This window comes from Cygnus olor, chromosome 6 (assembly GCF_009769625.2).
Source record: "Cygnus olor isolate bCygOlo1 chromosome 6, bCygOlo1.pri.v2, whole genome shotgun sequence".
In the NCBI taxonomy this organism is placed as follows: Eukaryota; Metazoa; Chordata; class Aves; order Anseriformes; family Anatidae; genus Cygnus; species Cygnus olor.
In genome coordinates, this window is record NC_049174.1 from 36,984,526 (window position 1) to 37,272,883 (window position 288,358).

General features: G+C 38.4%; 2 long non-coding RNA genes across 7 annotated transcripts in view; both read right to left on the bottom strand.

The window, feature by feature from the left end:
* Positions 1-16,344: 16,344 nt before the first annotated feature.
* LOC121072367 lies at positions 16,345-239,765 on the bottom strand. Its single transcript, XR_005821159.1, has 3 exons — positions 239,686-239,765; positions 19,040-19,305; positions 16,345-16,510 (listed from the first exon to the last, which is right to left on the bottom strand). It is a non-coding gene; the product is annotated as an uncharacterized LOC121072367 (long non-coding RNA).
* Positions 239,766-241,788: 2,023 nt separating this feature from the next.
* LOC121072363 overlaps positions 241,789-288,358 on the bottom strand; it is an 85,917-nt gene continuing 39,347 nt past the window's right edge. Inside the window, exons 2-5 of one of the 6 annotated variants that reach the window (XR_005821154.1) lie at positions 287,513-287,590; positions 285,771-285,855; positions 259,032-259,194; positions 257,398-258,472 (exon numbers count right to left, since the gene is read on the bottom strand). This is a non-coding gene — a long non-coding RNA (uncharacterized LOC121072363). Of the gene's footprint in view, positions 242,899-257,397; positions 259,195-282,802; positions 283,389-285,770; positions 285,856-287,512; positions 287,591-288,358 lie in introns of those variants that run through there. The other 5 variants (XR_005821156.1, XR_005821153.1, XR_005821152.1 and 2 more) reach the window with 5 other exon arrangements.

Sequence of the window (288,358 nt, forward strand, 5' to 3'; positions counted from 1 at the left end):
CACACCTGGTGAACTTGTTTGGTGCCTGGATGGATGTTGACTTACTGTGAGTTCTCCTGATAGCTATTGCAGCAGCAAGTATGTGGTAAATATTCAGATGGTTTACAGGTACAGTTGTTACTTATGGTGCAGGTGCATTAAAAATAGCATCTGCTGCAGATGTGTGAATACTCACAGCAAAATCCAAAACGTTGGTTGAAGTTTTTTTTTCTCTGAACAGACTCAGTTCAAGAGGAGAAGAAAGTAAGCTTTTCAGTACTTAAAGGGGGCTTATAAGAAAGATGGAGAGAGACTTTTTATGACGGCATGCAGTGATAGAACAAGATGTAATGGTTTTCAACTGCAAGAGGGTAGATTTGGGTTAGTTAAGAGGAAGAAAATCTTCATTATGAGGGGGTGAGGCCCTGGAACAGGATGCCCAAAGAAACTGTGGATGCTCCATCCCTGGAAGTGTTTAAGGCCAGGCTGGATGGGACTTTGAGCAACCTGAACTAATGGGATGTGTCCCTGCCCACGGCAGAGGTGTGGAACTAGATGAACTTTAAGGTTCCTTCCAACCCAAACCATTCTGCGATTCTGTGATTCCATAGGTTCCTCTTGATTCAGCGTGTATTGACCAAAGTCCCTTCTGCAGGGAGATGGTGGAGATGCTTCCTGAACATGAATGACTCACTTTTCCACTCACTACTGTTTCATTCTTATTTTTTTTTATTTTTTTTTTTGTTTTCAACCTGAGATGGGGAAGCCCGATAGCAACTGCTTCTCTCCTTCAAGAAGAGGTATGGGTTTAACAGACCTTTCTACTTCAGTGTGACTTTTGAGGTTCTGAGTCCACCTTGGGAATAGTAGTGAGCCATGTTTGCATTTCGTTCGTTTTTGGATTTACACATTCTTGCACAAGAGACCTTTTCTTACCATGCAGACTAGGTAGCAGTTTAAAATAAAATAAAATAAAATAAAATAATAAAATAAAATAAAATAAAATAAAATAAAATAAAATAAAATAAAAATAAGCAACTGTTGGTTGTATCAGACTGAGTTTCAAGATCTGTCTGTCTGTGCACAGCCCAAATCCCAGACAGCTCAGCTCAGTGTTTGTACTATCTAATGGGCATTACATTACCCCAAATACCTATCTCTCCCATTCAGCAACTGTTCTCATAGTGGACCCCAAAACCTTTTTAAGGGTTCTCCTCTCCATGACCTATCTCAATAGGAAGAACTGGAAAGAATTGAAAGATAACCCCCTCTCACCACCTTTTAAAGGTGATTCTTAGTATGCGGTTTTGAATTTCTCTGGTTTCACACATTGCTGGTTATGTTGCCTATTATAAAGGATTCAGTAAGACACACTTTCTCCCAGTGGTATTTTATTTTGACACATCTCAAATGAAAAAGCTCATTATTTTATACAGAATTCAAATATGTTGTCACCTGGTTTTCCTGCATTGAAATATGATTCATTTTTGCTGTAGGTACATGAAAAAGCAGAATGAGTTTGTAATAAGCCTATTTAGTAATTTATTTATGTTTTTTTGTTCATCTGAAAATGGGGCAAATGTCAGGCTTTGTCTTCTTTTAAAATGTCTTTGTGTTCAGAATACAAGCACTCTCTTGTCTGCTCCTGTTGTTTTCTTTATCTTTATAGTTTGGGTTCTCAAGAGGCGTATGTAAATTTTCATAAATGTGGTAAACTTTTCAGAAAAAAATGCTCAGAGACTTTATTTATTTGAGTTTAAAAATATTATTTATCAAACCCTGTAATACATCTTATATCAACACTGCAAGGACAGGGTAGCCCTTTCAGATCAGTCAAAAGCTGAAACCTTTTAAAGGATGCAGATTAGGGCTTGATTAAAAGAAAACTAGTATTAGATCATTTCTGGTGAAGTTTCTGTGGGCAATACAGCAGTTAATGTGGGGCCTGCTAAGTAAATCTGTTTTGAACATTTTTGTTCTTTCTCTTTATGAAATATATAATATGTAAATCATGAAGACTTGGCCCAAGTGGGTGTGCCAGTCTGTTAAGATCACCTGATCCAGAAGGTGTTTTAAATTATGGGAAACACAAGAGATCAATACTTCTCATGACATCTCTGGCACACTGAAGAAAAAAATAGCAAAATAATATATTTTTATATTTTAAATTTCAACAGTATCCAGTCCACATCTGAAAAAGCAAGCCCATTTAAGCTTTTGATTAACCAAAACCAACATTGAAGAGGTGGCCTCTGATCTGCATGTTTGAATTTCAGTCTTGGAACAGGCTGCAGAGGCTGGATTTAAAGTTTGAATTTTGTTTCATTTGCAGGAGAACGGAAGAGCTGGCAAGCAGAGACACTACCAGTGCTTTGTGGAAGCCGACATATGAATTTGTTCTACAAATGTGCCAGGGACACACTGATCCAACAGTTAGATCACTTCCAGAAGACATGGAGTTAGATCTCTGAGCTCACTTCCAATTCCTTCCAATTACTATCCAATAAAAGAAAATTTCTGAATAAAGTAAACCAGGTAATTAATTATAGCACTGAGTGGTATCCCAACAAGAGCTCCCAACTTCAAACATAAAAAAATAAAAAAATAAGCTAAAATACCCTAATCCTTAAAACAGAGAAATTTCTTCTCATCAGTTTTGAGAACTTGAGGTTTCAAATGGGTTTTATATTTGTGTGATCAACTAAAGTGAGACAGAAATAACTGAAATGAGCTTTGGTGGTAGAAAGGTGGAGGAGAAGGGTCTGTGGGAAGGACAGAAAGAAGAGTTGAATGGGTACAGTAACTTCAGCTAAGTATGTGTAAGGCAGAAAACTTTTGAACATTATGCAGGATGACTCAGGCTGAATTACTGCACAAGAAGAACTTTTTAGTCCTTTTCGTTTATTTTGTATATATAAAAATGCCTTACACCTAATATATCATGAACCAGAGTTCCTTTTCTGCATTACTGTTGAAGACTGCTAACTTTAAGGCCTGGAGTCTCATCTATGTTTCTATTCTTGAATCTAACCTGTCGATAGCAGACCATGTTAGAAAAAGAGGTCCCAAGGAAAAAAAAAAAAAAGTACATTAAAAAATTCCTCCTTTGCTGGGATGAATACAAGGGAGGAAAAGTGTTCTTACAAAAAAAAAAAAAAAAAAAAAAAAAGAAGAATTGTGTGGTGATTTTAAGTATGGTGTGAGAAGGAAGGACATATGAGCTGCAAAGAGCGAAACAAAGATGAATTATGTGATGTGTTCAGGCTGGGAGTGTGCTTCACATGACAGCAGTAAGAGAGGAGAGGTGGAGATTAAAAAAAAAAAAAAACACACAACAACATAGGATCTGCTTTATTCCAAGCCATTAATGTCACCTAGGTAGTAAGCCTTCCTATGGTGCAATTCATTCATTATCATACGAGGAACTTCATGAAAAAAAATCTTTTAGGCATAAAGGGATAACACTCCTGTCCTCATCCTTGTTCATCAGCTTCTTCCTTTTCCTGCTAATGCTCCTCTAGCTCACTCCCTTTTGTACTTTCTCCTCAAATAATCATATTTTTGTCATAGTGATTGCTCTATTGCACAGCATAAACCTTTCATCAAATCCTGTAGTGTTCCTCAAACCTAAAATCACGCTTGGCTTTCAGTCTTTTTTTTCCTTGCACCATGCCAGATATGGCTTGCACTCAGTATTATCAAACTGTATAGTCCTTGCTGCTGGAGAGAAACACCTCTGATCTCACTGACTTCCATTCCCTTGTTGTTTTGTAGCTAATTATATTTTCTGATGGTTCCCAGTTGCTCATGATGCTGCGGACATTCTTTTTTTTGCATTGTCGCCTAAAAGTTAGAAAGCTGTCTTATTGTGAATGTTTTAATACCACCATAACTAAACAATTAATTTCCCTTTCCTTAAGTGATTTAAGTGATTGTGATTACTTAAGTAATCCTTAAGTGTGATCCTTAAGTGATGGTGATTACTCTTGAAGAGCAGAATGCTCTGAGCTTTTAATTCCAGTGTGAGGACAATTCTATGATAGGTGGAATAAAGCAAGTATCTACTTTCAGTTAGGTTGTATGATATGACATTATCTTACACGCACTGTATGGTTTGGGTGAAGAAGCTACATCAAAACTTATGGGGTTTTCATCATTGTACAAAAGGACCTGAGTTCTTTGGCTACAGAAGGCAGTGGAGCCCAGCAGGCCAGCGTGGGCTGATGCCATCATAGCACCTACTGTACCCTTAACCCAAACCTACAACGACCCAGGGCCATTGAAACACTGGGATCCTATAGGGACCTGCTTGGCCACCCCATTTGGGATCATTTTTGCAGGATGGGATCTTGGTCTTGTGTGAAAATTGTTGACTGAAAGAATAAAGCTCTGCTGAGCATCGGCTGAGTAGGTTTTCTCCTTTCTCTCCCTTTTCCTCTTTTTTTTTTTTTTTCCTTTACTTTACTTAAGGAGGGTGGAAGAGGATTGACCAGAAGCTGCCCCAATGCTGGGAGTGTAGGAGCTAGGAAGCAAGATAACCATCTCCTTAGTGACCTGACCAGCCTGTCTCTATAAGGACAACAAAAAGCAACAGAAATGTCAGAGAGGATGAACAAATTTTCCTTCCCTTCATGTAATTTTTTCTTCCCTTTTTTCCCCCCTTTCTTTTGTAGCTGGAAAACGTTTGAGATTTCATCATCTTCCTAGGTTGATAGCAAGGCCCTTGTGATCCAGCTGTGAGTCACAATTCCCAGCTGGGTGTCTCTGAAGAGAGAAAAGGATCTCGGATGTGCCCCTGACACCTGAGCAGTGCAGGCCAGGAACATCTGTCTGCTCCTTCCCTTTATTCAGACTGTCCTGAAGAGGAGGGAGGCAGGCAAGTAAGAATATGAAAGGCAAAGGATCAACTGGCCGTGTTACATTAGCCAACCTAAATAATTCCTCTTGGCTGTGGAAACAGCCTTCCTATCCAAAGCTGCCTTTTTTTTTTTTTTTTTTTTCCCCTCAAACAGGAACAATTTATCTCCACTTTTGGGCAGGTTTCTTGGCCGTGGGCCAGCTCTCCCCATCGCCTCTCCCATGCTGTTTCCCGGCGCCCCTCAGTTGACCTTACCAAGTGCCTCAGGGACCAAACTTTACTGAATAGCAAAATCAAAATATGCAAATGAAGCTCAGATTATTACATATATAATCATGAAAACATTTTTTCCTACACTATTGCCCGTGCCCAGCTTCCTGCCCTACGATGCTGAGTGCTTCGATGCTGTATATAGCTGTTGAGCTGAAGCACCCGAGGATGGCTCTGAAGCAGGAAGAGTTCAATCTGCAGGCTGGTTTTCCAGACACTTTCTTTCTCATTCTCCGCAAGATAGTTGATATTCCTCCGGATTTTGCTGTTATTATTTGGGTGTCTCTACTTCACAGCGAAGGGTAGATGAATGCCTCATGCAGCCTCTTCAGTCCACTCTAGTTCTATTTTAATCTGAGAAGCCTGTGCTACTTCGATAAATGGGTGCGATTCATGCCAAAAGCTCAGTCTTTCTGTAAAGTTAGACATCTCAGACTGAAAAATAAGTAAAAGGTAAAGCTGCTTGAAGCAGTGCAGGGAGCTGAGTCCTGCCATCAGATGTAGAGGGTATAAAGTACACATCCTGATGGGCACTCTCCTTCAAAGGAAAAATAGTGACATTTACTTGGGCATTTTTATGAATGAGAGGATGCATATTGTGAAATCCTACCACCTCAGCAGTTCCACAGGCATTTAAAGTTTGAAGCCCAAACTCTCTGCATAGCCAATGACGAAAAGTATGGGATCTTGATGAAGGATATGGAGGAACGCTAGTCTGAACACACCTACTTTTTATTATGATTCCAAACTCTTTTTTAATTTATATTTTTAATTAAATATACTGCATTTTGATGCATATATAATTAGAAAAATATGTCACTATTATTAGAAATAAAACAATATTTTCCACTAAAATATCCATTTTAAATCTGCGAGGAAAAAAACTTGAACTTCAATGAATTTTGTAATTAATACAGCCCTGCACAATTTATGATATAGCCAGCAAATAATTGATTTACACAGCAAGTCCAAGCACATAAGGAAACCCATTGAACAAGAGCAGTCTCTGCACAGTCCCCATGAAGTGCTCAGCCTCAGAATGTCATGAGTTGGAGAGCAAGTGGAGGGGAAGCGTCATCTGCAATATCTGAACAATGAGCAGAGCACCTCACCACAAAGTCAATTACCATTTCAAAGCAGCCATCCTCCATGTTCAGGAGCCAGATGTTGGCATTATGATATTGTGATATTAATTTAAAGGGAAGGTAATTTTCTTCTTTTTTTTTTAATGTTGACTTTCTGGGAATTAAGTAGGATATTTTCAATGTAGTTGAAAAAAGAAGCTACATCCCCCAAAGTCAAATGTTCTTGCTTCCTGTTTGGCTCAAACTCTATCATTTCTCTCTGGAAGAAGCACAAAATGGAAAGCCCAAACGAATCTCAGAGCATGTGGTTTCAGGTAAAGTTCCAGTTCAGCTATCTTTCTAAAAATATACATATACCTTTTCAGCTGTTTCACTTACAAAGCCTATATATAATTTACCTCTATAAAGGAAGACTAATAGTGAAATAATCAAGTTTAACAAGGAAAATTTGGGTGACTGAGGTTTAGGACATGTAGCATTGACTCTTTTGTTATCTCCTAAATCACATATTTAAATCTAGTTTTCGTCTCTTATGACTAAAATCCCTGCTGACTCCTCGCTGGTCTAAGCAGATTGACCTGAGAGTCTCAATGCCTCTCCTAGCTGGTTTGTGTCCTCATCCCCAGTGCCAGGAAAAATCCTTTCCCTCTGTGTTTCCTTGTTAGCAATACTGGTACAGAGGCCAAGGACTGACAAGTTTTCTCTTAACCATAAAACCTTCTCCTCCAGCAGGGAAAAAGTGAAATGATTGACAAAACTTTTGATATTGTTTAGTTATTTGGTACGGGAAACTGGAAGCCAGCATCCCAGAAGCCTTAAATACTCTATAAACTATGAGAAGAAAAAGAAAAAAGAAATAACTTTTATTATCATTATTACTGTTATAGAGTACATTTATAATATATGTTTCACTTAAACTAATACTTTATAAATGTATCAGCCACTGCATTCACCCAGCAACATTTGTTATTTATCCAGTTGGACATACTAATTTACTTTTATCAAAATACTTGAGAAATAATTGTCTTACCTCTCTTAGGACATGCTACAGGGTTTATTCTCTCCTTACTATCTAAGCAGCTATAGTCATAAATCCTCATGCATTGAGAGCAGAATAGGCTTTATACTCTTAGCAATTTCTTATGACTTCTAGGCTTTTATCCGCAAATCCTAATTAACCATTATTAAAAATAATGTGGTCTTTCTACTAAGTGAGATATACCAGCAGGATAAGATGTGATGTGAAAGTTCCAAGTATCATATAACATATTTTTGCTACTTTACTTTTCCTCCTTTATTAGATATTTCTAACATAGTATTGCATTTTCACCCAAAGTGACAGGATTCAGTAGCATATATTTTGCAAACTGACAAAACAGAGCCATTGGATTTAGATTTCTAATAATCAAACAGCCGTACTACATGACTGTACATGTCAGAAACTGAAGAAAGCAAATTTATACACAACAACATGTATTTTGTGGATAGAGATAACCCACCCAAATCTAATTTAATCAAATATTTAAAGAGGTAATAATTAATTTTTAAAGAATTGAAGTGAACCGTAACTAGGAAGAAATGTTATTGTTTATTTTTAATGCCAGAACTGTATTCCTGATGCATTTTTAATATTTTATTAAGGCAGTAACTTTCATACTATATTTTTTCAAGTTTTTATATTTCACTGATTTTTTTTTATTTTTTATTTTTTGTTGTTTTTTTCAGAACAAAGGTAAAATATTCTAGGAAAACTTAAAACTTGAAATGATACATTCACTGAGGGGGTTTTGTTAAAACTAATTAAATACAACTAGAAATATTTTTAACAAGCTAAGACAGCACCTGGCTGTGAGCTGGGTAAGGTTCTTTCAGCCAGTGACTGTCCCCGTTCCATCAGAAACTACTTTCTATTCTGTTTTTGCACAGAACAGAATAGATCATTCTTACTTTATAGAAGAGGTATTTGCAAGAAAGGTTTTAAACCCCTTTGCCTTTTGAACCTGTATTCTGCTCTGCCTTGGTCTTTTTTTTTTTTTTTTTTTTGATGAAGTGTCTCTCACATTTTGAGCCTTTCATACTCAAAACTGTGGAAGCCTGTTTATTGCACTCTGGCTCCAGCCCTAGTTAAAGGTGTGAACTACCAAAGTGGAAGGGGGCACATGCACATTAACACTGCTGTGGAAAACATCGCTTGACAGATGGATGCATGTTAAATGGATGTTTGAAGAAAGGTGTTTGCAATAAAAATCTTGAGTATGGCATCAGAGGAAGACCACACACTATTTTCCAGTTTTATTTCTGTAATATATAACAGTCAAGCTTGTTGTAGTCCCTATGCTTTTTACTGTCACTTACTTTTCTGTGTTATTCTCAGGCAGCTTTGTACAAGGGTTCAGACGCCATCTATAAAGATATATATGAATGTATACACTTGCTTATATTTGATATTTTTTACCAATATTTTACATATTAATATCTGTGCATTTAGTTTATAGACGGGCTGTTGTCAAGGATCTTCTCTGGAGTACGAAGATCTGAGACAACATGGTATAAATTGTCAGTTTATTCAATGAACAAAAGGGTGCGAGGATAAATTGAATTTCTTCAGTTTCAGTTACCAATTCTTGATATTCGGGGGATAAAGCAGGTGCTCTTAACACCACCCAGCTATGGAATTTGTAATATGATGTACAGATATACCCTCATTTGGGATTATCTGTCATTGAGAGCTGAAGTGTTTAAATACTGATTGAGAATATACAGACAGGATTAGGTACAGCCAAGGTCATGAAAAATTCTTTCCTTTTTTTTAATTTTTAATTTTTAATTTTTGGGGGGGGTTGGTTGTTTTTTTTGCAAGCAGCAAAGAAGCAGACTGCATATGTGTCAGGGAAGTGGAGTTGCAGACAAGAAGATCTCTGCATATCTGCTACTAAGGAGATTGGAGCCCTTAGCTGTTCCCTGGACAGATAATAGGACTTTTTAGGCAGAGCACTGCATATTCTACCTTTGTTCTTTCTTTGTTCTTTTCCCAAAATATTTCTGATTCAACCATTTCCTGCCGACACAGGGAACTTTTGTGCCTTCTGACTTAGGCTGAATTAGTTTCTCTTTATGAACAAGCAAGAGTGACTTTTTTTTTTTTTTTAAACAATTTCATAATTGCTATTTTTATTTGTTTGCTTCTTTTAGTTTTCAAATATCCAGTCTAGGAAACCTTCCACTTGTGATTATCAAGAAAAAGGTGTGAATCATAACTACATAAAGTTTGCAACCTTTAGATTCAAGCTTGTTTATATAAATTTACAAGTATGAAAGGACACGTCATCAGACCTTGGGGGAAGAGAACCCACCCAAATTGTCAGTGATTTCACAGTCTGTAACTGGTTTGTTCAGCCTTATTGAGACCTCCTTATAAGCTGTTCTTGTGCTATGACAATAGATTGTTTGCAGATTCTTAAAATGTCCTGACTTGATGGAGAAAAGGGCATTTTTTTTCCTTCGCAAATAACACTTGACTTCAAGAGGAACATTTGAGGCTACACAACCACAATAGGAACATTCGCACCCACAGTATGAGTGGTTCAAAAATCCTGTCGTCTCTCTCAGGCCCAGCTCCAACAAGCACTTACACACATGCTTAACTTTATGCACACGAGTAATCCCATTGATTTAATGGGATTATTCCCATATGTGTAGTTACACACACGTAAGTGTTTGCAGGATTGGGGTCTATTTCTCTTGCAATGGTTTGAAACCTATGGAAGAAAATACTGGATGCAAGTTAGATATTATTTAATGGCCACACATTACACATGAATATTTCTGCTGAAATCAGTGAGGCTGTGCCAGTTTGTGCTGGCTGAGAAACTGGCCTCTTCTGTTTGAAGTGCACACTCTCTAGATAGCCACAACACATTTGTGACTATCACAGCATAGAAAGGGGAATGAAGAAATAATTACTAGTAAAAATACCAGGAGAGAAAATTCTCCATGTCTAGAGGCTACTGTATTCTAAAACTCAATTTATAACTTGACAACTGCATTTAGAAAATGTTCCACTATGTGTAGGATATTCTGCTCTATAATGTAATAATTTCCATCTATTTCAGATATGTAGAAAGGTTTACCTTATATATATATATAAATCTGTATACACACAGATGTATCGCAGAAAAGTACTTCCAAGCATAAGAAAACTATGTATAAATATAGATGCTTGCATGCATGCAAACTTGCATGCACAGGATGAGCACTTTGACAAAAATAAGTTTGGTAAAAATAACTGAACTTAGAGTTGCCTCTGACTTGGATAGTTTACTTTTAATTTGGAATTCTGCAGCCAAGATATTTTTTAAAAATTTAAGGCAAGTAACCATCTGCCATAAATGATAGAAATTGAATATAAATAAAATAGTACTTGTAGTACTCCAATGGAAATCACATGCCAAACTTATCCACAGTCTAGGCAGCAGAAACACTTTTAGATGTCAGGAACAAAAGCAGGGAAAGGAGTTGGTTTGGCCAGGACATGTTTTGCTGTGTGTGGTGTATCTTCTTGGCTGGCCTGAACAACATTATTAAGCAATCTGGGCTGGAGCATCATTATGCTCTATGAAGAATTTAAAGAAGATCTTGACTTGAGTGTGTTGCAAGAGGAGTCATGCTGTGCCATTGGGTATAAAAATAAAATCAGTCTTATGCCACTGGCACATTCGAACACCTAGTGGGATATGCCGGGCATCAATGTTCAAGGTTTTATATAAGGTAACAGCTGCTTTGGTCAGGCAGTTAATTAAATGTGTTAATTTTCCATACAACCAACAGTAGTGACAACAGATCAAAGTGGGATTTTATGACATTTCAGGGTCCCCTTATGTGATCACAACGATGGATTGCACCCACATCATCTTTCACATCCCTTCACTGAATGACACTGCCTTTCCCCTTTGGAAGCGGCTTCAGTCAGTCTTTAACTCAGTAAATAGTGCAATGGTAATGCTTTGGTACTGCTTACTGAATATTGCCAGTTGTCCCAACTCCAAACTTGAAAGGCTGTTTGGGCTTATTCCCATACTGATGTTGGTTTAGTCAGAAGATGCATCAATTCATTCGCAAGGCTCAAGTATTTTTATTTTTTTTACTCCTGTCTTTCCTTATTAGAAATGTTCAATGAGCAAATATGTAGAGTGAAAATAAACTAATTCAATATTTTTGCATAGATATTGTATTCATCATATATAAAATTACAGAACATTATTTCCTTGTTCTTGATAGTTCAGCTTGTTGCACAACATTGCAAGATGACAAATTCAACCTTGTCTGCTTTTATAACACAATAACTCAAATGCATCCAGAAAGAGAAGGTAAATGGGGACGATTCATGGAAAGGACTAGAAAATATTTTTAGAAATATTGGACTGACAAATATGCAGCCTGAATAATATAAATGAACTGAACAAGTTTCCTCACCACCAAATGGATAATACGCCATGAAGAAATGTGGAAGAAATGTAAAGTGCCAAGTTAAGCATAAAAGGACTGACCAAAAATGAGTCATACTCCCACACATTTGGCTCAGAATTTGAAATATTTGTTTTTAGTTGATTGGGTAGCCACTAAAAGTACATAGTAAGTTTTGTTTGAATTTGATCTGTCACTTTTTTTTGATGGGTGACAATGATTTTATGACATATGTCACATACTGTAACATCATTCAAAACACATTAAGTCATGCTCTATACAATCATTTCTGAAGGCAATAATGCTATTCAACATGACGTGACATGACGAGATATAACGCAATTCAACAGCTGAAAAAATAAATGGAAAATTTTGTAGGTGTGACATGGATTCCAGAAATTACATTGTAATGAATCTTAGGAAGATCCCAGGAGCTAAGTTTTCAAAATAGGTCCATTGCCTGACTCTTGTCTTTGGGAGGATGAGATCTGAATTACTCCATGCACGAAGGCAGTTGGTAGACACTACAGACATGATAGCAGTCTGTCATTGGGCTTTGTGGCACAAATTAGTTCTTCAGGAAAAAAGTGTTGGAAAGAAGAATCTTATGACAAGACTTGAACTGCCTATGGCTTGAAAGGCTGTATATCTGTGGGTGGCTTAAAGCATTTAAAATGTCTGAAGTCTGGAGAGATGTCCTAAGTAGAACCCATTCAAAAAAGCCAAGTTTTTGCTGGTTGTGGTCTTCCAATGTAATTAAAATAAAGATGTCAGCAGTCTGTATGAACTCTGCTCGTTTCCTAAAGATGATTTTCTTTCCTGCCTTAGGACTATCACGATTACAGTGTTTGTGTTGTATACGGTGTCATGATGTTTGCTATTCGTCCCTTCATCTGCAATTCATCCCCGATTGCAATGAAGCTATCCTACTTATATACTCAAACAACCTTTGGCTAGATTAACAGGAGGATACCTCTTTTTACATGCCAAAAGTATCACCTAGGCACAAAATATAAAGTCTGACAGAAGGATGAGAACTGCACTGGAAGATCCCAAATTCCTCAGCTAGCCAGGTTGCACCATAAATATTTTCCAAGTCAGTAAAACTTCCTTAGCCATGCAGACAACCAAATATCATGTGCTTGCTGTGCACAGCTGAGTGTTACACAGCTCCCTACCTACACCTGTGTGATCAGAGTCTGGATACTGCAGAATCAGAGTTGGAAGCTGAAGACTACCCACACTGAAATTCTTCTTTACCTGCATACCTGCAATCACTGACCTGAATTTAGATTTCTTGTTTCCTAAGATAATTCCTGGGAAGGGACTCTGTGGCTGGTTTCTCCTCTTTTGAAGCTGATATTTTCTTAATCCTTCAAAACTTCCATTGGAATTTTTCTGGCTTCCATATCTTAACAATAAGCAATATAGTCCTCATACACCAGTGCATAAGATACAACTTCAGTGGGAGAATCAGAATAGCTGATCACTAGGGAATTAGAGCTCTCATGCATGTTTGGAAGGGGGTCAGAAGGCCCTTTGACTTCAGCCACTAATTCTTAGATTTGTTGCTAACCACTGGACATTGCAAATGAGGCACATAAGGCCATACTCATAAGACCTGACATGATGTCCAAAAGGGTTCTTGTGGCTCTGAATCCAAACAGAAATATGGACCCAGCTTTCTGAACTTATTGCCACCCTCTTTTCAGAATTTTCTATTGACTTTCTTCTTGCATCTCTACTATTATTCTTTTGGCCTAATTTCCCCTGTTAATTGTCTTGAAAGACATCCTTGATGTTTGGAGTTTCACTATGTGCTAGAGCTGCTGTGAACTGATCTGAGTAATATCCATCGCCCCCTTTCTTTTGTGACTTTTTCCCAAAAAGAAACCAAACCCCTGCAGTTCTCTACCTATCTCTTCAAAATGCTAAGTAATTTACAGGCTGACTATCTTGAGATTCTTCCACCATTGCTGCATAAACCAAAGAGAAACTTGTTTAAATTCTCACTTTATTACCACACCTGTTGGAAATCACTGCTAGAACCTAGGTGTGAAAAATGTGTCTGTACTATACCTAGTAAGAAAAGCATACACTCCAGCCTCGATGTAAGTGCATCACCACTGCTATAAAACAGACAAAACTACTTTGGTGACATTCACTGTTATGGTACGTTGACAAGTTCCCATTTAATTTACTACATATGGTTCTACATCTCCATAGCTACTCTCGTGAATTCATTATTCATTAAATAAGTGATGAATTTACTCAAATATTGCAGCCACATGGTCGACACAAATGCATTCTAATATTATTAACACGTTGCCAACTTGCAACTCTTCGAAGTCTGAGTAAATGTTTTGACAAGAAGAGGCAGCAAGAACAAATAAGTAGTAGCAGTCTAGATGAAGTTCAGCCATAGTTCTAACAGCTTTAAAGTCTTAACAGTGTTTTCACTGGGGCAGTACCAGATAAATTGCTCTTATGTGTGCATACAAGAGACTAAAATTCCTTTGAAAGTTTATAATTTCTCATGGGAAAACACAACATAAAAGTTACTTTTACTCATAGAAAAACAACACCATATTTTCCTGTCAACCTTTGCTGTTGGGAATTTCAAACTTTTTGCATTTTTTCCCTGTGATTCTTTGTCGACCCGAGGGACAGGCGTTTACAACATAATTTACTTTCAGCGCGTCTCTGTAAATCATTGTAATACTTTCTATGGCTAGTAAGAAAAAAAAAAAAGCACTCTCAAGTTGGACTGACAAACTACTTTTCCAAGCCTTCAACAGGAAAGTAAAAACCCCTCTGTTTCAGGGACATGGAGAGATATACAAAAGGAATGCATTTTACAAGACTTTTACATGAATGTTTGTATTTAGAGGTTGTAATATTTATTGGGAAATATTTATTGAACTGTATTTACTTGCAGTAAAATATACAGAATGCATGGAAAATAAAAAGTGTGTTTGTAACACAAAGGAAAAAGCACCAACATCTTATTGTTGTAGAAGGCAGTATTTTTTTCTTACTGTTATTGAGATCTGTTGTTGTCACTGTTGTTGTACAAGCTTAACAGCGTTGTCTTGGATTAGGTGATTTAAGCATGGTCTCTTATAAAAAAATAAAGCTGGAAACCTGTAGAGCCTTTCAGCCTCACTTTTGAGGCTGCTGCTAATATCAAGGCTCATTCAGTTTTACATTAGAACTTGATGACTTGCACATTGGTTGAACCTTCACCTTTTACAACCTTAATGGGGATTTATTAGCTATTTCACAGTGTGTAAATTTGAATCTAGGTCAGATGAGGAAGAAAAATAGGGCAAATCTGGGCCTTAAGTATAACCTGCATATAATATATCAGGATAAAAAAAAAAAGGTGCAAAATTAAACAGATGATTAAAAGTGTCTAGAGCAGTCATAGTTTGAAAAAAGAGCTTGATAAATTAGGGGTGTTAGTAGGTGGCTTTTTTTTTTTTTTTTTTTTGAGTTCAAACCCAGGTGAATGGTGAAAGTCTGGTTTCCACACAAATTCAGCAGATTAAGGAGTTAAAATAGCTTGTTAACCTGTTTCTGCTAACTGCTCGCAAGAGGAAATGTAACACAGGTGTGTTTGATATTCACAAGATTAAAGCTTTTGTCTACCATCAAATGTTCACCACATTAAAGCTGTTTTAATGAGGTATTGGAAGATAATGAATGTAAGCCTCTAATTCACTGCAGAAGAGACAGCTTGTCCCTGCTCTGACCCTGCTGCAGCCAGGTATCTACAACTATATATTAGTCACACATAGACCAAGAGATGTGTGTGAAATGAAATAGCCATTACCTGCTGCAGTTCACATCTGCCAAAAATGGATCTGGTTCAGGTGCCAGAACTTTTCTGCTCAATGTCCTGGAAATCTGTCCTCAGATATCCCCAGTATGATGGTAGCTGTCCCTTACCAGCTCTTACAGGAAGGCTGCCTGGAGGAGGAAGAAAAAGAGGAAAAAAAAAAAAACATAAAAGGCAGACACGAGGAGGAAGGACTTTTACAGTGATTAAGGGAAAAAATGGATGCAAATTAATGTTATTGCTCAGTTATCACTCATCCTGATACTTAGAGGTGCTTAGAATGTCAATAGCTGGAGTGAGTAAATGTTGGAAAGGGCTTTCTGGTTCAGCTAGTTTTGTACCTAATGTTTGATGGATCTACCCTCCCTACTAAGAGAAGGTATGTTGCCTGTTTAGTTATTCTTAATAGAATAAGCTCCAAATAAAAATAAAATAAAGATCCTGAAAGGTTCTCCAAACCAGATTTATTTTGGCATGCATATGCAGGAAACTATGTACTGTAGCAAGTTTTAAATACTGTATTTGGACACTAATTCTCAACTGCCGTCATCAGTTTGCTGACAGCCATCTGCTTGGACCCTGCTCCTTCCTCCCGTTCAGCACCGCTAAAGTAAAATATTGACAGAAACAACTTCTGCAGCAAAAGTGGAAAAGTTAATAACATAACTGAAGTCACACAGGATTTTTCTTTAATGTTCTGGAGCTCTCCTACAGTTTTGTTTTGCTCATGTCTTAATTTAGAAGTGTCCCACCCATCCTAAAAATAGGAGGTTGTATAGCCCACTATCTTTAGATGAACAGGTTACCAAGGAGAAATCTATCACCATAAGTGCCTACCAGATAGTTCATGTGACTTAACCCTAATGAGCAGTACACGTGCTCCCAGAGAAGCTGGCATGCTGGGAGGTGCGTTGTCAGTCAGTGCAGGGAAAGAAGTTGTCACGGCACGGCTGTTGCTGAGGCTGCCGAAAACTGCAGTAACACGTGCAGCAGATTGTTAAAATTCAAATTTACCTGCAAAAAGATTTTGGACAGTGATGTAGAGAGCCTGTGCTATCCCTTACATTGTGCTTGCAGCAGACTGCCAGCTTGATGCTCTCAGAGCTGCCTCGGCACTTCCAAACAAACCCTGAGCCTCGCTGGACTTGGATATTTTTGTTCAGATCATGGTTTGTGATGTTCCCCACCTGAATGAGTCTGAGCTGCTCCATCTCAGTATGAAGCAGGCTCTACCTTCAGCTATTTGCAGGGTATGTCATTAAAGCTCTTGCACACAGGGCAATGCACAATAGATGACTTTGCCACTAATTAGTTCAAAAAGGAAAGTGAACGTGTGCTCACATACACACACAAATATACGTTCATATAAATAATTTATTTATCATATCTATTTATAATACATGAATCTTTTATATTTTATGGCAATACCATTGCTGTTTGTAGATTTACATCTCTTATTAAACTTCACACACAACAAAACACAATGCTATAGAAATATATAGCCCTACAAACTGATTCAAGACTTCTAATGCAAGTGGTCTTACTGTCTGCAATATTCCTTTCTAAATTGTGCCATTATATCCCACAAATTGACTTGCAGTGAAAGACAATTTCTTTTTATTCTCTTACAACTTTGCAGTAGAAAGGGAGAAAGAATCTATCCCATAAGGAACACAATAGTTTCCATGCTGAACTCTACCATATACATCTGTGGCCACAGATCTGCAGATACATATATGTCCAATCTGAAATCAGCCTTGAGAGTAGATGGGTATGTTTGTTTTGTTGACAGGATCAGTGGTAAATTTATTGGAAAAAATAATGCCTTTGGGAAGATCAAAAAAAAAATATTAGAAAAGTTCCACTGTCAAGTGGAAAATTTGAGTAGTGATGCAGGGAGGGTAACAGAAGCTAGGAATTGTTTGTGAGTGAAGACAAAGTCTCATTGTCAAAACTAACATCTGAAAATGGGAACATTACATTTTTTTTTGAGAAACATTTTCAAAATTTGACCTGTTTTTTCTTCCCATAGTACAACAGTAAGTCTGTTCTATCATTCCCAGGCAGTGCATTGCTTTCCAGTTCCTGCATGTTGTGCAGCCCTGCAGGTGAGTGTTTGGGTGAAGGGGGCAAGCACCACATCTCTGCATTGGCAGGGCAGTGAGATGTTTCCTTGGTATTCCTGCTCATTTCTGCCTTCCCCATTTGCACCACTTCCCCACTCACTTTGGGCTAACCTTCCCAAACCTTGCTTAAAGTCCTTTATGATAGTCTTCCAGGCACCTCCACCTCTCTTCAGTGACCCTGCAGCTCTCTTCATCCCCAAGTACAGCAAAGTCAGCTCCCTGTGTCTCAAATGCTGAACCATGTAGCTAGAAATTCCATTTCTGCACCACTACCTAAACCACAAAAACAACGCGTCATTCTTAAGAAGCTCTTAGCCTGATAGGTAAGGGTTCTCTAAGAAAATGCAGGTTATTTTAAACAGCCTGCCACAAGTGTGGTGAGGATGGCTTACCAGCCTTATCAGTCTACCTTGTAGGTTCTTTTTTATGGTCTGTAGCTGGAGGTGCTGAGGCATCTTAAGAAAGCCACAGGCATAAACCACATGAAGAGATTAAAGATGTGATTAGGAGAGGCAGGAGGAAGTGCTCCTGTCTTCTTGTGTACGTTCTTCTGAAGGTACTTGCATCTTCTACACAGGCCTATACATTTCCAGAAGTGCCTTTAGAAATACCTGTGTGTTTTCCCAAAACCATGAAAAACCAGCAAAATCCAAGCGGGGAACAGTACTTACAGAACCAAAATCAAGCACGACAGAAAAACTATCCAAAGACATCGTTGCTCTTTCATAATCATCCATTTTTCCTACTATTTCTCTATAGGGAAGAAGCACAACAGATTGCTGCCTCTTTGTACATTGGTGGAAGGCTTTAATCCTTTGTCAAGGCTTTCTCAATTAAAATCACAGTTAAATGCTGTAGGATTTAGCTACACATGTTCAAGAAGGTACATTTTCTCTAGCAGCCATTCTCGCTAGTTTTTCTGTTGCAGTGCTATGCAGCTCCATGTGCATATTTATTTTCAAGGTCCAATTTCTATTTTAGAAGTCACAGCAAGTTCTGAGACAATTTGGAATGAAACTGTCTTTTGTTGTTGTTGTTGTTGTGGGAGATTTCTTTTGTACCTGAAGTAACATTTTATTAGGAAGGAGGATGTGGAGGAAGATGAATTAATTTATTTTGATAATATTGTTAGAACTGGTTTGAGCTAAAAAACGTATTTTAATTTGCAAAAATATATATATAAACAGGGCATTAATGATAAAGAAGTCATAGAAGTTATGAAATCCACACTGCAAAGTATTTTGTTTCTGCAACATCTCTAATGCAAATGGTGAACATTCACTTAGGTTTTAATTCCTGACATAGAAGAATGTATTTATTATAAAATATGTATGGGAAATAAACTTTCAGAATGGGGTTATAAACCTGGTCTAAGTCCCATAGATAAATTACATAATAAAGGAATACAATATCATACATTTGGGATACTAAAAGAAGCAAGTATGTCTTATACAGAAATCCATCTAAGGAAGACTTTGTTGCCTGTTGTGACGTGGTGACATCCGAGAGATCAGGACACTTCTCTCCCATTAAGAGCAGTCGCCCGAAGTACAGAGCACAAATCTCAGCATGCTCCTGCTGGCACGGGATGTGGCCTGTGGCATTCATCAGCGTCCAGTTGTGACCAGTGCCTGGCAGGGGAATTCCTTGCCATAAAGCTGTGGTCATGAGTCCAATCAAAAGCTACAAAAAAAAAAAAAAAAAAGAGGTAAAAAAAAGGTAAAAAAAAATTGGTAAAGATCTTTTCTATATATACTTCTCACTGAAATGTAATATCTTCAAACTGCTTCTTGGTGTAGCGTCTTTGATGCCAGCATTTATGTCAGATGAGTCTTCAAATCTGACAATTGACGTCACTGGAGAATCTACAAGATTTCTGCTAGCAAAGTCTCATAAAATAGACCGTCTATTTTCCCAGCAAACCAAACTCTTCTTCCTGACTAGCATAAGACATAAGCGTGCACCCAGTTCTGCATATCCATATCTAATTGCGAGGTCACACCTTTCTTTAATGAGTTTGCTAAAAGTTTATAGCAAGTTTCCTCAGTGACACAGGTAGGGTTTCATTGATCTCCAGCTGGGCTGTCATTAAAGAGGATGGGGTTCCAATTTCTGATTAATGAAAATTATAATTATGTACAGATAATGGAGAGAGAGACATGTTTCCACGTTACTTTAAACAAAGAAGAGTTAAGGCCTTATCTTAACTATGCATTGGCACTGCAATGCGAAATGGTCATGCAAAATTAATTTTTAATGTGTTCAATTTATATTAAAAATTTCTGCAAGTGTGTGAATTTTTTTTTTCTAAGGCTGGAGTGCTACTTCATTTACAATATTCCCTGAAGGTGTTTTTTTTCTTTCCTTTTTTTTTTTTTTTTTTTTTTAAGAGACTCTTAAACTGAAGCCATTTTAAGGGTTTTATGAGACATTATGTGAGCTTTCATATGCAAGTTAGTCGTTAAGTACCAGATATTATATTCTGTAATATGCTTAAGTGATATTAGAGGCTGTATATAGCCTGCAGTAATGGCTATTGCTGCTTTTTTAATTTATCAAGAAAATGTTGCTTAAATAAGGAGCAAATCAGTGACTGGGTGTAGAAAATATAAATGTAAAGGAAGTAACAGTATTGTGGCAACACACTTTGCATGTCCAGCTTCACTGGGGAGCAAGCACAGAGTCTGCTTTCCCCTACTCCTGTTGCCACACATGGCAAGTCCCATACATGCAGTGCTTAGAGATATGCAAAAAGAGAAATTTTACTGAGTCTCACTGAATAGTATTTAAACATTGTTCCTCAAGACTTCATGAGAATTTATATTATGCCCCTGGAAACTGTGTTTGTTTATTTATTTATTTATTTATTTTTGTACAATTCTTGGCATTCAAACAAAATAACATCTCACATTTGGACTTAAACCAGTGAAGTTTTTGAATGTTCAGCCTACAAAGAGAAATATTTTTGTTAAGCTGGATTCATTGGTCAAGCTATGAAAGCTAGGTTAAAAAAAAAAAAAAAAAGAAAAAAGAAAAAAAAAGAAACAACCCTCACATGGCTAAGAAACTTAAAAAAAAAAGGAAGAAAATAAACCTTTAAGCTAACACACTTGTAGAAATAGAAAAGTCACTTTACTTTAACATTTGCATCTTGCTTGTTCTGACACAGAAATAAACACTTGCAGTTGTTGTGCTGCACAGAAGTGGGATGCAGGAATGTTTTGCATAGATCACCCTGAGCAATGCTACCTGATTTTGGCCACAGAGGCCTCCACCACCCACCTCCCCTTCCCTTTGACTGGAGACCAGGGGCAGGCTGCAGAGCTCATTCCTTCTCCTCTGATCAGGGACCACTCTTCTGTGCCCAGCTGCAAATTCCCACTTTCGTTCAGAGTTATGATTGAAGAAATGTATTTTAAATGAGAAATCATCTTTTCCATTTTCTTTCCCTCTCCCAGCTGCTGATTCCCACCCTGATTCCTGTTTTGGAGCTGTGATTAATGTGCTTCTTTTAAAAAAAAAAAAAAAAAAAAAAAAGGCAAAACATCATCCTTCTCTCTCCTTCCCTGCCTCCTCCCCCTCCTCCTCCTGGTCCTCCTCACAGCTGTGGATCCTCACTCTTACTTCCTTCACCATCTCTGTCATTCCTGCTCTCCTCCCTCCCCTGGCTCGCTTAAATATTTCAGAGAAAAGCAATCCAGCTTCATCCAGGCTTCACGGCACTGCCTCTCCTCTTGTCTGTGCTCATTCTCACTTGCTGTCTCTGGGAGGAATGGGGCCCTTGGCATGTTCGTAGCCGCCTCTCTAATGAACTTGGTTGCAAATGAGCATAAAGCTAAGCACCAAATTGGCAATATGGACCTCAGCAAGAGCTAGCAAAGGGATTTGAGGACCCTCTCTTGAAGAACAATTTTGCAGGCAATGCATGGGCCCAGGCTCTCCAAAGTGATGTAGCAAAAGCCCAGGACAAACATCTCCTCATTCCCTCTGTCAGGTCTCTGCATCTCGATGACCTCATGCCTGAAATCTCTTTCATGCCAGAAGTCAGCAGCCCGGAGGGACTTTCTTGGCTGGGAGAAGTTGGCCAGTGGGACACAGGTCCGTGCTGCAGGGCAGGGGAGGTCAGGATAAGGTTAGCTGTTTTCCCCTGAATGGTAAAGCCTCCCTTGGCCATTTTTTTCACAGTTTATGATTGCTGTGAATTCCCTTAATGGGCTGGGATACTTGGCCCAGCCTCCCAAGTCTACAGTAGCTATCAAGCAAACTGTATTCACCACTTGACAAACTGCTCCTCCTTTCACCACGAAATCCTCATTGATGGCTCCCAAATCTAAGCAAGAGGAAAATACAGTAGCCTCCAAGGGAAATGTGGTAGTGTTTAGTGTCTACGGCTCATGCATGGGGATTTCTTATGGTTAGAGGACAAGCTGCTGCTTCCCATCACTGCGCCTTTTAGGTGGCTTTTGCTTTTCTTTGGGGAGCTTCCTGCAATTCATTCACCTGGTTTGGATGAGAAAGTCACAGTGCTGCCAAGTGTATTTTGGTTTGTCTCTTTCTATGGCAAATTCACAGAAAGCTGGACTGAAGGTTAACAGAAAACAAAGCAAACGTACAAATAAACAAACAAACAAACAAAATCCAATAGACAGAAAGCAGTAATAAATTTAACAAGTTTATCAGCACCTGAGCCACCTCCTCTCTCCACTGACCCCAAGCCTCAGCTTGCTCGGCTGCAGAACCCTTTCCCCAGCCATTTCTGGACTCTGATTTTAGGAGCCAACTTTTATCCAGTTTCAAGCTCTTTCGTATGGTTTTCCAAACCATTTTATGCATTCCCCTAGGGCTATGTGAGGAAGCTTCTCTATGGAGGTTTCCTGTTAGTGTCCATGTGGTCAAAGGCCAATTAGGCTTTTCAACAGTCACAAACTTCAGTCCTGTAATTTTGAGCTTGAACTGGCTTAATCCATGGTAAGCGACACCAGCATCTGCTTCTCTTCTCCCTCCGATCCTTTTGCATGCACACAAAAAGCCTCACAAAATTTATGAAGATATCTTCCCATTCTTCACCTGTATGCATGTGCCTTTATGTCTATGTACTAGCTATGTGTGTGCAAGTATGTGCATATGTGCTCTTCATGTGTGCTGATGTACCTTCCCCTAATTATATACAAACAGATGTTTATATATAGAATGCATATTATAAATTTAAATCGATACAAGAACATAAATCTGAATAAATCACAGCTAAGCTGCAGCTTAAAATAAACATTCTGGAAAAAATAAGCAAATAAACTTTTTTTTTTCTTTTTTCTTTTTTTTTTTTTTGGCAGAATGTTTATTTATTTAACAACAGCGATGCAGTTGCTTACACTTTCTACAAATGTTTTATCTCTTCTTCCTCCGCACCTGTCCCTGAGTGAATAGAGCCACATCTGTCTCATCTTGGCATAACAAGTACACATCTACATCTGTGAAAGATGATTCCATTTTTGAAGGAAACACTGTCTACTTTTACACTCCTGCAGTCTGCTAGAAATTATTACACAATGGATTTTGTGTCTTGCAGGAAGGCTGCTAAATAGTGAATAGCGAGATTGGAAATGATACAACAAAAATAATGCTCTACTTTAACAAACAGCCAGATATAAATATAAATATATGTTTATTCTAAACTTTACAGATATGATAGATGCACTGATTAGTGTTACCTTCAATTTACTGTTTCTAGCATAGCGGACTCTCACTTAAAAAGCTCAGGAAATGGAAACTGTAGAGTACAGGGACAGTAATTGGATATAGACACTGTCACCCATCAGCTGCCGAGTCAAAGACTGGATGAATTTGGTAACAACTTAAAAAAAAAAAAAAGCTGATGGTTGTTTAGTAGCAAATATGAAATGAAATAATGGGCTCCACAGAAAACAGTAGGTGGGGCTTGGATCTTTCCCCAGAATTCTCAGTACCCTTTATTTGTCCCTTCCCAACAAAGAGGTCACTTTTGGGCGGGGGGAAACAACCCCAGCCTGAGCCAGGGCATGGGAAGATGTGCGGGGAGGAACCGTGCCCAGATCCGGCAACCTGCTGTGGTGGTACACGGCATGAGATGACTTTTGGTCCTCTGGGAAAGCCAAGGGTGCCCAGCTGTGTGGTCAGCAGGGCCAGTGAGCTCTTGATTTAGAACAGCCATTTGCTATCCAGGGTTAAGTTAATAATGACATTCAGCAGCTCATTAAATAAATGAAGAGGTGAGCTTTAGCTGATATAGTTAAGAGTTTAATGAGGTAAAATAGCAAAATAGCCAAAAACCTCTTGCTGACTGCATCACCAGTGATACTGAACTGATGAGTAGCAGTTGTGTTATGGACTTCTTTTATGGGCTTGGCTATGAAAGCTGAAGCAAAAAATAAAGGTAAAGTGCCCTGGAGCTCCTCGTTCACTGTCGCACTTTTTTCACCATCGCTACCTCCACTGTGTACCACGGCTCTTGTAGTAGCATAGCGGGAGCTGCAAAAACCAAGCAGGAGGGTGGCAGCCAGGAAGGTCTGCTCAGCTTCTCACCTGGAGGCCTGGGAGAGCATTAACCCTACATTTGTGGGACTCAGCGGCTGGTGCAAGCCATTTTATACATTTCCCCAGAGGTACGTGAGGAAGCCTTGTGCTGACATGTCTGCATCTGCTGCCCAACCAGATAACACGCTATTTTCAATTTGCATGGATGGCAGAGAAGTTTCACTGAAAAATGAGGCCTGGCCAGGAACTTTGTCTATGGAAAAAATATGTCTGTAGTAAAATTTGGCTTCACTGCTTTCCATCACTTCCTGGCCATTTTTCATCTTTTGCCAACCTGGAGATCTGTGCAAAGTATAAGAAACCTTCCTTACTGTGTTACCCACTGAGAACTTTGAACTTAAAAAGAAAAAAGAAAAACTAAATACTGAAGTGACAGAGTTGTTTTCAAAGAATTATTATTATATTAGAGAAATGTTATTTCTCTCTCACACTTTCTGTTGCTTTTCCTTCACTGTGTTGTAGGACAGAGTGAGAGCAAGACTGATTCATTCCTCTGTGATTTCAAAACAATCCAAAACATGGTCAGATCAAAAAGAAATCAGTAAGTGTTCACGAGTTTAGTTTCAAAAGTGAATTATTTCACTGGGGAAAAAATTCCAATCAGAGTATGCTATTAATTGTAATTATATTTTAAAACACATATGGAGATTTAATGAAAAATCATCCTGGAACCTTTATCAGTCTAAGATCCTTCACATCATTGCAGAAAGGGTCCTTAATGCTTCAACAAATGGAGCTGATGATTTTCGTTTAATGCAAATATGAAGAAGACAGAACAACTTGTACTGAGTTAGACTGTCCTTCTGTATACTGCATTGAGGTACATAGGTCTCATATGCCATGATGCCATCCCTCTTTCCTCTTTTTTTTTTTTTTTCAGTGTTTCATGTACTATCTTTAGGCTTTCTCAAAATTAACTGCTTGATTTACCCATCCTTCCTGGGAATTTATGATTCATATCTTCTTTTTTTTTTTTTTTTTTTTTCCCTCTCTCTTCTGCCAGACCTTTCCAACTCCCAACTGCTGTTCCTTCTTCTATATTAAGCACCCCAGGCACTGATGTACTTGACAATGCCCTGTACTTTAAACACACACACAATAGCACACTAGCAATCTGAGAAATTTTCTAGCATGACATACATACACGAACTTCAGATTCCCATCCTTTCACCATCTTAGCAAATACCTTTTATTTAATTTCTTATCTTCTTTGCATTTGTTTAAAATATTATTGTTATAAAGCAATATATTTATATATATATATATATAATCATTGGCAGAGTTATATAATGTGTATTATTTACTTAATAGCTGTTCTGGTCTATTGGGTAAATATATAGTCAGGCAGTTTTTAAAAACACGTATTACATACCCAAGAGACCAGAGAGACTCTGAAGGAGCTGTTCCAGTCTATTGGGTAAATATGTATTTAGGCAATTTTTCAAAATATGTTAAAAACTCCTTTACTGCCATTCTGGTCAATTGGTTAAATATGTATTTAGGCTTTTTTTTTTTTTTTTTTTATGCCTTTTATGTATCTGATAACTGAAGAAACTGTAACCACTAAGTATGTTTTCATAATTGTACCTATGAGTATCACTTGTATTTGCTCTCTATATTTCAGCTCTGTTCCCTGCTGTTGTATCTATCACAAGGCCAAGAGCTACACATCATGGTCATCATCACAGAGAACAGTGGCATGAGCAAAGGATAAAATGAACATTTGCATATGCAAGCAACATTATGAATGACATTAACCCTTCTGATTGTAATCCTTGCTCACTAAAAGTGATTCTCTGCATACAGTTTTCCTGCATTTGGCTCTCTGTCGGTGGACTGACATACTTTGCATTGTGCTGTGCTGGTTAAACTGATGGATATTTTTAAACCATCTGCATTTTCGATATTCAGAGGCACAAAATGGCATTCAGAAGCCCTGCTGTCAATTCTGGGTTTGTTTGTATGAGTGAAGTTTAGCACATGCTTAAGTATGAGCTAGATCATGGCTCAACTAACAGCACTTACATCACTCTAAATTTAAATACCTGATTTTATATATATAAAATGATATATATATATACATATATATTCCTCCCAAATCATTTTAGGTGTTCAAGGTGATAGGATAATCAGATGTGACGGCTGAGCTATAACACAAGTTTCTGAAAATCTTAATGTAAAGTAGCTATGACAGATGTTAACATGCTGGGGTTTGTATAGCTTCTGCTATATTTCAGCTGAAGATATATATTTACATGTAGTTCTTTCTGAGTGATCTCTGGTGACAATTTTATACATTGATAGAAGCAGGGGCTGGGCTTTACACAGTGACTCAAGGGAGGTAAATAAAGAGACCTTTTCAGGCTTGTTCTTATTAATCCATAGTTTTCAAGACAATTATATTTGTTCCATGTTCCCTCTTTTCTCTGTCTCTCTTTAGGGGTCCAGCATCTCCACAGAACTGCTGTTGTAAATTAATCCAAATCTTATTGTTATAAAAATAGGAATGAACAAGTATGTCCTTCCTCTCTTCCCACTGCTTGAGCAGACAGCCTAAATTCCATTTTGGTTTATTCCTTAATGACACATTATTAACTGTCCACACAGAATCGATCATATTCAGCCTGCAAAGGTCTGTCCATAGTTAGAGTATCTTTGTTTGCCTTTGCTGGTAATTGTTTTAGGTTGGAAAGGTCTTGGCCAGCTTTCTCCAGGTGGGTTCTCAGCTTTTCTTGTATACATACACTCATGGTACAGAAGCCCAAATCCTCCTGTATTTTGTTCCTCTATTGTCATCAACATTTTAAAATTAATAATAGTCCTTGCAAAATATAATTCTGTGCCACTTGCAAGTGAAAACACCATCTAAGGTGAGGAGAGGGGGTTGTGACTTTAGAAGAAAGTAACGTAGAAGAAAAGAGGCAAAAGCAAGCATGGAAACAAGAGGAACACATGAGCCCAGGAACAAGTATATCTGCAGGTGGAAAAGAAAGGTTGGTTAGCTATCTGTATATATCCTAAATAGGCCTATGCTAACTTAGAAATACTCATGTCGAAGTCAGTGGGGCCACTCCTTTTCTTAAATTTAAGCCAAGTGTAATCCTTTACAGATTGTAGTAAAATGATGTCACCATTTCAAATCAATCAACTAGTTTGTTTTATATTAATACAAGTTTAATGCAAGTTTAATTCTGAGGAATTTTTTTTAAGAAAAACAAATATGGAAAAATATTGATAAGAATTCTCATATGGAATATTGATACATGAAAATATTGATAAGAACTCTGAATAAATTTGATGAGTTATCACCAAAATAAATTTATTATCCAAATTATTAGACCAGCTGTAATGCTAGTATAAAAATAACAGTGCATTTGAAGTGATGCTATGTCAGTCACATAATTTCATAAACAATGATCAAATCCCATCAGTATAAAAAAACATCTTGTCTGTCAAATATTATGAGATGCTTTCCAGATCCACCAGTGTATCCAGGCCTTTCCATTAATCAGTACTATATAGGCTTTTTTCTTTTTAAATCATTGAGCTGGATGCCGAGAGATGCTCTCAACAGGAACTGTTGCTGTGTAACATACTCAAGCCTGAAATGTGATTCTATTTTTATAATACAAGGATCCCTGCTGGCTGAGGGGAGTGCTGGTAGGTCCTGTGTCCAGATCTGGATGTCAAGTTCATTCTGCAGAAAGGGTAAAATTCCATACTTATTAATATTCTAGTTTGTTGGGGTTGGCAGGGGCCAGGGATTTTTTTTTTTTTTTTTCACCAACTTACTTCATAAGTTATTGGTGAGGTTTTTCTTTTCAAAGGATACACATGTCTTGCCAGGCAAAATGTGGGTAAACTGTAACTGAAGCTTCTGAAATAGCTCTGCCAAACTGCTTCACTCCTGCCTATTAAACCATCCTCACGGCCCTCTCTTAAATTAAAAAAAAAAAAAAAAAAAAGAAAAAAAAAAAGCTTATGCATTTTTACACCAAAATAATTACTGAGCCAACTGAGGCAAAGTGCTTCGGTAGATTAAAAGACAAAAGAAAAAAAAAAAGTTCTAAAAGTATATTAACTATCTTTACAACACACAATGTATATAAAGAAACAGCCGCTATTGTTACATAGCCAGGAGATTTCTCTGCTTGCATTTGGCAGTAACTATAACAGGGTAGGATACCGGGTTAACCTGCTACTGGCATAATTTGATTTGGCAACTTCTGTGATCCTAAGAATATTCTTATTCTATCAAAACATGTGACAGCCTTGTGATGGGCACGAATGGGGGATGAGATCAGATCACCAAACCCAATTACATTAGATTAAACAGAAATGTGATGTTTTCAATAGTCAAAAAACACTGGAGACATCATCAAAGCTATCAGTGCCCATCTCTTCGCAATCTCTACTAGGATCATTTTGTTCCCTCAGCATTGATCTACTACAAAACTGAAAACTAATTTAAAGGAGGAAAGATCTTCAAATATTTATGTCTGAATATATGTGTGGACAAAATGTAGACTGAAAGCCAACAGCTTGTTATGATAGCCTGGGTGAACACTAAACCTGAGGCCTGGTCCAAATCCCATAAAGAAAGACCACCTTCCACTGCCTACAGTGGACATTAGACTAGGCCCACACTTAAAGCCCTCCTTACAGATCTGTGCCCACACACATTTTCTTTCTGAACTTTTTCTGTTGCAAAAGTTGTGGGAAGTCTGTGCATACAACCATGGGATTTGTCTGGGTGTCCTTTGGTCGGAGCAGCTGAAGCAGATAAGGAAAGAGAAAAATTCCCGCTGAGGAGGAGGTGCACAGAAGTACCCATGGGTGCAGAAGGGATAAAAAACATCAGGCAGCATGTTTGTTAGCTTAGTGGTAACCCAGCCCTGTCTAACAGGCATTTATATTGTCTCATAATATTAAGTAAACTCAAAATCATAAAACCAATGAAAGAAGTTTATCTATTGAAACTAGCTGGACTCAAGATACCTCTGTACTCTGTCACCATCTGCAAGAGAAAATGAAGGTGCTACAAAATATCTGCATGACATGTCTTCTGGCACTGACTTTCCCCTCAAAAACACACACCAGCATATCCAGGGGCTCCTTTCCCTTTGAAATATGAGTCTTATTTCTGTAGTCTGCTCTCAACACCACTCAGACTGAAATGGATATTATACATTACCATTAAATGTGATCATTTTACTATTTTTCTCTGACCTCTGCAATGCAGCAGTGGAAGTAGAGACTCCTCCTCAGGATTTCTTAGGATTTCTTTGACCCGGAAAAAAATAAACAAAAAAAACCACAACTCTTTCTCAGCCATGAAGAAGCATGAAAGTTTACATCGCCAGCCTGCTGTGTTTGGTCCATTGCTTCTGGGAAGAGTGAGGGAAGGAGACCAGTACTGAGATGTCCCCTGGATGTGCAGACATGCTGTACACTGTGAGGTGACTCTGATGAGAATGATGCAGATCCAACAAAGCCAGTGGGACCAATTCAAATGCGGATTGAAATAGAAAACCCCTCCTCATGCCAAAATCTACTCCTGTGCTTATATCTGTGGCACACATGGATGGACTGAGCTCCAGCACATCTGAGCACAAGGCTTCTGTCTCCAGGAGATGCTGAGCCCCAGGCTGGGGTAAAAACTCCACACCTTCCTGTCAGGGAGTAGAAGAAACCTCCAGCTTTGTAGGATGCACATCTGACAGGGGGTCAGCATAGATATTGTGCTATTTTTTTTAATTTTATTTTATTTATTTTATAGTTTTACTAAAACACACAGAAGAGAGAGGGGTCTCCTTACAGGATGTCATGCATTATCCACTGAGAAGAGATAAACATGAATCCTGTTTTTTTTTTTAATCTTACACCATATTATCCTGAAACCAACTTAGTATGTATTGACAATGATATCTTATGATATTGAACTTAAAAACAAACAAAAGTACAAAAACTTCAAATGCTTTCAGACTTCTTCATTTCATTTTAGCTACAATCTAAGTGCTTGGAAAGCCTATGGTGGGCTTCTTTATCTGATGTATAAAAAAAAATAACTATTTATTTCTCTAAAATGTTAGTTAACTAGCTTGTGAGAAATTTTCTTACAGGGAAAGTTTCCAAAATCACTCTCATGCAGCTTCATGGCATTTTCTCAGCTCTTGTATTTGCTCCTTCTCCACACCTCTTCCCCAGTGCATAGAGGCACATCTGTCTGTTTTCTGCCTTATCAAGCAGACATCTACATCTGTGAGGAAAACTCCACTTCCTTAGCTAAAAACCTGTATCTGATTGTGGTAATAAAGCACTACTTCCTCAGTTCAAAACATACATCAGACAGGACCAATTACTTCAAATGACTCATAGCAACAGGCAAAGCAATAGTCGTCTTTTCAAAGCCTTTGAACTTCTACCGCTTCAAAGGTGTACTAAAACGTGGTTATGAGGCGATTGTCTAAAATTGCCAAATTACCAGTTTCCAAGCTTTGACGTTTGTTATTTTGAGCAACTAGACAAAGCAAAGCAGTTCGCTCACCCACTGAGAAAAAAAAAGAGCAAAACATAAAGATATTTCCTAGGTGAGGAGAGCTCTTAATATGGTGCATTCTTGAACACAAAACAGAAGAATAGTTATGCTTTAAAGTAATCAAATAATTAGATTATCAAACAATACACAACAATAATGCAAAATGCAAACAATATGATCCAAAGCTACCGAGTGAATTTAACAGGCTCTTAATCACATCCTGGAGGTCAGAGAGGCTCAAGGCGTTATTAATGGGAATCAAAGCTTTTCACCTTTAGGTCACCAATCTGAATGTAGCACAGGTTGGTTGTGACTGAACATCATTACCATCTGGTAATTACTGGAGAGGCTATCTGACATGGGCTTGTGGTCTCAGCAACCTCAAAAGAGAAGTATTTGCAGAAACCAGCAGGAGAACATGCCTAAACTTCAGTGGGCAGTTTAGGACAAAATGGTGTCATAGATTGAGGTCTGACCCAACAGAAGACAAAAGTATCTGCAGCTCAGAGCTCCTACTTCAGTGAGACTTCATATATGTAGAAGGTTACAAATGAGAGTTTCAGTGCTTTCTACTACTTCGAGTTATACTAAATGCAGTTATGAAATTATTCTTTAAAATTGCCAAATTATTTGTTTCCAAGACATCAGTGGACTGGTGTTGCATTGGACAGAATGTTAATAATGCACTGTCCTTGATGGTGGTGGGTCCTCCTGACAAGAACTATGTATGTTGATAAAGACATGCAATAAAACATTTTTACTCTCGTTGGTTAATAGCTCTTCTGTGGACAGACTGATCTACTCTCTATAACTCATAATCATGAAATTAATTTTTAAAAATGAAAGAAGAATCTTATACTGAAAATCATAAAGTATGTTCTTATTACCTACTGTTCCAAACATCATTGGGCCTTCATTGTACAACTATTTTTGTAGCTTTACAAGGAATCTTCCAGTATTAAGACCGCATTTAAATAAAGACATCTTCGATAATATATTTCTGCTTGCTTCACTTTCATATTATAGCATTGTTTTAGTTATATCATGATTCATTTAATTGAAGCTTTATCTACTTAAAAATAAAGGTGACTGAGCATGTATTCAGAGGGCATTTGACAGAACCTACCACATTCCATGTCAAATAAAAAGGAGGTTTTGGCTCACCAACATTGTGGCATTGTTTGAAAAGGTAATGAAAGCTGAATTTATCCATATAGGTGGATACTTTCCACAAGTCTCTAAAGAAACAAGGGAGAGGTTTTACCATCACATACTTTTGCACTGTATTTATATGGAAAAAAAAAAAAAAGCTCCGAATTTCTTCTTTTGGAATGCTTTATATCTATTCACATTTGTGTACAACTTCTATCAGCAGGTTCCAGCTCCACTAGATCATACTTACTTAGACTTGAACATTGGTCTTCAATATCAGAAGAACCTTAGCGGTTCATTCAGGAGGTTTTGGGCCTCCTCTGGGCCCATTAGGAATACGCATTAGAGAATGAGCTCTGATGTTACTAATTTTTCTAGGGGACTGGGTAAACAGAGCCTGGGTAAATCCAGGTGAATAACTGTTGAATATTTATTTTTTCATTCATTGTTATATTTATTCATTAGTTTACTTTCAATAAATTATTGGGGCTTATTCCCAAGAAGGGTCATTGTGAAAATTCAGCACTGAGAATTCAAAGTACCTCACTCAAATGGTACTGGACAGAGCAAACTTAACAGGATCCCATTCCCTAGCTGGTGTAACCAGCCTTTTCATTCAGTATTTATTCATGTTTATGAAATCAACATCCAGGTTCCATTTACATTTGACAATATCTACGTTAAAACTGTTGTTTTAAGGCTATTCAAATACAGAAATGCAATAAAAGAGAGGCAGAAAAAAGTTCATTTAAAAATTCCAATGAATATTCACAGAGGAGAACTGCTCAGGGCTAGAAGTCACTTCTGGCTTTGGTAAGAGAAAGCCTACAGGCACTTTTTTTTATGAGTAAGGTACATCTGTTCAGGCAGTGTACTTCGCTATCACCATAGTTTTGTTTTCTAGACTGAAGATCCTTCAAGTCTAGCAGCTCAGATGCTTGCATCCGTCTGTACCCTTTTGGGTAAATACCTGTCACTTTAGGCAGCCTTCTCTGATTATCTCCTCCACAGTGAGATTCAGATTGCCCCACTTGTACACTGTTTTCTCTCCTCTGGCACATGGTCGATTGCCACCAACCCATGTCTTCAAGCTTCACTCCAGTTATGGAGTTTGCCTCCAACAGCTGCTGCCTTCTCTCACTCATAAAATGGAAAGGACCTCTGAGATCATTTGATGGAACGAAGGCACATGGGCTACCCATTCACTCTCTCTTCAGTTAGTTTCTACACCCATCTCTTTGCTAGGCATGTTTGGATGTGTACAACTGGCAGATAGAGCAACTCTGTTGTTGAGACCTGGCTTTGTTACCCTCTATGACGAACAATGTTATGCAAAAGAGGAATGAATTTTTAGTGTTATATAGCAAATCAGTTTGTTACAATTCTTTCTGCTGAACAGAAATCTCTTTGCTATGCTTTAAGGAGTCAAACAGCAGGTACTTTTGTATAAAGCTAGAGCTTCAGCTTTGTCTCGAGTCAACAAAAATGCTCTGATCGCTCCAGAGAAAGAAATTTTAAAAAGAATATATTCTTATCCTTATATACTTGCCACTAACCTGGAAGGACCAAGGAAATGCACTTAGGGTCTGTGCAAGAGGCTGAAAATGTCACTGCAATCTAAGCCAATAACATTTCTTCCACTCACCATTCTCCATGTCAAAGTCCAGTCTGTACTTTCCTATTCTCCCAGAGCATACCCACTCACATCTACAGAGACTTTATTGGCAAAAATCATGTTATGTTATACCCCATGTATGTTCTATTTTCAATTTCCTAGAAAAATGAGGTATTATTATTGCCATTATTCTTAAATATCAGTAGTATCTCTGAAAGAGGATCACCAGCCTGGAAAAGATGAGAAGCACTGGCAGAGAGCATAAATTGCCCATGTATTTCCTTTCATCACAGGACAATGAACGCACAGAACCAGGGAACAAACAACCATTTGGAGGAACTTTTTATGTTCTCTATACTTTGATACAACTCTGAATGATGTTTTCTGTCATCCACTGAGGATCTGAATTTATGAGCACGTCAGCGCATACATTTAAACTGAGGATGCCCAGATGGGGAAACCCTCTCACTAGCAGTATGGAATACCCATCTGCTGCATATTAATACTGTTCAAGGGATTATTGCCTCATGCTGCCTGGCTGTTACAGTTGGTGTTTAGAGGCTGGGATGTAGGCGTATGTACCAGCATGGCTCTGGAATGAGGATTAGGTTGAACCACTGTGGGACAGTGGCAAAATTAATTGAAAACTCTGAGATGGCCCATTCTGAACAGAAAAAGTTTTGAAAAGGAGAAAGTCCTCTTACAGTACCAATTCAGTCAAATAATATGTTTATGGCACTGGTATTAGATCAAGAGAAACAGTTAACTGAAACAATGAAATGTAACTGTTAAAAATTATAAGCTATCAAATGTCAGCTAGGGACTTTTAAGGGAAGAATTGAAGCTTATAAATAAGAAATGATGTAGAAATTAAACAAACAACCCATGGAGACTCAGGTTTCTCCCTTTATCTCTGTCCCCCCTCCTGCACCCTCCCCCGTCCCCCCATTTCTTATGTTAAACCACACAATAAACACTCCTTGAATGGGAGAGGTTTAATCTATGTGCAAAAAGGGAGCTAGAGGCCAATTCAGATTTATTTTTTTTTCTTTCCTTTCCTGGAGGCCTCTTTTTTATTTTCTTTCTAGGTATTGATTGTGAAAGTGATATCACACCAGAAGGTGCATTGATATGGTGTTGAGTAACAGAAAACTGCAAAGACTCCTTACAGTATAATCAAAGCCTCTGTCCAAGCCCCACACTCTGATGAAATCCAATCGATAGGGACGATTAAATGACACATACAGAGCCATCAATATTAAATACAGTCCATTTCCTGTACAAGAGCAGTGCAATGTAAAGTGGACAAGATAAAACTTGAATAGGCAGGTTATTTACGATGCCTGTACAGCATTTAAGCAGTGATGAAAGTTAGAAGCACACATCATTTGCATATTAATCAGAAAAGCAAGTAAGCTTTGCAGTGAGTTTAAAATATAGTTTTGTGGGTTTGCAATGTTTCCAAACGGCAACTTTTTCAAGTTATATTTTTTGAAAGGCAAAGTCACAGGGGATTTGAAACCAAACTGAAATATTGTAGATGCTGCAATCTGTGATTTTGACAAGTCATTTGGTTCTTACAGAGCCTGTTCAGAAGACCAAATCACTTGATGTGAAGGATGGGGTTTGTGATAATTCATGACAAAATCACTCTGCATTCTGCATCCAGAGGTGGGCAGAAGCCCTCTAGGAAGCACTGTATGTTTTTTTACTGGGAGCAAACCCACAATATCCAGAGAACTTTCTTCAGTCACACAAACACTGAGGGCATGTCTATGCTGAAAGGCAGCACAAGGCAGCCAAAACCCAAAGCAGCAAGTCCTCCTGGTATGGTGCAGTGCTGTGCCACACAGTGTTGGCAGCGTGGGTCCACTCTCATGGGTTCAGCACTGAACTTGGCAGAACTTCTCAGCTCCCGACTCCAGGCTGGCATCACCTTGGCTGGATCTGAGAAGGCATTTCCAAACCTGAGGCAGCAGTAGCAGAGCAAACCCCAGCTTGAGTGCAGAAGCTTCACAGCCACTGACAACCACCTTTGTTTTTATGCAGAGTGAAGAAAATGTTCACCTCCTATGCTCCTCCTGATGCTATTCTTTCTACTGTAACAATATCAGGAGAAGTAAAGGTAATTTTAGATTTGAATCACAGAGAATGTGATTCTCAGAGAATGAAAGACCTTATTCCCAGCAAGTCACCATCACCGAGAACAGTGGCTATACCAAGCAGATGTGATGTTTGTGGATTTGGGATCTTCCTGTAGCTATTAGGGTTATAGGAGGGACCTGGGCATCTGTGTGGCATGGGCAGAATGCATGCATTGAGCTTCTCTTGAGTGAAGAGATATTGACAGAAGGGAGGAGAGGCAGTCACCCATGCGATCTCTTCTAGTTTGGGATGCCCAGGCAAAGGGACTGCTTTTCTGATGGTTGGACCTCAGTGTAAAGAGGCAGTATATATCTTTTTCATAAACAGCTGTTTAGACACCCCAGAAGAAATGATTCTTCTAGGACAGAAAGGAAAAATGAGGCAAGGAAAGGTGTTTGCTATAGCCCTTGTGCTTTGCTTGCCCAGGAAAACAAATAGCTCAGTCACTTTGATTAGTCACTAGAACAGACTTTGTTTTAAATTCAAAACCAAAAGAAACAAGCTGGTACAACCAGGAAAAGAAAAAAAAAAATTAACCTGGCATGTCTTCTATAACATGTCACTCCTGCAGAAAGATTTTTCCAAAGGAAGGTTTTTCTTTGTCGCATTCGCTGGTGAGCTTGCTTCAGAGATGCACTGTCGTGCTCTCCCTGGGCTGCACACCATCTGAGGCAACCAGCTGAGAGCAATGCCTTTTGGTAAACTCCCACCACCTCTCTGCTGTGCTACACGAAATGTTTTCACCAGTTCTTACAGATTCCATGTGTTGCAGCCACTAAAAACCACTTCTAATGAGGCTGGTTTCCTTCTGACATTTTTTTTCATACCATGACTTCACGATGTGCAGGTGGGAAAAACAAGAGCAAATTAGATATCTCCTAGGAAAAGCAACAACTTCATAAAAACATAAAAATAGGTTAAAAATATGGATTGCCAGCAAAACAGTCAATGTTGCCACACTGCCTTTTGTTCTTAAAAAGTAAGAAAAAGGGTGAATGACTTCACTGAAGAGGGAAGGCAGACAAAAGCATCAGCAGATTGGTAGAGGTGCTGCTGTGCTACCCCTTATCTCCACATTGTTCATTGCTTTTCACACATGAATTCTTGTCATATTGATTGCTAAATATGTCTTTTTATTTTCTCTTCTTTTTATATTAATTCATTCTTTTTCAGCAATAAACTTTCACAGTCCCTTTGAAGCCAGTAGATAAAATTCCTTATCACCAAAACTTGCAATAGTTTGAGTGGAAACCCTGTAGAACTGCTTACAAGTTTAAAGTTAATCATATATTTATGCCTTTTGTTGTAGTGGGCCATAAATACTTGGCATCTTCAGTATGAAATCCCTTCATTTTAACACAATTTTCTAGGATTTTTAAAAGACTTCTTGATAAAAGTTTTACAGAGAAAGTGAGCCTGAAAAATGTTCTTGGAGATGACACTACTCTCTGCCAGGACACTTTCACAAATAGTGTGGGGACAGCAGGTTGTTTGCCAATGAAAAGCTACTTTCTCTTGACAAAATTGAAAATTGATGACAAAGTGATTGGGTATTTCTCAAAATGCTGTCAAAAGTAATGACATTGGGTGTGTTCCAATTAGTTTTGTAGGCTTTCAAGACACAGCTCTCTCTCCTTGCCTTATGTGTAAAAACTTTGTGTTGAGAGTCTATTCCCCTGAAGGACAGCTATAAGTGCTACAGCTCCCAACATTTTCTTGGGAATAAGATTGAACTGACATATTTAGTCTTAACTAAATTAGCAAATTTCATTTTGCAAAATCTGATCTTTCTTCTCCAGTTTGACCCAGCATTATTTACACATGGTGCAGGCTTGTAGGTCAATTTGAAGTCAAGAGAATACGGTACAGGATGCTGATAGGATAATGAAGTTCATTTTGATTGACTGGTAATTAACTACACCTTTGTGAGATAGAGGCATCATGAGCCCTCAGATACACTGAGCATCCCACTGCCAGGAGAAGAAGGGAGACGAAAGCTGCAGCAACTTCAACATCTGGCCTCTTTATGCTGATGGAGCTGGTAACCAAGATCTCCCTCTCTGCCTCGCTATCTAAAGTACAAACAACATAAAGCCGGGATTGGATTGATATGGAATGCTACATAAAATGTTTGCTTATAATTATTTCTAGCACCCTTTTGAAGCTTAGGGATAAAACATTTCTAATTATTCATCAGGCGGTTGGAACTCCTAGGCCTCTGTAATAGGGATTTAGCAGAACAACAAATAACATACAGGGATCCAGATGAAAGGAGTGAATTTGAAGGGATTATTACCATAAAAAAAAGCAAATGACTATTTGATGGAGTTACAACAATGCAGAGAGTCAGACAGGGATAGCGAAATAATGCTAATTGATAAATACATAGCTGCTTAAGCTTTAATTTGAGCTGTAGAATAGTTGTAAAATGAGTGATACATGTAATTTTCTTTAAAATACAAACAAACAAACAAACAAAAAGTTTGAAATGAATATATAAGGAAACCCCCTCAAAAAAACACCACCTCAAATGCACCTTTTCTGCACCCCTCCATTTTCACCACTTGCTATTGTTCTACTGGTTATTACTGTTACAACAAATAATTATTTAAAAGGCAGAACCAGAAAGTTCTAATACTTTATATACTTTGTATAGAGATTTGCTCCCCAGTTTAGGATGGGAGCCAGGATGTATTTGTAAGATCTTGTGGTCTGTGCAGATATGAACCCCCCGAGTCACAGGAATCAAGTGGTAGCAGAACGAAGAACTGATTTTCTGTTCACTACAATCAAAGTACTATAAAAGTTCTATGTGATCTTAATCAAAATTTCTCAAAGAAAAAAAGCAAACAAACAAACAAATAAGCAAGAAAACAAACACTCCAAAACCAACAAACAAACCCCAAACCCAAAGACAAAGTAAACCAAAGCAGAATTCATGAACAGTTTGAGGTGCTTGTCCAGTCCTATTCCCTCATTTCTCATTAAGACAGCCAATCTTTAGCCTTTAACTAAGGACCCCTAAAAGATAAAAGTCAAATGTAAAACACTAAATAGGATAAATCTCCCATATTCGGCCCTGTTATGAGCAGGATCACTACCAATACACTAACAATTCCCCATAAAAATAGTTTTTGAGAGAACAGAGGCTGTCATGCCTAAAGGAGGGAAAGAAAGAAATCTGAATTTGTACGTACATGCGGCTCCATGGATAGGAGACTTACCAGCCATTCTGCAAGCTGTGTGCTTCATTATATCACAAACACAGTCTTAAAGGGCAAAGATATGCAAAGCAGATGTATTGTAACTATCTCTAAATCAGAATTTCAATGTAAGATGTTCTTCAACAGCTCAATACAGTCACTTAGAAGCTTTCTTCCCCTCCTTAATGAAGGTAAAACGTTAGCATTATAAATTGCAGCTTACAGAAATCATATTCAGACTTTAAAAGAGAGAGAGAGAGAGAGAGAGAGAGAGAAACTGTACGCACTAGATTAGCAGGGGTGGATCGTCTTGTTGAGAGTTGTGCTGCCAAAGCCTATTAAAGTAATTCACGTTTTATACATAGACATTACCATTTTCTCTGAACTATAACGTCCTTGGAGTATTACTCCACAGAGACGTCCAAAATCCACTTTAGATGGGGCTCAAAGGCGCAGTTTGAGATTTACCTGTGTGACTTGTCTTGCAGGTGACAAGCATTAAGGAGGAAAATCTACACTTTGTCAGATAAGTAGGAATTCTCCCTTTCTTAATTCACTTGGAAAGAAAGGATAATTACCTGAACTAAATTTCTGTGCCCATCTGAAATGGACTCTAGGGACAATCCTGCAGATTAATGTTCTAAGAACATAAGATTCAGAAAGAGAACATAGGAAAGTATGAAATAGGATCTGTTTTAACAACCTGGATCAAAAACTGTATCCTGAACTAAGGGGAGGGAGAATCAGAGGACAGGGTAAATCCAAAGCAGCATTAATGCATTTTGCTGCCTCAGCAGATCCTGATGTTGACTATAATAATGATGATTTTTAAAGGCTGACTTGTTTTTTCCCCCACATTCTGATGGATTTAGGAGATTTCCATGACCTGAATGCTTCAGGCAAGATCCTAAGGTGATGTAAATCAGTATTGTTCCTCTGAAATATGGACAGATTCATCCTTTCATACCAGCTATCGCTTTTCTGTTCATTTGCAGTACGGTAATAATCTAGGGATGTTAATTATTTTTTTTCTGTGTTTCATGCAATGCTGCCTCTGCCTCCTCCCTGCCTCAAATTGTTTTGGTTTTGTTCTTTTTGTTGTTGTTGTTATTGCTCCATGTCTGCTAAGTAAATCTGTGGTGTGTTACTTTAAAAATGAAATAAAGCTTGTGTTCATAGTGACAGTCAATAACACTACAGCATTATAATCAATTGCTATTTGGAGCAGCAGGACTAGCAGTGGGGGCAGATCAGTGCAAATTACTGTCACTGTGTGCTGTCGTGTTGTGCAGCCAGCCTGCATCACGTAAGACAAATGATACCACATTCAATGGGAGCAGACAGTACTTAGTCATACCTGTACAATGGCAGCGCAGCACACGCTGGCTCCAAATACGACGGGAAAGTGGTTGTAAACCTACAGAATTGATAGGGAAGAGAAATAAATTAATCCAGCAATGAGTTGTGCTGCTAAGATCCGAGGCTAAATGCTCCTGCTTTTGCAATGGGCTCAAGAATGGAGGATTACAAGTATCTGGGGATCTACAAAAGGGTTAGATAGCTTTTTAGTGAACACCAGTGACGTCTCTGTTGTAGTTTAAACTGATGGTTTGTACAGACGCCTGCAAGCCATGGGGGTCTTCAGTTCAAAACACCTGTTATGATCAATAATAATGCCAAAATGAAATATAATAGCTTTTTTTTTTCTTTTTTTTTTTTTTTCCTCCTATAGACACAGGAGTGTTTGTTACTGCTATAGATCACAGCAATGTAATTTTTTTGTCTGTGTTTCATCTGAGAAAGAGATCCAGGCTCTGATCTCAGTGGGGGAGAAAGCTGTTACATGAGAACTGTGCTCTATGGCTGCAGGTCAAACAGGTAATTTTAAAGATGGAGCTACTCAATCCTTTATCTTTCAACACCTTTGCCTCTATGAATTTATACACAACCCCTGAAACTACAGAGAAATGCAAATGGTGTTTACTGAGGCGAGAAAGAACTTGCTGTGGACCAAGACTGCATCCTTTGGAAAGAAAACCTTGGCTAGGAGGGCAATGTATACTTATGAAATCACGTCTGATTACCTGGTTGAAGGATTTCTTATTGATTTGGGGAGGTGCTTGAGAGACTGCACTGCAACGCATACTCCTGCATATAGCCAGAGCTATATGCATATATATAAGCAGAGAGCATGGGGAGTGGTAAGGAAAAACTATCTCCAGTCCCCTCACCTCCTAATGCTCTCCAGCCCAGGAGAAACGCATCTCCTGGTGAACGAGTGATTCAGCAGCATCGCCAATTCAAACACTGAGCTCACTGCTGGGACTGCTGCAAAGGATGACAATTTATTGCCCATTTTAATGATACAGTTTGCGATATGCATACTTGCCAACTGGGAACTGGAGTGAGATCAATGAGTTATTTTACATAGGTCCCTGAATTCTGGGCCAGAATGAAACTGTTGACCTAGAGGTGAAAGTCTCTAATTTTATTTCTAGTCCCTCTGAGTCATGTAGTCACCAGAAATAACACTGACAGCAATAAAACCGAGCAAACAAACAAAACTAAGCAAACATCAAATATTAAGGAAAAAAAAGATTTTGCCAAAGAGGCTCAGCACACATTTTGTGAGACTGCATAATCTTTGACAGTGAAATCTGGAACATAAATCCCCTCTCTCCTGGAGCCTAGTATTCTTCTCCGAACACAAATGTTTTATGATAAATATTTTTGTGCCTGTGGAGCTTTGTGCAAAGTTGGACATGATATTTTTGGCAATATCTGAATGTCAGTAGGAATCTGAGAAAGTGTCACATACTGTACTTGAGCTAGTCGTTTGCTGAAAGTCGTGCCTTCGAATTTACATGTCACATACGTGATTGGCTGAGCAGAGCAGATCACATCTAGAGAAACAAGAAATTTTCTTGCATTCAGCCTTTTGCATGGGAAATCTGCCTTTAATATCTGCTTTGATCCGTGAGCTGAATTACAGAAGTCATCTGAAGTTGCAGCATCCACCTTCCTATTGCCAATTCTCTGTGCCTTTTAAAAACAGGCAATGTTCTCGTGTATTTTTAGATACAATATTTCTCCTGTTTAGCAAGATCAGCATTGCTGCTTCTTAGTATTACTACTATTAATATAATGAATAATAATTATCATCATAATGGATTTTTTGCTACCCCTTTAGAGGGTAGTTTCCAAAGGAAATTTCTGCATCTATTCCTGGCTAGCAGGCATACTAGTTTGGGGAAAATAATCTTCCACTCAAGGTAGTTTAACTTAAAATAAGGACTTTTTGGCTCAGAGATTACTGAGGAAAATTGCTTCGTTTTGCAACTGTAATCCCTATATTTAAATAAATGGGATTTTCCTTCAGAGAGGTTTGAACTATGGAATTTTCCTTTGTTGGACGAGAATCAACTGAGTGTTTGCTGCTAATCAAACCAAATAAGTTAGCTGAACAGGAAAATGAGTTAATTTTGAAGGACCTTCATACTAAAATTACAGTTTTGAATATAAGCAGAGTATTTAATCTAATTTGTTTTTTTTCTAAATTTCAGGTTTTATGCAACATAATTCTTTTGAAGACAAGTAGGGAATCAGTCCCTGGCTGTAGAAATCAACTTTATGTGATCTGCATTTAGGATCTGATTCGATTACCATTGAAGACAACAGGATTTGGATTAAATCTTTACAGTAAGTGTTTTTTTCAGGTCTCAGACAATGAAGATTCAGCTCTATAGCACCCTGAGATCAGCCACTAATTTCAGAAAACTAGCACACATGCAATGGAATCACCACATTCTGTAGTGACAACATATTTTGCAGAAACAGGGCTGTGATGCTGTTAGTGGCTTGGTTTGACCTGATTTTACTTTACACAAATATAAAATGTCAATGGGAGACACCGACAGTGGATTTCTTAGCACTACATTGTGATATTAGTGGTTTTTTTTTTGTGTTTCTTTTTTTTTTTTTTTTTTTGAACACAAAAATGCTTACCATTAAATTAATGCACTACCTTTTTTCTTTACCTTTACAGAAACTGTATCTTGTTATGATTGCAATACTGAAATATTGCAGGTCACTGCAGAGCACAAACACTGAACTTGTAATGTTTCTATACTATGTATACCCCCCAAAATACATAAATTGGTAATTATCTGAAAAAAATACATATATACTGGTTTGCTCAATAAAGATTTAGGGTTTACTTTTTTGGTTTTCTGGTGCTTGGGGAGGTGGGGGATAGATGAGAGACTGAAGCTGCAAAGTTAGCAGAAATCCATATATGCTTTCCTTCAGTGACTGGTACCTTTTTGTCTCTTGTGAGGAGCCTAACCAGCTGGATATATGATACAATATTATTCCAAACATTATTAAAATATACAGTATGTACTGTAATTAGCTTAAAAGCGTCAAATGGTAGGAAAAAAAATCACCTGCAATACAAAAACTCTTGCTATTATAATGATACAGTGTGTAATTCAATATATCTGTTTAGATATTGAACCTCTGCATTATTAATGGCTTTAAAAAGGGTACTGCTGTCTTGTAACTCCTTAACAGGTGGAAGCCACTGGAAACCTAACATTTATTGGTTTCTATATGCCAGATTACTTTCAGACTAAGAGTCAACGCAAATATATTTGCAGCCTGAATTTAATAGGCAAAGTAAATTCTGGTTTTTATTTTTATTTTTTAAATTATTTTTTCTTAAAGCTTCTTAAGATATTATTGGGAATAAAAGAGGTTCGTTTCCATTAAATGTGTATAATTTTTTGCTGCTCCAAAAATCTACTTGGATATGAAACATTTGGAAAGCCACTGTCCATCTTTCTGAATAAGCTTTCAGCTTTAGGAAAATCCTAGTCTGCTTGGCTGAGACCTCTGGTGAACTGAAGTACCCATTAGATATCTCATATTTTCTGACAGTCATCTGAATCCCTTATTTCAGAGTAGTAACCAAAACAAAAATACTATATTTTTTTGTACATTTACCTTTCAGACAATACTTCTTGCGTTAGATGCTATGCTTAAATACCATCCCAAAGCAGAGCACAATCCTCATACACCAGAAATTCAATGCAAGGAAATTTCAGCGTTGATTTTCTTTAGTTTGTTTTGTCTACCTCCCAGAACTAAGTGGTGTTCTGTCAATTAAAGAAAAAATATTCAGAGAACACCAGGTATATCCAGTTAGAAATTACCTTTTTATATGTGTGTGTGTATATATATATATTTCTGAATCCTGTTTTGATTAATTTATATATATATAAATACACATCTTCAAGTATTTTTAAAACATTTATCAGATGAGTTATATTTGAAGATCTCATAATTTTTTTCCACATATATCATATATGTAATAGAGAGAACTAAAATGACCTTAACAATAAAATACTTTTTCTGCTGTGGAAAAATCAGATAAATATAAACCAATATTTTACCAAATACATTATGATCATTTCCCCTAAGGGCCATATCCCGTGTGACTTTCAACACACCAGAAAGAATTTATGTGTAAATCAGCCATCAAGCATAAAACAGCAGTAGAAATGAGAGAAAAAAAAATAAACAGAAAGAACAAATTTTAAATGGTTAGATTTCAAAATTCCAAGGAATACTATAAGAAAGACTGCAATATAGAGCTATGTGTATATCTTCCCCTATGGTTCTTTTACTCAAATTATTACAAGGTTCTTTTACTGAAATTATTAAAATGTACCACACTTGTATCAGGAGAAAGCATAAAGAATAGCCATGCCCTCATTTGTAAGATCACCAAATATTAGCATTTCCCTTTATTCTAACTGTCAATTTATTTACATATTTTATGCTATAGTCGATGTACACTGATGTTTAACTGATTTGGAAGTGCTGACCTATAATCAAGAAACAGATAAAAGGAAAGTTTAGCTTCTTTTTAAATATTTGCTCTAATTGTAAAAGTCTGTTTGTAATTAATTTGGTTTCTTCAGGGAGCAAATGCATATGTTATATGAATTTTATTGTGGTATTCTCTTAGCCCATGAACAGTGAAAACACACTGTGGAAATTTCAAATTTAATCTACTTCCAAAAACACCACCCTATCAAAATAGCATTATTGTTTCATTACCTATCATTTACTTACTACAAGTGATGCTTGAAGATGCATCAGTGAAACAAGTCAAATTTGTAACTTGTCAGCCATGAAGCTTTTCTCCACCATAGATTTCATCTTTTGATTGATCCAGGTCCCAGCATGAAGTACCATATGCAGTACAGAGGAAACCTTTGCTGGTGACACACACTTTTCATAGATCTGACCTGGTTTTATCCATTGGGATAAGTGGAAATGGGGGTTAGGTTGTCTGATATAACCTAGGAAAGAACATCTTTTTTCCTTCTTGGTTTGGAGGAAGAGAAGCAAATGAGAGCTTGGATCTGCACAGGGCTTTCCTTCCCCTAGGTTTTCTCATGGGAAGCTGCTCCAGCCTCTCAGCCAAGGAATTCCTGATTTCATTGCAACCATGAATTCATTTGCAAATATTCTCAGCCTTCCCAATTGAGCTAGTATTGTTAACTGAGCTGTAAAATACAGGAAACCTCTTGAACTTCAGCCATTTTTAGAGTCCAGCTAGACTGAAGTTCTGATATTTTCATGCCTTTTTTTTTTTTTTTTTTTGGTAATTTTGTGTTTCAGTATGACAAAATGCATTCATCCATTCTATCCAAAAAAGAAAAAAAAAAAAGAAAAAGATTATTCTCTGAACTGTAGTGAAATGCTGACAATGCCAGAAGAAAGCCTACTCCAATGGGCTTTCAGAATCAAAAGATAAGCACACAGACTTCTGTCTGTTTCTCCAAAATAAATCTGAACTCTCGTCTTAGGTCTTCACAGAGACTTTCTTTTCCAGAGGAGCTCAGAGAAAGGCAAACTGTAGCATCACAGCTCTGTGTTGATTGAGACATGGGCTATGATTTGCAGGTTGCACGGAATTGCCACCAACACAACATTTGCACACATTTCTGAGAGGCGTAAATGAAAACACATAAAAGAATTTGACAGCATAAAAGGACATTAACTTTTGTTAAAGCTCGTGGTTCACATTTTGCTGTAGTGCCATGTTTTCAACAGAAAGATTAAGGGTGAGTTATTGCTGCTGAGAGAAGCACTATCGTTCTGGTGACTCACTGAATGAAGTCTCTGGCCTGGACTTCAACAGAGAAGTTCTGTCATCGGATTAGGAACGACTTTTTGTTTCACTTGAAACATGCTGACTGGACTGAAACTCTTTGAACAATGCATGTAAATATATCCACATATAGATGCTACATTATATACAAAATGAACAGTTCATTTGTGAAACCGAGCTTTAGCAAGAATCCTGAAGTCATGGGTGAAGGCAGTGGGCTGGGAGTCAGGAGGCCTGGGTTGATCTCCCAGCTTCGCCAGATTTTGTGTCGTGGTGAGCTATCAGAGCTCCCTATAACACTCTCCTTCCCAGATAAGAAGGAAATTTGCCTCTAAATTTTACTTTATTTTTTTTTAAATGCCATCTATGCCATCTATATTACACTGTTTTACAAGTGGGTTGAAGCTATCAAGGCTTCCTTTCTGTCATTGCTTAGATGCATATAGTGCTTAAAGTAACTGAATTTTCACCTTTGGCTGCAATCTCACTAGTGAAGTATAGTCATCGGCATCAAAAGGTGGGAAAGGAAAGCAGAACCACCTACAAAGCTGCAGCCCTAATTCTGTGAACCTACGTGAAGTTACCAGTTGAGGTTTTGACACTACGGGCCAAATATGGTGGCTGTTATTGAAAACAATAGATGCTGAAAGCAGAATGTTCTGCCTCCTGCTTTTATAAGTTCACACAGTCAGGATGTTTCCCCTGCGCTCACCCACGACAGGAGGTGGTGATGGGGAACAAAGCCTTTTCATGGCCTGTGGGACTGGTAGGAGCAGGGGCAGGAGCTTGTTTCTGCCTCTCCTAATGTCCAGAGACAGAAACAGGAGGGGATAGCAGAAGGGTATTCTGTACACTTATAAAAAGAAGTAATGACTGACATTTAAATCACTCCCCCCAGCCATAAGGGAGTGGTGAAATATTCAAGGGTCGAATTCTGCCAGTGGTACCCAGCACCAGCAAGGAGGTGCTCAGCATGAGCATCCTTTGCAACATCTCTGTGTTAGAGAGATGCAGCTCCTAAGTGCATCTGCCGGTGCCCCCGGAGGATATCTGACTACCTCGGCACTTTGCAGTGCCTTCCAGCCCCAGCCGCTCGAGCTTTGCACCTCTCCTTGCTGTCTCCCTCCATGCCCTGGGAGGCTGTTGCTGCAAAAGCCATAATTTAGCCTTTAATATTTTGATACTTAATGTGACGGATTTCCCTTTTAGTGCACATTGATTTGCTCTGATTGAGGCATGAAGCTGTGCAGGTTTCCTGCATTTCAGATGATTTTAGTATAAAACATGCAAATCCCACAGCGCATCCCCCTGTTTCTTTGGCATTATGTCTGCAGAACAGTGTCACGAACGATGACACCTCTTCACAGAAAAAACAGAGAAATATCTTTTGCAGGATGTGAGATTTCTAACGAAAGCTTCCCTGTGACACGAGCTGTTGAACTGTCTCCATAGAGTTCTGATTTAATTTGAACTATTCCTGCCACTCCATCATAAACAACACCATCCAAAATACTAGGCAATAATTAAATTTCACTGGCAAATAATAATTAATAAGGGCACAAGTGAGCTGCCTCTTCATTTAAAAAAAATATTTCTTTGCCATTTATATTTGGTTCATCTGAATAGTTCATGGGCTGTGAAGATTAACAAATTATATTGAAGTCTCCCACTTTAGAAGCATTATCAGTGAAAGGACTCTCCCAGTTTTACAGCTGTGTATTTTTATAATGCATTATGAAAATGTTATCTTCCTATCTAAAATATTCTCTTTGAACTAGATAGCTTTCAAATTTGCTAGTAAGAGGCTATTTTGAAGTATAACTCAAGCCAGTATGTCTCTCAAACCTATAGATTGAATACATTAAAAAAATATATATTTTTTAAAAATAACTGAAGACAAAAAAGGGGTGAAGAGGAGGATTCACATTCAACACGAAGAAACAATAACGCACTTTCAAAATCTGTGTGGTCTGGATTTATACCTCACCCTCGCAGGGTAGGATAAATATATGATACTATTTTTCAAAATGTATTCTCGTAGCTAAAATAGATTTAAGTTGCCCTCTGTCCTTCTCTCTTGCAGGAGCTGTGTTTTTGCCCACATAATATGGGATATACACATGCGTATTTATTCAAATTTCTTTTTCTTTTAGACATTCCTGCAGCTCTTTTGTTGGCCAACTGTAAACTGATCACTTACAATTGTACTTGAGTGTTTAGTGACCAGAAAATGTACAAATGCTGCTGCTGCCAGAGTAACTGAAAGTGCACAAGCAGATTGAGGGAAATACTACAGGCAAAAATTAGCCATCATTAGTTACCCCTGCTAATATTGCAGAAAATTGAAATGCTTGCCTCACTGAGAATTGAAGAGCATTTCTGAAGTTTATCCAGAACAAAATATCTGACTTTTAAATACAAATAAGATATAAAGAGTTCTGATGCACTATTGTGCATTAGCAGTTTGTAGGAAAATCTGCTAAAGCCCTTTCATGGGAATCAATCCCAGATAAATGCAGTCCCATTAATTACAATTTTAACAGCTTCAGATGCCTTTTTTTTTTTTTTTTTTGGAGGGGGAGGGGGGAGCAAACTGTGTCTCTACTTACAATGATAAACACAGGACTATAAATGTCAGACAAAGGCCAAAACCATCGTGGTGAACAGATTGCTGGAGACTCAGCCTAAACGGGAGGAAGGCTTTATTTTCTGGAATCACTGCAGTAAGTGTAAGAGAGCAATGATATGGACGTGTGCAATACCTTTACCCTCATAAAAGAGCTTAAGCTCCACCACTCTATCGTTTTTCTAACCCTGTTATCTTGGACGAAACAAATGTCCATGCAAGAAGCAGCTAATTCTGTGCAAGTGTTGTGCAATTTAAAGAGATGCCCTTCTGAAGGTGTCCTAACCTCTTTTATCACTTCTCACCTTTCAAGCTCCCCTTTGCACTCCTTCACCAGCTCCATCTTTAGCTTTATTTATTCCTGAAGCATTTTATCTTTGAGGTCTTCCAGGAAAAAGTAACACAGTACCCTTTTGGTGTGTATTGCCTACTGTTCCCTCCCAAAACATGCTAAGGTTACCTTCCACTGATATTTTGTGCATTCCTTTTCACAGATGACCTTACTGTCGCTATCTCTGTCAAGCGCGTTTCGGCAGCACCTGTTCCAAGCGCTACAGGCTTCCATGCACATGTGGCACCATATTGGAATGATGCAGTTCATTTGACATAATGCAAGTAGGTAGGGTACATGTTGCCCAACATATTTAAACAGCATTATATTTTGATCAAGTAAAGCTTTCGAAATATTGAGCACAATGTTGAGGTTCAGGCTTGATAATATATAAATTGCAAAGGTTCATTTTGGATCCTCATTACCAAAGCCAGCCAACCAAGGAGATAACATAGAAAAACATGCCATTCCCTTTTCTTTTATTTTTTTCTCTTTTTTTTTTCCTTACTTTTTTTTTTTTTTTTTTTGATAATGTGATTATACACAAGGAAAGATTAATAATTAACCACACTGAAGACACCTCTTTTACAGTCATATGAAATATAAAATACATAGCAATTCTAATATTTCTGAAGCTGTTATGCTTCTTGTGAAAAATTAAAATGCATGGAACTAAGTACCTCCCTAAATGACAAGCTTTCAAAACAGGTATAAAATATTGTTAAAATAATTTCCTGAACAAACAAAAACCTTGACCTGTATATCAAAGCTCCTACATCTTACATGCTCTCTTGTCTCTTCTTATTTATATTAGGATTTCAGCACCTGACTGTACAACCAGTACATGTTTTGTGTATCTCTCACACTACAAGGACTTTTTTTATAACACTAGCAGAGTTGTATGATTATTATTTCTATTAAATTCTTATTTTGAATTGCAGAAAAACAAAAACAAAAAAAGAAATATTGAATTAGACAAGCTACTTTAATCTTGCCTCCAAAGGTAATTAGAGTGTGCAATTTGGTAACCTTTTGCAAATACACAACATCCACTGCCACTGAACCAAATGAACAGATGATGTTGCACAAATAGTGTGGAGTTATTTGTATATAATCCTAATTCATCAGGTAAATTGGATTCAAAGACAAACTAGGGAACCATAAAAATAAATAAATAAATAAATCTCATGCTAAAATAAAAAAGCAGAGTTTATAGGCAAATATAGTGCTGAGTTATTGTTTACCCCTATAAACTATATCTCCCTTACACTCTTAGACCACAACAATACAACTACTAAAAGGAAGGGAACAATGTGGAATTTTGTATTTAATATTGATACTTGGAAATCACTGAGTAACACACTTGACATTTTCAGAAAATACTGTCTGGCAAAAAAAAAAAAAAAAAAAAAAAAAAAAAAAAAAAAAAAAACACAGTAATTTCAACCCAGGGTTTCCTTACAAAACAAGCAACACAATGAGCAGAACTAATCCTGTATTGCTATTGCTTCAGATTCACCTCTGTGGCCACTCAGACTCTTCCTTACATCTTTATATTTAGTTTGTCTCTGACCTGAAATAACAAAGCTATGAACTGTTAACCAGAGGGGGAGACCTCAGGCTCCTTGCTTTTAATCTTCCAGCATGGCAGTTCTTATTTTGTCAATAATAAACACATTTGTTAGCTATTGTACAGTCTTGAGTATGCATCTATCCATTCCTAAAAGATATATTGGCACTGGGCTATCAAATATCAATAATTCTACACATGCCTAGTACCACTGTTAGAGGGGGGAAAAAAAAAAAAAAGAACCAGACCTCACATATTGAGAGTTGAGAGTCAGAGATGTATTCACCAGTTGAAGTAGGAGAGAATGAAGAAGTACAAGGTGGGTGGCTCTCTCCCTGGCATGGTTATATTATTGTGGCATTAAACTGAGTTATGTCACCACGTTCTCACTACCCAGGAGTGGGACAGATGGGAATGCATGGTGGGAGTGTACCAAGAATAATGCTGGTGTGTGTCCTGGTGCGAGGTGCAGAGAAAGGGCTGAGCTCCTGGCAGGTGAGCAGAACACAGAAAATCACCGAAGGGACTGGAAGCGCTGCCGCCACCCACCGCTTCCCCAGGACGTCTCCAGTGCCCACGTGGTTTCCTCTGACACCACGCAGCCGCTAAGCCTGTCCATGGCCCCTCTTGCCTCCCACTGAGGACTTCCTCTGTAAGGTTAAATTTTTTCATGCTTCATCTGTGTATTTTTTAATCTGTAGCACGAGAACTGGTATATTTTTCTTCATGACTTTCTGTAGCACTGGGTTCAGCTCCCACACTGCATTGCTCCAGAAGCAGATGAAATGAAGGGGCTCATCTTAAAATCCAGTTTTTCAGACCATTCCTTTGGAAGCAGTCTTTGCCTTAATGGCTTGGGAAACTAAGTCCATACAGGGAAAAAAAAAAAAAAAAAAAAAGGCCAAAAGCTCTCGAATCCACATTAACAGTCTTTTTGAAGTCAACTGGCTGAAGCATGCCAAGTCATATTGTGTTATTGTCCCCAGACCCCACTACGATGAGCCTTTTTTGAAGATACACTTTCCATTTTTCAAAACAAGCAACAATTAGACTAAATCAGCTTAACCTTGGATATTCATGCAGTTTTGGTCTAAACTACAGATAAAACAGCTGAACTGATAGGTGTTAAGGACGTATGGTAATATTAATGCATGGCACTAGACTATATAGCTTCACAGGAAAGTTCCTGTAATTGGGATTTTTATCCGCTGGAAGTCAGAAAAAATTATTGACAGTTTCTGGGTCCTAAATGCATCACCGTTTCAAGTAAAATAACAAGCTTTGCCTCGGGCTGCAGTTCATGCTATGTGATCACTTGATACTTTGTCTATGTGGCTTCACATGGTAGGAGAGAGAGGGAGAGACAGAGAGGAGCCTCCGTTGAGAGAGGAAGGAGTCAACAGATCACTTCACAAGCAATTATTATTTTTATTATATTATTTCAACATCATGATAATTAATGACTGAACTTCCAAACATGTTTGTGTGAATTCAGTGTACTGATAAGAATGGCTGCATAGTGGGTGATTTATATTTGTTTCTGAATTTTTGCCTGGGTGCTTAGCAGCAGATTGCCATTCTGTAACTGCATTACTGTGGGGTAACTGGAAATGTTTTACAGGCAAGTTCTGCCATTTAGCATGCAACCGTAATATGGTTCTATTATCCATTTTCAATCAATATTTAACCTTTTCAATAAACAACTTAAGTGTACTAAGCCAGAAGGAGGAAAGATAATTGCCACATGATATATTTTGTTGCCAGGTATACTCAGCTGGCTAAAGTAAAGTTAATTAGGTTATAGGTAGCACAGGAGCATTTAGAAAAATATATCTTCTGCCTCATAAACCTTTTGTTCAGTCAATATCATCAACAAATACTTGTGGATGATGCCTGTAATATGATGACCACTACCTCAAACCCCAGACTGTGCATTTTGCCCTTGCAAATGGCATACGTTGCCAAATGGTATTATGGTAAATGATGGAAGTGAGCGGTTGGGCACCACCAATCTCCCCTTCCAGCTTTGTGTTTATGCTCAGGATTATAGTTGTTTGCCTGGCTGCAGAAAAGCCTCCTTGGTGGAGGGTGACTCTATAATATGTAACAGAAACATTTTTTGAACAAGATAGAAAACAAGAAATTAAGAGGCTTTATTGTTATGCTGTAAAAAGCTCCTTGTTTATAGTAACTTCACTGAAGCAGTATAAGCTTGAAAATACTGTTGTTCATAATTAAAAGATGCTATTGTCCACTGTTCGTATATGATTTCAGTTCCATTGAACCCTTCAGAGACCTTTTCATTTTGCTATTGCAATGCAGAAACCAAAAAATAACTTCTGTGTAGTCTCTTTCAAAAAGTCTGTGTTTCACTGGTAGTCATAACAGTCTTAGATAGGTGTGAGTAGCTATTTTTAAAGGAGAAAAATAACATTAAGAATTCACAATGTCATCTTTAGTGAAAAGAAACTGAAGAAATACTTTAAAACAAAGCAAAGTCTGCTCAGAAATTGTTTTCTGTGGGCTCTTTCCGTAGAACTATTTTTATTAGTATTTCATCCATTTCAGATACATATTTTATATTTGTTCATCTGATGTGGAACTCAGGCAAGCAGTCCTGTTCAGCAAAAAATGAGTGATTACTGCCCATTTAACTGAAGGGAGTCTTTCCCTGGATCAGACGTTAGATCTCTTGCTTATTTCCCATAGATAATACAGTATAATAGGGATTCCAGGGAAGTCAAATGGCAAGCCATGCAGTGATTTCAATGAGACCAAAACTCAGCCCTGAATGATCAACACTGATCTTTATTATCTGAGGGTAATAATGTACCACTCTAGTTTACCAAAAGTAGCTGCTCTGAATATGCTATAGTTTCAAGCAGACTGAACGAATGCATCTGTCTTCATGAATGGTGATTAAAAAAAAATGCAAATCTTCTTACATCTTTTCTTCCTGACATTAGGTCATTGCTTTATGGCCTCCTTTTCATTTGCACATCCATAGTAATTTCTATTTTTGAACACTATTGAAAATATGAGATTCACTGGATCCAAATAGACATTCTTATAATAAGCAGATTGTACTGAGCTACAAAAGCTGCAGTATAATAAAACAAATTGTATGAATGTGAGAAGAATGTGTAAGAAGTTTCATCATAAAAAAATGACCAATAACATTAAGATGTTTTGTATGAGGAAAACACTCCAAGCACTGTTCTTTGTTACTGTATAAAAAGCCTTTTTGCAAAGGCTGTTCCTTGACACAGAGTCTTTATATGTGAAATAATTTATTGCCATACCTGGAACTGAAATAATGACTAAATCATTTTTTAAAAAGTCTCATAGCTCCAACAGAGTAAATCTTCTACAACTTGCTGCAGTGCTAATCGTAAGCATGTTATACAGTAAGTTTGCCTGAAGCTAAGTTAAGCAGGCAGATTAGGACTGTAATATAGTATCAGGGCTCATAAATCAAGTGTGCTTGCAGATTTTCTTTCACTTACTGCTCCTTCTTACAGTTCAGACAAGTCATAATTACACATCAGTAGGCATTGTGAACAGAGGAATGAGCTACAACATAACGCACAATAAACCCTGTCATATAAAAGCAAACTGGATAAAATAACAGAAGCAATACTCCATTTTACAACATCACACTAAAGAATTACACCATGCCATTGTGTAATATTCTGATCAATCAAGAGCCCATCCACAATTGACAGTCCCAGTAGGCTAAAATTTACTATTCAAACATATTTGCCATTTGTATTTATTATTATTGTGATTATTATTATTATTATAATATATCATGAATAAGAACCAAAAAAAAAAAAAAAAGCCACAGGTTCAAAATAAAAAGTGCACAATGCAAAATACAATTAAAGATATTTTGCTAAAGCTTTATTATGGATGCAAGCTTTAGACAAATAATAATAAGGAAGATGTAAACGATTTTTCATTCATATTATGTTAGCATTATGACACCGAGCACAGGTTCTATATGCCTTCTGTTTTAAACCAAATCCATGCTGACTGATGTCACCAATTTATTTCAAGGCTTAGAATGAGATCAAAGGTGCTATGGCTTTAGCATATGACATTAGCAGAACACTTAAAATGAGATTTAATGAAATAAGAAAATATTGGTTATTTTCATTCTAATAAAATAAATCCAAAAGAATCAGGAGATAGTACATAAATAGCAAACACTGCATAGAGGCATGAGGGTTCATGGGGTTCCCATGTTCTACCCTAGAAAATTATCCTACATTTCCGCTTTTTGTATGAGGAGAGCAGACAGGAGTGGAGCTGCTTCGAATGTCACTCATGCAATGGTAACGCTCTTTTGTTGCCCAATGACTTGTAGTGCAGCCCTGTGGTTTGCCCTTTGCTGTACTCGTCTTCGAATGAGTTTTCCACATGTGATTATAATCAGGCCCCCTTGTTTGTGCCTCAATGGAAGAGTGTCAAAGGTTTGTGCCCGTGGAGGTACATGGAGAGGGAGAGGACAGTGTTGCTTCCAGAAGGGCAAAGTCTTGGATAACTGGCCTTTTTGACAAAGATTCAGCTTGGGTGGTCCAGATAAGAAAAAATAATCCCTGGTATTTAAATATGATTAGGCTTGAAAACATAATATCTCCAGAATTCAATCTTTTATTTTTCCAAATTCGATTGATTGTACATGTTGGTACTCACAAAGATTTATTTCTATGTTATTTTCTGGTTTTGCTGGACTTTAGGATCCTAAATCATTTAAGTGTTTTTAAAAACTTCCATCCACGTACATGTTTTTAGCCTTCTCCTCTGCACCATGCTGTAGGCATGGACAATATGACATCTGGAAAAAGGGAGTACTGTGGTCTTTCTCTGCCTTGTGGAAGACTATGTCCCACCTACTTCAGAAACAGAAATCAATCAGTCAAACAGCCCCCCTCCCCCAAACAACAAGAACAACAACAAACAAACAAACAAACAAACAAACCAAAACCCAGTAAGCTGAAACTGCAAGATTGGTGTCTCAGGCTGAACTTCCCACCATAATTTGTCCTGTTCTTTGCTGGGATGAGATCCACTGCAGAAAGCTGAATATTTTAAAGATTTCTCTTACAGATATCAACATCTTAAATTTTGAGTCAAGCATGGCCAAATGGGATCAGAAATTGCACCACCATAGAGGATTGTTCATACTTGCCAGCACTTTCAATGTAACATAAACTACTAGTGTTTTTCCTTTTTTCCACACACTATCTTGGCTTTTCCTTGGCTTCTGCCATTTTTCACAGATCCAGGTGTCATTTTTCTAATGCTGGACTCGAGGTCCACCTCCCTTAACCTGTCCAGAGTCCTATATTATTTTGGGTTCTGCTCTACGTCTTCTGCATCAGAGAATTCACCTAACTTAAGCTTTAGCTTATCTTACTGCTTTCTTGGTTACTGCCAATGGCGTGTACTGATGAGTTTTTTCATGACCTCATTGCTGGGACCCCATCAGCTCCTGAGCAAAGGTCACTGACTCCCCAAAAGCTGGCAGCCCTATGTCAGTTACAAGCTCTTACACAATTTCACCTTTTTCATCTATCCACTTAAAATATATATTCATTGTGGTTTTTTTATTTGTTTATTTGTTTGTTTGTTTGTTATGTCTGTTCCTTGTTTGCCCTCTTCACCTGGTAAACCCACCTTGCCTACAGTTAATGGGAACTACTTGAGACAGCCAGTGTATCGGAATCAGTAGCGAGTAGAGTACAGTGTTTAACTGTTTGACTCCGCCACTGAGTCTTTAATTATTATTATCATTTTGTTTCCATCTTACTTTACTTTTTCACCACCATTTGCTCAGAAGTCCCAGTCAAGGGCTCAGACAAAGTCCCTAACTTCAGATCCATGAAACATGAGCTCTTCTGTGCAACCCAATGACTGTTTTTTCTTGTTGACTCTGGTGAGGTACGGTTCTCTTTCCAAGGAGAAGCTTGGCAATTGACAGCCTCCTTGGAGCTGCACAAACCATCAAAAAGACAGGAAAACATATTTATTCCTTCTCTGGTTCCCACTTGCATGGGTGTGGTCTTCACCCAGGCACACTTCACAGGGTGATTCCTGGTTTTCTTCAGCAGAAAAAGTGCTAAAGTTTTCAACTATATTTTAAGAATGAAGTGAGGAAATGCAGGCTTATTTGATGCTTATTCAAGAAATGTTTTATGCATATTCATTTTCCTTTAAAAGAATGCAAAAGGGTATCTAGTCAATTTATAGATTTATTTTTTTAAAATGTAGTGCCCTTCTGTGTCTTTAACATCCCTCCAAGGGCTAGCCTTGCTCTATATTTGTCTGAGCAGTGATTTTATCTTGTAACCTTCTCATTGTCTTGTCTCTCTGGAAGTATAACAGCCATTCTTTCATTAAAGGTTATTTTTCCACAAATGATCTCTACCACTGCTCTTTTCCCACACACCTGTCTGAAGATTTTGGGCAGGACAGTGACTACGCTGGTGGCAAGTCCACATTTTGCATTAGAAGCATTTGTTTTTTATGGACTTTGACTGCTCTGTCAAAGTTTACCATGCAATTCCCTCCATCAGATATCAAATTCACTATAGATTGTGAATTAATAGTCTTGAGAAGGTTGAAGAGCATTGTGCTATTCATAAGCCAAAGGAGAAGTCATATATTCAGATGCAAATTGCCTCAAACTATCAGGCTGTTTTCCCTCTAATATCTCCGTAATTTGTAAGACATGGGTAGAACATTTTATTCAATTAACATTATTAATCACTATTCATTATTTTTGTAATTATTTGGGAAACAAAATTCAGGTTTAAAGCTGTATATGCAGCAAATCATTCCTGCAGGCAGGTCAGGAGAAGATTTCCCACTATGTTGAAGTAGTGTGTGCACTTCAGTCCATCCTAGAGTATTAGGACCTTGTCCTTAGAGCCATGCCCTATATTCTCACACATGTATGATCATTCCATAAAAGAAACAGCTATAGGGCCCTGAGATGATTATGAACTCTGTATAGAGGTAGAGTCCAGTTGTTAGGGAAAAAGTGGCAGTCTATCTGTAGTTACCCTTCTTTTGTGTTGACATTCACATTTTCTGAGGACATTTTCAGTCCATCGCTCTGCCATTAATTCCAGCACAGCTTGAGACAACACCAAGGGGCAGAGGGGTTGCTTGAGTTTAAGGACTCTGATATGCTTTGTTTCTGAATCAATATGAGGATCTGAAAGGTGGTGGGCTGGAAACAAATCAAAACAAAACAAACAAACAAACCAAAAACCATAGGCATTGAAGACCTGCATAAAGTTCAGCAAAAACAAATGTAGAAATAAAATTGCAATACATCTAGCCATTAACGCAGATGACAATTTGAGTCAGCATTTCATTCCTAGAGTAAGTTAGTGAGTTCTCATTGTTGGCTGAATTGGTATTTCTTAATGAAAGGAGAAGCATTGGTAAAGTCCATAAAAATGTAAAACGTCTGAAAAGCAGAGACCAAATACTTTAGTGTTTAATGTTCCTGTTACGTAGTAAGACAACAGAGCAACTTTTCCATCCACAGTATGGCAAAGCATTTGCTATAAATTGTATGTGAGGTGCTAACTTGGTCAAACATTATCATCCTTATAAACTTTATTATAATTTTTAAAGGCAGATGTTACAGTAAGATGAAGTACAATGTGTTTTATCCATGGGTAGTGGGTCACATAAACAGCTATTTGCATGCATTTGCCAACTGATAGGATTTGGTAGAGATTTGTGATAAAGGCAAATATATTAGCATGCCCATGAATCAATATTGTTTAAATAGTGTACCAGAAGGTTCACTGTCAATCACTAGTTTCTGAAAGTTGTTCATCCCAACTGTTAGGTGAATACTGAATATATTCACAGAAGTTTGGGATCTGTTCATGAATAATTCATTAAAAAAAAAAAAAAAGCAACTGATCAATTTGCAATTAATAATGATTCAGCTTCTCCCACACAAAACAACACTAATATGGGGCTTACCCCTCTGCTGAATAAACTCCTTAAAGACAACAGAAGCAGACTCTGGTCCTATCTCTGCAGTGAATATTTAATTTTTCTTCTTTTCTAAGCAGTGGTCTTAGATTTTTTCTTTTTTTCCTCTGGCTGTCTGCAGCACAATGAACTTCTACCCTACCAACTTTCTGACTAACATTTCTTCTTGAAATAAAAGGAAACTAAACCAGTTAATTTTATTATTTTCTTTGGCTCAGGTGCTAACTTCACTCTTTCACACCCAGTTTTTCTAAAGTAAATTTCATAAAGCCACTTTAAATCAGTAATACCACATAGTAATCCTATTGTGAAAGAGAAAACAGTGAGTTGCAAGAACTTGTCTATTCTGCTTGTTTAATCACCTTTGAAGGTAAAGGACTAGAGAAATAAAATCAAACTAAGTGGGAAATTCAGGATGTAGAGAACAACCTGCTAGACTGGAGATCTGATTTTAGCCAGGGTAACAGGAGAGAAAAGAGATGCCAACCTTGTTAGCAACATTATCACTTTCTGTCACATTTCTGGATTCCCAAACACAAATATACATCCTTTTTCCTCTTCAAAAGATGAATTCAGAAATTGGCTGGGTTGAGCTGAACACCTAGCTGCCCCCAAGATCAGTAGCATGGATCATAGTATCATAGAACATCCTAAGTTAGAAGGCACCCACAAGGATCATTGAGTCCAATGCCTGGTTCCACACAGGACTACACAAAATCAGACCACATGTCTGAGAGTATTGTCCAAATGCTTTTTGCACTCTGGCAGGCTGGGTGCCCTGACCACTACTTTGTGGAGCTTGAAATATTTCCCTGAAATATCATCACCTGGGTAGAATAATACACTTTGTACTGAGATATGTTCTGGACTGATTCCATTCATCATACTGAGTATAATTTGGCATTTTCAGTGCTTTTCACCCTCTGCAAATGAGGGTTTCCAAATCACTAAATAGAGCTGAATTTTACTATATAAGGAAGATATCTCAATTGCCTTTTTGTATTGCAATATCCCGATTATCCCACCCATTATCATAGCAGCTGGCCACGTACTGCCACAACAGGTCGTTCTCCAGGGTGATGTTTACACAAACTACAGTAGAAATCATTAAGAAACTGAAACTAAACCTTTACAAGTGAGGAACAATGCAAAGTTGCAGTAATGAAGTACACTAGCACAGGATCTCTTAATTCATCTGGAGCCAGAAGTCTGTATCGTGTTTTTCTGCATGCCTATTTTTCATCAAACAACATACAATCTTTACTTGACTATACTGTATATCTTCTCTGCCTAGTGGGAACCCTAATTTGCTTTAAATTGCCAAAGTGCTCATTACGGAATGTTTAGTAGCTAGAGTTTGTACATAATATTTGGAAATCAGCCTTAATTTTTCTGCCTGAGATGAACACTTGGATTTCAGAGTAAACATAATCAGAGATTTACACAAACTCAGTGAACCCTGTTTATTATATTTGCCTGGAATAGCTACAAAAGAGGTCAGAGGTCCAATGTCTTCCTGCAGAGACAGATCATGTTCTAGCTGGTACTGAGGAGGAAAAAAACAGTAGGTGATGCTTTAATGAATGGCTTATCATGTGGAACACACCATGTGATAATAGCAGTGCTGGTAAGGAAAGAAGGAAGCAAAAAAAAAAAAAAAAAAAAAAAAAAACATAAAGGCTTTTGCTAGGTTTACATTGCTTAAAAGCTTACATTTCAACAGTAGCAGATGAAGAGGGTTTATTAAGAATATGTAGTAAAATCTGCAGCAAGTTGAAAGGAGCGTTGAACTTTTTGTTTAAACGTTATTTTGGAATTGCCTGTGTGATGGCATTGCCCTAACTAAATAAAAACACATACCAGAATATTTTGATTTTGTGTGTCATTTTTAGTTATAATTTTTACTGAAGTGACCTTGATCTAAGAACTCTTTTCACAAATAAATAGATAAATAAATAGGCTCACAGACAGATTATTCCATACCCTAAGGGGATAATCCATAAAATAATTTACAATTTGTTTTTTTGTTTACAAAAAGCTGTCAATTAGGAGCTGTGAAAATGCTTGTGTTTTTTTGTTTTTTTTGGTTTTTTTTTTTAGACTAAAAATTATGGGGATAGATTTCTCCAACTCTTCCACATAAAACATTTCTCTTATATGGCACAGGCCAGATCCACATCTTTCAACTAGACTGTATAGAGTACTTATTTCTGAATTACTCTTTTCTCTTGTTTTTTTTAAGAAAGAAGAAACAGGTTCAACACTGAACAAGAATATGTTTATCTCCAGTTGTGTCTCTCTATCAATTATTACTATTTTTTGCTGTTTTGTTTTGCTTTGCTTTTTAAGCAGAAGTCACAAAATCTTCTTTCCACCTTTTACACAGAAAACAATGCCTTAATAAATAGCTTGCTGGCATGAAAAATGCCAAGATACGATGACTCTCATTATTGATACTTTTTAAAGTATGGCCCTGGGATCTCACAGTAAAGACATTGGACATCCAATCCCCTTGAAAGCCCAAGCCTCTAGTAAGATATTCCAAAGTATTAAAATGGGGTAAAATTCTACCCAGCTTTGAAAGAGGGGAAATTACGTGTCCAAGTGGATATTGGTTTGTAGCTATTTCAGGAAAAAAACGAAGTGTGCCAAATTTAGCATTCAGTCTGTGAGGTTAACCAGAACACTGAAATCTAAATTTCCCATGGCCACCTGAACCCTGCCCGCTTGAGCTCAGAGTGAAGTGTCAGTCCTTGTGATCTCACTTTGCAGGATCAGGAGTAATAAGAACTAAACATCTGAGCTAATAGAGTAATTAATTCTCATTTACATGGGATAATTCTTGTGCAGTTAAGACCTCTGGCTGAAGTCTGAACAGTGTGGAAAGAGATCTCCGTAGTGAGCAGGAAGAGATCAGGATTGGTAGCATCAGATGCATTGCCATATATTCCCAGTTCTATAGGCATTGTATATTGGTCACATCTTCCTGGGCTCATGTTAACAGGCAACAGCAAATCCTCTCCCTGAGGGTGTAAAGGCTGATGAGGACATCCTCTCTTTCCCTGCTCTTTGCAAACTGCTGGGAAGAGCCATAATCTGCCCCCAAACACTTCTTGTTAAAATGGCCCTTGAGTGTGATAAGCACAACACCCATGTTGCTCATCACTTGCCCTGTCCCTGCTGTGGCTAGGAGCCTACAGAAACGACTCATTATGACTTAACCCCTGGTTGCTCACAAAAAGGTGCATTTCTGGTCTTGATCTAGCCCCAGGAAAGCAAACCAAACCCTCATGGCATGCCGAGGAGCAGACAAAACCTGAGCCAGAGGCACTGTGTGGTACTGGGTTCGTACATGCTTGTCATGCTTGTAAAGTCAGATAAAGCACATAACGGAAAGGTAAATCCACAGCGCCATTTAAGCTAGGGTTTGATCTGAAATACTCTTTGCAGCTTTGATTTCTGAGACTTTCATCTCATGCTCAGCACTAAGTTCTACATGAAAGTCTCATGTTCTGTATTGTTTTAGAAAGTTGCCAGGATAAATTATGGTAGCAGCAGGCACCAGTTCCTCCAGAAGCCATTCCCCTCCAGTGGCCACTCACAATGTGCAACACATTATCACAGGGTGATAATGACAACCTTCTCTGAGAAGCCTTTCCTACCCTGAAGCCTAGACATCTTTGGGGGTCATGACTAGAAAGCAAAGGTTTTTAGGCTCCATGTTTATACGTGGTATAACTTCACCGAAAAACACAAAAACGAGGAATGCATCTGGCCTTTTCTCTCAGCAGAAGACACTAATACAAGTTACACAGCCATCAAACTTCTATTATAGTCACATGTATGAGAAGTTAACCTTATTAATGTCTATAATTAAGACAAGTATTTAGAATTCTAGTCTCCTCTCGATATCTATAGGGCAACAAAAAATCACATTTGGATATTACAGATCAATTAAGAACTCCTGCAAAGTAGTGTTCAGGCTGCACAGGCTGTGTGAGGCATGCACACTCCAGCTGCAGGAAGCAGGCATCCCAGGTCATCATTTGCCTCTGGCATATCCTAGAACTGCATACAATCCATGCAGCAGGAGCTGCAGAGTAGCAATATTCATCCCACACTGGACTCCAGGTCTCAGGAAGACCATCCAGGAGTTTGAGCTATCAAGAGTATAAATAATATTTTCAAGTTATATAGATTACATATATTTGTATATGCATATATATATGTTACATAGGTGTGTATATATGTGTGTATATATATGTATATATAAAAGGATGGAAAAAAGGAACTATGTCTTTTTCTATCCAAATCCTCGTACTATATATATGTCCATATGCATGCCTATAATATAACAAACCTACATCTTGCAAAGAGTCTAAGTATTCCTGAATGCCAACGCAGACTATATGAAATTTCTTCATGGCCTAAATCAGTGACACTATGCAGGTTCTCTGCTGTCTTCTGAACCTCAGCACCCACACCACACTGCCCCCACCTAGCTTCAAGGAGTAGGCTTAGCCTGCAGCGATTTGTGCATCTCGGGTGTAAAACCAACCACAACCAAACTGGAGTCACCGAGTCCCAGCCAGCCATCTCAAGGTCCCATTTGCTCTTTCACAGCATTTCTTAAGAGGGGGTCCTATGCTCTGGCATTAGAGGTGGAATACTATCTTGCTTGTATCTGTCCCCAGTCCTGCTATGGTCAACATGCTCCAAGCCTGCCTTCCTAAGCAACGCACTTTTCTCTCTGGCCCATTGGCACCCAATTTATCTTTTGTTGTCTTATATTTCATGCTGTGAGCTTTGGGACAGGGACTGACTGTGTGCCTAGGGCAGAGAGGTCCTGGTTCCCATGTAGGTTTCTGACAGCATGTTTGTATAAACAATAATTGCAACTGCAACCATATATCATAAAACTGCTCAGTGATGGGCTTCTGCTGTGTCTCAGCGAAGTTTTATTTTTATTTTTATTTTTCCCAGAAACTTGAAGCAATATAGAGGAATGACAGTGCTGAAAAACAAAAACTTTAGTGTTGGTAACACCACCCATAACCCTGTACAACATTTCAGTGAGTTTCCTATGTTATATCATGGGCTTTTTTTTTTTTTTTTTTTTTTTTCAGCAAATGATCAAGGGCCTGGCCGCAATAAATAAATAAAATTCCTCCTGTTATTTACAATGGATGCTTCTAATTTGCTTATTACTTTGCTTATCTATTCATTGAGATAATTATCTGACACCTGCCAACAGCAGATTGTTCTGACAGATTTTTATTGGCTGAGATCAATTTGTTACTTACCATCTGTCCAGCTAAAGGTGGTTTACAGGTCAACAAGCTGGTGAGCTTCGGAAAATCTTAAAATGATCTTGAGCAGTATCCTTCCTGAACTAATTTCATTTTAATCTCCCGTAAAGCACATGAAAGGATGGACTTGAAAATTAGTTTTCAAGCAGAGTGTACCAGAAAGAAAAGAAAATATTTTTTCTTTGGTGTCATCTTGTGTAGTCTATTTCATATGAGGTTTCAAAAAAATAAAATAAAATAAAATCAACAGTTGAATTGACTAACTGAAAAGTTGCCGTATAACACTACAGAACTCTGAAGAATGCGAAGAAAAAGGATATCGTCCATAGTCTAACCACCCCACTTTATGAATGTGGAATATGTTTCTCCTGGCATGGAAAAATTTTAAACCATAAATTCCCCAGCCCTTATTTCTCATTGTGGTCCTGCTTCCTTGCTGATGGGTAAGGATGGTTCTCCTCCCACCTCTCACGAGATGTTTCACACTGTGACTCCTGATGCTATGCCACAGATTCGATGTTATGTTGGGGAGCTGGGCTGCCATCCCCAGAGTCCCGTATCACCTTTCTTTTCCCCATGAAGAATTTTGAGCACAGTTCTGCAAATCCACATTTGGCTGCAATATGGGTCTCTGCCAGCCACTTCTCTGATCGATATATCTGTGGTATTTGTGCTTAATTTGCTGAATATCTGGGAGTGCTGGAAGGCCTTTAGTATCTGCTGGAAAATTATAGGCCAATAAATTGCTATTCTGTATGAACTGCCAATGTTCCAACAACTGTGCTCAGTGTTCTTATGAGTCTTCCTCTGGATATTCAGCTTCAAATTTTCTTTTTATTTCTGTACTGAAACAGTTTTTGATGGAGACTGAAGGGAATGGTTTAAATTGTTCATAAAAGAAAAGAGTATTTAGATTTGACTTCTGAGATAAAATGGTAAATTAATAACCACCTATCATTCATTTAACAATTTTTAGAATTACGAGAACCATTTTGATGGTTTCAAACCATTTCAAACCAGTTTCCAAAAATGGAGGGAGAGCTGACAGCTACTTCTTCAGGTTGCACAAAAGAAACCATGCTAACTTGACTTCTCAGGGCTCCAGAAGTGAAAGAAAGCATTTAAAGATAGTGCTGAATTACACAGAAGACTTCTTTTTCTTGAAAAAACTCATCATAGTTGTGCCAGGAGACCTTTCTAATGACTATGGATCATTTAGAGATAGTGGCACTGAAGGTCCCCAGGACAGTGTTTTGTGCCAGTACATCCTTCTCTTGGAACCGTTCTGATTGTTGTGCAAATGCTCCAGAGGTCCTGTTACGCAGCGATCACTGCTCAGAGGGTAACAGGTCTATTGTGATAATGTGGTTGAAGGAAAATATCCAGCCAAGGATTCGAGCATAGACAGAAATCCTGAAAACTAAATTCCTGATGATATCTTTTGTTGAGAAGAGAGTGACTGTAGATGCTGTAAACAACAGTCAGTTTTTTATGTTGAATACTGCAGCCATTTTAAATTAAACATAAAATTGTCTCCAGAGTACAGTTCTGTAAGTCAGAGAAAAATGGTTCTGCATTTTGGTGCATGATTTAACCTGAAGAATATGTATGTTTATAAATATATATTATGCATGTGATTTTTTTTTCTTCCTAAAATTTTCAAATCATATGGGGTGTCAGGCTGACATATTATGTGTTACAGTTGTAAGCTAGAAATAAACTGAAAACAGGTTTTAATGAAAAGATATGAAATGGAGGACTAAACTACTGCCTACATAGGTGGTTTTAGAAGGTGTAAATTTAAAACACCTTTCCAAAACTTGTTAAATTATTTCTAAATTAATATACCTTTGTCCTTCTCCAAATAATCGTAAAGTCATCAGGGTGAATCTTCTTGAGTGGGTCCTCCGAAAGTCAAGAACTTTTCCAGAATTTATAAAAGCATGGTGAGTGTTACTCATTATCAGTCTGAAGAATTGATTCCAGTGGAAATCCAATATGTTCTCTCAAAAATGTCTAGTGTATCTGCTTCTCAGCTGAGGTCTTAGAAAAAGTCTTGATGACACCTTGTACTGAGATGGATTACTACAGGAAATGAAATGGTCTAAAACCAATATTTTAAAATTGGTGCCTATAATTTGACATCTGAATGTGTATTTGGAGTCGGTGACAGCTGTGTGTTCCTAGCACCTGTGAAAACCAGGCTACCTTACTTATTAAGGATTTAGAGTCAAGACCTGCTATTGATTTTTGCGAGGCTAGGATTTCAGTCTACATGACAAGGGCTGGCCATTCAGGCTTGATCATTTTTGGCCCAAAGAACTAAGTTCAAAAGTCTTCCCAGAATCTTTTCTGCTCATTTATCATAACCTATTCCAGCTCCAGCATACCAACTTAATTTCATTTCAGTTTCCAGTTTGATATGCACTGCGGGGATCTCTTTCCCAGGCAAAAGGCAATATGAGGTGAGAAGAAGAGCATGCTGCCAGCACAGGTATAGGCCTGCATAATGGAGCTGTGACACTCTGAAAGAGGTTTTTCATTTTAACAACTTTTCGAGTGGGGAGTGAAAGACATAATGCAGATGGCATAATTGAAGTGGGAGAATGAAACATTAAGCATGCACAGAAGGGATTAGAGAGGAACTTTTGGGGTTATTTAATTTTGGCTCAGTTGTTATCTAACAGTTTTGTCAGGAAAAAAAAAATAAAAAAAATTAAAGCTCTTTGTAAGTCCAGAAAACCTAAGGAAGATTATTACCTGCCTAGGAGTATGTAAAACCTTGTAAAACTATCAGACTTGAGAGAATTTATTCTTTATTATGTGATATCATGTTCTACAAAATATCTTTCCTTGCACAGCTTTCACAGGTCCCCTTTCTTCATTTTTATAGACTTGTCAATTCTGGGAATGATCTAATCATGATGAGGATTTAAGGTATGTATATGTTTTGTACTGAATGCTAATAATTCATGAGCTCTTGGTTTCAAAGATCTTCTCTGTGAAGTTCTGCAGTTCAAAAAGGAATGCCTTAACATAAAAAGGATGCTAAGCCTCATATTTAACACCTAATGAAATCATTAAAGAGAGATCAGGCATGATTGCAAATGTTAATTTATCAGATTTCACACATGCCACAAGTATGGTGAACAAAGAAAAGGAACTTTAAACACCTTTGAGGTCTCATTAATTGAGGTAGAAAATAAAATGGTGAGGAGATTTCAAAGGCTGGCCATGCTCCTTCAAGACAAACTGTGCAGAGGGACCAATTCTGTATGCACCTTGCGCAAGGAAAGTCCCTCTGAAATCATGGGGAGTGTTGCCAGCAAACAGACTGCAGGATCGAGTCAAAAATTGAGGTACTCTGAGCACTTCCGGGTAAGAAGCCCTGTTGTGTGTTAATGACACAACCACGAGCACACCTGCTCCCAGGGAGAGCACCATGCCTGTGGTGTCGGTTACCTACAGAAACTCCAGGAAGAATACATATGAGGATAAGAAATAGTCACTCTTTATTCTTGTCAGTAGGTTTTGCCACTCTTTGACTCCACTGATCAATATCAGCCGTGCATTGGTTACTATGGGAATGAGGCTTTCCTGCACTCAATAAACCCCAAGTTCCTTTTTTTACAAAGGTGAGCAAAATACTTTTAAAAGAAGGTTTTATCTGCTTTATGCCTTGAGGGACTCTGCAGCCATCACTTTAAAGGTACTTGGACACTTTGAAATGCAGAATATTATGATGTAGCTTTGGGCAAGTAAAGACTTAAAACCATTTGTTTACCCCAGAAATCAATGTCACATTCGTGTAGAAATCTATACTCTCTGTGTGCCTAGCATATGTGTGTGTCAATGTACTCATGTGTGTGCACACATATGTGACTATTTGTGCATGTGTGTTTGTATTTACATGCGTTCTAAATTAGCAGATACATGGAGATATAAACCTTAATATGGATTACCTTTAAAGCTTGAACACAAGATATACTGAGATAAAAAATACCTAATACCTTCGACTGGGCACCTCAGCTGAACTAATTAATCCACCCTTGCAATGACCTGAGTGTTTCTGATTATAATACTGGGATAAGAAATAACCTAGTTTCCATTTTTATTTATGATAATACATTGTCTGATTATAAAATATTTAGCAATGCATTAATACACATTTCTTGTGGCATATAGTGCCAAGCATATGTGAAATAATATGTATGGTGTTTCTTGAGTAGAATTAATTTAAAAAACAGCTATGATGGACAAGATCTTGGACTGCTGCTATGTCAGATCAGTAATGTAACCTCTTCACAGACTTTCCAGGTGAAGCAGGAGAGTGGCAGCAAACTGCCACATAAAATGCTGCCAACTACAGCCAATCTGTCAGATGTCTATTCTTGGGATCTATTGCTAATTGGCTTGAAGGATGTTAAGAGTGAGTGAATTATTCTTTTTTTTTTTTTTTTTTTTTACCCTTTTTGTTCATTTATGTTTCTCACATTTTTACTCCTTTGCTAGAAATAAAAACAACAAAGAGTAATTGTGATGTTTCTCTCTACCTGGAAGTAACTATAAATGACTGGAAATTACAATAGAAACTATTTGGGTATCTTCCAGAACACTTTATGGACCAAAGAAGTTTACAACAGAGACTCAAGGCTTGTCGGTATATCTTTCCTTCCCCATACACAGCTGAATAACAGTCTAAAGGGACAAGAACCTGCTGTCTTTCTTAAGTTCTTGTTAAGAGAAGAGAAGGTTAAATACACATTTAAAGGCCTTATCATCAAAAATCTGTACAGGCTCTGTCAAGTTTTATATGGCATCTCACGGCAGCCAGGGCTAAAACTCTCAGTGAAGGTGTACATGGGAAGAACCTTCTGACAACTGGTAAACAACAGAGAGGAAATTTTTGAGGTGTTATAACAACTACAATATTTGGCAACCCAGAAAATTGTGTCTAAACTTAATCTGTTGATTTAAAATCTGGCAATTAAATGAAAAACACACAAACTCATGCTGTCTGGAAGAAGAGAAGAAAACACATCTTCACTTTTGTCTGAAGTTTTGAGACATATAATAATATAAGAATTTTGTGTCACATCTCGATACTGTTAAAAATTTCTGTTAGTTCAAGATTATGAATTCTTTAAGACTTAAAAGAATATTTTCATGAGGTAAAAACAACAACAACAACAGAAACTAGAGATGTTTTAAAGAAGTTCAGAACTGAAGTTGTAAAAGAGTTTATATGAAACCAACTTGGAGAGGAAGCTCACTTTTGTTTCACAGTTTGCCAAACTAACGGGACCGGAGAGAGTGCTTAATCAAAGTCAATATTGTCCTGCTGACTCTCAAGAAACGATCTAAAAGTGCTTTGGGGGCTCTTTCTATGTTCATTATCCTTTCCCGTGTCACTTGGTGTCTCTAATGATAGACAAAGAAGCACTTAAAATGTCTCTATTCAATTCTCTTCACTACTGAAATCTCAAATTAAATACTTATCAAGAAAAAAAAATCATATTTAGAATGAGATCGTGACACAAGGATCTTCTGAAAAACAGCCTAGGATAATTCAGCAACCCCACTGGATCTTGTATTTAGAGCAGTCTGAAGTGTTCAAGTGACTCAGCAACTCAGTGGTGGGTAATTTACAGCTCACTCCTCATTGTAAACTGAACTATTGGCTTACAAACTAAAGTGCTTCTGCATCAACCTTTGCTGAATGCAAATGCAGTGTGTCAAGCTCAAGCAGCAGATGTCAAAGCTAGGAAGTTTAAAACTAAGGACATAATGTTGAAATACTTCTCTTTTGGACAATTAAAGGTAACTATGTTTAACTGTTTGGAATTATCCAAATTTAAGACCTTACTCCAAGAAGGAATAGTCAACAGGCAACTTAGTTTGGAGGGTAGAAAATGAACAACATACAGTGAAAAGCAGTATGATTTTCTAAGCATTAAAATGTCAGATTAAAACAAATCTCACTTCTTTACAGATCAGAAATACATATTCCAGAGAGAAAAAGAGAAGAGAAGAGAAGAGAAGAGAAGAGAAGAGAAAAAAGAAAGAAAAGAGCCAATGAAGAATCAATGAAGAACCAATGAGCGCAAAGCCCAAATCGCTTATGTCAACAACAACAAAAAAGCAGCGCTTTTTTTTTCCTTTGCTAATCCTATCAGACCTGATTTTAAGGAACTCACTCAAGAAGTGAAATACTTCTTGAGAGTGACACTAGGTAATAGAATCTTGTTTCACATCTAAAACACTAAACAGTTACTCTGAAAGAATGTACAGATTTTTCCTCTTTACTGGTCTTAAACTAACAAAAAATCTCTCATTAAAAAGAGGTGGATGAAACAGTGTTTGTAATAAGTGCCAAAGATTAAGCTTTATTTCTGCAAGGAAAAATAAAATGTATATTTTATCCAAAGAATTTAAAGCTGGTTGATATCGTACAGAGGTCAACAGGAATTTTACCAATCTAAGAACTTACGGATTTGAACCTAATGCATTATCTCATGCTAATACAATATAGTTTGGTTTTAAAGCAAAATGTGTATGTAATTACTTTTAATTTGATTATAAATTTTCCATCTTGAAGTAAAACACTAAACCTTAGTTGCAGTAGAAAGGCATGCAGCATAAAAAACTGGCCGCATACGTACTTAATATAGTGGGCATAAAAATACTAATTAAGATAAAACATTATACCACAGTACCTACAATAAACACAAATTAATAAACCAATCAGAAATGTGAGCACCTTCAGGAAAATTGTAGCATGCATCATATAATCTCATGGAGATAAGTAAGGAATGTCTAATGTGAATTTTTTTTTTAATGGACCAGATAATTTGGGGCATAACTGGGAAAAGTCTCCATAAAGACGGTAGCCTGTAAAGATGCGTATGTAATTTGGAAGAAATGGTATTCTCCTGTACAGAGAGTGCATGGGCTCAGCAACTTTGGGGCCCAAGCCCTTACAGAAATGGATGCAAAAGGATCTGTTTTGTTGGCAACAGCTGTCAATACTCCAAATGATAATATGAAAGAAAATTTCATATCCTTCTCTAGAGAGACAGTAGGAAGCAATAAATATTTTTTTAAAATTAGCTAAAGTAGTTTTTCTCCATCTAAAAATGTCATAGCATTGAAATACACCACCTCAATGATTGCTCTGTGCTTAGTAAGCACTGTTCAGACAGAATAAGCTGCCTCACACAAATAGTTTTTGTTGGGCACAAAAAGCACTTTCACAGGAAAGTTAGGTGTCTTTCACACAACAGTGACCAACCGAGGCTTTGCAAGTTATCATCCATTAGAAACTACTGGAACAAATGCTCACTTGGATATTCTGGCTTAAACCATCAAGAGAGTCCGAAGTAGCTGATGCGGTAAAGCAAATGTCCAAAATTGATTTATGTTTGTTTTACCATGTTTATATGTTATAAATGAATACTGACTTTATCTATAATGCTGGAATTCAGCTGTTTCCAGTTTTAATTCCTATCAGAATATGCTTAAAATAACTTCAAAGTAAATTACTTACATGTAGAGGAGCTGGCAGAAATTCAGAACTTATACTACCTGAAAAAAAAAAAAAACAACCCTCAGGGTTTTTTCATCTCCTAGTTTGATAGCAGAGTTTATTGTTGTTCCCTCCCTAAGATGTCTTTAAAACGAATTATTTAACTGAAAACCCTTGCAAGATGGAAAGAAGTCATGGTGTAGAAGCTGACAAATGGAGGCTGCCCCTCTTCCAAGCAGTTAAAATCTTGAAGATGTGAAAAAGATAAACACAAAACCAAATGGAAGGCCAAAGGACATTCTCTAAGACTACAGTCATTTGTTCATGAGACTTTCAGTCACTCATCCATCCCAACAGTTTAAAAGGTCAAACAGGTATAGTGACAATTAGACTGTTTGTGAGATCTCTCATGGAAGTGAACATATGGGACATATGGGTCTTTGTTAGTTCAGCTCCCTGCCTTCAGGTGTTATTCTGACAGGTACAATGTAATTAGAGAATACAAAGGTCCTTATTTTCATGCTGTTTCTGTTTGCATTCTCACTGAATATGGTACCAAGAAAAAGGAAAACAATGTTTTTAAATGGTACTTAATTAAACTGTGGAGTCACTAGGATATAGTAGAAGCCAAAAGTTTTATAGTTTCACAGAACAACTTGGAAGACTCATAGAACTGTCCACAAGAAGCTACAAAAAGTAAGTATACAGATAGACCCTCTAGCTCAGAGTTGAGTGGGAACAACCCAGGATACCTTGACCTAAGTCAGACCTTTCCTGTAAGCACCTACCAGTTGCCACAGGTAGAGAGAGGACACAGGGCTATATGGCATGTCCTGGTCTTACTTCTGTAAGGAATGATTAATGATTGATTTTCATCCAGTTTTGACAGTATGAATCGCTTCTGAAAGATCCTAACCTCTTTTATTCCCTTTTTTGTTTAAATTGTTTTGTCAATTTTCCTAAGCAGAGGGAAACTAGTTGTTAGCATTTTCCTCTCCACTTAACTTCACTCTTTGGTTAAAACACATTTATAATAATATGTTTCACAAAAATAGGTCAACAGGGGAGAACACACTAAATCCCAGCTGAGGGAAAAGTAGAGGGTAAATGCAACCCTGGTAGACATCAAAGAAAACAACCAGGAATTCAAACTCAGATCACAAATCCATAGAAAAAAAATCATTGATTTCACTACACAGAGAATTAATTGTTCTCCATTTCTGCTGTGGTCCAAGCTTCCTTTTAATCAAATAAAATCTCCCTTTGCATTCAATGAGAGATATCCCGACATAAAAGGGATGGTACATCTGGTTTTCTGGATGTAAGCAACACTTACATGAAGGGAACTGTTTGCCATGTTTTTTTTGAAATTACTGTCTCATAATTTCTTAACTTTTACTTTAATTTTCATCTTTCAAAAGAAAAATTTTGTTCAATAATTAAAATATAAAACAAAGAATGTGTCATCTAGGTGTGGATGTCTAGACCTTAAATCAGAATAATGGTAAATATGCACAAGGTCCAAAAATAAAAGTGAGGTCCAAAAGTGAGTAAATTAAATTAAATTAATAAGAGTATAACTCTGTGGACAATAAAGGTTGTCTGTGGACAATATAAAAATATACAAGGTATTTAACCTTCTGCTTCAAAATTTCGGGGGTTTGGGCACAGTCACAGGTCATCTACAACCACAGAGTGAGAAAGAACAGTAATGTAGTCTAAGTGTTGGAATGTAGGACCTCTTGTCTTTGACTGATGCCTGGACATTGGGAAAACCTTTATCTCTGTGTAACCCCTTATAACATTTGCCAGCTGAGCAAATGATAGAAAACCTGCAAATAAGTTTGTAGAGTTGGATGTCTGAAAGAATAAACTGGTAGTTGTACTCTAAAGCCATGCAGGGATTGTTTTTTTCTGAGTGTCTAATACCTACAGATCTACAGATCCCTGTGCACATGTTGTTCTGTATATTGCTGGAAATAACTGAGGTGATAAATATCAAAGTATATTGAGCCACTTTAAAAATCAGTCTCCAGTCTCGAATCACACCAAGGCTGGAGAATCTGTATCCACAAGAAGTCATGTGAGTGATAGAAGATACAATATTTTGGATTCTTATCTGAATCCATGGGTCTTTGATCTTTTCAGGTGGCTTTCAAGATAGAATTTTCAAGCTGAATGGTTCTTGGATACTAAGACATTTAAATGAATATATGAAGAAGAAAAGAATAAATGTGGTCGAATGAAGAATGTAGCAAGAATGTGGAGAGCATTTTTTTTTCCTAGTATAACAAAAAATTAGAAAATAAATTGTCTTGTTTTCTAAAGAAAATGCAAACATTTTCTAAAGAAACTCTTGCAAGCAGTCAGATTTCCTCAGAACCCTTCTGGCCAAGATACTGGTAATAAAGACAAATCCAGAAAAAGAAGAGGAAGAAAAGGTGGACACTAAAATGCCTGATAGAAGTTATTAGTGTTTTTTTTTTCTTTTTTTTTTTTTCTTTTTGCTTCTCAAAGGAATTAACTTAAACACAGCCCCATTGCAGCTGTATAAGTAGCCAGTGGCTGGAAGTTCACTCAGTCCATTAAAAAACATGATATTATGAGAAAAAATAATCACTGTTGGCAGCCCTGGAGCGGTGGGCAGGCATATTTTGGCTCTTAACACTCTACTGCACATCTTCCAGATGCCATGTACATGGCAATGAGACATCGGCCATGGCAAGCCCATGGCATGTTCCCTGTCGAGTGTCCTGCAAAAATGGTGAGCAGCTCTTATTTAGCTCAGGCTGGCAAACAGGACCCTTCGCACCACTCTGTGCCCACTCAGTTTAAAAATGATTCATCTTTATGTTTTTTCCAAGGTTTCCATGGTGAACATGTGCACATGTAACAGCGTTTTGTTGTTGTTGTTGTTTTTTCAAATAATGACTTGGATCTTCCATCTAAGAACCCTTCTTGATCTGCAAATTTCCATTAAGGAGTATTTTTTTTTAGATTTTTATTAAAAAAAAAAAAAAAAAAGGAGAGAGATTGACATAAAATTGAGTGCTGGTCATCTGTTCTTGGTGGGGTTATTTTTACAGTGACTCAGTAGAGTACTGGGTGAAATGGCTCATCAGCGTTCCAGCGGTTCTGTGACCATGTGGACATGGGTGTATTTGGTGTTTGTAGGTGCTAGCGTTTGTTTGCGAAAGAAATAATAATAATAAAATAATAGTTTTCCCCAATATGACGTCCAAAGAACACTAATGAGTGTCATGAAGAAACTTCAGGCTTTCTTTCCATGTGTATTTGCTTGAAAAGATAGAGTTTATCCAGAATTAGAAGTAATCCAAAAGACAGTTTCACTGGGAAAGTTTCTGTAATGTTGTTTACTTAGGAGACGTGAGGACGTATTAAAAGATCTCATTTAGGCTTGCATGGTTATCACACACACAAAGCTCAGCACTGACGAGTTTGCTTTTCATCCATGGCCCTGAAGAGCTCTCAGCTGCTGCGTCCAGATATTTTCAGGGATCTGGGCTCTTTTCGTTTTTTCCACAACACACCGAGCTATCAGACATCAGACATTAGATTTTAATCTTGCTAAAACTGAACTGATAGTTTCTAGAGAAGTTATTGTATGAATAGTACTCAGCTCAATCCCCACTGCTAGAAAAGGAAACCTTCCCATTGAACCAAGGGGGCTTAGGGCAGATCATAGAATTTTTTAAGTAATTGTAGTTAATAAACACTACCTTGTTGTCTGCTCCACAGCAATACGAAGCTTCAGCTGTCAAAGGTAGCTCCCACCACCCACTCATGGGGTGCTCCATGGGCTACCCTGAAATGTACATATTTTCAGCACAAGCCACAAGCTGGAGGCAGCTTCATTTTTGTGATGTTGAAGCAAATTGGGATGTGGGGATTGCTCGCATACCAATGTTTTGTCGCTTTCCTGGGCTCAAGCAGCTAGAGTAGTTGAACATATCATTCTTTCCCTTGTCTGAGAAACATTTACTGCTTGTCACAAAAGGTTTAGGGAAGGCATACTGTGTAATAGCTCAGATGACTGAAAACAAATTTAAATATAAGAAATGCACTGGCTTATTTTTTGCATGTTGTAAATACTCTTAGAAACGGCATGGGGCCTTATTAAGTTTGAACCTCAGGTCTTTCAACTTCCTCAAGAAAAGAGAACAAATGGTAAAAGCATGAGGAAATAAGTAACCTCTGTGATTTCCCACTTCAGTTCAAGCCCAGATATTTTTGTCAGTTGTTAATTACAGTCATATTTCTTTAACACCTTTAAAAAAGAAACAGCAAGCAAAAGATTTCAAAGAGAGAGGTTGCACCAGCTCAGAAAAGTTCTGATTTCTCCAAACACGCGGTAACCCACTGGGCAAGGAAGATCTGTGCTTCCTGCAGACCCTATTGCCAGTTCTTCACAACTGAAACTTTTGATTATTTTCCAAACTCTTATTGAAATCAACTGGGCTAGTCACTTTAAAAAGAGACCCCTGTGTTGCTCTGTAACCCTTTAGTCTTTTGTTAGGTTTTGTTTTTTACATGCTCTTGTTGCTAGATACCAAAGTGTATAAATCTCTACCAAAATGCTAGCAGAAAAACTAGAATACGACATTAAAGGGGCAACTATTATTAATATTATTATTTTTATCAACCATTCTAGCACAATTAGTTGACATTGCAACAGTTTCTTTCCATATTTGGAAGAGGAAATAAATACAAATTCTACAATACTAAAATCTAAAATGTGTCTCATTAACATGTGCCTGAAAATAAATAAATAAATAAATAAATAAATAAATAAATAAATAAAAGCTTAGCCCCACTGTCAACACTTCATAGCCTATAGGTTTCAACACAATCACACGATTACAGCTGAAAAAAACAATGAGAGGATGGATTATGATGATCCTATACCCAGAAAAATCTCAGTCCCACAATTGAATCTCTAAGATACCAAATTATTTTCCATCCGTTTTGCCAAACACATTTAAAACCTTCACTGGTTCAGTGTGCTTGGGAGACTTAGGGTGGACAGGTTTGTTGCTGTACACCCTGAGGTTCTGCTAGAGGATAGGGTTTGCAGAATCCTTGCAGAATTGATGGGGAACAAATGCTATCATTTAAATATTGAGTAGAGAAATATGTTCTCCTCGATCCAGTTGCATAATACTGATGACTTTAAACTCTCAAAGTTTTCTTTTTTTCCTGATGAAGGACAGTGAGCAAAGGAGCATGTGAGACGGACAAATACAGAGAGTTAGGTCTGGGAGCACTTTCAGTTGTGAATAACCAACTGATAAGATGAATCACTGCTATGCACAGGTGCCTAACATTTGCTGTGTGGGAGCACAGGGTGATGACTAGGTTGTTCATCATGCCACTGTATCTTAATGCAGAAAACTTTCCTGGCTTTACATTGAGACTGTGGTATCCCCTATTTTTCCCAGTGTGCCATCTCATATTGGAAACTATCAGTTACCCAATAAATGAGTAAGCAAAACCAACGGCCTATGAGCAATAATGTGTCCCTAAGGACGATCAGCAAATCCCAACAGCCCTAATCAGAAAAATAATTATTGTGTTTCTGGGGAGCACTTAAGGGGTCACGTGCAGATAGCTCTTGGTCTGGTTTGTAAGAAGCCAGTGCCCAGGGAGCCTGGGGATTCTCAAACACAACTCTGGCTGGTGGGGAGGCCCATAGCAGCGGGCTGTGCTGTTGCATACTGGCATACCACCACAGCAAACGTTACACTGGAGGAGCGTTAAGGCATGGCCATGAGTGCCTAAAACAGTTCCTGAGAACTAGAAAGGTCGCACCTCCCACTGTTGCCATCAGAGTGTGGCAGCCACTGCTGCCTCCACATCACCTGAACCCTCTCCAAGTTCCTGGCCATGGATTGTGGATGTAAAATGCTCCAAAAACCTATTGCAAGGGGCACATTTCCCCTTGGAGAAGCAGAGCTGGCCAGCCGAGCTTGCAAGTATGCAGCCGGCTGCTTGGTACGGAGCTGCCACCGTGCCGCTGGCTCCAGGGCTGCACCTCCAGCTCTGCCTCTCCACTCATCTGCCCAGCCTTGGAGACAGAGCTCTCTTAGTTCAAAGACAGGTAGAGGTCTCAGTCCTTTAAAAATAAATAAAAGTCATGTATGTCACTTGTGGTAATAGGTGGAATCTATTGATGGGATAATTATTTATAGTTTGGTGATTTGGGGGCCAAACTCTGCTCTCAGTTACACTGTTTGGGCTTGGGAATAAATAAACTGAAGTCAGTGTGAGTCAGAGCTGAATTTGTCTCTAAATATTTTAACTGTAGCATGAGTTTGCTGTCTACATGACTGAATCGCCTTAAGAAATTCAGTGCCTCCTCTTTGCCTTTGCCAGTGGGGCCGCAGTGATGCTTGGGTTTATTTAAGGCAAGCAGCATTCATGCCTCACCTCCTGCATCTGCGCATTATGCCCCTCACCTTTCCTGTCATGATGGGTGCTTTGTATGTAGGAGCATTTAACTCCTTAGCAATTAGTGCCTCGATTCAAGTCCCATGTTTTATTTGTTTGGATTTCCCAATCTCTTGAGGACTGATTATAAATGTTCTCCAACAGCACCACGTCATTTACTGGGGAGTCTACGAGCAAGGCAGGGCAACTTCATCAAACGCTATAACTGTGATTAGAGACAGCCTAATAGCAACAAATATATTTGGTTGCCCTTCACAAAGACCTTTCCCCCAGCTGCTTATATATACGCGTTTATCTCTGGTTTTGCACTGTCAGGAAACAGGTGCTTTTCTATTAATAGATATGATGCAGCAAGGCAAGAAGAAGGTGCAGCAGTATATGAAAACAGGTGGCCTACAGTTGAACAGTTTATAAACAATAACTAATCACTCAAGACCTGTAGCAGTTTCTAATGAGGACTATAATTACAAGCCAGGTGGCTGTAGTTAGAGGAATACATTGTTTTTAAACAGGTTACTTCACTCAACAGCAGCTTTACGGGAGGCAGGATTGTCTACAACATATGTTCTCTCTGCTTCTCGTTTTCTTTTTTTTTTTCTCCCTCTCCCTGCATGTGTGTGTAAGGATGCTTAACGCCTTCCAGTATAAAGCCCTGTTTTCTGTCACTTACGATTTTGCAAACTTGTAATTGCTCTGGCTGAATCCTGAGCACTTATGTCAGGGCTAATTTTTGGAAGAATTCAGTATAAACAATTTAACCATTTTTTTCAGATTGGTAGTAGGGAAAATAAGCTATTTTTAGCACGTTAGGACATTATAGCACAGTGCTGTTAGTGTGTCAGGTACACAACATGGTCAGAAAGAAGCTCAAAAGTAATGAAGGTCTACATGCCCAAAGTCTGTTGTCTTTATTCAGACATTTTAATTGGTCTAATAAAAGATAGCTCCTTTTCCTAAAACATTTCCCTATTCTAAAAAATTGCCTTACTTTTTGAAAAGCCCTGGTGCCCCACTGCATTGACTCTAGATGTTGGGTCCTACAAGGACAATGTTTGCAATGTCAAAGACTTGCACTCTTTTACCGTTCCCTTGAAAATTCACCCCAACATGGCCAAGCCATAGGCCTCTGAACATGCTCGGAATTTGCAATTAGATTCACAAAAGATTTCACAAGCAGGGGGCATGGTTCACTCCTCTTAGTGCTGGGGTAACTGTGCTATCAGAACCACTGCACTGCCCAGGAAGGGACGGGAAGCTGGGAAATATTCAGGAGATATTAGTGATATGGTGAAGGGACTGGGGAGCTGGAAACAAAATGAGAAAGGCCAAGAAGCCACAGGTGGGCAGGAGCAATGCTCTGCTGTGGCTCTAAATTTTCCAGTTCTGCTCAAGACCCATGGTTGGTTCAGTATGGTACCATGTGATGCAGCATCTGAAATATTCTTATCCCTGTTTGTTGTGTAAAAAATACAGGAAAACATGAAAATAAGACTACCTCAAGGTTACATCAAGGCTGAAAATTAATTCACTTACATCATTCCAAAGTCAAGGTTGCTCAAGAAGTTTGATTTGAAATGACTGGCTGAACTTAAGCACCTTTTTAAGAGATTTGCTGGATCAGTGGATATGTGTTATGATAGGCAAATAATTACAAGATCACATACTAATTGCCACAGATCTTTTTGGACAGTGCAGGTAAAACAGATTCTATGTTTAGAGGGTCTGCTTCATTAGTTGCAGAATTCGGAAGGTCTGCAATCAATGTGATGGGGAACCACAAGAGGAACAAACGTTTGTTACCATTTAGGAGGTTGAATGGCACTCCAGAAAACTGGGTCCTGCCTGTGCAGAGGTTGTAAGTGAAGGCCAGCAAGTCACTTAAGTCCGTTTCTACAAGAAAGAAGTGTGTATCCTTGTCCCTATATAGAGGTGATGAGTTCCCCTCATTTTGACCATTTTGAGATCTGTAAATCTCCCAGCTACACTGAAAATGTCTTGATTTGGGCACTCAGTTTAATCTTAATCTTTCTATACTTCAGCATTTCTGGTCAGTAAAACAAGAGAAGTAATGTTTTGTCACAAGGATATTGCACAGTAGATTTGTAACTTTGTGGAAAAAACAGTGACAAACTTAATTTTATATCCAATAAAGAGTTTGGATAGTGCCATATATTGAAGAATTATTGTGAAAGGAAGCACATGAGAGGACCACTTTATTCTCAGTATACTCAGCTGACAGTCTATTCAAGCATATTTTCATCTAATATCAATATCCAGTTGCTACAATTAGTGGTAGTCTCTACAGATATACAGAGGGACAGGTAATGATTATATGATGGCAACTCCATATAAACATTTTTAGACTGAAGCTATGCTTATAATGGTGGGTATTTTACATATATATATATATATATATATAACAGACTATTTCTAATTCTTACCCTTTTCCTCATCCTTTCATAGAGTCATAACTCCTTTATTTTGTGTTTTGAGAAATTCAGTTTTCGTTTAGGCTAGCTATGAGAAGGAGGACACAAATATGGCATTTAATAATTTAGGTTGATGCTGGAAGACATGGCTTCAATTTATAGGGCTGCTTTCAGGACTGCAGTGAACCTGCCTATAGCTGCTTGAGTTCAGGTTTTCTGAGAGCTTTTCAACTTTTTTTTCTGATTGTACATAAAGGTCAACTACCAGTTTAAATACTGTATCTTGCTTATAACTTTATTTTAGCTCTTATTTTAACGTCTCCTTTGTATTCAGAGCTACTACTTTACAATTTCCTTAGGATGATGGCATCATTTATTGGAAAATGCCATAGTCTTAAAAAGGACTTATTGTAGTTTTGTTTTGTTTTGTTTTGTTTTTCCGAAATCTTAGTTCCAGGAGTCTTATGTGTGGATGTCTCTAAAACATAAGTTGATATCTTTGTATCTCAAGCCTTTAATCACCCCAAAGTGCTTTTTTTCCACTTTGCTTACCCCAAGGCTGTAACGAGAGGCATATATTAATCTTATTTACATGTCCTTGCAAAGCATAGCTGTCAGCATACATATTTATTTGTCATCTGGGGTCTGATGTCTGAAAAAAATATATTACTTTTCCCATGGGGTTAAGGTCTCCCAGCATGTTGGTAAGGGCAGCAGGTAAGGGTGCAGCCTGCACGTGACAGCAGAGAAGGCCCCAGGGGCATCCACAAGCCCCTCATGAGAGATGGCCCACAACAAGAGAGAAAAGAAGATCCAGATCTGCTCCTAGCAGTGTTATCTGAATGAGAGGAAAGAAAGACCTCTCTGAGTCTACATAACCCTCAAAGGGCAACCAGACTGCCTTTAGTGATGGGAATTTCAGATCACAAGAAGTATGAAAGAATTATAATTCTCTGGCTAATTATTAGCTACAATGAAGCTTAATAGTTGCTTTAAAAGTTCTGGGTTTATATGGATTTATTTTCATTTCTTTACCTTTCTGTCTTTGTAAAGCTGTATGAAACTTTATCTGAATATTGATTTGAATGTGATAAAATGTTTTTTTATTTACCTTTGTTTTGGTCTTTCTTGACTAAAGAATTCTTTACTGGTAACCAGCCAACTTCCTTGTGGGTCCCTTCCAAATAAGAATATTCTATGATTCTAAGTTCAGGTGGAATAATAGGGATGGAAAATACATACATACATACACACACACATACATATATATATATATAATATAACTCTAGTATGGGATCTGTCCTTGAAAGTTATCCAGTCTCAGCTAGGGAAAGCTCTGGCTGGCCTGCTCTGATGTTGGTGATAGTCTTGCTTGAACCAGAAGGCTGGGGTAGACATCTCCATAAATCCTTCCATCCCACTTCTCCTTGATGGTATGTGAAGTCTAGACAACTGGGAGTTCTCATAAAGATGCAAAGGAAGGAGACCATCCAATTGTCACTAAGACTCTGTCCCAGTCTCTAATTTCCTTCTTTTCTTACATGAAATCTTACAACATCTTACATGATGCTGTACAGTGAGGGATGAGGTACAGGGCCAAGTAAAGGAAAATAAAGCAGAGGACTTCATCACACCCAGCCCATTGTGGGGCTCTCCCAGGTTTACAGCTGTGCTGCTCTTTCTGCAATGCAGATTTCTGGGGTTCCACCCAGTTGGGGAGTGCTGGATGATGCTCTCTTTCTACACATTGCGCATGCAGGAAGGGCAAATTTGCTGCCTCTGGGTTTTCAGCTGGGGGGGTTGAGATGGATTAATCATATGTCAAGAGGGACTTGAGCAGTAATGAGTGACTTTATTACTGTCTTTACCACTTGGAAGAAAGGTTACATTTAAAAATTGGCTTTACTGAACTGGATTTTAGGTTAAGTTCAAAATGTAGCTTCCGCTGTTAGAACTGAAGGGTCATATAAAATTCATTGCAATAGAATATTTATAAGTATCTGGGATATTTGTAGGAAACAATAATGGGAGAATCAGAGCTCACAGACAGAAGGGGGAATTGTTAAATGGCAAATAAGAATTCAATTTTTTTCCAGCACTTAGCCCTCCATATAACAATAATTATTGCAAATCTCGGCAATGATCAAATTTAACTCTGAACCCTGGTTAAACGTATGTGCACGGAGAATGACTTTTGCGTTGATAACTTGTGTGTTGTTACCATTCTGAAATCGGGGGAGAGAAGCATTGATGTGCATGCACATCGCACCTCCCAGGCTGCCTTCCCCCTGCCGAGGTGCAGGTACCGGAGGAGGGAGGCTGGGGGATTTACATGCCTCGCTTCCCATGGCTGGGGAGGAGTAAAAGTCCTGTTTGTTTACAGCCTCTTCTTTCTAATCACATAATTACATCTTTGAAGGCAGACATCCGACAAAAGCACCGAAAGTGAATAAGGTAAACTTGTAGAGGCAATTGTTCCGGCTATTATCTCATCACCTCCCTGCTCCTGCGAGGTAGAGGCAGTGGCACACAGGGTGGGTGTTTGCACAAGGCTATCATTTTACCTCGCTGGAGTGTGCCACCACAATTATCTCCCTGAAATAGGAAAGTAAACTGGCTGTTGCGGAAACAGAGAGCATTCAAATGGAGGGCAACAGAGCAGACCTAATTAGCTTTAAGTACCTGTAATCCTGGGAGATTTTACCGTGTGATAAAAGCCAGCGAAATTCCCTCAGGTAGGAGCAATAAGAGCCCAGCCAGGTTGGCTATGTATCAGGTGTTGTGTGTCAGCTCTGCTCAACGCAGCCTATTGATCTAGAAGTTGCCTGTATTTTCTGCCACAAATTGAATTTAAACTGCTCACATGAAGAAGACATCTGGCAGGTTAAGGTTTACCTGCTTCATTTTAAAGATATGTTTTTCCCACCACCAAATAGGTTGTAAAGGGCTCTTTTGGAAATAAACCAACCAGAGCTTTTTAAAAGATGTAGATGTGCTTATTCACAATGTCCCAGTTTGAAGTAAGGAGTTGGCATCTGAAGAATGCATTTCAAATTATTGAAATAATAAAGTGTGCACAGATTAAGCCCCTATATCATGCCTTAACTCCTGCTGAATGAAATATCTAGCTCTTAAGACAAAACAATATAGTAGCACTAGTGAAAGGTATCGTGCTTGTTTGCACTTCCTTGTTTTTTTTTTTTATTTCTGAGTTTTTATTCATTTATTTGTTTGTTTGCTTGATTACTTTTCTATTATTATTCAAGGATTATGGGCAGTTAAGTTACCAGTTTATTAGTACATGGATATTTTTTAAAATATGTATATATATATATATATATAAATGCTCCTAAGTGGGAATCTAACAAATGTGGACCTCTTATTAGAAGTGATTGTGCAAAACAACAATTTTTCTGAGTATTTTTTGAGGGATTTGTTGACACAGGAGTTTCATGTGACCTATCTCTCCAGCCATCCAGGCCCTGAATTAGCTTAATCTGCTTTATAACCAAAGAGAATGAAAACACTGTTGTCATTTTGAAAATGCTTGTTTTGATCCCATAAGTTTACACCTATGGTCTCATATGTGCTTGAAGTCTTGAGAACTTTGAGTATAAAAACACTAAGACAGCCAGGGTTCCTTTCCTTTTAGGTCTCTGAATTAGGGACCTAAATTGAGTGAGTGTATTCTACACTCATGGATAAATGCAATTATTATTAATGTTATCAAAACCTCTGCACATGTGTGCAAACAATAAAAGCCAGTTTAGCTACTACAGGAATAGGAGAAGGAGAAAAAAAAAAAGCCCCACACCTTCAGGTTAACAACAGGCATAGAAAATACCTTTTGAAAATGTTATTACATGCCTACTAGCTCTTTATTTTATTATTGTTACTTAATGTACCTGATAACTACCATTCTGCTTAGACACCAGCCTGTTTGCCTTTCTCATAAGGCACCTTAACCACTGTTTGGACAACATCCCTTTCATAATAATGCAAGATGCAGGCTAGACAGCTGTTTTTTTCTCACTCATTTCACTCTGTTATTGGTTAACTTAGTGGAAAATGTAAATTTTCCAGGGACTTTAGGTTGGAGGTATCTCAGCCAAGGTAGAGATGTGCTTGACTTGAGGTCTAATTTAACTCCTGTGTAGTATTGATCGGCTTGGACCACCAGGGACACTTAGAGTCTTCCTTTGCCAAAGGTAGACAATGGTATGAAAGTAAAGTGTAATAAATGCCCCTGTCCGGTCCCATGTCGATATACAGCTGCTTCTTTTTTCTCCTTTTTTGCTGTTTTGAGTGCATCAGTATTTCACGTTTATTGTAGTGTGATGAAACACCTTTCAAAATGGCCAGAGGGACACTCAGCAGTAAGCATCTAGGCAGTACAAATTGGAGTGAACAGGAGGACAGTTAGCAGGGAATATTTCTGAGGTCAAAGTAAGCTGAATAGGAGCTGAATCAGCTAAAAGCAGAGTTGAGAGCTACAGTACCTACTGCAAAGTAAATATAGATTACATTCCTTTAGACAAATTGATCCACCAGAGGATGATAGCTCTTCCAGAAAAAGAGGTTGCTACAAAAGAATTAAGTATTTTACACTGACATACATACAAAGAACCTTTAAACACAGCAGCCAGAGACATATTGCCAGGGTAGTCCAAGCTTGGTTCTCACATGAATAATTTGCAGCTCGCTTCAAGATTTAGGGATCCACGAGTCAGTATGCTCCTGTGGATGCTGGCTACTATTCTGCCCGGTAAGCAGAGCATTAACATTTAGCTGCTCAACTGAGCAATACTTCTCACATATGCAAGCAGAGAAATCATAGGATCACAGAGTAACTCAAGGGGGAATGGGCCCCAGGAGGCCTCTGGTCGCACCTCTTGCCACCACAAGGTCACCTCTGGGCACCAACCCTGCTGCTCAGGGCTTGACCCACTTGGGTTCTGCAAACCTGCTAGAAAAGTGAAAGGACATCAAGGTTTACCTCAATAGTGGTAATTCCAGAAACAGCAAGCAGAACCTTGGCTGTGGAACCATAGCAGTTTCTGGGAAATGGACCATGCAAGCAGTTTGTCCAGAACAGCTCTCAGGTTTCCCAAGGAAACTACTAAATTCCTGAAGAAGGTAATAGACTTTCTGAAGACACTTATCCCTCTCCATTGACCCAACAAATGACCTAGGTAATAATTTTTGGCACCTAAAAATCTGACCATTGTGTACACACTATTTAAAATCAGTGAAATACTCAGGGAAGAACATAGAATTGTAATTGCCAATAAAGGTGCCATTGTCTAACAGTTGCAATGAATCATTTAAATCCACTTTATCTCAGTAGATCAGCATCAATAAATATATGTGGTTCCACAAATGCCCCAAAGAAGTCCCTTCAACATCACACCACAGAGATGCAGAGATCTGAACACACGGAGAACTGTGCAGAACCATGACCTCAGTAAGTGATTGCCTTCTAGGGTAAATAAGAAGAAATATTATTGAAAATACAAATCAACTCATTTTTCCAAATTAGGAGTGTGAAGAAAATATTTGCATTAATGTTTCAAAACTATTGGCAAATATTAGCCCTCTCTTTCCAGAGGTTATTCTAGTCTGAGCAAACAATGACGGCACTATGAAGAAAACCTGAAGACTCTTCTCCAAGCTAAAGAGCCTGATGCACTTCTGCTGGATCTTTGCAAGTTCAAAAATATTGTCCTTTTTGCTACACAGTGACACACCTTCCTCAAGGCAGTACCCAGGTGCACACCTGGAATAACAGTGTGTTGTTTGATTAAATTAAAACACAGCTGCATCTATGGGTAAATTCTGCCCACGTTATCTTCTCAGTGCTTACAGAAAGCATCTAATAAATGATGTTAAATGTTTACAACAAAAACGTACAAGGCTATGAGACTGATGGCACCACTGCCATGACATTTTTATTTTTCAAAAAAAGAGAGTGCCCAAGATAGCATATAATTTGGAGCCAGGATCTCATCAGCACATAGGCAAGCCTAATGGATTTCCACGCTCAGCCCTCCTCTGCCAAGAAACTGATTTTTAATATGGAGAGTACACTGCTGGTCAGGATGGAGCAGCCCTGGTCAATACCCAGGATCCAGGCATCGGTGCAACTTTTGTCAAAGCTAGAGGTTTTTCATAAGCGTGTCATTACCAGAAGATGAAATACTAGCTTTATATACAGTTCCTATACTTACCTAGGCTATCTTGCATTTTCTGATTCTACCCTGAGTAACTGAGTATCCTGAGTTTTCAAGGGTAAGTAACTTTGTGATTACATTTTTTTCAGCCTAAAAGCCATCAGTAAAGTGAACGGGGCTACTCTTGTAAGTGCTTAATGCCTGATGTAAGAGTTGCATGATCTAGTCCAGAAGTAACACAGTTACCTCAATTAGGGCAGTCCCACAAGGCTATTCACAGCAGTACTTAGGAAATGTTGTAGGCTCAGGCTCTGGTATTATAAACTCCTCAGGGCAGCATGACTGTACACAGGATCTCATCAGTACTTAACAAACAAGTCCTCCATGAGACACTAGACATTTTTTGTACTAGACTCCTATTTTTATTTTTATTTTTTTTTTATCTAGAAATGAACGTATCATTATTAAAGCGATAGCAAAGCCATATCGCTTTCCTAAAGCAAGGCGACGCAGAGAGCTGCCATGTGTACTTTTGTGCATTTTTACATTGTTATCAGGGAAAAATATGTCTTGCTATTTCCCAGGGGGTTCCCTAGGACACTGTCTCAGTGTGAAAGGGCACCACGGGGCTGCCTTGGACAGTTTTCTTTCAATAAGATTTTTTTTTTTTTTTCCTATTGTAACCACTCTGCTCTGCTGCTTCACTGATTTCCCAGCTGTTCTGCAGTGTCTGAAGTCAAATGCAGCAAATCTGTGGCTGAACTGCTCAGAAATAAGCAGCAGATCACAGCAAGCATGAGAAAACCATGGATATATCTTCTTCAGACAAAATGGTTTGATTCTCTATTGTGTGCTGGGGACATGATGTGTGGTGTTTGTACCCAGACTTCAAAGGCAAAAATAACTCTGCCAGGTACTAATTGGGGCATAATAAGACCCTGAGTATCCTATATCATAGGGATTTCAAAATGTGCAAGGGTTCCAACACAGAAACTTAATTTATTATTACTTATATCCACGTGCAAAGCTTTGAGTGTGTTCCAAGTATCACTTAGGCTAGACCTAAGTTGAAGGAGTAAATAGTCCAAGGGAGCACTGAGCTTTCCCTGCTATCTTGCTACACAAGGGAATGACAACATTGAAGGCCCTTCCATTTGTTCATCTTTTTCCATATAATGCCCCAGAAGGCATTACTTCTTGTGTGACTTCACATAGGGAAGAAACAAGCCAATGAACAGGCAACGTCTTCTTAATGAAAGCTAATGTTATATCTGTGATGCATTTTTATTGTTAAAAATCCTTTTTATAATATCATAATATTTATTATAATATAGCACAAAATGTATGCATGTGATAAAAGAAGTCTTGCAGGAATGTGCAATATGATTTGAAATTTGAAGTAGAATAACAGACAAAATGGAATGGAAGGGGCATTTGCTGCAAAAAGCAGGAATGTCTGCTCTTGCTGAGAAGTTTCTCTAGCCCATTGAAGGCAGTTTTCTTTCAAAATTGAAATAAAAAGATTCTATCAAATTCTCAGAAAAAAAAAAAAAAAAAAAAAAAAAAAAACAACCTGACTCAAAATTCTAATTAATTTTTCATACAAGGCAAACTAAACTATCTAGATGCTTTTACTCTGACCTCATTTCAATCAGTTTTATATTAATCTTAATTTTAATTAAGTGAATGTAATGGACTATGTCTACTTCACCCTCTCTAGAGGAGTATACTGCTTAAAAAGGTGCATAAAAATATTTTTTCACTTCTACATAAACATGTTTTGGTGTCCGCAATCCATGAAACCTCTGACTAAATTAAACTAAATTAATGTTAACAAATTTAGCAGTATTTTTAATTTAAATATATATTTCAAATTATTTATTTATTTTGAATGTTTTAATTTTCAGGTGCACATCATATTCTACAAACATGTTTTCTCCACATGAGAAAATCTATACCTTGTGTTTGCATCCCATAGTAAGACAGGTATTACCTCCACATCTAGTGATACAAACTTCATATATTGTCTGGGTAAAACTGAAGTGCTTTAATTCAGATGCATTGGAACATTTCACAGACAGGTGATGCTACAGTTCAGCTTTTCAGGTGTGACTGCTAAGGTCCGCCCTACAAACCAATAAGTGCTGGTACCCAAAGAAATTAAACAACATCCCTGAAGACTTCAGTATGCAGGATCCCAGCAGGACAGCCCTTACCTTACAGCATCCTGCTCGAGTAAGCAAGTTACTCTTACTGCTCTGCAAGAACCAAAATCCAATTTCTCCACACGCACACAAAACAAAACCAACAAACAAACAAACAAACAAACAAACAAAAGGAATCACCACTTTCTGAGAGGTTCAGAAACACAGTTTCAGTATTTCCCAGCATGTACCTAAGCACAACCGTTGTTGCTGTCTCCATGTTTATTGCTCTAGGCGATGGAAACTGTAGTTTCTATATTTAATGTATTAAAACTGCCTGGTCTCCAAGGTAGCAGGGGTATCTATATACACTAGTAGAATACATTTCAGGCTCAATCACTTTGAAAGCCTGGATAATAGAGGAGCACTTGTACTTCGGATAACAAAGTTATTTCCTTTAACATCAACAAGCTGCTCAGTTAGTAACTGCATCAGGCATTGATTTTGTTAGCCTGTTTGTAGGCACTGTAGGGGCCTTTTTAACTGATAAAACTAGAAAAAAAAAAATGCAGATCATTCTTCATGTGCATTATTTCACAGAGCAGAGCTGACAGGAGGAGCTATATTAATTTCACCACTGCTGATTTGAATGTCAGTTGAACATCTGTAGGACCAGTCCTGGATCTGTCAACTGCAACCTCCTCATTTTGAGACAGATTGAAGCCTGAACTTACATCTCAAGCCAAATTTTATACCTGGTTCCTATTGGGACTGTAAATGTGCATTCATTTCCCAGGCTTGCAGCTTAGATCCCAGACTAACAGCTTCAACACGCAACTGGATTCAGATGTGGGCTTCTTCCTGATGTCCTCCAGCCTATTTATTTCAGTGGGCTGAATATCTGCCTATTTACTCATTTGTCGTTACCAGGTGCTAAATCAAAAGTATCATAAGCTACTCATTATACATCCTCATAGTATAACCTGGCCACCTTTTTCTTTTTCTTGTAAAAAATTGCTCGATCTACATTTTTCCTTACATTGCATGCTTTCTATGAGTAGCAGCAGTGCTGCAGAACCCGGCACATCCCTCCTCCCACTCCTCACCATATAACTCCTATTATCGGTAATGGGAACTAGGCATGTACATGAAAATGAAAGCAGATCCCTTAGCGTAAACTTTTTGACAGAAGTGTTCGTAACAACTTTTCAAAAAAACATGTCTCGTTTATTTTCCCCTTTCTTCCTCCTAGCTTTATGTCAGTCATCAATCGAACAGGAGACAACTCATTTCATTTCTCTGACACACCATGATGGACTTGTGTTACAACCCTGACTTATTTTGAGAACTTCAATTTCTCAAGCTGAAAGCCTGAATGTCCCATGCTTGGAAGGGCTATTGATCTGATGTAGATGGACAGCTCAAGAGGAACTGATACATTCCTTACAGCAATTTTTTTCTGACCACTACATAATGTAGACTTTCTGGTTGTTTGTTGACATCTAAAAACTTTGATTCTGTGATTTAACTGATACTCTTTTGCTGTTTTTTACTCAATATTTGCCTGTACTATTTGATGTAGGAGTTACTTATTATCTACTACCTAGAATGGAAAAGCTGGTTCACTGTGATAAAATATAAGAATTCACAAGGCGGCAGGAACCTATAAATGCACATCACAATAGGACAGCTGCAAATGTGGGCCACTTCCAGATCCTAATCCTTCACAGTTCCTTTCAGAAAATGTAATGTAGCCACGGAACAGCTCTGGATACACACTCCCTGCCTCAGACAGGAAGGACCAGCCACTGCAGCTAGCACAGAGCAGGTTGTGTTAGGGCACTGATGGAATAAAAGCTCCCACACCAATTTAATCAAGCAGGCTAATTTTGCTTCAAAGCAGGATAAATTCCAGATATCTGTGTGTCCTCCTTTATGGGTTTTCCCAGTCTCTGCCTCGGCTCTCCCGTGCTTCTGCGTGGACAGCAGGTACCTGTCAAGCAGGGGGACATCATAGAGATAGCAGAGCCCCAGCACCACGCCAGCAGGAACAGCCTCTTGGCTGTCTGCAGATCACAGGAAACAATTCATTCCACTCTTAATGATTTATATAATTTCTTTGGACTCACTCCTGGCTTATGAGGTTTTCTGCTTTTTGTATTCTAGCTCAGAGAACTAAATGAGAGTCTTTCAAAATGTGGGGGGGCTGCTCCTCCACTGGGGTAGCCCTATGTGAAAGAATTAGCACATGTTAATACCAACCCAGAAACAGGCCCTGAGTTTCATTATCAGCCTTGCCTTTAAAGAAGGACCTCCTCCTATAGGACTAATTTAGAGCAATGAAAATTAAACCGCATCTCATCTAATAGTCAAAAAGATCTGCAGAAATTGTCCTCGTTTAAATACCAATTCAACTCTTTCTGTCACAGCAGGCTAGTGTATCCATTTTTTCTTCTAAAAGCCAAATACTATTCAAACAAAACAGTCACTTCCATGTTAATTATATGAAACCAGAAAAAAAAAAAAAAAACAACTAGGAAAAAGGGAAAGAAAAAAGCGACATGAAAAAAAAAGAAAATAAAATCAAAAACAAAAGGATATTAAAGCATTTTATGAGAACCTAGATTGTGCAACTGAAGCACGATGTGGTCTTAGACCTTTACTTTGTGTACAGAGCCAGACTTTATTCTTTGATTTGGTGCATAGGATCACAGTTTATTATGATTATAATGGTTATAATTTTGTTGACATTTGGAAGAAATAAGGAAGGAATAAGCAATAGAGGTAAATGAGGTTGTTGCAGAAAAAGGCATCTGTGAATCTGTGCTTCAGCTGATGGGAAGAGAGTATTAGCACTGCAGAGTGCTTGCAGTTTTGGTCTCCTGCTAAAGAAAAAGCAAACGACTTTCCCCCACCCCAAAATCCGTGTTATCATTGGGCTGTTTACTTGAGTTAAATTCCCGGTGAATTAAGAACAAAGACTTTCAGGCTCTTGGGGTATTAAAAGCAAGTATATTTTTTATCAGAATTGCCTGCTCGGAAGTGATAGGGTCAGGTTCTCTGTCAGTTTAACCCCTGGCATCAGCAGACCACAGCTGCCACTGTCTGCTTAACACTGAGGAGGGATCTCTGCTGCAGGATGGAAGATCCCAAAGAGTATGCAGCAGCCACCCACTGAGCGCTCCTTCCATCCTGAGCTGGGAACATTTCTCAGCAGAAACAAGCTAAGGGGACAACAAAGCTTTGGAAGACTGATTCAGTGCAGGCTTCCCAAACTTTTTTTTTTCTTTTTTTTTTTTTTCACAGCATGACCTATATTTAAATAACTCTCCAGTTGCTGTTCCATCACAAAACTACCATCTCACGCACAAAATCCCACATAGTATCTGTCACTGGCACCTCAGAGGAGCAAAGTATTTGCAGAGAGCTCAGTATTTCCCATTAATAACCTCTTTCCTCTTGCTCTGGAAGATACCACAGGGCTTGGGTCAAGGCAGATTTCTGATTCCCATGTGCAAAGGCCAGAAACATCCCTCCCAGCTGTTCAGGCCATAAGTATGGTCACCTCTCCTCCAGGAAGCTTGGAAAAAATCCTTTTTCCCCATGGAGAAGCAGTAATGCTCCAGCTTTCCCTTCTAGAGGCCCATTTCCCAGCTCCTTCCCACTCAGCACTTGGTATCCCAGGTCTCTGAGGTGATGGCAGGGTGAAGGGGACCACAGCAGGAGCCATCCCTCCACACTATAGAAAATGCAAAAAAATAAAAAAATCAAATAAATGTTTGTGGAAATTCCCATTTGAAACCTTTACTTGAACAAAAAGCATAACAGCTTGCATGAAGTACAGCGCTGTGACTCTTGCTGTTAATGCTCCCAATGACATCATTGTTTTCCAAATTACAAAGTGCAGAAGACTGGTTAGGGAAGCTGAAGAGCAGGAGCTGAAGGCAGTGAGAGTCTGGAAGGATGTTAGAAACAAAAGATGTTTCTTTGGATTGTCTTTCTTATTTTTCTAATTCCTTTATGTACGTGGGTTTGGTTTTTTGGCACATGTCACTGCAGTAATGTCCAGATAATTAAAACCTTAAATAACATCAGACCTACCTCAGATCACTGTGTAACTTTGCTATTACCATTCCTGTTCACACACTCCTTAGTACTGTTATTTTTGTGTGCACAGTCAGTCTCAGAGCTTTCAACCAAAATGGTTTTTCAAGTAAATACTGAGCAGTGAGGCACAAAAAGCATTACCAAAATACAAATGTATAACAGCCATTGCATTTTCAGTCTGCACTTCACATAAATACAAGGTGCTTTTGTCAAGATTTCTGTTTTAGAAATCCACGCTGTTTACTGCCCATGCACTCCAAGGGCTCTTTCTTCCCTTTAGGCATGAGGACGCTCGAGGAAGACTGGCGAGTTGCTTTTCCAGGTGCTGGAATAGTGCAAAGCAATTGAACCATGTTCATGGATGGGGGCCATCTAACTAACTCACATGGCCAATGGTGTGTTTTCCTTCTTGGCAGTGGTTTTGTTCCAGGTGGAATAGTCTTTCATCCCCATAAAGGAAACTCTTGCTTGTCTCACTCTCAGGTAATGGCCTACAACCACCCAGCTGCAATAAAACATGGAACTTATATGCATACATTGTATGCATACAGACATACATGCATACATCGCTCTCTAGCACCACACACACAAATGCTGCACACTAAGTTAATTGAAGAAAAAATAAGGACATTTTTTCCTGTTCTGTTAAAGCCAGAAAACCCCAACATAGCTGCAGGAGAGAGCACAGCGTTTTTACAACACAGACGCTCCAGACCAGGTTCCAGCTGTCGGAATTTTATGTCCTTGAGATACTTCTGGAATAACAAAGTGTCATGCACGTCCCTGCCAGTACACGAGATCAGCACATGAGATCAGACGTACAGATGTTGCCTCCACATCCACCCACTGGCATCTTATTATCAGTTTCGTTAGTATCCTCCACCCATTTTCAGCCAACTAGGAAGTCAGGAGTTGTAATTTGCGAGAATGAGCTGTATAGCAACCATTTATCTGAAAAACAAACCTCTGCTGGCAAAAACTTAGGAAGCAAATAAGAATCTTATGGAGGTTTTCTGTCTTGGCACACGTAGGTAACTAATGGGGAACTGTGAATGCACAGCCCCGTGAGCAGTGCTACCTCTTAAAGGTGAACAGAGGGATGTGGATCAGAACTGGACACACAAAATTTGCCTTTAATTGGCTGACAATTTATTTTTTTTTTTTAAGGAATGTCATAGCACCTGATTTTTTTCACCTTTATTCCCTTCCTTTGCTAAGAAATGAGACGTTGAGTGTGAATGCAGGCTTGTGGAGGCTCCTGGGGGAAATAGCCTTGCTGTGGTGACATGGTGAATCCCTGCCTGCTCCCTGAAGGTGAAGGACATGGTGAACCCCTGCCTGCTCCCTGAAGAACCAGCGCTGCCCACTGTCGGGACAGCCAGAGCCTTCGTTAGGAACTGATGGGCATTAATTACAAGGGTCAGGAAGGAGCTCCCGCGATATCTCAGGCCCTTGCTGAATTTCCAGCATCGCTACTATTTGTACTTGTTTAACATGGCAATCTTATCAGCGCCGTGCACAGCTCAGAAAGTTCTGCAGAGGGAAACGAGCTCAGGAGGAACGGCTGAGTCAAGATAAGTGTTGTATTGTTAATTACTCCACTAATAAATCCAGGAAGAAGGTGGGTTTGGATTCACTGCTGTACAGGCTGGTATTCTGGCAGCTGGGGAAAGACATCTGCTGAGCCCAGGCCTGCGCTGTCTGTGTGTATGATCACACCTTTCTAATGAGCATCTTAAAGCACTTCCCGAGCAGAGAGGACTCGGCCTCGTGCTCTTCCCCTCTCACAGCGCCAGGTACCCAGAGGTTAAGCAGCTCGGAGGAGCCCTGAGCTGGGTCTGGCCAGGCTGAGCCCTGGGGGGGGTCCAGTCCCCGTGGGGTCCCCGTGCTGTGGTGGCAGCACACAGACCGACCCCTGCGCTCCCCAAAGGAGGTAGGACAGGAATTTGCCTGTTATGTTTTTTCCTTCTTTGCTGCAATTATGATTCCTTGCTTAAGTTTCCAGCCTTTAATTGGGCTGGAAAATTACAGTCATGGCACAGGGGGAGAAAGAAAAAAAAAATAAAATCCCAGCTACTCTGCCTGACCGAGACGTCTGTTTTCATTTACTGCACCGTGCTCCTGAGATTTTTTTTTGTTAAGTAGACTAGAATAGGGATATCTTGAATTAAAAAGATGTTCTGACCTTCTTGGCTGCTATGCCTCTCCCTGTGCATAGCAAGGTGCCCAAGACGGCCTCTGCAGGGGAGTTTGGCCCGGGTAGCGTTGTGTGGGAGGTGATATAAATAGGTAAAAGCCTCACTCATGGAATACAAGCTTATTTCTACATACACCTTCCTCAGCGGCACACAGTGGCACATAATTTCTTTGGCTCCTTCTTGCCAGAGAGGCCCACTCACAAGTTTTCTGTTCAACACGGCTATTAGCACTGCATTGCGTTCCCAGGAAAAAAGTGCCACTGACAAGAAAACCACTTGGGTTTCTATTGCACAACATGGGAATCCAAGCAAACACCGTACTTTCTTAATCAAGTCCTCTAGCACAATTAAGCAAAGTTTGGAGGGTTAAAAGTGGTTTTTCTCACAACTGCCTCCCTTCTAACCAGAGCAGAGTTGGAACACTTGTAAAGATCAAGCTCATTCTTGCCTGGAATTCAAAGACCATTCACCTGATGGCAAAGAAGGAGGCTAATTTAGCTAAAATCCCCCCAAAAGTTGTGGGTGAGTGAGGCCAGGGGAGGTCGGGAATCAGTTCACACAAAGCATTATAGAGCAACTCAGTGCAGTTCTACTTCAGAAGGATTGAAGTGCATCACCAAGGCAGAGCTGAATTCAGCAAAACACAGCCTGGGACAGCTGTACAGTGGGCAGCTCTTTCCAAAAGCAGCTCAGAAAATCAGACTTTCAATTCCAGTTCGGTTATAGATAATTTAAGGTTAAAATCAATCATAATAGAATCTCCCATTTTCTTCTCAGAATCTTTCTCTTTTTCATTTCTCATTAAGTTCTAAGAACATAACACTTTAGAAAGTAAATCCTGTAGCGTGCGACGTGCAAAGGTTTTGAATATTTACAAGCTCTTAAACATAACAGTGAGGTTTTAGCACCTAAGCAGGTGCTCAGCTCTTTGCAGGACAGTGCCCACCAGTTAAATGTCTGTCTGTTGTTTGATAGTGTTAGCTGGACATGCTTAATGCCAAATCAGTCTCTCACTTACAGCCATGGACTCTTTTTGACTTCAGATGACTGTGTACAACCTATGAACATTGACTGGTTTCTATAGTTAATTTTGTCCTATAAAATTACAGCTATCTATTAATATTCATGGGCAGTATTCTGTCAGCTGAAGCCAAAAGGATTCCATGGTTACAACCTAAGTCTACAAATACATTACTTTATATATCCCATTATACCTTAAAATACATAGGCCACATATAAGCTGATTTTCTATTCCAAAAGGCAGCCATTCACTGCCCCTTTTCTCATTTTAGAAAATCACTAGGCAAGCTTGATGACTGATAGATTTTGCTCATTAACACACATGTTTTGTGCAGCAGCAAGTGTGAAGTATACGTTCCAATCCAGCAGAAAGACTGAACCATATTCTTAAAAAAATCCAAGATATTTACAGTCTTGGGTTGAGGTCTACAGTGGCAGAGCTTTATGCATTGCACTCCAGCAGCACCACAGTGGTAACTCTGTGAGACATCAGAACTTTTGTGAACATCTTTCCAAGGGGCAAATTGTGCCAATGCCAGAAAGAATTTATCTCCTTGGTCCTTTGGCAAATAAGTCAGCCCAGGGAACACCCCCATTCAAAACTTTCACCTAAACAATCAAACCAGTGCTGCTATTCTTCCCTTTCATCATCATTATATTCACCCTTAGTTAGGAGAAAATGCAGTTAAGTACTGTGAGATCCCATGAAATTATGAACCCCTGCCTTTGAGCTGAAAAACCAAGGAGGCATTCATTTATTTTCAATCAGAGGCCATTGATAATCACCTGTGTTTTAGTATTTGTTTAGTGTGCTGAAGATAGACAAAGTTCATACTAAAGTGCCAGCACAGTCTTCCATTAATCTCCAGCTCAGTCCCTTAAAGGAGGAAGTAACAACTCTGTAATGATAAGGCTGGTGGCAGCAGCCAGAGCGCTTGAAGGTCTGTTCTTGTAAAGAAAATTTTTCAATTAGTTAAAGAAGCCAGGAGCATCGGCTTTCAAAAAAAGAGCTTCCTTATGAATCTTTGATCTCTCTTACTGTACCATGTTTCTCATGAAAGACAGTTATAGTGGCACTGTTTAAATAACATCTACAAAACAGTTCAATTTGCAAATCAGTAGGATTATAGTTTCCTTTATAATCTTTATTTAAATGAGGTAGTGTGAATGAGCTGTTAAATTAAGGGCTTGTCTATGAGAGTGTCCAACTAGAAGAGGCCAATACTTGAGAATAACAGGGAAAAAAAAATACACCACAGTTCATGCAAACCAAAAGCTGGAAAAGGCTAATTTGAAACGCTTGGTCTCACTTTTGGTTCAAGAGTCTGAAAACCAAATTCAGGTTGGTTACCCACACTCTTAACTACCTGTAATCCATGCTGTTATTTTAGGATGCTGTAGTTTATCACTATTGAATAGAAATACCAATTTCTGAGCATGCCAGAAGCTGGGCATGACCAGTCCCAGATGTGCTGGAGACCTACGTGCTACCCGAGAGCACAATTAAACAGCCAGTCCTTGCTGCATGTACGTGGTGTTGCAGGTCTCCTGCTCAGGCTGTTCATCCCCGTGCATGTTCCCCACAACCTGCTCCATCCAGCTACAAAGGCAACAAAATCCACCAGGGAGGCATGGATGTGAGATGGCCCTTTGAGAGTCCAGAGGCTGCCATAAAATATGGTGAAGGAAAGTCATGTTTTGAGCCTGGAGCTGAGGACAGGAGGAACAAGGACCAGAAAGGCAGACCTTGGAGAGAGGAGGAGAAAAGATGACCCTTGTCTCACCCTCAGTCCCCTCCTCAGCTGGAATTAGTTTCCTATTGCCCTGATCTCCTTTCCAAGAGATGTCCCTTAAGCCCTGCTGTTTCCTCACCAGGGCCAAAGACTTTGTGTTTAAATGTTGCTGAATTACATAATCATTGGTTCATTTTCGGGGTGGATAAATAGGAGTTTTAACTTCCTTGACATGCTCCTTGGTGTCATCAATGTTTTCCAGTACTCTTGTGGTTGCTAAAGTGAGCACAAAGAGGTCCCGAGCACCCGGTCAGTGGCACAAATGCCTGGTGATGTTCCTTGGCAGAGGCAGCACAAAGCTCTCATTCAGCATCTATGAGATCAGGCTTATATTTTTTTATGGCAAGTGCCAGTTAAGCGTAGATGTAGGATGTTTCAGCATTTATGATAAAAATATACCAGAACATAACCGCATATTTCATAATGAAAAAATTGCATCTTGAAAGCATTTTTGACAGGGTTCCACTTTAGAAGTTAATGGCAGCATCAGAGGTACAGAAGTCCTAGAATAAATGGAAAATTGGCTCCAAATATTAAAGACAGAGAGCAAGAAACCAAGAAAAGCATAGTCATAGATGGATGATACTGCTTTGGCAGGAAAGGTAAACAGTGAGGAAACATACCGCCAGATGCAAAAAGACTTAGATCATTAAAAGGGAAAGAGATGAAAAAACCATTCAACACAAATAAATTAGAACAGTATCACCAATATTGTCTGTCAGCATTTCTGTTATAAATCCTGGTTCACAGGAGTGTATTCCACATCTGAAAAAAATATCTCCCGAATGGAACTTGGCATGCCAGATATCTGGCCAGGATTAGCATGTCTTTGGTCTTTACTAAGTTTTGAGAGACATGAATGGAAATTTAATTTGGATTCACAATGATTCAGCTCAGATGCACCAGTTTGTGCTACCTGAAGTTAGAAGAAGCTTTCAGTATTTTTTTTTCTCTTCTATTAAGAGCGAATAGATGAACTATTAGAGTTTACTATTGGATACCTTAAATTTTATAACACTATTTTTTCAAAGTTGTTCAACAGCCTTTGATACAAAAAATGGAACAAGAGAGATCTGATAATGCCTTATCTGCATGTAACTCATCTTTGGAAGGAAAGGCTGGCTGTATAATTCTTAAACTACCAACAGTATAACATATCCTAATCAGAACTTAACTAAATACAGAATTATCTATGAGCCCAGAACAATCTCGAATAAACGTGAAGTAGTAATTTTCAGTAAACATGTTTACTGCTTTATAAGAAAAACTAATGGTTTAAGGAAAATAATGATAATAATAAAATGAATAAATAAAAGGATGATTTAATCCTTTAACCACTGAACTCACCCTGGCAACAATCTGGTCCATATCTCAGGTCCATATCTCATTCATCCCATTATTAATCCATAATTTTTATTTTATTACTTTTTTTTTTTTTTTAATCTGATCATCAATAGAACAGTATTTGAATCTTTGTACAACAATCTTTCAAATCACTGTAGGAATTCTTCCATAGGATATAGAATTATCTTCTACTGGAAGCTATAACATAGGCTGATATTATAGATTTTCCTTTGGCAGGCTGTTTTGATATATGGATACGAAGGATTTCAAGAGATTTGTCAGTGTTAAATTGTATTAAACATAAACAGTTTAAATAATTGTATGTATATAGTAAAGCGCCTTTGAAAAATAAGGCTACAGCTATGTATGTGCTGGTAAAAAATGAGAAATTCAGAGCTAGGAATAGGTCATGCCCTATGATACATGGTGCGCATCGCTGCTGCCTTTGGAAATTCAGCTCCTTCACCTGTCCCCGTGATGTGATGAAGACAGAGGGAGTAAGATAAATTGCTCTTCATAAACGAGATAGGCCAGGGTAGCAAAACTTTATTATTGCCAGCAGAAGAAAAACAAAGAACAAACAAACTATCCAGAAAGAGAGAGGATATATTTACTGCTGACCATTGATACTTTACTGGCTCTGCAAAGCATGCTCAGCAGCCTGTCCTTTGTTTGTTTTGTCTTCTGGGTGACTTTGGTGTCGCCAAACTATCACCTCTTGTATAAACAAGGTCTTATAGGAAAGAGGCTCTTGTGTTCCTGTGCTGGTGACTCAGCCCACGAGTGGTTTTGAATTCGGGATTTTCCTCATCCTGTTATCATAACCCACGTCCCTTAGCGAGGCTTTGTCAGAGCTCTTGACTCACGGGCTAAACCTACACACGTCTGCCTCCTGTGCGGGTATGGCTGTAAAAGGTTTCAGCTCATTACATTTTTTTTTTTTTTTTAACCTGTGAGAACATGCATAGCAAGCTTTTATGCACTAAAAACAACCCAACAGAAAGAAAACCCTGGATCTTTCAAGTGAACCATGAGTGACAAGAAACATGGGAACCACCTAATGGCACTGGGCACCGGGCAGAGTCCTCAGTCCTGGCATGCAGACGGGAACAGCAGGTCCCAGTGGTACGCACAGCAGACACGTGAAGAAGTGGAAGTAATCAATATGTTATGCATTTTCCCAAAGAGTATTTTCTTCCTGCACATAATATGTGTCCTGAAGAGTGATTTAGACAGTGCCTAAACTCCAAAGGAGGCTTCCTCCCCACCCGGTGTGTGCATAACACACCTCTGAAAAACATCAACACACACTTAATGACATAGACACTAGGAGAACCTTAGCAGAGGTGAATGCAAAAAAGTACTAGGAAAATAAAACACTGTTTTGAAAGTGAAGACGCAATGCATCAGAGGAAAGAGGAAAGACAAAAGCTACAGCTCATGCCTCTGCAAACAGGCAAACAAGACAAAAAGGGTTTCTTGTTTTGCCTTCCAGCTTTGCACTTCCCCATAGCCATTGGTTTCCAAGTTCCATCGTGTCCCATTCAAATGCTCAGCTCTGCGCATCTTTTAATAAACTCCACACACATCTATGCAGCTCTGTGTAAATAAGAAAAGCCTGCTGCACATTCACACCCTTGGTTTTTGCTGGGAAATGTGACATCTGTCTGGGAGCAAACCTGATGGTGAAACATTGCCCTACAAGGTAAGCAAAACCCCAGCTGACTTCATCAGTGCAGCATTTCACCATGTGGCCTCGCTGCTCAGGGCTTGGCATTGTAGCCTGGTGCGTATGCAGATCAGGTGGTTGGTCCATGCCATGTGCTATGGCACAGATAGCAAAAAATGCAGGGCTTTCTAATGCATCCACATCTCAGCACCTTGTTTGTGCTTTTCCCTGGTGCTGTGTACTTGCAATATTTCGCTATCTTGAATTTTTTAAGGCACAGGCCATCTCTCTGCCATATCTTCTGACATCTTCTTAATCCAGCTTAGATGGACACTGAAAGGGAATTCAACAGACTTGTGCCTTGGAAGAAATATTGAGAAAATCATACATTGTAAAGGTATTGAGAGCGATACCTTAAGGTTACACTATTTGTGCTGAACTGGCATGGTAATGCTGCAATTTCTGCTCACTGCTGGACACAGATTTTTCTACTTTTACTACACATACAACTCAGAGCCTAAATATGTTTTCTGTGTAGTTTTTGTTCTTTATTGGTAGACATTTATCTTGGGGAAAATGTTTTTTATTTTATTTTTTATTTTTTTCTCCTAAAGTCTCTCATCCACAAACTGTTTTCTGTTGCAGTTACATTACTTTGTGTCCCTCTAACATAAATTACTATTAAAAAAATCCATCTTTGAATTTCTCTTTAACTCATATTTGCTATATCTCCAAAATGAGTTAAATGATTTTTAAAAATAAATATTTTACTTTAATCTATGATAGCTGAACAGACGTTTGCTAAATGAAGCCAACAGACATGAGAGGATTTGTTAAGTATTTGAGTTTTCTGACACTGCAGATTGGAAGGGAGCAGCTAGGGGCTTTGCCAAAGACAGGACTTTGATTTTTTTTCCCCTCACACCAGCAATATATGGAATTGAGGAATTACACCAACCACGTATGTAACACTGGTGTGTTGCAGTACTAAAGAAGCTGTGCCCTTTCCCACCATACATGGCACCCTCCGAAGTAGATAATATAGGCCATAGCTTAAAAATGTGAGCAACGTCTTTAAATATTAAAAAATTACACACAGCAATAATAATGAATCAATAACATTTTTTTCCCAACAATTTCTGAACAATAATGACTGGAAAATGACGGCACAGATTCATTTCAGCTTCTTAAAACCTTAAGCTTCTGAAATCAGAGTCTTCATATTAGCATTGAATACAGCAACATTCTGATTTAAATTATTGACAGCCTGAACTAAATTAGTTAGCGTCTCATCTAGTTTCAACAGTCTGCTATTCATTGAGTCGTTCAGATGTTGGATGGATTCCATCAACATCTCCTGAACACACTTTTTTTTTTTTTTTAAGCCAATCTGCTGCTCTCTGGTTCCTTTCTGACACTTCCACCCCTTTCTAATATAATGTTCCCTGAGCGCTATCACCCCTCATTTCCACACGCTTGTTCTCTGTCATTCTCACTTTCCGTTCTGACTTTGCATTTTCCTCCCATCTCCTTGTCTTATATTGTTTTCTTTAACAATTCCCGTGATATATCAGACCTGCTGAAATGGTAGTGATTCTTTTGTTTTTACAGGTCTTAAACATTTCTTATGGATCACTGTTGGAAATAACGCACTGTGACTGTCCCAAAACCGAGTTTCAATATGCATGTGGCTTTGCACTGAATACATGAAAGTATCACAGAAGGAAAAAAAAAAAAAAGTCATCAGCCTTAGGGAAGACCTTGAAGCCATATAGATTTGAATGGGAGAGAGAGGAATTTCCCCTCAGTCCATACAGAAATCCAGTACTTTCATTGACAGTTGCCCTTCTCCTCCTTGTACTTTGTGTTTCTTGATGCCTCCTCACAGCCTTCTCCATCTGCTGTGGTTTCCCACAATTTCCCTGCTGTACTGGCTGGATGTTATGGGGTGGAAAGAGTGGTTGAGTGGGGATGACGAGGAATGTGGAAGCCGGGAGAGTGGGAAACACAGTAGAAATATAGCTTTGTGAAGGAAGCATTGAGGAATGTGGAAGACTTCTTCTGGGGACCAGGAAAGAAAATCCCCTTCTGGGAAAAGCCTTTCTGACAAATATTAAAATGTATTTGTGTTTAGTTTGATGTATAAGAATAGGAGAATTCTGTGTTGCCTTTTTTTTTTTTTTTTTCATACCCTAAACTCATTTTTATCTTTGTGAATCGGTGTTAAAAATTATAATCCTTTTCCTGCTCTTACTTCAAAATTACTGGTCTCCAGTTCCCCATGTATCCTCCTAAGTGACATAATTTAAGCTCCCACTTGCACCATAACAGCTTTTTCCTTTGCATGAACTTGCAGCTGCAAACCTCAGTGTAGGTGCAGTGGGTCAGATAACAAACACAAAACCAAGGTAGCCTCAAGTGCAAGCCCATCAGTAAGGGCGCTGAATATTTATTATAACTGTATGTATAAATCATCTACCAGCTTTAGGTCAACAGTGAAGAGAAGAAAGCCAGACTGTAAACCAGATTTCAGGGAAAGGGGAAAGTAGAAGCATGGGAAAGACCAGTAGTTTAATCCTTGAATTCTCTCAACAAGGGGAAAAAATGTGTGATCCTAAAGCGATGTTCCCTGGCTCTAACCTAGGACAGTTTCTTGACTGTTGTCCTAAAGCAAGGCTTGCTCCAAGGATGCCTGAATGAGGCTATGCATACAGTCCAGAACTGGACAAATATCAAGAATCACCAAAATAGACATATACATATTTTTAGTGCATTTGTGGATGGCAACATGGAGGTGTTAATCCCTCATGTACAGCCATTAGCAAAGAATTCATTATTCTGCCCAGTGAGTTATCCCTCTATTAAACGTTAGGAAGAATTAGCCTAATATTTACAGTCAGCTATTTGTTAAAGAAGTATTTGCCAAATCTTCAGCACCTCCACCACATGCACAAAATCATACTTTAAATGAAGTAATTCTGAATTAAACAAGTGTGCTAGTACTACTAGTGGGATTTATAGTAACTGATAACAGTCTAAGAATGTATTTCACAGATTGCTTCTTTATATTGCAAAATGAATAGAGTTTTATATCTGAAGAAACAAATCTGCACATTAAAAATCAATGTTTCTCATGATACACACTTGGTATTATTTCTGGGAATGCTACAGCTGGCATGCACAGCCTAGTTAAAATATTATAATTTACTTGACTGCATGCATAGTTGATTTGCAGTCAAAACTGCCACTTACTACATGGGAGGAAAAACAATGACTTCCATGCTACTGGAAACATCAAAGGTACTTTTTGCACTACTCCCCCTCAAAGCCTCCTGGGAAAAGCCCTGACTCATAAGCTTTCCACTGGTTACTAGAGTGCTTCTTAGGTTTGAAAAATAAATAAATAAATAAAAATCATATTTTGCTACAGTACCTCCACAGAAAAATCCTCAACAAGCAGAATGGATTGAAAAATTCAAGCATGACTAAAAAGTACATTCCCCACTAGTCAGTGAATTTTGCTCCCTATTTGTCACTGCCACCTTGGAGAGCGGTGAGCATTAATAATGCATGGGTGCTAGGAATGTATTAGCAACTAACCTTGCGAAGAAAATCAACTGGGGACCCAGAAGAGCTGTTAAAAAAAAATAAAAAGGGAAAAAAAAAAAAAAAAAAAAGAAACAAAAACACAGCTCTCCAGTATCCTTTTATTTATTGAAGAGATTTTGGGAGAAGTGTCAGGGATGGCGGCATCTATGTATCATTGTAAACTAAGGCTGAAAGTCCCCGGAATGGGGTTGTAATTGAGTTCATTGATCACATTCAGGAGGAGAGCCACCCCCACCCACGCAGCTCCCTCGCACTGGCCACTCTCCAGCAGCAGAAACACCCCAGAGGATAAGGGGTATTTATGCAAATTGGCAGGTGGAGTAGAAATGTCTTTATTAAACATGTGCTTTTAAGGAAAAGCTTCAGTTCTGCTATTATTCATGGTCGCTGATATTTTGCACATGTTAATTGTGATCAACTTCTTCTGGAAGCTGGTCAGCACACTACACTTGCGCTCTTTTTTCCTAGGCTAGTGCCAGCGCTATGCATGGCAAAAAAACTTCACCTTTGCTATCTCCTATAACCGAAGCATAATGATCACAGGTTTACTACCACAGATATTCAAACATGGTTATTTACATCTTTTATCTTATAGTGAGATAATAACATATGGATTTTATTCTCATTTTGAAACTCTTCAGTCCTTTAAAATCCAAGTACCCAAAGATATCTAGTACCCAATGAAAATATTCTGCTTCCTAAAATAAAACAGGCTTACCATTGCACTTCTATAGTTTGAAACAATTTGTACACTAAGCTGCTATATCCCACTGTTAGACTTGGCAGTAATGGCTTCAGTTATATATTTATGTCCTGCCATCTCCTTTTAATATATATTGTTTATATTCCAAGACCTGTTTTCTGGTAAAACAATCTTTATAAGTTTTGCATGGAATATAGTTGTTTTTTTGTGTTATTAGCCAAAACAAATATTGTGTTTAAATCCACCTTATTGAATCACTTTCTCAATTAATATACCCAACTTGTCAGTGTAGTGGGAAGATAGAGAGGAATAAAGGAATATACATAAGGTTAGAAGAAAAAGGAAAATAATTTGGTTTTCCTTTTTCCTTCTGCTGGGTATACAGACAATAAATAAATTAATTAATTAATAAAAAATTGTTTGCCTCTTCAAGGAAAAATGCCCCAGAATGATCTGTGCATAGCCATACTCCCCTTGAAATAATCAGAGTGGCCTGATGCTCCTAGCAAAACTATTTGCTTTGTAACTCATCAGTTATATTTTTAGTTAGCCACTGCAGACCTTCATGCAATTAATTCATTAAGCTCATTATGACTTAATGTTGCATCCCAAATTCAAAGTTCTATATATACAATTTAATCTTTGGTAATTTTTTATTAAGATGAGCTTTGAACGAGCGATATTCCCCAACAGAAAGATAGGGCCAACTCCCTAATTAAATGCTGCAGCCTGTGGATAAGCTGGAAACCTTACTGTGACACAATCCTCCTGCTTTTCACCTGCTTTCCTAATACTTATCAACTAATTCATGCCATTCTTCTAATCTTTATTTGATGTTGAAGACAAAATAAAGTTAAAAGACACCTGCTGGTAGATAGATTTTCCACTGAACATGCTTATACAGGCCTTTAGGAAAACTAGATTCTGGCATCCTAAGAGGATCACATGATTAAGATCTGAAGATTGTGAAGAGAATTGGTTCAGTACCAGTTTCCCATTCTCATTACGATTGTTCTCCTGAGAAATGAGTAATTTTTCACCATTGTTTTCTTGACACGACAGCCTTTGTTGAATTTTAGTGTAGTTTTTTTAGTCATCCTTCTTTCTTTATCCCTTCTCCTTTTCTTCTCCCTTCTAAACCTCCCTGTGTATGCCACAGTTGTTTAATTTTTGTTATGGAAATGATTAAAGTTTTATTTTGTTTTGTTTTGCTTCATTTATCTCCCAAGGGTTCTTTAGGGTGATAGTCACTCTGTAAATGAATGTAAAAATGCTTTTGTCACATTAGCTTGCATGTTAACTGGTAAAATGCTTGTTATTTTACTCTGATGTTACATTCACAACAGGATAACAGTTTTGATTCCGTTATGCAAAAATCTGCATTATAAATTAGAAGGCATATTTCACACTTTTTTATCTTGGGCAGATTCCTACAGTAGTCATTAGGCGTTAGGATGAAAAATCTCCATTTTTCATAAATCAACTTGTGCTAGCTCAGCTCGTATTAGCTTCAATAGGCGCTAGCTAAGGCCATACATGCTGGTACCTTGCTTGTAAGATGTGAATCTTGGTAGTGTTTAACCCACCTCAAGAAATTTTAAGCCTGAAAAACCTCATACATGAGACTTAGCGGAAAGCAAAATATCTTGGGATGAAAGCATTTTTACAATCCATTCTTATTCTTATTCTTATTCTTATTCTTATTCTTATTATTATTATTCTTACTCTTATTCTTATTCTCTTATTCTTATTCTTTTATTCTATTCTTATTCATTTATATAAAGAAAAAAAAATACTTACCTAAACAGAGCAATAATTACTAGTTATAGTAGGATACCAATAGTTAGGTCCCAGATATTTCAAAAATATCTTTCAACTGCATTGTAAAGTTTCTTTGTTCAAAGACTTTTTTTTTCAAAATGTTAACATCTTTTTTCTTCTTTTGCCTTCTTGTATAGTTTCAAAGCAAGCCCGAAATTAGTCAGGGAAAACAAAACAAAACAAAACAAAACAAAAAAACTGTAATTCCATGTGTATTATTACTAACAATATTAGCATTTTGAGGGTCCTTTAATTTTCCAGGTTTGTAGACCATTATTATAAACTCTGCAATACAATGGTGTTAAGTCCATAAAGGAGCATCTGATAAATATATTTAAAATCCCTGTGTGTTGCAGATGGCTTAACTGTGCGACTTTTGAAGAAGTTCTGAATGCATAACACCTTAAGAAGAGATCTAATTTGCTTTCAGAATAATATTTTATATCAACAGACCAAGTGCAATCTGATAGGTTACAACAGCAACCATCAATCAACATGACAAGCTCAAAGGGATGTTCTCACAAGCTAAATACACAAAAGAATAGAGATGCCGTGAGGGAACCACAAGCAAATTTGGGAAGGCTATTCTCAAAAAGGTGATCCTCCATGCTCCTGCCTCATTAAACTTGCACCTAGTTCTGGCACTCACAATCTGTACATGCCAACGTTTTTAGCAGGATTATCCCCTGGAAATCTACATTTTTGTCTGTGTTCTTGTGGAGCCTGACCTCTCTCTGACCAGCACTTCGGTGCTGTCAGGGATGGGCTGCTTGCTCCCCCAAGCTCATATGTCTTTGTGGAGCAGAGCTGCAGAGCCAGCACACCACATATTGCATATCGCAATAGTGCATATTGCTCAGCCCCCTGAATGGTACAATTAAATCCCTTCTCCTGTTCTTTGTCCAATACACAATATCTTTGGTTCTATATTTGCACAGTGTCTGAAAGAGTTAGATCGTGGTGTCGGAGCTAGACTCCTATGCTCTGTGTTGACACACACACATATTAAACATTGGAGCTTGAATCATTCTGGTCGAAAGCAATGCAAAGGTATCTCTCCTCCATGCTCATGAAGAAGGCCGAAAGAGTCATTCAGGCCTCAGAAAAGATTTTGTTCAATAAAGAACTTTCCTTTGGGTTGTAAGACATTTTGAGAATTCCCTCTGAGATAAGTCTTCTCTCTACAGCATCCTGATTTTATCTCCCTATCTGATAGACTCCCTATTCCAGGTCTGAGACCAGGCACAGAAGAAGAAAGAACAATTGATCATCTTGTTTAGACAAGTAGAAATAAGACTTATTTTCCCACTTTTCTATTGCAGGAAAAAAAAAAAAAAAGTACATATTGGGGTGTGGGTTTGGAGGGATAAACTTGAAGACAGGAAGACAGGATCTGTAAGACGGGTGGAATAGGTACCCGAATAACCGGTTGATAGCCATGAAAGCAGCATTTACTGATGCACTTGCATGCAGGTATTTATACAGTCTAGGCACTTTCTACAGACACAGCTCAGAAATGCCTTTCAGGCAAGAAGTCACATCATCTTGGTTCCTTCTACTGGAGTGGCCCAAACACCAACCAAGACCCCAGGTAGTGCGGTAGATTTCTCTCAGTAGGAAATAACTCATTGCCTTGGTCCTACCCTTGGTGAATTGCCAGGAATGGTTCCTGAATATGCATATTCTCACATAACAACCAAACCTTAGGGTCTCCACACAGCTCCTTCACCTCTCTGTGTATGAGTGTCCCTGTATGAACCCAATGGAAAGATTCCACATCACTGTGCTGGGATTTAGATCAGAGCTCATATACCCTCACGGCAGTGGTACAGATACATGTGAAACACATATTTGAACATTAAGCAATTAAAAGGTAAAAACAAAACAAAACAAAGCAAAAACAACAACAAGAACAAAACCAACCCTAAACCCTTTGAAACTGTAAAATGAACTCATTTACAAATATGCACTCTCTGTCTTGAGACAGAGACAAAATGCTGTCTTTTCTCTTGTCCTTGCAAAATCTTGCCTTACCCCTTACAAACTCTAGCCAATTTATTTTTGTAGAAATGGAATTTAGAGATTACAAAAATGGCTTGCTCGAGTCATCCCTATTCCTTTGAACTCTGAGGCCATTTGAATTTGATCCTGACCAGGCTGACCATAAACCATTCTCTTTGGATAATAGAGGAAATGGAACAGTTTGTCTTCAGTAACCTTATAATAAACTGCAGCTTACTAGATATGAATTACAACTAAAATAGCAAAAAGAAATATGTATATGTATCTATTTACATGTACACTTCATATATACATGTATATACTCACATAAATACACATGCAACTTCAGGCCAACAGAAGTAAATGAGTGAACAGCATTGACAATACTAACATTGTTTTTATTGTCAGTTAAAATGAACAAACTTCATCTACTTGTTCATTATATTTTTATTGTATTAATAAAATATTGTTCATTTAGATGAGCATGATAAGAAAACTATAAACTGTCTACTCATAATTCACTATAATCTACATTCAAAGCTATGTGGATTAGTCACAACTAATAAAGTTCCAAAGTATATTCTATTTGGATTTTAAAGCTTTGCCATATATTTTTCATAAAATCATTGAAGAGTGGAGAACTATATACAATTTTACTCCAAAGTCTTAAAACTCAACTGAGCAAAAGGCACAAGTTTTGGCTTTTGTTCTGTCACATTCAAGGGTGTAAAAATATGGAAATCTTAAAGAAACAGGAGAGAAAAAGGTGTATCTATTGGTGTTATACAGATTTTACAGTGGGTTCCCACTTTTTTTAAGGTTTGGAGAGATCCATATAAAGACAAGAAGAAAGACAACCCATGAAACATATTCCGTCTGGGAGCCAGCAAGAATGGCTTTAATTTATACCTTAGTGGCTTATTTTATCCCAAACAGGGTATGCAGGGCCAAATTCATTAAAGTACTCAGAAGTCAGAGCTTTGCCAACATGGACTTAGGCTCCAAGCCGTAACTTCAGTCCTCAAATGCTTAACTGGCATCTCAGCCTGGATCTGCTCCAGGCTTGAGCCTGGGCAGGGTTTCCCCAGGTATGGATGCCCTGTGGGTGCTGTGCTGCACCCAGCTTGCAGGGGCTTAGTACCCCTGGGCTGGCTGGAAGGCTGGGAAGTTCTCCTAAATCCCTAAATTCAGAAGTGGTTCTGTAAACTACAGGCCACATTTCAACCTCTAGAGATTAGGTAGGAGAGAGATGGTGAAGTCAAGTGAGCAATGCTAAACCCTTCCTACACTGCAAGATTAAATATGAAAAATTTACTGCAGCATCATTTTCTAAAATACATTTTAAGCCTTTCCAGTTCTCTACCTTGCTGCACATAAGAGGAAATTAAAAACAACAACAAAACACACACCAAAACTTTAAAGCTTCCCTGAATCACAAAGCAGGGAATCCACAGTGCAATGAAAACAGCCATTATTAAAGGCAAGAACTGCAAACCAAAGACGCTCTTAGACACTCCTAGGCAGCTCCTGGCCCAGTGCTGTTTCCCAGGTTTACCAGCAACCACAAGATTCCTGGAACTCCAGCACAGCACATGCAGATAGCCAGTGGCTGCACAACACGTTGTAAAACATGTTGCCTTAGTGCATGCTTCTGGAGGTGATGATGAGAACAGAAAAACTGAGTCACAAAAGCCTAGCAAGAAAAGCTGGAACAATGAAATGGCTAATTTGTGTGTGTTTGAGAGAAGAAATCTGCTGATTTTGCTTTTCTGTCATTCATTGGCTAGCAACATTCAAGCCCTGCATACACATGTGACCATGAGTTTATGAATGAAAATGTATGTGAATTCAAAAGATTGCACAAAATTAACAGATGATCAATGTCTGGAAATTCGTGCGGGGTGTGCATTATTCATTAATTGCCTTTTCATTTGATTATTCACTAAGCACTATTAATTATTCCCCTCTTTAAAAAAAGCTTCAATGATCTAATCAAGAAGAGAGGGGGAAATATCATGTGTCTTAGGAGACCAATAGCATGCATGAAGAATCAAAGATGAATAGGAAACAGTCAAAACGAAAAATATGTGAACACCTACAGCTAATGTTTGTGAAGGATCTAAAAATATCTAGGCCATTCACAGAAATCAGGATTGGTTCCTAAATATAAAAAACATTTACCAGAAAATTGTTCATAATGAGCAATTTAACCAGCTATTCAACAGTGATCCAAGCAATTCTCTGATTCAGAAAATGACAATTTGAGCAAAGAGGCATTTGAAGACTGACAAAGAATATTTTGACAGGGAATATCTGGAAAGGAGCAGAATTTGGTGTAAACTTATCTAATTCTAAGAATGTTAGACAGCTCAGCTATCCAGAGTTTTAGGTGTCTATGATGAGGGGGAGACATCTGTTTCTGATAAAGAGAAAAGGTAGTTTGTGAAGCATCCAGAAGCTGATTGTAATCCTCACTTTAATTAAAGAGGAGCAAGTTCTTCACATGACATCTGCTAGAGTTCCCTGGCAGGATCAGCTACTCATTGCTCCGACTTCCATCATTGCAAACATTTTCTAAGTGCCAAGTGGAGACCAAGGGGAAGAAAGGGGGCCGCAAGGACAAGATTATTTTAATTCTAAACTGGTGCTTTTTTATAAACTTCAGATATTGTAACTTTTTTTTTTTTTTCAGTTCCTCAGAAAGTTTTATTCCAAGTGTCTGCACAATAACCATAATTCATATCATTCTGTAAAACCTCATTTCCAGAACTATACACAGTGTTTTGTTTTTTTCTTTATTTTTTATTTTTAGGTTAACACAAATAAGCCTAACATGCCTAATGATATGTGATCTAATGAAAAGCAATATTGTTATGGTACATCACTCACATTTTCATGCAGACAATACTTATCAGGTAGATAATAACATTTTATGTTGGGAAACAACAAGACTTTTCTTAAGTAAAGGAGCCTATAATCTTCTATAATTCTGTACAAAAAAGACATTATACCAAGGAAATTCTTCTTGGCAAACTAGGCTATGATTAAAGGTAGTCGCTGGTACTTGTGATCATTTCCTAACCTTAATCTTTAACTCTCCTCCAAGTTTAGTTTTTGGTAAACTAGTAGTTTATGGTTAAGACAAATCTTGATAGCAATCCAAAATCTTCCTGAAACACACAAGTGGCTTGCATTCTCTAGCAGATAATTGAATTCAGATACTAGCCTTCCTGTCAAATCTCTACAAAAGTAAAATACATCATGAAAATCCAGCAACAGGGCTCAGATGACCATCACGCATAGACAAAAATAATAGCACAGAGGTTGCACCATATAAAATCATATCTCCCACAATACTTCTGTTTAATATTAAAAGGTTGGCAAAGGATCCATAATATTCCGTGTACTTTGAAAGCATTTATGACTTCTTTTTAATTGGCCAGAAATGCATTTCCTTCCATTGACACACACCGTAACTCTTCCCTGCAAAATTATCATGACAATATCCCAGCACAGGCACAGAAATCTTTCCTGTTCATAACCACAATCATAATGTTTCATGAAAGAATGAAACTATTTTACTTGCCTGTCCTTCTTGCACACACACACACATTAAAAAAAAAAAAAAGTAAAAAAGTGAAAAAATGGCACTGGCTCACAGCAGCTAGATCAATAGGATTTTGTCCCGCTGACAAAATCATCTTTCTACAGGACGTCTCTGATATTAAGACATTAGAGTTCCCCGACAGATTTCACATTGAATTCTGCTACTCCTTAGTTAACAAACAGCTATTGCATATGTTCGGTTTGTCTCCTCGTGCCAGGGAGCTGGTGTGCTATAGAAGCTGTGTTTCTGTTCATTTTTGCTGTCAGATTCATCGCTACAGGAAAAATGACTATAAGTAATAAAAGTGTCCTGTCCAAAGCATTGAGAAGCTGGTGGAAGGAGGATCTAGTGCAGCTAAGCTGTCCTGATCTATTCACAGACAAGCTAAAAAAAATAAAATAAAAAATTAAAGGAAATAAAAAACTTGGAGAAAAAAAAATAAGTGTGCCTATTTAGGATTGTGCTATAACCACTTAATCTAATGCAGATTTTGCCATTGTTTTCTATTTATATACCAATTCTCTTTTCTTCTCTTTTTTTTTTTTTTTTGTCTTTTTGTCTCCCAAGTAGGAGTAATGGTGTGGCATTGAGCTGCAAAAGTCGGGCCAGGTGAAATGGAGAGCCAGACCTTGCACTGTATCCAGATAAGTTGCATTGAATTTCCCAGAGCACATCACAGAAGTCAGAACAGGGCTCTTGGCACCTCCCTGCAGAGGTTCTTCCCCACAGAGGGGTAATTGCTATCAGTCTTTCTCTGGTTACTCTGATGTTAGAACCGGACTTGTCAGAGTCACTTAATTCCCTGTCCAAGCCAAGGACAACAGAGAGTATAAGAAAATGTGAAGATTTTATTTAGTATTGGAGCATCACCGTGTTCAACAATTATGATAATAGTAATAAAACACACACAAAGAAACATTTCTACTAAAAGGATCTTTGCTGCCTTGCTCAGGAAAGTTGTCCAAGAACTTGAGCCTGGTTGGAAAGAGTTGCCTTTGGGAAGTGTTGGAGACAATAGGAAGTTAACGTTTCCCCCAGCTGACTTTTCCCAGGTGCCCAGCCTGCACCCTGAGGCCCAGGGCAGCGATGCTGAGCACTCAGTCTTGGTGTGGTTCAAGACCTAAGTCAGAGGCACCAGAAGAGGCTCTGATCTCACTTCTTGGAGAACCACACACAACAACACCACTGGCTGTCCCTGTGATGGTGTTGACATTGCCAAAATAACAGGCTTCTGAAGGACTACTCCTCTCCACAGTCCCTATGGGAAGGTGTAACAGACAGCTTAAATAATATGTAGCCTACAAAAACAGCTGCACTCATGGCTTTGCACGTTATATGCTGATATTACCACAACTCATAACAAATGTAACTGGCTTACAATTAATTTAACTGTACCGGGATAAGGCATGTTCCCTCCCTGCACCAGCTCTCCATCCTTCTACAAGCCATTACTTAGTGAGACACTGAAATGTTCTTCCTTTTCAGTTTGCAGATCGACTCGCATAGTACAGATATGAGTAGAAATAAATATATACAGGAAGGCATACTTTCAGTACACTTCATCTGCTGCTATAAAATATAACGGAGATGAGCAAATTGTGTTTCACTTGTTTGATGATCAATACACAAGGGCACAACATGCTTTGTGTGAGTAAAGGAACAGGAAGTTATTACATGAAATGCAAATATGTGTTGGAGAACCACCTGCTTGACCACCACTTGGTGCACTGTCTTTTCATTCCAGCCTCAACGGAGCTGAGCTCCTAAAACTATGTTTCTTGTTTGCACTTACCTGAAAAATCCATAGGCAGCTTCAGCAGTGGAAATGTTGAAATGCTCTGAAGACGAAAGGCAACATAACTAAGCAAGCCACAAGCATCTGATGGGTCTGAGGTGCTATCTAAGAGCACAGGACAGGATGTACCATTAAATCTCCTGGTTTCATTTTGCTTTGTCTGAATCCTTACTTCTGGGGTACTGTAATTTTGCCTTTGCCAGCAGAGAAGCACATAAGACTTTGATGCATCACAGCCTTTGGCTCATCCCTGTAATTATTCAACAGTCCACAACTGGCAAATGTAAAGCATTTTGCATCCACTCTGCTTCCACTGCCTCCCAATAAATGCAATTTCTGTTCCTTAAGGAAGCAATAGTGACCGTCTGAGCAGAGTTTGCATCCTAACGCTTTGTTACCAATCAAGAAATTTCCAGCACTGGGTAACAACAAAAAATCAATTCTCTTGGAGCACTTTTAGACCTGATACAAGGTACCAATATAAAGCATCAATACAAAATATCTCCTCAACAAAAGAAATTCCCACGCAACACCTGTTTTTGCAGGCAAAACTCCCCATTGACTTCCTTGCCCTAGAGAGGACCACATCGTAGGCACCAGCCCCTAATTTCTTGCTGCCTGTAATTGCTTCTCAGATGTCCATATCAAACCTCTCCAGAACACAGCCTTTGTCACTGTATGGCTGTGTATCTAAACCATCTCCAACTCCTCCGACTCTTTCATTCCTGTAGAATAATGAGTCTATGGTAAATGCTGAATTTTCCCTTTAGTTTGAAAACCTACCACTGCCTGTTGCTGCCACGCTGCAAGAGATAATATGTTCCATGCCTACAGTACGTTACTGTTAGCCATATAAATAATAATAATAATTTACACACAACTCACACACTTTTTTTTTTTTTTTTCAGTATTTCTGCAAGCAATCCAGAGGCGACAGGAACAAATTGATGGAGACAGAAATGGGAGAATCCCACCCTGTCAGAAGATGAATGAGCTGAGCTTGCATGATGTGAACCATGGCTGACAGAAGCAAGGGGGAATCAAAGAGTGAGCAACTTTTGACAACACACGCTTCACAGCTCTGACCACTGAGGATCTACATGATTATCTCCAGACAAAATAACTGTGAGTAAAAGGCTTACATACACTTAAATTAAACACAGCAGGGTTTTAGTAATCTCTGTTTGCATTTTACTTTCTGTTAAGAAGGAAATTGCTTGGACTTGGAACATTTCATTTAATGGCATTTTTAGTTACCTTTTGTACTTCTAATGCCATAGTCTAAATTCACCCCAAATTACCCAGGAAGGCAAAGAAACTTTTGTCCTTTATTTTTAATTGCAGTAGCTTCCTTACCAATTTTACTAAATTAAATGTGTTTTAAAACATCACCGTATTTGAAACCTAATTATCCCAATCTCTGGATGAAGAATAGCTAACAATACAAACCCCATTTATATAATTTATTTTGCAAAGGAAAATAAATGGAATGCAGTTGCAGTAATGATATACATGTTTGTAATCCTACCCTGCTTTTTCTCTTCCCCACAACAACAACTTAGGGAAGCTGCATCTTTTTTAAACAAATGCTTTAAAAGCATCTCTGCTGTGGCATTTGTTATATCTCTGTATTGGTCTTAAGATGAGGAAAACTCTGCATAATGTCATGTTCTCTCTAAGTAGCATGAAGGGCTTTTGTTTTGTGCCTTTTTTTTTTTTTTTCTTTTTGCTATAGCTGGTCATGAATGAGGATTATGGCCTGTCACCCACAATAAGTCATGAATGAAGATCATGGCTGGTAATTGTAATGTGTAAAATAAAAGGAGTGGGAGATGCAGGGTTGAGATGCACTGGTTATTCAGAATACCCTAGCTGAGTAGAGTTTAATCTTTTTAGACCACCTAGTCCTGAGAACTTACATTTTTTTTTTTTTTTTTTGTGGGTTAAGCTGCCATTTACTTATTGCATTTATCAATTACTTGTTGAGTTCCTAGTAGTCCCATCACTATTGCGTTCTATCCCAAAAAAAGTCTTTTTTTTTTTTCCCAACTGAAAAAAACTCTTTCCCAACTCTTGTTAAAATCAAGCAAAAAAGCAATTCTCCCCAAACCAAAAAAAATAGGGATAAAAAAGTTATCACAGAAGTGCACTAGAGCAAATAAATAAAATTACTGGCATTTTCCACAGAAGAGTTTTTCATCAGTCAACCAACTTTTGCAGAAATCTTCTATTAGGCTTACAAAAGATGTCTCAGAAATTAACCTGAATATAAAAAGATGTGTAAAAAAAATAAAATTAAAACAAACAAACAAACAAAAACTAAAACAATACATGAATTTTGTTTACATTCAAACTTATTTGAATGTGTTTTGAAGGTGCTTTCAAGCTCAGAACCTGCTCAGTGTGAGTAAATACTAGGACATATGTGGTCAAACAATCTAAAATACTTGTTGAAAATGACTTCTACAAATATGTCTTGGAAATTTGCTCTGCTGTTTTCTGTGGGGTGATGTTATTTGCTCTCTGCAAGTGTTCAGATGAGCCCTGACTCGTTTATTCATACAAATATTTGCAAGACCTTTGAAGTTTGGATCAAATGCTTATTTGCTCAAAAAATCATATGAGTAAAGACTTTATTTATTATTCTTCACTCACTTTCCATCCTTGTTGTTTTCCATTTTAAAAACAATCAAATATTCAGTAAAGGAATGGATACAATACCCATGTGATTTTGATGACAAATTGTGTATAAACAATGACTAGGAGAAATGATCAGTGCATGAATAAGCCCATCATTTATTTGTATAAACTATCTAGTAAATATTTTAAAATAATAAAAATTATTCATAGAAAACAGCTATGTGAGCAAATCACAAGCAAAAAAAAAAAAAGACAAAATTTGTGGAATATTTTATTTGCCGTAAATAATTTGACTACACGTATCTTAGATCTTCAAATGTAAAAATGAAGCTCAACCATTTCTTTCTACACTTTCCAACACAGTTGGACATAAGATAAGGTTAGTTCAACGGAATTCCTTTCAATACTATTAAGATATTTCTTCAATTAGGCATTTCACACAAATATTCATACCTGAATCTCTTTTTTTTTCCCAAAAAATATTTTTCCTTCCTTTTGTACATGTGCTACTTGTTAATATTGGTTCTTTTACTTGATAGAATTTCTGCATTGATTTTATCGTAAAAGAGTATGTCAGTCTTTTTTTTTTTTTTTTGGCAGAGGAAAGAAATAGCATTAAAAATATTTAACACATATGGCCAGTGGATAGAAGGAAAATAAATACATCAATTGTGAGGTCTTCCAGCTTTCTTGGTGTCCCTTTATGTTCTTAAAAATAGGTTAACTATCAAAATCTACTTTATGTGACATTAGTAATAACGGTAACAGAAGTGCGACTTTAAAAATAGTTTGCCTATTATCTAGCAAGCATTTATTTATGCAGTGCTGAGAAGAGCTGAAGTTGAAAACATCCTTTCAGGTTTACAGACATTTAAGCACATTATTAGGAGCTGTGGCACACCAACATGCAGGTATCACCCAATTTCATTACTACCTGATTAATTAACCTGATTAAAGTGTGAAAGTTGGCACCCTGTCATTACAATCCATGGGGATAACTAATGAGGATCTATGAAATAATTTGTTCTTCAATTAAAAAAAAAAACTGAAAGAAGAGGTTTTATCTCATTATTCTTCTTTCTTGTTATCACCTATGCAAAGCCAAGAAGATTTTGTAAAGCGCCCTGTCTAAAAAAAAAAAAAAAGATAAAAAATAAAAAATACACTATGTAACATCTTAGGAAACATTTCACAGATCTTTAACAAAATGTGGTGTTATCCAACACCAATAGGCAAACCAAGAAGGTTTCAGGGAAAACTCAGTAGACAGCAGGAATGTGAATAGAAGTCCTTTCTGTTAATAGGATGTATTTGTTGTTCTTTTTTAGCGTGTTTAGAGGTTCAAAGAGAAAAAAAGACATACTTGTGTTATTGAGAATAAATTATATGACAAATGTACAGACCTTGTTTTCTATTAACACATTACCTACAGATAGGTAATATCTTCTATTAGTGTGTTTATTTGAGACTATCAGCTTATGGAAAAAATAAACCTTGACTTCAGAAAACAGTTGTTATGAACAGAGGTTATAAATTTTCATTAGTTTGGCTGGATTTGTCAGTATGGCAAATTTTCAATATAACATAGATAAAGGAACAGGTTCATGAAGCAGTTCACGGAAGCTTTAAACATCTAGATATCACTTCAGGTGTATAGACCTAAAGTTTCTCAAAATGACTTACCAGAAAACCAAGCATTAAACAGTGAAATAGTCAATGGGCCAGTCTGCATTCAGCAGGCTTAGCTGTAATATGTATAGGCATGGAAAATTTTGGTGTTGTAAATCATGGATTCTAAGCAGAAACCCAAATGCTTGGGGGATTTGGACGCTAAATTATTTATAGATGTCCAGGACACTAGCAGCAAGATGAGCAAGGTTGTTCCTCTGAAGAGCAGATGGGTATTAGTTAAGATAAACTGTGAGAAAATGAAATAAAGAGAAGCAGAGGCAGCAACAGTTCTAAAGATTAAACTAGTTGCAATGGGAAAAAAAGGTAGAAAATGTCAAGTGGTTTCCTTTTTTCCCTTCCAGGAGATGTGGAAGGAATGAGGATGAAGAAGAAGAGGGGAAAGTGATGGTTAGCATCATCAAAGGGGAAAATTTAAAGCTTTAATTAAAAGCAGAGGCTGTAGGTTTAAAAAACAAACAAACAAACAAACAAACATCAATTCATTGAGAAAGAATGGTAAGAAGTCTTCTTGGACATTGCCAGGCTTTGTGGGGAAGAAAAAAAAAAAGGAAAAATAAAAGATAATCCTTGCGTTATGGGCTTATATTGATGAGAGCTTCAGGCTGGTGTGAGGACAAACTGTGGGCTACCCTACCATCTCTTGCACCCTCTGGAAAGGTTCTAGTCACTCTCCATCACTGTACTTTCAGAGGAGAAACTGAAAGCAAAGAGAACAAAGAAGATTTCTGACATTTGTTCCTTAAATCAGAAGACACTCTCCCACACTCAGAAACAAAAAAAGGAAGAGGAAATGAGGTAGCTAAAAATTTGCTTACATCTCCAGATTTTTGTTACTGTTTTAGTGGTAGTCAGTGGTTACAGGTGACACGTGACTTCCCCAGACCTGGTGTTGTCTTTTTTTTTTTCTGTTGATTTTTTTGTTGTTTGTTTGTTTTTAATTAATCCTTATTTGTGTGCATTTTGATTGGTGTCATGGCTTATGATGGGGCGCTGCAAAGCCCTTCTCTCTCATAGACCTTTAGTCAGAATTTAGTCCTGTTTCTCACTGGGCCACTTAAATATCTTCAAATAGTCTGACTTTTGTCTCTTTTTGAATAAAAGGAGACAAAAATAAATGCCAAAACTGATTGAAACCGCCTTGTCCGGATTGCTTTTTTTTTTGTTAATGTACGTAGCAGGCCTTCACTATGGCAATAGGCCTGTTTTCCTTTGCAAGTCTCCTCTTTCATTTAAAAGCAGAACATTTGAAAAACAAAGTATTTCTGTTTTGCTGGTCTTTCCTGATGGTCAAAAACTTCCCCAAAGTGGTGAAACCTGGCAGCCGCCAGCCACCCTACCATCTCTTCATTTGCCTGCACACAGACACACAAGATGGACTCTCAGCAGCCATAAATGAAATAGTTTAACTGTTTTTATATGAGGATCTGTTTTCTTTGGGGAAAGTAGAAACTGAAAGCAAGTTTTTGACTTTGCAAGGTAAAGCAAGGGTTTCTTTACTGGTTCATTCTGTATTAACAGCACCGAAAAGCTTCCCAAATTTCTCATACTATAAAGGCAGTAGAGATACCAATTCCTAGTTGAAAACAAAAGCAAAAACCCCATCTTGTTCCATTTGCAGCAAAATACCAGAAAAGAAAAGAAAGAAAAATACCGTGTTAAAGATTCTTGTTTCTCTAGTATAACTCTCACAGATGCAAACAGAGAGAGACACCAAAAAGGCACAGAAAAAATAATCAGATTTTGGCACCTGTTCACCTCTCCTTTTACAAGCACTAAAACACACATGCACACACACTGATACATGCACACACACACATGTATTTGACTGATGGAGTTATAAATTTTTGTTTCTGAAAACAGGCTTTAGATGATCTTATTTATTTATCAGAACTACTGTTCAATTTATATTTTGGCTTGCTATTTATTATGCAAAATAACTTGTTCATATTTTATTCAGCAGAGCATTTGATTAGTGTAAAGCTTTATTTGCTGGCCTGCATAACAGTATTTTGTCTAGTCTGCAGGCAATATAAGATATTCCAGATCATTCATAATTCTGACTGACTCCAAAACAGAAAACTGTTAAAAAGCTGAAACTCTCAGAGTGTAGATGGCAGCAGGACCTTTGGTTATAGCAAGTTACAAGTGAATTCTGCCTTTGATGGAATGACTTGCTATTTTTTAATTAGTAAATAAACTATTTTTATGCAATAGATCCTGAATTACTGCAGGTATTACGTGATCATGTGAGAAAGCTTCTCTTCAGTCTCCAGCCTCTGAAGTTTCCTGTACAGCACTCCCATACTAAGAATCTATTTTTAAGAGTTATCTGCAGTCTTTTTACAGGATCTTTTCATCTAACTCTATTGTATTTTATTAGTTTACAGGTATCTGATATATGTTATTTTTTATTATTAAGATTAAAATGAAGTGCTCCGGGACATGTCTACCTAAAAGGTGCTACAACAAATAAATGTTTCTGCTCCAACAACCCAAGTCACCAACCTAGACCAGATGAATTAAAAAGATGTCTTTAGCTATCTGCGTAATTCTTGCTTTTTATATGCAATTCAAAAAAATGGTAAAGTACCAAGTGTAGAATATAAGATAACTATTAAAAAGGGGACGAGGGAAGCAGTCCAGGAAGGCAAGCCCAAGAAGCCACTAATGCATAAACTCAACACATTTATTTTAAATAACAAATTATGAGCCAGATTCACTAGGAAATTGTTGGCTCGAGTACATGTACAGAAGAAACATAGTTGGAATAGTTTAAGTGAAAGATCCAGGATGATCTTCCCTGACAAAATACCCTGAATGAGAAAACTCTCTGTTCTTATCTTCTACCCCAGTGCAGCTCAGGTGCTCTTTAGGTTTACAATACATGTGACCACCAGAGAGGTGAGGACAGACACACTCCCCCTAGGAGGGGAAATTTTCTGTTTTTCCCCAAATGTTTTAGCTGGGAGTGAACACAGTGTGAAGGGAACCCACAGACAGCCAGAGAGAAATACACATCTCCATAAAGATACTTCTTAAAAAAAGAGAAAAAAAAAAAAAAAAAAGAATAAAAAATCTTATTCTCAGGGCAAAGGAAAGCTGTCTCAGCAGCATCACTTTTAAAATGGATAAAAGCCCTTCTCAGAGCTGGAGACAAATCAGTGGCACCAGCTTTAACAAAGAGAGAAACCTTACTTAGGGCTAAGAGACAGCAGGAGTGGTAGGAGTACCAGCTGGAACAGAGATGCACATCAAAGAAATTAAAGCCCTATGGCTGAAGAAATTACATGGATACTATAAACTAATAATTTTAAATATTAAAAAACCCTTTTCAGGCTAAAGAAAAGACACACGTTTCGAGCAGGCAGCCCAAGGTTAGCGAGCACTGAGTGAGCACAGCCCCTCAGAACCGGAGACCTTTACCTTGATGCCTCCTAGGTAACAAAGTGAATTGTTTAATCCCTACTGCTTAAAGACACAGCTTGCTACACATTTTTCTTTCCCCCGTGCTTTTTAGTTTCTGTTAAAATGCATTTGTTAATCGCAGAGCAAAGTTGCACAAAATGTTCTCTTCCAGAACAAGGGCTTACACACAGCCTGTGCTTCACTCTGCACCAATGCAACAGCTTGCTTTTCAGCATGACTCTAGCTTTTCCCTTGCCCTAGACATTAGGATTGATAGAGTTAAATTTAAGGTCTAATTTTCTTTACTAGCAAAATGTATCTCATTTGCTATCAGTGCATGCAGTATACTTTTTGTCAACATGGTAATTCAATGAGAAAGTCAGGCTCTCTTTGTTATCAGATTTACAATGGTTTCTTAAAAAGACAGCTTGTGTATACCTCCTGCCTCACTAGAATACTTGCTTGCTTGGTTCCTAACAATGGCTCATTAAATTCAGTCAAACTAGTATGAAACTTACCTTCAAACAGTTTCACTTGCTGAACCCCATTCTCAAAGGATTTTCTAATCTGCAATTTCTATTTTAGACTTTGACCAGGAAATTGGAGAGAAAGGAGCACAAAGCACTTGCTGCAAAAACACCAAAACCAAACAAAACTTGATGATACCATTTCAGAAACAGAATAGATTTATGTCACTCCTGTTTTGAAGGCAATCATGCTCACAGCAGTTATTTTTAAAGAAGAAGCATTCACCATTGGGTTTGGCTGTAATTAGTCTCATCTTGGAAGAGCAACCTATAGATTCAAGCAAACTTTTTTTTTTTTCCTCCCCCAGAAGTTTGTTACTCCGCTGATCTACAGAAGAAGGTTCAAACCATACACAGCTCATTACTGGCCACTATAAAGTTAAAATGTTCATGCACACTTCCCAGCTCACTCCCACGGAAAAAAAAAAAAAAAAAAAAAAAAAAAAAAAAAAAAGGAGAGGGAGAGATTTAGCTGGAGAAATAGCAGTACAAGGACACAGTTTTCCCCTTTCTATTTGGAAACCTTTATAGGAATCTCTTGATATATATTTTTCTCACTCCCTTTGTTATATAGTATCTTACTCGGCATTGAAATAGTGGCCAAAATGCAGATATATATTTTATATGAGCAGCTAAAGGAGGAAAAGGTTGCAAATGAAAGCCCCAAAAAGTTATTAGAGCTTGGTGTCTTAACTCGTTAGATATGAAAAATTATGAGTCAGAATGTATACTTTTTTATTTTTTTTAAGGGACGTGCATGTTTCAATAACCTTTTATCACCTGACACGGTATATGATTAAGAATCTGTAGATGATCAGATCAGCCAACCAAGGCATCTTAATTAAACCACAACAATAGGGCTGCATATAGGACATTGTCTCGCATTAGCTTTTGTTTATGCTTGCCCCTGGAATCCGCGTGCAGAGCTGAGCATGTAAATGTCACTGCACAGCTAAAGACTTCCATGTAACCCTACTGCCTGTCCTTGTCCTGCCACAGGGAAGGGTTCACCACCGCTTCCCAGATAGCAGTCATGTGAGCAGCACATCACTCTGCTAATACAAGGTTTATATCCCATGGGTAGCTCAGACCACACGTGTAGTATAGCAAAAGTGCCATCTGGAAGTAATTCCCCGTTATTACTTCTTATCAGGACTGCTGAGGGTTTTTTATTTATCAAGTATAAATGAATCATAGGGCAAACTGATGTATGCTCATTAAACTATGAAAACTTATTAGGCTATCCTTTTACTGCTCAAAATAGAAGTCTAATCGAGGTAGGCTAGATCATGCTAACCTACAGCATGAATGTGACATGCAAAAGAAGAAATAGACTGAAATCTGTCTGAGTTATGCCAGGAAATTACATATTCTTCTTAAAGTAAAATAAACACTTGACAAAGCTGTTAATCATCCCTAGTGGAAAGGATTTACAGATTCAATATTAAGATGATGAGCTTCCCACTGGTCTTAGGAGCACTATAGTCAAATGAATCAATTTTCCTCTGAAATCATTTAGATAAAAATTACATTCATATTGAAGAATATGAATGGTTTGAATGCTAAAATGTCACTTTAAAAATGTGTCATCCCTCTAGTGAGCTCCTATTAGTTCTCAGTTAATATTTAGTATATTTTGAATGAAAAATCCAAAGTCGGTATCTTATATGTAAATATGTGTATCTGTAATGTACTTTTACATTACGTACATTTTCCTCCACAGAATCTGTGTTGTATAAACAAATATAATCTGCAAAGCATGAATTAAAAAAAGTACATTTAAGACTGATTTTTAAATATCACTCATAGCCAGACATTTCGCATAAAGCCACACTAAAGATCTGCTTCATAAAACTAAATTTGCACATTAAATAGTAGAAGAATAAAGAATACATATTTATCTTGATTAAGATGATTTCATGAAAGCTCTCAACACTTAGGGATTTTTTTTTTTTTCAGTAATTTGAAGCAATCCTTTGTTGAGAACATATTTGAAAATTTACCTGCAGTTAAATTGTATCAGGGGACTCTAGTAAAACAAACAAACAAACAAACAAAAAAAAACAACACAATTTTTAGAAGTTACCCATTCAAAGAGAGAGGGGGAGAGAGAGAAAAAGAAAGAACGAGCCAGGGAGATTATAGAATTTAATGATTAAGAATGTGTGCAGTGCAGTATAAGTACATTTGTTTCCTTGGAAACAAACTAGTACTGTTGCACTGAAGAAATTTGTAAGCATTAAAAAATTCTGTAATCAGGCCCCAGGAGAACATATTAAATTTTTTAAAAGGGATAAATATTTGACATTCCTGGCCATTTTCTGACTGTACTTGTTGATGAGGCCTGCTGTCAATGGGTGGTGTTTCTAACGTTGGAGAAATGGATATGATACGCGAACCTGCACAGCCAAGAACACACTTTTAAACAGCTAATCCATGCAGCAGGATCAACAACTCTGGCATCACACAGAAAGATTTAGATCTTCTAAGTAGCAAATAGATGGCAAAGGCAGCTCAATGCAAATAAAGGTAGAGTACCAAGCCTGTAATAAAGATTCAAAGGGGGAATTATTAAGAAAAGGGTCTAAAGCCTCTGCCTAAGTTGTCCTTGCTTGCAGAAAGCAGCAGGCTGGCTCCCAGGGAGAAGGCAGGGTAACAATGCTTATGATGGGTACAAATTCTAGCCTAATGGAGTTCTTGAGCTTGACTGATTCACATAAAACACTGTGGCCTGCTTCCCTGAACCTTCCCCTGTTCCACAACCAAACTCAACACTGTTCTTATCAACTGCCCACACTTTTGCTAGTAAGAAACAGAAGCAGGAGCCCCAAGAAACCAAGGAGAGGAGGACGCTTCCATTCACAAGCTGGAGGAAAAATATCCAGAACTTCCCAAGAAATGTTCCTTGAGTGAGATGTCCATTTGCAAGTGAAAGTGATAGCAATAAGCAAGAAGAACATGTCGGTTCTGTCTGGGTGGCTATAAACAATATTTTTTTTCCCTCCTCATGCTCTATAGTTTAACCTTATGCCAGGTTACAGAGCTATAACAGCAATGCCAGTTGTCCAGGGAACCCACGCAACTTTTTCATGATGTTTCAAAATAAATACTCTGTCTATTAATAAATGAATGCAGGAAAAGAAGAGACCTGTTTGATTGTGACAAAGCAAATTTTACTTCATATCACCAAAGAAACAGGAAAATATGCAGATCAGGTCTAAAAATATTAATGCAGTGAGCTCATTTGAACTTGTCCCCATTACAAATGAGACTGAGAGATGTGGCGGAGGAGGCTTTGTAGTTATGAGGAAATAATAATTGCCAAATTGATCCTTTGGTTTCTCCCGAATGGAAAAACTCAAGACACGGGAAGTTATACGGACCAAAAATGTGGTTAAAAGGATTATAGATACAGGTTTTTCATGCAAGTGGGAACCTTGCAATTAGTTTCCAGGAGCAGTCTTGGATGCAGAAGGGGAAGCTTGTGCATTCAGAAGGAATGAGAGGAATATAAAATGAAATGCACCTCAATCAAAAAATCAGAGCTATTCCTGTAAATTCATCACTTAAAGTCAGTGGAATAATTCTCAATCTTTAACAAAATTGGAAAAGACTTTCTTTTTGCCCACTTGGATATAGACCCTGGCAGGAGTACTGGTGGGGTTTGAAACTGGCTCACACAGAAACCGATCATAGCTCCAAAAGATCAGATGCTCTTGGGAGACATCACCAGGTCTGGAGAAATGAGGAATACCTTTGCAACAGAGTGCCAATAAGCAGGATTGCTTCACAGCCAGTCTTCTCAGAAGCTTTTGTAAACCTGGAGACTGCAGGCTATGGGAGACAGTGGGATCCTCTTTGGAGAGGATCTCCAAAGTCTCCTCTATGGGAGACTGCAGTGATATTTTCACCCTTTCATATCGTGGCAATTTCTTTTGCCTCAGTGATTTTCTGCTGCTCTTCAGTATTTTATGGTGTTTATAAAGAGTCAGAACAGAGAGCAAAATGCTTTAATATAAAGTTAATTTATAATATCAGGTTAATTTACAACTGATAATTATGTCCCCTTTTGTCCTTTCTTTTGAAAAAGTGAAGATATGAGTGATATTTTTGTCTAATACTTTTGTGACTACTTGCTTGAAGTCACTAAGTGCTGGGAAAGACCATCACAAACTTCAGAAACAGTTGCCTAGGTTTGGCATCGTGCATTTTATTATGGAATTACAGAAAAATTAATCTTGGGGGGCATCTCTGCAGTCATCTGGTCCAAACCCTCCTCAAAGAAGGGCCAACCTCAGACTTAGAGTTGGTCACTCGGGGCCTCCTGCAACTGGCTTTGGAACATCTCCAAGGATAATCTCTCCTAACAGCCCTGCAGGGCCCCTCTTTCACTAGCCTCAAAGAGAGGAATTTCAAGGTTGATACAACATATTGGCTTTTTTGATTGTTTGCTTTTAGATCCTTAGGCTGATACCTTGATTGAATAGAAAGGAAAAATAAGTTCACACGAACATGCTAGACTTTCCTGTAGCTAATAACAGAAAACAAAGCCCTTAGCTCTTAACATAACTCTGCTCTCAGCTTTGATTCAAATCAACTCAGAAAACCACTATTTTTTTTTTTTCCAGGGAAAATTATAATTATACACCTAGATATCTTATTTGGTATACACCAAATTATACACCTGGATATCTTATTTGGCTCAAAACTAACTCCTCTACTCGTAGAAAAATTTTACCAGTCCTTCTTCTACTTCTTCCTGCTTAGGCCAGACATGTAGGAAAGGTAAATCTCCATTCCTTTTGACAATGGAATTTATACACCCCTGCCTTCTTCTCAAGGATAGGTTCACAATTCCCCTTCAGATAATAAAAAGAAGTTCCACAAAGTAAAGTAGATCCTAAATGCAGATTCTCTGGTGTGTGTTTTCATGCTTTGATGCAACAAATCTGGGTTTTATGTGCTCAATACACAAAACTCCCTGTGATGTTAATATGTGTTGCTTTTAGATAAAGGGACACAGGCAGTTTTGATTTTTCTTTTTTTTATGACATTATTTGCTTTACTACTCTTACACAGATTGGCACTTCCTCTTCTGAATATTTATCTCTCTGCCTACCCGCCCTGTATGTTGCTTTTCCCAAAATTCTTTATTCTTCAGGGTAAATTTGAGACTGGAACCTCTGACTCCTGTGTGCTGTAATTATCTATGGGAAAAGTAAAACTGAGCCAGCTCTAGGGAGAGCTTTTCCTTTGGATCTCTGCAGGGACCCAAGGGTATTGCTCCTTTGATACTATTTTGTTAAGAATCTTCAAGTCTGTATGTGTGCAGTGGAAAGTTTATTGTGATATGACCATGTGGTAATAATATATCAAAGTCCTGCATTAAAATATTTCAAAAAACATGAAAAATGGGCTGTTCATAATACTAAAGAAGGACAAGCAAATTTGCTGACAATGTGGGTAATTTCCTGAAATCAGAGTTCGTCTTGTAACAAATCCATGTTCTGTAGACAACAGAAACAAGCAAAGCATAAATCACTCACTCACATATACTATCTCTTCTCTCCTGATAATCACATGGGTTTTGGATCACAACAAAGGAGACCGTGCCTTAGAAGAATAATAAGGGCTTGCTCCAATATCCATGGAAAACAATGGAAAGGCTCCCATTGACATGAACTTCAAGGAACGAATATTGCATCTGGCTGTAACACCACAAAGGTCTTAAAGCAAGACCAGCAGTGAGCTTTTTACCAAAGGAACATATTGAAGCCTATGATCTCCTGCTAGTTATGAATCTTTACTTTTAACTCTATATAATGAATAGACACATGCAAGAAAAACATATAACTCTGGCACAAAAAAATGGATTTGTCCAATTTGACAAATTGATATTCTTATATGTGCAAACTATTATCCTGATTTTATATATATATATATGTATACGTGAGTTTAACTGTTGGAGCAGTAGTACCCCATTACATTTGAGAACATACACACTAAAATTATGTTATTTTACATTCTACATACATACATTAATGACCAAAGGGTCATTAAAACTTATTCTAGTCTTTGGGTTTTCACGATTGCATATTTCTAAAGTAGCAATTTTGTCTTACAATTTATTGAATACAATTTATTGAATTTAAAAATACATTATTTAAATATATTTGTTTTGTTTTGTTTTAGTTTGGTACAATTCCTGTTCTGAAATGTTTTGTAACTTATATCTTTTTTTTTTTTTTTTCCAAGCAGGAAAATAAAATTTGGGGGGGTAGGAAGATGTCCACCTACTAAATCACAATTTTGGACAGCATTTTTAAGAAAAGAAAGAGACCTTTAACACAGGAAAAGTAAGGCTTGAGAGCAAATAAATTAGATACAGACATGAGATAATAGAAAGCACAGTAATTGGAAGACAAGTTTTATTATTACAGGTGGAGATAATGTTGAAAAAAAAAAGTGTGGGAGAATGCCTTGGGCTTGTTTTAAGAACAGTGTAAAAACACAATACCTATATGTTTGTTTTAGCATCTTCCCTTGTAAAGACTTTTTTCCTAATAATTATTTACTCTTCACATGTAGAAATAGGTTTATTGAGTTATTTAAACGTGCCAGATACTTAGGAGTTAACATCACTACATCTGAATTCAAAGTCATTCTTTTCCTCACAGCAATATTTCCTGCAGCCTACATAAAAACTTCCAATTCTATAATCTGCTGTAAAATGCAGTGATGTCAATAAGAAATTCTCCTACTGACCTACAGAAGTATTCTTGATTTTATTCTCTTATAAGAAATAAAAGAAAAAATCAGGTAAGAATTTCTGTCTACTCTAATGTTTTTCTTCTGGGTTCAAATGATCGTGCTGATTATTTTTCTGGGAGACCGACATCTTGGCACATAAAAAAGTTTTGCAAGTATTTTCTACATCCCATTCTTCAAATTGCAAGAGAATTGTGTGTTCACAAATGCTACTATTAGCCTTCATTTTAAAAGGAAACGATGGCACCAAAATATGTGTACATGCTGCACAACACTGCTTTAATGAGTTAAATGATCATTAACCTGCTGCTAACTGATACAAGTAATGATCTAAAGTACATGAAATAGAAGTAGAAGCTCTGTAGCTTTTCTTTTGTATTTTTAAATTCAAACTTGGAATGACAGAAATATATGGTATGTCAAAATTTTAACCAAAAAAAAGGTTTCCCAGTGTGCATTGGCTACGTTTTGATCTGTGTTCAACCAGAGAGATTATCCTCTTTATGGTGAAAAGATAGAGATGGTCCATGAACTAATAACTGAGACTAAAAGCAGTTTAAAAAGCTGAAAGAGAAAGCAAAATGAAACTTGAATATTAACCTTTTTGTTTCCTAAATTTGTAGTTCATACTAGTGGTCAATTGTGGTTGGTTCACTGTAAATCCAATACCTTTTTCATGACAGCCACTGGACACTGTCATAGTACAGAGTATTTCAATAGTGAGGTTGGATCGGAAAACATTCAAAAAGTGGGTATCCAATACAAATTTTACAAAATTATTTCTTTTGATGAATATGTATTCTTAAAATGGCTTCAATGATATAACCTTCCAGCAAATACATTTTATAGTATTTTTAAGAAGTGAACACAAAAAAGGATGAATGCTGTTAAAGCGTTTTTGATTATCCAGATGAATACCTGTGTTGCCTTTTGTTTATTATAGCAACACTGTCTGAAAATACTGTAAGGTCAGATCTAATTCTGGTGTTCAAAAGTGTTTTCATTCATTTCCATGAGAGTCATACCACACACCATGGCTGAAATTAGGGTGCAACAGCCAGGATCCCACAGTACAACTTATTTAAAACTCTAACTTCCAATCAGTAGAGTGACGAAACTTGGGTATTTTCTGTAATAGTTTCTTATCCTTCAGTATAAGGAAATAAATAAATAAATAAAAGCTGATGAGCAAATGAATGATTTGTTCTGGTTTCAGAACTAATGACATTCCAACTGGAAATCTATCTCTGGATACCTTTTTCAGCCCACCCAGGAACAGAACCTGAATCTTTCTTTGCTCACTTAAAATTAGCACCCCATGACATCTAACTTTGGGTACTGATTAAGCAGCTTTAAATGTGAGGCAGATCTTCCAAAACCTCAGAAACAGTTCAGGAAGAATGCATGTCAACCAAAAAGGCTGCAGCACTGGGAGGAGAACTGAATAGCCAGCTATCCCCTGACTTCAGAGGAAGTAAAGCAAATGAGGGGTTCATAATTTTGTCTGATCTCTTTCAAAGGGAAAATTGAAATGAGATGCAGATAGCCATCAGTGCAAAGAAGGTTTTGTCAGCAATGAAATGCAGACCGCCACATGTTTTCCTCCTTTACATCTGACTTCACATCCCTGAGTAACATACCCCCTCTTGAAACTTCACCACATAATACCTGTGTGGAAGCACTATGTAACTGCAGGACAGTAGGAGATATTGGTATGAACCACATAGGCCACAAAAATAAATATGCATAAATATATCAGCGCAAGAGTTTAAAAAAACAGCTCAAAGGAAAAGGGTGGGCCTCTGCTGATTGTCCCCAACTTGGGAAGTGATGGACTGGCAAAGATGTGCCTAGATCTCACTTGTGTGTTGTCCTCAGTAAATAAAATAACTGGAGTTTTTGCAGTGATTATTCAGCCCTTGCAAAGTATTCAATGGGTTTAACACCCCACTTCAAGAGGGAACAATGGGAACTGTTTAATCAGACTATGCTCTTCTTTTTAGATCAGACATTAACGGTCATCCCCAGTCACTTCACCCTCCATTGACTTCACCATTGACTTTACCATTGACTTCATCATGAACATTATCAGGTCCTTCTCTTGAGCAGTAATAATCACTTTATACTAACTCCAAGGCTGATCCAATGTTTTCATTGTAAAATATGTGCCTCATTTTAGGCGAGAATCTGACATATCATGGGAAATCTCAATCAAAATATATTGCTTAAGCAAACAATGAGAGTTTTTCTGATTAAGATGTACAGATGTAGTTTTTCTGATTAAGATGTACAGGAGACACATTTTCTAAATATCCAGGAATCCACTTCTGCAGAAACACATAGGTTCATGAACAAAAACAGGAAAAAACAGGTAGGTAGCAGACAAACTGGAAGGGGTTAAATTTCTGCAGATAGATCAGGAAACACAATGTGAAAAGCTAAATGTGAAGGAATATATTTGTTTTAAGCCTTGAGGCATAATGCTCATGTTGAGTAGGAGAAAAAAGCTGGAGAGCTGGGGCCATTGATATGCTGATCACTGTAACAATACAGAGTGCAAAGACAATTTAAAACTTTACTCCTACATCTGATTTAAAGTATTGTTGAATATAAGTTGTTAGAATCTATACAAATAACTATTCTTCTAGTCTATGTTTATGATATTTTATTAATCTTTCTACTATTACTCTTATTATTAATAATACAAGAGTACTGTTTTTCCAAAGCTGTATTGTGTTCTCACAGACATCCGTGCTTTGAAGAATTTCCTTTCAAAATTATAAAATATTTATACAATAAATCATCAGATGATTTAAAATTAAATCATTCTGGTTGTATTTATGTTCACGAATCAAATGTGACTTTTCTCGCTTTACATAGGTCTGTGCTGTTTTCAACCTCAACCTTTGCAAATGACATTTTCATTTAGAATCTTATCATTTCATAATTATTACCTTTCAGAACTCCTAGGGAGAGAACAAAAGCTCCCTCTTTGTATTTCCATTGTTATGTTTCTTTGAAGAACAAATTAAATTTCAATCCCAGCCAAAACAAACTTTTAAAGTACAAAATAAATTAGAAATTACATGAAAAAAATACCAAGCTGTGAAAGCTTACTGTGGCCTCTTGTAAGCCCAGGTATAGTCTAGATAATTTATTACTGTGTTTTCTTTGTTTAACCACTGGACCAAGCTCAGCCTAATAAAACACAGCAGAAAATATTCCTGAAGTCAACCTGAATTGCTATAAACTGATGCCAGGACTCTCATGATATTAGTAAAGGGTAGGGACTCATTAATACCTCCAGGCTGATTATTTACTATCTTTCAGATTATCACTACTTTTTAATTGTCCTCTTAGCTGTCTGAAGAGGAGTTATCTGATTCTTTCTCAGCTCCCCTGCAAAATGTGGAGCCACACTCCATGAAATAATACCATATTTGCACAGTTGCAACTAATGGTAATTCTTATTATTATCAGTTTCTTTTAATTTCACTCTAGTGGGTAGATTATTCTTTTTTAGGCAAATGTCATGGCTCAGATTCATAGAAAAGCCACGAGTGCTATTAGCAGCCACAACAAAATGGAGCAAACAGAGTTTTTGTGAGCCCGGAAGGCACTCCGCTTTTTCAGGGAAATTTCAGTTTTAATTAAGGAAACAAACAACTTTTGCATTATCTCAGTGTCCTGAGTATGTTCACTTTCCACGTGTCAGCAGAAATATTTTGGCATTTCAGTGCTGTTGCCTCACCCCAACCCACCTTGATGATCACAACGCTGAGAAAGGGAGACCAAAGTGGGGCGGGGGGGGGGAAATCAGCCTGGAAGAGCGAGGAGGAGGGGGTGAGGGGGGAGAAATCAAGGGACCTGGAGAGAGTTCAACTCTCAGCAAGGGACAGGAGCGTAAGTGGCTCCTGGCAGCCCCGTCCGGATGAAGAGACAGGGTGGCAGCACTCGAAGCCTGGCAGGGAGAGCAGCACTGATGGGAAGGAGAGAGGCACTCACCTAATAAAACAGTGGCACCTGGGCAATGCATTGGCATGCTCACTCTCTTTCTGAAGGCTTGGGATTGGGGCTCCTCCAGGAAGCAGGAATATTGTACAGGAGATTCACTAATGAACAAAAGAAGTGAGGATAGCACAGCGGAGGTGCTAAGGCCACATGCGCGGCATCCCAGCACAAAAAACGGGCCCAACTTTGATTAAAACCTGCAAGGTTGTTACGTTTTAACATTAGCCAAGCTGCGAAAGCTTGCCGAAAGTCCCCCGTTCCAAGTTAAAAGGAACTGTGCAGTCCAAAATTATGAGCAAAACAGAAAAAAAATATTTTGTTTGGACTAAAAAAATAATTTATTGAAAATAAACGTTACAAATCAGTTTTATTTTCCCCTGGAGCCTTGCAAAAAGAACCAATATTCATCTGATATATTTCATGTAGGACCACAGTTATACGTTAATCTTTATGATTTAAGATGCAGTTTGCCTAAATGTCCGCTGCCAGCATGAAGCCCCTTGCCCAAGGCTCAGATGCAGGCCTGGAGATGGGACAGGAGTAGAAAGCCCCTGATGCTCTCCCACCACGGCAGAACTGGTACAGCAAGAGGGCACCATGGCACCAGACCCTTCTTGGCTTGAAAAGGGGCTTAACTCCTCAGTTATCGAGGTCTCCAAACACCTCCAGCTGCTGGTTTGTAAATAGACAATTTTGTGCCAACCATGTCCTCGCTAAGCCACAGCTGCAGCACCCCATGGCATCCCTGCTATTGAAACCACCTTGCAGTTTCCATACTTTTTCAATTCCCAAATGAAGCAGGCCCAAACTTTTGTCAATTGCAGGTTTCGGCAACAAGCCCAATATTACCGTGTTATAAACCATCCCAAACCGTGTTAGCTAGGGACATAAACAACTTTTTAATCCTTTCAAGTGATATCACTGTTTCAGGAGTGTAAAGAATAATATATTATTCCAGTCATTTGATCTTCTTATTTTGGATATATACTGGATTACCTTTTTTTTCTTTTTTTAATCCAATTAGGACAGCTTCTTTCAGCCTAGGTACAAACGGGTGGGGAGGTCCTCTCTCTATGAACAACGTATCTCACCCTAAGTAAAGGGAGAATCTGGTTCATCAATATTCCTCACCTACAGTTTTAAGCACTCTACTCTTTTATTTCTCTACAATCCTGTTTTGCAGAGCAACTTTCCCAGACAGTAAGATGCAAATCCACTGCCATCAACTTTCTGTTATTCAGAAGCGCTAAGAAGTAAACCACCTGGTATTTTTCTTCAGCGCCTATATATGCATATGCAAATCCAACAGCTTAAGTATCTGCCAAACTATTTACCAAGTTTGTCTGGGAAACAGCCTCTGAAACAATCTCCTTTTAAAATAATATTCTGCTGCTAAATTCTCCTTTGAACGCTATTTTTGTCTCAAGGAATATTCACCCTCGCAGTCTGACTGCTTGTTAAGAAAAAACAACAACAACAAAAAAAAAAAACAGTAAAATCTAACTGTCGGCCTATGTTCTAGTGCCAGCGTTCAAACATCAGGATCCCAACAGTATCCCAGCGCCTGAAAAACACGTCCTTTTCTTTGAAATCTGCCTGGGTTGCGGATGAGAAATTGCCAGTAGAAATTACAACATTTGCCATGACTGAGATGGGGTTAGTTTTTGCATTTGAACTGAATGAAACCATGGAAAATGTTGTTAGTAACAACTCCAACATTATAAAAAATCACCAAGTGACAGATTTCGAGATTAAAAGGAAATATTAAAAATCCCTTTCAATATTTAAAGCTTACTTAACTAGTAGCACTTCACTTGACACTGACTTGTGTCATTTTCTTTCATTCCTCTTTTGATCCATGCAAAGCAGTTACACGATTGCAAATATCTTATCATGTCACCTTCTCATATGGATATGAGATGAAAGAATATTATCTCAAGCTGAGTGATAAGTCCTGTACCAAACCTACGGGTGGAATCTGCACAATCTGATGCTCAATGGGAGCACGGAGGCGGCAGCACAGGGCATTTCTTCTTGATATTCTTCGTTAAGGATGGTTAGGAAAATGGTCTTATTTTAATAGGTTATTCAGGGCTACTAATTAATGTGGGGATTTTACACCAGGCTAGCTGAGCTTTTTGTCAATGTACAGGGATCATTCAAATTGCTTTTATTTGCTTGGTTATGAAGTGGCAAACCATCGATATTGTTTTGCCTCTGATTTTAAACGTGCAAAGGGCATCAAAAGGCCTATTAACATGAAATAAAATTAGCCCTCATCTGTTTTATTTTAAAGTGACTCCTTCTTTTCCCCCCCTTTTTTTTTCCCCTTTCTTTCTTATTTAGGGAACGCGGTTCCTTTCCCATACTTGGTATGTAGTACATCTTTTTTCTCAGAGTTAATTCTCCAAGTCTGGTCTGTCAGCCAGTATAAACAACACTTGATGAATGAGACTCAAGGTGTTTAGTCACCTGAAGCAGCTGTTTGAAGTAACTCTACACACAGCCTGAGGCCCGTGTTTTCACAGCTGTGGGAACTCTTCAAAAGCTTTCCCTCTTGGCCTGCTTCTTTGCTGTGGCTTTAGACTCTTAGCACAAAATCTGGACAATTTCAAAAGGGCAGAATGAAACTAGAGACAGTAATTTTTGATGATTTTGGGCCAAAAATGGTCTAGAATAAATAAATGAAGTACATTTGAAAGTGCTTTACCTAGGTGGGCTATATATCTAAGAATCACTCGCTCTTCATGTGCCCATGCACTCACTTAAAAGGGGAGATGCAGGGCTGAAATACTGCTCTCTGTTTACACGGCAGTATTTTCACTTTCTTCTCTGATGCAGCTACATTAAAACTAAACGTTTATGGGCCTGGAAATGCACATACCTGAAATAAACTCAGCAAGTTTTTAGAACTTGGAAAGCTCTACAAACTCATAAATAGACCTGCAATGATTAGTGATTTTCGCTCCCCGCTGGGAAGCGAGAATTGGCCTCACAGAAGTCATATGATTGCTTCTCCTGGCTCCAAATCTGTGCCTTCATGATATGCCTCAGTGTATCCATGTAGGTAGCCAAATTAGTGATGAGCCCGAAAAAAAATAATAATAAAAAAAATTGAGCAAGGCGCTGAGCTGGCAGGGAAATTACACTTTTACAAATGCAGGACCCAATGATGCAGCTGTGCTGAAATATTATATGCGGAATGAGGTCATGGATCAGAAAATGAATTTTATTTGGGGGTGGGAGTGGACTGCAAGCCTTAAGCATGACGATGAATTTGCTGGAAAATCCCGAGCGATAAATGGCCAGGTTCTACCTCCCTTGGACATGTAGCACCGCCGTCCTCAGAGGCACCGCTGCCAGAAGATGAGGCTCCTCAAGGAGTCAGACAGATATTGCTCAATGCCGTGAGTAACGATGGTGCCGTCAGACCAGCCCAAGAAGGTGAGCATCCCACAGGAAAGGGAGATGGAAAATAAATCCAGCAAAGCATTGATGTGAGCACCAGAAAGGGACGTTAGTGGATGGATTTAATCCACGAGGCTAGGTCAGGTGGATGCTTAATTCACTGAATAATGCTTTCCATTTCCAAGTTCATCCAAAAAAGGAAATACAGATACATCTAACCTCAGCTTTCAAATGTGTCCAACAAAAGGCATCAGCAAGTCTGCCAGAAAGAGAGTAAGGATGGGACAAACTACTCCTGAGACAGTAGAACAAACATGCCCCAGTCTTAGCTGTTTTAACACCACATGCCTCCCACACATTATGCCATAAATCCTTCCCTTCTTCCTTCTCATTTTCTCCAGTTTACAAAAATTCTCATGTTAACAGAAAGCGTTTAGTTTAAATTGATCCTCGGCCATCCTTGGCATGTATTATACACACTCACCCTTTTATGTTTTATAGCTTATGTCACTCTGTATTTATCATTTAGTTAAGGCCTTATATTTTTGGCTTGCTTTTGCCCCTTATCAGATGATAAAATGTTCCCTCAGGAGGGAGAGAATTTTTATGAATTATGATGATAGTATAGAAAATAAATGACTTATTGGCACTACCGTCAGGTTATACGTGCAACTGTGTTCTTCGAAAGTGTAGGGCAGCTTGAGCAAGGCGTGTGTAGAGGCACCGGTACTCTCAGGGAAGGAAATTCTCCCAGGGACAGAGTGATTATGCGGTGACAAGGACAGTAGTGCTACTTGGTCAGAGGCTTAGAATAAAGCCCTTGCTCTGTTCCAGGGCCTCTGCCCAAACCTGCTCATTCCTTCATGCCCAGCCCTCTCCAGTGCATGAAAATGCCAGAAGATGGCGAAAGTTTTAGATGTTCTGAGAACATCAGGACATAAATGTTTCCTGCATATATAAATGGGATTTAGGCATAAATAAGTCCTCTTAAAGGTCTTCTGTGGCATTACCAGCATTTGGATGCCCGCAGATCTCTGGATCTGGATTGCATTGATACTGATTGATGGCTCTGTCAAACTATGTCCAGGCCACTGTCTTCACTCTTCTGATGTTCTCTGCTTCCTGAGAGGCTTCTAGCAGCCAACGCTGCCAAAACCTGGAGAAAGGAGTTTGTCCCGCCTTCTACAACGTCCCTATAGCACCTATGGTGAAAGCGTGTCTTACGCTACCAGAGATGCAGCTGGGCTATTCTCCTCTCTGTAGGATCAAGACATAAGTACTGAAATTGGTCACAGTACATCAACCAAGTCAAACTTTACTAATGATCTACTAAAAACCTTCAACACGGACAAATCTACTGCTGACCAGCATAAAACAACTGTTTCCCCATGCATACATGCCAATTATACATATATAGGCTTGCTGTCTTTCATTTCAGGAAACAAATCAAATAGGAGGAAAAGTTATTAGGCAATTAAAAATGTTTGCTTAGCTTAAACCAGAAAACTGGCTTATATTACCAAAGCCTGGAGCTACAAAAAAAAAGAAAAACACCCCATGAGCAGCCAGGGTAATGTGCTCCTCAGGCAAGAACTCCAAGAGAAAAAAAAAAAAAAAAAGAAAAAAAAAAAGGTTAATTTTAACTTAAGGGTAAGTCCTGTACAAGTGAACAAGGACTCCCAGGCATCATCCATGCAAGGCCACTACCCCTCTGTTGGCTGGATGACAGGACCACATCTGCCATTTGTTCTGCTCTTCTTAAAGTGATTCCTAGACCTCTCCATCATAAACACCCAAACAACTTCCAAAACAGACAGTTTCTTGTCCTTACAATGTGCTTTCAAGGGACTGTTCCCAGATCTGTGCAGTAGACAAGGAGGATGCCAACTACATGAGACGACATGGACTTCCAAGCCCTTTGGCAAAGGGCAGCAGCCCTGTACAGCGAGCTGCCTTCTGGGTTGGAATAGCTTTAAAAAGATGTAGGATTATAAGGCTTATTTTCAAGGTAGAAGCTAAGGATTTCATAAAGGCTGAACAGCAATATCCTAAGCCCCATATGAACAGTAATGCAAACATTCCTGGCATTCAGGATAGCGTTTTATGAGTTCCTTCTCACCATAAATTGCAGCATTTTACAACACATTTTAATTAAAACATATTCAAAAGACCACCTATGCAAAGTGATGACTTTGGGATCCATTTGGTATGACAGAGCTGTGTCCTGCCAGTCTCCCTAGCTGGATCATTTAGGAGTGATTTTATTGAGTTTATGTATGAAAAGAAAGAAATCTGGGTAGGATTGATTTTAAAGAAATAATGTAGTTTTGTCATGCAATAATTTATTCTCATTAACCATTATTCAAAATTGTGGGATGTACAGGCAATGGCAGCTATATATAGAAATACTGTTTTATCTTTAAAGAAGAGAAATAAATTAAACTACAGGTGATGAGATGTTACAGGAAGAACCATCATTAAGAGATTCTTCCTCTGCACATGCATGTAAATAGTTTTATGGGGATGTCTTGTTGAAGATGATGGCTTCCTTATGAGCAACAGTTTCTGATCTAAAGGTTACCTATCATGTAAATACATAAATGTGAGATCCAGCTGGGAAGTCTGCCTACAGGCAAGACTTCAGGTGAGTACAATGAACAGCCAGAGTTTGATGAAAAGAATTCAGGAAGCCCTATCAGTGCCTTCTTTATAATGGCTCAGCAAGAGAAAGAGAGAGAGAGGCACACACAGAGAGAAAGAAAGAAGGAAAGAAGAAGAAGAAAAAAATTAACTTCTAAAAATATAAAAATATGGTGTAACGTTTCAGGCTGAACACATATATATACATATAGAGAGTGCATGGTGGTTATTGGAGACACTATAGTAAGACTTTTCTTCTCTCTTTCTCTAAAACATTTTCCCAGGTTAAGTACAATTCCCATGACCATCATAATCATTCATCTGGCTCTCACACTGGATAGTGGTACTGTGCGTTGTATTTGGCTGTGAATACCAGTGCACCCAATGATTTCCTTTTCCATGACATTTCTGAGAAACAAATACTGGATCTGATTCACATCTAGCCACAAATATGAATCAAAACCCAATACAAAATTGGATACATGCTGGAAATTTGATAACTTGTGAATATGAATTTACTCCTGTAGTTGCTGAGCTGCTATTGGAAATCTGGAGCATGCTTGGAATTACAATTTTTGCTTTCCAAAAACGTGCATAGTTTGTTCCTTGTAATCATATTTCTGATGAAGTCAAAGGCAGAAATCCCAGTGAAAGAGCTGGGGAGGAAGGACTTTGTTTTAAAGATGTGCACTTTATGGAACATTTCCTACTTTCTGCCCTTCCAGTGTAAAATATTAGTCAATTGTCTAATCCCTTTCTTGTCCTGCACATTCACAGAGACTTGAGAAAAGAGGTTACAACTTTTATAAATTGGAATAAAGCGGCCTCTGTTTTCTCATACTTGCCAAAGCATACAGGGTCACACTGAAACAGTCACCCACACTGGCCAGTTATATTTCTTATTTAAACAATAAATTAGTGTCAAAGTTTCCAGTAATTAATTTCTATACCAATTTACATATTTAATTCCTTTCATTTTTTTTTTTCTTTCATGTTTTGAAACTGTAATACAGCTAACATCTATTTAAAGCAACCTCCCCTACCCGGTGATTGATGTTAGATACAACAATTACAATGCCAGTACTGGGGATAATTCTTTGCAGATGTTGTCAAATTACAGGTTAAATGAGGAAAAAAGTTCCTTTCTTCCGGCCACCCACTCTAGTTCTCTTGAAATAGGTGCACAGTACTGTATATCCTGTGCTGTAGGTGCAGTAATTCCCCACTCAGTCACTCATCTGGTTTAAATGACTTCCATTTGCCATTTCAAAGGATGACAGAACGCTATGTTCAGATTGTTTTGCAGGTACCAAAAATGCAGTAACTCTGCTTTGTGTTTTAGCTGGCAAAGAGAAGTGAGCTCGATCTGGCAACGCTATGCTGGTTTTCCCTTTAATGTAAATAACATTTGCCATTGTGGACAAAAAAAAAAAAAAAAAAGAAAAAAAAAAAAAGGTTAGATTATTTTAACCCTTTGTAAACCTTTCCACTCTGAGATAAAACAGAATCCTTGTCTTCATGTTATAATCATAACAGTATGTATTTCGTGTTGACAGAAGAAAGATTGAGCATGGGTCCTGCAAGGCTATGCAGCTTGAGGAGAGGTGATGAAACTTCTCCATTACCCGGCCCTTGTAGTAGGAGCCAGGCACAGTCATAGTCCCTGAACGCAAGAGAGGGAAGGTAACGCGCCATAAACAGAATATGGAAAAAATCAAGAACAAATTGAAAAAATGGCTTTGCCTGCTTTGCATGTAGTCAGTAGTGGGCTCTGCTCGAGGGAAGAGCAGACCAAGCCATGCTCCAGCTGAGCAAGAAAATCTTCCCCAGCAGTGCAGCCCAGTGCCACGCTGCTGCATGTGTTGTGGTTCACGAGTGGGTGCTGGACATCACCATTTCCAACGTATTTCTATTTTAACTTATTTTCTACCTACGTTAGGCTATGATCACTTCTTCTCGCAGTGTACAGGAACCAATTCTGGCCAAACAAAGGCAAACCGGAAAAATTTACACGTAGAAGTTGAAGCACAGGACAGAACAGCAAGGTTCACAATGCATTTTTGGCCAAGGCACTGTCTTGTTGTATAGACTTATTCTCTTTGCCTCTTCCTTCCATATCTGATCACCAGCACATAGAATAAATGCACTGAAAGTGGCTGCCAGGTAGGGCAAAGGACAGCCTTTAAGTACCCGAGAAAAATAGCTATTGAGTCACTCCGGGAGGACACATGCATGTGGGTCACTGTGGGAGCCAGTTATTTCTTACAGAGCCCTGGTGGAGTCCTCTATTATCACATTCCCTTTATTTATTTATTTATTCTCAAAGCAAACTCCATTCCTGTTGTAACACTTCTGTTTCATAATAGACTCCTCAGGGGCATCTACACAACTGTGTGCGAGGTAACTGTGGCCTGTTATTCCCCACTGAAACCCTAAATGTACCCCCTCTTTTCTTTAAATCAGAACTCTCACTCCAACCAGCCATGGTAACGTGCGCTGCACCCCAGGGAACTGTCCCCATATTTTTAACCTACAGAGCTTTATCAGAACTGAACTGCGGGTGAGGACACAAGCATGTGATTTGTGTGCTGAGCTTCAGCATCTTGGCTTAGGAGAGGAAAGCACAGCTTGCTGATGAAGGCTTGTGGTTTTCCTGTTTGTTGTCTGGGAAAAAAAAAAAAAAAAAAAAAGAGAGAAAGAGAAAAAAACTACATGTGGAGGTGGGGTGCAAGTGGGCAGAGTGAGGCAAAAAAAAAAAAAAGAAGATGAAAATGAAAAAAAAAGCATAAAGGTATATTTCTAAGTAATGAGGATGCTCAAGTCTCATTGCTTTACAGGTTGAAAAGAGTGCAGCATCCCAAAGATAACAGGATCAGAGATCACAATCTGTGAAGCATGGACCTAATGTCAATACGGTATTTGACCTGTGTGCAATGGTTTTGAATACTGCAACACCGCTGCAGCTTCTAGAAGCTAAAGGGTTTCGGTCTGCTCAAAAATGAAGCCAAAGAGCCTTTGCATGTAAGAATGTTTCAAGCTGTCCAGCAATACTGCTGCCCAGCCAAACAGGCAGTTGCTGTAAAAGGATAAAGAGCTTCCTGCCAGCCTCCTGCACTCTGTTGTGTTTTATTATATGCTTTTGCCACACTAAGTGATTTTAAAACCAAAGGGCTTGCTTTCCTGGTAAAAGAGGGTGGACAGGATTGTGAAACATGAAGGATGTCTCATCTGTGACTTTCAGGAGTGTCTGATGTGCAAGGTCGGTTAAGAATGTACTCGCTGATTGTACGTCTTCCTTTCACATGGACTACCCCAAACTGACCATTATTTTGTGCTTTCTTTATAAAAATGTAGTAGTAAATGTTACTGTTTTTATTCATGACATAAATTAAACACAACTGCTCAAAAACGCTACTGTGAGCACATTGCTAACTTAAGAGAATGTGCATGCAGTAGTGGCATAAATATTTCATGGATAACTTGAATTTTTGCTCATATACATTGACGACTTCAAAACCAGTTTTCTCCCACTGCTTTTGCCAAGCGAGCCCAACTGTCCATGAAAGGAAGCGTGAAATGGCCACGAGTGTATCATCCAGCGGTAGAAAGTACAGATTCCTCAGCTGATAGAGGAAATAAATTGCTTTAATATATATGATATTATATAGCAAGCCTCCAAACATGTGTGGATTTCTGCACTGAAGCCCAGCCCTGTAGATAAGCACAATCTCTGTCTGTACATTTAAAAATATATTTGCGGCTGTTTGTATAAGGGATACATTCCATAACATTTTTGTTAGCAACAGCCCAATATTGATTTCCAATGGCAATAATTTCCAAGCCTTGACTGTGAAAAAACACAATCTTGCCCCCATGGTGTTAGATCTCAGAAGCCAACAATGTCATAGTAACCATATAGCCACGCACCAAATCTTTGTTTAGATAAAGTCATTTGCTTATTTAAATTTATGGCAGAATTTATATTGTTATCTACAAATAGATATCAATAGTTAAAGAGATTTTACAGCTTTTTGACATTTAATATGTTATACAGGTTTAAAAGGCTCTGGAAAATGGATGAACTATCTAAGCTGAACAACTTTCCACTTGTAAAAGTGCTTCTCAGAGTACCAAGAACTCAGATTTAATACTTAGTCTTGCTTGTTCAAGCACATGCTCAAATGTGGACAGGTTTTTCATATTTTAATCCTGACAGAACAATGCAGTCTCCTCAGAGCCAATGCTAAATGAAAAAATGACAGACATATCTTATTAGAGAAGATAATTTAAGTAATACTTATTTTTAATGCTTCACTTAAGCAATACTATTTTATGTCTTCAAACACATACAAAACTCTTCTCTTTCCGCTGCTGATTTATACTACAGCTTGCACATCACAGATTCTTATAAAAATAAGATTTTGAGATGATTTAAGTCCCTAACATATTGTAAGAGCTCTATTATATATCCCCCAAACACAGTGTGATGGATCCTATATTTATGCTGTGCTTCCCTTCTTCACAAGCATAATTTCCATTTGCCAGATAACAACTCAGATAAAATCTCTAAAATAAAAATAAACTTATGCACAAAACTGTTTGAAAAGGATAATTTATCTTATGGAATAGTCAGAAACCTAGAGAATGATCTTTGATTAATACAAATAATAGAAAATTTCCTAAATAACTTTTGCTCCTGGTAAGCTTCCAAGCAAGTAATTCACAAAATATGACTTTCTTCATTGGAAAGGTTATAAAATTTGTTTGTTGGAGGTAGGGAAGGAAATGTAATTAAAGGCTAAATTCAGGCTCACATTTCATCTTAACTAAAAGAATATGTGTGATTTGGATATAAGTCACCTAGGCGCATTTTTTTTTTTTTTTACTTTTTTTTTTTAAGGCAGTGCACATTGTCAGCAAATCAAATTATCCAATAGCAGAAGTACATCTGGCTGAGCTGGCTGTGCCAGGTAACCTTAAATAGAAACTCTGCAGCAGTTAACTGTGTTGCAACACTAGGCTTTGCTGGTAATACTTATCAAAAGTTCCCCTTTGTAGCATTTCTATAAAAAATAAAAAGGGAAGAGGTGAAATGAAAACATAAAACTTGTTGGGGTTTTCTGTATTTATAAAAATAAAAAACAACAACCCTCTGCAGTTGGAAATGCTTACAAAGGCATATATAAAATACAGCAACTCCAGTTATTTTTAACTGCATATGGTCTACATAAAATGAAGCTATAGATCATAGAAGCTATAATGAAGGCAAGTTAAAGACCATAGCAACTCAAGTACTTTAGCTAGTCTTGAATTTATAACATATTCAGGTAATACTTAAACATTCAAAGGACAAACATAACAAATTTCTCTGTTATCGGCCATAAAAGAAAACATTAATTTGTTGGGTTGGTAATTGTTCGAAGTATATGAGTGGCATCTTCATCTTGGATGTACTGCATGCATGACTTTACATTGGTTCCAACTTAGAAATCAATTTGACAGACACGTTGTGGGTATTTGCACTGTCTGCTCGATTTTAGATCAAAATCAAGTTCTAGACTCTAAGTGCCTCACAAGTCACTTTTAAACTGAGACAAAGAATTCAGGTCTGGGGCTGAGCACTGAACTCAAAAAAAACTTCTTTTTCCTAAGACAAATACTATATGAAAATGGATTAAACCTCAAATTTTCTGGTCAGCTGTTTTGCATATATAAGCGGGCAGTTCCATGTGCAGACAAGTGACCTGAAATTTTGGTCCTTAACCTTCGAGAAGTCTTGGAAATGCTCTGTTTCTGTCCAGTCTCAAGTAAATTTTAGCTTCATTCTGTCTTCATTATTTCAGTGAGGTTATGCATAAAAAAAAGCTACTATATGATATGAATAAAAATGTTAAATCTGACCTAAAATGAATTACTACAGGGAAATTAAGGGACTTACAAAAGAAAGACAGTGCACCAAGAAAGCATGTTGGAGCAGAGATGCCAGAACATACACACAACGCATTTGTAAGTTAAACCATTTTTCCACACTTTTAAAGTGTATTATGACCTATTATAACAAATAAAAGTTCAATTTTCAACTTAGAACGAATGCATCAATGCCAAACAGAGCCACCTATGTCAGAATCTCCTTTTTCAAAAATCTCTTTTTTGTACTTGTACTCTTTGAACAAAGAACAATTATATTTTTGGCACAAGGACTACATGTTGTGAGGCTAAATCCTCCAAATAGTTGCTTCACCGATGCATCTTGGGTTTTACTAACCTTAGCTGCTTTAACCTAAAGCTTGCTGTGAGTTGTATAAACTAAAATTATGGATCTCTCCTCATTTTCCCAGTTATTTCCCTCCAAATATTCCCTTTTGTCTGATCCCAAAGCAAAGGACTAAAAATATGTTTGTACAGAAATTGTAGTGATAACGACCTTGGCCTGTGCTTTGGCCTATCACATCCCAAGTGGCATGAAAGAATTTCAGCTAAGGTGAGCTGAAGGGCATATGTGCTTTCTGAAATAGTTCAATAAGTTTTGCTAGAGCCACGCAGAAGAGATAGCAGAGACATCCCCTGTGCTGCACACCCACTCTGAGTGTAGAGAATATTGATGATTCTCTGGCTAACTCAAAGCTTAAAATAAATGTCTGGATACAGCTTCTTCTTGATGTTACAACATATGACTTTCTAGCATATGTTAATGAGAAGGTAAGTGCACAAATCCCTGATAATTTAGACCACACTCCAAGCTGTTCTGGAGATTACACTGTGTAACGTGTTTCTCATGCAGTTCATCACAGAAATTTTACAGAGCCATTAACGAACCCCAATTTAGTGACTACATGCAGATGAGGTGACATTCAGTCATCTTATGACTATGAATTTGGTAACAGCCAACACTGACATTAGTAAAGCTGGGCTATTTGACCTTGTGAAGACCAGACATATCAATAGATCTGCACGCTTCATCTGACACTGATGCAACACCTCTCCCAATATTTTCCATTTACCTCTTACATGCTCTAAATCATAAAGTGTATTTTGTAAACCACAGGTCTGGTCTTTGTGTGAGTGCTCCAGTGATCCTGGAGCGTGAGATTGGAAATAGTACGGGCCGTACAGCTGTGTGAATGGAAATAGGTAATAGTGGTGAATGCCTATAAAAAGTTTCTGCCTGTGCACAGGGAATTCTAGCATCTCAATTGGCGAGAGCAGCAGTAGCCTGACCCTAATAGCAGCGTAACACGAGTCAAAGGAGGGGGATCATCTGATCAGAGAAACTGGCACAAAGTTATTTTTGTACAAAAGAAAGGCATTAAATGTCTACTGGCTATAGAGAGGAGAAGAAGGAGGAAAGATCTTGGTCTCCAAAGTCTGATCTGCAGGACTCCCACACAGTTAACCGGGTGCGTTTCATATTTATCTGCCTTAGCCGGGGCTCTGAATCACCCTTGCTCAGCACCGAATCTGTGCCTTCACAGACTCTCATGCTTCAAAACGCCGTCTGTGAATTCTGCAGAAGGCCTTCCTCTCTCCCATGCAGGGAATCTCGAAGTCATCACTATCAGGTAGGATACAAAGCGGGGGAGGATGAGGATGAGTCATAGCAGAACTGATAAAACCCACTGGCTGCTGGATCCAGGGGAAACATGTTCAGATAAGGGGAAGAAAATCACTCGCTCCTTTCCCGGCCCTGCTACAGCCACCGCCCACAACACCCCAAAGGTCTCTAAAGCTGTCACAGTAGCTAAGGAAGAAACAAGAAGTGTGCTGAGGCTTGGATGGTCCCTGGAGTCTCCCAGGGTGAGTTCTCAGCTGATCAACCTCTTCATGAGCTGCCAAGAGCAGCAATCTGCACAGGGGCTTGGAGTGACAACCTCATAGACTCCAAGACATGTCGTCATATCCCCTGGGTATCGCCAACCACCAAATCTAGTCCCAAGAGTAAAGCTCCAGGAGTTACAGCACAGTTTCTGACCTGGGGCGTTTACTCCTTCCAGTGGTGACCATGGCCATACGTCCATCTTATGTGATCCCCCTAGTCCCACCAATTCATTTTGGAGGTGTCAGTCTGCAGGCAGCTTGCTCCTACAGCCCAAATTACCTGTTGACATCTCTTCTTCCTGTCCCAGTACCCTTTGCTTCTGAAAGACCATGAGGTCTCTCAGGTTGAAGTTTTTTTTTTTGTTTTTTTTTTTTCCCTCTTGCTACTATATGGGCTAAGAGATTGCAATTATTTTTTATTTTTATTTTTTATTTTTATTTTTTTCAGTGAATGGGGTCTACAATTTTGTCTTTAAATTCTATTTTTTAAGTTAAAAAATAAGTCCCACAGAAATCCGCATGACTACACACATTTGTGACCCAGCTTTGTTAAACAACAACTAACCAAAGCCTTCAACGAGAATTGGAAAGATTTTTTTTTATTATTTTTTTTTCTCAAGATTTGAAAAACACTGGTTTGGGTCTTTTTTTTTGCAATGGTTTTTGACTTTTGTGTGCTTCTGTGCTCACGTGTGAAGTGCTGAGTCACAAGAAAGTTTTCCAGCCCAGTTCTGTGCCACTGTGAAGCTCATTGCTCTAAAATCATGTTCGTATAAAACATCTGCATATTTGGGTGCTTCTCCGAGCTCAGTTTGGCATTCAGGCTTTTGGAAAGCTGCCCAGGACAACAAGAAAGTTCTGCAGCATTTACACGATCTGACCCCACCTCGGCAGAGAGGCAGCGCGGTGCCGAGGTGCAGCTTCTGCTCCATCCCTGTCCCACTTGGAGCAGAACCAGGGGGGTCCCCAACTGGTGGCCGATCCCTTTTCATGGTCTGGGGCAGGGAGACAGGGAAGAGTAAACAAAGCAAATCCCTTAACTCCAGATATTCTTGCTTCTCTTGTTTCTCTTTCCCAAAATCTTATCATGTGAACGCAGTGTAGTTTTTTGGTTTAATAAGAATAATAATGGCTCAGGATGCAGGAAAATGACTCACATGGAAGCAGTCCAGCTCTCTGAGTTGGTTCTAGTCAGGTCATGATGAATCAGATGACCCTTATCTTAGTTTAAGACTGTGAATAAAAGCCTCTCCCTTCTCCAGCCCGGCCAATTTTTGTTACATTATGCAGCATATCTCCTTCCCCTCTCGCATTTCCTAGCTCTGCAAATCTGCCTATTACCTTTGCTGCACCATTTCCCGTGCATATCTCCCTCCTGAGTTCACCTCTGAGTAAATCCTCATCTAGGCTCTGTAATTTCCCCTTGTCTTATGCCTTCTTTTTCCTGTTTGTCCTCCCTGAGCCCCAGTTTTATCACTCCTCGCTCAAGACGAATACCACTGTAAGCTTCCTTATGCCTAGTTACACTTGACCTACATCCCACCCAAGCCAAAACTGTTTTACTTGCTTCAAAACCTTCAGTGGCCTTGTACCTAGGACCCTTCAGAAACATCAGTTGTATTTGAAACCAGAGCAGAAAATAGACCCCTTCTTATTTTTTATCAAATTCATAATATAAACTATGGCAAGACTCTCCAAACCAGGGATGCAAAACTGCTTTTCTGTCCCCAACCAAAGAGTTCACAAAGATTTGAGTTCAAACCTGCAGTTCCTGACCACCTTGTCTTGTAATAAAAACAACAGATTGAATAACAAATCCCGCATTGGCGACCTTCCATTCCCTCAGTAGCACAGTTGTGAACACCGTGTCCCATATTACAAAATAGTAACTGAAAAAAAATAAAAAAAAAAAGAAAAAAAAGAAAAAAAAAATAAAAATTAGGATTTGGTATTGTTATGTGAAGGAGAAGTCACAGGTCCTTTTAGAGATCAATAGCTAAGCTGGCTTAGCTAGAAAAAGAGATGTTCCCTTAATAAGACTATCTTTTGTTTCACATTTCTGCCTTTTTTGCTTGCAGACAGAGGGAAACGAGGAGACCAAAGGAGGACGATTAACCTGTGTTACACTTGAGTAAACCCAGATTAAGAAACAAAGGAGCAAAAAGTGTGAATTCAAAAAGTGATTACACAAACTCGTGGAAGATCAGTCGAAAAATTCAGCTGTCCCCAAACAGCCGCAAACTCAGAAAGTCCCTGAAACCCAAGTTACCAAAAGCCAGGAAGGCATACCAGTGTCCTATTCTTATACAGCTTCCCGAACTAGCCACTGTCAGAGACAGGGTACTGGGCTAGAGGGAATTTTGGTTTGGCCCAGAACAGACTTTCTTATATTAGCAGGAGTTGTTGAGGATCTCTCGCTAATCTTTAATGAGAGCAGCCTTGCACCACACCAGGGCAAAGCCATGCAGACAACCAAATCCTGCTCGCTTGCTTTAACCTCTCACCCTCACCATCTTGCCCTCTCGCATGCTTCTGGAAATCTGAAACGCAGCAAAAGCTATTGCTACAACATATAACCCAGCAGTAAACTCGGTGAAAGGAGTGCCACACCTGGTACCCAGTGTCCCTTTCCTGCATTCACAGCTCTTGCTGTTTGAACGGGGCTGTACGGGGTTAAAACTTGCTTGTCCTATAGCCATTCGTGACCCAAATGGATCAGCATCTCTGGTGCTCCCACCTGTCTGCTCACACTGCTTCTTGTTCGGAGCCATCCATGAGATGCTGCTGCACACACTGCGTGCACTAGTGCACAAGAGAAGAGACAGCACGCAGCTGCCGTCCTATAATTACCATCCATCACTCTACCTGCAGATAGGGATGCAAATAAAACAGCTTTCCCCTTTTCTCCGCAGAAACTCCAGTTTTCTGCTGTTCAAAACTGTGGGTAGCAGACGATCGAGTTGCAACGACACCAGTGTGAAACTGCCGTTGCGTCATCAGCTTGCAGACGGTGTTACAAAACTGAGGCAAGATGAGGCTCTGGGAGGTTCACAAGTGTTTCAACATAACCTGAACAGAGTTAAAAGGAAGCCTGGACTAAATCTGGAGATTTCTGAATTTGACTACGTACTGCTTGAGAGTCAGTTGTGTCAACCCTGGGCATAGAAAACCTTGTCAGCCTTTAGCTGATATGCACTGGATGTTTGGTGTTGAAGATCTTCGCTGTATTTTTAGGTTCATTCGGTTAGAATCAAAAGACAGCTTAGGGGAGACAAGCCCACATATGTGGATTACAAAAAGATACCAAAAAAAAAAAAAATACTCGCACGAAGTTTTTGCGAACGCAAACTGCAAGCCATAGTTTGCTGAGTTTAAATCCAACTGTAGTTACTAGTTATCTGCAGTTCTGATAAATATTCATGTATCATATGTTCATATCTGACTGCAGGAGAGGAAAAAGGATTCAGAGAGCTTTGCCTACCCTATGAGCTTTTTATCTGTGCTTTACCAACCTCCTTATACTTAGTAAATAGGAGTGTTTCTTTGTTCAGACTTTAACACTTTTATTACCCTTGCACATTCAACAAACCTTTGTTCTAAAATGCTTTGTGCCCATTAGGGCTTTTGATTATAGATTACAGCACCATTTGGTTTATTTATTTATTTTGTCATGGGCAATATACTCCTCTTTCATTGAGCAATATTCAGAAACTTGGAAATCTAACCTGTGTTTTAGTCTCAGGACAGGCACATTCTTATGGTAAAAACCTTCCCAATTGAACTTGGGATGTATTCAACTCTTGCATGGTTGATACTTGGCCAGGTTAATTATGCAATCACCCCAAGTAGAAGAGGACAGCAGGATACACGAACATTTTTCAAAGACTTGTTTTTAGTACAGAGACAGTTTTCTGGAATCAAATAAAGAAAATGGAGAATGTCTGTGATTTACAGTGAACTGGCACTCTGAAAACGCAGGGATTTAAAAGATTGACAAGGCCAAATTTGCAACCATTTAGAGAGTGATTACAGCATGTGTCTATGTATCCAAGTTAGACTTAATCAAGCTACCTTGGGCACCACCAGCAGAGTAGCTGTGGCAGCCATGGACTGCTGTACAAGCGTGCTTGGGACTGGATGTCTTCTCAGGTAGATGGCCCAAACTGAAGTCCATGCTGGTATGGCTCCCCTGCCACTGGCTTGCCTGGAAGCTGAATTAAAACCAGTTTAGTTGGGCCTATACATCCTACAGCCTCTCTGATGACTCATGGAGAATAGTGGAGAATAGGATGGGGCTTGCCCGTGCAGGGCACGCCATGTCAGCAGGGCTTTCTGTTCCAGCAAACAAACCTGCTGCTGCATCCTGGCCCAGCCAGGGAGCAAGGGAGAAAGAGCAACCACTGAAGAAAATATTTTGTCTTTCTATTTTTAGTTATTCGTGAATTTTGGGAAAACAAACCAAAAAAAAAATCAACAAACGCTGGTCCTACAGTAGTGGGTGCCAAGGGCAGCAGGCCTAGCAGACCAAATAAAGAAAATCTTTTGAAGCAAAGTCTCATTGTGATTTTGTGTCTTGGTTCCTTTCCTACCTGGACACAAAACCCTGTATGTGAAGGTGGAGCCCGTGGCTATCCAGAGGTCCTTTCCCACCTATCCTACTCCCATCCTAGTTCTCACTTCAGCTTGTAAGAATAGACTGGAAGCACTGCCAGACAAATACTTGCCATCCCATACGTGCAACAGAGAGTAAAGTGTTCCTATGGTCCTGCCATCATATAGATTTGTAATGTAATATACAGCCCTGTTCTTTCGTTTGGATGGCTGTCACAAGGCTGCCATCTAAAATGAAAACAGCTTAATGGAAATGGGATGTCAGCTCTCGGTATTTAAAAATCATGAGACAGAATCCAGAAAGTCAGAAGATTGGCTTTAAAATCATGGTAGTTCAGGAGACAAGAATTGCATTGGTTTTAATTGTTTTGCTCTACTAGATTCATGTTTTTAAGTTTTTTCTTAGTAGACACATGGTCTGTAAACATACTTTTAAAAGGTCTACGAGTTCATACTAACAACCTTACTCCAGCACTTGGAGCTTTAGGGAAAACATCAAATATCACAAGATTTGTGTTAAAATCTCAAAAGTTGCCAAAGCTTCAAAGAAAACAAACAAACAAAAAACTACACCAATAACAAAAACAAAACAACATCATAACAACAAATACAATGACAAAAAAACAAAAACAACACAGCAACAACAAAAACACACACAAAAATGCCTCGCAAAATTTGGCTTAAAACACAAACTATTTATTAACTAAATCCTACACTGTCAGACTAGCTGTTGATTCTGGATGACTCTAAACAAACTTCAGACACCTCAAAAAGACCTGATTTCTCAGAGGGCATTGCTCAGTTTTAATAACTTAGGCCAAAACTTTTATGAAAAGAATGCAATTATTCTGATTTAACATCAGCCAAAAGGTTTGGAAATATTTTTTTTTTTTTTCTGAACTCCGAGATCTCCTCAGAGATTCTTACCAAAATAAAAATTAAAAAAAAAAAAAAAAAGAGTAGGAATACACAGCTTTAAATTCATATTTTAACATTTCCCACAGCCCGTGTATATGCATATTCTCTCTTTCTCTTTCCCCATTCCTTCACCACCGATCTCTGCTGGTCAGAAGATAAAGCCATCCATGTCACCTTCTGCTAATACTAAGAAAGGCAGCAAGAAATAAAAAATCAAGTCCCTGTCATATTCCATCGAGCACGCTGGCTAGATACGGATGTCTCGCCCCCATTTACAATCTGAACCAAAAGATTTGAAGCCAAGAAAGCAGCTGGCACAATAAAAACAGTAAAAGCTCTAGCTGGCACCTCATGCTGACAATGACTAGCCAAATCTCCATGGGGAAAAATGCCAGTATAGATTTCTGTGACAAAAACAACAAAATAGATTTTTGTCAATGTACATAGATTTGACAGGAAGTCAGACAAATCTATCAATAATGAGTGACATATATCTGCAATATTCCCAAACAAAATGGTACATTTGAAGACAAACTGAGAAAATAACTAATTGTGTTACGCATGACACACATTCATCTGGACTTTTTGATCATAAGACCGTAATCCATCAATGCAGGTTATGCTGCAGTTACCCCAGGAAGAATTGGCCAGAGACACAAATGTAGTTCTCAGTCCTTTATCAAACCTCTTTCAAAACACTAGTAATTCAGAAGCGGACAAATTACTTCTGGGGTTGTTGCAGGTAAAGTCAAGCATTTCTGAGATGGAAATCTGGATTTCCAACTCTGACACATACTTTTTAACCAAAATCTCCATTTCCACACTTAGAGGATTAGGACAATATTAAAAAGTAGATACCAAAGAGTTGCCATGTGGTCTTTTTGCTGAGTGATCATACATGAGATATAAAATGTTGTGCTATTCAAATGACAACATTGCTAGTGCTCTGATATCACTGAACAAGAGTGAGAAATTGCCATTTATTTCATAGCCCTATGAATACTGTGTTGCATCATCCACATAGAGCCCATGAGAACCAAGCAACTCCACGTCTGGAAAGATCTATGATCTGTAAAAAAATAAAAATAAATAAATAAAAAATAAAAATTACCTATTCAAGAACTTAATTGACAAAGCTGAATCTAACATAATGTTTACGTATTACAAGCAAAGCCTGTTATCATGGTGCACCTCAGTGTGTGCTGATGGATGAGGTATCAAAGATCTCCAGGCATGCAAATTTTGCCCAACTTCTGGCCAAACTGTGGACAAATTTTGACTGAGTTACAAAGATATGATTGGGTTCAGAAGGCACAGTGATTTGCTTAAAGTGAGTGTCTAGCAAGACAGATATGCAAACAGATGGCAAGACCCAGATAGAAAATGCTTTTTAAGTGAAAAGATAGAAACTCATGAAAAATGTCTTACTCATACAAATTCTATGGAGCCTTTAAAACATCTAAAGTAGTTGTCATACATAAATGAACTAGATAAGCCAAAGTCATCTTTACTTGGGAAGAAGTGTGTCAAACACATTGCCCCAGTTTACCATGAGGTAAATGTTAAGCTACCATAAGGTAAAAACTGCCCCACGCTTCCATATAAATTAGAAAAGAATGAAAGTTATGAAAGGTGTCCCAGCCACTAAGTCCTAGATATTTACTCTAAAAATTAAAAAGCATCTAAGAGTTGTGAAGTCCTTTTTTATAGCCGGTTCACTGACTGATGGAGAGGACCACCAGAGCTGCCATGCTTGTATCTTAGAACCTCCGATACTCAATGCAGCAAGCTCAAATCTTGTCAAGGAATCTTACAGAAGCTCACCAAAACCTACATTTCTTCTGAAATTATTTAAGAATATCATACATTGCCTTGATAGTTATGATGTTTACGTTGCTTTGACAGTTATGATGTTTACACCCTGAAAATATTTAGTAAGTTTAATTGGAAACCACAAGAAAAGCAACCAAGAAGAGGAAGGTGTAGCAACCTCCACATGGCAAACATTTTAGGGGAAATCAAGAGCCAAAGGCTGAGACATTTCTAGCCAAGTCTAAATGTTGGTTTGGACCCAAAGGGCTAAGCAAAAAAAAGGAAGAAATCTATCTAAAATAAGTCTCTTCCTCAAGAGATGAAAAAATTTTAGGAGGAACTAGAATAAATCTAAAGCACATGACTATGGAGTGCTTGAAGGAGGTAGAAACTGGGCATAATAAATCTTAACCTAAGGTCATGCCTGTTAACAATTGTTTTAACTTTTTTTTATTTTTCCTCTGCTGCACCAAAACAAACAAACAAACAAAAAAAAACACAGTTGGATAAATTGGAATCTAGGTACGTAATTCCTGCTGATATGAGTGTTAACTAAAATCTATGAGGTAGGAGTACCTAAAAACTCTAACAGTCTTGGCCCATTTATTGATAACAAATTAATCACTACCTCAATTTTAAGAAGACAAGTTTGTCACTCACACCCTACATGCAAACACACACACCCAGGCAGACACAGCTCCTGATCCACAGCTCGTGACCCACAGTTCACCCCCCAAATGTGGCCGTGTCTCCGGCAGTGCTTGGGGCTGGAGAGCGAGAAGAGGTACGGCCAGCCACAATGAGACCATGAAAGTTGCACAATATTACCGTAAAAACAAATATGTTTGAGACCATACTTTTCTCTGAGCATCTTAAGCCCCCTGGATTTTTCTTTTTTTTTTTTTTTTTTTTTTTTTTTTTAGTGGCTTTATCAAAAAATGTGAATCTGTGGTTCTGAATACATTTAGTTCTGTAAGGTAATTTCCCCTTCAAAATGAAAAACGGAAAAGAAGTAGGTAATGCTTTAATTTGTTATTAGGAGTAATTACTGTCTGGCCTCAAGGGGTTACTTCTACATTGGTTTTAACAAGAAACCCATTTAACATATATTTATCTTTGTAAATTGTTCTGAATGATCAGCAAATACCTAATCATCTACAAAAAGCTGTTTAAAACATCCTTATCCTGATAAGAGGAAATTATAACCTATGAGACCGAAGAAGCTGACGTGATGGTTTACCCTGTGATACGCATTTGCAAGAAGAAAAGAAATAGGTATGTTCACACGTTTTCTTTGAATCTTTTTCTTTGGTTATTAACACATCAGGAATGAAGCTATTGTGTTCCTCCCACAGCTGTACATGTTAAAGACGGGCAAGAGCTTGCAGCTGAAGACTCCTGAAGTCCTCAACAAAAGGTGAATTCCTGCTGAACCAACTGGGCCAAATCCAGTTGGTCTGGAAACTTAGAGAAATTCAGGACAGGATTAGACCTCATAGGAAGCTCATATAATGCAGCAGATAAGCAAAACACCATAAATGAAGAGAAAATCTCAATACTTGAAGAGCAAGGGAATCAAGGCTTCAAACCTTTTTGTATTCCAAAGAATCACAAATTGTATTTATTATTTATTGAAGGCCTTGTGCCATGACTTGGGTTAAAAACATACTAAAATTGGACCTCACAGCTTTGCTTTGATACATGAAAACAGACATGAATGTCACATCATTCCTCTGCCTTGCTTTCTCTGCTCATACGAGCAGACAGGGGAAGGAAAAATACAATAATTTTCCTCTCTAGGGACTGCATAGCTCAAGGGACTGGTAATAGGACACAAGCCTTTCAGCCCTAAATCAATTACTCAGAATTGACTCAGGTTGTTAGTAACTAAGTTTGTTTGTTTGGCTGCACAAAATACATAAAACATATCCACTTGCACAACGAATGTCAGTTTTGCATGGTATAGACTAGAAGCCAGAGATGCTCTAAGGATACCTTCCCACCTTTGTGCTACTGACTTTGAGAGTCTAACGAAACCAAAACCTAGAAGTAAAATGTGGAAGCAATTGTTATCACATGTATATGGTTAAAAATACCCACGCTTTGGACAAAAACCTCTCAAAAGTTTATTGTAAACCTCTCCCGAGTCAAACAAGCTCACTCAAGGTTTCCATTACAAAAAGCCTCAGATGAGCAGGTCTAGGAGTTGGTGTTATGAAAATTTCAGCAAATCTGCTTCCAAGGCACACCATTAACTAAGAGCTGGTGTTTCTTTTCCTATAACAAATGTAAATATAATTTTATACAAACATAATTTTACCTTTCATGAGGCTTCAGAGATTCCTTAACTTCACACTAACTCGTATAGGAATGATAATGAACCAATAAATAACCACGTGCAGGTAATATTGAATATCCACCAACATCTAACTACAATTACCAGCTCCATGAGGCTGAGCTGACCATGGATACAGGAGTATAAAGTGATTAAAATGGCTGGAAATCTGAATGGAAATGTTCTCATGAGAATTATCAGCAAATACCAGACATTTCTTTATGCAGTGTGTTGTTTTTTTCTCTCTTTCCAGAACCAGATCACAACCAGGAAGAGCTAAAGCATGTGGAAATTTGTAAAACAAACACAAAAAGTTTTCAAAACTTTCCTAAACCTCAAAAAAGTTTGTTTGGTTTGTGAAATAATAAAATAATAATAATAAAAGAATAAGAAGAAAAAAAAGAGAGAGAAAAAAAAGAAAAAGAAAAAAAAAAAACAGCTCTTGTTCTTATTTTGTCTTAAGTGGTTCAATTGTCCCTGGCACATCCATATGAGTTTGCTCTGTGTTGATACTCAGCATTCATAGGTTTTCATCCCAATAGAGATGTTCATGAACCAAAACAACAGCAACAACAACAACAAAAAACCACCACCACCACCAACAACAACAAAAAGTACAACAAAATACCAAGTGAACAAAACAAACCTACAAGTGACAATAATTTTTGGATGTATTTAGGTCACGCAGAACTGCAAAGGAAGGATTCTTTCTACTGTTACAGATTTATTCCAGGCTCAAGACTCCAAATTGTTCTTTAAAATATATTTATTTAAGAGCGTGGCCTGCAGAAGACCTGTAAATGGAAGCCCTGGTGTATGGAGCGAGACTCATGGGGATGGGGGGGGGTGGTGGGAGAGGGGGACGAGGGGGCAGCTCTGCTATTCCACCTTGACACAGGCAAGCAGACCACGCACACATCCTCCTACCCCTGCAATCCAGATCAGCCCCTTGGCCAGAGTCTGCTGTATCACACAGCTGGGAAGTTCTGCCTAACAGGAATGGAGAGGGGAACCTATTAAATATACGTATCACTCACACAACCGCATTATGGATCATGAGCTATATATATATTTAGTTGGATGGATGAAAAGGTATTTTCCATGGAAAGATGATAAATTGTTTCTATTTGTTTGGGATGGTGGCATGGCTAAATGGACATTGCTGAGACCTCCATGTAGGAATGGAGAGAATCTGCTTGGGTGAAGGAGCCTGGGCAGCAGTGGCGGTAAGGGAATTTATTAGCAGGCAATACAAGAACTGGACGTGATCGTAAATTATTTTTTTTTCCACCCAAACCAGAATTTTTCAGAGCCTTTCACAGCACTGATATAAGAATAAGTGAATTAAGGACTTTGCTGTGGTGCAGGTTGCTTGAGAAAGCAACAGAGCTGGTGGGTTTGCAGTATGCCAGGGTTAATTCTTGTCTGCCTCAAGAAAGCAAAACCAAAATTCTAAAAATCTGTATGTTTTGTTTGTTTGTTTTGTTTTCTTTTTTCCTAAAAACATGAGTCCTCATTTGGGACAGGTAACTATATGAACAGAATCTTATAATTTCTATGGCCACTACTAAGCAAGGGTAGCATCCCTGCAAAGGCATAACTACGGACCTTCTATCCAATGCCCACATTTGAGGTCCATTTCAGAGCTCAACACCATCCTCTAGTACCATAGGTGTGCACTGCTAATGTCACCCCCCCTGTAAATCAGCTATTGCCCTGGTGCAGTCATGTGTGGTCGTTATTTTAAAGAATTTATGGCAAGGATTGCTTACACACCATGGGACTTACTTGAGTTGCAGGAATGACATTCCAAGCTCTTATTTATTTCTTTATGTGCCAGACCCTTAACGTTATTCCACTGCAGCTTTTTGGCGCATGAATTTATGGCACTGTCTAAAGCTCTAATACTTCTCTTTGAATATACTTGTGGACGTTTCTGATCTCACTTTAATTGGGCATGCTTTAGGCTCACATAAAATATTAACATCTTAGCCAATGAAAGTCAGCACCCAAAGCTCAGATGGCTCTAAAATTAATATAACCTTGTTTCTTGCTCACAGAAGCCACAAAAGATCAATTCCTGAATTTTTTTTTTTTATTTTTTTTTTAGGATCTGATAGCTCATTTTATCTGGGCAAAACACGCCTTTTTCATGATTTCTGGACAAGCTGTGATGCACATATATTGTTTGTCGAGTTGAAATAAGGACAGACTGAAGCTTTTGATATAAAAATGATTTGGAGAGAGCTTGTTTATTCTTTCAGTTGGCTTGTTCTTAGGTACACACACCTAAAGACTTCCCCATCTCAGAAATCAAAAGGTCTGTTCTTATTTTAAAAGTTAAACAATGTTGATATAACACATTTATTAACGTCAGCAAAGAGGTCTATACTCCTGCGCTGTCTGTGTGTGTATCATTCCCATCGCCCCCTAATAAGACCACATAAAAGAGGGGTCCAGGAAACTCTTCTTTTAAAAGTACCTACAAGTTTCCTAAAACCAGATAAGCAAGTAGCGGAATAAAATTCAGAGGGATGCCCCATCGATGGCATAGCTGGAGCAGAAGCTCAGCCACATTGCTGGGCACTGAGAATTCACACAGAGGGAACTACAAGGTAAAAAGGTTTGTTTAGCTTTTATAAAAGCTTTTATTTTATTTTATTTTATTTTATTTTATTTTTTAAGTCCCTACAATGAACAATTCCTCACTCGAAGTGCACTGTTTTGGAGCAGAACAGAACTTCCAACATTTAGAGAGTTAGAGGTGTTTTTGCCACATGGGGACAGTCGTGAAAATGGGATCATTTCGAGAGCAGCCTCCATAAAAGCTGAGCTCAAAGGTCTTTGGGACCTTCAGCTCTCCTGAAGCAGGGCTGCCCAGTGTGCTCAGAAATACTTTGGTTCCTAACAGTACTGCTGTGTACTTCCTCTTTACCAACGGAATACCAGAAACAAATCTATTCCCTATATTTTCTCAAAATGTCCCTAGTTGTTGCTTTACAGGAAATATGATTTTTTTTTTCTAAAAAGAGAAGACAGTAGCCAAGGGAAGAAAATATGATCATCTTTAACTGTAATAAGAATGAAAACTTAGTAGTATTTTAACTGTTATATTCTAATTTTTTTCTATCTGAAACTTGAAAAAATATTTTACTTTCTTTAGAAGCTTGAAAAAAAGTGTTTCAGTCTGGAAATAAGATTCAAAACATGAAAATATTCATCACCTAAACTTCTGTTAACTCCTGACACCCCTCTTGTCTTCCCATACTACAAAAACAAATAAACAAAAAAACACAAAATAAACAAAAAAAGTTTTGACCCCTCCAGTGACCTCAGAAACTCCTTCATTTTCCACAGAAAGTCCTCAGCTGACTTTATGATGGTTCCAGTGAGTAACCCTGCATAGAAAAGCTCAGGGCTGGTGAACGGAGTCCAAGTCGGGAATTTATGGGAAAGCATGTGGAGCAGATGGTGGAGAAACGAGAGAGGAAGGGAGCCACAGCTGAGAGAGAGTGAGTGTTGAGACTGTGTCAGATGGGAGAAGGAGGAAAATTATGCTGATCTAGAAATGTGCAGAGGAACTCTTCAATATCAAATCAGTAAATACGTAGGCAAAGATGTCTCTCTCACTCAGGTGCCTTAGGGCTTCCATCTTCCCAATATATGTGCAACTGGCATTTTAATCCTCGCTACTCCCCTAACAAGAGAAAAGCTCCATGGGCCTTTCACAGGTCCTAGCATCAAATCTCGTGTCTCAGGTCAGCTGCCATCCATGTCTCCCTCACACTGAGACCTTTAATCCAGTTTCTATGCAATCTGAACTTCCATCAGGATGGTTTGAACTTCAGTTTTCAAATAATTTTTCCTTCTTTATATTTATAAATAAATAAATGACAAAGGATACCCTAGAAAAATAACCCCCCAAGACTTATTTGTAATGATAGTCATTTTTAACGATGACTAATGAAAAACATTGTTTTCCCTCACTTCACGTGTATCAGTCCCCAAGAAGTTATTATCTTTGTACACAAGAGGATTTTTTTTCCCCCACAAATTTGGTTTGTAGGTGTGGATTTCGTTTTCAGCACACACATCACAACCTGACCTGGCAGTGCAGACACTTAACCTTTAAAAATAGGAAAAAAACAATAATATTAAACAGCCAGCTCTTATTGTTTGCATTTTAAAAATTGTCTGATTTTCTACTTTTTACTTTGCAGTCAGTCTATAAGCCTGCTTTCGCTGAAAGCAGCTTCCTTTTAAAGAACGTCATACCTTTCAGAAACAAATCCTTGTGTGAGCCCAGACTGAGCAGCCGAGAGCAGAAGCCCAGACAACCCCTTACCCCCAGATCATCCCTTACCCCTCACCCCCAGACACACGACCCTTTGCACAGATGGGAGCGGCCTCGGGGATGCTCCATTTTCCCCCATGGGAAGGAAATCTCATCTTCCCCCTCCCCTGGTGACACCAAAAAAGCCCAGGCCGGTAGCTCTGCTCTCCCACAGCACCAGTCCCCAGCACTGAGGTGCTCCCGACTCCCCTTCCCCACGCTTCCCATCCCAGCCCAGTGCCAAGCAGAGGGCTCGGAAGAGCCAAAACCAGGCTGCTGACAGCAAAATGCTCTCAAGGGCTGGGCACAGATTTCCTCGTACTCTTTCGAGACTGCGCCAAGCGCCTCGGCGTATTCCGGCAGAAGCAAAAGGTATCGCAGCCGTCAATAATGCTGCAACCTCTGCTATTAAGTGTCAGATCGAAGTGACAGGAGCTGTCCTCGTTTCCACCCGCTGGAGCCGGGCGGTGGGAGCTGGCCGGGCTCTGTCACGGAGCAGACTGTCAGGAGGGAAGCACAGCAGAATAACACGGAGAGCACGGTCTTACAGGCTGAAATCCCATGGAAAAAGCCATGCTCGAAAACATGTTTGGAAAAAACAGAAAGAAATAGCTTGCACCGGGGTATAAGAGTATGTGTTGCTGCTTTGCAAAATATTCACAACCTGCAAGGACGTTTTCTCTCTCCCATCACAAGTGTTTACAGGCTGTTTGTCAGAAAAGGGCTGCTGTGGGCTTTATAGCCAGGATTTTAAATGGTAGTTGAGGTGCCTAAGGATGCAGACCGCTATTTTTCTTAAAATCTGAGTATCACAAATATCCTGGACTCTCCCTGTAATTCCTGACCTTCAGTATCAGCCACATCCTCCAAGATAAAAACAAACTTTTTTTGTTGTTGTTGTTATTACTTACCCACACCTCTTGACATATTTAAAAACATAAAATGATACTAAAATTAGAAGAAAGCCTGTCACCTGTGACAAACCATTTGCTAAAATCCTTTCAGTTTATAGTCATCAGAATCAGAGGGATTAAAATAAAAATAAAAATGCAATGACTTGAGGAGCGCAGCTCAGAGCACAGGGCCGGAGTCGACAACATCTCTATACCCCACGCAGGCAGAGGTCACTGGCTGGGAGTTGTCACACACCAAAGGCCAGACACCATGTCATTCGGGACACCGGCCAGTTATTTCTCATGATACCACACGATCTGCTGGGAATCTGAGGGAGTACACCAGTGACTACTGGAATTGCAATTGCCATTTACACTCCAGGTCCTAATAATAATAATAATAATAATAATAATAAAAAGTGACGGTTTCAAAAGAACAAACTAGTGAGTGACAAACTTGAAAAAGCTGGGAGAGCCGATATGGACAGCAGCCTGTTTTTAAATGACATCTTCAAACTTTTGAGGTATGAGCTAAAAAACTCAGAAGAAGAGAAATTTTCGTTTTCTCCTGCTCTCTACGCTACCATTTCAGCACTTCAATTTCAGAGCCCAGACAAAAGACAGAAATTTAAAAGTTTATGAAAAATAGCAAGATCAGGATGAAAAAAACATGCACATCAAAACCCATTATAAATGTTAATGAAACTTGCCAAATGCCAAAAAAATTAGTTTGCATATGGGCAGAGTTTTTACTTGCTTCCTTGATTTTTTTTTTTTTTGAGTGTGGGGCAAGCCAGTTTGTCCATTCCTCCTGCAATTTTGTAATTTTCAGCCCAAACATGGCCTTCATCTTATCCATGCCTGGCCACCTCTGGGGCCTGGGCCAGCACACCCATGCACATGGTCTAAAAGGTGGAATAAGAAATAATGGTGTGGAGGTGCAGGGTAAGGGGAGTGATTCTTTCAGCAGTTAAGCAAAGTTAAGATTTAAAATCCCTTGGAAAAAGCACCTCTGGCAAGGATAGGAGCATTAATTCACCTGGAGGAGCGTGTACCCCTGCAAAGAGCAGCCGGGTTTCAAAGAGCATCAGGATGTGACCCAGCTCTGCTGAAGGCGCAGCACCAAGCGTGGGGTTCACCTGCTGAAGGACAGTGTTGGCACAAGGGCAAGTGGCTTAAGAACAATTCATCATGGATCCCTTCAGATGCAAAATAAACACAAGGTTATGTATTAGAGGAGTAAGAGGCTGGAACAGGAAGAAGCAGTGGGTTTTAGGTTCATTAGTTTTAAGACAGGTTTTAATAAACCTACAGAACAGATTAGAACAGGTGGCTTAAGATATTTTATGCGTATTTGCAAGATACGTTCAATACTAACCCAAACAAAAGTATTGGTTTTGTTGCTGTCCCCTTCCACTCCTCTTTGCTTCCATTAACTTCAATATTTCTCCTTAACTCCTTAGTTTAGAATCAGTGTTGCTGGGGAAGGGTCATCAAGTTATCTATTTACGTTTTACAGTATCCATCTGTAGGGGGCCCTATAAATAATTTAAAAATAGCAATAGCTATAATGGCTTTTTAAGATCATGAACGAAGACGCATTCAGAGTTTTAAAGACCATGCGCTCTACAACAGAAGAATATGCCCAGTCTTAGGTATTGGGGTGTTTCAGCTCTGCAGGAATGCTGCTAAAGAAAATGGGAAAAAGGTGTAAGGGATTCCAAGGAGGAGAGCAAGGCTATGAGGAAAACCATTTCAGGCTCTATAGAAAACATGACAGACAGCAGGAAGATAAAGATAGGAGATGATAGATGAAGACGGCAGAAATGGGAAAACTAAAGAAAAACACTTTCTTATTTGTCCATATCACTTACACAGATAAACGATAATGTTCCCCAAAATTACTCATTTATCAGATCATCTAATCCACTTTTCTGAAGATAATGTGGGCTGATATTTCTATTCATATGGCAAATTCAAAAGCGTATTGAAGAACTACCTTGCTAGGTTTGTTGCTGTCATCTTTTTAATCAGTTTAGAACACACAACAGAGTTACTTCTATAATTATACAGTTTAACCATTCTCTCAATGCTTTATAGGCCAATTGCTTAAACTAGAAGTGAAACCACAGACATGAGTGGTGTATTTTCTAATCACATTATTGTGCTATAAATGATCAACAAGCTAAGTGGAGTTAAAAATCAGACAGCCATGTTTTAAAGCTATTTCTTTAGAAAGCAGCATGTTATCAGATACCTTACACTTTACAAACAGAGTGATTTCAATAATTTATTTCCCAGAGGAGTTTTATGACCCTGGGGATAACAAATTTAGCTGTCTAATTATTAGTGCACTTAAGTATAGGGATAGATTATTTTTCTAATATTCCAGTTGGTATCCTCATCAACACATCAGAGCTAAGATTTAACGCGCTCGCTGTGGCAAACCTCTGCTTAAAAGCACTAACGGAGGCTGCTGAAGCACTTCATGGCAGTCATAACACAGCACAATAATGGCAATAATCATACTCTTTTTTTAATTGTATCCATCTGAGTTATAGTCCAACACGCTCCAGTTCCCAACAGCAGCACTGAACTATTAATGTCAAATTCCGCAGCAGTGTATTTCGGGGGGCTTGTAACTTTGTCTAAATGCACCAGGTTGTTAAAACTCGTTGTTACATGTTTATCGGCAAGTAAATAATGAAGGGCCTGAGAGTTTTAAAAACTGGCTTTTGCCATTACTGAGAGATTCTGGTTGATGTTTAACAGTTACTATTATAATCCTTCCTGTGTCAAAAATTATAGCTGATGTTAAATAAGAAAGCGTATAGTTTTACAAGCTCCCAAGTACCCTGCCTTTAAAAGTCTCCATATGTCTCAGCAAGATGAGTAATTGTCCATCAGCCTATGGTTCATTAGGGACCAGAAATCAATTGAGTAGGAGGGTTCATCGTAGCAGGTTATACAAACCTTGGCTGTGCTGGATTCCTGATGAATAGAGTAGTTGGGAAAGAGAAACTTTTATCTGATGGCTCCAAGGTAGTTAGGCTACTGACAGCTATGTAGCATAAGGCTAATTGGGCCGGTAAGGAACAGAGGTAGAGGACAGGGTCCAAGCCGAGAATCAAATGCTCCTTTGGAGCTCCAGGGCCAGCAGAAAGCTTGTCTGGGAGGATGACCTACTGTGTAAATGAAAGGCTCACAAAAATTAACCAAGTAGAGAAATGCTCCTTAGACAAAAAATATATTTTACAGCCGTGGTTAAAAGCGTGCTGCTATAAACAGTGGCTGTGCATGTTGCAGGCTAGTTTCTGCTTGGATTTTATCACCTATTAAAATTAAAATTATTTTGGCTGAATCCTTCCTCTCCACGGATCATGCTTCCTCTCACATTCTCCCTCCACAGCTTCACTGATTTGGAAAGGTAACAAATTCTTAAACTGGTATGATTTCTTTTCTTTCCAGGAACCGCAGATCCTCCCCATCACCTCCTTGTAAGCAGGCTTTTACTGCAGTCATACAAAGGGAGTGTATGTGAGAAAAGTTCAGCATCCATTTTACTACTGTGTTATGTACAAAAGGAGTTATGAAACAGGCCAATATTATAAAAAGTCAGCAATTAAGAAGGACATTTTGGGGAGAGCAATGATCTTCAGCAGCAGACAAACTCTCTTCCTGGTACTGAAAATACTTGATTTATACTCTTTCAGTGGAATGAATAGGATGAACTAAAGTGTCTACATCTGCTCAAGACTGCATGGCTTTAATCACTGCTAGCCTTAGTGGTCTGCATATGCTTGCAGAAATTCTTACAATGAGATGAATAAATACATGAAAGCATTTGCCCGCATGACAGCACAAAGCAGAGGTTCCGAATAATGATGGATGAACCTCGAAGGAGATCATAGGTTCCATTTAGCCGAGCACTCGCACATTATGGTAAGAGCTCTAACTATGGAAACCACTTAAGCCTGCAAAAGTGGACTGCAAACTGATGCAAGAACTACATCTTCACTGCTTCCGTCTTAGTTTAAGTTAGAATAACATGGTGTCAACTTTTCTCTTGGTGTCACAAGTCCAGGTACATTAGGATTTTGAGAACCACCTCCGTATAGAAAAAATTACCTTCATTAAGGAGACTGGAAGAAACTCAGTTTAGTTTCAATTTAGTTAATTATCTACCTATTATTCGCAATCTAAGCTGAGCAGAAAGACAAATATTTCTAGTTCAACTCATATTGTATATTTGAGGAGAACTTTACAGAACATGACTTCTGCATAGGTTCACTGCTGTGTTACAATCACTATGAAGCAATAAGACTATTGCCTTCATGTTGTCACTACATATAACCAGATAACATTGATTTCCTATATTACTACAACTATGGAGAAAGTGGAAAGCCAAGTATAAAACTTGTAGAAGCTTATCAGAACTTTTTTCTCTGAAAATAAAAATCATCTAAGGTCATTTTTGTCTGAGTTTCCAGGTGAACTCAAACACAATGATCTGTAAATCTTCCAAAGGATTATTTTGATGAGTTTCATTTTCAGTTCTGAGGTTGAGAGTATTCTGTTTTCATATGGGACACAGCCAGGGACTTGTTTATGATTGCTCCATTTCTCTGAACTATAAGCTGCAGTGTACTCCACTTCCTTTCTATGAAAAATATTACTTGATTTGCTCATATGAAAGATATTGCTACATCCTCATTTGTAGGAGTTAGTCTACAGATTGCATCCAAGGATACTGGAATACTAACAAAGCCTCCCCATGATTTCAGCAAGCTTTAGATCTGGCTTTATATGGGCTGTATCTTTACTACCAAAGCATGCACAAGAGTAGGTAGAATTCTAGACCTTGTGTAGACAACTGAGATGACAAAAAAAGAATCATATATGCTGTCCTTTAGGCAGTTACTCAGATTTTCCCTTTCTTGCTCTTTGCTTAAGGGAAAACAAAAACAAAACAAAACACTAATAGTACTAAAGTGCTACTTTTATTATTATTATTTTTTTTTTTTCTCTAAAAGACACTAATACAAGAGACCGGAATGCTCAGCACAGTCCAAATCTAGAGCTAGACAAAGACATCCCTGGTATTTAACTCCCCCTTTAAGTTGTTGTTTTGAAACTTTCATTTTTATGTGAAGCTTCATGACATCCTGAGTCAAAGCAATAAATGCAGCACATTTTCTGGGTCATAACACTCCCATCCCCTTCAAGAAATCACGCCAAATAGCTATGTCTGTATTCACTCAAAATAATACTTCCTCTAAAAATGCATGACATCTTATATGATTTACATCATGTTATGTTGAGGATTAGGTTAATGACTTCTTGTGCTTCTGTGAACCATTCAAAGTACTGTGGCTCAGAATATTATATTATATTAAGCATAAATAGAGTATACAGCTGCAGTGGTGGGTTATTTAACGTGTATTTTTACTAATATTGTACAGGTCTAGAATAAGGGGTGGGAACAACGTATAACAAGCCCCTTCTTCCTGCGTGGAAACAAATGTATTATACTGCTCTTCAGGGCTAGCTGGTCTATTTATAGATGAGAATCAAATATTTTTCTAGCTTTGTTCTGTGGGTTTTATTTGAAATATGTGTTTTAAACAATGAATTGTTTCATTTCAAACACAATGGCAAATATAAGAGTAACGGTTAAAAGAATTTTTTGGTCATTTGTTGAAGCCCTATTTGGATGAAATCCAGGACAGGGATAATATTTGGTTAACTGAAAAGCTAGTAAACAACCAGATCACAGTATTACCAAATGCATCCACAAGATACCTCCATTTTCACAAATATAAGTATTTTATTTTCTATGCGAAACAATTTCATATATATATACAAAGATTTTCTCTACAGGATAAGATGTGTTTAGCTAAAATCACAGGTTGCCAAACTAAAGAAAAGTTTTGTAGTCATTAAGGCGCTAACAGGTGGGCAAGTAGCATCTCAATGATCAGTTACATTCTGAAGTCAAAACAGGGCTAGGAATTACTAGGAAAGGAACAGAGAACAAGAACAATCATTCATATCATTTTTAAGATCTATGGTTTGGCCATACCTCGAAGGCTGAAGTCATGGCATTTTGAATGCCATAGAACTACATAGAACAAAGAGCAGCAACCAAGATAACCAGAAGTTGGACTTGCTCGTCATCGAGAAACGAACTAAACAAGTCAGCATAAGAATGATTTGGTTATGACAACATTGTACTGAAGCATATGTGGGTACAATGAGTTATCAAAAATATATATATATAAATAAATAATAATAATAATAAGGTATCTAATAAGTCAAGAAGCTGTCAACACTCAGACAAGCAGATATGGAGCTGCAAACTAAAAAAATCAGGTACTTTAACACGCTGTTCATAACTGAACTGTGAAACTCATCAAAATACAAGTTTTAAATCAGATTAGATGAATTACTGGAGTACTCATCCAGTAATCAGTAACAGTAAGTAAACAGGATGTGATGATACCGCAATATTCACATCACCTTTCCTTCAGGAAGTCTCTAATTCACTGACAGAGGATTGGTGAGGACATGCCAAGGGCACTATCTCTGGGCTGTTCTTATGTTTTCCCATAACATCTGCTATTGCCCACTGGTGGAGATGATTTTTGGTTTGATCTTTGCACAGTCACTTCTGATACAGAAGTGGGGCAACATACTCACTCATACATGCAATACTAGCCTAAAACTGACATATTTCCTTGGATTTGTTTATTAAATCACTTGAAAAAAAATACTATTGTAGGAATGTTAGGAAAACCAAGCAATTTCTGAACTAAACCCATCCTTTAACACACAATTTATCATGCTTCTATGGAGATTCTGTGAAAGAGGGCATGCACTACAGAAGATTATTATCCATCTATTAGGTGGAGAGAGCTACTTAGTCTTTGGAAATTAACACAGATTGTTTTAATGCTTTTCTGAGTCTTTTCATCACAAATGACTGTAATTCACCACAGGAATAATCCACCGAGAGCAGGGGTGATCTAGCTCCTGATCACTTCAAATGACGATCGGGTGCTTTCTCCAAGATACTCCTCAGACAAACAAAACTTATTGGGCTCAATCCAGAGGTAACTCAGTGAAATTTAATGGCCTGTGATATACAGGAGGTCAGACTAGATGATCTAATCATTCCCTCTGGCTTTAAACTTTATGAATCATGCTTGAGGTGGAACTGGTAATGGGAGTCATCTAATGGGAGTGGACATTGAAGCAACATCTCTGGTGCTTAGGGGAGCAGAGAAAGCTCACAACATTTGGCCTGAGGAAGAAGAAAGCAATTAAGCAGTCCTCTCATATGAGGGAGAAGCAGCCAAAAAGGATTAAAGGGAGAGGTGTAGGCCTTGGAGATTTGGCATGAAAAAACTGAGGCCTTAGTTAGCCTAAGCGAGGAGAGAAACGAACATGGCCAAAGTCACGCTTGACCTAAAGTCTTCTGGGCAAGACCAATTCTTTCCGTTCTGTGCATTCCACTGCCCCTCTCACCCCTGAATGAACCCAGTGGCTCCAGCAACGGCAACCCCTCTGTTACGTGAACTGGGGACAGCTGATGTGAAATTTGGGGTTACTGGTTCCCCTTCATTTCTGCACTTAAAGCTTTGGAGAGGGTTGCCACATGTAGGGCTTTTGCATTCCTAGCCCTGTGGTGTCCTCCATCCAGTGCACACAGCCCATATTCTCATAAAGGATAGCTTTAAAGTTCCACTTGGGTTGGTTATTTTCGTTGCCCAAAAGTGACAGTCTGTCAATTAATCTGGAGATCTTCCAGCCACGTGACAGAAAGGAGCACTGATATTAGAAGCAAATAAAAAAATGCATGGCAGTGTCTAAGTTCTTATACAACTACCAATAGCACAGTGAAAACTGCTATTTGGATTTTAAGGGGAAGAAAACGTGTAGCTATTAAACAGAAAAACTTGTAGCTCACGGGTAGCTTTATGTTTGCTGATAGTTAACATATTAGAAACAACAGTATAATTTGCTGCTCTGCATTTTTAAGTTTTACTTCTAAGAACTGTACATTATTTATAGAAATAGCCTGATTTGCATGCAGTCTCTTTACAGCTGCCGGACTGCATACCCAGCCGTTTACACGGCACTGCTGCATTACAACTTATCTCCTGTAACTATCTGTTTGAATAGGAAAATGAATATCAATCTGATCAAATACACAAGTCTCTTTGCATGAAAATCAATCCTCTGCAGAAGACATATTTGAAGATTTAAGTGGGGTCTAAGTACTGCTTAGTCCTTGTGCATGCACAAGAGTGAATACCACCCACAGGGAAAATATGCCATGGAAAAAAAAATCATAAATAACTTTGAATAACAAAGACATTTGAAAATGTCATGATCTTCTTCACATATTTCATAAACAGAAAATATAGTATAAATTCAAGGAAAACATTAATAATTACAAGTTATTTGCTCAGCCCTACCGATCAGCAGCAGCCTAAAATATACCAGCAGATGTCTAGGCAAAATAAACACAGTTGTGCTCAAACCACTTTTCAAAATTGTACGGTGAGATTTGCAGCCTTTTTGGAACTTGTGACTTTTTCATATTCGCTTACTGACTTAAAATTTTTAAAAGAGAAAAAAAAAGTTTGCTCTCTGAACATGAGTCTGTCTTTCTTTTTAATTCACATGCTCCCTCAGATCACAATATAACGTTTGAGACATTTTCCTTCTGCTGAACATACCACCGTCAAAATAACTTTATACACAGTTTATAGTTATTGTATGTAAACTGTGCTTTGTACCACAGATAAAAATTTATGCTTCTTTTATTGACAGAGTGGTTGTGAAACAATCAGCTTTTATTTAAGATAAATAAATAAATAAATCCACACAGGTCTGACCCACGCAACCAATTGTTGATTGCCTACAATACAGGAGATTGTTCCACTACTTAGATACGGGTTCATGAATTAGTAGGCTCTGACTGAATTCAAGTGTTTTCATTTACCAGATTAGACTATTTTTTAAATTTTTTTTTAATGCACTGACTAGAAAAGCGCATATCTAGCTCAGCTTCAGATATTCAGATATTTATAGCATTGCAGAAAGAAGATGCATTAAGCAGAAAGAATGCCACTATCACCAGATTACCATATTTGCTAAACCCAGATTGTATTTGTTATCCAAGGAATACTGCTAAGGAATGCATTTCCATCTCTCTCCCATTCTCCGTTCTGATGGAAGCTTTGAAAGTTGTTTTCTGATTACGAAATTTCTGATTTCACACCTTCTTTTTCTATTTTTTTTTCTTTCTTTCAATTTGGACTATTTCCAGATGATTCTTGGGCTGTGGATTGGATGTGAAGTACATTTAGCAGGCTTTATTCATCCAGTATTCCTCCAAAAGCAAATAGGAATTTTCCTTTATTTTAGACTATGTTAACATCTTGCAATTCTTTCTTAAAAGTTTAGTTTTAAGAAAAGGTTTGTCATAATCAAATCGGAAACAGTGTCCAGAAAGTAGCAGGGTGTGACACCACATACCAATGACACATCAGGGCAATGATGAATATTATAACCTATAAAGTATCACATTTTGTTTGTTGCAAACTGAAACTTGCCAAAGACAGTGTGTTCTAGCTAGAGCTGCGAAAAAAAAAAAAAAAAAAAAAAAGGAAAAAGAAAAAGAAAAAAAAATGCTAATCTTTGTTTCCAAAGATCTGCATGCAGCCATGGTAATTTTAATGTATATTTGCAAATCAAAACCAGAGTGGCTTTTTTTTTTTTTTTGGTTGTTGTTGTTGTTTGTTTGTTAAAACGATAGTTTAAATGTCTTCCAAGGAGATCAGAAATTCAGTGAGGTCTACGCAATAATTCCCCCATAGCAGTCATTTTCAGACTGAAAATAGCTTTCATGGATAATTTGCCATTTTTTTCTTCACTCTGAAGAAAAAAAAAAAAACCAAACACCTTCCTGTTTTCATTTAGAATCAAAATAATAGTGAGGCAAATTGTATTCCAAACATTTAACTTTTCATGAAACAGGTGAAAAGTTATTACATGTTGGTGAGATTTTTTAAATAGGATCTTTATTCCTAGCTTAAGGGGAGCAGAGAGAGAGAAAGAGAGAGGAGATGAATGGCAGTGACATCTGAAAATATACAACTCCTTTATATTAAGAGAGTTTGGTCACATAAACCTTCTGTCTTGTTGCTTTGAGACCCTTTAATACTGTTTGATACCACTAAAGTTTATTGTTTTTATTCATGAAAGTGAAGAAAAAAAAGAAAAATAAGAATTTTAAATAATAGGCTGATCATAAACCTGAGCTCAATGAGTGATGAAGGAGCATTTTCCTCTGGGGAATTACAGTAGTTGGAAGGGTTTGTTTGAATATAACACCAAGTTAAATTAAGAAAAAATAAAAAGAAAAAGAAAAAAGGATTAATGGTTCAGCAGGTTAAAGGGAAACTTATTTTCTACATCAGTCTTGCTATGAGCCATCCTGAGTGTTAGGTGCTACAGCAATAAGTCAAACTACTACAACTGAAATAATGTTCTTACACACAGTTTCAGGCTATTTTATGGCAAAAATATAGTGGTCTTTTTAATGAGAAGATGTATACGAAAAAAATAAAGTTATTACTCTAGATTCAAGAGCCGATTTACACTTTGTTTCCGTGGAACAGATTCGATTTTTTTTTTTAAACCGCAATTGGAGATTTTTAAAAATTATTTTTATTGAACAAGTCGGAGGTTTGAAAGACAAACAAATTATATATGCGATAGAAGAATGAACTATTTTATCTAATTTTTTTCATATATAACTTTCAGACGGCCTCCAAATTAGGATACTGCATCATTAAGCTTTGACATTTGTCCAGTTAAAACTATTGACTCATACTTTCATTTCTTCCCCCTCAAATTACTACAGTGCCACAGCTGATCTAACTATATTTTCCATTTCTTATAAATAGCCACAAGAAAAGTATTAATTATCCTTGTACGATTTAATGCACCAACTGCCTTAACCTTTCAGGTTTTCTTAAACGCCAGCATAACAAGGCATATCCATGGCAGCAAATGTGATTTATGACAGGAATCTTTAATTTCTGTTTTTAAATATGTTACCCACCGATCTGCATACATTTAAATTCGCCTGCAACACTTTTCTCTGTCTTGAGGCTGTTGTTTAATATTCAAGGATGATTTTTGTCCACATACATTTTGGTCTATGTCACCTCAGATTAAATTATTACTGTTTGCAGCCTTTTTGGAGCAGGCCTCAGGCCCTTATTTACAAGAATCAATGAAACAGTAATGAAAATCCATTTTTCATACTATCAGCTCTGGCCTGCTTTTATTTAGTTAGCTGCGTCTAAGCAAGCAATTCATTTTGTGCAAATGTCACGTTGATAAAAAAGGACGAGCCACGAAAGGGTTAATCGCAAAATAAGGCCTTGGCTTCCACCACCCCCCGACAGCGGAGCACATCTGTAATGGTAAAATTAAAAAAATATTTTCTTAATGTATGCAAAGTAATGTATATTGACACATAAGCAAGCCTTTTCATGATGAATATTGAAATATATATGCAAAGCACAGGAAATGTGTAACATGTTATAGATCTTTCAGTGTACATTTAGAGGAAATGAGCCATTTATATTCCACAATTTAGTGAATACCTACTGTTTATTGGTACAGAGCACATAGGAGTATATTTGTCTTAGTAATTTATTTAGGTAAATATATTTATTCTTCTAGGGGTTCTTGTGCTTTTTCTGGTTCTATAGTACTAGACATAAATATTTAACAATGCATTGTCTCAAATGTTATTCATGTAATTTATCAGGGGAAACAGTGGAGCTGTAATAACTTTTAAGCCTGTACCTTCACTTAAACCTGAGATTGATTTAAAATGTGGGAAACGGAGCCTGTTTCTCCATATACAGTAACAACAGGGACTGCTTCCCCGAACGAGCGAAGCATGAGTCACACCAATTCGGGCGCCAACTAGAAGAGAGGGTAACTGCAGACGGCTCACTCCTCTTTTGGGGTTGTCTTCTCTAATCTCCGCATAATGAAAATATGAGTGAATGGCTTTTCAAAATAATTACTCTTGTTACATATCACCTCATTTCCCTCTGCAGCCTCCCTTGTTTTCGTGCCGCTGAGGTCCCTCTCAGGCTCCCTCAGCTCCGGAGCCAGCTTTTGACCTTATTTCTCCATCAACGCTGCCATGTCTGCTCCAGGCCTCCTGAACCCACACGTGTTTGCAAGGCCTGCCGAGAACCTCAGGTGGGAGGGTGGTTACACCAAAGGGTTTTTTTTCCTCCTTCAACTAATTCCTGAAGGCTTTAGCTAGCCAGTTTCCAGGCAGTTCAGGACAAATTTTCCCTTACTTAATCACTGATGCCTGAACATGGGCTTTATGAGTGGGCCTGCTAGTGTCTATTAGCACACTCTGTCTCAGCGTGTGATCGTCAGCTCCTCAGTGAACACATTCACACTCCTGAGAGAGCATTTCACTCCTAACTTGAAGGCAATAAGGATATTAACTGATTAGCTCCTCTCTGGGCTCTGCTTTCTCCAGGTCTGTAGCTCCCATTTTGGCAACTCAAGGGGGTTCAGACCCACTTCCTCCTCACCTCCTACTCAGGCTGGCACAGCCGTTGTCCTTCTTGGTCTGTAAACCCAGGTATGTTTCCTTCCTGTCTAAGCACTTATCAATACTTCACTTCTGCAAGCACTGTTGACGCAATGCACAGTTAATTTATTTATTTGCTGAGGCAAAAGGGGAACTATGTCTCTCTCCCTCTACCTCCCCCCAGATGCAGACCGGTGTGCAGCCCTCCCACGGAGCTGCATGAACCCACCAAGGAAATGATCTTCAGGTGAAGAATGGCAGCAAGACTTGTATGAAGAGGGCACACATTTTCCTGTTAGCAGCACAGCCTTGAACAAATGTTAAGCATGGTGTTAGGAGGCGCAAGTGGGAGAAGAAATAATGTCATAGAGATTGGCAAGGAAAAAAAAATCTCTCTCCACAGAGATTTAAAATGGTGAGCAACAGTTCTATGTGGCCAAGCTTATAGTAAAGTGAACCATATTCCCAAACTGTTGTGCAGCTATAGGCAAAGAGACTGCAGTGCAATTTGCATTAAGTGTGGAGGCGGGATCTCAGAGCTGGCTCAGAAAACACAGATACTATGGACTGCTGTAAAATTGGGCTTGAGCCATGGCTCAAGCCCACTGGTGGGGCTACAGCAAGAAAAAAGTGTATTTTATTTGGACCCGCACTACTCTATAGGATGAGTTATATCAATCAGATAAGCAATACTTCTTTGATCCTACCATAGTTACTGTATGGTAGAGCAGATACCCACACTGTTTTTTTGTCCTTCAGGAAACAGAAGAAGACTTGCAGAAAAGCAGAAACACCCTTCTTCTAAGGACAGGTGTCCCATTACCTTACCAGTAAGGTAATGCGGGAATTCAGAATAGGACTGACAGCTATAGATTAAAGAGTAAGCACTGCCTCCTGCACCTTGTAAAACATTTCTTATGAAGATATTACTGTTGGTATCCCACTCCCACCACAGGAACCACGAGACTACTCCATGACAAAGCCAGCATTCACCCACAATACCTCTCTGACCTGCCAGACAAAATCCTCCCAAGAACATCAACTATTCTTTACTGCTATAATAATGACAAGGTTTTTTGTTTGTTTGTTTTTAAATTACATGTGGCATTAATCTTCATATATTGAAGATTATTTCCCGATCCTCATCTCATTGTTTCATTTCTGCAAGTGGACACTAAAAGAGGAAAATTATTGCAACCTCACTTACAATTAAGTATATGAAAACTAGGTGAAAGTGTCCTGAAATTTCTATTGTAGGAAAGTCTATAAAGTTGAACTTCATAATAAATAAATAAATATATATATATATATATATGAAGGTACTACTAATAAAAATATTGTTACAAGATCACTATCATATTTCAGAGGTGCTTTGGCTTGTTTTCAGGAGGTCAACATTATTTTTTGATAAGCACGTACTTAGTACCTTGATCAAAACTTTTATGTTCACTTTTTTCTAGCATACCTATTTCCTGTTGCTTTCTTCCTGGTTAAACACCCATTTTATTTTTTCATACTGTGCAATGTACTTCAGTTAGCACTGATAAATTAATTTTTGTTCTTTAAATTCTGAAATTTCCAGCCGTGTGAATTTAACATCACAAAATGTGAAGAATGCCTGTTCTTTATATTTTACTGCCTTGCACTTTCTTTTTACATTACATTTAAAATGTCTCAGCTATGATACTCAATGCTTCCAGTTAACGATAACCAACACTTCATCAGATTATTACAAAGAATAAATGACAGCATTACAGCACTTGTACAGCCCTTATCACGTTAAATGACAGAGCACTATCCTCAGAACTCAAATACGGGTGATTGCATTTCTCATATTTTGGTTATTTCCTGAGAAAAAGTCTTCTTGGCTCTACCAGTGCATATTAAGGTGCTATGTGGACAAAATTATCCACTGCCTGATGGGTCATGCAAGTCCTGGAAAGCCTGGATGCAGTTTACTTAGCGGCTGACCTATTTGCTCTGATTCAGCTAAGTGTATCTCTAAAGGAACCCTTAGGGTTTACAATGTCAACAGTCCTGTTTTGTTTGTTTTCCTCCTCAAACCACTACTTGTTTAACAGAAGCAAAATATGAGATCAAAAGGGCACTTACTTAATTTATATCAAATTTTGTCATGTGGCATAAAAAAGGAAGAGAATTTCAGCAATGTTGTCAGGGCTGCACACACGCATGGGAAGATGCAACTCATTCGCATCAAGTGTATGCCCACAATTTCATTTTAGCCATTATGCTTTCTACCTTCAAACCCAAAATACAGAAGTGTAACACCATTAATAGAAAAAGCAGAAAAGGATTATTACTGATTTTTTTTTTCATTTTGAAAGGATAGGAGCATAGCAGGCAGTTAAGCACAGTTAGCCTTCAACCCAATGCCCACACCTTGAGACTACCTATAGTAGTCTGAAGTCCCTGTTTGCTTGCTTTTAGCTGTACAGCCCCCACAGTTAGGCCTCTGGAAGTCTCAGCTATTTTCCCTAATCCTTTCTTCCTTGACATTTTTTTCTGACTTGTTGCAGGCCAATGTAGACCATCCCAAGGCCTACTAAAGTTTAATACCTTTTCTACACCTCCTCTGGCAGCCCCCTGGCAGTCTTCCTGTCTTTCTCCTTTGTGCAGGGAGGAGTCCTTTTACCCCATGTTTTTGCATAACCTACCAAAGGAGGGTCATGGGCTGGGACCTAGGCTCTGGAGGGCTATGTGCTCACCCCAGAGCTGTTGAATGCAGTGCACTGCCAACTGACCACGCCTTCCACAAGTAAAGCTATACCCAAACAAACAAATATATTACACGACTACTTTAACAAAATTCAAGTGAATGTCTGTGGGTGATTGTGAAGTATCCTCTTTCCCTTTTTCATTGTTTTTCCTCCAAGAAATGTTTTATATGGGCCAAAAAGGAAAGATGAAGCAAGTCTCAGAAACCAAGGGATTTGAATTTGCAGTCCCATTAACAGCAAAGAAAATGGAAGCCCAGATGTTTCAGGCACTTAAATGTCCTTTGGTGTTCCTTAATTCTCCTGATCTGGTATTGCTCTATAAACTTTCTCAGAAGTTGAAAGTTTCTTAAGTCCTCCTTTTGAAAGAGCCCTTCTAAGCAATGAAAGGAAAAAAAATATCTTGTCCTTTACGTCAGCAACAGCAAAATGTGGCCATCAAGTACTATCACTGAAAAAGATTCATGATTGCTAATAAATAAATAAATATCCATAACCACTATGGAAAAGTGTCATTTGGAAGCTGGAGGACAAAAAATTAAAAAATAAAATTAAAAGATAAATAAATAAAGGAAAATAGATTATTTTGTAAACTATTCTGTGAATATTATTTCAGATAAATATATTTCCACTCTTTTCACATCAAGGCAGGTCTTGAGAAATAGGATGTTGCACTTCTTTATGTTCCTTCAGACTATGCCACTATGCTACCTGCCATGCTATCCTGCCAGTGAAAAGCATAGAAATAATATCCATCTTAAAATGTCACTCAGTTGAAACATATTTCACAGAATCACAAAATGTTAGGGATTGGAAGGGACCTTGAAAGATCATCTAGCCCAATCCCCCTGCCGGAGCAGGAACACCTAGGTCATGTCACACAGGAACGTGTCCAGGCGGGTTTTGAAAGTCTCCAGAGAAGGACACTCCACAACCCCCCTGAGCAGCCTGTCCTTTGAGGGACTTCACTAGATACAGGCCTCCAACTCGACTCCGTCCCATTAAACACAACCCTCTGGCTTCTTCCCTTCAGCCAGTTTACAGTCCACCTCACTACCTGATCATCCAGAGCACACTTTCTCAATTTAGCTGCGAGGATGCTGTGTGAGGTGGTGTCAAAGTCTTTACTGAAATCAAGATACACCACATCCACTGCCTTTCCATCATCTATCGACCTCGTTATATCCTCATAACAGGCTATCAGGTTGGTCAAGCACGACTTCCCCTTGGTGAAGACATGCTGACTGCCCCTAATGACCCTTTTATCCTTGACATAACTAGAGACAATGCCAAGGAGAAGTTGTTCCATCACCTTACCAGGGATGGAGGTGAGGCTGACTGGTTTATAGTTACCCGGGTCCTCTTTCTTGCCCTTTTTGAAGACCACAGTGACATTTGCTTTCTTCCAGTCCTCAGGCACCTGTCCCAATGCCCATGACTTACCAAAGATGATGGAGATGGCCTAGCAATGACTTCTGCCAGCTCCCTCAGCACCCGTGGATGCATCTCACCAGGGCCCATGGACTTATGGATGTCCAGCTTGCTTAATCGGTTCTTAACCCAGCCCTCATCAACCAAGGCAAACTCTTCCTTTATTCAGACTTCCTCTGGGGCCTCAGGGGTACGGGGCTCCTCAGGACAACCTCCAGCATTGTAGACAGAAACAAAGAAGGCATTCAGTAACTCCATCTTCTCTTTATCTTCTGTCACCAGCACACCCACCTCATTCATTAGTGGGCCTACATTGCCTCAAGCGTTAGTTTTATCCGCAGTGTATTTGAAGAAGCCCTTTCTGTTGTCCCTGACCCCTCTTGCAAGGTTTAATTCTAGGGAGGCTTTAGTTGCCTAGTTGCTTCCCTACATTTTCTGACAACAGCCTTATATTCCTCCCAAGTGGCCAGCCACTCCTTCCATGATCTGTAGACTCTCCTCTTCCACTTGAGTTTACCCAGCAGTTCCCTGTTTAGACATGCAGGTCTCCTGGCTCTCCTTCTTGACTTTCTACCTGTTGGGATGCTCTGATCTTGAGCTCAGAAGAAGCAGTCCTTGAACACTAACCAGCTCTCTTGGGCTCCTTTTCCTTCACGTACCTTGTCCAATAGGATTTCCCCTAGCAAATGCTTGAAAAGGCCAAAGTCGGCCCTACTGAAGTCCAGGGCTGCAATTCTGCTCGGTACTCTGTTCCTGCCACATGAGATCCTAAACTCCACCATCTCATGGTCTCTGCAACTAAGGCTGCCATCACCCTTCACCGCTTCAACTAGCCCCTCCTTGTTAGTGAGGACAAGATCCAGCAGCGCTCCTCTCCTTGTTGGCACGCCCACCATTTGTATCGGGAAGTTATCATCAATACACTGAAGGAACCTCCTGGACTGTGGATGGCTGGCTGAGGAGGTCTTCCAGCAAATGTCAGGGTAGTTAAAGTCTCCCTCTTTCACCAACCATCCCAAGGCCTTGAAGTCTTTCTTCATTCCCCTCAGACTATGGTATGCAGCTTCCTCCCCACCTATCTGGAAGATCAGTAGTGGGTAGTAGTCTATGGAGTGCACCAAGTTGAGAGTGTCCTAGTGATATCCATGATCCAGGCTCTAGGTAGACTACAGACTTGCCTTCGATGGGGTCAACTCTGTATATCGGGCCAGGAGCATCACCCTGATGCTCCTTAGTATCTCCACCCTGAGCTCAGCCACCATGGCAAGCAGACCTTCCCCCTGAGAACAGGCGGTCTCCCTGCTCAGTCGCCCCCTGCAGCCAGAGGCCTGAACAGCCACGTCTCTGGGCAGGCCCTCATTGTGGGTCCCCACAGTGTTTTTGGAGTGAGCTCTCTGCCTAGGGGTCACCACGGTAGGTGTGTGACCTCGCAGACTGCCATCACCTGAGGCAGAGCCCAGCTCCCTGCCACACCAGTGCGCACGCGCTGCGGGCCCTTCCCTGCTCGCGGCAGGAACCGCGTGGAGGCTGTGTCTGGGCGGAGGGCCGGGGCGCGACCGCCATTGCCCTGGCAGCGCCCCCTGCCTGTCAGCCGCTCTCTCGAGAGCCGGCGGATGCCGTCTGGTCGCGCCGCTGGCCCGGGCCGCCCCTGGCGAGGGCAGGGCCCGAGGTCCCCCAGTGATGCGTGGTCGGGCGCTGCGGCTGCACTGGCTCCGAGGCGGGCGGCCTCAGCTACTGAGCGCTGGTTGTGGCTCTCAGCCGTCTAAAACAATTTCAAATAAATTTGCTTTTGTGTCTGTTTACTGACCCAGCACCTGCTTGGTGGGCAAGGCACCTGGTACCTGCACTTACTTGCCAAGTGCAGGTAAATACAGAATTTGAGTAGTCAGGCAAAGAAAGGCAAATAATCATATGGGAGTCCACTTAAAAAAAATAAATTAAAAAAATGGAAGAAGTAGTTACAAGCACACTGCATTTCTCAGATCATCTGTTTAGGGGATGTGCCTGTGCATTTCCTCACCCTAGGCAGACTGAACTTTTGATTTTGTTGTTGTGCACTGGATAGCTGCCTAACAGTTCACTACAGGAATTTGGCCATTCTGTCATTGATCTCCACCAGATCAAACGCTTTAGTTTTCACTCTGCATCAGTTTTTTTTTTTTTTTTTTTTTTTTTTGTTATTTTTGTCAAAAATATCACATCATTCACTCGCTCTGGTCACAGATACCTGAAGACGCCTATAACTTTCAGCTACCAAACCTGTGTCCACTACTGAAACAACATTTGTGTTTTATGATGTTTGGTTGCTGCTGAACATCTGGACTGTTATTTCTTAGCCCATATTCATAGTGACCTTTGAGTCAGTGCAATTCAGGAAGTCAAACGATACCCAACGTTTTTCTCCAAGTTGCCAAATGATTCCCACCATTTCTCTGTGAGTCACCAAGTGTCCCTGTCAAGAAGTACAGAGCAAATGCACCCAGTTTGACTCTTACGGTGCCAGATGCATATTGCTGTTCTGATAGAAGTGCCAAGAGACATCCACTGGTTCATAAATCAGTGAAAACCGTGTGACATGAGAAGCCTTTGTTCATTTTGCATATTCCTGGAAGCCATAGGTGCTAGATGCAAAGATTTCTTGGTGAGGGTTGAAAGGTTGGGTACAAAATGCTTCTTCACGTCAACCAACCACTTCAGTGGCCTGCCAAACTAGTCTTCTAGAAGTGCCTTCTCATTAGTTTGACATATTTTCCTTTTAGCCCCATTATCAAATGCTTGCTGCAAGGTGAGCCTTAAAAGCAGAATTAACAGAGCCCTCACAAGCTCTTTTCATTATTTTCTCAGACACCCAGTTTTACTTCCCTGTATTGAAAAGTTTGAAGGCTCCTCAGTCTAATGAGCATTAAAATCTCAGGAGTATTTCTGTCTGTGCACTTACAGAGTTCACTTCTCTTTAATCCTGGTGCCTCATTAGTTACTTCTATAAAGCAAAGGCCAAAGGATTGAGTTTTATGAACACAAGCATGAGCTCCAAGAGCACTAACTTCAGAGCATGTGGCAAAACCGGGGGTGAGGTGCTGTCACGGGAGACACCAAGTGTCCCACCGGCAGAAGCCCGGTTATGCATGAGTTAAAACATTTGTGACCTATTTGAAGATATACGTCTAATGAATGATACCTGAGGTGTGAACTGGAGTAGATTCCCTTGGTACATTAGTGCAGCTCCCATTAGTTTTAATGGGACTTACATGAACAATTGTCCTCTCACAGCAGGAATACACAAGCACCTTTAAATACCCATTATGCACAAAATTTGTTTTTAACTTTTTTGTTAATTTAAAATATATCTAATCATATATTTATCCTAATATCAGATCCTCAGGCAAAAGCATGTTGTAGGAAATGGGTACACATAGCTTGTGTTTAAAAAAAAAAAATGTGACTTCATCCTTGCTTTTATAGGCCCTCTAGATTCAAAGGAATAGCCCCTGGAAATAGTAACTGCTGTGATATGCTTATGGCTCCATTTACAGACTTTCTTATAGGTTCATAAATGGAGACTAGGAGGAGGAGGGAAAGGAATAAAATTTAATAACTGAATAAAAATGTAAATAAAGATTTGCCTAAAATTACTTGTCCAAGAAATAATTCTCCCTCCCCCTTAAGCTAATACTTTGATAAGCTCTGAACAGTGATCCTGATTTGGAGCGTGACCTTTGAAAATGCTCTCCAGCTTGATTAAAGATGTATTAAATTTGTTTAAATAAACCTCGTTGTAATGGCACATCATTTGTAAGAAGCTATTAGGGGGCTGGAAACTGTGCTGCTGTATTTGCATGAAAATGTGCCCTGCTTGAATTGAGGATCTCTCCTGAATTAACCGCAAAGGAAAAGTGACACTTTCATAATTTTTTTTGACAAAGGAAAAAAAAAAACTTGCAAAACTTTATGCTAAGGTCTATGAAAAAGGACGAAACTGCACATTGACAACAGGGCTATTTACAAAACAAACACACTTCTCCAAACCACTTTCCTCTCTTTTTTGTCAAGGTTTGCTTGACTAAAATTTCTTTCTTTTTGCCTGCTTCCTCTTTTTTTTTTTCTTTTCTTTTTCCCCTGCAAAATGTCTTTGAAAATAAAAATAAAAAAAAAAAAAAGACAATAAGAATCCTTTTTCCAGTGTGGTTTTTCAGCTATGATTGAGAGAAAAGCAGTCCGATGTTAACAGCAGAAAAAAAAAATAGTAACACAAAAACTTGAGAGACTGTCTGACATTGACTATATTAAAAAAATAACTGTCTCCTTTGAGCAGGGTTTCACTAAGTCAGGTTTTGCAACAGTTAGGGAAAAGGAAAATATAATGTTGGGTACCATGGAATTTATGTGATTAGACAGAAAGGTGGATGAATAGATAGATCCCATTCCTGCTTGAAGCATATAGATTGCCAAATGTACTTTAATTTCTTCCAATAGCTCCCAACTGAGTGAGTAACTGCTACGCTAATGAAAAAGTCTCTCTCCCTTAAATCAAATTTTAAATTAAAACCTTCCCCATTTCCTAGCTAAAGCCAGGGCTCTGGGATATGCATGTACTCTGGAGCCCAGAATCTTTCTGTGTGCTTCTTGTTCCTCACCTCCTATTTGAAATGTCAGCCTTCTACAGCCATCCTGGTTCTTGCATCCTTCATCTTAGGTTAGATGACAGCTACATAAAGGCAGCGTGGATTCATTTGCACGTGGTGCTCAGTTCTGTGGATGCTCAGCAAGCCTGTGTCAACCCTCTACCTCCTACCCCAAATCACTAGCTTACACTTTAGAGCATGAGGACTTCTTATGAAGTGATGTTATGTACTTTTATTTTCCTAGTTCTTGTTTTTATTTAAGCTCAGAGCTCTTATTCTCAAACTTTACTTCAAAACCACAAGGGAAAAAAACATGCAAAATCATGTGGTTCTCAGTAAATTACTGGAGTCAGCAGCATTGCATGATGCAAGAAGCTATTGGTATGGGCAATCTGCAGAGCAAGGAACATCTGCCCTTCAAAGGTAGAACGATGCTTAAAGAATGCTATTTTGAACAGTTATCCTAGAATCATGTAGGTTGCAACAGGCCCTTAAGATCATCAAATCCAACCATCCACTTCGCCATGTAGCTCAGCTCCACATTCACATGTCTAAAACACGTCCAGGGATAAAGACTCCATCACTTCCCTGGGCAACCTGTTCCAGTGCCTAACCACCCTTTCCTTGAAGAAATTCTTCCTGATAATCAGTATAAACTTCCCCAGTGCAATGTGAGTCCATTTCCTTGTGTCCTATCACTTTTCACCTGAGAAAAGAGAACACCACCCACCTCGCTGCAACCTCCTTCCAGGTAGTTGTACGGAGTGATTAGGTCTCCCCTCAGCCTTCTCCTCTCTAGACTAAACAACACCAGTTTTCTCAGCTGCTCCTCATATGTCTTCATCAGCTTCATTGTTCTTTTTTTTTTTTTTCTAGCATTATGTTTGTTTGCAGCCACCCCCTTCTTTCTTTTGCCAATCACTTGTACAATGAAAAATTAAGCTTTGCAGAAACTACCAGTAGATTAATTAACTGTTACCCAATAACAACCACATGGACAGTGCACACAGGTGAGCCAAGACACCCTTCAATGGGAACTCACGTAATTGGCAGAAATCTTTAAATGTTTTAACAAAATGCTCACCAAATGAATAGTGAACCAGAAATAAAGAAAGATGAAGGACTAGAAATAAAATTGTCAACCCAGATTATAGAAACAGTCAAATAGAGTAGTAACCCTGATATTCACTAACCACTTTTAAGAAAGACACATTAATACCAGACAGCTTTAAGACAAAAGAAATTCCCATTTACTGAATGATAATATAAAGTACCCACAAATATTTTATTTAGTAGACAGCTTGGGTTCTGGAAGATTACTTGGTGGCTGAGTTTCACAGGCCAATTCAAGGAGGTATAATTATTTTGCTTCCTGAATGACCCTTTCTAAAACAAGGAGAGAAGAATCACATTATGCTAAGGTCTACTTCTGGCACATTCCTGTGTATTTATTTTTTGCATTAAGCTGCCATGGTCTTCTAAATCCATCTGCTTATGGGACTTATGATAACCACCCATCTCTGATGTCTACAAACCTCTGTTATACACAACTCTGTCGTCCTCGTGCATTGATACATAAATTGACGTAAGGACCCAAACACTATTGCAAGTAGTAAAGGACAGCTCTTTAACTCCTTCTGGTGACTCCCTGTGTAACACCTTTCCATCTCCTATTTCATTGTACGATGCACTGGCTAACATCTCACGGAGACTTAGCAAATGAAAGCTGCACTCCCTTGACTGAAACCATACCACAGGGCAGCCAGCAAATCTTGCTTTCCAGATTATTGAGTCTTTCCTAATTCAGCACCAGTGCAGTGCAAAATACACGGGTATTTCAGTAGGCAGGATCCAAATACCATCCCTGTCCAACAAATACCCAGAGCAACAGGACAGTCAACCTCCTTCTCCCATAAGTGCTCTGCTCATTGGTGCACAGTTCCCAACATGACCAGAACCCTTTTGAGTTTTTCCCTAGATCTGGATGGTCACGATAGCCTCTTGGGAAGGGAATATGGAAAACATCCTCAAGAGAAGAAGAAGAAGGTTTTCCCCACATCTCCACCACTTTGGTGAGGCCTCTAGAGCTCCAGCCACAGTTTTCTTGTGCAAGTGGTAGGGAACAGAGCCACCACCTGGCAGCTGCCAGCATGAGAACTGTCACCCCTGCCCTGGTTCATGGGGACCCATCCTCTGTGGGTGCAGAAATGGGAACTGGGTCACCAGTGTGGGGTTGACATCCAAGCCCTAGGCAGCTTAGACCAGCCCAGAGAAAAGCAGCACAAGTGCTGAGAAAGGAGAGGAATGTACATGGCACAGAGGAGAGCCTCCAAGGATCACAGCTTTTAATCTACATGCCTGCAGCCAGCCTAAACCCTGCCTTAGGCAGACAAGTAATTTCTTATTTCAGGGACTGGCCTTCCCCTCTCAATTGCAGAGTAGAGACCCATTAAAAATAAAACAAACAAATATAAAAAAACTGGTCTATGTGGCTGCAATGAACTGCTGCCAAATGAAGGAGCCCAGTTTTCTTAAAGTCTGTACCATCTTCACGTTAAAGAACCACATCATCTTCTTCTGACATGTTCTCTCATCTCTTTTTGGTCTTAATTTGCCATTCTAAATTGAGATACTAGAGCAGGTGGAGGCAACCCAGCTCCAGGCTAATTGGTTCATCATGCACGTTACAATAATTTTCATTCTGGATTTCGATTAGGTCAGTATGGAGACTGCCTTGGTCAGAGTCTGTAATGATCTGCTTATTAACTCTGTTGCAGGGTCCTTGACTGTACTCATGTTATTAGAGATTGCAGCTGCCTTCAGCTCTGTGAACCGTGCAGTTTTATTGGACTGTCTAATGTCCTGTGCTGGACTAAGTGCTTGGTTTCTGTCCTATCTGGCGCCAGGATTTCACTTTGTTCTTTCAGCCTACCTCCAGCCACACTGAAATTCTTTGTGTTATTCTGCTGGGGTTTATTCCAGTTCCACCAGTACTCATTAGACAGTGCATTTCCTACCAAAGCACCATTAGGGAGGATGAGGGCTTTTTTTTTTTTTTTTTTTAATTATTATTCTGAACAGATAACCTATTTGTGAATTTTCCATCAAAATTCTGGTATGGCAATGTAGTCTTCAAATGGTTTGAAATTTAGCCTCAGAAAACTTTTATTAGGGCTTGACCAAATCCAGAAAAGATCACTACTGACTGACAGAACCTAAAAATATCATTGTGACAAAGGGCAATACTCCTTATTTTCCATTACAACAATATTTTGATAATGGAATATTTTGGCAAATCTGGAATCATTTTTGACACTAGGCTTTCTACATCTGAGCACAATACTAGCACTTTCAGTATTTCCTCATCTAAGCAGCGTTTCCAGAAAAAGACATTTTCTTGCTTAACTGACAAAGATCCTTTTTAATGTTTTTATCACAACAAGATTTGATTACTGCAATGCATTTTTTGGCTCATCTTCCTCTTGTTAGAGTTAGTTCCTTTCAGTGGTTCAGCAAAACTTCTGCCATTTCCTAAAACTGCTGACGATAAAAATCCTGTTTTCTATTCTTTGCGTTATTCTTTGAATTGCTTCCCTGTTTATTGATATGTAACCCTTAAATGGTTTGATTTTTAAGAATGAAACTCTTTACTAGGTACATGGGAAGGATCTTCTGATGGGGGTGGGAATATCCCAGAGATGCCGGGTAACTTCAGGGTGTTGGAAAAGGTCATGAGAAAGGGATAGAGGGATATTTAATTACTGGGAAAGAGGAGGGAAAGCAAGCCTTCAGGGAGGGTGCAAGGTGTCTGTGTGTGTGAAGAGAGGTGAAAATTAGCCTACGTTGGTCACGTGAAAGAGATTATAATTTCCCCAAGAAAAAATGATTTTGCTACATAACTGTTTTTCATGAGACATAGGTGTGCAATTTCCCTGTGGTTTCTGTGCCAGAATTTCTATTCAAGATCTCTTTGCTTTCTGACATGATACGCCTGTTTTTCTTACTATTTCCATCCCCATATGTTTCTCTATTGTTGACATTCTGGGGGGTATTAATTCTCTTAATGTTGTCAATAAAGGCAGAGGCATTTAGATCAGACAATCTGAAGTGATCAGCCCTGGACCGACTCAACTCCAACTGATGGCTGCAGTTAAATTCCCAGAAAATTTAACTGGAATGAAATTAGACACATAAGAATGAACACCCATGAAAAATAACCCCCTCTCATGTACTGCAAGCAAAACTTTAATTTTCATAGGAAACAAGTCAATTTAAACTTATCTTATGGAAGAATACCTGCTATGTAGAAAGCTGGACATTGAACTGCCCAAGCTGGGGCTCACTAGACCTGCTTAAATGTAACGAGCCTTTGCTCTGCTCCAAATTTAAATACAATCATTTGTTAGATATTGATTCAATTCCTCCTTCTCTATATCCAAGTTTTTCTAGGAGGTTTGCTACAAAATTTGGTTACCACACTTCTTTCTAACTTTTCAGATGAACATCCAATAACTCAGCAGTTTTGAGTGTTTTAACATTTATTTTTATTTTTTTTTATAGTGGGCTTTTTTATTTATTTATGTATTTTTTAAATGGTTGGTTTGCTTGTTCATTTGTTGGGGAGTGTGCTGGGGTATTAGTTGTTTGGTTTTGTTTTTGAGAAGTAATGATTTATCCAGAAGCATAAGAAACCTCTGTTTCAAGCCTCAATCAGTCTTCAGCCCCAAAACAGTGATTTCCATAAAGGTCCAGGTTAGAGCAATACAAATCCCTAAACTGTCCTCAATTTTCATTCTTTCGGAGTTGAAGAAAAAAGTGTGACTGCTCATAGCCTACTAATTACCTGTAAACTTTTATTATAAGGTATCATTAAAGTCCTCCTACACAAAGTAAAACATGAGTAAGAAAATGAATCTTAAGCATGCCAATGATAATTCCTTGACCAATTTTTCTAACACCTGTAAAATTCTTCATTAGCTTATCTTATTTCTCATGCTCGGCTGTTTAAAAAGTTTAAATGTAAGCTTTAGTGATTGCACCGATAGTTATCATGAATTTCCTTGAGATAATCATAGAATAAAGCACTGTGTAAATGGACTGTAATTGTAAATTTTTGGTAATAACGTAATGCTAGCATTAGTTAATTATGGGCTATATTTAATCCATATGTAACACTCTAGTTGCTTCAATTTAAGTCAGTAATAGCCCAGACTGATTTTAAATGTGAATGATTTCTATTCCAGCAACAATAAATCATAAGGAGAGACATTGGATTTTATTCTTTTAAAAACTTACAGCAGGCCAAGTATTTAAACTTTACACAAAGTTAGAAATCCAGGGATAGGTCTTTTTGGGAGGGTTGAGGGTTTCTTTATATATTATAGAAGCACGTCACCTGGTTGATGCCATGTGTGCTTCAAAGAAGAGTACTTTCATCAATTTTTGTTGTATATTTGAATAAAGGAAGGCAGAAGACAGCCCCTAACTGTCCTAGAAGGGTGGGTCCCAGCTCCAGACTCATCCAAATACACCAGGGCTCAATGGAAACCAAGAACCATGCTGCACTGCAAAGCATTTATATGGTAGGACTGCACAGTGAGTAAAGGTCCATTTCCAAGCAGGACCAGACCTTTCAAAGCAAAGTGTATAGTACAGCCCAAGCTGTCTTTATCATAAACGTTCAAATAAATTCTAAAATTTAAGTGAAATCTTGGCTTAATTGAAGGTAAAGGGAAAGGTGACTGTATAACCTGAAGCCAGGCTTAACTCTGGCTAGGCTCTGTAGAAGATTTTTTAGCCCACAGAGAAGCCCACAGGCCTCGAAAGAAGTCATTACAAAATCATGATGGAGTCAAAAGCAGCCAGTATAATGCTACAACACGGCATAGGAGTCACGTCTGCTGTGAATTCCAGTTTTAGCTGGTATAGGACAGGGTTACTGAGATGATAATGAAGGGACTGGAGCACCTCTCCTGTTGGGAGGCTGAGGGAGCTGGGAGTTCAGCCCAGAAGAGGAGACTTTGGGAGGATCCCATCAATGCATACAAATACCTGAAGGGATGGTGCCATGAGGATGGGGACAGGCTTTTGTCAGAGGTGCCCCATGGCAGGACAAGAAGCAAGAGGTACAAACTGGAACACAAGAGGCTGTATCTAAATCTCAGGAAGCACTTTACCGCACAGGTGAAACAGCACTGGCACAGGTTGCCCAGAAAGGCTGTCAGGTCACCCTCCTTGGACATGTTCAAAAGCCACCACCTGGACATGGGAGACCTTAGTGCTCCCTACAACTACCTGAAAGGAAGATGTGGGGAGCTGAGGGTTGGCCTCTTCTCACAGATTGCTAGTGATAGGACTAGAGGGAATGGCCTCAAGTTGCGCCAGTGGAGGTTCAGGTTGGAAACTAGGAGACATTTCTTCTCAGAAAGAGCAGTCAGGCATTGGGACGGGTTGCCCAGGGAGGTGGTGGAGTCACTGTCCCTGGGGGTGTTCATGGAAAGGCTGGATGTGGTGCTTAGGGACATGGCTTAGTGGCTGACATTGGTGGTAGGGGGGTGGTTGGACCAGATGATCTTGAAAGTCTCTTCCAGTCTTAATGGTTCTCTGATTCTATGGGCAACCTGCTTTAGGTGTCCCTGCTTCAGCAGGGGCCTTGGACCAGATGAGCTAGAGGTCCGTGCCAACCTCAGCCATTTTGTGATTCTGTACCCCAGTAACACTGGCGCAGGGTAGAAGGACCACTATGTTGTATATTTGTCCCTCTGCATTTCAACTAGGTGACAAAGCTGAAGGTTACCAGACAGGAATACAGGGCAATTAGCAAAACGACAAAAGGTATTTGCAGCATTTTGATGCAAAATGTAATGACACCTGTGCAACAGGAGCTGTCACATGATGTTTTACATCATGTCACGATGATGTCCAAAACATACTGGAGCCTTTCAGATGATGCGCTACATCCTCTTACACCACTGGGTTGCAAGTGATTCAAACAACTGCTGTTCATTTTGAATTAGCGTAACTGTTTGTAAAGACACGTGAAAATAAAAACAAGGGTGTAGTAAGAATAACATTAGCCACAGCCATATTACAGCTATCAAAAGAATTAATGAAAGTGATGTGTGACACCTGAAACATGACTTCAGGAGAAGTTACAGATTAGCATTTGAACTGTGGCAGACTACCAAGAAGTGCCTGGCAGGCATGTTATCTTTTTAAGAAGTCAGAAAGGCCAAACTTCAAAGGTATAATGCAAATAAAACACAGGTGCCCTGCCACAACCACTGTATGGCAAGAGAAGCTGAGCACACCTCACTGCCAGACAGCTGGAGCAGTCCCAAACACATCACTGTTGTTCCCAGAAGTGCTCTCTCTGGAAAAGAATACCTCCAGGAACATATACTAAAGGAGTGAAAATGCTAATTGGCTGGCACAATTTTCCTCAAGAAATTTCCTGTCAGTGAGGGGATAAAAATGAATAGATAAAGATCATGGAATGTCTGTGTTCCTTTTCATTCAAATCCCAAATATCTTGTTTTTTTATTGTTGTTGTCTTCTTTTAATTTTTATTTCCTAGGCCAAAAGCTGCATTCTAGCTCTCTCAGAGCTATCGCTGATATAAGCCATCCTTCACACATGAAGCTGTTTCATGTAGTCATTACTGTCCTTGGTGTCTATATGAGAAGTTCTTAAAATGAATTGCAGCTGGCCTGCAGGATGTACATAGATTTTTTTTTCCTCTTTCTTGCTCACACTGAAATAGCTAAGCCTAATAAAAATCTAGTTTGATTTGCAAAATGTATATCCTTAGGCTGATCATATGATTCATAGTGCTTGCAAAATAGAGATTTAAAAAAAAATAGTAGTATTTTAGGAACCAGAGTTATGAAAATAAAGAAGTTATGTAACATCTTTAGCCAGAATTAAACATCTTAGGTACACAATGTATCTGGGGAGAACAGCTCTTTAACTTGTCTGAAGCTTTCTGACATAATAGTTTGAGTCAAGTTTGTCATTGCCGCAGTTAGGGTAGTGTTGTGAGTGAGGGGGATGTCTAGCAGCACTCATACAAAGAGGGTGGCCAGGGAAGAGCAGTGCTGAGGTTTGGGGAACAAACAGTGCACTTTAGGGCTGATCGTCAGTCCTTGTTTGCTGAATCTGAGCCCAAAAGAGATGCTCACACTCTTTATTACAGGGAGATTGGAAAATACTGATTTGTTATGGAAAGGCATTTACATCAGAAAAAAAGCCCTAAGTTATGCCTCAGAATTACAGGTGCTCTTCAGGAAGGAAACATCACATACCGCTCCTGCATTCCCAAAATTAACCAGTTTACTTTCACTGGTAAATGAATTCATTTGATCAGCTTTATAAAGAACAAAAGTATCAGGAAGGTGAAGGTTTTCACTTCAGGTACTATAGAGTCTCTCCAGAGTCGGTCCTACTGCAAAGTTAAATAAACCAAGCTGACAAAACTAATAAGTGGCTCTTTTGAGGTGAAAAATGGATTTCACAATTAAGAATCAATTTGATGCAATCCCACACTTCGACAAAGCAAAAATCCTTTATTTTCTAATAATTATTCATTGAGCATCTCCTGCATTGACCACACACTTAATGCTGTCCACTATGCTAAATCATTTATTCAAAGAAAATTTCTCTTGCTGACAAGGAACCAGTGTCTGTTTTAATACCATGAGTCTTGTTTCTGGGGAGTTTGTGCCTGGCTTTTGAATTGCTGATGAATTTAGTAATTGCAAAGTCAACGCTACTGAGCCTGGGATGCTCTGCTTTTTAACAGTTACCTGATATTAAGGTGTTGGTAGACACAGCCTTTTCCACTTCATTTAACAAAGCAAAAGTGTTTTATTTGAGGTATCACAGACAGAAAAATGAAGGAAAAGCATCTGCCTGTAGCATTAGCATCAGCTGCAGTCAATGGGGTTCTCCAGGATAGTGCAGATTTTACTGTTACCCCTCTGCTTGTGATGCTGGTTGTTTGTTTGTTGTCGTTGTTGGCTTTTTTTTTTTTTTTTTTAAAAAAAGGGGAAATGAAAAGTTTTCCCATGCTATGTTGAGGCAGAGAAAGGAGAACTGAATAGTGTGAAGGGTGTATCTATGGGACTAAGGCTGAGACAGCGTGCTCAACTGCAGTGCCCCACTGAATCTGAATCTAGCAGGATGGGCGATGGGGACAAAGCAGAGGACCATTAGGGCAGGGGCCAGGGTTTTCCTGGCTGTTCAGTCAGCGCCTCTTATTTTTGCGGAAACAATGGATGCAATTTTGCTGAGCAGTTTGCTGACAATGTAGCACTAAGACACCGCTCCCAGTATCACTACGTGCACAGCTGCAGAGCTGCTCCACACAAGCAGAGTGGTGAAGAAATTTCCCAAATGTATCACCAGGCATCACCATCATCCATAGAGCCAATACTGTCAGAATCAGCTTTATATAATGCTCTGGAATATCTGCTGCAGTAAATAAGTACCATTAATTCAATTACACTGTAGGACCATTTTGAAATTAGTTGGGTTATAATGTATCTACAAAATCAATTTTTGAATCTTGAGTTAGAAGTCTAGCCCAAAGCAACTTTTGTTACTTTGAAAATTTTCTTTTTTTTCCTTTATTAAGTCACTTCAACAGTTGAAAAAGCCCTTCAAACATACTTATGTAAACTTATCTTTTGTGTTTGTCTGCAAAGGAAAAGTTAGCACTGAACATTGCCCTTGCCTATGAACTGCGCTTTTGGGAAGAAAATTCGGTCCCTTCCATTTGAGAAATGAGATTTGTTAAGTGAGTAGGCCACAAGGCAGTAATAAGACTATCGGCAATTCGGAAGACAAAATTAAAAACAACAAAAGAAAGCAAACAGCTGAGACACCGAGTCTAAAAATTATCTATGACATACGTAGGAAAATGTTTTCACAAATTCTCCAAAGGATTTTTAATTATTACAGATTGTATTAATTAGTTAATTATGCAATAGATGGTTTTGGAAGCATTCCATCAACATTATGTATACTTAAAAAAAAAAAAAAAAAGGAAAGAAAGAACAAACTGTCCAGCCCTGTAAACCTCCATTTCAGTCCAATGGTCAGAGGGGTTACCAGGGTGCATAGTTTTTGCCACACTGCACACCTTCTTGGAAGGAGAATAACAAATGTGCTAAAGGAGCATTGGCACAATTTTTTGTAAAGCTACAAAAATATCTTTATTTAAGCAATAATGAGCAATGTGCAGGGCGTCTCCTGAGGATTAATGACTATCTGGGAGAGGTGATAGCTCAGAGGGTAGCTCAGGGCCATTAACTCCAACTCATCATTAAAGGGTGCTTATAAGAGCTTTTATACCTTTTTAACACTACGCAGATAAGAAAAGCTCCCAGGCAGTTAAACATTCATCTACTTGTTTCAAGTAGCAATATATACCGATATATACTTTGGACCAGACTCCATGGATTGGGCACAGAAAAAGGAGCAGGGAATTTGAGAAAACATTTTTTTCCTTCAATTCCTGATTTCTAGTTCAGATTAAAGGAGAATTTAGAGCAGCCTTGAGACTGCCCTTAGTAGCCATGGTTTACTGAGCTCCTGCAGCTTTTGGCTAGACTGTTAAAAGTAAAAGTATATTCAGAAAGACCTCCTACTCTTCTCACCCTAGCAAAAGCCTTCCAGGTAAGTATTACTACCTGTATTAGGGAAGCAGAGGCTAAACCTGCCCATAAGTGGAAAGGAATGGAATGAATGTGCATCTCCATTGCTGTCTAATGTATAGGTCTTCTTCCCTGGTGATAAGCCCATACCCCAAAGTTCATATAGAAATCCCATTGGGGGATGATAAAGAAAAAAACACCTTTTAGTAAAAGCTTAATTCCTCTTCTCTATATCATTCCTCATCCAAACTCATTTTTCTAGACCGCACCACAGTCCAGAAGGTTGGCTTTCTAGCAAATAAGAGACCAGGAGGGGAAAAAAAAAAATAAAGAAAATAGGTAGCAAGAGATAAGAAAACCAAAGGGGGAAATCTGATATTTTAACAGGTCTTTCACATCGCATTCCCCACAAAGCATGTTTGCCAGGATAGTGAATCATCTTCAGGTTGGAAATGAGGAGATATTTCTTCTCAGAAAGAGCGGTCAGGCATTGGGACAGGTTGCCCAGGGAGGTGGTGGAGTCACCGTCCCTGGGGGTGTTCAAGGAAAGGTTGGACGCGGTGCTTAGGGACATGGTTTAGTGGGTGACATTGGAAGTAGGGGGATGGTTGGAGCAGATGATCTTGGAGGGCTTTTCCAACTTTAATGATTCTGTGATTCTGTTCTATGACCTGCAGCACCCACAGGTTGGAGGATACAAGATAACAGCAATACCTTTCAACACTGCCTTGTCAAGCAGCTTGACTAGATGATCTCTAAAGGTCCCTTCCAATAGAACTATTCCATTTTATAAAAACAGTTGGCGATTGACTTTTGACTTTAATCAACAGCAATTAAGAGCAAGAGGAGACTTTGGCTATGCCTTGGGGGCTGCAGGTCTGAGAGGGGCCTACAGGGAGCACAGCTCTGCTGGTGGGAAGGCCACGGCCAGGAGGGCTGCAGAGGGCCTTGAGACCCTGCAGGAGGGTCAGATGGGTACTGAAACCTAATGTGAACTGAAAGCACTAATTGAGCCTGAAGAGGAGAGCTGGAGGGCTGCGTGTGACATTTCTGGTGGGGGGAATAAAATAATAATAAAAAAAGAAAAGACAAAATGAAGCTATCTTTGGAGCATTCTATAATCTCAAAGGGAAAAAAAAATGAAAATCTGACGTTGAGGGAGGCCCATGAATTACACTAGTCTTGAATAGTTGTAGCAATCACCATAATATTCCTGTCCAGCCCAGACATCAAGTTCATCTCTTCACCTCCTTGGTGCTTTCTAGAATTCAAGCATACTTTTGTCTCAAATCTTGATGAGTGGTCTTCAAAGTCATCAGCATTATTTTCCCTGTTCTTTCCCTGTACCATCCAAACATGATAGCCCCCTCAGCTGAGAAACCATGTTAACCATGTGTACAATGGTATACTATGCTGCCCATACTGGAACATTTTTTTTTTTTTTGGACAGGTCTTCAAATGCATTAAATCTTTAAATAAATAGAAAATTACACCCTCATCTTAGCTTTCTAGCCAGTACTTTATAATTTCACTCATTTTTGGATGCATTGTTCATGAAAGTGGAATTTGGGTCTTTTTTTTTTCCTTTTGGCATATGGAAACATTTTTAATTGTTCCTCCAGTAGCCCACTAAATGATTTTGTTCTACTTCACCCGCATTGCTTCATTTCTTGTATCACTGCTTGTCCTTTGATTACAATTGCAAATGGAAAATGTTTGAAAGTTGGTTTTGTTCTAAGAGCAGCTAGGAGTGCACTGAATTAGTAGATTAGCCTATTTGGCAAGTGAGATCCAAGCTCAGAGGATACTGTAATAAATTTAAATGTTCACGTACTAAGCTGCACGTCCATATTGCGCAATCACCACCTATTACAGTGTCTAATTTAAAGATAGTTTGTGGCCTTTGCCCAATATTTGCAACACCTAAATAAACAGGACTATTCCAGTTAATCAAAACATTTTCTCAGTCCAGCTGTCGTGAAACAAGTTGGCTGTTACCCTATTGCAGAAAGAGGGGACACATTTGAAAGTAAAATAAGAAGAGGTATGGAGATTATTTTGTCCACGTGTCATGCTTCAAAACTGTTTTTGAGCATCTTCACGGCAGGTAGTCGCCTTCCCACTGTCCACAGCCGAGCAGAGCTAACACTGTGTTGAAGACTTCCCTCCCTCCTCACTCCCCTTTTTCTTTCCACTACCTTGAGTTTCAGATAAAAGCAACAGTCCCAGAACAGGTTTATTTCCCTTCTGCTAGGAACAGATTCCCTAAAGCATTTTAACAGTCCACAGCATGCATGCTTGGGTAACCTGAGCCAGACACCTGGTGACAGCTCGCTAGCACCAGCACGCTAAGGCACAGACCCATGGCCCACCTGGAGTGCTTGGTGGGCGCATAAGCTGCAGAACCACCCCATGTGTGCACCTGAGCAGGGTGTGAAATCCCAAAAAGTTAGCTTTGTGCCTTCAAACAAACCCCGCTTCCAACCTCTTATGGTGGGGGGCACCCAACCCCACTTGGAAGTGGGCACACAACCACTTAGAAGGGGGCAAACTGCTCACTAACACGTCATCTTCCCAACCAGTTGGATCCACAAATCAAGCACGAGCTGTACAGGGGCATTCGGCAGAGCTTGTGAGGTGACACTTTTTTGCACATGACATTGTTATTGCTCTTCCTCCACACAAGGCACCTGGAGCACTTCAGTGACAACAGTGCTCATGTTTCTTACCCCTCACATATCATACTCTAAAGAAAGAGATGATGGTTTTTAACTCAGCAATAGTTGCTACCTTATGCAGGAGTGACATGTGGTTGATTACGACCATAGTTCCAGTGTGATGCTTTGGTACGGTGTGGGGGGCCTAGCTCTGCACAGCAACAAGTCCTGTTCTTTTCCTTCAATGGATCAGCAGTTTCTGTGCCCAAAAAGCTCTGCAAAGAGCTTCCATCATAAACAAAATGAAGGTGAGAAGAAACCAGCTGGTCATCAATACCTCATCTCTCCACAAGAAGTCAGTGGAACCAGTACCTGGCATTATGGGGCTACTCCCAGTGCCGGACTCACTGTCTTGTTGCAGGAACACATCTGCTATCTCTTACAGCTAAGTAAAGCCATGGTCCTGCTGAGTTCCTCCCATTCAGCATGGGATGGAACAGAAACCACAAAGAGGATCCTATACTCACGATCAACTGCAAAGACAGTATGAGAAGTAGGAGCATCATGCCCTAGATCACATTCCAAACACAAAGTAGGAGTGTCTTGCTATAGTGACATGTTGAGCCCAAATCAAATTTAATGGAGAAAACCTAACTACACAAGGATGGAGAAACCCCATTTCCACCTGAGCCTTAAATGAATATCTCCATTGAAAGATGGGTTAAAGTGGGAGGAAAAAAAAAAATTGTCTTTCCAACCACTGCATGGTTCACCATTACAGAATGGGTATAAACTGGTATAGAACTATCCAAGGCACACACAGCTTTCACTCCACATCAAGATATGAAAAGATATTTAATGTTTGGGGAAAATCAGCAGTTGGGTGCATAACTCATTATCAGGAGCTTTACCCTACTTAAATGCATATATGCTACTTAAAAAAATGAGGATGCTCATAACCCTCAAGAAACATTACAAGCAGCCTCAATAAGAAGCACAGAAGGTCTGTGTATGCCTGCAGTATGTGTAGTGACTGCTTGCTATGAGCTCCAGAACTGATACCAGATCCAGGAGCTACTTGACAATGAACGTGCAATAGTTGAGTACCAGCAGCAATAAAAAAGTAGTTCTACCCAGCAGCTGAAAGCATGTGCAATTTAGAACAAAATTTGTATAAAAAAAGATCAGTTTTTGTAACATTCATGTTTCCTTAATACCTTTTTTTTTTTTTGTAATGAATAACAGGGGCTGTACATCCACCATTCACAAACCTTTAGAATCATAAAAAGGAAGAATAAAGTTAACCTATTATGGTTAATTAAAATTAGTTTGTTGAGAGTTTAATCAATTAACACTGAGTTTTCAAGGCAATATTTGCTGCTATTCACGCTCAGTGGAAGCACTTTCAGGCAGCCCCTTTATTGCAACATCTATGTTCAGATGACCTTTACTTCATAAAGGACTGAGCTAAACATTTTATACACAGGGCAAAATCTGTTTATTGAAGGATGCCAGGGGACTGTCTTTAAGAATGCGATTTGGCCTCACTTGGGTAATTTACCAAAGACAGAAGAAAGTTGCAAACCTATTTGTAGCCTTCATTTGAAAGGCATGCCATTTCTTTGTAATACTCCCTCATCTCAAGATCTGTGCTGCAGTCCTGCAAATAAACCTCCTCCCAGACTGATGCTATAGTGATTGTCCTGGTAAGCCAAAAATGCAAAACACAGGACAAACAAACAAACAAACATCCTTCCACACAGCAGATGCTTTCCCAATTACTTAATTTGACTTTTGTGTAATTCAGACATGATTTCAGTGAATAATATTTTCCAGACTGAACTTACTTATGAAGCAGTTTGTGGTCAGACATCAATTACCCACAGTAGGCAGCATATCACTGTGAGGCATTACCTTCTCCATTCAAAGAGTAACAGAGATAAGGGCATTAACACCACTGCTGGGTCCTTAACTCAGAGGGTGGGTCGGTACCTTTACCACTTCCTCAGTGAGGATCGACCCTAGTGATTGTGTAAGACCATATGTTGAAACGACACCTGACATTCACCCTGAGCTCCCGAAGCATTTGCTGACTCATTGTCCACGTGGAGGAAAAAATACATTTAGAGCTAACAATGGTACCCTGCCTGGATGAGGGATGCAAAACATTTCTGAGCTCATTGTGGAAATCCCTTTTTTGTTGTTGTTTTGTTTGCAGTCCAACTATTAACATGGCTTTTCTGCAGTGAAGGGGATGAGCAGTTATTTAACTCCAAAAGGAAGGAATATTTAAATACAAAGACACTGCAGCATGAGTTGGTCTTACTGTACTGCTAATGCTTTGCTCTGTTGTCCAGTCAGACCTCTGTGGGCATTTCAGCTCACGGCTCAGCACAATCTCCAAAGTCTAAACCAGGACAAAGTTCTCCTATACATGATTGAGGAACAGCTCAGGAAATGGGAAAGCAGCTTTGGCCATACCATGGTACAACCCTGACCTCAGAAGCAAACTAAGGTCAGTTTACTTCACTGTGCTCAAGCAACAGGCTTTTGAGGAAAAGCCTTTTGGCCTAGTAGGATGCACGCAGTTCGGCAGCAATCCCTGCACCCATTAGCAGATACCCTGGCAGGGTGCTGGGTGTCCGGCAACATCTTTTTGCAGAGCCATAAAATGGAGCCACTGCTGGGTGCTGAGATGCTCAAAAAACCCAAGGTACATTTTCATGATCCCCCAGGGACATGTATTTCCCTAGAGTCAACACACAAGGTTGTATTTTCTTTTCTTGGCAATTTTTTTTTTTCCTAAGCTAAGGTTCAGATGGAACCACAGCTAGATCAAAAACTTTTTATGCAAGTCCTAGTTCCTAGTGCTTGTTGTCAAGTAACACATAGGTGGGAATTCTTGACTCCCTTTCATAAAAATAGGGTTTAGTTATATCCAACCCCTTCATAATCTTCTTTGTACTAAACTATTACTGGTGTTAAAGCTCATTTTAAACTTGAAATAAATGCCCGCAAAAAAAAAAGTAGGTATGTTGATAAGAAATGAAAAAGCCTTATCCAGTCCGTGGAGGTGTCCAAAATTAATAAGTAAAAAGCTATGAAATGTAAAGTGTTGCTGTACCACCATAAAGAATCTATCCAGTACACTGCTTTTACTGTCAATTTGTTCTGTTTTCCACTCCTTCCTCCTTTCCCTCACTTTGACTTCAGTTTCTCCCCAAAACTGCTCCCCCACCCTTTTTTTTTTTCTGAAACTGCCTGATAGGTACTACAGTGTGTAGTACAGAAAGTACACAGTAGTACACAGTTTCTGTGTACAGAAAAGAGAAGTATTAAGCCCTCTTTTTCCTAAATAGTCATGAGTGCTTTGTGAAAGTTCTTGAAGACAAACCACCACATAGATAATTTGTAAAGGTAGAAGTACCTACTGAAATGCAAATATCCTTTAAGTCATATTGGATGTATTTTGCCAGCTCTTCTAAATGATACTTTTTCATAACTTATTGACTAATATATACCCTTCCAGGAATGGAAAGTTATATGAAATGCAATTAAAAGGGCGCATACATTAAAAAGAATCTCTCAGAATGGAGTGAGATTCCCCATATACAAAAAATCCCAGTAAAAAGTGTTTTTTTTTTTTTGTTTGTTTTGTTTTGTTTGTTTTTAAAAGCTTCACAATGAACAATTACTCATCAGTTTCTTTAAGTTTGGTTGCAATTCAAGCCTTTAAACTTGTATGGGTATTTGTCTATTATGACAAATGTACCAATTCTTCAACAGTCATAAAAATTAAATGACAAGCAATACCTTGGAAAATAGTTGTAGGTTTTGTTTGCTTGCTTTAAACACAGCTGCAGTAATTCTTCGAAAGTAAACCGAACTCATTCTCAGCTAAATGTTGCCAAGCCCAACTGTATCACACACTCATCCAAGCTACTCATTCACCTTCCTTTCCACTGTTTTTGCAGAGAGAGAAGTTGAGTGTTATTCAGAAACACATTCAGAAAGGCAAGATCTGGAAATAGAAAAAACTGCTTTCATTTATCATACTTATTAGCATCAGATTAGAGAGATTCCCAGAATCCCAATTGTGAGATAAAATCATTGTGTTTCATGTGAAGTTCTATCAGGCTTTTGAAATTAGACTGGTGGGAAAGGACAAACACATGCATGCCTGCAGCTTTTCCATAAGCTATGAGATGGCTCATTTTAGGAGACTAAGGAAGCAACATTTCTAAAAAATGACCCAAGACAAGTTCTACACACACATGTATGTGCGCAGTTTATATAAAAATCATCATGAGTTGAGTGATCTTGGACCAGCAATACATAACTTAAATGTTTAAATTTCTTTTTCCCTGTCATTCCCATCAATTATGCTATAATAAGGAGGAATTTGGGGTGAGGGGGATTGTTGTTACAACTTCAATTACCTTCATTCCAAGGCATTTTAAAGAAAAAAAGAATTAAACTTTTTTAAAATTATTTTTTTTATTTTTTTTTTTTAACCAGGTGCTGAAGTTGGTCCCTGTCCTCGAGCAGGTCCTTATGCTCCTGGCCCCAGGAAAGTGAATTCTTATTGCCACTAAGGGGCAAAGATTTAATCAAAGATGCTGAGGATTGAGATGTGCAGGCTGAAACTCAGCTCCAGATGATGGGGCTGATATTTCGATGTCTGTCTGCAATATGTATGTACTTGTCGACCATGGTCAAAGGAGAGCAAGTCAATGGCATGCATGCAATGCAGAAAGCAATTCAAATGACCAAATGCAGGTATCTGACTTAAGTCAATCTGAAGTACTTTCTTGGCTCCACTGATTACATTGACTAGATCTCACTGCCACAGGAGGATCCTTCACACCAAGATCATATGAGGAAACCAGAATTTAGCTACGCCAGATGGGAGAAGAGACCAGCTTTTGGTCTCTAGTTTGTTCTCAGTTTGAGCTGAGAAAACATAGAATCAGTTCTAGATTTTTTTGCCAGTTCTTTAACATACCTAAACCATTTCAGCCAGGGTTTACTTACCTTTACCCACAAAATTGACAAGGAACTTAAACTCAGGGAACTGAAAACTACAAATTGAGTTCTTCTACCTGTTCTCCTCCTTCAGCGTCAGTTTTAGTATGATAAAGTGAACAGTAAAACAAAGGCCTAATTTTTAAGAGTGTTAAGGAGACTTCATTGACATTTAAGAATATTTCAGTTATCACTTTGATATCTAAATAAGCAGCAAGATTTGCAGACATGCTCAGAGTACTAGGAGCAGCAGAAGGCTGAGAACATTTGGAAAGCTATCCCCAAATTTCATAAAAATTGGCAAGACTAATTATAAGCAACTTCACTCACTAAGCTTGATGCTTAAACTTGTGGCACACTAATTGCCATCGGGGATGAGCAAGGACTTGGAATTCCTCAAGTGCTTCAAAAAAAATAACGGCTTACCTAAAATTTATTCACTTATTTGAGCTCCAAAGCTACTTTCCAACTCATGCAGTTAGGAGTGTTTTTTTTTTTTTTTTATGGTTGTTACAGATGTTTCCACCATGGTGTTTGAGATCAGTGTCCCTTCACTGATCAAATGGTTCATGTGAAAGCAACTGTTCTGCTTCAACATGAGTCAGTCCAAAGTGTGACTGAAGGCTGCCGTGAAGAGACACTTGAGTCCAAAATGGATATCAGCAAGTAGTTGAGGGACGCATCTACTTATAAAAATCAATGAGGCTTCAATGCCATGGATACTTCCACGATTTTGAGAATTGTAAATATTATCCGAAGAATCCACCATTAGATACTTGCTACCATTATACTAAGGTCTTATCTTTCTACATACATATTTCCATAATCACATTAATATACTGAACTTTTGCCAGATATATGCTGAGAAGCTGACTCTTGCAGTTTTCCTTGCCTATTTCTGTTTCATCTTTATTTTTGTTTAATAGACTGTTACTTTAATCCAATTCATGTAGAAATCAGCCCCAAAGTGCTCAAACTTATTATTCATATTCGTTGTATACCAAAAACGTACACCCTTCTGTAACTGGAGAGCAGATGAATGAACCGAGAAAACCAACAACTCAAGAATAAAATAAATGGCAACGTACTCCCAGTTCACTACATCAGTCTGACCTGAACATCCTGCGAGAGAATCGTTTTTGTTAAGAACAACTCCAGCATGTTTGGGAAACAGTGCATTGTCAATATAATCTTTACAATTACAGTCATACGATCAGCACATCTGGAAAATAACAGTCAAGTGATTAGTCTGAACTTCATCTGGATCGGGCAATTTTTACACGGCTCTGTCAAATGTCAGACCTCCTTCTCTCTCACCAATTTCAGAAATGTTGCACCGTGATTTCAAGCAGTGAATCATCCTTCCCTGTGCCAACCATCTGTTTTGTCTGCCCCCTCAGTGTCTGAAATTAGATGACGGAGGGCAGGGCAGGCTTTCTAGAGTGGCCATTAATGTTAGTGGAGGAGGGGCTCTGGCGACAGATTTTCCATCTGAAATCATGGACTGTTAGAACTGGCAAGGACTAGAGAGGAGTGAGTAGAAAAATAATGAAAGGAAGAAGAATTAATAGGGAGGAAAAAATATTCTAGAAGAGAGCAAGGGACTAGGAAAAGGAAACGGAGGAAAAAAGTAAGAAGAATGTGATCATATGAAGCAGTAAGAGACAGATTAGAAAGATTAGAAAGAGGGAAGAAAAAAAGATGAAAAAGCTCCTGAGAAGTTTGGAAATTTGTAAGTGCAGAGCAGTGATTTACCACTCAAAATAAATGTATAAATAAAAAATCCTACAGTCCCCACTGAAAATTTCAGTGATCCTGGTACATGTTAAAGGAGGATCAGAGGAAAAAGTTATGAGCAGCATAGAAGGAATAAGATGACTTCCATGAGCCATGCTTGAACTCCAGGACTGGCTACTTCCAAAGAGAACCTGCAGAAGATCAGGGATTAATAGGAAGAGTACTAGACCCTGGGAAGATCATGAATATGCAGATGCAGAAGGGATTAGTTGGTCAGCAGCAACTGTGATGGATTTTTATTATTTTATTTAAAAGAAGTCCTGGTCCTAAAGCAGTTAGGTAGAATTGGTCATTCATTTAAGGCCGAAATTTTACCTTTACACGGAATTTGCTGTGGAAATATTAGAGTTACTTACGAATCAACCCACAGGAGGCTATATAGGATTCGCAAATATTTCCAGTTGATAAATAATGCAGAAGCAACAGAGAAAGGTGTTCTATCTTCCACCTAATACAAGAATTTTAGACACTGTTTCACTGGCTATGGCCTACAAATTAATTTCTTACCCCAACACATTTCTGAGAACCCTTACAGCAAGGGATTTAGACTCTTTTTTAATAATCTTTTCCCCAGATCCAGAAACATCTGCATGGGAAAAGTATAAAACTGAGTCGTCCCGTTGTCCTTCCTACAATACAACCTTAAATTTAGAAAAATATAAGCATTATATTGCAAAAAAAAAGTTGCAAGCAAAAAAACTCACAAACCAAATGTATGAAATTAATCTTTGCTCTTTTCTTTCCTTTCTTTTAAAAAAACTCTGATCAAATGTTTTCATACGTCCCTCCAAGTGCATTGTAATACTTGCAGAACAAGGAGGAATTAAGTGTGCCAACTATGTCTGGTCTATCTTTCATCACTGCCAGCATAGATTGTCCCTTAGCATAAAGGAAGGGACATGAATGTGAATGAACAGTTAGATCTGTCAGCTAGTACTCTGCTGTATGCAACTAGCATACTTCAGTAAACGCATTTAAAAAACTTCTGGAGAAACTTTTTTAAAAAAATATATATTTATGAAAAAATCAGTATGAATCAGTTAAAAAAGTAAAATATTTTCTCAGAGTATTTGAAGTAGGACACTATCCAGTAATAACTAGTTTTAGGTCTAAATTACACTAACTTCTCGATCTGTGGTGAGACAGATTTGTCATTCATCTGATATATAATTGAAATGTTTATCACTGTTATAAGGAAGCAGTCATTGGGTTGTATTGCTTGGTTTGCCCAGAAGTATGATTTAGCTCAATCTGGTCAAACACAAGCTTGTCTTTGTCAGAAGTCTAAGGGTCTACTACTGCATGCAGGTCAGTGACCTTTCTGTAATATTGCTGCTACTGAACAAGGTATAGGTTTATACACTAATAACATCTTCAAAAGACTTGTTAATAGATGGATCTTGTCAGATGGAAAATAAAACATCTGATTTATACAATATTCATATATTTTAAAAGTGGCTGTTTTTTTAAGAAATCTTGTATTATGCATATTTCTGCTACTTTATTTTTGTACTGTGTGCATACTTAAGAAAATTTGAAATAAAATTAACTCAATTTATCTGGGATAAGTGGGACAGTGCATTAATTATTTTAATTTTTAGGGGGCTAGATAGCTGTTAAATGCTATAGAAATAGTTTATTTAAAGTCATATAACCTTTTATTCATTATTCAGTCTCAGAGAGTAAATATAACATGTTTGCAGGAAGATTATTTGTTGCCAAGAGTAAGTGGATGAACAAATCCAGTCTTGCAAAAAAACACAAGGTATTTTATTGTACACAACAGATAGAAGTTAAAGGCTTTCAAACAGTAATGGACCAAATTTTTAAACCATCATCAAGTTGTGCTCTGATTTTGCATCCGCGATTTTGCACCTGCAGTCAAGCACAAAATTGTGGGCACAGTCAATTGTAAGAGCATCTAGCTGTTTGATTGTACCAGCAAATTAAATACTAACCGTAGATGCCTGGCTGCTATCTGCTGCACCCATCGTGAAATTCGAAGACAAAATTAGATTGCTTTTAAAATAAAATGGTGTGCATATCTGAACAAAGTTACTAGTATACTTCCTGCATTTAATGACACATTCACGTTAGATTGGCTGAAAATGGAAAACAGCTTCCTTTGAGAACTCAACCTGCACTAAGATCTTCAAAAAAAATAAAGCTTTTGATTTGCAGTTATAATGCTTGGTTTCTTCTGCATAAAATTCAGACACCTAAGTGGTGCTGAAAACTCATCTATGTTCGCATCACACTGTCCTTTCTGCCCTCAGGGTTTTCAGTAAAGGTAAAACTGAATTTCTCCCTGGAGAGGTATTTACCTGCCCTTCAAGAGAGGCAATACAGTAAAACTTTTAGTTGCCTTTTCAAAACTGATGGTTGTCTGACCACTGCTATGGCCTCTGCATATGGGTTTCTGCATATCCAATGCCAGAGGTTACTTTCTTATAATTCCCCCAAAGATGCACTGTACTGTTCACAAACAGAATAAAGTTTGCCCGTTAGTTCAGCTTGATGTGACGTCGTAGAGCCATCTCTGTCACCATTTTTACTTTATGACAGCTTTTGAGGGAAGCCATCACTACTCACAGCAGTAGGTTTAAAAGAGGAAAGTATTACTTCCATAATTAACATATGGTGACTTTCTTTCTTGCTCTTACAAAGCAGCATAAGTCTCATTTTCTGGTGTCCCCAAGCAAATATTCTTAGCAGTCACAAGCAGCAGTTGGCTACCATCAACAGGAGAGCAGACCTGACTGAGACCTCTTTGCCATCCCATCTGCTGGTCATTTGCAGAGGTTTGCAAGTCTTGACAAATGACAAAATGGCATTGACCATTTGCTCAATGTCTCTTCCCTTCCACTGATACTGCTACAGATCTGTTGGGCTAGCCCACAGCCTTGTTTTGTGCACATTAAAAAAGAATTTAATTTCTTTGGAGCAGGGAAAAGAAAAAAAGAAAGGTGAAAGATTATTTGGATCAGTAGGACGGTCAGGAAATAACAGTGTTACGTGAAGAAACTTCTTAGAAGAAAGCAATCAGCAATACCTAAAATGTCATTAAGGTGTCCTAGAGACTAACATACATACAGAGTTCACCCAACTCTCATCTGGGCTTTAGCTGAGTATTGTGCGTCATTTGATTCATACAAGAAAATTAGTTTCTCTTTCCACTTGGAAAGACCAAAGAGTACACATTTTTTGTGTGCATGTGATTAAGACAGGGGAGTTAGCTCTATTCCTTACATTTACCAGAAGTCTTAACTAGATGAGAAAGATGCAAGCATTTCCCAAAGATTTAGAATTAGTCCAGCAAAACAGTAAATAACCTTAAAAAAGTTTGTTTTTTTCTTCTTCTACAGGTTTAAGAAACACTAAATTCTTTCCCTTTCCTTTCTTGTCCCCTTTGCATTCTCTGGTGGGTGAAACTACCCATGTTTGTAGTTAGGCAACTGGCTCAAAATCACTGATAAAAGCAAATGTTGTAAGTACAAAGCACTGAAAAGCCTAAGTCTTCCTTTAATGCTTTACTAGCACTTCGCTAATAGGCCCATGGGGTGCAGTCAGTCAATAATAACCCAATAAAATCAATAACGATAAACAAGAGTCAGTGTTCTAATAAAAATAGAATTTTTAAAATCCAAACCAGCTGTTTCAGTGTTATGTACAAACACAGGCCTGGTGCTGAGGTTCACTCTGCTTCCAAGAGCCAGCTGCCAGTCCCACATGCGGCTTCCATGGAGGAGAAGGCTAAAGCAGTGGTCAGCACAGTCACTGTTTATTGCCAAGGTGTATGTATGAGTTTATTGCTTGCTTTCTCCTGTGATTTTATTGATGCTGTTGAATTTTGGTTTGTTTTCTTTTTATATATTTGTTTCATATGTTTTATTTGACACAAACTGGGAAGATTTTTCCTCCGCTATCTTCCAAACAAAAGAGCAGCGCATAAAATCAGCTTTGGTCACCTATGAAATGCTTTCCCTTTGTTGGGCTCTGCCCTCTCCTATGTAATTACCTGGGGATTAAGCCTACTGTTGCTGTCTATGAAGGGGCTGGCCACACGCTGTGTGAAGTTGTCTACAGAGAGCATGCAAGCTTCAGGGAGATGAAGAGGTACAGGACTGAAGAATCAGAGATATCTTGGTTTTGCTACAGTCAAGATCTGCTTTTATTGGACTCTTCAGGTTCAATATCATCACTCTCATTATTTAAACACAAATACCTAAAAATGGAAGTACTCAGGACTGGAGAAAAATACCAGCATGGATGTCAAAGCTAAGTCATATAAATTAATCTGAACTCCCTAGAAAATAGAAAAAATATTTTTTCTAATCTTGTTTGTGAACTATGGCTATGCTATATGAAGGTTTGACACCAAGAGTTCCAGCCTTTTTTTATTATTATTTTTTAGGAAAAACAATTCTGTACAATTTTTATAAAGCTATTCAAATACATTAAGAAGATTTTAATTAAAACTTCCTAGATTCAGAACCAACTTTATTTATAGTTCCTTTGATATATAAAATTATGTTCTATTTTACAAATGACAGTTGAAAAACGGGGTTGTGGAAAGTCTCATCCAGACCCTAAATTTGACCCAAATGTTTTTAGTACTTTCATCTTCCCACTAACGGGACCTCCATTTCCAAAAAGAAATATGAGGTATTTGAGAGCAAAAGTAGTTCAGCCTGGTACAGATACTTCAGATTAGGAACAACCTACTGTTAGATAACTATAACCTGGAGATGCAGGACACTGGAGAACAGGAGACGGGAAAAAAAAGAGAAAATGCTCTCATGAACTCAGAGCAAGTGTTTGAATACATTGGCACCACTAGGAGAACAAAGGAATGAAAGACAGGGGAGGTGTATGAGCAAAGGTAAAAAAAAGTAAAATGTAAAAAAAAGATTAAAAAAATAATAAAAAATAAAAAATGCAAGCAACCCCTTTAATCTACATAGTTGTAAGATAACTTCTGCATCTGAGTTCTGATGAGCAGTCTGGTAAATGCTCAATTAGACTTCAGGAGCTCTGTGTAACAGTGCCTGGTCAACCAGAAAGCATATGCAGATCTGATTGCCACTTACCCCCCCCCCCCTTTTTATTTTTATTTTTTTTAAAGCTGAAAGCAATTAGGGATGCTTTTAGCTCAAGAGTACAATTGCACAGGTGAAAAAGGAAATCACACAGGCTACAGCTAGTGAGAAAAGTCTACCCAAAGATTATTTTCAACAATTACACCATAGCTGGATATCCTGATATAGATAAGTGGCAAGCAAAACAAATTTGGCTCTCATTTACACTCAAAAACCACCCCTCTAATGGCCCAAATAACGTTTCCTATCATTTTCCTATGTACCCTTAAACATTTTTTTCCTCTCTGCAATCAAATTTATCTTCTAACATGCAGCTTCTTCTGAATGCTCTCTGACAAACCCCATCACAAAGTGCTATGTTATCCTCCAAACATATTTAGAGTAATGGTTTACTCATTTTCTGCATGAAAAGATGGGCACAGTACTTTGCAGAAAACATCAAACCTCTTATTTTGCGTGTTTTTTTCTACAGTGCTCTTTTTGCCAACATCATTAATTGCACATAACTCTGCTGCATGTACTAAGAAACGCAGACCTGGCCAAAAGCAGTTCCTGGCACCATTGCCATTCCGATATATGCATTTCAGCTTAACAATATTATCAACACATGGTTTTGAATCTTACTCAGAAAAAGTTCTACCATCTCTGTTACAAAGGAAGAAGTGGAAAAACTCTTGGTACAAAGTCTCATTTTAAGAGAGCAGAGAACATGCTATTAGCAACCATCAAGAGTCCAAAGTTATCCTTTTCTCTGGCGTTAGAGTCATACAAGGTTTCTAATATCCTTCTAGACAACCCTTATTTTACCGCAGAGACAAAAGACCGTGCTGTGTACAATTTTATGTGCAAGAGGTGTGGGTGTCCAATCAGAAATACATAGTACCGCGCTCATGAAATGAATTACACCAATGTCTGTTATAAATCTTTAACATAGCTCATGAGATCAATTAAGATGTTCAAGCGGCTACAAAAAGGATGATTGAGGCAAATGGTAACATCAGGATGACCATATGGTAAGGGAACGCTAGAGCTGTGTGGACATAAAACGCACGCCATCGGAGTGCCACCAGCACCCGCACACAAAACAGTGAGCAGGGAAACAGCAAGACACCGAGAAAAATACCAGAAGAAAAACAGAACAGCGTGGGAACTGATACACATGCAAGATCCAATAACACAGGATTAATAAAAAAGGGCAAGGTGCCTTGTTCCAACGAGTCGCAGGTGTAAAGTTTTAGTGCACCACAGAGCTGATGTTCCCAATGCCTAGCAGCACCAGCAGAGAGCATGTGGCCCAGCCCCAGCACACCCCATGGAAAATGTAGCTGAATGTTTAAAATAATTATATTTAATACAAGATGATCAGCTGTAAACAGCAGTGATTTTATCTTTCTCCTGACCTGCAGGGATGGAACAAATTAATTGACTGGCCCTTTTTTAAAATCTCAGACAGTTTCTTTCAGGATTGCCCATTGGGCTGTGTTACTGCAAGCCATCATCTCTGCAGGAGACAATGGCCTATAGACAACTTACTTCACATGCAGTTGTGTTATTATAAGGTGATAACAGCACCATTAAGTCATATCACTGCTGTACTAAGGTTAAAGACTTTCATTTCCTAAGGTTGTTCAAGCTGCTGAACTGCAATAGACAATTTAGCTTAACCTTTCACAGCAGTCCTAAATCCATACTTACTAATGAAGGCAGCAGCGCATATGGGGAAACTGTGTTCCCAACACCTGATTAAGAATAGGGGGAAACTCAGTATCTAAGTGCTGAACCCATCTTTTTCAGGGTCCTATTCCTTCCCTAAGCAGAAGATAAAACTAAGTAGTTAGAATACTAGACCCCTAGCTTAAGGGTATATAAAAAAAATGGAAATAAAGATGAAATGAATCTCATGTAATTTCCCTCCCATAGGTATTAAAACTTTTTCAGGATAATTTTTTTTAATCACAGCATTTTATAGCTTTGGGATTGTTTTGCCCTTTTTAACAGCAGAAAAATAAAAGATATTAGATCAGATTTAACACTACCCTTATTAATTGTCATTAGATGTCTAAAAATAGACTTTATTATTGTGTTTATTTTTCAAGCATCCATTTTTAGACCTGGTTCTTTCCTCTTAGTGAGCCACTACTGCACAAAAATGCAGAAATAAACACTTTACAATTAAAGAAATATCGATAGAAGAATTAACATATTTACAAGAGAATGTTGTCATCTACTCAATGCTTAAAGAAAAACTGAATAAATAGCTTTGCTTCAGTTCTGGCTTACATGGTGGCTAGAGTCAAAACTGGTGAAAGATGAAGCCGTCAAGGTGAAGGAGAGCATTAAGAGATTTTTAAAATTCACTACAATATATACAGAAAAAGATGTCTAGAAATACTGTCACCAAATAGAAGTTAAGATTACTTTCTATGCCTGTCCTTTTCTAGCAAAAAATAGATGGACAGGTTTTATGTGGATTTGAGTCTATTGAGATTTCCATGAGGACCTGTTAGACATTCAGCAAACCAAAAACAACCAAGAAACAGCTAATTCATATTTTATATTCTAGGACATAGCAGAAAAATAAAAGTTGCATTACTATTTCCATGAAAGTCTTGTGTCACAACTTAGAAGGGTAGACACAGTTAGCAACTGAATATGCTAGAATCAGAGATCTGATTCCTCTCAGTGCTCAGAGCCTAAACCCACACCTGTCCATCTCTCATGAAGAAAACCCTATTAAGTGATCTGATCCACCAGATTTGGCCCTCTTAACATGAAACAAAGTTATTTTTGCTGTCCCTATGACCCACCTGAGTAGATAGCCCTGATGGCAGCTTTCCTGCTCTCAGAGAAAAAGCTGAATTTCTGCCTCTAGCGGAGAGAGAGAAGCAAATAAGTGGGGGAAATAGCATCTCTTGAGTGATTGCCAAGAATTCCCACAAAAAATAAACACAGTCTGGTGGTTATGTTCTTAACAGCTGTGTTAATGGGGTTAAAGAAACCTTAAAGAAACTGTCTTTTTTAAATGAGCTCTGTTCTTAAAAACCTGATACAGTACAAGTTTTGCTTTTAAACCCAGCTGCAACTCAAAGAAGCGCCACTCCAGCAACGATAGTGACTTGAGGGGACATGGAGGGGCCTCATGTCCTGGTAGAGTTGTGGGCAGGGCACTGATGGCCAGTGCTGTGCAAGACTTCAGTGTCTTCTTAGAAAGAGAGCAAGCAAAGAGCTGCAGGTGCATATAGCAGCGTTGTGTGGCACCTCATCATGCTTCCTTTTCTTAGGTAGCTTAGCTTCAAGCATATCAATATTAAATTATATTCCTCTTAGGCATAACTAAAAGTTCCTTCTATTAGAAACTCAGAACACCACAAAACAAAAACAGAGCAAAGAGGACGTCTGCACTTAGGTTTTGTTTCTCTTGTAGCGAGAGCTCACAGGATAAAGTTTAGGATAAAGAGTTATCACTTCTGATCACGTCTCTGGTCCTCTCTCCAAACACAGTATGGTCCCAGTCCATAGTATATGATAATGTAACAACTCTTCTGGAAATACTGTGTGGCAGGGAGATACAAGGGAAGACACTGAGACAAGCAAAAAACAGCGCCAGGGATCACAACACATACTTACTTCCCCACAATTAAAACATTGCCTTTTTCTTTTTCAACTTTTTTATTGCTATTTCAGTAGCGCTTGTGGTATAAACGTGGTCTACAACATGAGAGCATATTATCTTCACGTACAAAACGTTTCCGAAGAGAAGGAAAGGCAGCATTTACTGAGCAGAACAGGCTCCTCAGCAGTGTTAGCCACAGCCTCACAGGGCCCTCACCTTCACCACCCGATTTTGGGCCTCGGGAGAGCCACAGGCGTGTTTTTTCCTGTGGCCCTCATCAGCTCCCACCAGTCCGGCTGCTAAATCTTCCTTTGCAAAGAGTAGATGCCTTCAGGTTCCTGCCCTGGTAGCATGGAGCCAGAAACAATAACCACCACCCAAGACATATATTTTCAGATCAGAGGCACCACCACAGCCTCCTCCCCCAAAAAAAACAGTGTCCAATCTTTGGTGATTGGATCACCAATCTCCCCACAAGGGTAGGTGCAGGGTTTCCCATGCACAACCACCCCCAGCACACCCATCTCCACCTGGCACGTAGCATGAAGACAACGGACTCCTGCAGAATAAGCATCGCCAGCTGCTGGGTAACTCCAATGCAAGAGCTTTTCTTTGTGAAGAAGAAACTAGATAGCAGAACCATCACAGGGACAATCCTACTGCAACTTGTGGATGTATTTTGGCAGTGTAAAAATTAGAGTATCTCCTTCCCAGGTGCATCACAGAGAAGTTAAAGGAGAGGTTTAAACTTTCTTTAGACACATCCCTTGACTTCTACTCCATGCATATTAGAGGCCCTCAGGGATATATTGTTGTAGCTGTGCCTGGTCCTACCTTTGAGCAGGCTTCTTCTTGTGGCCCTGAAGCTGCCTGAAGGCAGCTTCTTGTAACCATTTAGAGGTGACTGCCATTGCCATACTCTGCTAGGAAAAAGAAAAAACGCCTTTGCAAAATATAATTTGTGAACTTGTCTTTAAATACATGTAAATACAATTATATTCTAAAAATGAAAAAAAAATGCTTTGGCTTTACAGTTTCAAAGTGGTCTTTCCACTTTAAGTAGCCTTTCATATTGGATGTTTTCTTCCAGTTTGAACATAAAATTCAACATTAAAGTATTTTTCCTCTTCTAAAGTTGGTTGAAAATTGTTAATCAAAGTGAGCATTAAACCTTTCACGGGGAAAGAATTTGCAACCATCTATGAACTTAAGCATCATCTGTAGGAACAGGTATGTCAAAGTCTCCTCTGGTCCCCAGACTTTAGCCCTGACAGCCCACCACTGCCCTGCTATCATACAGGCACAGACAGGGGCTGTACACATGGTATGGGAGAAGCCTGGGGAAGAAAATGAGGAGGATTCAAGGTCAATAAGTGCTATACTAAATCCTCCAAGATTTGAATATAGGTTTACTTTGCATGTGGATAGCAAAGGTGCTATAGTAAAATTGATGTGAAGAGTACAAGTGAATGGGAGACTATATCAACAGACAGGGCAGGAGACAGTTTAGTCAAGACAGAAGGCAGACTTGAGTGTTCAAAGAGCTGTACTTTGGCCCCTTCTTCTCATACCAGATGGATTTTCTGGCTGAGACTTATCTGCAGTTTTCCTCAGCTACTTTACAAAGGGAACAGAGCAAAGAAACCACTTGGATCTGTTTTCCCTAGAACAGGAGAGAGAGTATCTTCAGTGCTGTTTTGGATCTAATAAGTCACAGGAGGCATCTTACCCCTTACCTCCCAGTTCATACATTTGTTGCATTTCTCTGATTACAATCCAGCTTTCTCACTTTCCACTTGACTCTAAATTCTACAAGAGAGCTTGATTGGGTTCAAAAGAGGAGCACAGAAAAGCTTTGGAAAGTCAGCCGAGTCTCTTAAATATGTAGGAAATTCATGTGTTCAAGGTATTCACAACCAGAACACAAGAAAACCAGCTTGCCCTAAAGTTAGAGCCAAAGCAGAGACCTAAGTGTCATCAAACTGGGGGTGCTGGGAAAAGAATCTAGATCCAGGTTTTTCATCCGGCCTCATCTCAGTGATACACTGGCCCAGACCCAAACGCGCCAAAATGCTTTGGTGCTCTAATCCACACTAAAGCCATCGCGTGTAGCTCTATTCCACACTTCCCAAATCCTCTTTTCTCTTGAGCAGACAAAACCCCCGATTTTCATACATGCCAGAAATACTTTGTGTTTGATCCTAAAAGCAACGATTTCTCCACTGTCACTTTTTTTGATGTCAACAGGATGTCACATATCAATGAGGAGTAAGGTCAAAGGGAAGAAAGAACCTTCTCACCTGACTGCTACGTAGGAAAAGAACAGTCTGCAACACCATTACATAAATTGCTTCCAGCAATCGTAGCTTTCTGTGTTCTTGCAATAAAGTACAACAAGTCAAAATTCCTGTAATTTCTGGGTCTTCAAGGATGAATTCCAGTTTGATGGGTTTTGTGGGGTATAAACAGAGACCTGACTTCAACATGTGCATCATCCCAGGTCTCTGAACTTTATGAGCACAAGAAGAGAAATAATTCAACCACAAAAAATGACATAAGGAGCATTGAGGGCCTGACTTAAACCCACAGAAAGAAACACATTCAGAGTTAAGCCTAAAAATGGGCTTAAATCATGCTCTTGAGCGCTAGAGGGAGAAGAGGATTGGGAAAAAAAAGAGGTGAATTCACACAACTTCAGCATTGTACTTGAGTTCAAACTTTTTAGGCTAAAGCCTGAAATCGCTAATGGTTTTAGGACACAGTGATGTTATTGGGGGCAGCACCAGAGACGTTTCCCTCACTCTGTGGCCCCTCACACCTCCATGATCCTACAGCAAGCACTGGCTGTATGACGTTCCTTGGAGAGCTCCTGCACCATCCCAAAGCCTCCTAGATAGCCTGGGGGAAAAAATAGCATTTGTGTTGCTGGTGGAGAACAGACTCTTACAAAGAGGTCCAGAGCTGTCAGACAAACCTGGAATATGAATTATTCATAAGTTTGATTTTTTTTTTAATTAAACACAGATTTAAGACAATTTGTCCACTAAGTTATAGCTTCTAATAATTACTTTTTTTTTTAAAGCAGGCTCCTTATGAAAGTGTGAAGCCAGTCATTTACTCTTGATTGCATTCATTCTCTCTCTAAATACTCCCAGAATTCAATTTTACATGAATTTTAATGTCACACATTAGTAAAAAGATGTAGTCAGGATACTGAATCCATTAAATTGTTTTTGGAAACTCCTAGAAAACTGTCATGCTACTGAAGTGAACGTTAAAAAGAAAAAAAAAAAGTAATTCCTAGAAAGACACCCCCTCCACAGACATTTCCTAATTCATTCTGCCTCTGTTCCACTACAGTAGACTTTAAATGTTAAAAGATACTACCACAGAAGAAACATCTTCGCTTGTTAGTAAATCTTCAAGATACCCAACAATATTCCATTTATACCTCGTGACTTTTAGTGATATCTTTTACTGATACTTGCAACTGCCTCCCACTCAAACACTACACCTTTTCTTCAGTGAAAACTTTCATAAAGATTCAGAGGTAGAAAATTAACTTTTACTTGAAATCTATTAAGTCAGTGGAGCAGGGAAAAGAAGTTTGGAAAGATACTCTCAAGCCAGAGAGATACTCATCTCTAACATAAACCATGCCAGCTTGTCATCTTGAAGAGGTGCTCGAGGCACAAAAGTAGTTTAGTGACACACACAGCATGCTGTGGACCTAAGAATGCATGGGGACATTGCAGTTCTCATCCTACTACAGACATCACCAACAATGCGACCAAAGCCATTCCTGAAAACTCAGGAAACAACCTCCAAAATTTGCACATTCGTTTTCCACTCCCTTTCCAGCTCCTGTGCAGAAGGGCCAGCACTATTATGGCCCACAATATGTCCCTTCTCCAAGAGAGCTACAATGTCATTAACCCATGGCCCCAGCAAAGCAGGACAGGAACCAGTAGGATGGCTTATCACAATTTGCATGCCTTTGAGAATTAAATGATACCTCCTAGATTTGCTCTTTATGCATACAAAATACTATTATTTTTTATTTTTATTTTTTTTGGCACGACTTTCAGGATCAGGTCCTTATACATTTATTTTTTAATCTTGTGATGATTGCAAACACTGATTTTTATCTATGTGAAAACTGTATACAGCATGAGATATCAGCACGGGTGCACCAGATTCAGTGAACTCACTGAAGGAGCAGATTTCCAGACTGATTACAAAATGTAGTTTCAGATTGGCTTGCAGGAAGACTCCAAACTTTAATTAGTGCAATAGGAGGGGAGTGGGTGAGTAAGTCCAAAGCCACCATCTGAATAATTGTCTATTTGTTTATTATTATAGCTTCCACAGACCAATTATTTGCTTAAGAAAATACCTTTAAAAATCCACACATAAAAATCAGTGGTTTGTTTTTCCAGTGTGGGGTTTACACTTTAAGTTTCAGCAACATAATGTACCAGATATTTGATGCTACAGATGGTTGTGGGGAACCAGAAATACTTGAGGGAGGCAGGGCAGGATGTACTTTTTGTATCTCTTACTAAGAGCTAATGCTTTCTCCGTAGCTTTTTAGCAAGAAATTCAGCAGAATTACATTGGTTTGCAACCACTTCTCCAAACCTGACTGAAGATGCAGCCACAGGGGCCATGCTAATTATGCTAAAGCACATGCTAATGATGTGCTAGAGGTTGCATTCAGGGTTCCAAAAAGGGAGTCTCACAATTTATATTTTCATGTAAAACTGCAGTGGCACACGGGGCCCTCTCAGGACACACCCCACGACACACCAAAGCCGGAGCTGCTCCTCACATCCTCCCCTTTTGCACAGGTACCAAGTCTCTTTCCCTTGCTCCCTCTCTCCCTTTTTAGTGTTAACAGTTAATTATGACACACATTTCAATTAGCGCTCCGGCCCTGTGATCAGTGACCCACACGCCTTTGAAATGCCAGCGACACGCACAGCATGGCTCCTCCAGGAGGAGCCACCGCAGCGCACTGGGCGGGTTCCAAAGGGTTAATCCCAGAGTGAATTCTTCAGATGTGTAATTTAATACTTCATAACTGCTGAAAATTGGAGCCCACATAATTTATTTTCTTTGGTCTGGGCACATTTGCCTCATGCTTGGCTGTGGCTGACTTCAGAGAGACACACCTAAAGCCCTCAAGTGTCCCAAGTGGCCCATGTCAGTTGTGCAGAGAGATTGTGGTGCTTGGAGCGAGCCCAAGGATTAGGTGTTCCTGAGAAGGTTTTTTTGGCTCTACAAAGCCCACGGATGTCATGGGAATAGGCTGCACTCCTTCCCCCAGCTCCCCCCCCTTGAAGGCCACATATCAACGGGGTATCTAGCCACTCAGAGACAGGCTTCGCACAAAGGTATACATTAAAATAAATAGAACATGCAACCAGAAAGCACAGAGAGGGAAGGAGGAATTGCTAAGCGGAGACGAGAAACAATTGCTTCATTGTGGAGCCGGCAGCGAGGAATCGCAGAGCCGAGCTCCACCTACAGTCCCCTTTGCAAAGCTGACTCCAGCAGCCAGGCACAGCTGGGCTTCCCTCCTTGGTCTGCTCCAGGAGTTTTCATTTTTCTCAATGATTTCTTTTTTATTATTATTCTTTTTTATTACAAATTTAAAAAAAATCACATTTTTGTTTCGTCTAAATGTGAAAGTGGGTAAAATGATAGCATTATCCAAGTACTTTTGAGGTTAATTTGCTTTCTGTATTTTGAAAGGGAATAGCCTGCTTTTTCCTGGAATTAATTTTAGGATTCCATCTCAATCTCTGACTTTCGTTTACACCAGCTTCGTATCATCTGACAGCATTTGCCATTTTTATTGCTGTTTGAGTGAAGTTCAGTACTTTCATCATTCCAGTAAAAAAAGGTTTAGACAAACTGTATTCTTGCCTCCCTTAAGAAAAAAATAAAATCAAAGTTCAAAAGTGATTGGGATTGTAACTTTCAAAAGCATTAGCCAGCCTCTGAAAGTATAAGTGAAATCATTCCTATTTTCAATTTACACACAAAAAATAATAATCTGAGACTAATTCACGCTTTGTTATTGGTGGCACGCAGCAGCACATCTGCAGAAGATGTACATTGGAGGCAGAGCACCAGGTCACATGGTGGGGCTGCACGCCCAAGGAAACAGCGATGCTATCTGAAGCCTGGTGACCAGCCTGGGACACACTCATAGCCTCATCAGGTTCCAGCAGAGCCCCAGGCTGAGGGTAGCACTGGCTGACATTTCCTGCCCTGTGGCAGCTTAACACACAGTGAGTTTTCACCAGGTGGCTTCTGCCCTCTAGTTACCTGCCTGGGATGCAGTGCTTCTGCAGAGGAGATTACAATTTTCCCCAAAAAAAGCTGGTGAAAGCAAATGTTGTCCTGCAGGAGGTTATTTACTCAGGTTATTTGCTCACTGCAAGAGCAGCCTCCCTGCACCAGTACCATAACCAGACGTTTGACTGTGCAAATGGCACATATCACAGAAGCATATCTACAGCCAAACTTCAGCTCCCCAAAATCCAGAAGGGATTAGAAGCTATGGATGAGGGTGTTTTCCAGAAGATTTTCTACCACCTCATTAAAGGAGCTCTGCAAGTGTGCTGCATGCTTCTTAAGTGATAGAAAAAAACAAAAACAAAAAATAGGTTTTATTGCATATTTTGTTCATTTGTTAACTCAGACTCGTAAAAGCCCTTTTGCTAATTAAAGCAGCTTGCTCTATTTGATATTCAATCTCCTGACAGTGGCAGCACTAGGTCTGTTAAGAGGTAGAAACCTTATTCCATTAAAGGAATTCCTATATTTGGATTCCTACAATATCATTTGGAAAGACAAAACTAGAATGTTAGAATGAACTCCAAATCTTGGATGGAGGAAAGGAGGTGAGCCTAAATCACCCCAGGGAGACTCATGAGTAGCATTTCTTCCCATCCCAGACAGTAAGGATGATCTGATTTACATCAGCTGGAGTACACTGCTGAGAAAGTTCTGAAGAGCAGGAATTATCAAGCCATGATCTCCTACTACTTAGACTGTTGCTTTCAAAAAAAGCCACAGAAGTGATACAAGCAATGGGGGGGTGACTAAGGCTCAGAGGCAGCCTTGACATTTGTCATGGACTTGCAATCCATGTCTGAAGGAGATGGAGCGGGGCATGGTCTTATAGGGGAGCGAAAAGAACACAGTGAGACACAGGGGAAAGACCTCACTGAGAATAAGGTAAGAGATCATTAACTTAAGAACCTTTTATAAATAAATTATCAGGTGCTGCCAGAGTCTACTAACACAAAAATGCTCTTATATGCTCAGGAGACAAGCCATTTAAAAATTCTCCATCTCTTGCAAGAATTTTTGATGAGCATTATCATCTCACTTCATGGTCCAATGTGTCCAGAATTTACATAACTTTCAAATGGTAGTAGGTATTAGCATTTTCACATCCTAGGTGAGAAAGCAAGTAGAAAAGATTGAGTGATTTGGATGTCAACAGCAGCGTTAGAAATAGAATACACTGTTCCATCTCCTGTGCAGCACGGCAGTTCTTGATGCACACTTTTACAAGGCAGATATTTGACCTGTTACACTATGATGCATGAAATAATAAGTAATGAGTGGGCGGGTGATCTCACCAGTGTCTTTAAACCTCCTGGAATGTGTGGGTTACAAGGTTTGAATCATACAGAAGTAGTACCAAATTTGCATGCTGTTTCAAAGAAACTGCAGAAGAAGGATCCTAACTGGTGAGGAATGAAGAAAACTGAAAAATGTTAAAGAACAAGAAATGAGTCAAGAAGTATTATGAAAACTTAAAACAAGAATATCTACCTGTATTTAGGAGACATGTCCAGTCAAGCCCCTGAGAATTCCTATCCCTGACACACTTCTTCCCATTTAGAGAGAGGAAAATATATATTTATCTATATATCCATCTTATTTGGTGTGACAGAAGACAGGTGGGACATTGATCCCTCCCATGACTGTCATCCAGAGCAACTCCCCTACCCCAGCTCCCACCCAGCTGCCAAAACACTATAAACGAGATCAAAATCAGAGGGCACGTTGCAGAAAGAAAGATGATAATTTCACCCAAACATCCATCTGTGCCCAGGCTGAGTTTCTGCCCCTACGGTATCCACAGCTCCAAGCAGCTGGGAGGCTCAGGAGGTCATTGCCAATAAGACCACATGGCCAGGCTACACATTTGTGAATGAAATGAATTTTCTCCAAATGTAAGACAGTAGACCATGGATGACTGCCACCTTTTTTTCCACAAAACCCTCAGGAAGATGAGTACACTGTATTTCTTCAATTCAATGCTGATATATCTGATTTCCCTCCAGGACAGACCTAACATTAAATAACATTGAACAGACTGACTGTGAAGCTAAAACACTTGCAATGAAAAGTTTTCATTCTCAGCTTATTTCCTAGTTTACAAAAGCTCTTATCAAAAAAGCTCTCTAAATTGGAATTAGCAAGTGATCCAGGTCTCTAAAGCCCAGGGACTGGAAGTGAAGATTTCTTAATTATACCAGCAGGGGCTTGATTTCTATTCTTAGTGCAGCTGGGTAATGTTGTTAGGTTCTTGCCGAGCACCGTTTTTCATTGGCAGGGATAGCCCCTGGTTTACTTCGGCAAAAATATAGAGCACTTTAAATTGAAGCATCTTCATGTATGTGTGCAAGGGAGCATGCACACTTCAGCCACACACACAGCTAACTCCTCAGCACAGCCCATGTTCCTTTAGAGTTCAATACCTCCTTTCTTGGGAATTTAGTTAAAGCTCCAAAACTGGTAATTACTCTTCTTTTAATATTCTTTTTTTCTCCCACAGGGTGCTTTTGCAATACCTTAATTCCTGCTTCAGGACTAGAGATCAGCCCCAAAGAGGCTGTTGGGATCGTGCCCCAGATGACAAGTGGCAACACAAGAACCACCAACATTAAAAACTTCCATTCACGGTGACTGAGTTTCTGCACAAATCACCTCCCTGCTGTACTCCAAGGATATACCCAATATTGGGAACAACCACCAAAAATCATCTCAAACCCACATTATATAGTACTAGAATCCAAAATTTTACCCCAAGAAAGAAATCACTACAGATTAAATACATAACTCTCAAATCCTTGAAATGCTCTAATAAAAAAAAGTCACAGAATAAAATATTGTGCAAAGTATAACAACGCATGCCCATAGCTGCAGTTTAAGTGCACTGGGGGTAAGGAGTAGGAGAAGGCAGCATATTAGTTTATCTTCTTAAGGCTCCTCCTGGACAGAGTCCAAAGAATTGGGTTCAATCCTCAAGTAGGTCATATATTTTTCTCTTTAAAATATTTGACTCATACTGGCAATGTTCTCTGAAGAAAAATGAACTCTGGACTCAGAACAAGATAAAGCTGTAGTTGTTAAAACAGATATTTGAATCTCATGAGTTGATGGTTACTAGTTGCCTTTGTGAAAGTCTAGTGGTCATCTGAGACATCTCTCATTTTTGCACACACAACGCGCTTAGAAAAAGCCAGCAGTCACAAGACAACTAGTGGTCACATGCAGTGCTATCTTTAAAAGAGACAGAAATATTACATCTTTACTTTCCTATCTGTTCAAGCTGCCTTATCAAAATTCAAACGTTCTTGCTGGGAAACTGTTCTCTCTTTGGTACCTTTTCTGCCAAAATCCAACTGTAACAACAAAAGTTTATAAACAATGAAAATTCCAGCTGCTTGACATCAGCGATGTGAAGCTTTCACTTCACACTGATACAAATATTTACCCTGAGCTCTGGCAAAGCTTTCCTTGCCCATGTCGCCCTTAATCATACATTTTTCCTTGATTGAGTTATGCTTTCCAGTACGTGATTTGCTCTGGTTTACTTTTTAACACATCCCAGAGGCTTCGTCAAAATCAGCTCTGTGCAGGCCATGTCATTTGGTAGCTGCCAAACATGCTATTCAGAAGGGCCTTGGCAAATAGCAAAACAATGTCTTTTTCTAACTGCTCTAATAAATGTGTTTGTTTTTTTCTGACCACCATTTATTTTTTAGGTCCCACATATCCATAAAGCAATGAGCCAAGAAGATAAGCAGAAACACACTCATTTTCCCTTTAATCTACTCCCTTGAGGCAATATGCTGACTTCTCTTACAGACACCTTAAAGCTGAGAAGTTGAAAACTATCAATGACTCACATTTTATAATTTACAAGACAGAAACTTTATTATCAGAGGGAAGAAACAATAGAGAATCACTTTGTTGCTGTATTAATACTCGCAAAACTAAGTATACAAGAGTCAAAACAACAAAATACCTGAGTACATAGGATCATCACAGCCTATTTGGACGATTACAATTAAATATATTCTTACAAAAGAAAGAAAAATTGACAGGTTTCTCAATTACATTAGAAGAAACTCATTGAAGTCCTTCAAGGAGAAGTATCTTATCTACTACCAAGGGAAACTTCCTTCAACATATACATGAAAGTGTACTCATATCCCAGTGCGTTAATCAATACAAAATACTACTTTTGCAAACACCCCACCGTCCTTTCCCTTTTGATGCCTCTCTACATCCCAGTTTGCACTGGGAGAGTAAGAAAGGAAGCAAAGGAAGCAATGTACATAAATGCTGAAGTATTTTGGGTCCTGGAGAGAGTCAGAAGTTACCATAACTTCAAAAGAAAATTTTGTCTTAAAAGCAACAGCCCAGTTTCAGGTTGATCTTTGTTAGATGTGCAGGGACAAGAATAGATGGGTCTCAATGAAGTGAGACAAGAATTCTGCTACCAACTTGAATAGGATCAAGATTGTTTATAACATCTATTTTCATGACATATTTGGGTGTAAATGTGATAAGACAGACTGGAGACAAGCTTATATAATTTTTCTCACCTGTTCATTTCCTAGTGACCCTCACTTCAGTGCCTGGTAAAATTTTAGAGAAGATTATTCTGGGAGTTATTAAAAAACACCTGAAGGACACCACAGTCATTGGTAACAGCCAACGGGTTCACAAGGGGAAGGTCACGTCTAACAAATTTAATCTTCTTTTACAACAAGATCACCCATCTAGTTGACCAAAGGAAACCAGTGATGTAATCTTTCTGGATTTCAGTAAAGCTTTTGATACTGTCTCTCATAGTATCCTTCTGGACAAAGTGACCAGAAGAGAGAGTTAGATATAAGCATAATAAGATGAGTGAATAATTGACTGACAGGTAGGGCCCAAAGTGTTCTTGTAAATAACGTTTGCATCTTGCAAAGCAGAGAAACCTGAAGCATTCAGCTATTTAAAATGGTCAAGTAACTACTGACCCACTTGAAAAATAAGACTCAGAAGTCCCAAAACCATCTACTATTTCACTATTAACTTGGTGCACATATTCTAGGGTCCCAGCTGAGCTGTTTGAAACCCTAAATACATCAGTTCTGAGTTTCATGAAGAATTTTTTCTTTCTAGGCATGCATGTTCTCACCATCTAAAGCATACTTCCCAGTGGTATTTCATATATGAAATGAGAAAAATTAGGAAAAAAAAAGTATTTTATGGTCCTAATAAGTCACTCTAGTTCAGCTCAAAACTAGGCAGTAAATATTTGTGAGTATTCTTCTGTTCTTTGATAAAGTTTAAATCTTCCAATAAAACAAATCCTGTGAAAATTTTGAAGTATTGTGGTTTTAAGTTTTGCTTAGTTCATTTACAACAAAATTATATCGAGATATGTGATTATGAGTGTAGTGATCCTGGCTTCAGCTTGAAGTTACCCCTAGAGCTCTCAGGAGAAGTGGCAAAAGGGAAAAAGCAATCTGGGAAGACTTTTGTATGGCAAATTGTTAAGCAAATGACAGATTCACACTTCAAGCTGGTCAGCGCACATAACTGAAATACAGCAGCTGAAGTGAATTTTCACCTCCAGTTGAAGGAGAACCACCACCCACGGTGGCCCCTTCTCTAGTCCCAGCATGGCAGGACTGGGGATGACTGGATACTTGTGATAAAATCAAATTAGAAAAGTAAACTTGTAGAATTTAAAGTGCAGATTACATTCAGTCTCTTACATTTTTCTACAGTGTCCCAGCTAAACCTCACATTGTAAATCCATTTGCATCCATAGCTTCAGTCTTTAAATAGAAAATATTTTAAAATTGATAGGTATACGCTGAATATTTTGAAATCCTCTAGTAAAAAACACATTTTAATGTTAAAGTCATTTAGGAAGCTAAGTCTCAAATACCCTCGTATCTAATATATATTTTTAAAATTTGATTCTGGAATGATATTAGGGACATTTTAACATTTACACCAAGGCAGTATGACAGGAATCCAATAATTGTATATCTTGTGGTTACTGTTAGCCTTACAGATATGTATTTTCATCACATGAATTTCTGGGCACATTTAGAAATTAAAAAAGATATCATGACTGACGATTTGGTGCCTGAATTCTGCAAAACAACTGGGAAAACATATCATCAGAAAGGGCTAAAATCTAAAAGAAACTAAAAAAACATACAAACAAACATAACACACTGACCTCGTGACCACACAGACAAGAGATGACTTTTTTTTTTAACCTAACCTATCTATGTCTCAGCTTGACCATCATAAGACCGTAAATAGTCAATGAAAAAGAAAAAGATGTCTCTAAGGATTAATTTCTTTAATTGCAAGGAAGAAATGTAAAGCTTAATTCAGATGCCCAGAAATGATTTGGTGCCATTTCAGATTCTCAGTGGATCCTCTGTTTCAGGACACAGGACAATACAGAGCACAAAACCTCCAGAAGCTGCAGTATGAGCTTAGGCAGGAGCTTCTCATTAGATGTGTATTTCTGGATAACTCAACCCCAAAATGCTTTATATCAAACAGATCTTAAAATCCAATATCCCTCTTTGATGACAGTAACAGTACCCCAGGTGAGTAGCTCACCTATAGTCAGTCTAGAAAGGTAACGTCAGGGAGATTAAACCCAATCCATGTGCCTCCTGCACAAGACATATCACAGCACACTGATCAGGAAAGCAAAAGGGGAGTTTCCCACAATCTTAATTGTGAACTCATAACTTATAAATGAAACAGAAAAGTATATAAACATCACAACTTTCTACAGATTATGAGTGGAAGTTCAAATGTGCCACCAATAATCCAAGGACAGATTTGCCATCCCCTCTGGTAAAGTACCCTTAGCCCCAGAAGTGGTCCTGACACCAGTCACTGATCATAGGGAAAAATCTATATGAGAAGCTAAGAAAAACAGAAGTCAGATGGAAACCATGTGATTTATTACTTACATTATTGAAATATTTAGAGTCACAGGTGAAGCAAACAATTTGGACTGAAAACATCTTCCCGAGTTTCTCAGCCTCACCTCAACAGAATTAAAAACAAGAACCCTTCCAGGCTTTTGACCACACTGAGAACAATATCAAAACTGTAGTCAGATAAGATTTTCCTTATTAAATTGGTTCTATATTTAATGTATAACATTTGTTGACTGAAAGAAACTCAGGTAAAAATAAGACTACCCCTGCTTTATCCTCAAATGCTTTGGAATTTAAAGTTTTTCCATGACTGGAGTGGAAGAACAATGCCATATTGACTAACACCAAAACTTCACCATGTATTTCAACTACAGTAAAGGATTTCCTAGAATTTGATGGTACAGCTACATGTAGAGAACAACTGCATCTTTGTTGTAACTGTGGACTTCTCTCAACAGCTTCTGTATTTCTCACCCTCGTCATCAAGGATCACAAGGACAGTTACCAATATCAAGCTGTTGATGGACTTCTCCTGTGGAATAGACTGAGGTATTCAGCTTCTTTTCCCATCAGGCACCAAATATCCACAATTTTGGTTACAATTTTATCAGGCCACAACCTTGCCACTAACATCAAACCAAGATGTATCATTACTTTACTCCTCTCCCTGTGGTCACTCGTCTCTTTACTTGTTCCCTCAGTATTTGTGGCTAGAATTTTCTAGCTTCCTAGAACCTTAAGTAGATGCTTTTCTCCAGCTTTTCAAGGACTTTTTTTCCCCCCTGTTTCTAAGACCACTAGAACCAACATGCAACTTCAAAACTAAATTATTTTTATTAAGTCAGTTTTTTTTCCCCCCAGCAATGTCAACAGGAGAGTTCACTGCTGTAGCTATTATGTAATGTCATTCCCAAGTACAGAGACAGTAGAGGGAGCACAAGAGCACACAGAAGTATTAGCTACAGAAGTCTTTGAACTTAAGTGTTCGGTCCTATTTATTATTTGTTTTGGGGTTTTTCTTGAACACTACCCACCAGCATAATATCCACCTCGCTAATTACCAAATGGATAAAGTTAGACAAGACAAACATAATGCTTTGAAAAAAGCAGACTCAAACACAAAAAGCATAGAAAGCATAGACTAAGAGCTAGAAAGATCTCTCTAACCAAGGAGAAGAAAAAGGGAAAAAAATGTTTCTAGAAATGGACATCTTAAACATAATGCTGAGTAACTTCCTATTTTAGTAACTGCCACAAAGTATTTCTCACCACATTCAGTGCATAACTCATAATATTAAATTAACAGCATTATCCATCAGGGTCAACCAAAATTTATCAGTTACGTTGAACCTTGGTCTAATTTGTTTGTTACAAAATAGAAATAAAGACAAAGTTTTCTTAGTTCTGGATTCAGCAATCAAACAAATCTCAGCTCAGATTCATCTAAAACTTGCTGAAGTTCCAGTTGCTAAAGAATTCCTTTCATCTGACTGATGGAAGTCTCTAGACTCAGCTTGAATGAACTTGGTGGTTTTTTATTATTATTATTTTAATCAAAAATGTGGCTAATTCAATTATTTTTCATGGCTTTAGCTTAAAATCAAATACAATATTGCATTTCTAAATGAGCGTCATTTCAACTTTTCAGTTATTTGAACCTCAAAGTAAGATGAGGGTGACAAAGCTTTTATTAATATAAAAACAGAGTAATCACACCGATGTTGGTGTTATTCCACTGTTACACCATTTTAAAATGAAAACTTTCACTTGAATTTCAAGTCTGAGGAAGAAAAAAGTAGTCTTCATGTGAATCCTTATGAACTGCTGAGCTGAACATTCTAATTAATGTGCATAAAACTGCACACAAACTAAGGTACAAATGCCTACTGAAGGACCAAGTACAGTTTCATGACTAAGTATATACAAGATGATACTTTTCCACATTATCTCAAGTTAATTATGTAAAATACCATTCTTTACACAATACTGAAAGTTCTGCAGACTCATTTGGAACTGGCTTAAAAGCAGTGAAATATCCCACCCTAGATTAATTTTCCCAGAAGTATCAAAACAGTTTTATTTTTACTTCCTCTCCTAGTCAACCAATTCCTTGTAAAATGTAATTCCTTGGATATTTTGCCTCCTACCTTATCATACATGAAGCATTGAGTGCTATGGTACAGTAGAAGAATAATAGGAATGTAGAAACAAGTATCATAGAAGATGAGAGAAATCACACACACAAAAAAAAAATCATTTGTTTTCAAACATTAAGTCTAGTATGCATTAAACCTCTCCAAACTGCTCTGCAGAACTATTTGATTATTTTGTTTTACACCAACCAGCTCACACCAAAAGTCCTGGAAAAAAATATTCCCACAACCACCACCATCACCCACAAAAAAAAAAAATAAATTGCCTTACAGTCATTCAACTCTGAAGGATTTTAACTTGGCTACTAAATATGCTATCAAAACAGTTACTCCTTCCATTCTCAACAGATCAGAGAATCTGAACCCAAATATGAGAACTCAGGTATAGGTCTCATAAGTCCAACCAAACATTCAAAAGAAGAGAAAAAAGAATAAATAATAAATCTGGAGTACTTGAATACCTTAGCCTTCTCAAAGACCACAGAAGCCCTTACCAGTATCTTTTGTACAACTCCTGCTGGCTATTTGGAAGCTAACTACTACTGTAAGACTTTACAAAATTCCCATGTAGTACTTTAATACTTTTTAAAATCAAGTTACTGCATCCCTCAGACTACATTTTTTTCATTCATGAATCATTTTCTTTTGCTCTCTAGTTCCCATCTCACGTGAGCTGAGACTAATATTTTCTTATCTATATTCAAATGTTTATTGATATACATTCAGCAAGTATGAATCTACCCAACTGTCATTAAAGCGCTATATTTCTTGCAAGTGTTTAAAACAGGGACCCGTTCTGAAAGGTCAGTGTGTATAAACAGCACATTTACTAGCTTCCAATTAACTCTATATCACATCTGTGCAACTGAAAGTTATTCTTGTAATAGCTAAGCTTTACAAAATCAAGCTCATTATATACATCACATGGGTTGTATAGGAAATGACAACAACACTACCTCGTCATATCCAGGTCATTACCTTTAAGTCAAGATTCCTGCCAGCTTAGTCATTTCTGGTGCTGGTGGAAATTTGTATCTGCAAGCATGAGATGTAGAAATGATTCAGCAAAAGTTAAAAGTACCTATAACCCTATTTCATAGCAAGAGACCAACACCTGCATGAATCTGACTTTCTGAAGCTAATAGCTATGAGTTGATTGGAGAGCTGGGTGATCACCAACCACATGAAGTTTAACAAAAGCAATGCCGGGTCCTGCACCTGGGACGGGGCAACCCTGCCTATACGTACAGACTGGACGACGAGACACTGGAGAGCAGCCCCGCAGAGAGGGATCTGGGGGTTGTGGTTGACAGCAAGTTGAACATGAGCCAGCAGTGTGCCCTGGCAGCCAGGAGGACCAATCGTATCCTGGGGTGCATCAAGCACGGCATTGCTAGTCGGTCAAGGGAAGTGATTGTCCTGCTCTACTCTGCACTGGTGCAGCCTCACCTCGAGTACCGTGTGCAGTTCTGGACACCACAGTACAAAAAGGACATTAAACTGTTGGAGAATGTCCAGAGGAGGGCAACGAAGATGGTGAAGGGCCTAGAGGGGAAGACATAGGAGGAGCGGCTGAGGTCACTGGGCCTGTTCAGCCTGGAGAAGAGGAGGCTGACGGGGAACCTCATCGCAGTCTACAACTTCCTCGCGAGGGGGAGTGGAGAGGCAGGTGACCTATTCTCCATTATCACCAGTGGCAGGACCCACGGGAACGGTGTTAATCTGAGGCAGGGGAAGTTTAGGCTGGACATCAGGAAGAGGTTCTTCACCGAAAGGGTGGTTGCACACTGGAACAGGCTCCCCAGGGAAGTAGTCACTGCACCAAACCTGTCTGAATTTAAGAAGAGATTGGACTGTGCACTTAATCACATGGTCTAAACTTTTGGGCAGACCTGTGCGGTGCCAGGAGTTGGACTTGATGATCCTTATGGGTCCCTTCCAACTCAGGATATTCTATGATTCTATGAGTTTTCTGAAAAATAAGCTCATCTCAGAGTCCAATTAACACCCAAAATTTGAGTCTCAAAGTGATCTGATTTAAAATACATATATTCTTAAATATGTGGATAAGTGATTTACAGACCAAGTGAAAGCAGAGGAGGAAACTTGATCAAAAACTACCTATAGTAAACAGTATTTCACATTATATTAAAAGAACCAGGTAATTACTAATTCTGAGTTAGAAAACATTTTGAAAAAAACTCTTTACAAAACAAACTTCAGCGTCATTTTTACATCTCATAAGCTAATATTAAGCTACAGTATGTTCGAAAATGCTAAGCATTAGCCAAGAACATTGAAGCATCATTGATTATAGCAGTATCAATGTACACATGATGCTTCTGTAAAATGCACGAAAGATGGCACTAATAAGAGATACAGCTAATCTAACTTTATAGCGACTCAGAAAAATGCACAATACTGTACTACTGTGCTGTCAGGTAACCTACTGCCTCTTTAAATAAATCTAAATATTAGGTCTAGGAGGGATCAACCTGAGAAAAATGCTAAAATATAACTGCTAAACTTAATACTTACTTAATACTTGCTTTTCTACAAGACTTAAAATGAAAAGACTTTCCAACTATTATAAGATGTACAGTCTTAATCTACATTTCAATAAGATATTTAAAGGCAATGCTGAAACTGTCAAGGACCCTTTCTTAAGCCTGAGAGAGACCTACAAAGGAATGCTGACAATTTCGTTTTCTGTGACACAGAAGCATTATTTCATCAAGAAAATATTATATTCATATTCATTTTAGTACTTCTCTCTGCAAACCCCAGATGCATTTGGCTGCACAAATGCTATAGTAGCATTCGTGTTGTCAAGAGCCCTTACAATAAAGGTAGATGAAGAGATCAGCATAAATGTACATTCTTCTGTCAGAAAGGCTAAAAATGAAGCTAGAAATTTCTCACTGAAATACCCATAAAAATACTCTAAGAAGTGTCATTCAACCTGTTGTTTTACTGTAACAGCCATAGAAGTATAGAGGGTTTTTGTAGTATCTCTTTGTTACAGTTTACATACCGATTGTTAACATTAAATTCCTTCTTTATGCTAAATACACATTTTCAGTTTCCTCTTCTTTTTAAAATCTTGGTTATAGATGTTTTAAACATAGTATGTCAAGCACCTAGTTAAATTAACTCTTTCATTAATAATGTGGCTCCAGTTAAAAAGGCTTATATTCTTGTGTGAATGTATACATACAGACCATAACAGTTTCTAATTAGTCACATGTGGATTCAAATGAGGACTTGTATGCTATAAACCAACACTGAAGTTTATAAGAAATTGTCAGTCAGATCAAAAGTCAACCCAAAATCATCCCATTTGCAGAGCTGAGATGCTGTCACAATTAGTTAGCCATAAATGTTTAAAACAGAAACCAAACTTTTATTCTAATTGAGCATGAGTTGAAAGGCTGCACACTTTGATGTCTTTGCTTTTATCATTTGTATATAGCTTAAAACAGCAAATTTTTTTTTTCCTTCTCTTAGAAATGGGAGACATTACTTCTTATTGAAAATATACAGGTAGGTCAAGCTGTATTTGTGGACTCAATGTATGGTTTTCAATCATGCATGTAATCACTTACAGCAATAGTCTTTAAAGTGCAGTTACAGTAGTTTCTCATTACTATTTAACCTTTTCTTCCTGTCAACTGTTGACTTTTTTTTTTTAATTCATCTTCAGAATATTATCTGGAATGAGATCCTACATCTCTCAGGGAAACTGATCCCAAGGACCTAAACGACATCGTCATTTTCAATCTTTTTTTTTTTTCCAGGAGGGGAGAAGGCAGGGAAACCTATTTTCAGGAAGCACATTTGAGCAGATGCCTACAATCTGAGAATATGTTAACTGAAACTTGAGAGGCAGCAATGAAAAGTCCATACCTAATCTTATTATAGAAACACTCTGTCTGTTAAACAAGGGAAGAAAAATACACACAAAATGCTGGTCAGGTGGAGCAAATGAAGCAAAGGAGCCCCTCACCCCAGTTTAAAGTGGAACATGAGCACAGTCAGTGAAGTATGCCTCAGACCACCTCTCCTTTTTTTGAAAGGAGCTGGCAACAGAAAAAGTTTGTAACATAATACTCCCACCTCTGCCTTCACTGTGGTCTAGTAGGATCTAAAGAAAACACAACAAAGATGAGCTTATCTTCAACAGACACTACAGCATTCCTCAAACCCATTGCCAATCTAACAGCCTTTGCCGTCACTGGGAGATTCAGGGGTTTAGCTTAATGCTGTCATTTATAGGCTGAGGTTGGGCGATATCACTGCACTTGCATCATCTGAGAATGAGACAATGCTGGACACGTACCTCTGTATACAGACCTGGATTCATTTCTCTCCTGGTAGGATGGAAGCCTCTATCAAACTATCAGCACCTACACATACGCGAAGGTACAGGGCAAAAAGAAGACCCTGGCTAATGAGAGACACCTCTTGCAAACTGGCTGCTCTTGTACTTTCTGCAGCACTGTCTAGTCGGTTGTAACATCACACCCCTGGGAATGGGGCTGCAAAGGCTGTCATCCTCCTCCTCATTTCATGAAGGTTCTCACTCCCCAAGATATTCACCACTCATGCTGTTCAGGATTTGTTTAAACCCCAGCTCTTTTTCCTGAGACAACTTGCATACATAGCACTAGCAGCAGTTTATTGTAATCTGAAGGAAGCCACTTCAGCATCCTTCCCTGTGAAAGAAAGGAGAGGAAGCAGCGAACAACCTAGCCTTCATTCTTCATGGAAGGCCCATGACAATGCAACAGCTTGTCTCTAGAGACTGCAAAGTCTCTCTGAACCCAAAGGCTGCAGTTAAGACAAAGAAATCCTGATGTTAGGGACTGTACAAAAACATGCCAAGGCACAAATCCAAGTTCCAAGGATCTAACAAGACAGATGCAAAAGGAATGAGAAAATGATGAGTTTTTCCAGATGAAGAACAGAGGAAGAAGACTGATTTTGTTCTCATTTTTTAACTTAAGCAGTAGCGTAACCTGATTGTTTCCAAAATGAGATAACGCAACCTTTGATAGTTTGTCCAAGGACACCCCAGATATCTGTGGCAAAGCTGGGAACTCCACACAGCCAGGGGTTCATTCCTAACACCATCCTAATACCCGTGAACAGTCAGCCAAAAGGTGATTAGAGAGAAAGTCTCCTCAGACATTATTCACATTGAAATAGTGCCCAGCATATTCCCTCCAGAGATACTATGTCAGTGTTTCTGCTCTCCCTCACTGGACAAGATGCCAGATACACTGGGCACACGGTGACAGTGGGGAAGATAGTTGTTCATGCAACTTAGCTGTAGTTTGAAATTAAAAAAAAGGCTGCAGGATCTGTGGGAACAGGGTATCTAGCAGTGATTGCGGCCATTATTTTTCTCTTTTATACTGATACCTTTTAAACTACGCTTGAGATCTTTGTTGTTGTTGTCTAGTACCCTGTGGCACTGGCCTGGTGTGATGAGACTTCAGCAAGATACGCACATAAAAGCATACACTGCAAGTGTGACAAATTGCAATGACAAGGTTGGGTTGGAGGTAACTTGTGAATGATCTAGTGAATTGAAAATGCCTGCATGCTCTGCCTAGTAGCAGTGAAAAGAGAATATGGGCAGTGCCAGTTGCGTGCTGCAGGCAGGAGTCTTGCTGAGAACACAGGAGAAACACACTATACCTTATTAACACGCCCAGCTTCTCAACGAGCTCTTTAGAAAACAAATATATAGCATCAGCAATCAACCATATTATTATTAATAATGCAGTTAAAATGTGTGGAGGAGGTGAATTTGGTATGAATCCAGCATCTGAATTATGTACTATTAAAATGAAAATCTCTGCTTAGGTACCCAAAGAACACAGACATTGCTATAAAAACCCAATACACAGCATACAAAGGCATGCAACTAACTAAAACCCATCTCAAGTCATGAATAAAAACAATGCAATAATTTTCTGCACTCTAGAGCATCTTTCATCCATGGTTCAAAAATCAGTCTGCACACATTCCCTGGTAAATACAGCATTTTAGCAAGATAGATGAGGAACAGTATCTTGGTTTTCAGGATGGGAAACCAAATCAAAAATAATCCAGCATCTGAACACCAGTGAAATTGTATTGATCAGAGCACATTACAAAATGTTGTGTCAGGCTAGTATACCAAGATAAGTGCACCCTTTGGGAAAGCTGTGTATCTCTTTGGTTCCTGTCCTTCTGCAGAGGAATGCTGAACTCCCTTTCCTCTCCGTAATCCAAAAAAGTGGTAGATGTTGAGCTATCATATACACTCTTACATTATTTAACTTTGATTTTGTCATCACCACTTGTGTCCTTTTCTTTATCTGCATAAACCTACAAAACTAACACAGTACACTATCTGAGATTAGACACATCTCAGCTAGTTCAAATCAAAGCTTAAATTATCATCATAGACCTCGATGACACAGTATGATAGACACCTAAGTTCACAGAAAAGCACACAACTTTTCTTATGACAGTTAAAATCCCTGAAAATTTAGTCAGAAGACATAAGCTAAAGGAAAAATGCAGTCATGGTTTGCCCCAAAATTTTAAGTTCCGACAGCATAGTATAAAATAAGGCTTACATGTTATAACCTTTATAAACTACATAAATCTTTATGGTGTGGCATGGAATATCCAATGTTGAAAGGCACCCACAAGTATCATCGAGTCCTACTCCTAGGTCCACACAAACTATCTAAAAATTAAGCTGTATGTCCAAGAACATTGTCCAAACACTTCTTGAGACCCAGCAGGTTTGGTGCTGTGACCACTGCCCTGGGGAGTCTGTTCCAGTGCCCAACCACCTTCTTGGTGAAGAATGCTTTCCTAATAACTGATTTTTAATTTATTGCACCACTGAATTACTTCAGCTATTTTTCAATAAATATCAAAGTATAAAAATGAGAAATCAAAAAAATATTCTCTTGACACATATTCCCTGGAAAACAGAGAGAATACTGCAACTCCAAGTAAGACCTGGTATTTAACAGCAAACGCATTTCCTGTTTGCATGTTACATGTTCCCAAAGCAATTCAACACCTTTACATTCTTTCTACCCAACAGCCGATGTGTCAATATCCTCCTTAAAACTTAAATACTATATCCTTCCCTCTATTTCACCATGACTGTGGGATTTAAATGATTTCCAAATACTATCATAACACACTATAGATTGGAGGCCTCTACATATATTACCCCTTGTCCTTTTTCCACTCTGTTGCTGATAACCTCACCCAAATACGAGATGTACCTTTGCTTGTGAAAGCCAGTGTTTTATTAACTCTGCTCAGGCTTTTGTATTGAATATGCGAGTCTACTCATTTTTAGCATTAAATCTATATTCAAACACCATTCACCTAGAACTTGTAATTTGTGATAGCCAAATAATTATTCCATAGAGTGGTTGCCCTTAAAAAACACTATTTATAGGTACCAGTTATTGCTGTTTTTTTCCTTGATCTAGAGTGAAATTTTGTACTTCATGATAAATTAGAGAATAACAACCACAGTTAGAAAGGAATTATTAAAAAAAAAAGCATGGAGCTCTGTTTCTTGAGGTACTTTAAGACAAGCAGTTTTCTTCTTCTATGTGCAGCTTACATTTCTTTCCTTCCCTCTCATGGATCATAGACATTTGTGTGCACAAAATATGTAGTTCTGTATCACATTGATATTTCAGCTAGGTATTCACTTTCCACACAGCTTGATTAACAGAGAAGAGAGCATCATGGACACTAACCAAAGAAAGTGTAAAAAATTCAAATCCACTGTTGTAAGTGGTTGATGCTCTGAAGGCTACACCAGGCTTAGTCTGGTTTTCCATGCTAGATTTAAAAGGCCAGTAGCGGCAAATGGAAGTAGAGTCAAAAAAATCTATTATCACTGAAGAATAAGGTCTACACCAACCACGCATCAAGGAGGGGATATACTACTTTTCAGAGGTTCCAGAAGCATCTTATATTATGCATCACACTGTCTCATTCTGCTCGAGGTGCACAACATATTTGGCCAGGTCAGCAGCTGAAACTAGACACCTACATTTCTGAACAAGGACACTGCATCTCACAAAAAAATGATTTGATTTTGGAAATAAACAGTAAGTGAACAGTACTGCATAGAATGGAAAAAAAAGTGTGAAATCTTTCACTTATTTTTCCAGCAGAAACCACCTACAACAATCCTGAAGATCAGAGGACAGTACTAAGGCCAGAACATCAATCCCTTTGATTATCCTAGTAAAAGTTACCCAGCTATGACAAATGCAGTCTTTTTTTTTTCTTTTTTGAGGAAAGACCAGAAACAAGAGACAAAAGACCATTCTTTCAATATGCCTAGAACTGACCAAATCTAACGTATGACAGAGCTTTAAGTACATATACTTTTTCTTTAACATATTTCAAGTTGACCTAAATAAATCACTGAATTATTCACTACTTCCCAAATCTAAACCTTTATAGACTTCTAGATTTACCTAGAATTTATATATTTTTTAATCCACCCCATCCTTGTGGGGGCAAACATTCCCATATATTCAAAAATTCTGACTTACAAATTGCTGTAAAACCAACAGTATTTGTTTCCACCTCTCTGTTATTATAAGCCAAGATCTCATTCCTGTTGATTAATGATGCTAACCAATGGCCACTGACAACTGATTACCATCAAGAATGTGTTTTCTCTATTAAAAAATTGGCTAATACTTTAACAGAAACATTATTCAGAAGTTATACTCCCATATCTTAAAATTCGAAGTATTCTGTCAGGCTGAAAGGGAGAAAAACATGTTTCCCCCCTACCCCCCTTTGCTTTTCATATAGCTGATGAAAAGAAAAATGTTTCCAGTTTTGCTGTGCATTTTGCTGTAAATTTGTCACACATCTCTAATCATTTCCACTAAATGTAGTTACTAGCTTCAGTGACAGTTTTGTTGGGAAAAAAATCACAATCCTTAAGAAAAGCGCACATTTTATTAGTTTCTTTTTGAAATTTGTTATCATTGCTGCAAATATGTCTCCATTGGAGAAGTGGAATACTAAGGAAGCCATCACAAGGAGGAGGATGTGAGGCATCTTATCACAGCAATGAGCGGGAGTGCATTTCCTTGTAGTTGCTGTAATAGTTTTTTTTTTTTTTTTTTTACACTACAAGGCCATAACGATAACATCTAGGAAATGCCACAGTGCTCCCTGAAAAGTATCATGAATATTCCAGAGCTGGATGATAACTAGATGCAAACAAAACAAATTAATTCATAAAAAATATATAGACATACTTTGCATTGCTTTAAAGATAAATAGGTGAAGGAAGCTTCAAAACAGGATTTTTGAGCCTTTTTTTTTTTTTTAAAGCATTTGAAGGAGGAAGAGCTTAGCACAGGGGAAGCTCCAGAACTGCCATTTCAAGTGTTTTGTTTTTCAAAACATATTTGATTGAGGACAAAAGGAGGATGAGGAAAGTCTAAGTAGAGTTTTCAAACAAAAAGGGATGACTGGGAGGGCAGAGTTTTGGTTGAAGGTTTCCGTTACATACTGTACATCCAGTCTCCAGGCACAACTGAGGCGAACGAGCCAAAACGCTCAACTCGATCAATGCCATTCATTCAAAAGCCAGAATGTGACAGTGAGAGACTGTGGGAAGCAGCCTAACACAAATGGAAAATTTGCAAGTGAAGAACTATAATAATCGTCTCCCATAACAGTCAGGTCAGGTTTCGAGCCCCCCCGCCCCTTCCCCCACTCTCACTGGGTACAGTTTAGCTGGCACATTTTGTTCAGGATACTTAGAAGAAAGACTAGAAGTTCGCTGCTATGATAAATACGTTAGGTAACTCAGGCTACGGCATGGACAAAGAGCAGCAGGAGTCTCAGTGAACTCCACTGACTATCCCATATTTAGGAAAGAACTTGGGCAGGTATAGAAAATCTCTTAATTATTTCCACATCCACAGCTGCTACAAATCAAATGCCTTCCATTGAATACAGTACAGTGTAGCAACTCCCCAGCTGGGGATATCAACTCTTAGCTCCCCAGGCACATGCATCTGAGCAGATCTACCACAGGCCTTCAACGTGTCAAGGGCAAAAGACCTAAGGTTCAGCCACCCCAGCAGGTTACCACACCAACTACATTCACATTCACTACAGGTTAGCTCTCTAACATGAAGTAGCAACCCAGGTGCACCTCTTACCATGGTCTGCAGCAACTGCTTCCCCATTCAGGGACCTAACACAGAAAGGCTAAACTTTTTCAGGTTCACATGCTAGCCCACCTAGCAAGAAGTTTATGTTGCCAAAACCTTTACAGTTCCTACTACCACATGCCTCCTTCCCCATCCAAAGCTCAGCAAGAGAAACTCCTATCACGCACTCATGGTTCCAACTACTCAGACTCATTCCCTTAGCTTTAACCAGCACTTGGACTAGTTGATCTCTACTGAAAAAGTCCATTTATGCTGGCAGTGGTACAAAAGCAGTCTACACTGAAAACTAAACCAGTGGTTCAGAGCTTCAGTAGCCCCCCATGCTTTCTGTGACTGTTAGCTTCCACCACAGGCAGACACTGCATCATGTTCAAGAAAATGTGACCCAGAATTCATCCCTCCTGGTGTCAAGCTTTACATCTTCCTATATTGTGGCAGTTTCCCTGCCTCTGTCACTACACAGCCCTTATTCCTTTTGTTGTTAGCGAAATGAAAGGTAGACATATTTCATTGTTAAACTACTATTTAAAAGTAATTGAGAGATTTTCTGATTTTGCAATGGTTTCTGTTAACAATTTGATTTTAATATCTTTTTTACTTTAAATAATTAGCATAACTAACACTAATAGATATAAATTCACAGCCGTCACAAAATGTGGAAATTCATGCCTATATTTGATCCGTGATTACATTATCTCTTGTGCCATATCTAGTAAAACCAGATTACGTGTACATTAATATACTCATCCATGTTGAAGCAGTCTACCACAGGAAAGTGAGAATAAGTCTCAAAAGGAAGTATTTTTATTTTTGGCAGGGCAAATGAATAAATAAATAATAACAACCTTGCTACAAAGGTCAGTTTTCCCTAATCTTCATCTCTATACCCATAGCTCTCTTGATTCCATTTGTACATTTGGCAGTACATTTATACCTACATAAAGAACTGCAACACCACCATTTTCATTGGATTCAGTTAAAATGTCTGTGACACTACAGTATCTCAATGAGCAAACTTCAGGTCACAATCAATATATGATCCTCTAAAGGGATACGCCATGTAGAAGCCCCCAGAAAATATTTAGGAGCAGCCAACCAATTCTATCAGGGCAGGGAGGTCCCAGGGACACACAGCAGGATGGAGGGGTGATACAGGAGGAGACAGAGACTAAACTCAATGATGAAAGGAAACTTCCTAAAAGCATCATAAACCTCGGCACAGAACTTGTTATGACTCAAAAGACCGCTTACTTGGCCAAAACCAAGCCTAAAAGCCAGGAGCAGCCCTCAAGCTGACACCAAGTAATCACTTCTACCTTCCATGGCTACTACAGGTTTTCTCCCACTTACAATTATCTTCACTTTTATTCCAATAAAGCCTGGCTTTGTTGAATTTAAAGCCCATGGACCACAAAAAAAAAATACCTGGACAAACTCAACATGCAGCTCTAACTGACTCAGGGCCATAACACAGCTTCACAACCTCTTTATTTGTGTTATTAACACTATAAAGATTGAATATAAATCCTCCAGGTCATAGACAAAAAACAGACTGAACTTTGCATCACGCATCATCAAAGAGCCAAAAACCATACTGCACTTACCTTGATAGGCAATGGAGCTGCAAGTGACGCTCAGAAGCAGGAACTGGTGAAAGAATCCCCTCACTCAAGCATTACAGGGAGTTTGCATTACCATACAGTAGAGCTTTTCAGCCATCCCAAAGGACCACATTCAGGCCCAGGCAGAAGGAAGTGTGGGAGGTTATGCCCAGCTGCCCACCCAGGTGGGGCTCATCACCACCAACTCCCTCAGGTGAGCACCACCACCACCCCATACCAACCCCCAGCCTGGTGCTGATTCACAACACAAATTATTTCTTCATGGAAATGTGTTCTTGTAGGTACTGCTAAATATGTACAAATACATAGTCACCTGCCAAATCCCTGCTGTCCCTATAAGCAAACTCTTTTCTCAGGTTAACAGTAAGTGATTTGTTTTTCTAACAACAAAGCTTCCATAGTGAACGCCTTTGAACAAATAATCATATGATAATCACTATATCATACATTGTATTTCTGGCATAGCCTTCATACAGCACAGATTACCCCATTTGATTCACTGTCACAGTATGTATATTCTCCATGTCTTTGTCTGTCTCAATTCAACCTTTGAGCAGTTTTGAGAGCTCTCTGGTCCAAGAGTAGTCTGCGTACCCCTCCCAAGGATAAGTGTGATTTCCTTTGCTTAAGAAATTTTAGCCTTTTCAAAAGCTAATTCCAAATGTTCTGTTTGCTTTTTTGTGTGTTTTTGGGTGGTGTCAGTCTGGTACTTTTATGAGTCAGATCTTCATAACTGTAAAGTGCCATTAACACAGTTAAAAGCAACCATAGTTTCATTATAGTTTTGTGCCTCAGATTAAAGACATATTTCTCATACGCTCTACTTCTACATGGCATGTTATACTGAAATCTTTGTGACACAGTTCTACAGTTATCTTCCTTCAATCCAAGTGAAAACTGTCAAAAATATATGATGTTCCAGAACTTATCATCATAAATAAAGTAGTTTTGATTCCCTTCCTTTCCATTACACTCATTTATTCCTAACGTACAATGTTCAGTAATGCTGAAACTTCCCAAGGTTTGCTATTTGGTGGTGCATCTGTCTTTGCCCACCAGAACCTCTTTTTTTTGTTGTTTTTTTTTTTTTTTTGTTCATCCCTCCCACAACTTCTTGCTCTGCAAAGCAAAAGCACTTAAAATACAATTTGAAATATCACAAAGACAGTCCAAGAATTCGCTTTTCTCCATGGGAATAGGACTTTATTCTCTGTTCAGATACACCAACATGAAACTGATACATGAAACCAGAAGCCAAGTTTTAAGCTCCAGCTTTACTGACGTCCCTTGGATGAGTCCTACAGAAATAATAATAATAATAATAATAATAATAGTAAAATAAAATAAAAAATGAAGTGGGGTGGGGTGTCAGAAGTAAACCAGGCATAAAGCCATCAGCCTGATGATGGGTCTAAATCCATCCTGGTCCTACACTCCCTATAGATCACAGCATCTGCAAGTGCCTGGATTTTCTCCCTCCTCCCGAACTGAGACCATAGCAAGGGTCATTCAGTTGCTGCTTTGTCTCTATTCAGGCTTAGTGCAATACAATTGATAAGCCAGACTTGCAAATCCCCAGGGCTACTTTAAAGATTGGGTTTCATTCTTAAATGTAGACTGTGCATGAGCATGACCGCTAACAGGTAGGTGCATGCTACTAAACGTGCTTTTAAGCTGCAAAGCCCTTTTGTTAGATTTTTCAAATTCGCATTCAAGCATGAGGTTTGAATATTTAAATGAAGGGTAGAAAGAAGAAAAAAAAAAATTAATCTGGAATGTCTATTAGCTTGCTGTATAGATGCTTCCTTTTTATTATTATTAATTTTTTTTTTTAAAAAAAGATTTTCTGAAATTTTCTAAAAAGTAAAGTGGGAAATGAAATGAAACATAAAAATGTAAATAGCAACGCACAGTTATAAAGATTTGTATTTTGAAAAAAAAGTCCCATTATTCACCTGTTTATCAAATATAGTAGTAAGGCACAAAGCAGATGGATAATAAAAGGACACCACTTAACCACTTAGCTAATCTGTCCAAATTGGAAAGAAGATATTCAGACTCAGAGGTACTATTTAAATAAAGGAATATGCACCATGTGGTTCAAAGCATTGTATAAAATGTCATGTTAGAAATGCTAATATTCTAATAAATAGATATATCCCATCTCACATTCCTTTGGATTTAAAGCTTTGCAGTATTATAATATGCTAAGTTAAACATACAGGGCCATAGTCAGAGGTGACACAAACAGCTGTGCAAATTACACATTGGTGAGCGTGTGCAAGCTCCGGTAACTTGCAGCAGAGAAGGCAAAATACACGGCCAGGAGCCACATTACAATAGGGAGTAGCTGGGTAGGAGCAATAGGAAATAAATAAAATTATGTAAATGAATGCTATGCAAATGTGCCACATCTTTTTAAAAGGCAACGAATTGCACGATATCTATTTCTCAACACAAATAATTGTCAGGATCCTGGGTATACTATATTCAAGGGGCTGGTGGTGGGTGAATAAATATCGGGGCTGATTATTTGACTGATTCTAGGATGTAAATGGTTTTTCAGGTAAACAAGACCAGTGCCTGGAGCAAAATACCATAGTAATATGACCAGAAGAGTGCACAGATAGGTGTCATACAATGACATTCGATTAAAGATGGTTGAATACATTTTTCAATTACTTTTTAAAAACTGTAACTGGCATTCTTGGTTTTCATTGAAATGCATTTGTAAATTAGAAGCACACATCTTGAAGAATATTTTATTGTTTGGTCACAAACACTATGAGTAATGAGAAGCTATTTCCTGACCAGCTCCCCTCTGCGTAATAAGTTGAACAATGGCTATTCCATGAAGAAACCAAGATGATGGGAAGAAAACAAATCTTCCAAGAACTCCTGTCAATCATCTGCTGACTGTGGTGTAAAACATTGACCACTGAGGCCAGAATTCAATTCAATAAATTAAAAGAACTGAGGAAATTATTTCATTCTTCTTAAAGGCAAAAAGTCAGGAAATGTAAGACAACTATCCGTATCGTAGCTGTGTGCAAATAAGTTACACAACCCAAAAGCGCTCCTTCTCCTTCTGGCTGACAATGCAATGCGTGTCACAGCAGACTTGTACCTCGAAGGCTCCTTATCTTTTCCTGTCTGTGCATTACTTGCAAAGTTCCTGGTAAATCTTGCAAGTTTCTGGTAAAGAACACAATGCTCAGGTTATATTTTAAAACATTAACTATGTTGCTCTTCATCATCCGCAGTTTCCTGACTGTGCTGTAACATCACATATTTATATGCACATGCATACATATGTATACAGACATATACACAACCCTAGGTGTTTACAGGAGGATTTTGCTTCTTTTGCCTGAAGGAAGCATCAGACAAGTACCTTAGGGCTCAGCCATAATGCTTTTCATTTACGGTGCCACTGAGCGTGTAGGTATGCCTGACCGTGAACCCAATGTGCTCCCATCACTGGGGACAGCAGGTTCTTTCGTCTCCCTAATGGACGTTCCTATGAATGTCTGTGGCCTACCTGACTATAATCCTTTAAATTTTAATTCACTTTACATTTAGCCGAGTCATAAATACCATTTAGGTACCAATATTCTGCTTTATGCAATCCCTAAGGTGGTGCTTTTATTTTAATGAAGCCATTTGCAACTTAAGAGGAAAAAATATTCCATCTTTGATTGAATATATTTGTCAGTTTTATTCCCGACTGACATTTTTATGTGAAAACTTGAATAAAACTAAGGGATAGCTTCTTACCAACTGGGATAAAAGTTTCAGCGTGTTTTTGCCTTCAAAATTAGCTAAATAAATGGTCTTTGAAACTCATTTTGAAAACATCAAAGTTAACCTCATCTATAATCAAAAATAAATTCCAGAATTATGTTACATTACAAATGAAAAAATCCTCAGTTATTCACTATGTTAGAAAAAAAATATACAACAACAGATAACATTTTTTTCTATTTAAAATGTCATTTTCAGTATCATAGAGTGGCATTGACTTCTACTGCTATATGAGAAACCAAATATTGGAGGTGTTCTAATATAATTTGTTTTCTCCATTTTTGTATTGTGTGGTAATTTGTTTGTAGTAACATGTGTCATTTCACTGAATTAGAATGTGTGTTTAAGTGATGCTACTTTTGCTTAATGTGCTGATAGAAAAAAAAAAAAAAAAGGAGAACTAAAGCAATTTCATGTAACTGGCAGTAAAGTTCCTAACTTGAATATGCGTAATACTCTCTTCCTGAATAATTTGCTTTTCCTATTTCTGTAGTGCTTCCATAGGAAAGTGCCCTTCCCTTGTGTAAAACAGGAGGAGATTGCCTTGCATTTAGGGTCTCCCTGTATCAGAGTAAATAGGATTTTATCACATCAATACTATTGCTGACCAAAATGAGAATTTTTGTATTAGGGGAAACTGTAATATTTCATCATTTCTAATCATGTTTAGAATCACACAGATTATTATTAAAAATATTTTAAACAGAAATAATCATAGCAAAATATGCCTGTTCTGCCTGATGCTCCTGTAATAGAAATAACTCAGTTGGAAACACCTTGTACTTCAGGTGCCTTCTCATTCTAGCTCATTCCCAAGACATGAGAGTTGTGTGGTTTTTGTACAGATGTATGGCAAGCAGGGCACTTGAGGTAGCTGTTCTATGACTCTGCAAAGCACTGCTGGTATTAGAGCAAACACAAGTCAACACTGAGACAACAAAAGTAAGAAATTCTGACTTTCAGTCTCCTTAAAAACCTAACTGTCTCTCAACAGAAGGTGCAGCAACAGAAAATGTTTTCCCAAAAAGCTGTTGAAAAGCATCAGAAATATTTGTAAAGACAATTCAAGCTTTAGTTTCATGCTCATAAAATTTCACTGAGACAGGTAAATGGCATTATTGCCTTTTTATACATAGCAAATTACATCATAGGTCCCACAAGGCAGTGAACTGCCTAGCTCCTTCTGGAGTCAGTCTGAATTAAGCATCTGGAAACACTACAAACACTTAATACTGTGTATAAACCAGATCGCAGCACTCCAGCACTAGGGAAACCTTGCCTCTCTCAAGGTAAATAAAACACCTTAGCAAGAAAGTGGTGCTCCAGAGTTAGAGTTATTAGAATTATTAACTCAGAAACTTAATAAGAATTGTCTAGTCTGTAACATATATATATATAACTTTTTAGATGGGTAACAAACTTTTTAAAATATATTGTCTGTTTTATAAATGTTATAGCAATGTTAAGATAAGTTTTCTTCAATACTTAATATTTGTTAAGACCTGAATACTTTTTTCTTGTGGCTGTACATAGTTGATTTGCATAAACATGCAAAATTATTTCACATTGGTCTTTGTAGGTTAACTTAGCCACTTATTGACACTTGTGGGTTTGTGTGCAAGTACGTGTTTCAACTAAATATATGTTGTAGTTATTTTCATAAATGCTGGGAAAAAAAATAATAATGAAAAGTTGTGTAAATGTCTAAATATGCACATTTGAATATCTGTTCAGCCTAGTCCAGCCTTTTGGTTTCATTCTGACCCAGTCCAGTGGCCTTTCTTGATCTTTTGGGAAGAGGCAATTCTGTGAAAACTGAACACCTCTTACTTAGCCAAAAGATTAAGACTGAGAACCAATTTATATCAATTTCCATGGTGCTACCAAGTCTGAGTTCTGTCCCTTGAGACTGGTGAGGCTGGATTGCCCCAGTTTGGCCAACGTGACCACCCAAGCATCACTATCTTGTTTCCTACCCTTAGCCGTTGAAATGGAAAGGAAGGTTAATGTTACTAATTACCTGCTTCAGGAAACACCTCTGAAAGCCCTTGGCTTTAGCAATAGAAATCTGACTCCATACAGTATACTACATTTGGTTTGATCCACAGCTCCTTAAGTCAGTGGGAAAAAATGCAATTAATGTCTAACTAATTGATGGATTGGGGTCAGTACTTGAGTTTTCTGCATATTCAGTTGTCTACTTTTTTCTGCTTGGCCAAAATTGTTAAAGGTTTGTATTTAATTAATTGACTACTAATGAATAGTGCCAAATTCACACGAATGAAATCCTCCTTCCATCACAGATTCCTGAATGCCACAGCATCCCCATAGGCCTGAGTTCTCAGGAGGCACAGCTCTGCACCCAGGGCTGTGTGGGCACTGAGGTTTCTGGTCAGGCTGCAGGCTAGTCGTGTTGCTGTCTATTCCAACATTTAAAGTGAATACAAATGTCTCTAGCAAAGAGATTTAGGTCAGTATTTACATATTTGTCCAGTGACATTATGGGTGCTGTCAACTAATACAACAAATGCATTTGTTGTTTTGATTGTTTATATTTCGGTTGCTTAGGGTTTTAGTTCTGTTTAGATTGTTGATATCTAGCAATACATACACTTGGAATAAGGGCAAAGTCAAGGTCAGTGCCCTGGCAGATCCACTCCAGACCTTGCAGTCTGGACGAGGAGTTGCTGGATACTCTTGGGACAGTTCCTATACTGACGGATGTGCTCAGGAACAGTCTCTCTCGCTACTAGTAAGAGTCTAAGATCTCATCAAGCAAACATTGTTGAATGGTTAGACCAGAAGTCTTTGCATAATATACATTTGATTTAACTACTATTGCAAAATAACTAATGTAAAAATGCTAGGCAAGCTCTAAGAAAACAGTGAAGTATTCCTGCATATTCTCATAGGGAAGTCAGCCCTCTCCTACCCTACAAAGAATAATTGTAAGAGTAATTATTAGTGTACATCAGAGGTGGCAATGTAGGCTGGATTTTTTTCTGTTACATGTTTTCCTGCTACAAACTAGATCTAAAGACCCAGCTGATTTCCTATAAGAACAGGCATAGCAAGCTCAGCAGCAAACCTCAAGCATTTACAGTGAGGAAAAGCATACCTAATTATCCTTACTTCATGGGTAAAATGAGACACAGACAGGGTGACCTGGCTTGACCCAAATTACTCTACCTGGCAGAGATGCAGCTATAGCTGGTCACTTCAGTACCAAACCAACACTTTATACTGTCCACCTCATTAATTTAAAAATGTATGAGGTTTAGACATTATCATATCATAAAGATGCTTATAAGAGTGGATGGTACGGTATATATAGGACTCTGGCCTGTGGCCAGAAGCTCTGAATTACACTTTTTCTTGGCTGCACCACTCACATTCAGTCTTATATGAAACCTGAGCTAATAACAGATCATAGATATCTGTGCCAGGTGCTGAAATGATCAATTATTTTTCCAAAAATAATCATATAAGTACAGTTAAAATCCCAGAAATATGGTGTCTGCCCATTGAACAGACATACAGATTTTGATAAATACTTCCTAGGCCATCTTTCCCATTCACTGCAACTCCAAACATTCTAACTGAGAAAAGTGTAACTCAAAAAAATCGTAGTATGAGTTGCTCAGCGCCATATCACATCTCTGTGACTTCATGCAATTTCCTATTTGCAATTGGATTGAGTAAGAACAGCAGGTTTTGGTTCTTTGTGGCTTACTAAAGACTCAGATAAGTAAGCATGAACCAGGGGTGGTTATGTCACTGACAGACATTTTTGCTTTGAAATCTGATCAAGCAAAGAGTGCAACCACCAAGACCTGAAACCACTCTTAGATTCATGGCTATTCTAGTCAACTCCTAATTTATATGGATTTATAGCATAGTTTTCTCCAACTTTTCTTTTTTTGGTTCCAATTTATCTATTTTATTTTCTTGATTTGTAATCCTCATAATTCTTTTTTACTGCTACTATGCATTTGGATGAAAATTTAAGAGCTTTTTCATACTCTGAAGACTCTCTTGTGTTCAGTAAGGCAGCAACTTTTTACTTATCAAACCATTTCTCTTTCTGTACTTGAACATGTGGATCATTATTCTACCTTGTGCGCATTCTGTTGCATTTCATCAAAGTCTTGGTTCTGACTGTACTTTAACCTCTTCTGACCTTGGACATTATTTCTCTGCTATTGTAACTTGTTTTTACATAAGATCTTAGCCCAAGCGGTCAATCTTTCACTTATGCCCCTGCAGTTCTTCGTTAGAGTTTCAGAGTTTAAGGACAGAAGTAAACTTAATATCTTTTCTAACTTCCTAAGGACTGCAGACCCCCACATTACATTACTGCCTGGGTGCCCCTGTATGGTTTCCAAGAACTTAGGTTAGAAATTGGACCTCCAAAAATTAAACCATTATGTGACAAAAAAAGTTGTCAATAATAACAAAGAAAATCCATGTGATGGCCTGCAAGAGGACATAGTTGTACTATTGGGTGCTGAGACTCCACATTCTCAAGAGGAGGCATGAAAGACGGCTCCATGGCAAAGAACATAAAAGTACATTTTTCCCAGTTTAATTTTTAAAAGGGCATTTTCACCCTCCAAATTAACATTTTCTCCCCCAAAACGTGCACATGAGCACCACAATGTTTCTTGTACATAATGATCAATTAACATTTCCCAAAGTGCTGTTCACCGTGAGTAATATCAAACAGACACACACAATGCTAGGTCATCCCCAAAGTCCACTTTATCTGTCCTACACAAGTTGACAGGGTGCCCAAGTGCACTGCAACATGCATGCCACATCACATCCTTTGAAAGCAAGCAAATGTAGTAGAAAACCAAACTTAGAAATTCAGTCACCTCAGATCTTAACAAACATCGTCCCTAATTTCTGTCTATAGCAGACTTCCTCTGACATAAGACTCTGTGCTTCAGAAAATGTAAAAAAAATAAAATAAAAAATTAGAATCTAATGGGAACCTGCCTAAAAGCTGACAGGTGTCCCAACTATTCAGAGGTGCTTCATCACAGAGCTGGCATTAACAGGCTGTGGTATTCTAGTTAGCATTAACTTTGTTCAGTTTATTTGCACTCATTTCCTTACAGCACCCCTCCTGATGGCCCTTTCCTTGGCATTGTCAGGCCTGCAGAAGTCAGCATGCAGATAGCCATGCTGGTTTTACATCAGCTATTTAGGACGTTACGGCAGCCTACGCATGATGCTGACAAATTTATAGACGTAGAGCTGAGACCAAGGGCTGAGACAAAAGAGTTACCACAGCTTGAGGAATTACTAGGAATTTGCTGAAGTGCGTTGCACAATTTGTATGTTCTTGGGCCATCTCAAAAGAGGATAAAACAAGTTAAATTAGACTTCTTTCTTTCAAGTTGAAGATAATGTATTTTACCTTCCCATTGCCAGAGGCTATGAGGATGCACCAAATAGGTTTCTGGGGCTCAGCTGATGTTTGTTAATTTGTCAAGCCACAGTAACTCAATCACATACCCGAATCCCTAGCAAGAGTCACTGCCATTATGCTAAATGCCTTATGCTAGCAATCAGAATACAGTTATAGATATTAATGTACCATCTTAGAAGCTGTGTTCAGCTAATACAGAAACACTGGAAAATGTGTCAGAGAACCTTTTGCTTTCCCTGTTCCTTGGTGATGGTGGATCCAGTGGAGGTTTGGCTCTGTCACCATATCTCATCTCACCACTGACAGTGGTGATCCCTCTCTGCCAAAGCAGGGAGCAGACACAGGCAAGAGGGTTACTGCTTTTAGGGTTTGGTGACAGCAACAAAGACCTGTCTCTGTTGGAAGAAATACTGTGTGGGTTTTTCTCTCAGTGATTTTTCCAGGTGCAGAATATCTGGGATCTTCTTGCCCAGACAAGGGCACAAGACTGAAGCTCTGACTGATCACTCACAATTACCACTTTGAACTGAAGCCTGAAATCTGTGGGAAAGCTATTCTACATGGTGTTCACTCTAGCCATGTCCAGATAAATTAAAAACACAATGTGACCCTTTATATTTATTTCTTCCCCAGAAAAAAAAAAAAAAAAAAAAAAAAAAAAACAGACCTTTAGTTTTTCCTCTCTGATTTAGCAAACGTACACTATAAGGTTTTCTTTTTTTAATTGTACTCTAAATTTCACTGTATTTTACTATTTACATATTAAACTACATACTAGCGCTGATGTTTATCGTTCAGGCCAGTAAATTAAGAATTCCATCCCTATATTTTTCTGAAGTATGTGCCGCACTTTGTAGCTCTAGATTTCACCTCATTATTTCAAAATACACTCCTTAATTGACTGAGATAACGCAAATAATTTTCTTATTGATATAGTACCTTGTGTGCAGCCACAAGAGGAAGGCAGGTCAGGATCTCTTCCACACACTAGAGCAGAGTATCGGTGCCAAAAACAGCATCGTGGGTACTTAGAATAATATTATTGTACGTTAATATTGTAGCCTGTCAGTTTCTTTAAAAGAGCACAAATTTATTCTGCTCTCAATTTATTCTGCTCCTAGCCCCCTCAAACTGGTAGTGAGGAAATTAAAAGCTTCTGCGAGTTGGATACTGGGACAGATTCTGCAAAGCAGGCTAGGCGGGTCCTCATTTAACTTTTGGCCAAAGAGCTTTTGTGTGGTGGGTACTGCTGAGCCCTGCTGAAATGTCATGGAGGTGTGCAGGTCTCGTGCAGCTGGAAGAACAACATACAGTGCTACAGTTCTTTTCCTGAGACACGGCATAAAAGCAAGATACTGAACCATAGTTAGGTCTATAACCAAGCAATATTTACTTCAAGCCATTTCAGTTAATACCTGTGAAAGGATTAGCACTGTAGACAAGCCATTAGTGGCAACAATGATTATCTACTATATGTCATAAGGTGCAGTGAAAGACTAAAGTGCAAAATTAAGCTCTTTACTAGCTTAAGGAGATTTTTGGTTTAGGTGCCTATGCAAGGATAGACTCTGCTTCACCTTATAAAACAAACATTAAGGATCAGCAAATCACGGTGCAAGACATTTACAGGACTTGGGTGGCTATTTGAGATATGAAATAAAAGTCACTTTATAATAGACTTACAGTAAACAAATAACAGGGATTATTTGGAATTGATGAAAAGATTATAAATTAGATATCCCTGAATGCTATTAAATATCAGAGTTACTGGATCTTTTGGCAAACTTACTGAAAAGTTGCACAGTGTTTTCAATGTAAAATCAGACTCTCTGGTGAATGGTAATGATGTCAACACTCATTGTATTTCCATCTTGCAGATGCAGATTATAATACACAGCAGATAAACTGGCTCACATATTTACTTTTTGAAAGGTGACAGGGCAGAAAGCAAGTACTGCCCCCCAGGTCCTCATCCACAGCACCCAGCCATGCGTTCTTAGCCTGGAGTAGGACTGGGTCTATTTTTCTATGACATCTACTTTGAAAGGGACAGTATTAGCCAACTCCAATACAATCTGAACCAAATGTGATTCTCAGTAACCTGACTGCTATGTTGGGCTGCAGATGGGAAATGAACACGACAAAGATTCCTCCCAGCCTGTCTTCCCAATGGCACAGGAAGCTTTTCTCCTCTGAATTTGCCGTGCTGCAGCTCCTTGGCTGTAGGATATACCCCGCCAAGATACACACTGTTAGGAGGAAGATCTAGCCTGGAGTTAAAGCTGTGTGGATCAGAAGCAATCCTCCATCTAAGCTAGCAGATGAAGACAGGCTTTGATTCATCCATTGAAGGCATGATTGGCTCTTACTCAACTATATTGCCATTGAAGGAGCAATGTGGGCTACTGTTCAGAAAAAGCAGGTAAATGTTATTATGGGTTACAAAATTGTATTTTTTAATAGGTGATCAAATCTTTGTGGATTCCCCTGGTGAATGCCCATAAACCTATGACAAAAAACATTAGCATGACTTATATATGAACTTATGTGAACATAGGTGCAACTGCACTGCGATCTTGCAGTGTTTGCACTAAATGAGCCACAACTTCAAGGCTTGAATCTCAGTTTCTTACATGGAGAATTCACTCAGGTAAAAGCATGAATTGAGTTCTTACACATACTAAATTATTTACATCTCCAAAATACATGTTGCTGGTAACACGATATGTAATAGACAAGTATAAACTTGGTTATTCACATGGTAGCTGGTTTCCTTCAGAAACAAACACACAATCAAGTCTAAATACTTTTTTTTTCCTCTGTCCCAATTAGTTTCCATCATGAGCCTTGAACAGAATGCTTAATGAACATACAATGACAGCTGCCCTCACCAGATTAATCTATTGGTGGTCATATTGCTTTCACTGGTTTTAGCATCTTCACTTTCTTTAAAGAGGGCATCCCCTGCACTTGTATCTTCCCCAAACTAATTACACAAATTCTGCTGATTTCTGTCTACTACTATTCTAAAAGTTAAGTTCCCATGTTTATGCTCAACCACTCTTCTTGGCTTCCACTGTACAATTGCCTGAAGGTAGGTTAAAAATTAGTGTTCTTCAACAATACCACTAGCACTGTAAACCTTCATTAGACCTTTTAAATACTTGCCCCAAACTGGACAAAATTCTCCATTAAATCCCCTCTGATTTCTGGCAGTCATTAATGAGAATGAGCCACGCTGCCTCTCAGGCTACCCAGCACTCACGTCAGCATCTTGCACTGTCAGGACCAGCCAGTGCTGCACAAAGAGCAAGGTTTTAAGTACAACACAGCTCTTTTTCTGCTAGAAAACTATACGTGCCAAACAATCAGGTTTTAGCCTTCAGATTGGCCATTCAAGAATGGTTTTACTGATGATAAAACTGGCATCTATCTAGTGCTTTTCAACAGGTGAACTATCTAATAAGCAGCAGAATCCCTGTGCTAAAGAGATTACACTCTGAAGCACTGAATGTAGTAAAATGCTGCATTAAATTTAGCAGGTGCTCGGCATGCATTTATTAAGTGATTATTCCCTGTGCTGATACTTCCCTCCTCCTTATTTCAAAAACTGAGCTTTTTTTTTTTTTTTTTTTTTTTTTTTTGCAATGACTCTTCCTACATCTTTGAGCTCCCTCTCCATTGAAGAAATTCACTGCTGCTCCACCAAAGGCCCATACATCAGATAATTGGAGTTAAGAGCTATTTTGAAGTCTTAAGTTGCACTTGTCCTGGCTCTCCATGCAGGAATGAATTTCACTCCCTGTGTATGTGCACATTCGAAGGCTCTAAAATGTTTTAGACTCACAAATTGTCATTCTGTTCTGATGGCTTTTTATTGTGTATGAGGCTAAGCTCTTGAGTCATGGCATTTTGCTGCTGATTGGAGAGGGAAGGAACCACTTCTAAGGAATTACAATGTTTTCTAAATAATTCTGAATAGATATTATGAAAATACATTACACAAAGTGACTGAACCTACTTCAGTTCACTTCTGTTTTCTTTTTTCATTCATACACATTTAAAAGAAAATTAGTTTAACTTTGCCTCAAATTAAAAACTGAATTTAACTTATTCTCTATCCTCTAATTAATATTATATATGTATGTAACATACAGTTGCAGTTACATAGATGCACTGTGTAGAAAAAGCATCCTTAAACCAAGCTCTCTTTCTAGAGCCAAAATAAATAAATAAATATGGTAAATTCAGAAGTACCATTTATTAAACATTATAGCCTTTATTTAGTATTCGTGTACTTTATTTCTTTGAAAGTAACTCAGAGTAGCTTCAGTTTTCTTTATCCTTTCTGGAGTGTAGTGCCCTAGCATCTCACGGGGAATTTATTAATACAAGATTACAGATTTACGTATAGCAGCACACTTAGCTGTGGATGTTGATGAGAGACAGGAAAAAAAAATAATAAAAATTAAGCAACCTAATAATAACAACAAATTTGGTTACAATAGCCTTATTTTTTCATGATAATTCATATGAAGGAATTTTATGTTTGTCCTAAGAGAATTTACCTATAAAAGACTGTGATGTCTGCATTCATGCAATGCATTTCCTGCACCTTCCATCACAAAACGCAGCTCACTATACTCAAAATTTTCTTTCTTTCTTGTTTTAAACATTCTGAAAACCAGAATATAAAAATTCTGCATGTTATTCAGCATTGCTACAGGGGTTAAATTGTTAATGCTTTACTTTCACTGTAGTTTTTTATCAAACTTTCTTTATTCTTTCCCTGGGGATAAACAAATGGACAGCTTTCCTCTCTAGTATTCCTCCTTCCATTACCATCACAGCAGAATGCATCTGAGACTATAATAATTCAGTGATGAAATACAAAATGTCGCAATGCCATCTCTCTTAAAGTGAACTGAGATTTTGTTATGCCATTTTAGGTGCACTAATAGCTCCTAAAGTCCCATGGAGTATCTTAATGTGAATTTAATGAGCTGATAGCATATAAATGACAGTACTGTGAGGGTGAAGGTGACATAACCTTTTTCCTTCTATTTGATGTTTGTCTTTGAAAAAATACAGATCTTTTCAAAACGTACCACATTATTACAAAGTGCCGCATCATTCAGCAAGGAGGCTACTATTGTTTTATCATTTTAAAGCCCATTTTTTTCGCTCTCTTTATGGCGCAGGAAACAAGAGCACTTTTTATTTCATCATTAAGATAATAAAAATCTCAATAATTTCCCATGAGGAACAGTGCCAATACGTGGCACTCAGGTGCTCATGGTCATGTCGTGTTGTGCACATCCAGTGACAACCCATCATTTTTAGCATTCATGTTTGCCCTGATAGCCATTCTAGTAACATGGCATCAGTACGGTTGTGTGTGGATCACACCTTTACTACCCGTCTTTATTTCTCTTGTGTCATTTTGTTTCCTCCTATCAAGGATAACACTAAGAGGTCTACTCATCATTGCTGACTCCCAAACTCAGTATGTCATTACTGGAGCATTGCCATTTATAACGAGTTGCCTCCCTTCGCCAGCCCGCTCTGCTCGATGGTGTCACACCCCATTGTGCGCCCAAATCCCAATCACCTTCCGTGCGGTAATGAGCTGTGATCCCATCAGCACTGGCTTGGATCATCACTGACACCATCGCGCCCAGGGGAGGAAGGTACCAACAGTAAAAGATAAATATATTGGTAATCAGATAGCAGCAGATGTATAGAAAACATAAGTGGCAGATTAAGGAGGTAACCGAATGTATTAGGTTATTAAAGTTTGCCAGAGTGTAGCAAGGCAGCTTTCCCACTGCAGTTAGAGGTATTCTGTTTAACAACGTTAATTCAAGCTTAAGAAAGAACATCTCAGGGTTTCTTTTTTCCCTGCCTTGAACACTTAGGGACGTGGCAGCCAATGATTTGATCACTTCCATGCTAAACACTGTGTCCCAAAAAGAAGAATAATCAACTTTCTTTTATCTTGCACCAGATCTTACAAACATATTGCTCCTAGACAATGCATAAATCCCAGAAATTTTAGAAGTTTTTCATTTTTGCATTTAGGTCAGTCAAGGTGGGCTTTTTTATTTGCTTTACTTTAAAGCATGTGTAGGACAGATTATGAATTAGATCTGAAGGCAGCGTTATTTCAACATTTTTTACAGTCCCAGTGCTGCTACACTCAGTACACAAGAGGAAATAAATTAAATTTATAAAAGTTATTTCTTCCACCAGCATAAACGATAACATTTGCTCTTCCGAGAAAGATGTACCTTGGGCTGCATTTGACAAAGGAAAAATAAATAAATAAATAAACAGCTTACGTGTTTCAAAAAGTTGGAATTTTGGCAATCTATGAAATTTGTTTAGAAAAACCTTTTCGTTGCCAGGTGACAAGGCAAAACATATCACATATGCTTAACAACCAGCTTGTACATATTTTGTCTTTCCAAGGTTTCTAGGGCTGGTCAGGCACAATGATGCATTACAGCTGAAGGAGCTTCCAGCAGGGACAAATGTTTGTCTCTTTCCAAAAGAATTTTCCTAATCCTTAAGAAAAACAACTCAATATTTCTCATTGTTTAATGATTGAGTAAGGATTAATTCTATTCAAAATTCATCGTATTACCAGTCATAACATATATCGATGTGCTTGCTGAGAATGCATACTACTGGTTTTCTGGCACATCATGTTTGTTAGCATTTCATGGTATAGTACAAGCAAGTATAAGCAGTAGTTCTGCTAATACATACAAATTTCTTATAATAGCCTGACATTCTATCGCTGCTCTAGTGTTAGAAGACAAATGTAGGCAGTGTAAAAACTACAGACAACTAAGGATCAATGATAATAATGGGATAAAATGTACATCCTAATACTTACAAAAGCTATGGTTACCATAGTCTAAGCACCTTAAGATCTCTGATATTTGCGTGTTAGCAACATTTAATTTCACTGAGGAACTTTCTCATTTCAGTGGAACTGAATAATTGGTTAAGTTTGTAGAGGAAGTCAGAGACAAAGCAGAAAAAAAAAAATGTACTCAGATTCCCCCCAAATCATCACCAGAGGCTCATCCTTCCCTCTCAAAACTCATCCCATGCTTGTGAACATTTACACGTACCCCATGGCCTGTAGCTGGAGTTAATGGACTTCATACATGAGAAATTAATTGTGGGGATAATTCTGAAACAATTACCTTTTCTTGGAATCGCAGTCAACAACTATTCTAATAAATCATGGTGCTGCTCACATTATAATGATCATTAGTAATCAAATGCATCTGTATACTCAGCCTGTTTGCTCACTTAAAGTCAAAATATTAAAAGGCAGAGCAGAGTGAAGTGTCCAAGCTCCTGCGTGCCAAATGTGCACTATGGACACAGAGGGTCAGTCCACTCACTTCTAAGCACTTTATTGTAGCTGCAGTTGTAAATTGTTTGTGCCATACTGCAACTTTTGATCCCACTCTTTCTCGGAAAAAGACTCATGTTTGTGCTTACATACACTATGTACATACATTAAGTATTGTCTTTTTTTGTCTCTCTCTCTTTTTTTTTTCTTTTTTTTTTTTTCCTTTCCTTCCTAATTTATGGTGTCCCTCAGAAGAGCATTCAACATGACTCTTGAAATTAAAATATTTTTTTATCCCTCTTCTTTCTTAAGTATTTCAGAATATTCTGCTGTATTAGCTTTCAAACTGCAGGCATTGTTTTGTTGTGGATATACTTTATGAGAACACGTAACAAAGTTAGCATAACACAAGTCATTTGCTAACAGCTACATATTCCTTTAGAATCCTTCATATAATTACAGAATGTCTGCATACCATAAAAACAGAATTAAAACCACAGGAATTTAGGTATCAAGCCTAGTCTGAAAGATAATCGTATCTATAATAACACTTGTCAGTAGAAAGAAATAAATCAATTTTCAAATAGCATCATTGATTCATTTTGAACAGTGAGTCGTTATTTCTTTATTTCTCTGTGGTAGGGAGGAGCTGCCCCATGTCTCCTTCCCACCCAGCTGGGCATTGCCTTGTAAACAGGTTGGGTTTGATACTGGAAATTTTTCTTCTCTCCACACCAATCTTCCTCATTTCCCACGTTCTTTAGGGGCAGCTGCAAGGCAGATGTCAGCAGGGAGCCAGGCATGCAGGGGATGAGCACACACGTTGCCCTTCTCCTCCTGCCTGCTACACCGACTCCCACCTACCCTGGGGAGGGAGCAGGGGGGGGGAAGTGCAGACAGAAAACTCAACCCTAAAAAATTTTTTTTTTTTCAATTGTAGAATATAACTTCTTGAATTAGGTATCTGGTAGGAACACTTGTGCTTGCAAATTCCAGTTTGCTCTCCCTGCCGGTAAGCCACGCATGCCAGCAAGCAAATTTCCTAGAATCCTCATCAAAAGACAACAACAAAGGGCAATAATGATGGTCAAATCAAATTTATTTAAAAGGAAAAAAAAATACACGAGGCCTTTCTGCATTACGGTCCAGCTGCAGTATGCCTCTACCTGCTGCCATTAATATTTGCCAGTCCTGTAACGCCTTAAAAATTCAATTCTGTTGACCTCCTTTGCTTTTTCATTGTAGATTATACCCAGTTGCAGTACAAGGCATCCATTTAAACAGTGTAAACTTACACTGTGAGATATGATCCCAGATGAGGTATTGCCTCAAACAGAAAATGAAAAATATTCCATGCATTTTAAACATGAATCAAAGATCATAAGTTACACAAATGCGTAATACATTTCTGCTATTCTCTCGCAGAAAAGAAAAACAAAACTGGCAGCTATAGCAATTGTATAATGGTAATTATTAGGAGAAATAATTATGCAAAAACCTGTTCAAATTACATACAGGATGGAATGACTCAAAGCGAGAAGAATTTAAAGTGATAGTTAATACTTCAGCAAACCTCTCTATATGGCACCGGGCAGCAAAAATCAGACAAACAAATGTATCTGTTGAAATCTTTCTGGCTTCTGAAGTTTTTTAAAAATTGGACTATACACAACTATTCCTGCTCAATGCCTGGGGTCCTGCTGCAGGGATTTCAAGGTTGGGAATGAAAAGTCTTTTTCACCAGTCCCTTTGCATGCTAGCTGCACAGGGTGGTTTATTGGGCAGGCTCCAGGCCAGTCAGGGCTCTATGCAGCACTAGGGCACAAGTACTCGCCTATGCACAGGAAAGGAGGGTGCCTTTACCCAATTTTATTACAAATGGATCATAATCACGTATTTATGTTCATTCAATATTATCAGTCCACCCTCAGCTGCAGGTGGGTTTAGAAAATTAAAACACTGAATTAGAGGTGAGAAATGGAGCAAGATGCTGCAGCTGAGCCAGGTAGTCCCACAGCACCGATGTCCAGCCTTTATCGTCACCCACCCTGGTAAGATTATTTTTGTCCGTCCACAAAGCTGATACTTCTCATCCAACAGGTTTTCATCTCTGGTCCTGATCACTGTAACGGGCCTCATCCTGTCACCCTGATATTCTGTATGGGGGAAAATTTCAGTCATTGAAATTATCATCTTTGAAAAGTCAAGGAAGGCTCACCACATTTATTTATTTATTTATTTATTTATTTATTTTCCCCCTAAATCTTGTGGGCTTTCCCACATTCAAGTTTCTTGTTCATTCTGTTCCAGATCTTGCTTCTCAAATACCTCTCCTTATTTTCAAAACTTCTGGTTGTGTCATGTCCCTTCCTACAATTAAATCAATGTTTTGAACAACTTTCATCAGCATCCTTTATGGTGATTTTACTACTAAAAAGCCTATATACAGTTATTGTTTTGTTCTTCACCCTACAGTCATCAAATACCAAATCCATGCATGTGCTTCTCTTTCCTTCTCAAGATACATAGAATGGAAAATGTGCTCAGGGGCTCAGGAGAAAGGATTAGTCCATCAGCTCTGATCCAACACATGCTCTTTTTTTGTCAGATGTTACCATATGTCTTTGACCTCCTCTTTACGGACCATTTCATTGCATGGTCTGAATGTTAGATCTGTTATCATGTTCACAATTGTGAATACTGTACAAAACTTACTCCTTGAAATTCTGATAGCCAGTGAAAATGCAGGAAGGAAACTGACAAAGGCTTCAGTATACAACTTAAAATGTCAAAAGACAGAAAAACCATGTTGTGCTGACAAGACAGTCATAGACAGTGAAACTTAATCAACTTATCATATCAAGAAAGTTGCTTCTTTCTGTAAGGAAAAAAAAAAAGTTAATATTATTTTTAAAGGGTCATATATGGTTGTGGTTCCAAAGTCTAGGACAGCTCAGAAAACATAACAAGTTTTTGTGCATAGGGAATAGGGTCAAGTGGTTCATATGATTTACTGTTATTAGGAATAGTGTTATTTCCTTCAGTATTTAAATATTGTATTTATTTCTTCAACACACATAATCAGCTCACTGTGTTCTTTCTAATTACATTAACTTCCACTATACAGTCCTTCAGTGTTACAGCATTATAGGAAACAAATACAGTGCCATAAAACCAAAAGCCCACTATGGACTCAGACAGTGAGACAGTTGCCCAAAATTTAAATTAGGAAAGATAATATTCAAATATTACTTGAAGTAATAATATATAATTTTTTAATTTTAGGAATTATGCATCCCCTACTCTTGATTTCTTTAATGCTGTAGCCTGCTGGGCACCTCCATGAGACGGGGAGATATTATCCCTCATTTAGGGATAAAGGCCTGAAGCACAGAGTGCAGTTGATGTGACGTGTCAAACTGACGTGGAGCCTTGGCTATGTAACAAGTACCATGGCCTTGAGATGAGTATCCATGCAGGACATCCACAGCACCAGCCGAGGAAGCCCTTCAGTCTCCATTTTCTATTTGTTTCCTCAAGAGGTCAGGTTAGAAATACTGTTTTCTTTACTGAAAGGGTTGTGAGGCATTGGAATAGGCTGCCCAGGGAAGTGGTTGAGGCACCATCTCTGGAGGTCTTTAAGAAACGTGTAGATGTAGAACTCAGTAGCACGGTTTAGTGGTGGACTTGTCAGTACTAAGTTAAAGGTTGGACTACATGATCTTAGAGGTCTTTTCCAACCTGAATGATTCTATGATTCTATGATTTTGATCCCTTCTGCCTGCATTAAGCACTCTGGGAGGAAGGTTCATGATTAAATCCACACCATGTACCTTTCCCTGTGCCAAAATTTTGCTGACTCAAGAGTATCAGTGCCTGATCTCACCTTTCCTCCCTGCACAGCCTCTTCCCAGGCACACCCTGCTTCACCAAGACTTTGCATGTTATTTCAGCAGTCGGTGTAGCAATTTACTTCTCACGCCCCTTCCCTTCTCTGATGTCTCTCTCTTACTGCATAACACACATAATTCCTGAACATTTTATTTCTCAGATTTCCCTCTTTCTTTATTACCAGTTGCATCTTGGTAGTAACTCTAAGACCGTAAACAACAGAAGAGTCTTATTGTGGTATAAGAATAAATTCAACTAAAAAGGTAATAAAAATATTGAGATATAAAGGATAAACAAACAAACAAACAAACAAAAAATGGTGTGTGGTTAATATGAAGGCAGTGACACTGGATTGTATTATCAGAGATGGATGAAGAGGAAAACGCTGTATCCCACCCACTAGATCATCCTGGTCTCTATAGCCATGAGTCCTTCTCTTTGCTGCCTATAAGGTGTCACAAAGGGAATGGGAGCAGTAGAGATACTTGCTAGCAGTCACATGAATGGGACCAAAAAATACTGGCTGCTGTGCCAGCATCAGTGGAGAAGAAACGAGCAGCAACATCCACAAAGTTCAGAGGAAAGAATCTTAATATTTTTCCCCCCACTTTGGCTTTCTGCTGAGTTATGTGGCAAGCTGGAACTGACACTGCATATCTGAGGAGGTTAAAAGGAGGAAATCAAACTGAGTTCAATAAAAGACTGAACATTGTAATAGCAGCAGTTTGGGGGTTATTCATTTGTATTTTGTACGACATACTGTGGACACATATTTTGCTTTCCAATGTACTGAAGTTGTATGCGATTTTTATTGACAACTGCATTATAAAAGCTGCCACAATTCAGTTTGACATGCAGCTTTTGCACAGTGGGAAGATGTGGCAAATGGTTTGTTTTTTGCCTTACAGGAAATTACTGAGGTTTTCAGGACCGGATGAGAAAGCAACTATTTTTACTTCACTTTTATTGAAAAAGGTGAGTTGCATTTTTGGGAAACGGAAACTCATTCCAAGAACTAAAGTCATTAGATCCTATATCCCAAGCCCATTTTTCTAGCCAAGAACTCTCATACTGTGTGTTACAAGATCACCAATGAAGCTGCTAGCAATGTTGCTATTCTTGTCTCCTTTGTTAGGGTTAATACCTTCTGCAAAGCATGATCTACTTTTAAGGCACAAGATAAAAGTTTAATAGCACTGGTAATTAGTTCCAACAGTGGTGGTTTCTTTGATATCTACAAGGGCCTTAGTTAGGGTCCATAAATTCCATTTCACTTGGGTCAACCATCCATCAGGTGATAACTACTGTTCCCTGCTACCCACCTGGACTGGCTGCAGTGTGAAGCTGCAGTCAACATTGAGCACTGCTTATTCTTACAACCTAACACAATAGAAAGGTTTCTTTGGTTTGTCTGGATATTTGGCAGAAAGCTTTGACTTACCATCGGGTCACAGACTTTGCATGAATGCTGTTATGCATATTTTATCCTCATATTGTGAAATGTACATCAAGCTAGGTTGCTTGGATAAACTTTACCAAAAAAATGACAATAGCATAGCAGTGAATGGAATTTACAACTCATGCTTCCCAGTACCTTTACAGCACAAAAACTGTTTATTAGCACAAGTTTTCCCTTTGCATGTTGTGTTTACTTGTTTCCCAGCAGGGTCTGCTGATGTTAATGGACTCACAGCAGTACATTCTACTTCTGTTATTACAGGTCTAATTCAGTCATTAACATTTCATTAATGGACTGGCCTCCTAGCTGTTTGCATGGCTGTCTAGATATTGATGAGCTTTCTAGTATAGAAAACTGGTATTTAAGGCAGACTCTTAAAGGTTTATTAAACTGCTAGTGAATCTTCATAGCATTCTGTCATTTATTTTAGAAGATAAAAGCCAAACCATTGAACAAATTTGCATTGCAAAAGTTGTCAGCACCTGAATTGAAAATAAATCGCATGTAAAAATGCTCAGGAGGGGAAAAAAAGCAGAGTCCACATGCTCCATTACCTGGATACACGAGTCTCCAGCTCCTGCCTTAAAAGTGATGTGGCTCAGCACTGCCAAGTCTGCTGTGCTGTACCTTGGAAGGAATTGCACTTCGGTAGGATACAAATTGATTCCTTTTTCCACCTCACAAGGGTGTTCTGCAGCTCCAGTAGTTCACATTTTCAGAGACTTTGAACTGGAGTTTTTAATCCTGCCCACAATCTACTCCGTTGGGAATAGCTTTACTGGTACCACTGGAATTAGTCTAAGAGACTGCTCAGAATAGCACAGCAGTAGTTCGGGGACCTTTGACATTACTACCAAAGAGGAAGACATCATAATTTCTAGAGTTCAGTAATTTTCTAGCATTATCAACAGTGCAGTGGAATCTAGTTATAGAACTATCTAGGTAATTTCTGTACCCCAATGGAAGGTAAGTGTCCTTGTGAAATTGCTCAATGGAGTTATGAGGTGCTTCCTTTTACCACATCAGCCTTTTCACCATTAAAAGACTGTGTATTTTGAGGCACCACAGAGAATTGGAATATATTGTATTATAGCATATGAGTGTCTAATGCAAGTACTTTGTGAAAATTACTAATTTGATATCATAATTATGCTTGTAATATGAAATTATTAAGCACTGTCATATTGCACAGTAAATGGAACTTATATTGATGTAATAAAATGTATTTCAATTCCATTACAATAACTTTATCATATTCTTTAATGGTATGCACAGTTAACAAAAATAAGATACAGCCAGGAAAAGCCCAGCTGACGGGTCTTGTATACTACAATATTAGGTCATAACAGATATCATTTGTGAGCTCTCATATGTACTTTATATTTCTGAACACCCACAACTTATTTTTGTTTTTTGTTAGAGAATGAGTTGTTGAAAAGTAGAGGTAGGATTAGAGGCAAGTAAACAAAATCCCTAGAGTAAGTTCCCTTAATAAGTATGGCATTATACATGCCTTTGATTTCTGCTTTATAAATGGAGCTATAAATATTATTGATCCTAAATTCATATTTTTTTAAAGGATCTTACTAGTTCAGTCAGTCAGTACTATGTCAGGGTGACATGAAAATAGATCTCATTACCAAAACTGAAGCTAATTATCTTGATAAATGGACCTATGCTTGGAAATCGGAGGGTGGAGGGGGTGTGAAGAGAAGAGAAAGGAGGGAAACTGTGTTTTCATACAAATATGTTCAAGTGTTTTTCTCCTCTGTAGAACTGTCACAGCCCAGTATGTACGAACTATTCATTTAACAGTGGGGGGAAAAAAAAAAAAGAATTATGAGAAAGGATGACAAATCCTCATCTAAACATTTTCATCTAGGCTTCTTTTGTCTGTCAGGGTAAATAAAATGAAGAAACAAACTGCAACTGGGGTGGGGAGAGGGGGAGCAGTCAGCTAAAATGTCACGACTTGCTTCTCTGCAGGTGTCAACTTGACTTCACTGAAATGGCATACAACTTTGATTTTCTCATCAGGAAAAAAAATGTTTATTCCCTTTACCAGACCTAACAGATAAGAAACTACTGTGTGTAGCATTGCATATTTTGATATTGTGGATATCTATGTATAGCTATTATTGAGACACATGCTAAAAATATTGTGTGTGCTTCATGTTGAATTGTTGTCATGAATTATTAAAATGATCTGTTACGTTTTCATTAAACTGGCATTCTTAATAATTTAAACGGTGGTCTTTAAAACACTGACTGTATATTGATGATATTTGCAGGAATAAAGAGAACCCCCCAATTATTCTACATCTTGAATATATTTATTTATTTACCTCTCCCATGACATTACGCGTTACTATATGCCTATATTAGTTTATCGTTACAGACTATGCTGTTCTACATTCGATTTGTCATTGAGAATTTAGCTGCTTTTAATCTTGCAGTCAGTATTTCCAGTTACAGGAAACTCATACTTTCAGACGGTTCAGGTACACATCATGGGTAGAAGTTCAATTTACTTTAGGAAATGAGGTAGGAAAAACCTTCAAAGTCGTTATACAAGTGTGTATGATAGTTTATAGCAAACCAGTGGTCCATTCAGATGGCAACCTTCTTGCACCTGAACAATGTCTGATACTAAAAAGGAAAACCAACAGTTAAGAGACATGTGAATAAGTTCACAAGTTGTAGTCTGACCTCAACAAAATCCTCAAATTTCTTCTCAACTATTTTGAACAAAAAAATGTATTTTTTTTTCTGGTGACAATGGATGAAAGTGAAGTTTTGAAAAGCCTTTTGACAAATCATTTAACTTTGGTGATCATCTAAACTTTAACAGTGATTATGTTGTATTGCATCTTATATGGGAGTATCTAGGACCATTTTACCGCCTTCAGGGATGTGCCTCAAGGATGGATGTTTGAAGAATGGTCAACAACACTGGAAGCAACTGTTCTACCATGTCATTGCATCTTGGATATGTGCTTAACAACTATATCTCCCATAATCTCTTGAAGACCTGAAAGTTGTTACAAAATTAGTATTATTAATTATAATATTTATATTAAGTATAATCATTAATATATAATAAATATTAATTATAGTTATTATTATTAATAAAGAAACATATTCAACTGCTATTTAAACTTTTTGGAAGGGGAGAGTCTGATTTGTCAAAAAGAGAAACAACTTTACTCTTTCAAAGCAACTGTGAACAGCTCTCAGTGAGGAGACACTATATGGATTTCATGATTTTGGATCACAAGCCCTGCAAGCTTGCACCCATCTTCACAGATTCTAAAAGTATCCAGCACGGACTTTGACATTAACTTTTTGCATTACCTGTGGAAAGTCACTTAGATCCTCTGCATTTCTGTTTAGCTATGAAATCGGAATGAGAGACATTTTCTTCTTTATAAACAGAAGGACTTCTTAGAAGAATATATTAAAATAAAAAACCCAAAAGTTATTTTAAAACATTATAATAACATTATTTTTTAAACCTTATAATAACAACAATGAAAACTGCTTTAAAGTTAGAAGCTATCACAAAGACTTCAGTAATTATTCAACCAAATTTAAAGTAGTGCAAATCTAGCAATGTCAAAGCCAGAAGGTAATATCCACCATCTCCTACCTTAGCTTCCAAAATGACAACATTCACCACAGGGATTTAATGAACTTTCTAAGGATATTTTGGTATGAAAACCAGTACAACTCACACATCATCATACTCACTCAAATACTTCCAGCTGAACCTCAGAAAGCATTGCTTTAGACTTTCTGCTTTTTTGGTTTCATCTGTAGATGAAACACAAATTTGCTTGAGAGCAAACATTTTTCTAAACAATGAAGGGTTCATCTTGTTACTCATCCCTGAAATGATGACCATCAGCAATGGGTTTACAGGACTACAAGAAGTATAAGAAGGTATTCAGATTTCAGGCTGTCAAATTAAATTGGAAAAAGAACCCATTTTACTGTTAAAAGTTCAGAGAACAACTCAATTTCATAAGGTTTTTTTTTTTTCTGAAATTAATCTTTCATAAATTTAATAATAGATTTTTAGAAATAAATTTTCTGACAAACAAAATAGCCTGTGAATTCCAGAATAAGAAAAGAGTCTAAAATACCAAAATGCTTTAAATATACAAGAATAACATATTGAGCTTAATGAGAAAACAATAAATTAATTATCCCAGTTATTTGCATTTGTGGATTGGTCAATTCCCTTAATCTCTGTGGACGTCACTTGATTACACCACAAAGCAACAAAACAAGAACTGTTTCAAAGAACCGCCCCAAAACTGAGAACAAGACTCACAGCTTTCCTATGGAAGAACTAGAGATGTCAAAAATCAGAAATTCTGGGAGTCAGTTGGTGTTAATGAGACACCATGATGTGTTACCGACGTAACACCAATACTCATTTTACACAGCACAACAATAACAAGATTTCAGAATATTAACTCCAAACATCATGCAAAGTATGAATAATTTTCATTCCTGCAAATTTAAAAAATGCATCATATTTCTTTCCCACATATGTCCTTGTAGCCTCATAAAACAAACTGTGTTTCACTATATGATTATGGGCTTGTGCATATACATCACGAAATGTTAACTACTGCAGAAAGTAAGAAAATAGATTTTGACATTGGAGAATTATTTTTGCTACTCTCCTCTGCCTTTGGATCAAAAGGCAGAGCTACTTGGCTGTTTAATCTGGCCTGAGTCCAGAACTGCATACCATGGTGAAAGATGCCAAGAACATTGATGCCACATGAAACAGAAGTTATCTTCTAAAAACTCTAAATAATCACAGGACAATTTGTATTTTAACTGATATGAAGAACAATTTTGTTTGGCTTTCTTGCCTGGTCAGGAGTTATTTTCATATAGGCATGTGAATTCTGTTCTTATTAATAAGATGTCTGAGATGCTGTGATCGCTTCACTAGATAGCATTTGACATCCCTTCCATACCATACCCACTGAAATTCATGCTTTTCAGTTCATACCATGCTATAAGAGTCACCATGTAGTGGTAAACAATCATAAAATATGCTTTTTCTCCTGCAGACAAACTCTTAAGTTGAAATTTAAATGTATATGAACAAGTCCAGTTTGTACTTCATCACTGTTTAAAACCATCTAGTTAGTCCTGTATACTTTCTGTCCATTGTAAAGTACACTGCTACCCTTTTAATTAATTCACAATACAGACTGCTATTTTTTGGTTTATTATGTTCCTAAAAGGACAGATGATTTCAGATGCACTAGATGTTTAAAATGTTGGAAAAGCAGTAACAAAAGCAAATTTGTACAAAATATCATTACATTTTATGTTTGCAATTCTGTTTTTATTTATGATGTGATTTTGTGATTCTGTAATTCTGTGAACAAACTCTACATATAATATAAATGGCTACTTCATTATATTGCAATTGCTGTAAGTTCTCAGTTTCCACAGCATAACTACTGGTCAGATCTTCCAGCTCTCATGCTCAATGCATTTTTATCTATGCAAAGTGGATGCTAACAGAAGTATCCTGGCATGGTATCACTCTTTAATGCATTGGCTAGGTGTAAAACATGGGAAAGATGCAAGGCTGCAGAAATGTGGACTCATTAGGAAAATGTATATAGCAACATATCAGAATTGTCCATTTCTATTACCATAAAGATACTGGCAATAAGAAAAAAAAATCAGAGCAAAATTAAAAAGGGGTATTATCCTTTAATGGATAATTGTATACAACTTTCTTTAGACCATAAAATAAAAAAGCAGCTAAAATGGAAGGGAATTACTAGTTGTTTTAATATACATTGAAGTTATTACAGCATTGAGAGTTTTCCCTAATGAAACTGTGGAAACCTCCACACTTGGAGGGGCATGAAAATGAGGTTCAAGAAGATACTGGAAATATAAAATGAGCATCAGAAGATGTCAAAACAGGTATCAGACCTCCCGATCTGCATCACCGTGTTTTACTGCCATGCATTCCAGTAACACATTCCAGTCTACAAGCGTAGTGCTGCCAGCCCTCATGGCCATGCCTGGTTTGGGGCATCGTGGTCCCCCTTCCTCACTGGAAGGCGGTGGGAACTGCTCAGCCACTGCGATAAAGGGAATGCTGCCACTTCTTGATGCGTGAGCACAGGGATTTCTTTCAGGAGCAAACACTAGTAAGCAATGTTCCAGGCATTACACAGCTTTTCATTCCCGAACACCTTGAGGCCTCCAGAAAGACATTCTGGGAGGGTGCAGAGCACCACACAGGTGGAAAGGGAACTTTTTTAGCATTTTAAAATATTTCTCAGACTCAGGGCTGCATATTACAATCAGATTTTCCTTGTTAGCATGTTACCTCTTTTCCTTTGTACAGAACTGTCTTGCAGGTTCATCTACCCTGTCTTCAAGGTTCGAGGCAAATGTAAAATACATTCCCAAAGCCATGGGAACTGTACTATTTTGTAAAGCTTTTCTGTACCATTTCAATGAAATATCACTATTTTTTTATGGAATTAATATATCTTAAACAGACCCTTAAAAATGAGAAATATGGAGGGTGGGGTGGGGTGGTGAAGTTTGACAATTATTAGTGAAACAGAAGATCGCAGCATGCAGGTTTAAATCCCCCAAAATTCTGTTTTTATTATAGATTATATATTATAATATAATATTATATAATATATAATAATTATTATTTATTTATATATTAAATTAATAATATATATATTATATATATATATATATATATATTATAGATTATATTATAGATTACCAGGAAGAGTTAAAATTCATATCTCCTGTCTGAAAAAAGAGTGTTACAGGAATGTAATCTGAACTTTTCAGAGTTAAACTTTTGTTACAAATTAGATATAAGATTTATTGAGATGCTTCATGTTTAATAAAATACTCATAACAGCTTGTGATATTTCACAGGATAAATACACAGTTAACAATCCTCATGGCCTTATTTGTATAGCAAATCTAAGAATAATAAATGGTTCATTCGGTAGCAGCATGACAACAAGTTATTTCAGGTGATAAAAATGTGTGAGATAGGAGTCAAAATGACAAAATTCCAAGGACTGGAGGTTCTAGTGCATACAACATTTAAGTCCCAAATGAGGTTACACTAATCTGAGCATCACTTAAATTCCCAAACCACCTGAAATAAGGAGATGGAAATTTCCACACATTTTCCCAGCAAAATCCACAACCATTCTTTTATTTCCTGCACAGCCCAAGAGAGCTTAATCTTCTCATGTTATTCAAATCTAATAAAAGATTAATATCATCTTAGAATAAAATAATATATAATTATCTGAAGACAAACACATGCAATTATTCATCCTGGCTATGTCCCTCAAACAACACATAAACAGAGAAAGTTCAATACTTCTTATAAAGTACTTTCAAAAATACTAACAAGTTAAAACTCTCTGATTATATTTGACTGCAGAAAAAAACACATATTGCTTTCATTTTTGGAAATGCTGAGAAGGCAGACACTCTTAGGGAGGTCAATGAGACTTACTGATTACACAGTGTTACGGAAAATTAGGCTACTTATTTGGAACTAAATATGGATTTTAAGAGCATTCAATGAAGTCACACTTTTGAGTATTTTGGAGCTGGCCTAAATTTTTTAAAGAAAAGTTTGAGATGTTGAACAACAACTTTTCGGAAGAACAAAATATTTATTATGTTCTTCATAGCAATTAAAGGCAATTCACATAATCAGGAAAAAAAAAAAAAAAAAGGGTGATTTGGAGGGGCGGGTTATTGGCTACACTTCCCTTTTTCCTGTAACAAAATATCATTTTGCAATCTACTCAAGGTACTTAGGATGGCCCCAACTCTTGTCGTCTTTGACTCTTTGGTATCTGGAGGACAAGCAGAAGGTCCGCAGGATGGTTTTTGCAACACCAGTGTTGGCTTCTCACCTGTCCCTCAAGATAAAAAAAAATGGAGTTGAGACTGTTTAAAGAGAAGGGACAAAAGAAAGGGATGTAAATAAACACTCCCTGTTTTAAGGAAATTGTTAAAAATTAAACACTTTCTACAAAAGCCATTCTCATTGCTTTATCAGGGTCAGTTTATTTTTGATGTTTGCCTATCCGAGTCTCGGCAGGAAGCCGAACCCTTGATATTTAGCTGTTTGACGTTCACAATAATAACATAAACTGCCTAAATAACTTTCAAAACCAACAAAACAAAACAACAACAACAACGACAAAAACTAGCTAGACATTTTAAGCTAAGACAACTGCTATTGCTATCAATTTAAGTAATCACATTCCCAGCTGACAGATGCAAAGCTCTCCGTTTTCAGATAATGACTTTTCCAGCTGACAAGAGTCAGGGAACAGGAAGTGTATGTGGGGATAAGTGTTTGGGAATTAGAGGACAGCCAAAGTTTGTGGCTACCTGTATTATCTTAACAAGGTTAGTTTACTCCTAATGGCACTTTTAAACCTGAAAAATAATGACAATAAACATTTAAAAATCCTTCTAGTACAGCCATATACTTTCTTATGACACTGGGTAATTTTAAAAAGTTTTTATTTTCTGTTTGAAAGCAAAATAATTACATCAGCCAGTAGTTGCAGTTTTCAACAGTGCTTTTGCAAGGCAAGGAGAAATGGTACACGTTTTATTGTTGCTGTCTGCACTTAAGCCAAAACTGTTCCCTGATTTTCAGCAGTATTGGAAATTCAGTGCCTCACAACTACGAAAAAGACCCATTATCAGAAATATGGTCAAAGCATAGAACTGACAAAATTTGTACTATATTCATAAAATTCACTGTCCTATGAAGTATTAAGCAGGTTACTAGGCTCTGTGGCCTTATTTAATGGGTTCAAAATTTCCCTTCTAGGAATGCTGGAAAGCTCACTTTTGCGGCATGGGGTGGTGGTGAAGGGGTGGTGTCTGTCCAAACTGCCTCAATACTTCACAGATAGGGCTAATTAAAGAGCCATGCAACCACCGTAACTGCCTAGGCAGTATGCTATATGAGACCTTTCTCGCCCATATTAGACAGCAGTGTATTTAATCTTGTGTAGCGTTGGGAGAAGAGGCCACATGTTAGCTCTCCCTGGAGCTGTCAGGAGCATAAAGCTGAAAATCTGATGGCAGTTTCATGATCCAGCCTTTTCCTGTAGACCAACATGTCAGACAGCAACTGCTAAGTTGCCCTAAAATAACAGAATCTCCATTATACATTAAAGTAACTCAACCTGCTGGGCTGATCATCATAAAAAGTTATAACCCAACATCATACTTCAGCATTTACCAGAAAAGGAAAGTCTGAGGAACTTCAGCTACAAGTCTGTAAAAGTATCAACATAAGCCAGCACATATGACTGTCAAGCTGATATGAAATGAAATATTTCTCTTCATGATGACAGACTGAAATTTTTATTAGGTTTGACCAAGCCGGAAACTAAATATTGTTGGTTTTCTTTTTTTTTTTTAATCTTGTGCTCCCTATCCTGCAATAATAATAAGATTGTGTAACACACACACAAACAAGAAGAAAAAAAAATCAATTTTGTAAAAACCAAAGAAATAAAAATGTAAAATTCCTGAGCAGCCATATCAGCAGTCTTCATATCAATGATATCCAAAAAATTACAAGAAAAATTGTCAGTTTTTCAGTTTAACTCTTGCTACAGCCTTATTATATCTATTTCTATTTCTTCTCTATCTACTAACTTTTTTCAAGTCAAACTTCCCACAGTCATAATAATAAATCAAATATGAGGCTTGAACTCAACATCTCTGGTTTTTCTCTTCTGCTTAGAAGACACTGGAGGAACAAAACAGCATACATGAGAATCGTAACACAATATGGAATATAGAAAGAAAATGAGCTAAGTACAATCATGACGAGAACTAAAGGCTGTGAAATCTGATCTCTTAGAAAAAGAGCATATATGATGTACAGAAATAGCACCCAAAAGTACAAACGTGTATGAGTTCATATTGTGCACTCCCTTTTTAGTGCAGCTTTCTCACATCTGCATACACAAAACTTTTTTTTCTTTTCTTTTGTTCTGTTTGTATAGCTTTAGCATACGTTCATTATAACAGTATGTCTTTTTTATTAATCCTACTGCAAGGAGAAAGCAGAGGTGATTGTGGTAAGGTATGGAGGTTCACAGATAAGCTAAGGGAATGTAAAAGAACAATATCAGACTTTCACAGAATCTATCAAACACAGAAAGTCTATTCTCTCACCCAACAACATTTCTCACTGAAGCATGAGGGAGGTCTTACAGCACACACTAATGATAGGAAATGCAGTCCAAAGCTGCACATATTGTTTTATTTACTTTTTGAAAAATTAAGCTTCAATGAAAACCTGCTTTGGCCTCACACCCATAACATCACCCACCAGAAACCATTACTTTCCTTTGAAACGTGCCTAGTAAACTTTAAAAGGCTATTCCTCCAAAATCAGAGTATATACAAATACTTAAGGGGTTAATAAACTCTTACAATACAACAAAATCACAAGTTTTATACCACAACTCTGTACAATTGGGGCTCCTAAGGGAGGAGTAATTGCATTGTAGTAACGTTAAAGTTTGATTTAGGTTTCTCCATCAGCAGAATGAAGTGCGTCTTACTTCTCAGGTGTGAGACTTGGCTGCTCTGCCTTTTGCAATATATTATCCCAACACTGTCAGAAAATGCTCAGCAGCGCCAATTCTTACTAAACTGGGTGTGTTATAAATCCAGCGTAAGCGGGGGATTTCTTATGCCAACAATGCTTCTCAACCTTTACCTTATTACCACACTTCTTGGCTGCTGCAAGATAAAAATCTTTTAAGCTTTTTACTGCTTGTGTGTGAAATCTCAGATAATATAGCCAAATGCAGGAAAAGTTCAGGGCTGTTTTATGACTCCTTTTTATCAAAAAGTTTGATCTACAAAGCCTGAACGCACAAATTCATTGCTGTTGGATGAGGTCAGTGAAACCACACCCATTCCCTCGACAGACCTTCCTTTTCCTTTAGTAGACAACTTTACATGGGCTACAAAAATATGCCCTGTCAGACAAGAAACACGTGCCCTCAGCTTGAAGGCAATGCCAAGTAAATCAGGAGCTTTCTACGCAGCAGACTTCAGTGCTGTGTGTGCTTAAGACACATTATCTGTGAGTTTTGGAGGTGAAGCCCCTCCGTAATGAAATTCAGCTGAGCAGGAACTAACCTAGAAACACCAGCAAGAATGCTGAGGGCTAATGACAAGACAGGTTTGGCACAGGGGGACGCATGAAATAAAATCACTATAGTGAAGATTTCCAGAGAAAAATGTTAATCATCTTGTAAGAGGGAAAGTGTGTGACATGAGGAACGGGAAGGAATGGCAAACACATGTCAGGCAGCACACTTTATTTACCTTTCATTAGCATGTCTTCCTAGGAGAAGGTTAAATACTCCAGGAGAGGGATGGGATTTTTCTTATGTTAACTAATCCAGAGAAAAGTGAAAAGAGATTTGCTTTCTTCAGCATTCATTGATATTAATTGCTTTATTGAACTAGCTGTGGGAACACGGATTTCCCAATGCCAGCATAAAGGATCATTATTTATAAGCTAACTGATCCCACAAATTCTACACTTAGCTCAACATTTCCGTTGGAAACACTGAAAGAATCTTTAAAAAAAAAAAATCATTATATTTCATACTTTGCACTAAAGCACACCAGCTAAATGATACAGGTTTTCCAGAAAAAAAGAAAAACAAGTTTTTAAGTCTCACATAACAGATTCCAAATCAGCTCTGAAATGCTGCATATTATTACATTTTTCCTCCAATTATTTTTCATTCTTTCCCTTTTCCCCTGACTTACAGGTGTCCTTAGTTACAACCATCAGTAAAAACAAAACACATATGCAGACTATAAATCTGTATTTGTGTACTGATTCATACGAGTAAAATATCTTTAGTTCCTCCTTCCAATTTCCTTTCCCTATTCAATTCATAATTGTACTGCAGTATACTGGGTTTAGGCTTTCAGGAACTCATTTTTGCCCCAGAAGGTTGGTTAGCAGAAAAGACTTGCAAGTACACGTTCTGGCTTCAAGAAAATATATCAAGCAGGAGAGACTTCCAAGTAGAATAAAAGCATCTAAATAAACACTGCAACCTTTAATCAAAGTGCTAAGTTGTCACTGTAACCCTTTGGAGATAGATATGGATGACTCAGTCCATCAGAGTTCATGTTCAGCAGTCAGTGACATCAAATTATATTCCTTAGAACCAAGGAGTTAATAAATTCCAAAAAGTATCAACAATGAATGTTAAATTCTTTTGTTCTAATATATCCCAACAATGCTTGTAGCATTGCTGCAACTTTGCTGTTCAAAGATCAGTTTAGGGGCTTGATGTGCTGTTTTAAATCATAGCTGGGCTAAACTTGGTATGTAAATTGCAAAGTTATAAATGTTTTTTTTTTCTTCTCATATTCCTTTCTCTTTGTATCACAGTTGGATTCCTTCACCAGACCCCCAAAAAGTAATCATTTTTGGCATATTTTAGACACCAAATATGTAAGCTATAAAGGAAGAACTAGGTTTTAATTTAAAGTTGTAATCACTCAGTCCATACAGAGCTGCCTGAAAAGATGCACAGTATCCTTTGTGCAGATATATTTGATTCAAAAGATCACGTTATGGCACAGACTTCGGTTAAAGAAAATCCACTGGGGGAAAATAGCTTGGCTGGGGTTAGCAAACTCCACGATACTAAGCCTGCATTTGAGTACCCTTGGCCAGGTGGGACACAGCTAGGTTTGGCTTTTTAATACAAAAAGTATAATTCAAAAAATGAAATGAAGATAGATATTTGACTTAGATATTATCTAAGATTTGCATAGCAAAAGTGATGTGGGCTGTATTAATAGTCAAAGGCTGATCATGATAAATGTTGGCTTAAACTGATGCCACTGACTGCTGCTCCAAAGCACATCAGTAGAAGAAAGCAAAGAGCACATGGAGACAAATGTGATCACCCTTTAAATTATCTGTTAAATTTGTAGTTAAGTAACCAGTTGTAAGGATGGAGTTTCTACAATTTTCAGTATAAGGGAGACCAAACAAGCACCTTCAGAAGACAGGGCTCAACTACATTCTGCAATCAGGACTTGATATGTTGTGACATATGATGACCAGGACTTACGGACTGTGACAAATTTCTCTCCTTGTAAGACAGCAAAGGAAAAAAGAGATTGGAGAACTTTAACGGAGAAGAACATCCTGTAACTATAGAGGAAAATATACAGAAGCTACCAGCAAGCATAAAACAGATGGTAGTTATATTGCCAATAAGCCTGAGTTTAGAAAGCATACCAATCATCTCTAATGATTATCGGGGAGAGGAGCTATGAAGAGAAATGCAACTTTTATATTAAAAGGGGGTAAGTGCTATATAAACTTCTCAAAATTTATAATGAAGGGCAACAGTTTGCTTACCCAAAATAGCAAGAAATCAACATAAAGCATAGTTCTAAAATTTCACACAGAGTGCATCTCTCATCCCTCTCCTATATTAATACAATACAATGGTAATTCTGCTTAAAAATCCAAAATATGAAACAGAATTTCAAGTTTAGGACAGTAAATGGTAGGTCATTACCATAGAGGAAAGGGAGCATTTAGTAGCCTCCTCCCTGTCCTTTCCAAGAAAGCATTTTTTATTTCTTTCCTTTGTTCCCACAGCTGTTCCTTTCTGCAGAGTATTTCAGGGTTTCAGAATCTGTTAAACTGAAGATTTAATGAGTATATGTTGCCAATGCACAGCTAAGCTTAGCATTAGTTTTGTGTGTACCTATGTATATGAGTGTGCACATACTCCATAAACTTGGAGGATGACCTGTGTCTTACTCAGGTGGAACTGGTCACACTTTGTATTCAATTGAAGTGCTCAAAGAAAGTCTGAAAAAAACCTTTACGTCACTTATTTGAATTGGGCTGGCATAGAAAATCATGTTCATATTGTACTCATTTGTGGTCTGCTTCTCAGGAATTTTAACAGATGACAATTCAAAGATAAATTTGCTTTAAAAATAAATGATGAAAAATAACTGGCTTCTCAGCACTTATTTCATAATCTTGAAAGTATGTTCAGATTTATATAATTAAAGTAGAAAATAGAAGTCTAAAAATGAAATCTGGTTTTGCATTAGAGCAGTCGGCATTAATAGGATTCTTCCTTTGCTCCCGTTGTTTTCTGCTGCAGTGGCACACCCCTTACCCAGCTTCGACAAGTCACTAGGAGCGGGGAAAACACAGCCCTGACCTGCTTGGGCTGCAGCTGATGCCACTGTGCAGGAGCTCCAGGCTGGAAAGTAGCACAAAGCACAGACCACTTCTCAAAGGCTACCAGAAAAGGAAACATGAGACACCAAGCAGGTCTCCCCAGCCTGATTGAGAGAGGTTCTCTCCTCTTTATATCTATCTTAATCATTTGACTTCAGAAGATATGCGGTGAGAAGTCCATGAAACATATTTGTGCTCACAACTGGACAGAGACCGCTGAGCCACAGCCTACAGGTGTAAGAGTTCATACAATTTTCTTCCATTTATATGAGACCTCTAGCTGTGGCTCTCAGCACTCATTCCCTTCTTTAATCTGTAAGAAAAAAAATAAGGCTTACTTTCTTTCCTTCACACAGTGATCATTTGGAAGCTGAGGGTGTTATACTATAGCACAAAAATTATACAAACAGTCAAAACAGTTCAAATTTGATCCTGTTGACTGAGGTGTGGGGCCTAGGGTCTGACTGTAAATCTTAAAATCAGCTGTATCTCTGAAGAAAGCAGATTGCTTTGCTGGACAGGGAGCTAGCTGATCAGCAATTCTCACAAACTTATGAAAGCTCCATTAATTTTCTATAAACTAAGAGTGGCCAAATCTACTCAAATAGCCTCAGTATTCTTCCTAGCCCAAAGTCAAACTTGTTTTCTAGTCTGCTTTATGCAGACCATGCTTCAAATTCAAGTATGCCTTGTGTCCCTTCTAAAGACCTTTAGCAAAAGCCTATGATACTGTAGGTAAGTTCTAACTTTTCTAACCATCCCTGCAACACCAGGCTTCAGGTATGTCCGAAGACATTAAAGACAAATAAATCATATAGTTGAATACCACATACAGCAAGAGAAAGAAACAAAACAGCCCTGGTTTAAGTTGCAGAAGCAAAAAATCCACAACCACATGACACTACAGTTTGTTGCTCTTCTAAGTAGTGTTAGTGCAAAGAAGCACACACCTGAAAGCAAAGCAAAACAAAACAAAACAGAACAAAACAAAAATGACAAAAAAAAAAAAAGATTTTAATAGGTGTTTTTCTGTCTCTAGTAAATTAGACTCAGTCTTCTAAATCAATTCAGTAAAAAAATCAGCGAAATAATCACTCATAGGGCTGCCAATTTCTCCTTTATTGTAGAACCAGCATAAATTGTGTGCATAGGTCATCCATTTCTAACTATTATTGCACCATTTTTCCAGCTTTATCTTCACATCATCATACCTCTCCTGTATTATCCACTGCTTCTTCAGCAATGCCACCCCCAAGATCATGTTCATCTGCTTCCTGTCACGCCTACACCCATCTTTATTTATATCATGTGCAGTCCAAGCCTCTCTTCACCCATTTTTCAATATCTGTGACTTCCATGGTTGCATTAGGAAGTCAGCTTTCTGAAGAATGGCTTAAAAGGTGCACGTGTTCATTTATTGACGCACTAAAATGATTGAGAACTGCCAAGCTGCATATACAGCTAATATGACTGACTGGATGATGTAGCAATATCACCAATTTCTCATTGTCATATTCAATAACACTATTTTTCATCAGATTATTTGTATCAGGGTCCCCATTTTCATGTGTGTGCTTTATAGGTGTTACCACAATGGAATTCTGACCTAAATTATAGTGTTGGGGTCATCATCCGTTATCCTAATAATAATAATAAAGTAGAGCAATTGGTACGGGTGGGCTAATCTCCTAAACTGTAAAAACTTGGATTGATTACTGAGTACTAGCTCATACAAATATTTCTTGTATACGAGGAGAGAATAGTTTTCTGGACACCAAATGTAAAAAACTGAAATTGAAAACTTCACAACATATGAATCTGACAGCAAGCAGAGATGGACTTCCAGAACGTTAAGGAATAGGACTGTAATTCAAAAGTCCTTGTCAAATTGCAGAAATGATCTAAAAAATAACATTAATTAAAGAAGGAAAAATACAAACTTTATGGTCAGTTAGGAATAACCAGGATGTATCAGAAATAAATACAGAATAGGGAACATCATGATCCAGTCATATAATGGAGCAAGAGCTCCACAATCATAAATTTTATACATATATATGTGTACAACTGTAAGAAATGTGAAAACACCCATTACACTCCTTGGTCTGGATACTATTTGGCCCAACTGTAGCACTATACACTGTCATGAAGTATCCAAGTGAAGAAAAGATGTGGTTCAACTGGAGTGAAAGTCTACAAGAAAAGAGCAAAAATGATAAAACATATAGAAAAATGGACTTGCAAAAATAAATAAATAAGGAATTAGTATTGTTGCTTCTGTAACAGAAGAGACTGAGGAAAAAATGCACATAAAATATGTGCAATTTGATGCAAAGAGGAAGGAAGTAAATTGTTATACATGACAATTATGAACAGGCAAAACCATCAGTATATTAAAGTTGCAGCCAAGGACATTTTGGTGAAATACTGAAAAAAATATCTCAAATTTAATAAAATAACATGCTACTCAGTACTACAGCTTATGTCTGAAATGGACCTTCAGATGACACTTATTTAGAAAACTACAGGTCAGAAAATACACAATGGACTGTCTGGTGTCAAAAGAGAAAAAAAAAAAAAAAAAGCTATGACTTTTGATTAACTTCAGGAAAAAAAAAAAGAACAGTATTTGGCTGTATGGGAATAAAAACTTGAAAATGAGAAACGTTTTCAGCAATTTCATTAGGATTTACATCCTTTAATGTGAGATATACTTAAAATCTATTTTTAACCAAAGAATCTTATTAAAATAAGAAGATTGCCTGGTTTACTACTTGTAGTTGTTTCAAGCAGTAGAGGCTGATGATGCTCTTTATAAACAATAGCGAATAAATTTAAACAAGCTAAAAGATGTTTAATGTAAAAAACTGTAGCTTGAGAAAAAATATGTTGTTGTGGATTGCATATTTTACATGCAATTTATGCTGCAGTTTCTCTTCATTAACCACATCTCGCAGATTTTTCAAAGCAGCGGCATGAATATTATTAACATGTGTTAAAAATGTGTTTAAAATAATGTATAAAGCTTTGTGTTTAAAGAGAAAGTTTAGGTATAATGAACAAGGGTGTCTGCATTGTATATATCAGTTTGTATGTTGATATAGAAACCAGACTGTGTGTCTACAGACACATGCACATATATATATTGCTTTAGAGTTCGTGTTTTAATTAAACTGAACTAGACCTTAACAAGAACATCCAATTCATAACTCGCTCATTCCGTTCTATAGATTCTTATTAGTTAAAGCAGAAATAATCCATTCTGAAATGTGACACACAGAAATTGCTAGTATCTCCTTTCACTGTATTTCTTTCCTTATCATTGGTTTCCTTTTACTACAGTAATCTCAGGAAAAGTCCTGATGCCTTCCATTTTTCTCTGCATTACTTCCCCGTTGTATCCATCTTCCAAAATTGCTTTTGCTGACACAGTATTTATAATAGAAAATTGTCGATAATGACAGACACAGGACTTGAAAATTACAAAAATTAAAAACTTTTAATTTGAGCACTTGACAATATCCAATATCACTGCATCAACCCAGTCCTACTAACATCTCCACTTCAGTGTGTCTTTTTGTTTATAACTCTCAAATACAGCACCTAAACTATCAAAAAATAAAATATTAAACAAAAAATAATTGTATAATCAGACTTACATATAAGGTTCCGAAGTAGTATCTTTTGACATTTTAGGCATGAGACTTTGAAATACACTCAGCATTGATTAAATTTACTCCTGCTGATGTAAATAGGAGTATTATTAGGTCAACACAGCATTTTTACAAAGCCTTTCGTACTGTCTAATGTCAAGTACTAGCCTGAACTCTTTATCAGTAGCATGTTGTGTTTGGTGTATACTAATTCTTACTTTTTTTTTTTTTTTCAAAGTAAGCAAAAAATATCTGTGGATATTTTTCAATGAAAATAAAAAAAAAATCTATTTTTTTGCTGAAAAAAAAGGCTCCCCCCCATCACCCATCTCACTGAAAAGAAAACCAAAATACACTACTCTGAAAGGCTTTCAGGGTGACTAGATGTTAATTCTCATACACTTCATATACTGGAACCAAGCAACAAGACAAATTCTGTTGACATTTTTGGAAGATACCTGTGCGGCTATACTACGTCTAGTTAGAATAACATCAACCAAATTGAAGATTAATAATAGTAAGTTCTTCTTGATTAAAACTTTCATTTGGGGATAGATGTATAATAATACATCACTTTACATGAACTTCATGTAAAAATAGAAAATGGAAAAAGTAGAACTTAGTAGAAGCAAAGAACAGAAATATCTGTATGAACATATCACAAACACATTTTCCCCTGAAGAAGCAGGCTAAATATAATAAAATGCACTTAAAAGTTATTAAGTTTTCATTACAAGTAGCAGAAAAATCTTGCTCCTCCTCCTCCACATTCTCACCAAACTGATCTTGCAGCTTATCTTTCTTTTCACTGTATATCATTTGCTGGAACAGGTTTGCTGCTTACACATCTCTGCACAGATATATTTTGCCCATGTATACCTGTTCACTGATTTGGCAGAATAATAGTGGCATTTCTTCAGCTTTCAGTGCTGCTTATTTCATCATCTATTGAATGTTCATATTTCCCTTCTCCTAAGTCACCCATCCATATTTTTTGGACTTGGCATAATAAGCTCATCTTCAAGAGACCATCTCCGCATTACCGCTTGAAAGTTTGCACGCAATATATGTGGAAATAGATTAAAAACTAGCTGGAATCAGTTTCACCAATTTTGGCACAGACAAGTTGAGAACAACATTTTCTGATAGTAACTGCTTCACTTTTTGGACATAAAGACAGTGCATGAGTTTCGGTAATTTCTCAAAGATGTGTGGTGAAAGCCTGATCCATGTGCAAGCTTTAGCAAGGTGTTTTGTTTTGTTTTTTTTTTTTTAATAAACTGCACTTCAGTACATAAGCTTTAGCACGTCCAGCTTTTTCTTTCTACAGAAACATGTGTGGCATTACACCACAGAAGGCACACAGGCCAACACACCAATTCATGTCATGAATCTTACTCCAGACCCTATTCCAACTTACTGATAAGCTGATACAGGTTAAGACCCAGGAAGAGCACAAGGAGGGTTCTGGTTTTGGCAGTGATTATGACCTATTAGTACAAAGTGTATGAAGCACTAAGCACCCACAAGAAGTAACATATAGCACTTTTTATATTGCCTCTGACCAAGGTGATTCGAGCAGCTCAGTGTGCTTTGGTCTGCTTAAATAGGAGGATGCGAGAGCCACAGTATGGCTGCAGGACATGACTCAAAATGCAAACTAGAAGCAGGACTAAAGCCTCCATTAGGAAAAACAACAACAAAAACAACCCCCCCCAAAAAAAAAATATTTTTTTTTGGTTTCAGGTTTTGCCTTAAAACATAACATTTTCTGCAGCTAAAAAATACAATAATCAGATGAATTTTTGGCCAAAATATTGAAACTCAACACCACTTATTTAGGTTTGAATAATGTTCTGTTTATTGTCTTAAGAAAAGAAAGAAGATTTCCTGCACTTCAAAACTAATGGCAGTGTCTGTTAACCAGGCAAGTCAGGGCCAGGGGTTAGGATTAATATAACACCATCTGTCCAGTCTTTCCCCTTGCTCTTTATAAACATATTCTTTAACATGTCATAAAAGAGCGGTCCACAAATATTGTCACATACCTAAATAACTATTAAAAAAGCACAGCATAACAAACTAAGGGATAACTCTTACAAAATGAGGGAGAGCAGTGTCCTAAATGGAGGTCTTTAATGCCTTAATGTTTGCAGAAGAAAGTGTGTGGGGGGGAAGGATCGTTTGTTTTTAACTTTCTATTTATTTTATAGTCTTGATCTTAACTACATGTGTCTGTTTTACAAGCTGTTTCCTAATTTTTCAGCTGGTCCAATTTCCCCTTGCAATGGTAAGGTTTGCAACTACAGAAATCCTCCACCTTGGGGAACAAGGCCCCCAGTGCTGACCAGAGACAGTCTGTGTTTTAAGATTGCTTAGAAACCAGGGCTTTCAGAGATGGGACTCCACAGGCTTGATACGTATAACCCTCTCATCTTAAAAATATTGGTAATCATATGTAAATAAAAACTCAATTGGGAAATAAGTCATTTGAAGCCCATGTTGGCACGAGATACATGCACAACTGGAAGCAACAGTTGAAATCAGCTAGAGCTCTGTGAATTTTGCAGAGAGCACCAGAAGTGCTCCTAGGAAACCAGGGCGGGACATCAAATCAGGGTATTCCAGGTCTTCAGGAGAATTTACGCACGGAATCAATTCTGAATCCAAAATTTGCATGTGTATGCTGTGCAAACAGTTATGATGCATCCATAACCAGATCCAACTAACTGAAAAAAAATTATATATATATATATATATATATATATATATATATATACAGTATTACTGGTAGTTCTAAATGAGTCTCAAAGCAGCCTAGCCCACAGCCAGGCTGTAAAACATCCTGCACTTCTCCTCACTTAGTGAACCCTGCTTCATCCCAAGTAAATCACAGTGCAGAATGAAAGTCCAGTCTAAATTAAAACACTACAGATGAATGATAGCCCCCAGGCTTGTGCAGTTATCTGATTTTCCATAGAAACTAGCCCAGCTTCATCCCATCTTACTTCAGACATTTAATGGTGTTGCCTACACTAGATGTCTACTACGCCTAAGGTTCCCCTGCCATGGACTGAAATAGGCAGGTACTTCTAATGGGCAGCTGGCCACAGGTGGGTCTCTGGTGTTGTATATCAATTAGTTTATAATTAAGCAAGGTAGGGCCTGGTACCTGGCTCTGAGGACAAGAAACATGATATGGATAGCACAGTGATGACTGCCTGACCTCCCTAAGCGCAGAGTGGGGTGTCTAGGCTGAGGAAGACACCTTGGCCCTGGCCGAAGCTGTGCCAGGGACTGTGCTAACAGTGTAGGGGATGGGTGAGTTGTACCAAGTGTGCACCTGGGGAATGGGGGTGAGTCGTGCGGGCATGAGCTGGGGCCCCTCTCTGCAGAAGGGCAACAGAAAGAAACCAGGGAAACTAATTCTAATTTGGGTGGTTCATATGTCTTTAGCTAGGGGTATATTGACGCATGATCTAACAGACCACAAAATTAAGAAAAAAGGCTCTCATTAATGATAATGTGTATAGGGCAGGTTATTACTTTATTATTTCCTCATACTTGTGTTAACTCCAGTAACCCTGGAACAGTTTAAATCCATTAGCAATTCTGCCTTCTGTTCTGCATCGCTCAGGCACCATGACTAAGTCTGCACTTAAACGAGACTGGGATGCTTAAACTGGGGTCCTTCTGAGGCTTCACCCATGACATAGCTTCAGCATTAAGTATGAAGGGAAGAGTAGAAATGAAAGGATATTTATTATAAAACAAGAGAGTTTTTTAGAACCAGCCTAGACATGTGACATTATTTGGAGATGTGACAAGTCTTTTTATAAGAAGATTTTAGTGCTGTGCATTGGAGTTGACTGTTGCCTACTGCACTACACTTCTGCATATTTCCTAAGCATTTATAGAAAAGACATGATTCAAGTCTCCCAACCCTTTTTTAATATCCAAATATATTTCACTGCCAAACCACAGATGTAACCAAACTTCACACCAAGTGATAAGCAGATCATTTTGCCTTCTCTCACCTCATTGAAGTTTCTCAGATATCTTTGTTTCTCATCTTCAATGTCGTCTAAATAGTTGAACATTTCTGCACTTTAGATCAGCGCATGTTAATCAACAAGAAGAGAGCAGCTAAACAGTTATTTTTTTCTCATCCAGCAATCAGGTCTATGAGGTCTACATACAACCCCAAATTCTTAAACTAAAAGTTAAGACAGCCTTTCCCCAGGGAAAAGCTAACTTCATTTATAAAACATATTTGATTTCCTTTTTCTAATCTCTTCATAGCCTTTTTACACTGCTGCGTGCTTTAATTTTGCTTTCAGTCAGAAGTTTAAAAACTTTAGCTTCTAATAACTGGAAAAGAATGGTTATTTAAAGATAACTGCAACTTGCTTAACATGCCAGACTATCATATGCTCACTGCTTTGAAGCTGCAAATTAATGACGAGCAGGAACAGTGACTATCTTTCAGAGGAAACTGACCTCTTTCTAATGGCTCATCGCTAATGTCATCTGTCTGCTGCATCTCATTATGTGAATTTCACGGAGTAAGAAAGTATCTTAAGGCTGTGCACAAATAAAAAGGACCTTCTAGTATTGAGCACTTTGAAAATTTTTGATCTCTCAAAATACCTTCCTTAGATACTGGTTTCCCCTTTTGTGCATGGCACGCTGCTTATGTCATCTATTCTCTGTGACTAATTATGTTAATTTTGTGCCATAAAAGTAACTGAAGGCTGTTAAGGAATAAAAGCTTTTGAGTGGCCTTATTTCATAAACACCCCTTTTGAACAAGGCGCATTTAGTCATATTTGCAGTAACAGAAAGAGTCTTGTGCTAAAAATACAACAAAGGCTCTTGAATATGGCCATTTATTCCTACTTTATTAGGTAATTTATGAAAAGTATGAAGGGAAGCCTTTTTGTTACTATAATTTGCATAAAGCTGGTGCCCCATTAATGAGATAACTTCCTGCCTTTTGTGTACCACCAGCTGGAAATAGAAATATAGGAACTTTTCTGTCTCCCAATTACTTAACCTGCTGAGTTCAGAGTTGGAGAGTAAACAGGATTCATATCAGTCAAAGAAGTTGATTTATGCTGCTCTATCTAAAATATTTTTATTTAATTAAGGAGCCAGTGAAAGTGAAACATTAAAAATATATTAAATGTCCATCAACTACATGGGACCAAACCTTTAGACCTGTGCTTTAATTTTGCACCTGTCCTTTTGTGCTGTCAGTCACAATTAGTTGTGCTACAGACTGTATCCATCACAAATGGAAGCAGACATCTAAACCTGACATTTTGAAGGTATCTGGATGCCAAAGGATGCAGATGGGGTCTAGGCATCAATTTCAAAAATCACCTAGAAACTCAATTGGCATCCAGTGCCCAGACTCTTTCGAACATTCTACTAATTGCCTCTCTGGTGCCTAATACTTTAGAAATTCTGGTCTGGGTAGAAAACGCCCTTCCCTAGAAGCAACAACTGAGTGTTTCCCAATGAGATGAAGATCCCTCATCTATAGCACTGATCTTTATGCCGAAAGTTCAATCTGTCTTCAGACTGGCCTAAATGGTGCAATAGTACAGGGTATTCTGCTTAAAAACAGAGGTATTTATTTTCATTTTCAAATATTTTTCCACTTTAGTAGCAGCATTTTTACTGCTAAACTAAAAGTAGTATTTATCAATTGTGGCATGTGAGAATCATTTATACATGAGGTGATGATTTAGCCATAAAATCAATGGACCAGCTCCCTATTTAGATATTTTTACAGTTTACTATCTCCAGATTTATTTCAAGTGACTTAATTATAATTAGAATAACAACAGCTCCTTAGAAGTGTGCTGAAACACATGCAGGTTACAAAAAATTAAAAATAAAAAGATTCTATGTATATAGTAAGACTAAGTTTCAGCTGCATAGTGTTTGAATAGTTTGAGGTCAGTTTGTTGAAGCATTAAAGATTGCTCAGTGGTCAAGTTGCTTGATTAGCTGTACGCACCTAATCTGTTAGATCAGAATAAAAAATGTCTTTTGCTGTGGAATACAGCGTATGACAGGTTCATACTCACCATACCCTGCTGCTGCTCTTTGGTTGTACGTTGAGGTTTCCCTCCTTTCCCATCGCAGAAAAGCTGGTTTCATCACTGCTCAACTCTAAAGGAGGAAAGGGCAATCAAAACCACATATCACCTCATCTAGTTAAAATATGGATATATTTAGAATAGCTGCAATATAGTTGCCACTGGCATTTTAACTATGAGCTGAACCATGACTGCTGACAGGATAAAGGTTGTCACAGTCAAGGTCCTAATTACTCTACAAATTGAAGCTCGATTGTAAGATTCATCTACTTGTGCTTAAGGCAAAGGGCTGGGGAGGAAGGCCTACATGGACTCCTTTCAGGGCCAGCAGAGAGACGCAGACAGCTCAGATGGGCTGATTCATACGCTTTTGAAATAAAGGTTTGAGTACAGACTTAGGAGGTATGAGCTGAGACTCATATATATATATTTTTAGCCCAAGTTGTACTTGAAATAACACAGTTCAAATGATCTGAAGGGGTCAGACTTTGAATTTGAATCTTGAACTAGTTCACAATCACCTAGTTTCCTGTACATTGCACAAGAACGGCTGTGTTCCTACCTGTGGCAAAGACAGACCACAACTTTTTCCAGTTTGCTCACATCTGTTGTCCATATTTTTACCTGACACATTAATGATATTGAATATTTTGAGCAGTATGTTTTGATGCTAAGGTCTCCTTTACTAAAAGATTGCATGGAAAAAAAACAAAAAAAAAAAAAACAAAAAAAACCAACAACAACAAAAAAAAAACACAAACATATTTCAAGGACCTGGTAAGCAGATGGGAGCAGACATAGAGAATTCACTCCCAGCTTATAGTCTTGATGCAGCAAATCAAGTAGGCTGGAAAGCATTCAGATAAGTCCATAGTGTTGCTTCTCTCTTCTGGGTGTGAATCATTCACAAGTGAAGAGCCACTGCTCTGCCACAGAGAAATCTAAGGCACCAACCTGATGTCTCCAGGGATACTCCCTATAGACTGCTGCCCAGAACAACAGGGTACCACAGTTCTTAAAACATCCACAACTGCTTCTAAATCACATGTGTACAGTTATTTGTATTGTGGGTTACAGAAAAATTTAGGAAACACTGTTCTTTTGTTGTTTCCTGCTTGAAAAGCAGAAATAGAGGCAGGAACATCTCATGTGCAATGCTAGAACATAAGAACATAGAACGTTATGTTCTAGGCTGACCATCAAGGAAAACCATATGCAACACATTCTCACTCCTGACACTGATTAAATAAATCTAATTAATTCACTTTTTTTTTTTAACCTGGAAAAAAAATATATTATATATATATATATATATGCATATTATTTTTTTTTCTAAGTAAATATTTTTTTCCCTCATAAGGCAACTTCTCTGTCACATTTCTCTTCACATCAGTCTGAGTCCCTCAGTCCTGCAACGGGTGAGTCCAGCCCCACTGGGCAGGAGTCTGTGCAGCGGCCCTCCCACAGAAGCCTGCCCCTGAGACAACAGCCCTTTTATGCACTGCTTGTGCTCATGTCAGACTTCTTTGCTCTGTGGGTCGGGTGTCCCCATAGCCAGCTATATGGTGTGGCCATAAGCACATTTACATTACCCCTGGTCCTGCCAACAGCATTCCTAGCTGGAGAGGGGAAGGGTAGGGAAGGTGGTGCACAGGCACACGGAGCACCTTCCCTCCTCTTCTTCCTCCTTGCTGCTGCCAACACGTTGCAAAGCTCAGCCAAGCACTTACCTGGGACATAGTTTTGCACATGGCTGGCCCAGACTTTCCGGAGCATTCTGCAGGAATGTTGAAATTAAAGCTCAGCTGCTGTGGGGAGAAGGGAAAAGAGAAATAAATACACGTGTATCAACAGGAATGAAGAAATATGCCTAGAAAGACTTTGGGTGTTCAGTGCTTAAGATTCAGTGGAATATGAGTCTATATAAAACTTGAAATAAAAGAAGCCCATTGACCTATTTAATGGGACTAGTCATTAGTGCCACGAGAGCTAAGAAAAAAACAGCCTAATGAGGAATTAAAAAATAAAAAAGGAAAAAAAAAATCCTACCCATGCCCACTAGCCCAGGGCTAGCTTAATTAAAGTCAATGTAGGAGTCTGCAAGAATAAAGAAATAAACAGTTAAACGTGTTATTTTTTATATTTTTATCCCTGTATTCCTGTCTTCTCATTCTCTGTGATTGTTTTCACTCTCAAATAAACCAACAGCCTCGTTTGCTTTCTATTCTCTGCCTAATTTGGATAAATATAAATTTTGCTGGGCAAATCCAGAAAATAAGTTGTTACCCTGAGTATGAAGCCTTGATGAACATTGTTTTTTGATTCTGATAATTACGAATATTTATAGTATGTGGTTTAAGAGGGCAGCACTAATTGGACAATGGTTTCTGGACTCTCTTCTCAAAGCACTTAAATGATAAATCATTCACCAAAGACTGATAATATAAATAAAGCGATAGATTGGCTTTCCCCCGCTCTTCCTTTCTTTTGATTTACAAAACAGCTCCAATGAGCTGTCTGTGGCCAAAAAGCCAGTATTACTATCAAGTTAGAACATTGTTATGTCTGTTTACAAT